At 42.2% G+C, this 222,707-nt stretch overlaps 10 protein-coding genes and 3 long non-coding RNA genes across 18 annotated transcripts in view; 7 read left to right on the top strand and 6 right to left on the bottom strand.

The window, feature by feature from the left end:
• atp6v1h (ATPase H+ transporting V1 subunit H) overlaps positions 1-12,914 on the bottom strand; it is a 44,321-nt gene extending 31,407 nt beyond the window's left edge. For 2 of the 3 annotated variants that reach the window (XM_076984732.1, XM_076984730.1), the window contains exons 1-5: positions 12,841-12,914; positions 12,228-12,356; positions 11,355-11,454; positions 11,077-11,166; positions 2,224-2,337 (exon numbers count right to left, since the gene is read on the bottom strand). In XM_076984732.1, coding sequence (XP_076840847.1) covers positions 2,224-2,337; positions 11,077-11,166; positions 11,355-11,454; positions 12,228-12,331 — 408 coding nt within the window. In that variant the 5' untranslated portion in view covers positions 12,332-12,356; positions 12,841-12,914. The other variant, XM_076984731.1, reaches the window with a different exon arrangement.
• A 4,725-nt stretch (positions 12,915-17,639) lies between these two features.
• On the top strand, positions 17,640-26,157 carry rgs20 (regulator of G protein signaling 20). 2 transcript variants are annotated; one of them, XM_076984860.1, is made up of 5 exons: positions 17,640-18,223; positions 20,747-20,910; positions 21,527-21,616; positions 22,007-22,241; positions 22,391-26,157. In XM_076984860.1, exons 1-5 carry the CDS (start codon positions 18,161-18,163, stop codon positions 22,577-22,579), a joined length of 741 nt encoding a protein of 246 aa, XP_076840975.1. In that variant the 5' UTR covers positions 17,640-18,160; the 3' UTR covers positions 22,580-26,157. The 2 variants fall into 2 exon arrangements, with proteins under 2 accessions (XP_076840975.1, XP_076840976.1); XM_076984861.1 differs by having other exon boundaries at positions 21,539-21,616.
• Positions 26,158-31,042: 4,885 nt separating this feature from the next.
• On the bottom strand, positions 31,043-41,387 carry tcea1 (transcription elongation factor A (SII), 1). Of its 2 annotated transcripts, none has more exons than XM_076984824.1 (10): positions 41,202-41,387; positions 40,125-40,187; positions 39,930-40,035; positions 39,724-39,826; positions 39,413-39,558; positions 38,930-38,986; positions 38,669-38,823; positions 38,398-38,544; positions 38,110-38,181; positions 31,043-31,669 (listed from the first exon to the last, which is right to left on the bottom strand). In XM_076984824.1, the coding sequence occupies exons 1-10, from the start codon at positions 41,274-41,276 to the stop codon at positions 31,661-31,663; spliced, it is 933 nt and encodes a 310-aa protein (XP_076840939.1). In that variant the 5' UTR covers positions 41,277-41,387; the 3' UTR covers positions 31,043-31,660. The 2 variants fall into 2 exon arrangements, with proteins under 2 accessions (XP_076840939.1, XP_076840940.1); XM_076984825.1 differs by lacking the exon at positions 41,202-41,387 and adding an exon at positions 40,407-40,861.
• A 2,402-nt stretch (positions 41,388-43,789) lies between these two features.
• Positions 43,790-50,303, top strand: LOC143485335 (uncharacterized). The gene is given in 4 exon segments (XM_076984725.1): positions 43,790-43,912; positions 44,473-44,551; positions 44,554-44,625; positions 44,982-50,303. Coding segments are annotated over 4 exon segments (5,250 nt in total). The 3' UTR covers positions 49,958-50,303.
• A 1,023-nt stretch (positions 50,304-51,326) lies between these two features.
• On the bottom strand, positions 51,327-66,554 carry LOC143485357 (uncharacterized). Its single transcript, XR_013122849.1, has 3 exons — positions 66,351-66,554; positions 51,773-51,893; positions 51,327-51,668 (listed from the first exon to the last, which is right to left on the bottom strand). It is a non-coding gene; the product is annotated as an uncharacterized LOC143485357 (long non-coding RNA).
• Positions 66,555-67,904: 1,350 nt separating this feature from the next.
• On the top strand, positions 67,905-126,040 carry LOC143485401 (putative G-protein coupled receptor 141). The gene is made up of 2 exons (XM_076984829.1): positions 67,905-68,174; positions 124,989-126,040. Exons 1-2 carry the CDS (start codon positions 68,053-68,055, stop codon positions 125,887-125,889), a joined length of 1,023 nt encoding a protein of 340 aa, XP_076840944.1. The 5' UTR covers positions 67,905-68,052; the 3' UTR covers positions 125,890-126,040.
• Positions 70,968-78,690, bottom strand: LOC143485393 (BEN domain-containing protein 6-like). Its single transcript, XM_076984822.1, has 7 exons — positions 78,474-78,690; positions 77,364-77,506; positions 74,032-74,130; positions 72,934-73,078; positions 72,339-72,490; positions 71,742-71,958; positions 70,968-71,241 (listed from the first exon to the last, which is right to left on the bottom strand). The coding sequence occupies exons 1-7, from the start codon at positions 78,688-78,690 to the stop codon at positions 71,126-71,128; spliced, it is 1,089 nt and encodes a 362-aa protein (XP_076840937.1). The 3' UTR covers positions 70,968-71,125.
• Positions 78,864-83,832, top strand: LOC143485392 (uncharacterized). Of its 2 annotated transcripts, XM_076984819.1 has the most exons (6): positions 78,864-78,997; positions 79,189-79,305; positions 79,659-79,778; positions 80,068-80,178; positions 80,251-80,382; positions 81,342-83,832. In XM_076984819.1, exons 1-6 carry the CDS (start codon positions 78,908-78,910, stop codon positions 83,553-83,555), a joined length of 2,784 nt encoding a protein of 927 aa, XP_076840934.1. In that variant the 5' UTR covers positions 78,864-78,907; the 3' UTR covers positions 83,556-83,832. The 2 variants fall into 2 exon arrangements, with proteins under 2 accessions (XP_076840934.1, XP_076840935.1); XM_076984820.1 differs by lacking the exon at positions 81,342-83,832 and having other exon boundaries at positions 80,251-80,463.
• Positions 114,247-119,516, bottom strand: LOC143485475 (uncharacterized). The gene is made up of 5 exons (XM_076984919.1): positions 119,347-119,516; positions 119,076-119,171; positions 117,735-118,115; positions 117,332-117,614; positions 114,247-114,321 (listed from the first exon to the last, which is right to left on the bottom strand). Exons 1-5 carry the CDS (start codon positions 119,514-119,516, stop codon positions 114,247-114,249), a joined length of 1,005 nt encoding a protein of 334 aa, XP_076841034.1.
• A 10,425-nt stretch (positions 126,041-136,465) lies between the features above and the next one.
• On the bottom strand, positions 136,466-138,013 carry LOC143485419 (uncharacterized). Its single transcript, XM_076984851.1, has one exon. The coding sequence runs from the start codon at positions 137,797-137,799 to the stop codon at positions 136,642-136,644; it is 1,158 nt and encodes a 385-aa protein (XP_076840966.1). The 5' UTR covers positions 137,800-138,013; the 3' UTR covers positions 136,466-136,641.
• Positions 138,014-141,410: 3,397 nt separating this feature from the next.
• LOC143485398 (uncharacterized) lies at positions 141,411-151,831 on the top strand. The gene is made up of 4 exons (XR_013122867.1): positions 141,411-141,501; positions 142,370-142,484; positions 150,049-150,452; positions 150,556-151,831. It is a non-coding gene; the product is annotated as an uncharacterized LOC143485398 (long non-coding RNA).
• Positions 151,832-151,983: 152 nt separating this feature from the next.
• LOC143485397 (uncharacterized) lies at positions 151,984-155,122 on the top strand. Its single transcript, XR_013122866.1, has 5 exons — positions 151,984-153,766; positions 153,861-154,258; positions 154,410-154,713; positions 154,789-154,914; positions 155,024-155,122. It is a non-coding gene; the product is annotated as an uncharacterized LOC143485397 (long non-coding RNA).
• A 22,248-nt stretch (positions 155,123-177,370) lies between these two features.
• Positions 177,371-222,707, top strand: part of ctnnd2b (catenin (cadherin-associated protein), delta 2b) — an 88,202-nt gene continuing 42,865 nt past the window's right edge. Inside the window, exons 1-5 of the mRNA XM_076984726.1 lie at positions 177,371-177,635; positions 193,893-194,026; positions 201,641-201,753; positions 218,091-218,125; positions 218,825-218,941. Of these exons, the coding sequence (XP_076840841.1) occupies positions 193,898-194,026; positions 201,641-201,753; positions 218,091-218,125; positions 218,825-218,941 (394 nt within the window). The 5' untranslated portion in view covers positions 177,371-177,635; positions 193,893-193,897. The remainder of the gene's footprint in view (positions 177,636-193,892; positions 194,027-201,640; positions 201,754-218,090; positions 218,126-218,824; positions 218,942-222,707) is intronic.

Consider the following 222,707-nt stretch of genomic DNA (forward strand, 5'->3'; position numbering starts at 1 on the left):
TGGAAGTTTAATGCCATTTGTTGAAAGTTTAATGCCATTTGTTGAACGTTTAATGCCCCTCACTGGAATCAAAGGTTAGCAGGCAACTGTAGGTGATGTTTGAGCCCTCAGGTCCACCTGCTTCTTACACTGGGACTCATTCTTGGTACTAGTCAGGACCTGACTAGAGACTAAGACTAGTCAGGACCTGACTAGAGAGTAAGACTAGGAATCTGACTGCAAACGTTACTAGACAGTATTGGTATATTATTAATGCATTGTGATTTCTATGAGAACATTTTCTTCTGATGATTGCTGATAAATTCTTTGGATACTGGTTACAGTTTTACTACAGCCCACTTGTAATTGATAAAGACTAAGTACTGGTCTCAAGCAGTTAGCTTTTGAAGTAGCTTCCACAATCACCAATTTCATGGCTCTCGTAATGTCACTAGCATGTGTGACATTTACACAGCAGGGTGAAATGTAGGCTGCATTCATTAAGACCTGAGGTGAGAAAGGCTTAAGGGATTGACACCGTCCCCTCTTGGCACAGACGCACCCTGACACTGCTGCTAATTAAGCCAGGAACAGCACCTCCACTGGTGATGGGGTAAAGCAGGTACCCTTGGGAGTGTAGAAATAAAATAAATATACTAGCTTAGGGTAGGAACTCCCAGCACAGATTCTTTATCTCCCTGCTGAAAATACCCAATTAAACTCATCAGTTAATTACCAGGAGTGTTAGAGCAGGGAATTCTGTGTTGGATTTAACTGTTGGGTTCCCCTGGTTCAGAGAGATGTCTGGTGATTTTTGATGCACTGATGTGTAATTAGTGAACTCTAATCAGAGGCATAATGGCTACGCAGATGCAGCTAGAATTGAAATTGAGTGAACAAAACATTAGAACAAGTATTTGCATTGTTACCAATGCAACTGGAAGAATACCAATTTTTGCAAGGTTTTTGGACCACTAAAATATTTTAAAAATTGCATAATCTAAAGGAAATTACAAATGACATACACAGCCACTTGTTTCTGACCACAAAAGATTTCTCATTCTTTTGATTTAACATTCATCAGATAAACACAAAATAAATTTTAACCAAAATTAAGAACAAGCATCTGATGCCATAACCACACTTAAGTACACTTAACCATACTTAAGCTTAACCACACTTAAGCAAATAATTCCCCTTAAAGTAAATACGTCTCCAAATGAGTCTCCTAGTAGAATGGAATTGAAAGGTTAAAGCAGAATGAATATCCCACTCTCCTACTGTTCTTTTAGCTGGTTCCTTAAAGAAGAAAGGTGTACCCATTTTGAAAGGATGTAATAATACAAAGATCAAAGGAGTGCAAAGATGCTGAGAATTGCAGCAATAACTGTGTATGTCAGATCTCAGTGTAGATTACACCACCATCATTAGAGTTCCCCAAAGGTAAGGATGGGCTGTCACTTCCAAATCTTAAACATTATATTCACACATGACAACAGACCATAACTTAAAATGATGTGAGGAAGATTATTGTATGACATGTAAACTCATTGATAATATCGATAAAATGTTCTTACTCAGCACCTTATTGTTACTGTGAAACACAGAAATGATCAAACTCAATAGCCATTCATAAACTAGATACTTGGTTAGACTAATTAAATGGCACAAGTTAGTAAAGCACTTAAAACTCATAAATGTATTTGCTTATGATGAAAAATTAAAACCAAGCCTAACAGACAATGGGAAAAAACCTGGAGTCACAGTACTATGTACAATTGTCAAGAATGGAAATATGACTTTCTAGGAATTAAGAAAGAATAATGGTCTGGGAGATATTTAGATATTTATTTAGACATTTTCATAACTGACCTACAAGGCAAGCAAAGGTTCAGTGCCAACTGCCAAATGTATTGTGCAAATAATTAAACAATGAACCTCTAGTCTCTCGTCAATTACCCAAGACTTTAAGTTTGAGGTTTAAAGTGTGCCACTAATGAATTTAGACAATGTGGTCATGCAGAGGCATATCTGCTAGATGTATTGAGTTAGAGATTTCAAGCATGCATGTCCTACTGGTTGGCAACTAGGGCTTGGTTTGTACAATCAAATGTACTACTTTTGGTTAAAACTTAATTTCTCATTTAATTTGCCCTAGTAATGATAATTTGATCACCCCTGTTTATGATGACAACTTCACTGGTCTATTCTGACCAACCTATGTTCTGTTTAATAAACACTCACCATGTGAACAGTGAAGAGGTCCTGGCGATTCAGCATAGGAAGGAAATATGACCATGCTGTGTTCTTGGTCTTCTTGGCGTAATCGAAGAAAATGTTGACCCTCTGATGATTCTCCTGTTAAAAATTAATGTGCAGTTTTCTTGAATTCATATGGGAAATGTGTTAGGTCAAAATATTTTCAAGGTTCCATGTAAATGTCATAAGGTCATAACAACCTAATAGCAGCCATAGTGGCCCAGTGTCAATTAAAATGTTAATTTAATTGCATACATGTTAAGATGTTCCTCACTTGTGCAAAGACATTATTGTATAAACTATTAATATATGCTCAGTGTCACCAGTTCCATATAATAACAACCAGAGCTACGGTCTACGTGGGGACTGTAAAGGGTCTAATCTGTACTGCCCGAACCAAAGATCAGACCATTCAGCTATACCTGATGGGTCTTTCAGTGCTTCTAGGAGAGTGATGACTTGGCCACAGATGCTCTTGCCCCGGTCTCTGCCGATCTAATACGTGTCTGCCAACCATGTTTCCTCAGCTCAGACGCCAAGTTGGCATATTTCATCATCATTCTTTCAAAGGCTTCCTCAATTACATCCTCAAATGGAGTCATTAGCACAATAAAGTAAGCTATTTGCTCACCCTCTGAATACAACACCATGACCAACCAGCATAGTTACTGCAATGCACACACATGGATATACATTCTTTGCTTTTTTGTTACTTGTATTGCTGTTCGCTGTTTAACATGTACAGTGTTGGTATTGTGGTGTCTGTTGCTGACCACAGGAGGATGGGCCCCCCTCCAGGGAGCTTTTCCTTGCCACTGTCACTTTTGGCTCACTGGGGGCCTGAACTTGCATGTAAAGTTGTTTTATGCACCTGATTATGTTTCCACATATAAAGTATGTGGGACATTTACAGCATGATAAAATGTGCCTCAAAGCACCAACTCCAGCATAAGGGTTACAGCCCATGTGTCTGTGCACTGACTAATGTTCTGACCACAGGTGGTTGAAAAGATAAATCTGATGCGACCTGGACCCGCTGTCCTTAAGTCAGCCTATCTTTCACTTTTCACCATCTTTAGCCACCATGTCTGTTTTACTTATGCAGCACTTGAATCCTCAATAACCTGCTCTCCCATTTGGTATTTGCTCTACACGCCAGTGCTGTGGAGTTCTGGGAGCTGGACAACCTCTCGTGGGCTTTTACGTCTGGAGCTGCAGCATTTACTGCCTCACCTTTACAACTCAGCTCAGTTATCTTGGGGTTTGCCTGAGCACATTTCAATCCCGATATGCTGTCAGCAGTTCTAGCACTTAATCTGTAACTTAATTTAACCTGTAAGATAAATCTGGAAGTTGTACTTGTGACAGATGTCTCAAATGAAAAGTCCTTGAAAGAAAACCTCAGGTTTCCAAGCCTTATTAACATTCAATATTTTGCATATAAATACATGGTATTGTTCAAACATAATTCAGTTGTGAGATGAAACACACTCTACTTTATGTCATTGTCTGTGCCTAGTCCGTATTTACAATCTGAGTTACTTCACTACAAACCTAACTGAAGACCTCTACATTAAGTAGGAGTGTCAGAGAAGCTGGGATGGTAAATACTGGGCTTTGGTCCAGAAGGAGTTTTAATTCCAGACCATCTGCACACTTTAAAGTCTGAGAGGACAGCATCATTCATCATTCATCATTTACAGTGGGCTGTACATCAAAATGCCATCTGGTGTTTGTCGAAGATGCAACAATTGTAATTAACTTTTGACTAGTTTTTTGGTATAGGAAAAGACAACAGCAGCACAACGCTCAGTTAAGAGCTGCATACAAATTTAGCATAATTTAAAGACTGATGTTATGTTCAGAGACCAATGGAGAGCTCTAAGCTTTAGCTTTTGCTAAATGTATTAAACGAACATTTTCAACTAACTTATAAAGGAATAACTGAATAAACCATTCCGTGATTCATAGGTAGCACAGAGTTTGTGGAAGTGCAGCTTATGTGAAACATCTGATTTGTAGTTTTCAAATGAGCCAGGTTATGCTCCTCAGACAGGGCCCCCCCACATAGAGACAGCCATGTCTGAAATACACTTACTACAGATTCTCTGAAACATCCAGGCCACAAGGTGTCAGTAATTATACTGTTCAATAATGTGAAGAAGAATCACTGGAAAAATTACTTTAAGAGTCAATGCTAAAAATAATATTCCAAGATTCCAATAATTACTTACATAAACACTATATGTATGCTAATGTATGTAGCAAACCAAGAAAGGATACAGTAACAAAGTACTATTTTCTAAACTATTTTCTTATAAATGGTCTTGCATGGGCCATTTAAAATACAACCAAGTCATTTTTGCAAGCAAACCTATGAATAATAAACAAGAAGAAACAATATACTGTACATCATGTCAAATCAAAAGAAAAAGACTAAAACAATCAAAAACTGAAATTAATAAAACTGGGAAATGTTGATAGCCTTTGCATAAGGCTGTACAAACTTTGATCCAAGCAATAGTAACATATAATGATGTTCCATGTGTCTCTAGGAAGTCACACCAAAGATTTGACCCAAAGTTTTGTGGTGTAATCAGATTATAATGGAATTGTTTTCCAGTTGCAACCACTGGCTCTCTGATCAAGGCTGATAAGATGATGAATGTTGCACAATAGAGATATAATGATATACAAACTTCATGGTTCAGTTCACACCACAGTATGGACCCAACAGGTCAGTTCACACCACAGTATGGACCCAACAGGTCAGTTCACACCACAGTATGGACCCAACGGTTCGGTTCACACCACAGTATGGACCCAACGGTTCGGTTCACACCACAGTATGAATCAGTCTACTACATACTACTACAGCCTACTACATACTATGACATACTACTACAGCCTACCACATACTACTACAGCCTACCACGCAGTGTTAATTTTGACAGCAATTTTTGATTTAGTTTTAGTCTTAGTCTTTTGACTAAAATGTCATTTATTTTTAGTCATAATTTAGTCATTGATTTGTTTTTAGTCTTAGTCTAGTTTTAGTCAACTAATATCAAAAGAATTTAGTTTACTAAAATATAAATGGTGTAATAGTCATTATATACACTTGCACAAAATGAAACATTTATTAACCAGTTACAGAATATTATTGTTTGTATGTGCAATATATACAAAAACTAATTTCCAAACAACTTTATTGACCTGAACTTATAGTTATTGAGCATAACAATAACAAAACATTGATGACCAGTAGGTCCGCTCTACCTGAAAACATATGGAGTTTATGAACAATGCATATTACATTCTATCTCAAACTGGGTGCCGTAAAAACATCAATGCCATAGCCCGCAGATGTCGTTTCATTTGTCATATTTTTCCCCGACATCATCGTCCCACATGGTTTACACACCGTCTTCTTTTTCCAAAGGAGAAATGTGTCCATATATCGCCTCTTATCTTTCTCCCTGCTGACATTGTCGAGTTAACTTCGAGTTGAATTTCATGAGTGGCCACAGTTCACAGGCTGGTTTGGTCCTAACGGGTTCTGAGCGATGTGAAGACGCTAGTTCTGATTGGATGGTTACCCGGTTTGTCCCGCCTCTCCATGTACGCTAAAGTAGTTATGGTTGGATCTCTTCTTTAACTTATCCTTACCTTTCACTAAACTAAATCAGGTCTGATTGGATGTCGTCGCTGGCCAATATTTTCATCTAGTTTTTATTCGTTGACGAAAATGTCCATTAATTTCGTCATCGTTTTTGTCCCTTCGTATAGTTTTATTTAGTTATCGTCTCGTTTTCGTCATGAAAAAAAGGTTCGTTGACGAAAACTATGACAAAAAATTATTCGAAATTAACACTGCTACCACGTACTACTACAGCCTACCATATACTACTCAGCCTACTACATACTGCTACAGCCTACCACATACTGCTACAGCCTACCACATACTACTACAGCCTACCACATACTACTACAGCCTACCACATACTACTACAGCCTACCACATACTGCTACACAGGCATGAAAATGGGTCGGGGGTTAAAAAGGTGAGAAGACTATTATCCATAATAGTAAAAAAAGTACAAATACCAAAATTAACCAAAATGAAAGCAATTAAAGCAATACTGAAAAGTGGCCACCCTATATACAACCAGCTTTGTCCACTCACACATCACATGCATCTTGTGCTGTCCATATTTTATTAAGAAGTGAACAATAATAATTGAACCATTGAACATAGAGATACTAAACATAATACATGTCAGACATGACATTCAGACACTGTCAGAGTCAGAGATAAAAAAAACATTTTAACTTGGAGGGGTGCGAGTAAGAAGAGTAGTCCATTGGAACGCAGAGTGCGGATTAGTTTACTTCACTTTAGACCCGTGGGGACGCTAGAGAACGATCCAGGAGGAGCGAGTAACTAGTAGGTACTATTGTGAATGTAGCAAAACGGTGACAGAAGCTACAGCAGCGACTAAAAATAATAGCAACATAATAGCAACAGCTTAGTAGCTTTCACACAGCAAGCCTTTCGTGACACGCTCTTCCCTGTCTTTTCTCATGATAATATCGCGCTAAAAACATTGACCTGTCTTGTCAATGGATGGAGCCAGATTCGTAAATGCGAGAAGCCGTTTTCGCCATTCCAGATGGCTCAGTCAAAACCATTACATCTTAATGAACCAATAAATACATAAGTGGTGAAAATAAGTGTAAAAAATACCAGGGTTCACGTGTTTTTATTTTCTAACATGGGCTAAAGCACAGGGTAGACACAAATGACAAGAGTTTACAACTTTATCTTCAACCTTTTCGGCCCTGGTGCGAATGTTCTCCTCACACGTCCCTGGATTCACCAGTTACAACTACAGACACACTAGAAAAAATCTTGTTTCTTATTTTGTGTCACCGTTAACTACACGGGGGTTGACGCGAACTTAATAGGCCCATCTACCTATTTATCACAAGAGCTTGTGTAGATCTGACAGTTCAGATCTGACAGATCTGACCGCAAAATATGTAAACGATTGAAACCATTAATAACCCAATTAAAACCACTGGGAAATGTACGATCTGGTAAATGTAGTGGTAAATATCCGATCTGGTAAATGTAGTGGTAAATGTACGCTTTGGTAAATGTAGTGGTAAATGTACGATGTGGTAAATGTAGTGGTAAATGTAAGATGTGGTAAATGTAGTGGTAAATGTACGATATGGTAAATGTAGTGGTAAATGTACGATCTGGTAAATGTAGTGGTAAATGTACAATGTGGTAAATGTATGATCTGGTAAATGTAGTGGTAAATGTACGATCTGGTAAATGTAGTGGTAAATGTACGATCTGGTAAATGTAGTGGTAAATGTACGATCTGGTAAATGTAGTGGTAAATGTATGATCTGGTAAATGTAGTGGTAAATGTAGTGGTAAATGTACAATGTGGTAAATGTAGTGGTAATTGTACGATCCGGTAAATGTAGTGGTAAATGTACGATCTGGTAAATGTAGTGGTAAATGTACGATCTGGTAAATGTAGTAAATGTACGATCTGGTAAATGTAGTAAATGTACGATCTGGTAAATGTAGTGGTAAACGTAGGATCTGGTAAATGTAGTGGTAAATGTACGCTCTTCTGCCTTGTCCCGGTGTAGACAGCACGTTCGTATGATTGAACCCAATTTGGCCTCTATGATGGATCTGGGCGGAAATTGCTGGCCACTGTGTCATTGAAATTGCCGATTTCGGAAGTGCTCTGTTTGCTGTTATATAAAATATCTCCCGACCCCCCCCCAAAAAAAAAACTCCTCGGATCTACACGATTCGTGTAGGTCACCCTTTTCAACTTCAAAACGGCGAATTTGACCGAAAGGTGACAGATTTTCATGCCTGGCTACATACTACAGCCTACCACATACTGCTACAGCCTACTACATACTGCTACAGCCTACCACATACTACTACAGCCTACTACATACTACTACAGCCTACCACCAGTGTTGGGAATGTTACTTTAAAACAGTGGTTCCCAAACTTTTTCTGCCGTGCCCCCCTTTAGTAGATGAGAATATTTTTTATGAATATAACATTGAATGTAAAATAAATAATACCAAAGAACCTGAAACTTACAAAAACAATAGGTTCACAACTTTGGTCAAACATGAAAAAAATAAACTGCAAGAAACCTTTGAAATGGTTCAAGAATTCTAAATATCATTTAAAATAAATAAGGAGATGAAATAAGAGAAACAGCAATACCTATGCGGCTAGTTTGCTAGCGTTGACATCACGCAGAGCACAAAGCATGTAACGGCCAGAAATATGTGTACTGTCTCTTTAAGGGAGCGAGTTGAGCGCGCGTATGGAATATTGTTGTTATTTAGCTTTCTGCCGTAGAAAACCACTGCTCTTTATTTTATCTTTATTTTATTTCTGTAAGTAACGCATTCAATGAGCTTTGGACAACTCACCAGTTCATGTATGAACAGTCATACATGGGTGAATTCTTAATTATTTCAATCATAATAATAATGCACTGGTTACTGTGCGTTCACACCGAAAGCGACGAGAGCGACACGGCGACCGGAAGTCATTCATTTTCAATGAGAGTGAGCGACACCCAGCGACGCGAAGTGAGCGATTCGAGCGACGCGAGCTTGAGCTTGAGCTTGGCCCAACTTTATGCAAATGAGCAGTGACGCGCGGCGGCGACTACCAATCAGAAAGTATGTTTGCACCCTCCTCCGAAACCGCACCTCTGACTTTGGTTCCTACTGATTATTTGTTCCGATTGCAAAATGGAGGAGAGATTAATAGTGGCTGTCTCTGGATGTCCTGCACTTTACGATGTTTATTTTTGGAGGGAATACTGTTCATTTGTTAAAAAACATCTGCAATAAATTAGCGTATATCCTATTATTGGTTATGATTTTTTTTATTCCTGTTTGATCTTCGGGTCTGGGGTAAAAAGTAAAAAAAATACATAAACATTTTAGGTTTATATACTATATGTGTTTTATACACACACTATGTTTTATACACGCACTCCTTTATAATCGTGTGTCCTGTAATCAATAAGATTAAAATAAATACTGCGTCCTGCTTTAAAAACGTGATTTGCATATCTGTCACGTGCTGCATGCAGGCATGATGTTGGACACGCCCCCACGCGACGTGATGCTGGCGACTCGGCGACGGAGAGCGATTTTATCGCTTTCGGTGTGAACGCACAGTTAGTGTCCCAGTAGGAGTCCACTGTTGCAGATATAGACACCTCAAAGATGCCCTCTGTTTATTGTCCTGGATTACCTTTCTTGAAGGTAGATTTAGGATGACCCTTTTCACCAGTCTTCCAGCCATCAGTAACTACCAACTACCAGTAACTATTTGCTGATTAATATCGATATAATACTAGTTTTAACATGTTGCTTCTGTACATAGTCAGGAAACAGCTCAAATACATTTTTAATAACACTAAACCCTGAATTGGATCGAATCGGATCGAATCGATTAAATCGGATTAAATCAAAATAAATCGATTCTTAATCTTCAGAATCGGAATCGGATCGATTCTTGGAATTTGAATCGATACCCAGCCCTAATGAACAGTCATCTTCATTCTGTCACGCAACACTGCCATGACACCCAACCCATAAAAATCAAAACATGGCAGACACTAAGGTGGAGAGAGAGAGAGCGCATGCGCGTATATTTTCATATAAATATACTAGAATGCAACAGCTCACCTTTATTATTACTTTATTTATTACTTTATTACTATTGCTTTAAAATGAGCAAATCCACTAACCAAAGTTAGATGATTATTTGGTTAGTTAAAAATTACATTTTACTCTTACTTTAGGGGTGCTTGAGCACCTATAAAAAGGGACTAGATATCCCTGTTCTGAATAACTCACAAATAAAGGTCATTGTGTATTTTTCCAATAATGAAATATGTGTTTTATGTACATGCAGTAAATAAGCCCTGCAAACTTATGTTTCATCTTGTATGCAGAGTTTGTAAGACTTCATACACTCGAGGGCAAAATTCATTAACGTTGAATTTCAGTGTTGGATAAAACTGAATTGATCACAAAATACTTTAAATATTAACTTAGCTACTCAGTTATTTTGTAGGCTACTGGAACTTAGCCATGTAGTGGTAAATGTGTGCTAGGTTATTCTTAGGTGTCTAATAATGCCAAGTAGGTGTTTTGTACTAATATTAAACTTCTATTACAAAATGAAAGATAACTGTCTGTTCTGAAAGACTTCTCAGCATTTCTCCTTCACATTCACTCTGATAAACTTGGATATTTTGGAACTTGAAAAGAAGCGCTAATCCTTGGCGTTGGAAAATAAATAGGCAGAGTATTATACATTTGTGTGACCCTGTTGTATGGTTTGCTTTTGTCGCATACTGGATATTGTCCTGCATACTACTACGAGCACAAGTATGCAGTATGCACTATGTAGTAGTCCATTTCGAACATAGCATAAGATATGCTTAGCTATTTCTAGAACCAGATGTGGTTCATACAAAAGTACCAAGGTACATACTCACTAATTGCTTAAAACTTTTGTTTTTTCTGTTTCTACACTTTAATGGTTTATGATTGTGTTCTCTCTGTTTTTTTGGTCTATTCTACAAAAAAAGATGATCTGATTACAAGTGAATATCACCAGTCAAAACCCCAAGGTTAGTCCAGTTATGTACATTAAAATGGTACATATACAATAAATATATTTATATATAAACTGCTTCAACCCATGAACCTTTCATATTCCAATAATATGTGGTGTGCATGCACGTATTATACCTGTAGAGTATCATCAATCAGGGTTAAGATGTACTGAACCGTTTGTTCCTTTGATATATGGGCCATGAGGTTGAGGAAGGTCTTTGCACACTGTAACAAAACATTCATATCAACTTGGAAAACACAACAATTTATTTCTAAAGCAAAAATTTAGAATCAAAATATAAACAATAGTTAATTATAGTGTGTATCCAGTTAATATACAGAGCATATTGGCATTCATATTAATCAATAAATGTAAATGAATTAAACAAAGCAAAGATACAATCATAACCGACCTGATGTCCTTCTTTTGTTAGAATTGCCTGCTTCTGGTCAGAATTGGCTATCTCAAACTTCTTAATAAACTCACAGTCTTCTCCAGATATCATCTGCCCCCTGAAAGAAATAAGGCAAAGAAATCCCTTAGTTAGTAATTAGTTATTAGAGACACTTGATGGTTACATTACCACATAAATCAGTCAATACATGGAAATGAATATGCAGACAACATTTCTGTAATATGTACAAGCAAAAGATATGTTATCATAGATAATGTGCCTCAAGTGAGTCTTCTGAAATGGCATTCGTTTCATTTAAAACTATGTGCGCCCTAAGTTAGCTACTGAGTTAAATTAGACAGACATTCTAAAATTAAGTCTACATGACGCCTCTGTGAATTTGCTCTGCAGATACATGCTTCGCACAACAAACAAGCAATTAAATCATGAAATGATCTTTGTCAGTGTCTGATGTAAAATTTGGACAAATGGTATGTTCCACAAGTAGGTAATAGTTAATTTCACAATGATTTTAAGTTAGGCTACACTACCGCAAAAGTGTAATAAACAAAGAGACTAGCCTACTTAGAAAAAAACTCCATAATTCTTTATTAAGATGTGTGTGTGTAAAATATTCCAATCTGGCTTAAAAAATAAAACCTACATAGAATGTCACACACACAAGTCACAAGATCTTGACGTAAGAAACTATCTTTGCAGTCTGCATTGTTCCTCTTTTAGTGAAATGCTATAGACGTACAACGAAATGTATTCTTCAGGATTAAGCCTCATTTAAAATTAAGAGATAACCCAAGCATTAGCAATGGAATAATAAAAGAAATCACAGAGCGATGTTATTTCACGTGGAGTGTGTGTTCATACACCACTCACTGGAGGTAGGACTGCCAGTTGACCTTGTTGGCACGGACCTCTGCGGCCTTGGCTGCGATGATATTTGTAGGGACAGCAGCATCAACTGCGCCTCGGATGTCCATTCTGAAATATCTTCTGAGTATTCAACTGGGGAAATGGACATAGAATAAAAACATGAGCAGAGAGAACAGAGACTTCAATAATCCAGCGCTCTTAAACCATAGGTCAGTTAACGACTGTCCTAGATGTAAACAGATGTAAACTAACCACACGTTTAATTAAAACTGCGCATCTTAAGATTGAGTTAGCTTGATGACTTATTAGCTAGATAGCTAGCTATGATACATATACACATATACATACACATATACATACACATATACACATATACATACACATATATAAATATGTCTGGACTACACGCTGTCAACATTCAGTACTAGAGAATAAATATTAGCGTCGCCAGGCTGCTAGCTGGTGTGCTAGCTGCTCCTTCACCTACCTGCTAATATATATATGATGTTATTTATATGACATGATATATATATATATGATATGATATATATATATATATATATATGATATGATACATATATATATGATGCTAATACACTAGCGCTACTTCACCTACCTGCTAATACACAAGAAGTCACGACGGCAACGAGTCACGCGACCGATATCACGTGGTGCTGTCACGTGTAAGAGAGGACAACTTAACCCTTTCTTGGGAAAGCAGGGTCGTTTTACTAGCCTACACAAATGAAAATATATGGAGTATTTACATGCTTTGAGTGACAATGTTATGATCAGTAATATACTGAGACTAGGTAATTATTCAGGATTACCTGTCTTTTAAAATTGTGAGCTGTAAAATTGGGATTTTCTAAAGACCGGTGCACCTGCTGAAGAGAGAATTGTAGGTCAGAAAGACAACCCATTGTATGGTAGAAAGACAACATGCTTGTGTTTATACACATGTAAACCACGTGCAGACACACAAACCCACACCCATGTCCTGTCTTAATCTTCCCATGCACTAAACCACAGTGGGACAGGGCTTAGGGTAACCTAATCCCCCCCCCCCCCCCCCCCCCCCCCCCCCCCCTCCATTATGGACTGACTGTGCTTACATGGTAATGCTGTCTTGCTTTTTTACCTTAACAAGGACAGTATGTGATATGTAGGATGGATAGACTCTGTAGATTAAATTCTCATAGGTTAAAGACTGACATCCAACAACCTGCAGTGATGCTGGAGGAAGACTGCCATATAACAGTATTGTCATAACACTGGAGGTCTGTGGGGTGCCTTACTCACTACACTCTCTTCTTTATGTGTGGGGAACTACAGCCACTGCTCCTGGCCTGTGGCCATTGTGAGGGACACCTACCACCAGCAACTTGTGAAAATGACACTGAGCATGATGGAGAAGAAAGGTCTCTTCAGGCCATATCTCTTCAGGTAAGACTACGCAAACATTTTGGTTACAACAATGTGGCAGAAACTGATTTGATTAACTAGTTTGCCAATATCAGCATTACAAATAACAAAAATAACAACATTTTGATTGATTTGAATACAAGGGTTTTGTTTTCAGTAATGAACCAAAAACTGAGATATGATTTAGCAGTTTTACTAGTGCAATAATACAAATAACAAATATAAAATAACATGGTTTGGTTGAGCTAAGGAAAACTATTAAAGAAAGTGGTAATCCATCATAATATCATTGATGTCTGCTTCACTGTTACACCCATAAAGGACATCCGCTCTCTCTAAATGACTGTCTAGTCCAACCACTTTTAAGGCTTTCTTTCACATTCTAGTATGTAATTAGGCTCTGATGTGTATGTGTGTGTGTGCACATACATATTTGTGTGTATGAGTGTATGCATGCTTTGTGTGTGTGTGTGTGTGTGTGTGTGTGTGTGTGTGTGTGTGTGTGTGTGTGTGTGTGTGTGTGTGTGTGTGTGTGTGTGTGTGTAAATGTACTTTTTTATTACACTGCAATATGGTGGTACTGACTGCTAGTACATTGATTCACTGTCACAGAAGAGGGTGTGGCAGCATCCTGAGCTGTATTCTGTGAATCAGGGTAAAAGGTTGTACAGCTATGATGCACACAGGGACTCTACAGAATGTCACCTTACCAACAACATGACGACTTTTCAAGTGAAACAAACCTCTACTAGGGTGGATCCAAGTATTCTTCATTTGTTATTTATTAGATGTGTAGGTGGCCTTATTTGTTTCTTCCCAATCCCCCTATTTATAGAACCCCCTGCCATCTGAAGACATGATTAAGCCTACTTGACTGGTTGCATAATTAATTGAGTGGAGTGTGTTCAAAGCAGTTTCTGTGTGTTAAAATAGCTCAACACACAAGCAAGCTCATTATACCGAATGTTATGCATTAACATTTGTACTGATACATTTATATTTATATATTATATTTATACTGGGGATTATTATTATTATTCATATTAAGGAACCACATACAAATGATAAGGACCTTACTGAGAAATTTATTTCCCATTACACTGACATTTCTGAAGGTCTAGTGGTAAAACTGGTAGACCTCAGATTCTTCCCATATCATGTTTAGCCTTTACATACATTTCATATAAACCATTGATCATTCATAGTAGCGTACTCATACTGGCATTCAACCTTACTAAAACATCTGTATTGTTATCCTTTTTAGTAGAACAGCTGTGAACACCTTTTTTAGTAAACTCTGGAGCAGGAGACAGTAAACAGTTTATTGGCACCTTTTAATTAGGTTACCTCACTGTGACCACCTGGAGATTTTTATGATATCAGAAGCACACAATAAAGTGTGAATAACTGTTTACTGCCACTCACTTTAGTCTATTTATAACATATTCAGAAGTGAGGCATAAAAAACTTTATTACTAACTTGGTGAGAACAACTGGGTCATAAGGCAGAGCGACATAGAGAGACATGGTCCATTTGCCCTAAGTAAATGCACTACCTGTGTTATTTCAGGACTGTAGCCTCTTCCCAAAGTGTCCTTATAATTAGGAATATATTGAGATATGAGATGATTCTCCCAAGAAAAGCTTTAATTTTGAGGTGTCCAGCCCAGTTGCAGTTGTTTCAGCAGGAAAATCGCAAAAACGTGCTAAGTGATCATGTGCTAAACAATTATCAATCAATCAATCAATCAAAGTTTATTTGTATAGCGCTTTTAACAACTCAAGTTGTCGCAAAGCAGCTTTACAGGGTTTACAAGGTTAACAATACTATGGGTCCAGAACCCTACAGATTTTTTACAGATTACAGATTTTATTTGGGCATTTTTGACTCTGTTCCATTCTGAAACTTTTGAATGTGCCTTTGTTCCCTGCAGTAAGCTTTAGGGTGCAATTATCACAAAAGGTCAAGAAGAACACGTTGTAGCGAAAGCTTATCTTATATTACCTTAAGAGGCCACAGCAAGACAGATCTTCCACCTTAAGAGGCCACAGCAAGACAGATCTTCCACCTTAACAGGTTACAGCAAGACAGATCTTCCACCTTAAGAGGCCACAGCAAGACAGATCTTCCACCTTAAGAGGCCACAGCAAGACAGATCTTCCACCTTAAGAGTGCATGTTTAGAAGGAGACAAAGCAACTGGAAAATATGGTCACTCAAATTCATCAGAAAAGGAGGGCTAAAAATAAAAAAATATATAAATGGAGTTACTTAGATTTAAGCCAAATGAATGAATAATGATTTAAGAGACTAGGCCTGAATGCCCTAGTAGCAGCCAACAAAAAAAGGAAAATATTTGAACGATCTAAATATTGTCCTTTATTTACTTTGCATAAAAGCTTTATAATAAGCAATGTCATAGGCATTTATTTTTACCATGACGGTATATAATAGGTGTGTAAGATGCAATAAAGCATCTATAAGTGAAAGTGGAAGGTTACTGTGATATTTTACCATGACGGTATATAATAGGTGTGTAAGATGCAATAAAGCATCTATAAGTGAAAGTGGAAGGTTACTGTGATATTTTCTGGTGGTACTGCTCTCCATGGTGCTGATTTGTAGAATCCACACATTTCCCTTTGTATCATGGGTAATGACTATTAAAATCTTTTATTAGGACAAAAAAGCAAACATTATATATATATATATATATATATATATATATATATATATATATATATATATATATATATATATATATATATATATATAATTTATAATTTATATCTATATATATAAATATATATAGCCCCACAGTGCCATCTACAGTTACGTATACACACACACACACACACACACACACACACACACACATATATATATATATATATATATATATATATATATATATATATATATATATATATATATATATATATATATATATATATATATTTATATATATATATATATATATATATATATATATATTTATATATATATGTGTGTGTGTGTGGTGTGTGTGTATATATATTTGCATACATTATCATGTTTGCGAGATAGATAGATAGATAGATAGATAGATAGATAGATAGATAGATAGATAGATAGATAGATAGATAGATAGATAGATAGATAGATAGATGTGTAATTTACATTCTACGCTGTATCTCTCAAATATTTTTTCACGTCTTCTTTAATATTGGCTAATCGCGTTATTACGAGAGACGACCAGCAGGTGTCAGTGCTGCACCATGACTGAATACAGCAGAGCTCATTTGCAATCATAACTACAATCACCCTTCTAGACTGTACCACACCTGACTGTAGCATCAAAAGGAATTTCGTATTCTTATTCTTGTAGGTTTTAAATCAACTAATAGAATTGTATGCTTTTATATTATCTTGACAATAACACATAGAAAATACATCTATATCTGTCTCAAAATTCCTGTGGAGATCTTGGAATGGGGATGTTCTGTTAGTTGTAGTCAGGGCCGGAGTGGGACACTTTTTCAGCCCGGGAGTTTCATGTCCAAATCCGGCCCAAAATTATTTTTCCCTCCCAATCGGCCCAAACTAGAGACTGACATGGCCCATCGGGAATCCTCCCGAATCTCCCGATTAGCCACTCCGGCTCTGGTTGTAGTTCGTATAAGTGATTATAGGGAGAACAGGAACACTGTGCGGTTTCAGTATCCTGCACAAACCTTATATTTTAAATTAACATGAATATAACATGAAAATACTGACAACAGATTTTTTAAATAACCGTGATTTGACTTGAATTTTGAGTAATGCGGTTGTCGATGTCTTTTTTCTACGATGACCCTAAAGATGCCTTAAGGGAGAAAATGAAAACAAGAAAATATAGAGTCATCGTCTGTCCAGGGAACCCCCACATCTTTGAGAGTGAGAGAGAGGGGGCGCTAGATGATGCTGCTGTATGTAGGCGAAAGCCTTTACATCTTAATCATAGTGATCCAACATGCAGCCGAAGCTGTGCTCCGAGACAGCTGTATCAACCAGGAAACAGAACACGGAACGTACGAATATAAAATAAGATCTCTACTCCACTTTATAATATATTCTCTGGTCACATGTCAACTTTATCCTTGGTCGAAAATTAAGCTAGTGTCTTGAACTGGTGCTCAAATATATTTGAGTCACTGTTTTAAATGAATGCGCGGTGAAATTAGGCGTCAGTGCATGTCTTCATGATCGGGTGCTCTATGGATCCCATCGGTAATGACTGTATAAACTTACAAAATAAGACGCCCGTTCAGTCTGCTGTGCGTATGGGAACAAAACGAGGTGCCTATCCAGCCCTGCGCAGGAAACAGGCCACTGAGATGCTCAGATGCGTCGTGTTTGGCAGGAACGCTGTGGCCATACATTTAAGTGCATAGTGAATTAGTGAGATCTGAAGGATTTAGGCTTCTACTACCACAACTGGCGAGAGAAACGCATGCGCATTACCAGAAAACAGCCGGTCTTTAAAAATCCTTATGCCAACGGATGTAATCAAGGCAAAGAATTATCTCTTATCTCTGGGCATACATGGTGAAATTGTAAGTATGGGCATCATAATATCGCTTTATATATACGAAATATCAACGTTAAGAGCATTTCTATTTTACTGTAAAAAGGGAATGTCATGTATGAGGGGCTAGGGTTCCTCTCACAGATATATGTGCTTGTCCTGGGCGACACAGCGAGATAGTAGCTGTGCTTCATGGTGGCACCTTCTTATGCTGGGATGTTTCATGCTGTTCTTTCATTTGATGTTTTACTTTCCAGTAGAAGAACTTGCGTTTTTACATATGCTAATGCATATCTCTGTTTAATCATCCGCAAGGGTATGGCTCAGGCGTCTAGCTAATATTAGTAGTTCTATTTTTTCCTGTTTCGCGTCGTTTAAAATAAAGCAAACCACACCAGGCTTTTCCCTCTCAACCAATCACAGCGACCGCATAGGCCAGTTTTAGGAGTATGAAAAGGAAAATCATGTACTGTACTCGTTTAACTGATAATTGATTGTTTTTATGAACGTAAATCATCACTCATTCATTCATCATCACTCATTCATTCCTTATGGACTGAATAACCGTGTTCGCGGATGAAGAGCTCCGACTGCGGTTACGTGCTGCGCCTCTGTCCTCCGCCTCCTCCTCCGCCTCCTCATCCGCCTTTCACCAAATATTCCAACATCTTTGACCAGTAGGCTATAGTTCCTCATGGAACTACCGGCAACTCTTTGGACTTCACACTAACAGATTTCTTACCACTTCATCAGACACTTACTCTTTATTTAAAGCCGATCTTTCATTCAGAAGGCAAATCAAAGTCCCCATGAGATTCATGAGAGGGTCCTGAAGTCAGCGTTGAAATCTGAAGAGAATTTATTAGACAATTTGAAGCATGACACTTGCTGGTTTACTGCCATATATAGTCATGCACTGCAATATTAATGTTTATGTGGATGTTAACTTATTAACAGTATTTATTTATGGTAAAAAAAATGAAAATGGTGCAGGGTTCAATAATGGACAGTAACTCTACAGCAACAGGATGACCCAGCACACTATCACAGATTCAATTTCTTCACATCTCAAGCATCAAAGCAGTGTGGATATATACTGTATGGATAGATACTGTATAGTAGGGGTCAGTTTGTCATTGCTCATTTCCCATGGTCATCTCACCTTCTAAAAGCGACATCACCACATTCAGACATTTGGACATCTTGTAGAAAACAGATACAGCTTAAACCTCACCCACATGCCCATAGTACAGTGTGCTCTACAATGCATTAGGATAACTTGATTTCATGTAATTATAATCCAGTTCCAGCTGAGTTATGTTAGTAGGTTTGTCCTGGGTGCTTTTCTATCTATTTATTGATTTAACCATTTTTTCACCTTCAGGTTTTGGCTTATATTGAGAAGCAGTTGCTACTAGAGACTAGGAGACATGGAGTAGGAAAAGTGAAGAAACGGCTTCCTTAAAAAAACAGATGAGGAGGAACTTGTGGAGGAGTGTGCTGTTAGAACTTGTGGGGGCGTGTGCTGTTAGAACTTGTGGAGGAGTGTGCTGTTAGAACTTGTGGGGGCGTGTGCTGTTAGAACTTGTGGGGGCGTGTGCTGTTAGAACTTGTGGGGGAGTGTGCTGTTAGAACTGTTAGAACTTGTGGGGGCGTGTGCTGTTAGAACTTGTGGGGGCGTGTGCTGTTAGAACTTGTGGGGGAGTGTGCTGTTAGAACTTGTGGGGGCGTGTGCTGTTAGAACTTGTGGGGGCGTGTGCTGTTAGAACTTGTGGGGGCGTGTGCTGTTAGAACTTGTGGGGGCGTGTGCTGTTAGAACTTGTGGGGGCGTGTGCTGTTAGAACTTGTGGGGGCGTGTGCTGTTAGAACTTGTGGGGGAGTGTGCTGTTAGAACTTGTGGAGGAGTGTGCTGTTAGAACTTGTGGGGGCGTGTGCTGTTAGAACAGCTTCATTTATGGTCCAGTTAAAACATGCCCGTGTTCAGAGCTTCACTCTCAATTACCGTCTCGTGGGTTGAAATTAATTTGTGTTGATCCTTTCATTCTCTAGAGACCAGTATGTGAATTAATGAAAGCTCACTGCTTGGCTGTGCCCATCTCTGTACTGGCATAGATATATTTGGTCAAAATGATGGTGTCCTTAGACATGCCCACCCTACCTGCTCTGTCTCCCGTGCCATTGTCATTGTGTAACGGGCGATTGAGTCCGCTTGCTAATCAGATCAGAACACGGCGGCGGTGGGATGTCTGAGTGGGCATGTCTCAGTGGGGTGTCTGAGTGGGCGTGTCTCAGTGGGGTGTCTGGGTGGGCGTGTCTCAGTGGGGTGTCTGGGTGGGCGTGTCTCAGTGGGGTGTTTGGGTGGGTGGGTGGGCGTGTCTCAGTGGGGTGTCTGGGTGGGCGTGTCTGGGTGGGCGTGTCTCAGTGGGGTGTCTGGGTGGGCGTGTCTCAGTGGGGTGTCTGGGTGGGCCATGTCTCAGTGGGGTGTCTGGGTGGGCGTGTCTCAGTGGGGTGTCTGGGTGGGCGTGTCTCAGTGGTGTCTCCTCCTCCTCAGCCCATGGGAACGGAGTGGATGGAGATGCGTAAGAGGCAGATGTCGGGCCAGCAGGAGTCGGTGGCGGGGGGGACGGCGGCATCACAGCCCGGCCAGGCCGGCCAGGCCCAGCGGGCCTCCAACGCCTGCTGCTTCTGCTGGTGCTGTTGCTGCAGCTGCTCATGGTACGAGCCCCATCCCTTCACACCAGCACCCCCGGCCCGCGGGCCGGCCCAGGCTTTAGCCTGACTCACTAGTAAGGTTATGAAGAGGTGAGTTGGGTTTCTTGTTCCTCTGGTGGGGTAGGAAATGCTCAAGCCGTAATCATGCATAACGCTCCTCAAAGCTTGTTTGTGTTACTTTGTGACTGGTAAAATGAATGTAGCACATGCTGTGACAATGTGTTACACTGTGACACATGATCATAGCATGTTACCGTGTCACTGGTAACATGACTGAAGCACACACTCCATGACCAGTGTAATCATCACACACACTGTAACATGTAGTGGGACAAGCAGGTTGACATGGCCAGCCTGTGTCCAGCCTGCTGCGAACACGCCACTCCAAATGTGCAGGTGCTGCTCTGGTGACAGTCTGACATACCTGAACAACAGTGTCTGACAATCACCCAGCAGTGAACTCAGACATGGGCAGAGATATGCCCAACTAGACATGTGAGCAGGTCTGATGATGTTTAACATTAGATGGTCTAATGAAAATTTGGACAGACACTTAAAGGCTTCCTGGTGTTGTGGGGCTGATGCCTGGGGCATCATGATGTGTTTTACTACCCTGCAGTCTCACCGGTAGGAATGAAGACAGCGAGGAGAGGAACCGCAGAACCTTGTGTGAGGTCACAGGCGAGGGGACGACTGACGGCGATGAGAGGTCAGTACTGTCACTCTTCTGTCATAAAGCTGATTAAGGCATCATTACAGTATGACTGATGTAAAATGATTTATTGATGCTTGAATATGTAGGGGTGGGGGTAGCTTATTATATTCAGCATACAGGAGACTTAATGTGTTAATGTATGCAGTAGGTTGGAACTTTAAGCAGTGGTACATATTCCACAAATGCTTACAAACTGGCAAAAAGTACTTTAGTATATTCTGTATGCAACTCATGTACAATTGCAAATATGTGGTGGATGGTGCCCATATCCAAGGAATTCAGTATGTGAAGCCATATATTCATAGAGAGAACAAATCATGTTGTGTCTGCATGTACAACCTATGAGAGCTTTCAGTAAGACCCCCCTCCCTCATATATGGCCAGCCTGAAGCCCACTGCAGAGGACATATGCATGTGGGGACAGTCCTTCGACAAACTGATGCGCTGTCCTGCCGGACGCGGTGCCTTCCGACAATTCTTGCGCACGGAGTTCAGTGAGGAGAACATGCTCTTCTGGCTGGCCTGCGAAGAGTTCCACAAGGAGACCAATAAGGGTGCCATAGAGGAGAAGGCACGGCTCATATATGAGGATTACATCTCCATCCTCTCGCCCAAAGAGGTGCGTGCATGTCCGTGTCCTGTGTCATCTCAGCACAGGCTGTAATCCCAGGCTCTCAGGCTGCCCTCCAGGGTGTGCATCGAATAACCTGGTTCTAAACCTGTTGGTTATACTGGCAGTAATGCTAACTTAGGTTGTGCCTTTTCCAGGTGAGCCTGGACTCGCGTGTTCGAGATGTTATAAACAGGAACATGCTGGAGCCCACATCCCACACGTTTGATGATGCCCAGCTCCAGATATACACATTAATGCAAAGAGACTCGTACCCACGCTTCATGAACTCCCCAGTCTACAAAAACCTACTCAAGAGCATCTCGGAGCAGTCTCCAGAATCGTAGACGTGTGAGATCCTGTTTGAATATCCCCCTCTGCATCTCTCTTCTCGTTGGGTAGAGTATATTGAGAAGGACCTCAGTGTGGTTCTCCCAGAGACTTACTGCATTAGAGATCTGGACCTGAAAAAAGACACTCAGGTCTCCAGGTCACTGGATTTAAAAAAATGTCTCAAATTTCCTGAGGGCTCAACTCTACAACAACTGCTACAGATCAACATAGCAAGGATTATCGGTGTGTTTTGATGTTTTTAAGAAAATCTATTTTATTTGTGTTTTTAATTTTTTCTTTCTTTTCTAATTATTGTTTTTAATTACCTTTTTTGTATTCAGTTTAAAAGATGTAATACCCATTGTGGGCTATTTACAGTATATACAGTAGATATATTTATGAATTTATATTTCTTGAATGATCTTTCTGTCTAATAATGTTTAATGAAAAGGGAATCATGGGTAATAGGGCATGATCAGTTCTGAAACTGCGTATGAGAATCAAAGCTCAAGTCAAGGCTACATCAGCTTTATTCACAGGAACCTGAAGGGTGCTGTAACGTTCCAGCTCTCACTGGCCACTGTAACGTTCCAGCTCACACTGGCCACTGTAACGTTCCAGCTCTCACTGGCCACTGTAACGTTCCAGCTCTCACTGGCCACTGTAACGTTCCAGCTCTCACTGGCCACTGTAACATTCCAGCTCTCACTGGCCACTGTAAATTTCCAGCTCACACTGGCTACTGTAACGTTCCAGCTCTCACTGGCCACTGTAACGTTCCAGCTCTCACTGGCCACTGTAACGTTCCAGCTCTCACTGGCCACTGGCCACGCCAGCTGCTTCCTTCACTACCTGCTCCCTGTCGTAATGACTTGGCATCTCCAACTAGCAAAGACATTCTGCCATTTTTTGTGAGGGTTTTTTCTTTATCAGTGCATAAACACAGAGCGAGGACCTTAAGTATTTCACAACCAAAATGGTAGAATAAAAAACTAAATGTAATTATTTTTTAATGAAATTTCTAGATCTTACATCTTAACCTGCCAAGTCTGGATCAAGAATTAAAGTCTTATTTACTTTACTAGAGCATTTTTACTGCTTTAAACAAGCACATTTATAAGTCTCATGAATATGGCTACATCATGTGCAGCGCAGCCTCTAAATACTAAATTAATGACTGCTTCTGTACTGCAGCATGCGGTGGATTAAGTGGTTAAAGCACAGAATCTCAACTTTACGGTTGTCTATATCATGCAGTGGATTAAGTGGTTAAAGCACAGAATCTCAACTTTACGGTTGTCTATATCATGCAGTGGATTAAGTGGTTAAAGCACAGAATCTCAACTTTACGGTTGTCTATATCATGCAGTGGATTAAGTGGTTAAAGCACAGAATCTCAACTTTACGGTTGTCTATATCATGCAGTGGATTAAGTGGTTAAAGCACAGAATCTCAACTTTACGGTTGTCTATATCGTGCAGTGGATTAAATGGTTAAAGCACAGAATCTCAACTTTACGGTTGTCTATATCATGCAGTGGATTAAGTGGTTAAAGCACAGAATCTCAACTTTACGGTTGTCTATATCAGGTGAGCCATATGGGAATTACAACTGTGTTTATACATGGTGCTGCATTCAGGAGAACTAAATCATTGTACACATTTCCACAATCTTGTACATTTAGCACCTGGCTGTCGAGACTCATAGAGGCATCAGCACATGCTGGACCTGCACAGCTATGGTGGTGTTTCCTGCATGTTTTAGGGGCTCTCTGCTCTGCCCTTTGGTTTTTGTTTCAGCAAGTATACCACATACTTAATAATATTCACATAATATAGTGAATTACAGGTTGATTGATTGACTTGGCTAGTCAAAACATTCTCTTTTTTTGCACTGAAAAACATGTTGTTTTAGAAGTTTATTTTGAGAACTTGATTCAGTCCGGTGTGACACTTTCTGGTAAATTTGAAGGCATGTTGGATCCATGTCGATACCTCTCACAAATACCTCCTGCTGCTACTATTGACATTCACATCAAATCGACCACAAATAGAGATCTGGCCACCATGTACCTGCATTCTGGATACTGTTCTTGGTTTTTTTAAAACAGCTTTTCCTCAGATGTGAAAGTAGATGTTCGTCACCACTGTAGTCTTCCATGGTCTTACATGTTGTAAGTTTTTGCCAGGATCACTAGTGTGTTATTTCTTTTTAACAACGTACCAATCTTTTGATTTTGAAACATGTTTTGACATTGCCTCTGATCTATTTATTCTGATATTACGTGACGGCATAGGTTATTTGTTTGAAATGTATTTATCTTCAAATTGAGAAATAGCAGGAAATGACACACAAAACCCTTTTGTTTGCTCACATACATGAAATAACGATGCCGTCACACACGGACTGCCAAGAGTTACTAATGCTACAAGTATTTATGATGCTTTAAACTGAGAGTAATGTGCTTAAGGACAGGAATTCCTTCATGGTTCACCTGATATAGGGGGCAATACCCTAGGAATTAAATGTCCACTTTGGAATCAATCATTCGATTTCAAATCCAGTGTGCTACAGTAAAGGAACAAATCCACAAATATTGTCACTGAGCAATTACTAATAGTATGAACAATGACAATGAGTCATATGTGAGAATAACAGCTAGCTTTGACCCATGTCCAAATATGTGTACAGTACAATGCTGAAGATCTCTTGTGCATATAGAAGTATTAAAATATTATAAGTAAAATTGTATTGAAAGGAATATAAAATTATACAATCTGTATACTAAAGTATTACTCTACAGTATCAAATATAGTTTAGGTTTAGACTACCTCTTTAACAGCACCCTCATTAGTGATTGAGCGGCACCAAAGTAGCCAAGTCCAATGAACCCGTGCTCTAACTAGCTTACACTGACTGGAGTTGCCAAGTTTTTCTCTTTCTTTAATATCATTTTAGTTCTGCAGATTACTTTGTTGCCTGACTTTCATGTCACTCAAAGACAAGATCCTCATTCGGGGAAGTGCCTTGACATTCAATTTTGAGACATCTTTTATGGCAATAGTTGAATCAAACTCTTGCCACAGAAATAGACTCTGGGCCTTTGATCAATTTATGAAACATTTAGCCCTGAAGTGACTTCTGAAATGAATCCTTGCACTTCATATGTTTTTTTGTTTTGTTGTTGTTTATATCAGTTTCTCCATCATTGAAGTCACAGATGAAGAAATAGGTTTGTGTCTTTCGACAGGGCGATTCATAGGGCTTGTTGATCTGATTTTAGATGAGCATCTGCCAGTATGTATCACATCATGATACTTCTATATGTCTTGGAGTAACTTAATATGTGCAATTTGAGCTGATGGATTTACTATATAGATCAACCTCAAATACAAACAAAGCCAATGGAGTGATACTGCCTATATATTTTTTTTTATCATTATATAAAGTACTCAGAAAGTGTTATTTTCCCATCAGTTTGCGATATACATTTATAAATTAATAATATGTGAATGTTTACAGTAAAGTTTTTTTGTTTTATTTAACTAAGAAAACATACCAATTGGTGGGCATTTGGATTCTTTAAGCTAAAATAAAGCACAATAATTTTACAGCTTTTGGTATTTTGTCATTGAATAAAGATCCAAACACCACATCCACATTGAGCAGGGTCGCTGGAGCAGAGATGTGCGGTAAGCGTGGAGCGTAACGTTGGGATGTCTACTCCTCTGGAGAGGATGCACCTGGGAAGCGTTCAAAGGAACACACGTCACATTGTCCTTACTGATTCACCGCCACTGATGCCAGGCTGAGGCAAAGAGGAAAGACGGCACCCACCACTGGCCATTACCACTGAAACAGTGGTCTCACTCCCCTCGCCCTAAAAATGACTAGAAGACGTGCCAAACTACTGTACACCCAGGACTGTACACACCTCTACACTCATTCATATGCACATATGAATATCAAACACGTTCACTACATGGTTGTTTCGCTGTTTGTTATTCAGATTAGGTGCTAATAGAAGGGGCTTGTTACAACAACAAGGCAATGGAGGGAAATTCAACGAGATCCATTTTCTAACGATAAACGGGAAAGAGATTCATCTGCAGTCAGGACCAGGACACGTACGCTTGTATAGGAGATTCATCTGCAGTCAGGACCAGGACACGTACGCTTGTATAGGAGATTCATCTGCAGTCAGGACCAGGACACGTACGCTTGTATAGGAGATTCATCTGCACTCAGGACCAGGACACGTACGCTTGTATAGGAGATTCATCTGCACTCAGGACCAGGACACGTACGGTTGTATAGGAGATTCATTTGCAGTCAGGACCAGGACACGTACGCTTGTACAGGAGAGATTCATTTGCAGTCAGGACCAGGACACGTACGCTTGTACAGGAGAGATTCATTTGCAGTCAGGACCAGGACACGTACGCTTGTATAGGAGATTCATCTGCAGTCAGGACCAGGACACGTACGCTTGTATAGGAGATTCATCTGCACTCAGGACCAGGACACGTACGCTTGTATAGGAGATTCATCTGCAGTCAGGACCAGGACACGTACGCTTGTATAGGAGATTCATCTGCACTCAGGACCAGGACACGTACGCTTGTATAGGAGATTCATCTGCAGTCAGGACCAGGACACGTACGCTTGTATAGGAGATTCATCTGCACTCAGGACCAGGACACGTACGCTTGTATAGGAGATTCATTTGCAGTCAGGACCAGGACACGTACGTTTGTATAGGAGATTCATCTGCAGTTAGGACCAGGACACGTACGCTTGTATAGGAGATTCATTTGCAGTCAGGACCAGGACACGTACGCTTGTATAGGAGATTCATCTGCACTCAGGACCAGGACACGTACGCTTGTATAGGAGATTCATTTGCAGTCAGGACCAGGACACGTACGTTTGTATAGGAGATTCATCTGCAGTCAGGACCAGGACACGTACGCTTGTATAGGAGATTCATTTGCAGTCAGGACCAGGACACGTACGCTTGTATAGGAGATTCATTTGCAGTCAGGACCAGGACACGTACGCTTGTATAGGAGATTCATTTGCAGTCAGGACCAGGACACGTACGCTTGTATAGGTCTTGGAAAGACAGTATTCTGTCTCTCAAACACCAGAGAAGCATTAAGACCAATTTACCCACGAAGCACCATATGCCGAAATATATAGATGTTTATGTTCAAATTGAACATTACAGTAAAAATAACACCTAGAACACCTGTAACCGAAGCACATGACAAAATGACAAACATTGCCAGAAACATGTAGATCTGAATCAGTTGTTGGAAGTAGTGGGACAACATGTTGCAACTGTCCCCACACTGGCACACGGTTGCCAACTCTCACGCATTGAGCGTGAGACACACGCATTTGACCGTTTTCACACGCTCTCACACCACACTTCCGATATCTCACGCCGAAAGAAAAATATCCAGTTTATTTACCCCAGATCCACATATATGATTCAATACGTTACTAGTTCGCTAGCTCTGGCGCCATCCACCGGCGATATAACACTGAATCTGTGTCCATTTTACGTTCGCAACCCCCCCCGGCTCAACAAAATACACTCGCCACCGGCTCCAGGTTAATATCTCACTCCAAGCGAACGTCAAAAGTTGGCAACCCTGCTGGCAGCCATCTTAAAACTAGCTATAATAGCTTAACGTAAAACGTTACCGGAGGGTTTTTTTTCGCCGGGACCGAAAAAAAAGAAGAAAAACCGGGACAAACCGGGACAGCCCGGGAAAACCGGGACAGGTGGCAACATTACCCAGAAGAGATGTTCAAAAGTTGTGTTCAGAAAGAATGAGGGTCCAACTGAGCATGTGCAGTATGACTGTCAACACTCTAGGTTGTTTCTGATTTGATAAATCTGCAGTGTTTCAACTGTCCCCACTCTCCCCGTACTCATAAATGTTTTATGCCATTTCATTCAACCTCCATATAAGATTATCAGCAATATAACTGAAATGTTCAGAGTAAATGGAACTGGACGCATAAAAACATCATGCCTTCCAAACAATCTAAATTTATATATATATATATATATATATATATATATATATATATATATATATATATATATACATATATGTGTGCAGTGGAACTTGTGAATTATATATATATTTATCAGTAGCGAACCGTGACCAATAAACCTGGGCCCGCTGCCACCCCGAAAAAAAAATTGTTTCCCCTCCTAATTAACTGCAATAAAAAAAAGACGACAGTACAGCTTTAAAAACGCAATAACCAATAATATCTGTACTAGATAACTTCTTAAGCAAAATAAGGTTCCAACAAAATAAGGTTCACAGCTCCTGTGTTCCTCGGGAGCGGAATATGTAAACAACGCACACGAGGGCATCAAAGGACTTAATCGAAACTAGCTAGCGGTGGTACGCTAACGACAGCTAGTGTCACTACAGCGGGCGGAAATTATCATACAGTTAAGCCCGCCCACTAAGAGGGAAGATATGATTGGTCAATTTTACTGTCATTTGAAACTGATATTGCGCTGAATTATAACTGCCAGGCCCTCTGTAAACGAACAGCAGGCATCACAGTCCTGATAGGGGGAGACACAGGCTCACAGGCTTCCACTTAACCCCTCACCTTCCAACACAGATTGAATAGACATGGGTGAATAATTTTTTTGCTTATACTGTAAGTAGATAAAATAAAATTGGATAAAATTATATATATTTATGTTTTAAGAATATTTTAGGCCCTCTGAGAGGGCGTAGAGGGCCCTGACGGTTCCCCACTCATATATATATATATATATACTTGTGAATATATATATTCACAAGTTCCACTGCACATATTGACACAGAACAATCTCAAAGCCTGTTGTTTTGCCCTCCAAAAGACAGATCACAGCTTTAACATGGTACTGGAGCTGGTCCAAGTTTAAAGATATGGGTGTTGCCAAGTGTCTAGATCAGCCAGCAATTATGCTCCTGGAGCTCTTCAAAGGATGCTGATTAGTCCATATGGAAGTGAACAGAGACAAACGCATGCTGTGGTTGCAATGTCAAACAGCACCTGCACCCCGGACTGAAGTGGAAACTTGAGAAGCAAAAGCTTCTACAACAGCCAATCTACACTCCATGACTACAACACCCTGCTCAGCACTGTGTTGGACTAGCTATGGCCATGATGCCAACTGTCACACATCACTGAAGTGAGTCCACAAGGGACCTGCAGACACAGCGTTTAAAATGACCATACTGATGCCAATGCGTTTGTTGTGATGGATGAACATTGCCTTTTAAGGATGATGTCCTCACCTTCAGAGCAAATGTGTTCAAAAGGGATTTAGAACAGGTTTGTGGTAGTGCAGCTATTAAAGTCACTGCACAGACCAGGGGTGGCCAACCTACGGCTCTTTGCCTGGTTTCATGCGGCTCCCCAGCCGGTCCACTCTCACCTGCACTAACAGTGTGTGTCGTGGCCCGGTTACCTCATCAGCTCTGAGGGCAACACACTGCTACATCTTCGTGCTGCGCGGTTTGTTTACAAGCCTAACGAGCCGCTAATACCTTTAAAACGTAGTGGAAAACACGCATTTGACTGTCTTCACAGAGTTACTAATTCGCCAACTACTGGCGATCGATCGATCGCGATATAATACTTATTTTTTGTCCATTACACCCCCCCTCCCCCGTCAACAATTTACATGCCCATGTATGATGTGGCTCTTTGCCGTAACAGTAAAAAATAAGTGGCTCTTGGTCTCTCACGGGTTGGCCACCCCTGCACTAGAACATCCTTCAAAATTCTTGCACTCCAACAGGTAACATTATTTTCTTTAAAAGTTCCCATCACTTTAGGAATGAATGGATAAACATGGATTTTTAAATTTGGCATTGAGGCACTGACCTATAGGCGTTATTGGACTCTGTATGTCAACACAACACCCCATTTATTTCAGTGCATGTTTGTGCTCTACCTGTACATGACCCGAGCCATCCAAAATCTTGGTCCAATAATTGTACATCTTTGAAAAAACTGCTTTCAAAAAGCTATGCACAATTGTACCTTTTGCAAATCACACTCCAAGACCGTTTGTGGTAACCCGTTCACATGCAGTGTGAACAAAAGAGTTGCTGCATGCACCTGACCTGATAGCTGCAGTAGGTCAAATGGGTTGTCCCACTTCTTCTGGAGGAGTTTGTGTTTTCCTAATCACTCAGTGTGTTTTGGGATAAATGCTTAACATCGAAAATGCAGAGTATCCAACTTGGGTCCAGAAGGGCCAAAGCCTGTTTACCACTCTAGCACAACACCTTACAGGCTTGATCAGTTATGTGAAGAGTGAAAATGCTAAACCCCAGTCAGATGTGGAAGTAACAGGAGTGAATTACTTCAATGGCTAGGAAAACACTGTAGTGAGTTATCGCAATTTGTAGAAGCACTGAATAAATTCAACTCACTGTAAATATAAAAAAAAAATGTTTTACTCCTGAAAAGAAAAATAAAAAGAAAAAAGAAAATGAAAAAGCATGTAAACAGTACGAATTTGCCAAACATGAATATACCTGAAAAAAGAAACAGAAAAACACATAAACAGTATAAATTTGCTAATCATGCACATAAATATGAATTAATGTAGAAGAGTCTCATTTCTAGCATGTGTCAACACATCAGACTAAAACAAAACCAATATAAGGTTTTTAATAGACAAATAAAACCTAAAGCGTTTTCCTTTTTGAATTTATTGATTAAAATCACCTAAGTTTAAATAGCTTAACTGTGCTAATTTCCGTTAGGGCAAATAAAAATCTTCCTAAATATGAATGCTGTCAGAAAATGATAAACTACATATAAAAAGTGGTAAAAGAAACAAAGAAACAACGATCAGTCCAAACGCTGAGCACAGCAATATGACGAGTTAAAAATGTAGCACATGAGATGGTGAACTTAAACAGTAAAATAAACTCATTGATGGTGTCTATTGTGGCTGTTGCACATCTGGGCCACAGACAAAAGTTCCTATTGGTTGATGAAACATGGTCCGGGATTTAGCTACCTCTGCACGCTGGCAATACTCTCCATCCTCAGCAGAACTGGAAAGGAAGTAGTGTGCAAAACAGAGATTAAATCAGCATGTTTCAGACTGCTTTGATTTAGGGTCAAGGTGTGATTATACCGATATGTAATGATCCAATACAGATATCTGACATTTGGATACCAATATCAATCCAATATTTTTAAAATTAAACGTAACTATGGAGGTGTGGTTTAGTTGCTTATGTGAAATTGAGATTATTGGAGATTATTTTAGGTGGTGCATTTTATATACTATATTTTTATGGACAACATGCATGGATATGACGGATAAAAATAAGAAGAATTTTAAAAGTCTGATAAACTTACAAAAGCATTTTTCCCTTAGATTGAAATACAGCATTTCTCTTAGGGAGATATTTATTTCCTTGACCATCACCTGCTTGGTTTTCAGCTGTGCTGTATTAAGCACAAGCGCACATGAGCACACATGCGGTTACTCTCCTCAGTACAGCTGCCCCACTCATTTACAATATATACTTTTTATAATTTATTATCGCCCTTGGCTTGCTCACTGGGGGCTAGGACTCGGCACTTGTAAAGCTGCTTTGTGACAACAACTGTTGTAAAAAGCGCTATATAAATAAAATTTGATTGATTGATTGATATTATATATACTGGTGCTTGGAGCTTTGTGATTATTTTCGAAGTGTCTATACTTCTGCATAAATATGACCTAAAACATCATCAGATTATCACACAGATTATCAAGTCCTGAAAGCAGATAAAGAGAACCAAAATTAAGTTTTAGGTTATTTAGGTCACAAATAGGACAAATTTATCAGACTCTGTCATCCATTTCAATATTACATATTTGTGAGTGGCAACAGTACATGAACCTTTGCTTTCAGTATCTGTTGTGACCCACTTCTGCAGCAAGAACTGCAAATAAACGTTCCAGTAATTGTTGATGAGTCCTGCCCATTAGCTTGGAGGAACTTTAGCCCATTCCTCCATACCAAACAGCTTCAATTCAACAAGTTTTGTAGGTTTCCTCCCGTGAACTGCTTGCTTCAGCTCCTTCTACAACATTTATTTTGGACTAAGGTTAGCATTTTGACTTCGCCATTCCAAAAGCTTAACTTTATTCTTCTGTAACCATTCTTTGGTACAACTTGGGCATTTAGTGTCAGTCTTGCTGCATGACCCACGTTCTCTTGAGATTCCGCTTAGCGGGGTGGCGAACGTATCACTCGTGATGGAGTGTTTTTTCAATAGCCCTGAAATAAATGCTACGGTTTTGTTTTGGTCCGTATCCAGTTAATCAGGAATGAGATTGGGTCTGGACAGGACTGCGTTCGGGTCCGGATCTGGACCGCGGTCCGCCAGTTGAGTACCCCTGCTATAGAATCACCTGGTATAATTCAGAATTCATTGTTACACCGATGAGCCATCCTGGCCCAGATGCAGAAAAACAGGCCCAAACCATGATACTACCACCACCATATTTCACAAAAGAGATAAGGTTTTTAAGATGGAATGCACTGTATTCCATCCTCCAAATATAACCCTCATCATTTTAACCAAAAAGATCTATTTCAGTTTGTTCCATCCATAAACATTGTTTCAATTGTCTTCTGGCTTGTCCATTTGATGTTTAGCAAACTGCAGTCAGGCAGCAATGTTCTTCTTGGAGAACAGTAGCTGTCTCCTGCTCTCTTCTTGGAGAACAGTAGCTGTCTCCTGCTCTCTTCTTGGAGAACAGTAGCTGTCTCCTGCTCTCTTCTTGGAGAACAGTAGCTGTCTCCTGCTCTCTTCTTGGAGAACAGTAGCTGTCTCCTGCTCTCTTCTTGGAGAACAGTAGCTGTCTCCTGCTCTCTTCTTGGAGAACAGTAGCTGTCTCCTGCTCTCTTCTTGGAGAGCAGAAGCAACTTTATCATGAACACCATTGCTGTTTAGTGTTCTGATGGTTCACTAATGAACATTACTTTCTAACATTGGCTAAGGTTAAAGACCTATAGTTGCTTTCTTTGTTACCTCACAAACTATTACATGCTTTGCAATTGGTGTGCATACTGTTGGCTAACCATTTCTGGGGAGGGTAATAATAGTCTTGAATTTCCTCCATTTGTACACAGTCTGTCAAACTGTGGATTGGTGGAGTCCAAACTCTTTTCCAGCCTGATGAATATGAATAATTACTGTTCTTGCTAGAGCCCTGGGGTGGGTTTCCCGAAACGTTCGTAACTTATGTCGTTCTTAAGTTAAGAATTTCTGGACCCATTCGTAACTCACTAAGTACTTCTTAACTCGAAGCTCACGTGCAGTTCTACCTTAAAAAAGATAGAGGTGCTAATTTCACTCGTGCTGGTTTTAATCACGCCGTTACAACATTTGCGTTTGTGTACAAATAGCCTAGTAGCCCATTTTCTTTTGAAGTAATTACAATATTTAATTAAATCTCTCCGTTCATCATCGTGCAGTTAATAGCGTTTCAGACTTTCACAATTCATGTATTCTTTGCAAAGAAATGGATACAAGTTGGCCTATTAAGCTTGTATTAACTTAACCAATAAAATTGAATGATTCATCAGGAGCACATATAAGTAACTTGGATTAAGGCTAGCAATTGTGCTTGTGTGATGAACATGGCAGCTCTTCAGAGTATTGGCTTTGAATAGAAGATATAATTTAAGATAATGATAAATGGCAAGAGAGTGACTGATAAGACATGGGCCATATGCAAACATTGTATGAAAATAATGCTGTACACTGCGATTAATACGAGCAGGATACTGAGACATTTATTGTACCACCACAGCTCAGTACTCAAATCAACATCTCTCACTTGAACAGAGGTAGCAGGGACAGAACGGCACGCTTTGGCAAGTTGAGACAGCAAAGGATATCGGGAGCAGTGTGGGGATGCTAATATTCTTAAAAATGAACATGGCAGTGTAGTTGCAGCAAATTCAGTAACATACTTGGTCAGGCTCTGTTTGCACCATTTGTACTCTGTATTGACAGAGAAGAACTTTTTGTTTTGCACATAATACAATGAGTCTCCACTTAACGATGAACCAGAGTTACGACCGACTTTTTATTTTATTTCGCGCGGTGCGTGGAGGAGCAGAGGCAGCACAGTGGAGTGTTGTAGAGTGTTGTGTACCATAAGCTGAGGCAGCGCAGCCCATCTCGGCAACGCGATCGCTCTCTCACGCTGTATGCACGAGAAAATTTTTTTTTCTATACTGTATTTACGATTAAAGCGTATCTAAATCTAGGGTCGCGCTAGACAAAAAAAACGACAAAAACACCTTTACGACAGACTTTTCAGTCTCTAACACAGTCATTAAGCGGGGACTCAACTGTATTGTTTGCGCTTGAAAAAAGGAGAAATATTTAATCTTATTTATTTTATTTTAACTTTTATGAAATTTTATTTTAATTTCAATTTGTAGAGGAAGAAGTTTATTAAAAGTTCATGCTTACATAATGCAGGTTAGGAGTTATAATAAACATTTCAAAATGCATGTGTAAATCAGTTAAATAAAAGTCTGTTGTCCAGTCATATAATTTATATATAATAATTCATGTAATTTTAGTGTTCTTAAAATCTCGTCTCATTCTCGTGAACCCAATATCGTGTCTCGCCTCGTGAGCTGAGTGTCTCGTCACACCCCTAATTATATATAATAGGGGCTGCATGTAGCTGTAAATGTAGCTGCATTTCCTAGGACTAGGGATGCATTACATGAATTACATGCATTTGATGGTGGACATGTCCTAACTGGCAGTGGTCCACTCTGAAGCTATATACTCCTTTATCAAATCCCCTGGTGTCCCTTCAGTAGCTGTGGGGCCCATTATCCCCAGTGCCTTCTCCTCCTCAACAGTGAAGGCACTTGTGGACATTTGACCTCCACCAGTCTTAGCCCTCTCCTTTCTGAGTCCTGCCCCCTTATTTTTGACTTGACTACAGTTTTTTGTTTTGTTTTTTTTTTTCTGAAAGCTATACTTTTGTTTTTGGCTCAGTTCACTCGACAGAAAGTTTCATTTTCTCTGCTTGTTTGCCATGGTTTTAAATAACGTGTGAAAGGTTAATTGTGTGCCCTATTTATAGCCTTGATAAAAGCCTACGATCGGTCAGGTAATAATTTATGTTCTACTAATTTTTTTCTTATACTTGACATTTCAACACTTATTAGCTGTTAGTTTTTATGATTGTCATTTTGCCAATGATACCTTTGCGGCATAATAATGAAAAAATGTATGCAAATCGGTGGTTCGGTTTTCGACTAGCGGAGCTTTTCCAGTGCAGATGCAGAGGCGGAGTCAACTAAGAACTACTTAGAACTTGTTCGTAAATTTGGAGACTACGAAGGCTTTTAGGAAACACTCGTACATTTGGCATTCTTAAAGTTACATCATTCTTAAAGTTGTTTGTAACTTTCTAAGATCGTTCGTTATCTTATCTTTAAATAAAACAGGATGACCACTCATACCTGACCATCACCCAATTCCAGAAAAATAACTATCATTTTAAATTATCTGTTAATCCTATGGGTTCACATAGTTTTGCCAGTCACAAATATAAAATATTGGATAATTTCTCAATAAATGAAAAACTACGTGGTCAACTACATGAAAAACTATGTATGACAGTATTTTGGTATACCACAGTAATTAAATATGATGATATATTACCTACGGTGGCCATTTGCAAATGGCAAATCTGACATTAAAGGTAGGTACAACACACAGGAAGAGCTTGTTGCTGAGCTTTGTGTTAATCAAACTAATTTGTGGCAGGGAGTAAAGCTAAATCATGTTTTGTGGAACTAATTTTAGCCAATTGGCATGGTTTTGTTTTTATGGTGGGAAGTCGTTTGAGCTAGCTAGCATTGGAGGTTAATAAAAGTAATGTTACAAGTAAGTAGACTGTAAACACTAGCTAACCAGACATCTTTTATTAACATTGTCATGCTAATGAAACTTTCAAATGTTAACTTTCCAATGTTAATGAAAGTGAATCGTAAACTCTAGCTAACTAGCTAGCATTTATAATCCATTTTCGCTGCCATTTCCAAGTGGTTTAAACATTGACAGTCTCCTTCTCTCTTCTCTTTTAACACTAGCATGACTAAATTTTTTCAAGGACATTCCCTATTCCACAAATCCATGGCGCCGACGTGTTCATACTTATATAGACTCCAATTCAGATCTTCATCAGTTGCAGCATTTAAATGCTTAAAAAAGTCAGGTTTGTTTGTGCAATGAATGTACATAGAGAGATGAGATTTAATAGGGGCATTAACAGAAATAAATTCAACATATCAGGCTAGGGTAAAGTTTCCAACATACGGACGTACGCGAAATACAACAAAGCAGCTAAAAGTGGAGGGCACACACAAGAAAATACCTGAACAAGCAAAGACGAACTAGAAAGAGATAATTAGACTAATACGAGAAAACCAAACATAAAACAAAACACAGGAACACACATGAAACACAAACCGATAATAACACAGGGAAACAAACCGGACCAGGGACAAGAGACTTGAAATGACTAGCAATGGGGCATTAAGAGCAGGTTATATATACACCGAAAAAGCAGGTAAACAAGACACAGGTGATAAGTAACAACATCACATGCACAACCCCCCCCAAACACTGTATACCACCATATAAGCTCAAGACAATATGATGGTATGAAAAAGTCAAATACCGCACAACCCTAATTACAAGATGGTTATTCTTGCCAAGGAAAAGTAAAAATAATATATATATATATATATATATATAGATGAAGTTAGCTGACGTTTTTCTAAGATTTAAGTTTAAGGCTTGAGTTCTTCTGCTTTTTATGCATTTTAAATATACTAAAGCCTTACACATGAATTTATAGGAGGCTCCTTTTCTTGATTATTCTTTATCTCCGTTGTTGTCTGGTTTCCGCTGCCCCCTACCACTGACCTTTCATTACTTCATGAAAACAATGTAATTTTTAAAAAAGAGTGGATTGGAAAAGTGACTGCTGGTCATATACCCTTGGCAGTGAACTAAATTAAATTGATTTTTTGTTTGTTTTAAATGCTCTCATCTGAAGACATGACAGCACAAGTCATCATGTGTGTAAGTGGATGGATATTTGATTTGAACATAATTGTAATCATTAATGTGAAGAAAGCAATACAATTGAATCCTTCAATTGTGCTCAAACACTTTACATGACCTGCACAAACTATTCTGACTATAAATTACATTTTTGTGGTGTGCTGTTGCAAAGCACTGCTGAGCTATTTCAAGTTGGACTGTGATGGAATCAGATTTGTTTCCCTAAAAAAATTCCAATATCCAAACCACCATTTTAAAATTGATTTCTTTGTTTATTGCCGGTATCGACCTGATTGCAATATGTGGCATTGGATCAGAGCCCATCTCTATTTATATGGTGTGGGAAAGCAGTTAAAACAGGAAACAAAGGAGGGAAACTCACCTTCCACCTATTTCCACATTCATTGCAGAACACAAACGTGGTCATTGGCTCATCAGCACTTCGAGTTTGAACCTGAGGAGAGCCCAACATGTAGAAATCACCTCAAGTCTACCACTGGTTTTAGAAATTATATTAAGAATAGTAATGTCTCAATGACCACCAAATGCAAATGGGTAAGCAAATCAGCCCTGTGCTTGATGTTCCTGGGTGATTTTTGCTTGTAATGTCTGCTGATCTACAATGCAGTTAGGCTGACACTTGAATGTAAACGCAGCCACGTGGACGCACCTGAGTGTAGGTGCACTTCTTCTTTTTGCACTTTCCACAGGTGAACAGGTCAGTCTGTGTGCCTCCAGTCCTGGCCATCTGGTGGTCCCTGATAGCCTCTTTGGTAAGGGTCTTCCGCATCTCCTTCAGCTCGTCGCTGGCCATTTCCTGGCATAATCCACACCTCATCATCACAACTCTCATCTTAGCACAGTGAGACATGTTCCAAAGAAACCAAACAAACCCCATCAACCCAATCATCTTTGTCTGTGAAACAAACAGCTGTAGTCACCTCTGCCGTCATTCTGGCTATGCGGTTTGGGGGCACGTTGCCACAGAGTACATTCCTCCTCAGGTTGGGGTTCTTGGCATCCTTAAGATTTGAGATTCGACTTCGTACACGGTTCTTGTATTTTATGTCGGTGTTTTTGAACTCCAAGAAGATACGTGCAATTTGGTTAAGGAGTTGTTTGAAAAATCACCATAACAACCATGACATACATCTTTTGAGGGAACATTTAGGACCGGCTTATAGTTTTCAAGAAAGGGATATATTCCTCAACCTGTGCCCCGAGTTCATCGCAGTCTGCCCCAATGGCAATGTAGTCATCTAAGAGTAAGAGGATAAAAAAAAAGAAAGTCATAAACAAAAACAACAAATATATTACTATAAAACAACATTACTATATATTTCTTAAATATTTTTTTCCTAAATGTGTCAAGTTGAATTGTGCCATTTTAAATTAGAATCACATTCTAATGCAATTGTGACCATGCATATAGCAAAAAAAAAGTCAATTTTACTGTTTCATATTCTGGAATTGTCAGTTTACAAAACTGCCTTAAATAAGCCCTAGAAGGAAATCCCATTCACTCTAAATGCCTCGTATTAATAAAACATGGGATTAGTATTCATTTTCACCATTTTCCATATTATGAATACTAAAGAACCTTAAAAATTCTCCCCTCAACTTTATTACCACCAAAAAACAGAACGTGTATGTGTATGTATCAATCATGTTGACTGCTGACTTGCCTCCGGTTTGAAGTGCGCTGGACAGCATCTCCCTGCACTTGAGGCGCACCGAGTCTGACGTGCCTGGTGCTCGCGGGAATGTAGAAATCAGTGAGTTGGGGGTGACCTCAGTGGGCTCACTCTTACCACTCGAGTTACTGCTAGAACTGAAGAGATGGCCAAGAGACAGAGAAGGTATAGGGGGAACAGAATCTGAGGAAAGATGCTAAGCAATCATGTTTTGGGGAAACACTGCTCATGGAGTTTTTGTGGGTGAGATTGTAGAACGTAACTGTGTTGCATTGTGAGCCCTGAGGCACAGCAGCAGGTACCTTTCCTCTCTGGGCTCTGGGCTGTCCTGTGATGGTGACCGGACCGGTGTGGTTGTGTCTTTCTTTTTCTCCTCAGATGTTTTGTCTCCTAAAGCAGGCTCATCTAGATGCCAAGTAACATTCATTTACCAATTGTATTTAAATTAAAAAGACCTTTAGATGCAGCCACAAGTAAACCTAAAGTGTTATCCAACCGGTTAACTTACCTAAAAGCTTCTTCCAAGATTTGATAAGAGATTTAGCCAGTGATGTCACCTCCTCATCTGTGCTTTGCTTGCGAATAGCATTTACAGACATCCCAATCCTTGTAGACTGAAAAAGCGAGTAGGGAAAACATCCTTTCTGATGTGTTCAGGTCAAACAGTGGTGAACTAACCTTTCTGTCAATATTGCTAAATTACCTGCAGCAGCTCCAAGGTCATGGGTATATTCTTCAGTTCCTTCAGTAGATCCAGTGCCCCTGACTGTATGAAATATTTTTTTTGAAAACGGTGATTAAATTTACAATTCGGAACACTGCGTGCAATAATCTGAAAATAACTGATCTGGTTATATATGTGGGAGTGGTGATCGCGCTAATTACACATACAGTACACCAAAGCAAACACCTAAAAGGCATTTAGACGTGTACAGCCGAGCCTGCAGATGCCAGAAACTTCTCATCAAACAGAGCTCACACTTACCAAGGAGGGTCTGGTATTCTGGTCTGGAGGGCTCCCACAACAAACCAATCCTTCACCTATTACTGTATTGTTCAAGTTAACTAGGACACCAGGCTAGCTCGCTAGCCAACTAGGGCATAATAGTGCACTTAAGCGCTAGCTACATTAGCCAAGCTAGCGACCCGTGTACAATATAACTGCACCAGCAGGTAGTGTGAGGTGACCAGCAACACCACGCCAGCCGTTAATACACCAGCAGGCTGGGCACTGAAGTTAGATCACGAACCTAACTTACTGAGATAGTTCGCTACGGAGCTCCGCTATGTTTACCTCACCTCACACCACCTTGTGTGAGCCCAGCTGTGCGCTAGCGACACACATTAAACCAGCGGGTCACTTCACCGCTGTATGGGCCACCCAGCGCCACCGCACCGGCGTCCCGTCATGATCCAGAGGGTGCAGCACTCTCCATTACCGCCGCTGTACATTAGCTACTACGTTAGCTACTACGCTAGCTACATTAGCTACTACGCTAGCCACATTAGCTACATTAGCTACTACGCTAGCCACATTAGCTACGCTAGCTACTACATTAGCTACTACGCTAGCCACATTAGCTAAGCTAGCTACATTAGCTACGCTAGCTACATTAGCTACGCTAGCTACATTAGCTACGCTAGCTACATTAGCTACGCTAGCTACATTAGCTACGCTAGCTAGCGTCGACTGTACAAATTCAATCATAACGGCTAAACATGCTAGCTAGCACAGTCCAAGTCAAGTATATGAGAATTCATTCATGACAGAACACCTTACCCCATTTTTCTTCTGCGCCATTTTATCCATCTTTTTTGCAATTCTAATAATATCTTCTTCTTCCTTCTTACCCATTACGATCTTTTATTAATTATTTTATTGTCTAAATAGTAAAATCCGTTGCGTTGAACAACTGAACAACCGGCAGCTCACCAACCAGACCAGTTAGAAAGGCGTGTTTACGTCTGTGAAGGCATGGCTAATCGATTTTAAGAAAAAACTAATTGATCACAGAAATTTCTTGCTAGAAACATTCGTCACAATACAATAATGATACATTTCTTAGTGACAAATACCTAATCAAAATTGTATAATTCACTTCTTAAGAACAAAATTGCACACATACTGTCGTATCGTTTTTTACATAAGTGTAATGCTCCTTAGTTGAGTGCAGAAATATTATCTAAACTATTATTTTTCAAATGTAACTGTATTGAAATACATTTAAATGAAATTTATTTCAGAGTAACTTTAAATACTTTAATTCAAGGCATTAAGTTTAAAAGTGAGACCAATGCCTGGCAAATGACTGTACATGAAATATATCCAGGAGCCACCTAGCGTTCACATTTCACATTTGTTAAAACAAACTTATTTTTATAATCCATCACATGGAATAATAAAAATAAGATTCTAGTCGCATACAGGACTTTCATCAGCACTACAAGCAAAGTGCTTCTGAATTAGTAGGAAGTTGAACCAATTTAAATATGAAAAAGTAGCCATTATTTCTCATAACATTAATTCCATGGCATTCTACAGTTCCAAGACGTAGTACATTATATGAGAAATAGTCCACAGACTATGAATGTATGGGTTTTTGCATGTACAGATGTATTTTCAATTTTTTGATCACTCCTAACATGGGCAGTCATGGCCTAGCGGTTAGGGAACTGGTCTTGTGACCGGAGGGTTGCAGGTTCGATCCCCAGGCCATTACTGAGGTGCCCCTGAGCAAGGCCCTTAACCCTCAATTGCTCACTTGTATAAAAAATGAGATAAAAATGTAAGTCCAAATGCCATAAATGTAATGTAAATATAAACTGTATATAGATATGGCAGAAAACCTTTGAATTAAATGATCAAAAAATGCACAAAACCTGACTGGCAACAGGTGAGCAGCTTCTTAAAAGCATATTTTCACGCCACATGGTGTTCTAATGATTTCCACTTTAATGGAAGCTCTGATCACCACTACACAAAGCTCTCACTTCAGACTTGATCAGGATTGCATCTAACCCCACGATGTAAGCTTGTGCCACTTCCAGTACATGCTGCAGTACACAATACTTTTTGGAAAAGTAATACATATGGGTAAAGAAGACTTCTAAGATTCATTACTCCCAATCACATTCAAACTCCAAGGCAATGATTGTCATGATCCTGGAGCAACTTTAAACACACAATGTGATTATAAAGAGCTCCAGTTTGATCCTTGGTCACGGTGCTACTCCTGCTATGGTCCTGCTCATACCCCTGTAAGGCACATAGTTTTTTATGGTAAGATCTTTCCCTTGTTGCCAGATCCAGAATAAACCCTTGCTTCCTCTCCCCTAATCCCTCTTTAGTGCACAGCTAAAATCTGATTATATCTAAACACCCCATCCATCTGCTTGTTGTCACGTGCACTGGACAACAGATATTGGGTTCTTCATATGGTATGAATAAAGATATGAATTGAAATCCACTGAAATATGAAGCATGTCCAAATGGATGACTGTTCAGCAATAATCAGAGGACAGACTTATGGAATTACATCATCTGGTTTATATTACAAACATCAGAAGACATCATGTTTGCAAAATAAAAATGAATGAATCTTATCTAAGATTTACAGCATGCTACAAAATAACACTGAGACATGGTCAACATGGACGTAATTTTGATTTCAAAAGTGGGGGGGACATGGATTCCTCGCTATTTAAATATTTGGTTTTAACCGTAAAAACTGGGGGGGGGGACCACAACCGGCTTTTGAAAAAGTGGGGGGGACATGTCCCCCCCCCCCAAATTACGTCCGTGATGGTCAACATTCACTACAGGAATCTTCCTTTTGTTATTACTTCAAACATAACATATCCCAGTAATATTACCCTTAAAATGCTGATTAACAGTAAGCAAAGATTATGCAAATCACCTTTGATGCTGACCATCTAAAAATAGCCACATGAGCCTCTGATAAGCTTTAGTCTGGTTGAACTACAGGCTCTCCAACCGCACACCAGAATCCCTTTGCTCAAAATGTGAATAAAGGTAAGATCCATAACTTTCTTCTTTACCTTTTAACCAAACATCCATGACAGTAAAACATAGAAAGCAAATCTCAGTGTAAAGTTTAAGCACGCATTTTAAACATAAGCACGAGTTATTGTTAAACATTTTGTAAAAGTGAATAGCTTCTTTGAAGTGCTAGTGAAAGCTTTTCTTTCATTACTAATGAAAACTAAGTACTGAGTAGTGCTAATGTTTTTCTTCAGCAGTGACAGCAGCATTCTTTTAACTTTTTCAAGGGATAGATTACAGTATAATGTGCTTTCTAGGGGAATATAGAATCTTCTGTTTGGTTCTTACAGCATATCCAGTATACCATGAGCACTTCTCCTCAAAATGATACCCTATTGGCGTGTACACAAGAATCCAAACGTCTTTTGATATTGGATGCCCTTTCTAAAAAAATGCCACTAACTTTCAGCATACGTACCATTGCAACTCCCTGAGACACACAACATGTGCAGGATAGATCACAGCTGATTGTAAAGGAGTAAGTATTGATTTACTATATTCAACAGTGTTTTGCTTTTATAAAAACAAAGTCTTATTAACCTGCACTAATAATTAATTATTCACAAATATTTTATCTTGTGTTTAAGAAAGTAAATTGCAGACACTGCCACATCTGTCACTTCACATGCTAGACATTTAAAAATGCAATAAAAAAAATTATGTTGAGGTTTCAGAGATTGTATTTGAAACATGGCCGCCTCCATGTTGGGGCACATGGTCTCCTCCATGTTGGGGCACATGGTGTAAACTGGTTCATTTGAGGACTGTAAAGCAATTAAATTGTTCATCTCATGTGACAAAATGTAAATAATGAATAGTTACTTTCATATATAATGTTTGCTACTTTTTGGTGGTAAAATTTGACTATTGTTCCTTTAGTGAAGGCATTATAATTACTCTTTCCAGTATTTTGTTTAAAACATACATTGATTCATGTGATTTTTCATTAGAAATTAAATGTTATGATGTTATGACACTAATCTTGTAGGTTGTTGGTCTGCCTGCTTTTATCCTGTGCTCTGGGGTAGTGATCGCAGCTGGTCGTGAACCTTTCAGGCTTGCTAACTACAAACCTCACATCAACCCTCACAGTCAGCCATATGTAAATCTGTGAGGCCAGCAAAAACCCAGTCAATGCCATGTAAGCTTTTTGTTATTCAATCCTACAATTGTGTCTTTGATCTCACGGACGTAATTTTGGGGGAGGACGGGGGGGACATGTCCCCCCCACTTTTTCAAAAGCCGGCTTTGGTCCCCCCCAGTTTTTACGGTTAAAACCAAATATTTAAATAGCGACGAATCTATGTCCCCCCCACTTTTGAAATCAAAATTACGTCCATGTTTGATCTACAATTTCTAAAACTAATTAGTCATGGTGATTATTTTTAATAAGATATTGTGAATGTCTTTATATTAAAATGAATGTGATAAACATTTGTCTGTAACTTCTCCATTTCTTCTTTATTTTGCATGTTTTCCTGAATCTATGATATGAAGTTATGAAGAAATCAGTTGTCAATACAACAAGATCTAGGAATTTCTTTTTGTCATCAGAGAAACACTTTGTAAATGAAATTAATATTTCACTAAATGGTTATCTGTCACAGCACAATGGCCAAAAAGCAGCATCAGCAGAGACAAACACCCAACCATCACAGCTAAAGACAACGGGGACATGTGACAATATGACTGGCAGAAAGGAACGGGATGTCTTCATTATGCCTTCAGAGGATGACATTGAGAAGTCTTTTCATGTGAACCAGGATGGCAGCATGACAGTTGAGATGAAGGTTCATCTCACTGTAAACCCAGAGAAGATCATTCATTGGACCACCACACTGAGTCGGACCTGTGTTAACAGCCAGCAGAGGGCAGTGTGCTCACAACCAGTCTCATGCTACAACTCTCAAGGTAATACTTACAACACATTTAAAATGGCAAAGAAACACAGCAATGAAGGAGATAATATTGATAAATCAATTAATGTTTATGGGGAAGGAGAGGATCTCTGCAAAACTGCTGCCTCAGAAGCCTTGGAAAAACCAAAACCAATTTGCAGGAGACTGCCCACTCCAGGGCCCAGATGTGTCAGAAGGAAAGAGGGTTTAGGGGATGTTCTAAAAAGGGTATCAGAAGGGTATCAGACTGTTATGCACACGAGAAATGCAACTGATAAAAAGTTTGGATGTAGAGTTAAATCAAAAAAACCAAAGCCAGATTTATCAGATTCCGGGCCACACTCTTCAAGGAATGACAGAGATGTCAATCTCATGAGATATCCCACAAGTTCTGAGTATCAGAATGCTTGGAAAAATGAACTCTTGTTAAAGTCTAGCCAAAACAAACATTTTTCATCTTGTACTCACAGTGAAAAGCAAGCTAGTTATGAATCCTTGCACAAGAAACTGGAGGACCCAGAGGCATCTGTTAAAGAAATTTCTGAGGATAGAAGTATTGATATGAAGGTAAAAAAATATATGACACAATCTGCAGAATCCCAGAAAAATACCCCCAAAACATCTGCAATTGACAAAAAGCCAAAGGGTAATGTTTCAAGCTTTGCAACAGAGCTACAGAATAGTAAACCTCCAAAGTCAAAGAGCCGCACAAGTTCAGAAAAAAACAGAGCTGTCTTAGCACAAAGTGAAAAACAGAAGTCTAAAAAGTCAAAGAAAGATAAATGGGTTGGTCATTTACCAAATATCAACTGTGGTGTTCAGAAAGAGAAACATATTAATCTAGATGCAGCCACTCAGCGGTCAGCTAGGAAAGTAAACACATTTGATTGTAACAAACTGAAAGGCTCATCACAAAATAGCATGTGTAGCTTTAAGAAGCAATTATTAAATGTTTTGCAGCCTGCCTACTTATCATCTTTCAAGAAATTGGCAAAGCAAAGGTCTGTTAATAGGAGTGAGGCCAAACCTCCTTCAGAGAGCACAGAGTTGTGCCAAAGCATTTCCATGCCAATGTTGCAGCATTCATCACTCTCCAGTGTCCATCAGTACGTGGAAAACTGGCTTGAAAAACCTCAGCCAGAGTTAGAGATCTACACAGATGAAACAAGACCTCACAACGATGGGGATGAACCTAGAACTGTGATCCACATCGGAAGTAATAAGCAAGAGAGTTGCCAACCCAAGTGTTTAGAGGACTTTGTTCCTGTAAAGCCTGATACAGAGGATAAGACACAGACTGCAAAAGAAAATGTTAGGTCAGCTATAATTCTGATTTTAGAGCAGCTATGTTCATCTGTAGAGTCTATTAAAAGAGCATCTATTCATTCTTGCCTAACATCTTTGGAGCGGGAGATGCAAAGTAATCTTAATGACGTGCCATCTCAGGTAGTCTCTGCTTTTGGTTCTCCGTCTAAAGTCCTTCTCTTCTTCCTGTCAGTGATGGCTCTGAGAGATGTTATCTTCAATGACGGCCCAGTTACTGACTGGGGCAGCTATCCAGAGGCTCTGCAGGTTATGCAGTCCTTAGAAAAAATATCTAAAATAGAGGATAAGACAGAGCTGAATGCCAGCCTGTCAAGTCTTCAAAACTCAATTTCTTCTCAGTTAAAAAAGAGTTGGAAAGATTTCCAAAAGAGAAATGTGACATATCTACCACAGTCACCAAGAAACTCAGAACATGAGTTTAGTCTAGAGGTGGGGTCAGAAGGGGAGGATCAGGACAATGAGGATAATTCTCTTTTAAAAGAGTTAATGCATGAGCTTAATATGTCTGAGGATCTTCACTGTGAGATTTGTTCTCTTGTTGAGAGGGAGATAGCACACTGGCATCATCTAAAATCAAGAAAAGAGCATTCTGAAATAACCAATGAAAATAGTTGTGTGAATGAGGATGGCATAATGACAGATGATTCAAAGAGTTCCGTAGACAAACTGAGAGGCTCTTTAGAGGTGAAGGAAAGCCCAGATGAACTCTCAAAGGCTGGGAGAGCAGTCTCATCAGAAACTGAGGAATTACACACAGTGGAATCATGTCCACCTGACTCACCACTCCTGGAAACATACCTGGTTATAGAAACATCGAATGTACAAACCTCAGAGAATGAGACATATCAAGCAGGTCTAGATAATGGTGTATCAAACATCATGGACAATGTTCAGACAACTGAAAAAAAGTGTAGTGATGAAAACACAAGGCAAACAGATGAGCAGGTACCAGGACATAATCAAACTGAGGAGAATAAAGAAGATCAAGCAGGCTGTATACGCTCAGAATCTCAAAGTGTAGTAGCTCAACTCCAAGCTCACACATCAGAAAGAGAAACAATAAGCGTTTCAGGAAAGGATTATGGAGTGAATGATGAGCAAGAGACTGACACTGAAAGAGACCATGATATTAAAATGAACATTTTGAAAGAATATGTCAAAAATGCAGAAGAGGACAACACCTATCAGGAAGCCAGACAATATACTGAACCACCAGATTCAGTTGGTTCAGAATCACAAGATGTAGAAGCACTTCACTACTCTTCATCACCAGAGGTGAAATGTGATACGTTTAACAATAGTAAAAAATACAAACTAGGTGAAAACCAAGAATCAGAACACTTGAACAATTATATAACCCAAGAAGAAAACTGCAATGAGAAAGTTAATAAGACAGACAGCAAAGAGGAACAGCAAAGCGATACATTTAAGAATGAGGATACTCAATGTCATGACTCAGAGCCAAGCCAAGAGGACTGTGAGTCTGAGTCTCATTACATCTATGACTCAGCGGCTAGATATAAGAACTTTGATCTAGATTCATCTCACCATGCATGTGACCATAACATTTCTATTACGGATGATGAGGATACTACAGGTCACCAGGAAAAGACGTCAGATTGCACCACTGATAGTGCTGTTCCACATATTAATCATAAAGAACAGAATGGTAATGAAAATAAAAACACACTGTCTAAAGCATCAGAATGTGAAGCCCAAGATGCTGAACTACCTTATTCTTCTGTGCTAGATCAAGAAGATATACACTCTGACCAAAATGAGTCAGCATCTTGTAAATGTGGAGATTCAGATGCTGAACATGAATACAAGCACAAGCTCCAGATATTACAGGAGGAAAGTCTCACTGAGAATCAGGCTAGTTCTGCTGGGGAAAAAGTTGAAGAAGATGAAGAACATGTGAAACATCAGAAAATTTCTTTAGATTATGACAAGGATGTAAAGTGTCAGAGTCACTACTCTTACAGATTAGATCTTACTGATGACTCTGGGGGGAAGTGTCTATATAACAGAATACAGAGTCAGGATGTAAAAAAATATCAAGCCCAGACCAAATACGGAATGTCAGCAGGTGATGTGGATCAAGGCTGTAATTGTGTGATCCCCGAGGAGCTGCTAGACTTTGTCAGTTTAGCTCTGTTGTTCTTGGCTCTTACTTTCACATATCACTCAAATGGCCATCTAAGAACACGGCCACATGGGGGTAATCTCAGTGAAATGTCTTCAGGTGTAAGGGATGTAGACCCTCACTATGTTCAGAGATGTCTTCCTAGCCCTAGCACATCTGATCTCTCTGACTACAGGCCTGAGACATCAGACAGTGGTGGAGACCTGTCAGAGGTCTCCTCAGATCTTTTGACTGAGAGTGGAGAAGAGAAATCGGAGAAGCTATGCATTTACCAAGGTAACTTGATGCAAGGTCCTGAGAATTTCAGACATACCAAAACTCAAGATAGTGGTTCTGTTAAACCTCATCCAGTTACTGACATGAAACGTAAAACTAACCCTAGTTTAAAAATCATTAACAACCTTGCATCATTTGATGATTCTGTGACTAATACTACTCTACAGGAGTTGAGGAACTTCATCAGTTCAAGCTCGTTTGATACAGATTATGATCCTGTACGGTACCTTGCATCTCAGGTAGCAGGAAACTCCAGTGAAGGAATCCTGATAGATAAGGGAAGGTGGCTCCTTAAAGAAAATCACCTTATTCGTAAGTCTCCTCCTGATATATTGGGAATGTATGAGGATGCAGACAGCACATCAGCTGGCACAAGTCAAGAGAACCTAAGTGAGGGGGCCTCCTATCTACCCTGTGGCAGTCAGAACCTCCCACTAGATGTTATATCTTCATCAGAGCTTGAGGACATGGCAAAGCCTCCCACACCCAAGTGTTCATACTTCAACATGCCTCACTGCAGCGACTCTGACCCCTTTCTCGTTAACCACAGCCTTTACAGTAGAGGAGCAGGAAGCATTAGGAAAAAGTGGGAACTTAAAGTTTCACCTACGGGTGAGAGCTCACACAATTTGGCTAGGAAAAATGTAAGTCTCCCCTCCTTTGCCTGTGTTGATTTCAAACTGTCTGATGGGAAAGTCCATCCAGAGGGTCATTTATCTGCTGCTGTGGAGAAGTCTCCCAGGTCCCACACATTAATCAACAGAACACCTCAAGAAGACCCAACAGATCTTCATCTCAGATGTGGCCAGCACTGCACAATACTGTAGAGTTTTAAATGGAATATGAGTTAATTGTTCATTAGTTACTCCAGAAACTGCAACATTATATGTATTATGTGTACATGTTGCAATAACCTAAACTGCTTAACCTCTCCCACGTTTGGTTAATGTCCACTACTCCCTTATATGGTTTATCTTATCCCCTCTGATGTCTGTGCCAAAAATGGTCGCTTTGGATTATATACTGAAAAAGGGGAATAATCTGAATATACCAAACTAGACCACATATATTTTATTTGTCTTAGCTGTTAAAATGAAACTAATGTAAGGAACTGAAATCACAGTTCAGTCACATAAAGGGAATTTATTATATTTTATTTCAGTTTAGTCAATATTTCACATAAAACTGGGTGTTTATGCAAGATTATATATACATTTTCACATAACAAAACAATCATCATTGAGTGTTCCACCATGTACATGCAACTACCTTCTAAAATTGTTAAATGTCATGTGACCAGCAGAAGTAATAATCTGTGAAATGTTTTATTAAATTATTTGACTTAATAACATTTTGTTTGTTCTTCTACATATTTTAACATTCATGCAATTTTATAGTTTTATTGTTATTATTATTAATAATTTGTCATTTTATTATGTATTTTTCTTATATGTACTCTGTAAAGCACTTTGAGTTGCATGTATGTATGAAATAATAATATTTATTATTATATGATAAGAAATTTGTGCAATATTCGCAATATCTAAATCACACTGGCTACACAAAGAGCATATATAAAATTCTGTGTCACGGTTTCCTTGGCAACCCCTCTGGTTTTGATTTTGTTTCTTGGTTGTTCTCTTTGTTTACCTTTATTCTGAAAAACCTTTTTGTGTCTGACTTCACGCCCCACCCTTGTTCTCATCATTGCGGTCAGGTCCGTCTCGTTTGGTTCTGTTTCAGTCAGTGTATTTAAGTCCTGTGTTTAGTCTCTTGTTTTGTCGGTTATTTTAAGTACCTCTAGTTTTCATGCTGTTAGTAATCTTGCTTTCATGCTAGTTTTTTTATGTCTCCCCTGTTCTGTGTATAAGCATTCTCATTTACTGTTAGTTGGTATATTTGATTACTGTTTGGTCATTAAATTACTTCAAAGTTTGCACTTGCGTTCCGCCTACTTTACCGGAGTGTTGCATACTACATTTCTTATTATCTACATTTAACCATAAACTACTACAAGAAATATTATTTTTATTGTTCACTAAGAATGATGATTGTAGATGATCCTTATATCACTGAGATGCTGCATCTCCTATTTAGAATCATTATTTCTTACAGTCAAGTAAACAGCAGGTTAATATGACAGGTTAAAAGGTGTGTTTGGGATACTGTAACCCTGTTTAGGTACTTTATACAGTGAATAGAATATAAAATGGTTATTGTAGGTCTGCTACAGTAATTCCCCTTTCCCAAATATCAATCTCAGGAAAACATTATTATTGGACTTCATTATGAGCAATGAAATAATTTAAAAGTAAATCTTTTAAAATCTCAAATAGTTTCTCATACAGACTCGTACAGTATTCCAGAGATGCAGCTGTAATGCTACGTGAGGGACGAGGCAGGACCTGAACCAAGAGCGTTGTCTTTAGTTTCGTTTTATTTAACTGTGATGGATGAAGGAAGTGCAACAAAGGAAGAAACAGTCGCGCCAGTCTCTGGGAAAATGGAGGATTTCATGAAAATGTGCACCAACACAACCTGTGAAGTAATACAAATCAAGGATACAATAACCAGCAGTCAACTGGTACAAAGACAAGACAAATGACCCTCAGTTGTCGGGTTCTCTAATGGGACACACTCACCTGAGGGATGAACACATCACAACAGGAAATGAAAAACTTCCGCTGCTGACGGGATCACCCGGCAGGGGGCCTCTGTGACGTTATTGAGGAACACGCAACATGTAGCAATGTCCCGGAAAAACTAGTCAGACAAACGACCAAAAAATAACATGTGACAAACACAGCTAAGTACACAAACATTAACAAAACATATGTGCAACACATACCACTAACAAGACGAGGAAAGGTATTATGAATAATACACACACACACACACACACACACACACACACACACACACACACACACACACACACACACAAATAAGCAGACATAGACAGGTCTGGGGCAGCCAATGTGACAGTAATAGAAGTGATGTAAATGAATAAAACTAATAGTTGCTTATTAGGCAGTTTGTGACATTGTGTTAGTGTAGGCAGGATGCATGTGCAAGAGCAAACAGGTTTTATTAAGAAAACTAACAAATGTACACAGAGCAAAAAGACATGGAACCAAGATCAAACCAAGCAACACTAAAACCTGGTTTATACTTGACGCGCTGCGAGCGGCGCAAGGGTCCGCGCGGCGAAAATTACGTAATCGCGGTGGCTCCGCCCGTCGTGCACCTCTCAAATTTTGTAACTTCGCGCGCGCGCCGCGCTTCAGCGCGATCGACAAAGTCGTGTTTGCCGGGTTCATACACCTTTACAAGGTGGAATTAAAGCACTTGTACGTCACTTTCAAGGTCCATTTCAATATTTCCCAGCACGATAAACATAATTAAGTTAAATATTTATACATATACTCGAAATGATTCGAAATAATTCGCTTTTTTATCACATTATTTAATGGTTGTTTATTTTCAAAACACCCAATCTTAACGTCTTCACATTCTCTCATTTTTCGTCCTGGAATTACAAGAGGCTCGTATTTGTTAACGTATCGTTTCGGACAACACTGCAAAGCCATATTTACGTTTGATGCCTGATGTGTATACGGTCTCTGGGCAGGTAAAAATGTTCTTTCACCGGTTTTGCAGAGGTTTTTTATTCTCCACTGCCACCTATCGCCACCTATCGTTTTGGAGAACATTGCAGTGACGCTCGCGAAAGTATTGTCGCGTTTCACTTTTCACTGGCACCTTGCGGTCAGCATTAGCCAGTTGCTGTGGAAACAAGCCGGCTCACCGAATCGCTATTTCGGGCTGCTCGTCCGCCGGCAGCGCTACGGTTCTCTCTGGTCGTGCAGCGTAGGTGTGTGTGGGAATAACAGCACGCGACAAGGTAGGCTTCAATTTAACTGCTTTAGTTAACAATGTTGACATTCAACGCTCAAGACTGCCTAGCTCCAGCACCTGAACTACTACTGGGTTCGATGCTAGGGCCGTACGGCGAGTCTCTCTTACAACTAACTACATCTGTTTGAGGATGGGGAATCTATATGAACAAGAGCTGCGCTCTGATTGGCTAGTCTAACATCCTTCTCATTTCACCATTACAGTATAAACGCCTACACCGCTCACGCAGGGTCGCGCGAGGTGGGCGGAGTCGCGCGCTACGGTCGCTCGCGAAAGTATAAACCAGGCTTAACCATGAAAACCAAATAACACTAACAGAAAACACTAATGCAGTGAGCGGGGCAAACCGCTGCACCGGTCCCTAAACTGTTTGCGTGTAGGCATCAGAGTTGCTGTTACTGGTCGTTGCCACATACATGTCTAGAGCTGCTCGCCCCCAGATTCAACGCCTCATGTTCATTAAGGCGCTTCTGGATTGTTCGTGAACTGTTGGAATAAGAATGAACAGGGGCTTCCTTTAGCTGCCGGACCGTGAGTTTGGGGGTATCTGTTCATGAGACATGTCAAGAGCCATGTCTATGGTGGGGTTGGGGTGCAGGGGGATGATGTCCTTCCCACCCTCCCCTCACCCCCATTTTGGCTCCCTTGGTACGATCCACCATGTGCCTGTGGTGTCTGTTGTGCTGTTGTTGTTGTCACTCCCTCCTTGTATCCTGCATCCTGTTTCATCTGTCTCTTATTTTCCCCTCATTAGTATGTATATTAAAACTCGTGTTTTGCTTTCCATTGTCGGTCTTTGAATTGTCATATCTTGTCGTTGTTATCATTGTATTCATCTCCATGTTTGTTCATGTTAATAAATGTTGTGTGCACCACTCTGTCAACATCCCCTGTCCCGTTCACTGTGACAAAGTCCTTCATCAGCTGTGTAAGCAAATACTGTTAACTGAGCTAATATGTATTTACAATACAATAATGTACTTCCACAGTAATTTATATACACATAAGATAAAATGTGTATACTGTTAGGCAGGTGGTGCGCACGCGCACACACTGCTTGATGTTTAGACAAAAGGGACCCAAATGCCAAACCATAAACAAACAGAAAAACAAAGAACTGAAACCTCCGCCAAAAGGAGTGCGGGAAAAGAGAAAAAGAAAAACCCTACAGTTAAATATAATGAAGGGCAAAACACGGTAAACTGAGAAATGATGCGGAGTGGACTCGACGCGAGGTAAGAACAGAATAAAAGGAAAACAAATAAGAATCACAACTGAAAGACGCGGAAATACTTCAACGCGAAAACGAGAAGGAAAGAGAGAGGTAAGTGAAACAAAAAAGTCATCAGGGAAAAAACCCGACTACCCGACCAACAACGGGGATATGCAAAACTCTACCTGAAAGGAAACAAAAAACCGGACAGGAAAAATACAGCGGGAGGAAAACTTGAGATGGGCCAAACGGCGCAGGAGAAAAACTCGAAGAGACAGGTGATAACGAAAAGAAAAAACACTGGAGAACATGAATCGGAGAGTGAAACCCACGATACCGGCTGGCCGCATGAAAGATCAAACAACTCAGCAAAGACGAGTCGCAGTCAGCTTCCTTAAGAAGGCTGAAATCTGGCTGCAGCTCATCTTTGCTGATTGCGAGTTGTGGAATGTGACCCCGCGGGCCAAGAGCGACGGCCCGGTCACGACGGAGGTCCCGGCCGGATCAAGTCAGGGCACAGGACGCGCGAAGCCGGAACCCAGCAGCGTTCCTCCGGCCCTCCCAGTCCACCAGGAACTGCTCCCGACCCCGAACCCTACGCATGTCAAGGAGGTGCCTGACAGTGTAGACCGGACCGCCCCCGATGATGCGCGGAGCCGGGGGCGCCGGAGCCCGAGGCAGAGCGCACAGAACCGGCCACAGCTTGGACACGTGGAAAACAGGATGGACACGAAGGGACGAAGGAAGCTCCAGGTGATAAGCAACGGGGTTGACCCGCCGAACCACCTTGAAGGGCCCCATGTACCGTGGGGCCTGCTTCCGAGTACCCCTGGCAGATCCCTGGCGGACAACCAGACCCACTGGCCAGGGCGGAACGAGGGAGCAGGGAGTCTGTGTTTATCGGCCTGGCGATGTTGGGCGTTGGAAGTGGACAACAGGGCCCGACGGGCGCCCTTCCAGGCCATCCGGCACCGCCTGACAAGGGCCCCAGCCCCAGGAACCGCAACCTCATCCTCCTGGTCGGCAAACATAGGGTGAGGGAACCCGTTGAGACATTTGAACGGGGACATCCCCAGGGACGAGTGCCACAGTGTTGTGGGCGTACTCCGCCCACACAAGGCGGTCTGCCCAGGTCGACGGGTTGGCGGAGGCCAGACAACGTAGGGTCTGCTCCAGGTCCTGGTTGACCCTCTCGGTCTGGCCGTTGGACTGGGGATGAAACCCCGAGGAGAGGCTAGCCTTGGCCCCCAGCAGCCCGAGGAAGGCCGCCCAGAAACGGCTGGTGAATTGGGGCCCTCGGTCGGAGAACACGTCGACCGGGAACCCATGAGCCCTAACAACATGCCCCAAGAACAATAGCGCTGTCTCTTGGGCGGAAGGCAGCTTGGGCAACGCCACAAACTTAGCCGCCTTGGAAAACCGGTCTACCATAATCAGGATGGCCGTGTTGCCTCGTGAGGCCGGTAAACCGGTTATGAAATCCATGGAGACGTGAGACCATGGTCGCGAGGGCACCGGAAGAGGGTGCAAGAGACCTAAGGGTTTGGACCTGGAGGCCTTGCTGCTGGTACATACGGCGCATGCGGCCACGAAGCCCTCAATGTCCTTGCCCATGCTGGGCCACCAGAACCTTCTGCGAATGAGTTCGGCGGTCCGCCGAGACCCAGGATGAGCAGCAAACAACGACACATGACCCCATTGCATGACCCCGTTCCTTTGGCTTGAAGGAACGTACAACCGCCCAGGCGGTCCACCACCGGGGTCAGGCTCAGCCACAAGAGCCCGTTTAACGGCGGCCTCGATGTCTCACTGAATGGGAGCCAAGATCTTAGTGGCTGATAACACCGCACCAGGGGCAGCCGAACCGGCCTGCAGCTCCCACTGGCGGGACAGGGCATCGGGCTTGACGTTCTTAGAACCAGGGCGGTAGGACAGGACGAAATCAAATCTGCTAAAAAACAGGGCCCACCTAGCCTGTCTGGGGTTCAAACGTTTAGCCTGTTGAAGGTAGGCCAGGTTTTTATGGTCCGTTCATACCAGGAACGGATGTTTGGCCCCCTCCAACCAATGCCGCCATTCCTCTAGGGCGGTCTTAACCGCCAGCAACTCCTTGTCCCCAACATCATAGTTGTGCTCGGTGGGTGTCAAACGTTGAGAGTAAAAAGCACAGGGACGGAGTTTAGGAGGCGGCTCTGTCCTCTGGGACAACACCGCCCAGACCCCTTCGTACGAGGCGTCAACCTCCACGGTGAAGGGGAGGTCAGGGTCGGGCGTGGCAAGAACCGGGGCGACCACGAAACGTGCTCTAAGGGCGTCGAAGGCCACCTGGGCCTCAGGGGTCCATGCAAATGGCCCCGGGATTTTTTGGTCAGGGCGGTGAGAGGAGCAGCTACTTTGCTGTAGTCTTTAATGAAACGGCGGTAGAAATTGGCGAACCCCAGAAACCGCTGCACTTGGCGAAGCGATGTGGGTACAGGCCACTGAGCTACGGCCTTAGTTTTAGCGGGGTCCATAGCTAGCCTGTTTTGCGAGATGATAAATTCCAGAAAGGGCACCTCAGAGGCGTGGAAGACCGACTTTTCTAGTTTGACATAGAGGTAGAACCCGACGGACATGCTTGACGTGCTCTTGCTGTGAGCAACTGTATATTAATATGTCGTCAAGGTAGACATACACATATCGGTCCAGAGCTTCTTGCAGAACGTTGTTGATGAGCCTCTGGAAGACAGTGGGGCGTTCATGAGCCCAAACGGCATGACCAGGTACTCGTAGTGACCAGACGGGGTGATGAAAGCCGTCTTCCACTCGTCCCCCTCCCTAACCCGAACCAGGTTGTATGGGTTCCGGAGGTCCAGTTTGGTAAAGACCTTGGCCTGCTGAAGGGACTCGAAGGCAGTGGCCATGAGAGGCAGTGGGTGGCAATCTTTCACAGTGATTTTATTCAGGCCCCTGTAGTCGATACACGGCTTTAACCCCCCGTCCTTCTTGCCCACAAAGAAAAACCCTGCCCCAGCTGGGGACGTGGACGGCCGAATGAGACCGGCCGCCAAGGCTTCCTGGATGTACAGGTCCATGGCTTTACGTTCGGGCCTAGCGAGAGAGAACAGCCTACCCCGGGGAGGACTGGTACCAGGTAGCAGGTCGATGGCTATGTCATAGGACCTGTGAGGTGGAAGGACACTAGCCTGTTTCTTACTGAACACCTGTTTAAGGTCGTGGTAGACAGAGGGAACCCGACTGAGGTTAACGGATTCAGGGGGCCCGTCGGGAAAACCGGCTTTATGAGCGAGGAGACAGGACTGTTTACACATAGAACCCCACTGGCTAACCGTCAGGTTAAGCCAGTCTATTTCGGGGTTGGGACGCTGGAGCCACGGAAGCCCAAGGATAAGCGGAGTTTTGGGGGCACTGATGACATACAGGGTAAGCTGCTCAACGTGTTCTCCTACTGACAGTTTGACAGGAATAGTTTGGTTGGCGACCTCCCCCGAGGATAGCGACCTGCCATCTATGGCAGCAACAGATAGTGGCGTATGAAGAGCGAGCAACGGCACCCCAAGGTTCTTGGCTAACGTGGCGTCAATAAAGTTGCCCGCTGCCCCTGAGTCAACGAAAGCCAGCTGTCGATGCTTGGTGGTGCCCCGCCATGACAAGGTTGTGTGAAGGCTCAGACCAGTGTATTGAGGAGAACCCTGGCTTTTCCCTGTAAGTTAGGACAGGTGGCGATTTTATAACCCGGGCTACCACAGTAAACACACCGGCCCTCTGACAGACGTGTTTGCCTCTCCTGCGGGGTTAACCGGGTCTGCCCTATCTGCATGGGCTGTTCCTTATTGTCCTCCCCGGCTTCACTGCTTGAGACCGGGGAATTAACCCTAGGTGCGTGCGTGGAGCTGTTGCTGTGGGAACGGTGCCGCTGCGTGCGTTCCCGCAACCTGTTCTCCAGCCGAACCACGAGACCAATGCACACGTCAAGGTCGCCGGGGGCTCGCGGACAGCCAACTCATCTTTAAGGTTGTCATTAAGCCCCTCCTGAAAAACTGCCAGCAGGGCTGCGGACTCCCACTGGCTCTCTGCTGCTAATGTTCTGAACTCCAGGGAATACTCAGAGACTGTTCGCTTCCCCTGGTGCAGACGCAACAACCGACTACCCACTACTCCCCACGAGGCAGGATGGTGGAACGCCTGCCGTATGGCCTCGGAAAAGCGGTCGTACGAAGCGCACAGCTCTGGCTGGTTTTCCCAAACTGGGGTTGCCCATGCCAAAGCTTTCCCAGAAAGCAGTGTCACTACATAGGCCACCTTGGCCTTTTCGGTGGGGAACCGTTACGGCTGCTGTTCGAACAGAAGGGAGCACTGAAGCAAAAACCCCCTGCATTCCTCCGGATCCCCTGAGTAATGTCTAGGCGCAGGCAGAGCGGGCTCTGTACGTGACATGACAGTGGGGGGTTTGGGTGCAAGGGGTACGTTAGCGCTGGCAGGCTGTGGTGTGGCTTGAGTAGCAGCCTGCAGCGTTACGGTCAAGTTCTGTAGCTGACCTAAGATCTGCTGCAGCGTCTGCTCGTAACTGCCCAGCAGTTGTCCTTGTTGGGTTACAGCAGTTCTCAGATCAGCTACAGCCTGTGGTAAGGCTGGGTCCATGGTTGGGCTGAGTTGTTCTGTTAGGCAGGTGGTGCGCACGCGCACACACTGCTTGATGTTTAGACAAAAGGGACCCAAATGCCAAACCATAAACAAACAGAAAAACAAAGAACTGAAACCTCCGCCAAAAGGAGTGCGGGAAAAGAGAAAAAGAAAAACCCTACAGTTAAATATAATGAAGGGCAAAACACGGTAAACTGAGAAATGATGAGGAGTGGACGAGGAGCCCAGAAAGACGTGGAAATACTTCGACGCGAAAACGAGAAGGAGAGAGAGAGGTAAGTGAAACAAAAAAATCATCAGGGAAAAAACCCGACTACCTGACCAACAACGGGGATATGCAAAACTCTACCTGAAAGGAAACAAAAAACCGAACAGGAAAAATACAGCGGGAGGAAAACTTGAGATGGGCCAAACGGCGCAGGAGAAAAACTCGAAGAGACAGGTGATAGCGAAGAGAAAAAACACTGGAGAACATGAATCGAAGAGTGAAACCCACGATACCGGCTGGCCGCATGAAAGATCAAACAACTCAGCAAAGACGAGTCGCAGTCGGCTTCCTTAAGAAGGGTGAAATCCGCCTGCGGCTCATCTTTGCTGATTGCGAGTTGTGGAATGTGAACGCCTTCTGGTATTCATGGCATGTGTAGAGGAGGGACCTGCCCTGACGGGAGACCGTGAGCGCCCTCGGGTGGTCATGGGCGGGGCAGCGCTGGGGCCTGCCCTGACATATACCCCTCCGCCGAGACGGTTGTATGTCCCCACGGGCCAACGTAAAGCCTGGCTTATACTTTCCGCGAGGCGAAAATTACATAATCACGGTGGCTCCGCCCATGCGCGAGGTTCTCGCGCGCTGTCGATTCGCGAGGTCGTGCACCTCTCGAATTTTTTTTACTTTGCGCAAGCCGCGCTTCAGTGCAATGAACAAAGTCATGTTTGCAGGGTTCATACACCTTTATAAGGTGGAATTAAAGCACTTGTATGTCACTTTCAAGGTCCATTTCAATATTTCCCAGCACGTTAAATTTAATCAAGTTAAATATTTATACATATACTCGAAATGATTCGAAATAATTTGCTTTTTTATCACATTATATAATGGTTGTTTATTTTCAAAACGCCCAATCTTAACGTCTTCACGTTCTCTCATGTTTCGTCCTGGAATTACAAGAGGCTCGTATTTGTTAACATAATACAAGAGAACTGTTCAGTCAGACAGATATTTGTCGTGAAACGAATAATTACAATTTCAAGCATTTTCATGTACTTTAGTCTAAATTCCAGCACTCTTCAAACCTGAAACACAAAGCAACATTAAAATTGGTCAGGTAAATGTTCCTTCCCCTGTTTTTGAGGGGTGCTTCTTTATACTACCACATATCGTTTCGGAGAACACTGCAAAGAATGCGATGCGGCAAAGGCCTATAAACACTTCTGCCGTTCGCGGAGGTTCGCGCAAGGTGTGTGGAGTCGCACACTACAGTCACTCGCGAAAGTATAAACCTAGCTTAAAGGGAGCGTGGTGAGCACCACAGTACTATATGATGGAAAAGTTCTATGAGGATCGTGTGCTCAGCAGTTCCTAAGTTCCCGAGTAGACGTGAAACAACACCAGAGGTGCTGGTAGTGCAGGAAGAAGCCACAAACCATGTGAAAAATGAGAGCAGAACTATGCAGAGAGAAGTTAGCAACTTGGAGACAACGACCCTCAGTATTGACACCACAGCACGGAAGAGTGGCTTGTGCTTCGGACTTTGGTTTAAATGCATTGTAGATGGGAAATCACTCACTGCCCTGGATGACACTGGCTCATGTTAGCTGCCATATTCCCTTACAATGAGAACGTCACATCTGATAGTTACGGAGCAATGACCAATTCAGTTGATATGAGGGAGAAAGAGGTTCCTGGTATTGGTAGGGGCTCTGATTTCAGTAGCTTCAGTAGCAGATTTCAGGAGCGCCGGCGATGCTGACACCATGGCAATGTGGCCTTCATTTTTCATAGCAGAAACCACCAACTCTGGAACATGAGCTGGGCATGCAGCATCAGATTTGACTGACAGAACTCCAGGGATAGGGTGCACTGTCAGAGTGGAGGCACCATGTTGTTTTGCAGTTGAAGCCGTAAGTGCTGAATCCCTGGGTGTTGTGTGTAGTGCACATGAACTGCACCCACATCCACATTATTGATGGTGAAAGGACAGAGGACAACAGTGGTCAAGAGGTTTTAGCTGACACAGGAGGCAGTACATGACACTGGCAGGTTGAGCTGAAAAGAAGAGTGAACAGCAACTGTGGGAGTTTTTGTGCTGTTACGGCAACATCTTTGTGGCCAGAGAGACTGTACATGGGTTGAATAACCGCAGTACAGCACCAGCAATTAACCAGCAATTGACTCAGTTCTTTCCCCACCTTCCATTGGCTGAGAAAGAGGCTGTGGAACAGAAAGTGAAAGAGGTGGAGTCAGTGGGAGCCAATGAGCTATCAGCTCCTGGGCAGTATGGGTGGTCCTGGCAAAGAAAAAGTATTACAGCTGGCTAGCACTTCTGTGTGGACTATCAGTTGCTCAACACTCTCACAAAGCCTGACTTATATCCATTCCCATGGGTATTTGCAAGTGGCATACTGTCTCCAGATGGCAATTCATACTAGGAAGTGGATTGTGCCAATTGGTGAAGCCCTTGAGGTTTTGTAATGTAACAACCATATGTGAGCACTTCACAATGTACGAGCCAGCTTTGAGCAGTTGTTTCAGGCACTGAAGTCACCAAACCTCCAGCTGCATCTGAAGAAATGTAACTTCCTTCAATGGCATGTGAGTTTCCTAGGTCATGTTGTGAACAGTGCCATAGTGGAAATGGACCCAGATAAGGTGTGGCAGTGTTCTGTGGCACTTCCTGGGCTTGGCTTCATATCCACATTTGCAGGTGTGTCATGGCGAAATATGAAGTTAGAAGTGTATAGACTATCATGGAAAAGCAGCCTTATTGAATATAAGCATGCCCTCCATATGGCAAAGTCCTTATACTTATCGGCCTTAATAGAAAAACATAAAAACAATTCAGGACTCCTTTTTAAAACTGTTTCTAGCCTTACGAGGAGTCATGAACAAAACAATTCTCTTATTCCACTAGAGTGTAGCAGTAACAATTTTATGAAATTCTTTAATGATAAGATTGATAAAATTAGGGAAAACATTAGTAGTGCTATCTCAGAGCCTGTCAACATGCCAATGCACCTTGACAGCTGTCTGGTCAGCTCTGATGCCCTGTTAGAGTCCTTCTCCCCAATTGGTCGTGAGGAGCTTATTTCACTGGTGAAATCTGCTAAACCCTCCACATGCATACTAGATGCTGTACCAACCCATCTACTTAAAGAATTACTGCACAGCAATGTAGAACCGTTGCTTACTATAATAAATTATTCTCTGAGCCTGGGCTACGTTCCCAGTTCATTTAAACTTGCAGTCATCAAGCCGCTAATTAAAAAACCTGGTCTTAACCCCCAAGAACTGTCCAACTATAGGCCAATTTCTAATCTGTCATTCATATCCAAAATTTTAGAGAAAGTAGTTTCTTCACAACTCTCTTCCTTCTTACAGACAGAACATGTCTTATAGTTATTTCAGTCTGGATTTAGAGCTCATCACAGCACTGAAACGGCACTAACTAAAGTACTGAATGATCTCTTAATATCCTCTGATAAAGGACACATTTCGTTTCTCATACTGCTAGACCTCAGTGCTGCTTTTGACACCATTGATCATAATATTCTACTTAATAGACTGGAGACACTCATTGGCATAAGAGGTCAAGCACTCTCCTGGTTCAGGTCCTACCTGACAGATCGTTACCAATTTGTGCTAGTAAATAACGAATGCTCTGAGCATTCTAAAGTAAAGTATGGTGTCCCACAAGGATCTGTACTGGGCCCCATATTATTCTCATTATATATGCTACCACCACTGGGCACTATCATTCGTAGGCATGGTATTAGCTTCCATTGCTACGCAGATGATACTCAGTTGTATATATCTTCTAATCCAGATGATACCACCACAACTCTCAAGATTGAGAACTGCGTCCAGGATATTAAAAACTGGATGGCGTCTAATTTTCTTAAACTAAATTCTGACAAGACTGAGGTACTGATTCTTGGGCCTAAAGCTGTTAGAAGCAATTGGGCTGATATTCCCCTTACCCTAGATGGTTTTTCAGTAACACCAAAATCTACTGCAAAAAGTTTAGGTGTCACTATTGATTCTGATCTTTCATTTGACACACATGTATGCAATGTCACTAAGGCTGCCTTTTTCCATTTACGTAATATTGCCAAGCTGAGACATTTACTTTCATTAGCTGATGCAGAGAAGCTAGTTCATGCTTTTGTCTCGTCGAGATTGGACTACTGTAATAGTCTTCTAATTGGATGCTCTAAACAGTCCATAAAGAAGCTACAACTTGTACAAAATGCCGCAGCTAGAGTCCTAACCAAGGCTAGGAAATTCGATCATATTAGTCCCACTCTCGCCGCACTACACTGGCTGCCGATTAAATATCGCATTGAATTTAAAGTTCTCCTGTTAACCTATAAGGTGTTAAATGGTCTTGCCCCACAATATCTGAGTGAACTCATTGATTACTACAACCCATCTCGCCCTTTGCGCTCCCAAAATGCTGGATTTCTCGTAGTTCCAAAAATTAGTAAAACTACAGCCGGAGGCAGAGCTTTCTCTTTTAAAGCCCCTTAATTATGGAATAGCCTTCCAGCTCCAATCCGATACTCTGACACAGTTCCAATCTTTAAATCTAGACTTAAGACTCACCTGTTTAGTCAAGCCTTCAGCTAAAATTCCCCTTGTAAGGTGTAGGGGCTTGGGGGCCCCCAGACGTTGAGATTTCTGGTGATCTGAGATGTTGATGCTGTCATCCAGCTGTGTCTTGGCATCACTCTATTTGTGACTATGACTTGACTGGAAAGCAATGTCTCAGTGAGCCCTCATGCCTGTGGTCACCTCTGAACCTCTCCCTTTAGTTATGCTGCTATAGATTAGTCTGCCGGAGCCACATGCTGATCACTGGCACGTGAGCTACGTACATTTAAATCAACGGTGGTTTAAATTCATGTCCACTCAGTCTGTATTGTGTCTCTACCCTTGTGTCTCTACCCAAGATGATTGGATACAGGCACCTGCAGGCACCTGGGGGATGGTCTGGCTGCCGGTGGATGTGCTGATACCGGGGTTCACCTGGGGAGTAACACTGCAGTCGGAGCCTACAATACCAGCATCACTGCTCCGACACGGAATGAAAGCCTGGCATTCATCAACAGACATTTACAGTGACAATATCAAAACCCAGAACTTTCAATTCTACCTTTTACCTAGTCTGATTGTGTGAATTATGTGTGACTTGTGTGTTAACGGGCCGCCCAATGGAGGATGGGTTCCCTTTTGTGTCTTGGTTCTCCCGAGGTTTCTTCCTATTCCCCACCATCATAGGGAGTTTTTCCTCGCCACTGTCGCCTTTGGCTTGCTCATTAGGGTTCTGGACCCATAGTATTGTTAACCTTGTAAACCCTGTAAAGCTGCTTTGCGACACCTTGAGTTGTTAAAAGCGCTATACAAATAAACTTTGATTGATTGATTGATGTTCAGGTTTGCTGAAAGAGCAACACTGCTGCACTGACTCATAGTGAAGGAGGCTGAGCAAACATTCAGTCTTCTCTATTGTGGACATAGATGCTGTTGTGTTAGGAAGAAACCAAGAGGACGTTACTGCCCTCTGGAGGTTAGAGAAGGTGAGCAGGAGAATGTTCACTTGTAATGTGCCCGGGCGCGGGAAGTAAAGGCTCGGTGTCAAACTACATGGTGTGTAGTCTGTTTCTGTTCCACTTACCATCGGTCTACATCAGGTGACATAACAGATGCTAGTGACAAGGGCATTGGTCCTAGCCTGTCAATGTTGCAGGCTATTGTTTTGAGAGGTTCACCTACAACAGCCAGAACAAGTCAGAAACTACTGCATACAACTGCAAAGTTGTTGTGTAGTTGTTCACTATAATGACAGGGCTATGTAATTTCCACCCCTTTTTACCACCTATGTGACACCAAAGAATGCATGCATGCTGGACCAAAGGTTCATGTGTGGGAGGAACCAGTGTCTGGGCAGTATCTATAGAAGCTACTAGTGTTGTGCAGTCTAAGAAAAATATGCTGGGTGTGGTGCATAGACCAGTTGCACCCTGAAGATTGTACTATCCAAGCTGTTGCAAAAATGTAATTTTCTATCCATACTGCAGCAATGGTTGCAACGGTCAAGAGGCAATTCCCTGGTTCAGTCTCTCCTGGACTGACTGGGCTATCAACAAGACAACAACCAGGTCGGTCACAGAACCCTCACATCCTAGCAGGCACCTAGCTGTTTTTCCCCCCACAAACATGTGCATGTGTGCAGGCTACCTGACCGGGGAGCAACTGTCTTCCCCTGGATTTACGTCTCTTCCTGGGGCTGACCCTTATTTTGAATATGCAACCCCTGCCACAGGTATAGGAACGTATACAGATGCACACCAGTCCAGACACTGGACATTCTACTCTAGAATAATAATTAATATTTATTTATTATATTATTTAATACCACTCACTAATGAAATAAAAGCCAAAAAATGGAAATCTGAAAAATCTATCACAAGCCTGAAATTTTGACATGACATATAGAAGAGGCTAGAATACAGAGTCAAGACAAACAGTTCCTTGGAAAAACAAAAAAAAAGAAACCAGTTTAGAGAATAGACACCAGTTTATATTGGGAAATATAAACTGAACGGTATGAATACACTGAATAATTCTCCTAGAATTTCTGATGCACTTTGCTTGCACATTTAATGAAGGACCTCTATCTGAAATATCCTGTTTTACTGGAGACCACAATTTTGAATATCTCTTCATCTATTACTACAGTACACTACCTTTACTCACCTGGAAACTTTTGTGATATAAAGATCTTCCTGTATTTTTTTTACCTCTAGATCAAATATGTATTTACATTTCAGGAAACTGTATCAGAGAATGTTTATAAATATTAAAATCTGTTCGGCCTAATATGAGGGGCAAATGAGTGCAAAAAAGAAGGAAGCAATCACGCCAGTCTCAGGGAAAAGGGAGGACTTAATAAAGTGCACCAACGCAAAACCCGTAGCATAAGCCAAATGAAGGATCCAATAACCAGCTGGTAAAATACAAGAAATGTATAGACAGAGAAACGACCCTCAGTTGTCAGGTTTTCTAATTAGACATGCTCACCTGAGAGACGAACACAATGTCACAACAGGACAACATAAAATATTGCAGCTGTTGATGGGGGCAGCCGACAGGTGTCCATAGTGTGACAGACCAAGCTGTCGAAACACACAATGAAGGGGATGGTGTGAACAAGGTAGGTGCACACCTTCTGCAAAACCCACAACAGACGTTGGCTCGACCCCACCGGAGCGGCTGTCTTCCTCCTGGAGTTACGTCTCTTCCTGGGGCTGACCCTTGTCCCCCTCTAGGGACACCTCCCATTACGGGGAGTCTCCATGATGAGTGGACTGCTCCACCCACCCCAGGGGAGACCTCACCCTTTCAAGGTTTATTTAAGTGGGAGCCCCTCTGTAGGGATTTACATTAAACAATAGACAAAAACACTAGGACAAAACACAAACACACAAGAAGAAATAAACAAAAGAGACACAACAGCCCACAGCACATTCATCTGATCAGTCAAGTATCGTCATACAGACACAGTGCTCAGATAAACATACACGAAACACACAACAGATGAGTGGTGGCAATGCACGACGCAGCCTTCTACAGTCATGCCAGGCTCTGCCCCTGCCTGTAAGTTTTGTTTATGTTTTCGGGAGCATGTGCTTGCTATCTGTCAGTTGTACTTATAATTTGTAACTCCTCCTTTCATTATTGGTTTCGTGTGTTTCTTGTTTCAACTTCAGTATATATGCCTGGTGTCTACTGTTGCAAGGTGCTGATTTTTGGTATGTTTGAAGAACAGCTGATTGTTATTTATGTGTGTTCGCTTAAAACAGTGAGTTTGTACGGTTTGGTTATTCTGTGACGGGCGAGGGGGTGAAAAAAAACTGAAGGGGAGGCCAGCAGGGGGCCGTCCTAGTGTAACACCTAGGTTTGTCTTCCTAGTGTAACACCCAGGTTTGTCTTCCTAGTGTAACACCCAGGTTTGTCTTCCTAGTGTAACACCTAGGTTTGTTTTCCTAGTGTAACACCTAGGTTTGTCTTCCTAGTGTAACACCCAGGTTTGTCTTCCTAGTGTAACACCCAGGTTTGTCTTCCTAGTGTAACACCCAGGTTTGTTTTCCTAGTGTAACACCCAGGTTTGTCTTCCTAGTGTAACACCTAGGTTTGTCTTCCTAGTGTAACACCTAGGTTTGTTTTCCTAGTGTAACACCCAGGTTTGTCTTCCTAGTGTAACACCCAGGTTTGTCTTCCTAGTGTAACACCTAGGTTTGTCTTCCTAGTGTAACACCTAGGTTTGTCTTCCTAGTGTAACACCCAGGTTTGTCTTCCTAGTGTAACACCTATGTTTGTCTTCCTAGTGTAACACCTAGGTTTGTCTTCCTAGTGTAACACCCAGGTTTGTCTAGTACAACATACTATGTGCTTCTAAGACCCAGAAAATTATGTTGCATTTTAGTTGCTCCATTCTATTTATAGGAAGCAGTAAAGTACTCTTACAGAAAATTAAGTGCTTGTCTTTGACAAGGAAGCATTTCGCAAGCACTGTGTATAAGGGTTAAAGTTCACAAGAACTGAAATGTCTTGCCTTATATGTTTTTTACTGCGTCATCGATTGCGTACTTAAAACAATTAGGCAACAGAAGCTTTCAAGTGTCTGTCCATATTTATTTAGTCACAGTTTTTGCAGCAGAAACAAAAGAGAGACTGTTTATATATGGGGAGAATAAGGAGGATTTTCACTTACCAAAATAATGCCAGAGACCCAAACAATGCCAGTACTGTTCTTGCTGAGTGCCTTTGTTAATCTGTAATCCACACTGTGGCAGAGAGTCATGGCAATTCTTCCTCAAGCATAATGGAAGACTCACTGAGGCCACAACCACAAAGCTTTACAATGGATGATTCTTACATTCACTACCCAACTTCAGACCTTCTGGATGGATAAAATAGCCTCAATAAACTGGCCTCACAAAATAAAGAACACTCCGTGTTTAAAGAAGAGTGTAAAGCACATGTACTGGTGAGTGTTTTACTTCATTTCAATTAGATTTATTTGAATCCTATTAAAGCACATCAGAAGATGACTATTTAACATAAATAAAGCGCGATTTATTTTAATAGACTAAATGTATATTTTGAAATCTTAAAATAATTAATTTATTTAACTCAAAAAGAGAATGAATATGCATTAGAAGGAGTGAGAAAATAGCAGAACAAACAATCAAAAATGATAAACAAAAAACAACATCACCACTATGTTGTCAAAACTGCGTCATTTGGCATCACAAATATAATCGCGATATGAAAATGTCAAATTCATATGAGGTGTCAGATGGATGCTTATGTGGATATGGAAGATGTGACCAGGTGAATAGATGTCTGTGTTTGTGTTGTATACGTTTAGATATGTGTAAACTGATGTCAGGAATTAAACAGGCCTACCGGTTTCACAGTAAAGGTAACAGTTATTGTTTCAGATTATAGCCATCTCTGAAACCGTGGGGCATCAATTCAAAATTCAATTCAAACACCATAGCCCTCGTGAGTTGATGTCAAATACAAGGTGTTCCTTTGTTACAACCTACCCCACTACTGGGGTAGGTTGTAACAATTAGACAAAACAAGCAACAACAGAGGCCACACCATGCATTATGCTTCAAAAAGAGGTTTTTGTATAATAATAAAATAATAATCCAGAACAAGCGCTCTCTCTCTCTGTGACTGACCATAACTCATATCCACTTTCTGTTTTACTCAGGAGTGTGTGTGTGTGTGTGTGTGTGTGTGTGTGTGTGTGTGTGTGTGTGTGTGTGTGTGTGTGTGTGTGTGTGTGTGTGTGTGTGTGTTACATGGTAGATACTATGTGCCTTCACAACCGACCTGACTGACTTGTCTTTCTTTGTGACCTCATCAGATGCTTTTTAAAAAAACATTTGCAGGCACACAGTCTTCAATGCCTAGGCATTCTGTAAAATTACTAAAATCAAGAAAGTTTTTTTTTGTTGTATGTAAGGTGATAGTTGTAACACTTTTTAACTTTTACTTTCTGAACCTGGATTATACAACTCTGCTTTTTAAAGCTGTGTTATAACCCACCCCACCCCTGTGTCATTATTTAACTAGCTGTATTAGCAAGGTGATTTGAAATTAACAGGGGAAAAGTGCATCACAATTTACCTGAGCAACTACAGTTTTATGTAATAATTCATATGGTTTTATCTGCAGTAATATAAGTACTAAACTAAATATAGTCTTGATTCTGAAATTAAATTTTCTCTATGGAATCTGCATGTGCCTGTTTACAGCCTTGATATTCACAATGTGGGATCGGGGAGGAATTTGAAGGATCATATGGTATGCGTTCGTCTGGTTGTTCACTTTAGTTTTCTTTTATGTAGTTTAGTTATTTATTTGTTTCCCGTGGTGACTTGAATTAGTTAATACTGATATCGCTGTGGTAAGTTACTGGCTGGTTGTGACCCGGGGGTATTCCACAAAGCGGGTTTAACAAACTCTAAACTTAACCCTGAACTCTGAGTTGTCTTACCCAGATCTGACGTACTCAGTTTTCGGTTTGAAAACGGCTGATCGGAGTTAAATGCAAAAATCAGCCGAGCATCGTATTTCACACCACTGTAGCTTGAAGTTATTTAAGCGTAAATGTAATATTGCGGTAGCTGTTACAGAAAAGCAATCAGCATGTCAAATTGCTTGAGTTAATGTGTGAGTGAAAATGATATTTTTGTATTTAGCGATTATATACCCTTACCAAAAAAAAGTATACTTAAAGTTTATTTTTTAAGTAAACTTAAAGTATACTTGGGAAATATACTTATGTAGTAAGTATACTAATATCAATGTACTAATAGTATACTGGTAAGTTTACTAATTCAATACTTCTTGGGACTAAATTGGCCCACTTTTTAGTTTATAAAAGTATACTTTTAAGTATACTTTAAGTGTAAGAATAGTAAACTTTGAGTACACAACTAGTTTACATTTAGGTTTTATTTTGTACTACAACTATACTAAAAGTAAACTTACAGGTATACTGTTAGTTTACTAGTTATATACTTCTAGTCTAGTTTTTAGTTTATGAAAGTACACTGTTAAGTATACTTTAAGTGTAAGAATAGTAAACTTTGAGTACACAACTAGTTTACATTTAGGTTTTATTTTGTACTACAACTATACTAAAAGTAAACTTACAGGTATACTGTTAGTTTACTAGTTATATACTTCTAGTCTAGTTTTTAGTTTATGAAAGTACACTGTTAAGTATACTTTAAGTGTAAGAATAGTAAACTTTGAGTACACAACTAGTTTACATTTAGGTTTTATTTTGTACTACAACTATACTAAAAGTAAACTTACAGGTATACTGTTAGTTTACTAGTTATATACTTCTAGTCTAGTTTTTAGTTTATGAAAGTACACTGTTAAGTATACTTTAAGTGTAAGAATAGTAAACTTTGAGTACACAACTAGTTTACATTTAGGTTTTATTTTGTACTGTTAATATACTAAAAGTAAGCTTATTTGTATACTGCTAGTTTACTAAGAGTATTCTTAAAAGTGTACTTTCATACACTTAAAAGTGGGATATAAGTATATAACTAGTAAACTAACAGTATACAAATAAGCTTACTTTTGAACTTAACATAATAATTATAGTTTACTACTTATATGTTTTAAGTATACAATAATTTCAATTTAGTTTCAATTTTTTACACTTTAAATATACCTTTAACTGTACTTTAAGTAGACTTACCAGTGGATTACATACATAAAAATAAACAAGACATACTCATGATTAAGAACATATTTCTTTATATATCAAAATGTAACAAATAAATATAACAAATAACAATGGATGCCAAATTAAGAACATAATTCAAATTAACACCAGTTTAGGACAAGACAGAAGGAACCACAGAGGCAGAGGAACCACAAATCCAACCAAAAAAATTTTCACATGGTCTTCTTTGCAGTGACTTGACTTGTATAGCTTTCGTTGTTGCATTTTTTTCTTATAATGCGTCTCACATCTTGGACGCTGATGTCAGGAAACTTTGACAGGGCATGGCCTGGGACACACAGAAACAAAACAAAAAAACCTCATTACTTTCTATCACACCATGATCAACATCCAGAGTTAACATAATAAAACAGTCAAAGCAGTATGTCTCTACAATGTGAAATTCAGTTTTATCAGGCAAGTATGAGGACTAATGCAATTGGCAAAATTACTACGTTTACCTACAAATAATTGAAAATGTCCTTTAAAGGTCTTCCTTCACATAAATTAAAGTTCATTTTTAGGTTCTTTTGTTTGCAGCAATGTTTTTTGCCACATTCACAAATATAAACTGATGATCCCAGATTACAGTTACATACAGAGAGATTTAACTCAACATTGAATCATTGTTTGGAACTTTCCATTTTTGTTCCATGTGCGAGGTGACAGTAACTAAATCATGGTCACTTCCAAAATGAAACATTCCAGTCATTTTGTTAAAAACTATACAAACATAATGTGTAGAAATTTATTTTAGAATAAAATGTAATTTTATTTAAATGCAGTTACCTATTATAGCATCAAGTTTTGTGTTATCAAGTTGTGGCTTTGATTCCATGTCCTTGTGTGCCCCTGATTGTCTCCCTGTCAAACTAGAATGAGACAGTGTTTCCCTGCCATAGACAAGCACAGCAAGGTCACCGATGTAGACTGACGGATTCGTAGTACGCAGAGAGTTAAGCTGTCGTCTAGGGACTTTGACATCAGAGCCTGGCAAAAGAAAGACCTGCAGAACAATTGAGTGATCAGTTAGTTTGCAATTGGTCATACATAGTTGTTACACACCAAAGTAATGATAAAATAACAACATATTCTCTGAGAAATCTATGCAGTATGTAAACCCAGCTGCCACTTTATTAGATACACCTCCTTGTATCTCATTGTCCATTTTATCAGCAGTAGTGACCATATAGGAGTACTTTGTAGTTCTCCAATTACAGACTGTAGTTCATCTGTTTCTCTGTATACTGTTAGACCCTTTCACCCCTCATGGTTCTTCAGTGGTCAGGACCCCCACTGCACCACCACAAAGCAATAGGGGGTGCAAAATGCTACTGTGCCATGCAGGGGACAACCTGATGAAGACACTACACTCTGGGTACATACCATATCATCAGACACTGCTTGGGTAGAAACACATCCAGAAACTGCTGAGTTTACAGATGTTGTGGGTGTTGAGCAGATGGATGCAGGAGTTGAGGGTTGAACTGCAAGTTTTTCAGTTATGTCTTTTAAATTTGCAACTACCACAGGAAGCTCTGTTAAGAGAATGAACATATAAATCATTATAAAGGTGAAAGTTCAAGTCTCATGACTGCATGTTGAGGCAATTTCCAAACATCAGGACAGTCACTTTAAAAGAAGAAATAAACATTCAAAAGATAAGGCGAGTGAGAACAGATGGATTTTTTAGATTCTCGTGAAACTTAGGGGGACCTCTATGAACCCTGAAGTTAATGTATTGAAGTTAAGTGTTGATGGACAGAAGGACCAACCGAAACTGCCATTCTTACGCTCTGCCTTCCAGCGAGGCTTATATATTTTTCATGTTTCTGTACTGCAGTTTATGAGTCCACATCGTTTCAGTGTGATCTGGTAAGGGTTGCGACATTCATTTATGTTGATTTATTTTGCTACATTGTGATGTTGCATACAAATGGGGTACTGATTTAATTTAATTATTTCAAATAAAAAATATCACCTCTCAAGGCATCTAGTATCTCTTTAGCGTTGCCTTCTTTCAGCCTCTTGTTCTCCCTTTTAAGCTCCTTTATTTTCTGCTGCGCCTTACTCCAGTTCCTAGGCGTTAAGTCCTCATCTGATGAGTCCTCTTTTTCGGTAGATAACTACACCAAAAGAAAATCATCATCATTTTCATTAGCATATAATTATAAAGTCATTAGGGAGTGTTGTGTTTAGAATGAGCCTTTATATATATATATATATATATAGTGATGGGATGCAATGTTGTATTGTATGCATAAGATCTGTTCTACAGACATTCAGCTCTCTGGCTTTAAATGGGTTCGGAACCAATATTAGGAGCGGCTCATTTTCCAACAGTGTAGCACCACTATGTTTCTACAGTAGCCCAGAACGGACAAACCACACACTGGCTGTAAAGAGTGCCTTTCGTGCTTTTATGTTGAAGTGGAAGCTGGAATTTGTCGCGCTATAGCACCGGCTGGAAGATGTGGCAAATACAGAATCCTTCTCAGAATTTCAGACTGTAGTGCATATTTATAGGTACGAGTTCACATAAAATTGCTGGTGGCATATCTTGATAGCTTAAATCTCCTTATCCCCAAATCTCTGAATTTTCCTCTTCCACCTTAAAGAAGCTTATTAGGAAGCTTATTTTCTTATCAGGAAATTAAAAGAAAGTACCAGCATTAAAAGAATAATTAGGATGTTTGCTGGTGTAAGCCAGTTTATCAGTGAGGTAGCAGTGATTATTAAACTAAGTCTAACCTAAATTAACATTAAAAACACAATTAAATGTGTAAAACACTGAGTTACTACGGTGTACTATGATATGAGCATGCTCAGTAGGATACATTGTTAGAAGACAGGTGATGGAGGTTACAACATAAAAGAAGGATTATACTTTTTATTTAGTACAAGAAAAATCAAGAAAGGGTGAATGCTTGCCACCAAAACAAGCGAAAACATGTAAAAGTGAAATGAAATCAGGACAGGTGATTGGAAAGGGAGGGGTGGGTAAGTGGGGTTTTGCTATGGGTCACACACTGCTCCTTTAAACACATAACTTAAACTCCAAACTGTGTAAATAATTTACCTCTAAATATGCTTGCTTTGCCATCAACTCCTTCTTCAGTTTTTCAATTATTTGATCTGATGCCTCTTTTGAAGTGCTGGGTGCCTTTTTGCTCTTTTGCTGTAAAAAAAAAACATTTAAAGTTTTTCAATAGCATGGGTGTATTATTAGAATCAGCTATACTACAGATAGGTCTGATTTCTACAGTTTACCAAAATAATCAGTTTGCAATCAGGGAACTTTGTCTTTACGTAACTATCTTTAGTCACTTTGGTCTCCCAAAAAATAATATGCAGTGTATGTTCCTATTCACCAGGCTTTCAGACACTCAGCGAAAGACAATCACATACCATTTACCCAAATTGGCCCTGATAGTGAGACAAAGATATTGTTAAATGATCAGTACAGGATTTACAAAAACAATAACATTTTTACTAAACATCAGCTTAGGGAAGTACCTAAGTGAAAATGTTTGGGCAAAACAAAAAATAAAAATAAGGAAACCACCAAGTACTCAAACAGCCATGCCAGCAATGACACTCATCAGTGAAGGTTTAAAAGGTTTTGATGATGCAAAATGTGTCTTTGTCTGAAATTGTGAAATATTTCCATACCACTGACATGATTGCTGGAGTTATGGTATAGGCAGATAATCACTTGATTTCTTTATTGAAAAACAGTCAAATTTTTAAGATGTTTGACAGTGATTACAATTTAATGATGAACAGTTCTGTCCCACTCTTAATGGAAAAAAGTGAAACAATTTGAAGTAATATGAATTAGTGCAAATTTTAAACATTGAGGCAATGTGGACTGCTTTTCTAAGTGGGCTACATTCATGTCTGACAAAAATTCAGGATTTATTTCTTAAAAAACAATTCCATTTTGTGGCGAAGAGATTAAGTGTAGTCACAAAAATGTGTGGAAAGATAATTTGCTTTTCAGTTTTGGTTTTTCACACATAAATAAACAGTATGGATTGTCAGTCATTGATGTCACCCCACCACATCGCTATGGTGCGAACTGCAGACTGAGGGACGGAAGTGATTTTCCACATCTATGGTTCAAAAAAAAAATGTAAAATGTGCTTATTTTTTGTCAATGTGACTTTTCATCACATTGAAAATTGTCCTCCGCATTTAAGCGGCACCAGCGAGAATACAGGAGGGAGGAACTTTCTCTCGTTGCGTTTCAAAAGAGAAAACAGATGTCACTCAGTTTTCAATGGAAACAAATTCCAACGTTCATTTACAGTGATGTCTACCGTTCATGACACAATGTGCACTAATTCACGTTCAAGTTATTAAAAAATGTGTTGCGTTCAGTTCAACATTCACGAAAAAATGAATGATTCAATGAACGCGTTCTTTTGAACTCGTTCACGCACAACACTGTGAATAGTGAATTTACTCGAGTTTCTCTTTTAACAACTTCCGCCCTGTCCTGCCTCTCTTCTTCGCGCAACTCATTTGGGACGTAGATTTGACTTATTACTGCCTCTTTGTTATTACCTTTTGGGAAGAAAAAATATCGAGATATATATCGTATATCGCCATTCAGCTAAAAAATATCGAGATATTATTTTTGCTCCATATCGCCCAGCCTTAATGCCATCTTTTCCCTTATGTCTATCCAACAACATTTAAATCCAGACAGAGGCAGTAAGTGAAGAACACAGTGGAGGAGATGGAGGTGAGGAGTCTGTGCTGCACTAGTTTAGAGGATATCAGGAGAGAAAGATACAATCAGAACATCACAGTAGATGTTAGACGTGATGTTGGTGTGATGAAGAGAGATTTGAACTGAACTGAAAAATGAGCTGCTATTGAGCAGCAGATATAAGGACCTCCAAGAAAACAAACCACAACATACAGAAGTGTTGAGCTACAACTTGTGTGTTGGCGGTTGGTGGACCTCGAATCCGAGGAGCTCCACAACGTCTGTGGTTTGGTTTTCTTTTACTGTCCTGTGGATTAACCAGCAACACAAACTCAACTCCGCCCCTTTCGTCATTAACGTTACGGTTTTAAATCTATCACCAGTGTTCACCCACAGATCAACAGTTCACTGTTCAATACTCACTTTTATCGCATGAGGGTGAAGTCAGCTTTTTATTCCTGTTGTTCCTTTCCACCTTAAATATTGTGGCAGTTAGCCAAAATTTTGGCTTCTGCTGCACTATTTAAGGTGGAACAGGAAAACTGGTGTATGAGCTGCTTCACCCTCGTGTGGTCGGTAGGAGTGAGTATTGTATAGTGAACAGTTGATTTGTGGGTGATGTGACAGGTCACTGTTCATTGTGGTATCTTGGTTAAATTGATTTAAATTTAAATAAATGACCTAAACTCCCCTAAAGGGCAGTCATGGTGTAGTGGTAAGGAACCCTGCTCCCTGGGTTTGTGGGTTTGATTCCCAGCTAGGCCATGACTGAAGTGCCCTTGAGCAAGGCACTTAACCCCTACTGCTCCCTGGGTGCCAGGGCTAAGGCTGCCCACCGCTTTGGGCACGTGTGTACTCACAGCCCCCCTAGTGTTCGTTCACTGGTGTGTATGTGTGTGTTTCACTGCACGGATGGGTTAAATCATGCATCACCAGACAGAAATGGTTTTGACGTTGTGTGCGCAATGCATTGTGGGCAACGTAGTGTCCGCATGAGAATAGTTAACATACTGGCTAGTTAATAACATACTGGCTTCCGCACGACGTTACCCGTGATGAATTGCAGCAGAGCGGGGTAGGCATAGCACATATAAGAACGTATAGTGATTTCTAGCTTGTAGTTGTCATGTCTGGCTCCGCCCCCTTCTAGTCTCATTGTTTTTATGTTTTCCTTGTTCTTGTCACGCCACTCTGTTTCAGCTGTTCCGTGTTAGCTCGTCTTAGTTTTACAAGTGTGTGTGTGTATATTGCCTATGTCCAGACTATACCTTCGGGGATCATTGTCGTTTCTTTATTTCCTAGTTGGATGTGCACGGTATTCACGCCTTATCTGTGATTCGTGGTTTTGATTAGCTTCGTGTTTGTGTATGGTTAAAGTCTCTGTTCCATTTTCAGGTTCGTAGTGTTTTAGGTTTTCAGTTCATGTTCACTACAGTTCATCAGTTCACTACTGATGTAGCTCCTCGTTTAGGAACTAAATCATTCACAGTGTGAGCACTGCTGCTCTCTCCGCTGTTGGCCATGTTTATTTTGCGCGCTGCACGCACAACCTGCGTCCTTGCGTCATAATGTCGCGATATAGCGAAATCCTATCGAATAAAGAAATGTACTGGTATTTTTGTGAACGATATTATATCGCCCACCCCTAGATGGCATTTAATTCTACTGTTCCTTAACTGTATGAATGTAATTACCTGTTTTACTGGTATTTCGTCTGCCTCTTCCACATCCCTCATCCACCTGCTGTTTGGCTTGGTCTTCCTCTTGAGTGACTGGTTCCAGATGTCCACACCCTTTATGAATTCCTCTCTCTTATGGCAAAGGTCACTGTAGTTGTCTGTGTGAAAAAGTTTTGTGTACACTGAGCAAAATAAAATGCCAAATGGGTCATCAAGCTATGTGTGATCTCTGCACTCTCCCTAACATACTCATTGGTGGCAACCTAACACACTACACTTCCCTGCAAACACAGTTATGATGTGACAACATTGTAACAATCTATTGCTTTAGTGCCCACAATGTTGAAATGTCATTTCTCAGAAAGTTGTCACAATGTTGTAACAACGTAGTGGTAATGCTGTCACTACGCTATCATAACCTTATAGAATTCTTCATACGTACCATATCTGCATGGAACTCTAAGTTGCCAGTAAGTAGTCATAATACCATAAGACATTGTGACAACCTTGTTCGGACAATATAAAAAAGCACCACCTTTTGACAATATTGTAGCAACGTTTGTTTCGTGCACTGGTCAATTTTGAGATTTAGGATTATTTTTGCTTCAATAACATGGACTCTTTCAGACTATGTGAAAGAAAACGTTGAAAGCACACATTTAAGTGTTTATTTTACTACACTTTATCTACTTTGTCTTTTCTCATACACTGAGTCAGAAATCTCTACTTCAGTAGCACTTAGAACATAACTTTCCAGTTTTATTCTTATTTTTACTGTGAAGGTTTTTAAAGAGAGCTTTGCTCAGGGTGAAACTCTTAAGCTAGCATACCACACCCAGCACTATGTGACTACACTACATTAGCGACCTCCACATAGAAAACTGGTTAGTAAATATGAATTTGCTGTCCTTACAAATAATAAAACGTCAACTGGCCAAAAGCAACGTACAATGTTGGATATGTAACGTCTGATAATGTTTAACTTTGAGGACGAGCGTTTTTAAAATCTGTTTCTCACTGTTGACCGGAACACCGGAGTTTTCAAACCTTACGGCGCCAAAAGTCTCTGTAAAAGTCTCTGTCGACGTAGCCCAATTCAAATACAGAACTTAGAAAGTTACTTACCACTGAGCATTAACACCTTTGCAGGAAAAAAGGCTGAACCATCTTTCTTTTTTCTGCCTTTGTTCCACTTTACATTTATCCATCCATCTTCATCATCGAGTCTGGGGCACTGTGTGATCATTTCTGAAGATGTACATTGCTGGTCTTCAGTACTCATCCAATCAGTTTTCCCAACTTCCACGGTCTTGTCCTTAAAGTAATATATGGCAAATGCCATTGTGACACAATACTGTTATACTGCGGTCGTCTGTTTTATATTGTTCGTATATGCTAACGGCAGAAGATGCTCAACGGTCTAATCAGCGCGCGAACAGATCAAATGGCCTGCTCTCGCGAGATATGCGTGACTGCGACGAAAAGAATTGCGGGAAGCAGGAGATTCTCCGAACACATATCTCTGCGTGTTCTCTAGCTTCTGTGCAACAAGCGACAAAATGGCGAAACGTTCAGGACCTTACAAACGATACTTGGAGAACGACACAGAAAGAATCCCAAGGCGAACCAAGTTCAGATGGAATGCAAAAGTAAGTAACGTTTATTATAAGACATTAAAATACTACACACATGCCTTTAGACAGACGTAATGAATTAAAATGTGTTATTTATGACATGCATAAGTTTATGATTTAATCAATAATATTAACCTTGGAGAAAGAAATTACTATCTTTTTTCCCCTAACTTTTAAACATTCTATCTTTCCTTGTCTACAAGTAGAACTACAATAAAAATGGTCCAAGAAATACTGGAGGTGACAGTAGTAACACTTCCAACAGTGAAGATGAAAAAATTGGAAATGAGCACTTTGAGAAGAGAGGTATTAACATTCAAGAGGTATTAACACTATTATTCCCTACAGTGTTATTATAATATCGATACTAAGGTGTTCAGTCAGACATACTGTGATAGTTAATTTTGTCCATATTGCCCATGGAGAGCATCTCTTTTTACAGCAGTAATAATGTTATTCATACTGTACTACATGATTTGTTTTCATGACTTCCACTTTATATGTCTTTGAGTTGTCAAATAAACTTTTACCTTACTTCTGTTTGTCCTTCTCATAAACAGTATCTGTCACCCATTAGTGATTAACAAACACGGCCCAGTTCTAGTATCGATTATTTGTGGTACAATAAAGGTCTGGTGTTTTTTTATGTTTACTTTTAATGTTTTTCCCTTGTTAGCCTTTAGACATTGAGTATGACGGAGTAAACCCAGAAGATGATATGAGTACTGTATCCAGCAGTGAAGTGGACAATGAAAACTCCTCCACAACTAGCCTTATGGGTACTGACATTCAAGAGGTACATACACAAGTTTTGTCTACTGGCATTGTTATTTCTTTTCATCCAACTCATTGCTCCAACAACAAATCTTAAAATATGCTGGGCTAACTCCACACAAGATATTACTTGTAGTTAGTGGATTGCTGTGATAGTTGGTGAGAGCATTTATCCCCCTTACAGAAAGATTCCACTTTATTATGGCCAAATGACAAACTCCATTTATGAAGGCAGCAGAGGGCCTTCATAAATTCAATGATATTTTGCCATTAATTCAGTTGTTTATTCTTTTTCCCTTGTTAATCTTTAGAACAACATTGAAGATGACATGAGCAATGCATCCAGCAGTGAAGATGATGATGGTGAAGTGGACAATGAAAACTCCTCCACAAGTAGCCTGTTTGGTGCTGACATTCAAGAGGTACATAAATAATTATACATCACACAGTTTTATACCTTTTAGACATTTATATTGATATTCTTTAACCTGTAGTATGGGGAAGACCTGTCAGATTCTGAAGGAAGCATGCTTCATGCTACCAGGAGTGAAGCTGGAAATGATGGGGACAGTGAAGATTTGATGGAGGACAATATTGGTGGAGGAAGCACCTCAGAATTTTCAGTGGTATGTAGTAAATGGTTGAATGACAAAGTGCTAGTAATTAAGTTTAATAACTCACGTAAAGAAGATCATTTTGTAAAATGAGTGTAATGTAGACAATATAAAATAGCTATGACTGACTGTAGCAGCTGTTTTTTGGAGTTTTTGTCCTGACATGATGCTTTATTTTTAAGTTGTGTGAGGTGGAGTTGAGGCAGGTAGTAGTGCAAGGCATTCTGAATATCAGACTATTTCAAAATAGAGACAAAATAAAACTTGCTTAAGGTGTTACAGAGTCATGAGTTAAATTGTTCCATATCTATACAGCAATGTGGCATCACTCCTGCACTGTGTGGGCTTGTAGATAATTGCTTGTGTAGATCAGAATCGAACAGAATTGAATTTTGGTAGTGTTTTGGGTTTGGTCGCAATTTGAGTCTACATAATTGTGAAATATCAATTAATTGTTTTATCACTGCAGTGTTTCTGTTTATTCACTTTCATTGCACAGTCTCAAAGTAACACTTTTAGCATATGAACATAATGGACAATAAAAGACAGCAATATGGATTATGCCAAAATAGCAGCCTTATGCCACCATTCAGCAGAGGTGATAGCAAAATAATTGTAATTACACAATAAAAAGTAAACGTGACTTATTATTTATATTTGCATGATCCACTTTTCACAAATAAACTACGAAGGATATTTTAGGACTCATAGTATGCCTGAGTAATTATATAAACGAAGACTCTACTAAAGTTGAGCATACAGGTACACATACAGGTCGCTACTCTTTCTATTGGGTTTGTAGCTTTTTATAATATGATGAAATTATCATTAATTTTGTGATAGCCTAAGGTAAGCATTTCTAGAAAATTACATTTGATAAAATAGAAGAAAACATGCTGGACTAATATTCCTGCTTTGTTCTGTAGCTGCTCACATTTTTACATCTTTTGTCTCCCTTTCTTTCTCTTTAGGGCAACGAAGATAGAGCTGATGCTGGTGACAAGCCCTTGTATCCTGGGGCACCTCTTTCTAAAGGAGAAAGTATATTGATGCTGATGTCCTATTTGTTGCGGCATAATTTAACCGGTGAAGCGTTTACTCACTTATTGGAAATGTTTAACATAATGTTTCCAGGTCTTATCCCATCTTCACATTACCTTTTCCACAAAGAATTTGGAAGTTCATCCAATTTTGAAGTTCACTTTTACTGTGAAAGCTGTTCAAAATACCTTGGCATTAGAGCAGAGTGTCCCTTTCAGTGTGACTCTTGCAACACGGTATTTGACGCCAGTGCAAATCTAAAGAATGGCTTCTATTTTCTTGTGTTGCCCCTGTATGCACAAATTCAGCAACTTCTGCAAGAACACATGGTCAGTCTTAATGAAAAAACTAGAACCTCTGGGGTTCTCTCTGACATACAGTCTGGCAAAGAGTATCAAAAGTTACATGACAGTGGAGTTCTTGGAAAAGATGACTTGTCACTAATTTGGAATTTTGATGGCGCACCAGTGTTCAAAAGTTCTAAATGCAGCATTTGGCCTATTCAGTGTCAGGTAATTGAACTGAAACCAGAAGTGAGAAAAAAGCACATTTTGATGTCAGCGTTATGGTTTGGACCAAGTAAACCGTCCATGTTAACATTACTAACACCCTTTGTTAAAGAAGCCTCTTTATTAGAGACTGCAGGTATCGAGTGGCAAGACATACAGGGGAACTCTCATGTTTCTAGAGTGTTTGTGCTGGTTTGTAGCTCTGATTCGATGGCTCGTCCATTGCTTCGTAACACAAAGCAGTTCAATGGTTTTTATGGATGTGATTTTTGTTATCATAAAGGTGGTAAATCCTATCCATATGATCGACCTGAACCCCCGCTTCGAAATGAGAGAGATCATTTTAGTCATGCGATGTCAGCTTCAGATAATGAGCCAGTGTTTGGCGTCAAAGGGCCATCTCCGTTAATGAAGCTTTGCCACTTCCAAATGATAAATGGTTTTATTCCTGAATATCAACACAATGTGTGTCTTGGAGTCACTCGGCAACTGTCCACACTGTGGTTTGATACAGCAAACAGTGAAGCTGCCTGGTACATTGGCAAACAGATCGAAGAGGTTAATTTGCGACTTATAAAAATAAAACCTCCTGTTGAGATAACCAGGACACCAAGGTCAATGAGTGAACGGAAGTTCTGGAAAGCTTCAGAATGGCGAGCATTTCTTCTTTTCTATGCTCTGCCTGTCTTGAAAGGTATACTCCCTGCCAGATTTTGGAATCATTTGTTCCTTTTGGTGTTTGGTATATATACATTGCTTCAGGATAAGATCAAAACTAGAAGCATCTTGATGTCAGAACTGGCTCTTAAAAAATTTGTCATTGAATTTCAAAGATTGTACGGGAAACATCACATGACTTTCAACATACACTTACTCACACATGTTACTCAAAGTGTAAAAAACTGGGGGCCATTATGGGCTACGTCAACATTCGTGTTTGAATCCAATATGGGCACTCTACTTAAGTATTGTCATGGAACACAGTATATCCCTTCACAAATAGCTAGAAAATTTCTGCTGTGGAGAGAATTGCCAGAAAAGACCAAGCATACTATCACAAATGCAAAGGTTCGGTCATTTGTGGAAGAACTTCACTTTAATAAGCGAAAAACTGAAAAATGTGAAATATTAAATGAAAGTGTCAAGGGTTTTGGACATCCCCCATTGCAAGAAAACATCACAGCTTCGTATAGGCTTGCCATCACCAAGTTATGTGGAAATCTAAGTAATTGCTTCTGGTCTTTCAGCCGTTTTTTGGTTGATGGAGTTTTGTATCACAGTCAAAAATATGAGAGGCTAAAGAAAAGGTATAACAGTGTTGTATACTTGAAAGATGGTACATTGTGTTTAATTAATGACTTAGTTGTTTTTAAACAACACTGTGCACATCAAAGCCCTGCAAATTGTGCATGTACCAAACATTGCTGTGTATTAGTTGAGGTACTTGCTACATCTAGCAGGCCATTGTGTAAAGATTCACAAATAAATGTACAGTGTACTTTTACACATGAGGTGAGGAAGACTGGAAATGTCAGTGCTATATGGCCAGACATGATAGCAATGAAATGTGTTGTTGTTGAAACAGTTGACAAATTGTACGTTACACCTTTGCCAAATCGCCATGAACGGGACTAAAAGAGCAGTCATGAGTTTAATCAAAAATTGAGTGTTGTAGCCACTGTATTACTTTAAGATACTTACTGCTGTTTGGCTTAATGTTTTGTGATGAGCTTACAAAAATATGTTTTATATATGTGTGTGCATGTGTATAATGTTATGTATTATAATATGAATCAAGCTTGTTAAAATCCTCTCAAACCTTGGAAAACTACTGTCAATAGAATTAGCCAATTGTTTATCTGTTTCTGTACTGTTTAATAACTCTGTGTACATAAAGATCTGATTCACTTCCGCCCATGTACTATTTACTCTAAGCTATTCCACCCCAAACTACAAGTCAAGTATACTTCTGTATAAGGCAAGAATACTTAATTATACTTTTCTTAAGTATATATTGATCAAAGGTTTAAGTACAAGTAAAGGCCACATATACTTAAACTATTCTGTATACTTGTCAGTATAAGCCAAGTATACTTCACTATACTATTCTAAGACTAACTATGAATGTACTTAGTTTTAGACTTCTGTTTATACTTTTCAGTATAAGCCAAGTATACTTCACTATACTATTCTAAGACTATGAATGTACTTAGTTTTAGACTTCTGTTTATACTTTTCAGTATAAGCCAAGTATACTTCAGTATACTATTCTAAGACTAACTATGAATGTACTTAGTTTTAGACTTCTGTTTATACTTTTCAGGATAAGCCAAGTATACTTCAGTATACTATTCTAAGACTAACTATGAATGTACTTAGTTTTAGACTTCTGTTTATACTTTTCAGTATAAGCCAAGTATACTTCAGTATACTTTTCTTAAGTATCTAAAATATAGTTTATAAAAAGTAAACTTCAAGTATACTTCCTCAGTTTTAGTACAAAATAAGTATACTCATAGTACACTTGAATAAACTTCTTTTTGGTAAGGGTATATAATCATAATAATATATATCTTCACATTTATAATACTGTATTGAGTTTTTAAAATTATTTTTAACTGAACATTTACTAATTCCAGGTCTAATCCGAGTGGTGTGAAACGCATGAAGTATAAGAATATAGTATAAAGTGGTTTACATAACTATCTTATTCTTAATATATAGTCTTAAAATATATTTACAGGAAAAATGAAATAATTGAAACATAGGGGTGTGATGAGATGTAACTCAGCGAGATTTCTCGTCACGTTAAAAATAATGCCGTACACCGCGACTAATACGAGCAGGATACAGAGACATTTACACCACAGCTCAGTACTCAAATCAACGTATCTCACTTGAACAGAGGTAGCAGGGACAGCGAAGGATATCGGGAGCAGTGTGGGGATGTTAATATTCTTAAAAATAAACATGGCAGTGTAGTTGCAGCAAACTCAGGGACATACTTGGTCAGGCTCTGTTTGCACTATTTGCACACAGTGAGTCCCCTCTTAACGACGGGTCTGGTTAACGACGGACCAAAATTACGACCGACTTTTATTTTATTTTGCGGAGGAGCAGTGGCAGCTCAGTGGAGTGTAGTGTACGAGAACATTGTTCGTTTTTTCTATACAGTATTTACGACGGACTTTTCAGTCTCTAACACATTAAGCGGGGACTCACTGTAATATTGTTTGTGCTTGAAAAAAGGAGAAATATTTTTACTTATTTTAACTTTCATGAAATTTTATTTTAATTTCAATTTGTAGAGGAAGAAGTTTATTAAAAGTTCGTGCTTACATCATGCATGTTAAGAGTTTTAATAAAACATTTCAAAATGCATGTGTAACTCCGTTAAATAAAAGTCTGTTGTCCAGTCATATAATTTGTCATTTTAGTTTTCTTAAAATCTCGTTCTCGTGAACCCAATATCGTGTCTCGTCTCGTCTCGTGAGCGGTGTGTATTGTCACACCCCTAATGAAACATAATGATGAATTTGACTAATGTATATTAACAACTTACAGGGTGGATGGAGGGGTGGTGGGTGGTGCATGTAAGGTTCCTCATCTGTGGGTATGTCCGCACTCTTCCTAGATGGTTGCAGTGTTGTGTAATACCACACATGCCATTATTATGTGGCACACCCTCTCAGGGGTTACTGAGCCCCTTCAGGCACTGGAACCTGGCCTCGAGGACTCCTAGGATCATTTAAATTCTTGCCCTGGTTTTGCTGGAGGACGTCGTAGTGTCCTATAATCGCACTAAGGATTGCAATGATTTTATTTTTACACTGCATGTGAACAACACCTAGCAAAGCTACTGCAGGCCTACCCTGTTCAGATTTGTACAGTGTGGAAACATGGACGGATCCTGGCTGTCTGGCTTCAACATTTGTGATATGGCAACCATTTGTTTTTGTTTTTTGCTACCATTAACCTGCTTTCTGGAATACAGCCTTGGGCATAGATTTAGCAGATTACCTACTTGTTTGAAGATGCGTGTTGGTTTGTCATATTAACTGGGGGTTAGTGGGGTGTCGTGGTGGTTGGCCGGGTAGTAAGACATAGATAGGTGTTTGATTTGTCGTGATTATCTTTATTGTGGGTTCTTATTTGTTATTTTTTAAATGATGATGATGATGATGATGATTATGATTATTATTATTATTATTATTATTTAAAAGGTGACCGGCCAATGATCAGCCCCAGTACTTTTGTGCTTTCATTGTGTCCGTCCCAGCCAGTTTTATATATTTTTTATTGGTAATTGGACGTCAGTATACACTACAATACACACTATACAACTTCATACATACTATTCCAACACCTTCATATACACCACAATACCACACACAGCTTAGCACACTAGACTCTACAGGAACAGGACAACAGTCTGTGTGCATGCAATAAATCCCCATAGCACATACAGCATTGATAACACAGACAGTAAGCAGTGAGAGGCGTGATTCATTGATAACACAGACAGTAAGCAGTGAGAGGCGTGATTCATTCAGAGAGGGAGGGGGGGAGCAGAGGCCTGGCACACAGTTTTTGTTTCAAAGTTCGTGGTGGAAGGTGAGAGCCATCTCTCACAGTCTCTGTGTGGGGGTGTGACGACGACCTTCTGGGAGAAATTAGTTTGGGCGCCAATGCAGATAATCATGAATGAAGAATTTAGCAAGGAGCTCATCCTTGAGTGTTTGAGCACACGAACTCCCCTTAAGTCAGCGGTCTCCCAACTGATCCAGCTTCACGTGTAGAGCATTGATTCCATCCATGACCAAATCCAGCTTTTTAACAGTCACAGTCTGAGCTCCAACAGCTCTACCCACCGCGTCAATCAAGTTGGGCTATTTTCACGGGCGTTCGATAAACTGACCCCACTCTTTTAATTTCCCGATACACCAGGGCAACGCCTAATCCAATCAGCAGAAACCCAGTGATCAAAGTTCCAAATAAGAGCACATCCTCAACATCTTCCAGGCAAGACACAAACTACGCCACATGCCCCCTGAGCCAAACACATATCCAGATGAGGACGGTCCATCCAGACATGGGTTCTCCCACACCATGACTGCATGTGGAAAAAATAATGCCAACTGTGTTGAGAGACCACCTGTTTAAATTGATTTTCTTTGCTCAAGTTCGAAGAACAGCGTCAGGAAACTAAGACGAGACAAAGAAGCTAAGCTAGCTGAAACAGAGGGAGTGCAGGAGCAGAGATAAAGTGCGACTGCCTCTCATGAAAGCCAGAAAAGAACATTGTACACACCATCATACACGCATTTGCCATATTTCATGTCATGCACCTGCAAGCACGCACAATCACCATCTCAGTTACTATATTTCCACATGATCTGCTGCCCTCTGGTTTTTATGTGTGTTTGTCAGATGTTTTTATCACATACAGAAATATAATTGCAATCATATTATGAGTAACATAAGCTTTTAAGTCAATATTTGCAGTGTTGACCCTTCTTCTTCAGGACCTCTGCAATTCTCCGTGGCATGCTTTCAATCAACTTCTGGACCAAATCCTGACTGATAGCAGTCCATTCTTGCACAATCAATGCTTGCATTTTGTCAGAATGTGTAGGTTTTTGTTTGTCCATCCGTCTCTTGATGATTGACCACAAGTTCTCAATGGGATTAAGATCTGGGGAGTTTCCAGGCCATGGACCCAAAATCTCCATGTTTTGTTCCCTGAGCCATTTAGTTATCACCTTTGCTTTATGGCAAGGTGCTCCATCATGCTGGAAAAGGCATTGTTGATCACCAAACTGCTCTTGGATGGTTGGGAGAAGTTGCTCTCGGAGGACATTCTAGTACCATTCTTTATTCATGGCTGTGTTTTTAGGCAAGACTGTGAGAGAGCCGATTCTCTTGGCTGAGAAGCAACCCCACACATGAATGGTTTCAGGATGCTTTACAGTTGGCATGAGACAAGACTGGTGGTAGCACTCACCTCATCTTCTCTGAACAAGCTGTTTTCCAGATATCCCAAACAATCGGAAAGGGGATTCATCAGAGAAAATGACTTTACCCCAGTCCTCAGCAGTCCACTCCCTGTACCTTTTGTAAAATATCAGTCTGTCCCTGATGTTTTTTCTGGAGAGAAGTGGCTTCTTTGCTGCCCTCCTTGAGACCAGGCCTTGCTCCAAGAGTCTCCGCCTCACAGTGCGTGCAGATGCACTCACACCTGCCTGCTGCCATTCCTGAGCAAGCTCTGCACTGCTGGTAGCCCGATCCCACAGCTGAAACACTTTTTTGAAAGCTTTTTTGGCAACAATGGAACCTCTCTCCTTGAAGTTCTTGATGATACGATAGATTGTTGACTGAGGTGCAATCTTTCTAGCTGTGATACTCTTCCCTGTTAGGCCATTTTTGTGCAGTGCAATGATGACTGCATGTGTTTTTTAGAGATAACCATGGTTAACAGAAGAGAAACAATGATGCCAAGCACCAGCCTCATTTTAAAGTGTCCAGTGGTGTCATTCTTACTTAATCATGACAGATTGATCTCCAGCCCTGTCCTCATCAACACCCACACCTGTGTTAATGGAACAATCACTGAAATGATGTTAGCTGGTCATTTTAAGGCAGGGCTGCAATGAAGTTGAAATGTGTTTTGGGGGATAAAATTCATTTTCTAGGCGAATATTGACTTTGCAATTAATTGCTGTTAAGCTCTTTATAACATTCTGGAGTATATGCAAATTGCCATTATAAAAACTGAAACAGTAGACTTAAAAATTTATATTTGTATAATTCTCAAAACTTTTGGCCATGACACTACACACCTTCATACACACCATACATACCATACACTACCATGTATACCATACACTACACTTTCATACACACCATACATACCATACACTACACACCTTCATACACACCACATATGTACCATACACTACACACCTTCATACACATTGCATTGCTACACAAGGAAGGGCATAAAAATGCAAACTAATGTGGGCACCAAACACCTAGCTTTGTGTAGCTCTGGTCAGATGAAACAAATATTCAACCCCCAGTTGTAACGCGGTGGGAGTCGGGGTTGGACACATTCGCGATAAAGAGCGAACTGCTACCTGAACGGAGCTAGTCTCCTCTAAGTGAACTGCGCCCACACGGAGAGTGCGCGACTTACGCGGCATACTGAACACACTTCACTGAAACACTAACGAATGAACACAACCGACTACAGTGACTATGAAAGGAAAATACGTTTATGTAAAAAGAATGCTGAAATAATACAAAGCACAGAGAAAACACAGCAGGGACTAAAGTAAATGCGAGATACAAAACCACAAAATAACAATCATTAACACCGAACCACTACGAACTATACACAAGGTAAAACCATCGGGAACTAGAACCAAATACACAGAAGCTAGACTAACAGATACGAACGCTAAGACCAGACTACACTAAGAAAGAACACAGAAAGCACTTTTAGGAATAACTAAAGTCTAAACATATAAAGGACAAGGAGGCAAGAATAACCAAGACCAATGCCGATACTTACAAGGCTTTAAACATAAACTAGAGCTAACAACCAGAGCAACATGAACTAAACCACCAGGTCACAAACACAATAACCCATGATGAGGACACAGAAAACTAGGAACTAAATACCAGACAATAATGAAACAAACAAGAAACAGCTGAGAAGACAAATAAAGGCAGGATTATACAAAGAAGTTGTGGTGGACAGGAGGGGGGTGGAGCCAAGTGTGACATCAGTCAGCTGTTGCTTTTCAACTTTTACTCAAGTCCATACCACCACATTAGCGATGTACATCAAGTCTGCAAAACCAACCTCCTGTGTTTTGGATCCTCTGCCTACATGCCTGGTTAAAGACTGTCTGCCCTCACTCTGTCCTCTCTTCACCAGGACTATTAACACTTCCCTCGCCTCTGGCATTGTTCCCCCCTCACTGAAATTGGCTGCCATCACCCCTATCCTTAAGAAACCTGGTTTGGCTCCCGAGGACCTCCGTAATTATCGTCCCATATCCAACCTCCCTTTTCTCAGTAAGCTGCTTGAGCATGTGGTTGCCACTCAATTAAACGACTATTTATCATCTAATAATCTATTTGAGCAGTTCCATTCTGGTTTCAGGAGTAACCACAGTACTGAAACTGCTTTAGTCCGAGTGATGAACGATCTTCTATTAGCAGCTGATTCTGGACTAGTTAACATCTTGATTCTACTCGACCTCACCGCAGCATTCGACACAGTTTGCCACTCTACATTGTTGAACAGGATGAAACTCTGGACTATCAGATACGGTGCTATCATGGTTTGAGTCGTACCTCTCTGACCGCCAGCAGTTTGTTTCCCTCAGTGGCTTTAGATCCACCTGCTCTGCTGTAACGTCTGGTGTACCTCAAGGCTTGGTCCTTGGCCCACTTCTTTTTATAATCTACCTTCTCCCCCTTGGTAATATCATTCAACAGCACGGCCTCCAGTTCCACTGCTATGCTGACGACACCCAAATGTATGTCTGCTCCAAGCCCTCTGATCTTCAACCTCCTGTATCCTTGCTCAGCTGTCTCCATAATGCTCTGCTGGACTGCCGGCCAGTAAAATCAAGAAGCTCCAGCATGTGCAGAATTCTGCTGCCAGGGTCCTGACACGGTCTAAAGCGTCTGAGCACATCACCCCAAAACTGATATCGCTTCATTGGCTATCCATCCAATACCGCATTCAGTACAAGACATTACTCTTGGTCTTCCGTTCACTACAGAACCTGCCCCCCCTTACCTGTCTTCGCTAGTTTCACGCTACTGTCCTGCACGTTCTCTCTGTTCCGCTGATGATCACCTCTTGGTTGTTCCTCCAGTCCGGCTACAAGGGTTCGGTGAACGAGCCTTCAGCGTTGTTGGCCCAAAGCTTTGGAACTCGCTTCCCATTTCCCTGCGTTCCTGCACATCACTCAAGACTTTCAAATCTGAACTTAAAACACCTGTTTCAGACTGCTTTTAATATCTTTTAATTGTTTTATATTATTTTTTGTGTGTATTGTATGGTATACATGGTAGTGTATGGTACATGTATGGTGTATATAAATGCGTGTAGTGTATGGTATATGTGGTAGTGTATGGTGGGGGGGGTGAGCCTTTTAATGCAAACAAAGTCCCATCTATGATGCATGGGAGAGGGTTTTAACAGTCGATATGGAGTTTTGCTAGAAAATGCACTTCAGACCATGGACTGCATCATGAAGGAAGCAAGACCTTAGAAGGTTAAAGCATGGTCACATCCAACTGGATGGGAGTTCCTAAGCATTCATTAATCAAATTGGTTAAAATATAACAAGGTGAAAGTACTGGACTTGAGTTCTGTGCAATATTTTTGGACTGAACTGAAAATGTCAGACTCATGTTTGAGGAATGGGCAATGTACAAATAACTCCCAAGTTAATCAATTAAGACAGTCATTTAATGCTGTCCCAAATCATGAGAACAAAGACCAGAGAAAAAACATACAAGGTGTAGTTTAATACCAAGTGGAGACACATATAACAGTCCAAAGACTGATATCTGGGAACAGACCAAAAAAAAAAACAGACCAAATTAAAAACCAGGAGAGCTGTACAAATGGGCAGAAGAACAAAAGTTGAAATTCAATAGAAAAAAGGAAGCAGCAATCAGAGATAGCTAAGCAGAATATGATTAGAAAGAAACGCCTACTGAATGGCAAAAATTCTGCAGTCCAGGTGTGGATGGGCGGTGAATATACAGACGTCCTATAAGAGCAGATGTGGGTAATTTGGTACTTTTGCGGTGGTGTTATAAAAGGGTGTAGCACCGTGTTTGAGAATACTGGAGATGATCTGGAATGTTGAATGGATCTGATTAATACTAAGGGCATGTAAACTTTTGTCCTACAAAATACTGATAATACAAGTAAATAAATGGCATTTATTTGACTGTATGAGAACATGGAACAAGGTTTGAATTGTTTAAATGTCTAGCCTAGGCATATGTGCCCAAAGTGTGCCAGGAAGATATCCCCCACACCATTGCACCACCACCACCAGTCTGAACCGTTGATACAAGACAGAATAGATCCATGCTTTCATGTTGTTGAGGCCAAATTCTGACCCTACCATCTGAATGTCACAGCAGAAATCGAGATTCATTAGACCAGGCAACGTTTTTCCAGTCTTCTATTGTCCAATTTTGGTGAGCCTGTGTGAATTGTAGCCTCAGTTTCCTGTTCTTAACTGACAGGAGCGGCACCGGGTATGATGATCTGCTGTTGTAGCCCATCCGCCTCAAAGTATGACATGTTGTGCGTTCAGAGATGCTCTTCTGCATGCCTCTGTTGAGTTACTGTTTCCGTTATATCAGCTTGAACCAGTCTGGCCATTCTCCTCTGACCTCTGGCATCAACAAGGCATTTGCCCCCACAGAACTGCTGCTCACTGGATATTTTCTCTTTTTGGACCATTCTCTGTAAACCCTAGAGATGGTTGTGCATGAAAATCCCAGTAGATCAGCAGTTTCTGAAATACTCAGACCAGCCCGTTTGGCACCAACAACCATTCTATGTTCTAAGTCACTTATCACCTTTCTTTTTCTTTTTCTACATGCCTAAATGCATTGAGATTCTGCCATGTGATTGGCTGATTTGACATTTGAGTTAATGAGCAGTTGGACAGGTGTACCTAATGAAGTGGCCGGGGAGTGTGTATTGTTTTGAAAAGAAATCATACATAACCCACTGACATTAACTATTTATATTTGTCTTAAAGACATTTTTAGCTAATGGTTTAGCTAATTTGCTTCTAAGACTATATAGAACATATTCAGACAGCTTTGACCAAACGTTTGACTGGTAGTGTACATGTCCGTGTATGTCCAGTGATTTAGGTCCATGTCCATCTGCTTGACCCTCCTTCAGTAGCTACAATGTTTCATCACTAATGAGGAATCCCATCAAGATCATTTACACCAGGGGTGCCCACAAGTTTTCAGCTTGCGAGCTACTTATAAGATGACCAAGTCAAAAAGATCTACCTATTTATTATCTAGCGATGTGTGTCGATCATTGACGGCAGATGCAGATCAGTACAGATGGACGAAAGCCTGTCATTCATCCACTACTTTTTAATGTCATGCAATCTACCCACACTTCCTTCGCGATCGACCGGTAGATCGCGATCGACGTAATGGGCACCCCTGATTTACACCATCTTATGACCACATGCATAAGCTTCACAGAACGCACACAGAAAAAGCAATATAAATAGTATTACCAAATTTGAAATATGGTATACTGAAATCTCAAACCTTGATGGTGGTTTCAAAACTATGGTCTTTTATTAAAGAATTTTTAAAGGTCTAATAAACTGTAAGTGTCTTATCTATATTGTGCACCTATTTCAGAACAGCTGCTCCAACTTCTGGGTGATGTGTATCAACCGTTATACCACACATCACGAGGTTGTGCACCTTTCTGTAATTACATTCATATAAACTGAAATGTAATGTAGTTACCCAGAGTGGGATTGTGGTGGTGATGCCAAATGCATTAAGCCTGAGAGTAGATATAAAAACAAACCCATGCGAGCACCCCCAGTGCCGGGCACTATATACCAAGGGTGCTTCTACACTGCTTATTGCACTGAGGCACATACAGAATGAGGGGGGAACAGCCCAAATCCTTCCTTTACCAGTCAGTCATGGATGCAGAATGGTGCATGAGCCTTTTTTAAAAAGGTAGCTTACACCCTGTTCTCTCTTACTCCTTCTGTCTGTTCTCTTACCCTGTTCTCTCTTACTCCTTCTGTCTGTTCTCTTACCCTGTTCTCAGGCCTGATAGTTTTCAGGCGCCACGCCGGAATTCTGGCGTACCAACAAGTCCGCGAGAAAAAAAAATTGAGGGGGGGAAAAATCCGTCAAATCATAATGATAAACCACACGCGCGCGCATGCTATCTGTTTTGAGGCCGAAATATGATCCTTATGATCCTTACGAGGTTCCCAAGTTACGATTTTTCGTGGTTACTACACATCTCCCATTTACTGTATAAAGCCTCGTTTGGACCTAAGTGGTTCTGCGTCGTAAACGGAACTTGGTGTTTGGTGTGCGCGGCGTCAGGATTAGTTAAACGCAGTTATGGATAAAGGTATTGGCCAAAAGCCTAGCTTTAGGATAGGATAACTGCGTATAGTATGTTATTTACGTACAGTATGTACGTATGTTCCGATTTACACCGAAAATCGATTTACGATGGATCAACGTCGTAACCCGGGGACCGCCTGTATTTCAGACATCGGAACAGCTTCAGAGGTAGATACAAGATAAATTCAGTATTTTATCTTTATTCTAATTAAGTTAAATTTTTATCAGAAATATAAGAGTGTTTTTTTTTTGAGCCGGTACAGGTGGTCAGACGATCTGGTTCATCCTGGCCGCCTTACGGCGTAAGGTGTAATACATGAACAAAAGCACAAAATGTAGTGTCCTAATAAACCAACACAAAATATTTATTAAATTTATTAAATTTTATATATATAAACTAACTATAATCATAATACTTGTAATTCTTTTAAACTTTATTTGCATAATTTCTTTGAGTTGTCTGGTATCCTATAATTTACTAACAGTAATGAATTAATCATGCCTGTTTTTAACATATTGTTGTAACGTGGCTCGCGCCACGGAGCGAGGGGACGGACACAAACGCTGAGAAGAGCGAGATTTATTGCAGGACATTCCATATTCATCGTCACTAAAGCAGTCAGGGGTCATAACGGGGGGGCAGTCCGAATAACATAGATACACGGGCATAACGAAAACAAGGCAAACACGAGCAAGGCAGGGAAACACAGAGAACACGAACCACAGGCGAATGGCAATCCAAATTGGAACAAACACCAACTGTAACGTATTGAACAGGCAGAGAGGGATCCAAATGCGGAAGAACACCGCTTTTATTTAAATGAGACGCTGGTACAAACACAGGCAGGTGAATCACGAGTACTAGGATCAGTAACAGCGTTCTCTTGGCGTGGTCAGGACGGTCCAGGGTCATACCGGGGGAGCAGAAGTCAGGAGGTACAGAGGGGTTAGGCAGGAGACAAGGTCGGGGACGTAAGCGAGGGTCAGGACACAGGAGAGCAGACAGGATATAGAAAGGCTTGGTACGCGGCATGAGTCGGCAATACTTCGCAACTGAGATGTGCTGGTGAAGTGCTTAAGTAAGGCTGAAGGGGGTGTGGTAATGAGGGGCAGGTGAGGTTGATTAAGAGATCAGGTGGCATTCCTTACAGTACCCCCCCTCAAAGGAGCGGCACCTGACGCTCTACGACGTGCTGGGGGGCGACCGCGGCGCCGGGGGGCAGGAAAGTTAGGATGTGTAGCATGGAAATCCGCGATCATCGTGGGGCAGAGGACATCCCTCGCTGGAATCCAGGCCCGTTCCTCGGGGCCATATCCCTCCCAATCCACTAAATATTGCAGACCTCCTCGCCGGCGCCGGGACTCCAAAAGCTCCCGGACGATGTACGCTGGACGACCGTCGATTTCCAGAGGGTCCGGAGGTTTATCATACACAGGGGGCACGGTGAATGGGCTGTAGTGAACCGGTTTCAGGAGAGAGACGTGGAAAACAGGGTTAATACGGTAATGTGACGGCAAAAGAAGCTTGTAGGTAACGGCATTAACTCTGCTGAGCACTTTAAATGGACAGATATACCGTGGACTGAGTTTTTTACATCGTTGCTTCAAGTTCAGGTTCTGTGTCGACAGCCAGACTCTCTGTCCCGGGTGGTAAATCAATGCGGGGAGACGACGACGGTTTGCATTGAGCCGGCGCGTGTGTAGGGCACGCCGCAAGTGTACATGCGCTAGCTCCCATGTACGGGCACTGTGTTTAAACCATTCGTCCAGGGCGGGGACATCAGCCGGTGTCTTGTCCCACGGGAAAAACGCAGGTTGGTAACCGTATACACATTGAAAGGGTGTGAGTTTGGTCGCGGTATGTATAATGGAATTCCGGGCGTACTCTGCCCATGGGAGGTATTTATGCCAGTCGTGTTGAGAAACGCAGTACTGTCGGAGAAACCTCCCTAACTCCTGATTGTAACGCTCAACCTCTCTGTTAGACTGGGGGTGGTGGCCTGAAGTCAGACTAACAGTAATGCCAAGGAGTTTGCAGAACTGCTTCCAGACTCGAGACGTAAACTGTGTCCCTCTATCTGAGACGATATCCTCGGGTAAACCATAAATACGGAATACGTAATGGAAGAGGTTAAGAGCTGTATCCATGGCAGTGGGTAATTTGGGGCAAGGAATGAGACGGCACATTTTAGAGAATCGATCTACGATTACCGTAACAACAGTATTACCTCCCGATGTGGGCAAATCTGTCACAAAGTCAACCGCGAGGTGCGTCCATGGCCGGTGAGGAACAGGTAAAGGAAGGAGTTCTCCTGCTGGAAGTGCACGGGGAGTACGGGTCTGAGCACAAACGGAACACGCCAGCACATAATCACGAACGTCATCCTCCCAGGACGGCCACCAGTAACGCTGAGAGATCAGGTGTCGTGTGCGTGTAATACCTGGGTGGCCTGTGCCCGCCGTATCGTGTGCGAGTTGTAGGATGCGTCCCCGAAGGGATACGGGCACGTATTGTTTCCCCTCCGGACATTCCACCGGACTGGGTTCAGTGCGCAAAGCCTCGTCTAATTCCTCTTGTACTGCCCAGCGAATAGCTGCGAGGAAACAGGACTCTGGCAGAATACGTCCAGGTTCATGAGTGGCTTCGTCCTTTTCGTGGATCCGGCATCGGCTTTGATGTTCTTTGACCCGGGTCTGTATGAGACAGTGAAATGAAACCGGGAGAAAAACAGTGCCCACCTTGCTTGTCGCGGGTTTAGACGTCTGGCTGATTTCAGGTATTCAAGGTTCTTGTGATCAGTATAAACAATGAAGGGGTGTTCCGCTCCCTCTAACCAATGACGCCACTGTTCGAGCGCGAGTTTAATCGCCAGGAGTTCCCGGTCTCCCACGTCGTAGTTCATTTCCGCGGGGGTCAGCTTTTTGGAGAACTAGGCGCAGGGGTATAGTTTCGGCGGGCTTCCCTGCCTTTGAGAGAGAACAGCGCCCACTCCGACCTCGGAGGCGTCGACTTCCACGATGAACTGGAGTTGGGGGTCAGGAAGGTGCAGAATGGGGGCTGACGTGAACGCCTTTTTGAGGAGTGAGAACGCCTGTTCCTCTTTAGCAGTCCAGGTGAATTTCCGATTCCTCCCCCCCTTTAAAAGATTCGTGAGAGGGGTAGCCAACTCACCAAATCCTCGGATGAAACGGCGACAGAAGTTAGCGAATCCCAGGAATCGCTGCAGCTCTTTCGTGGAACGAGGGGTCGGCCAGTTTAAGACAGCTTCTACTTTCTGCGCATCCATAGAGATCTGGCCAGGGGACAGCGTACATCCTAGAAACGTCACCGAGGAGCGATGAAATTCACATTTCTCCGCCTTCACGTAAAGATTACGCTCACGAAGGCGTTGCAAGACTGCAGAGACATGTCGGCTATGTTCAGAAGCAGACGGGGAATAAATCAGGATATCGTCTATATAAACGAACACGAAGTCATCGATCAGGTCACGGAAGATGTCGTCCATAAACGCTTGGAACACTGCGGGGCTGTTAGTTAGTCCATACGGCATTACTAAGTACTCGTAGTGCCCTCTGGCGGTAACAAAGGCTGTCTTCCACTCATCGCCCTCTCGAATACGGATCAAGTTGTAAGCGCTGCGTAAGTCCAGCTTGGTGAACATATTCGCTCTTGGGAGGCTGTGATAAAGGGGAGAGGGTAAGCATTTTTCGTCGTTACGGCGTTTAAGGCACGATAGTCAATACAAGGTCGTAATCCCCCATCCTTCTTTTCGATGAAAAAGAAACCAGCAGCAACCGGGGAGGTAGATGGTCGAATAAACCCCTTCTGCAGAGCCTCGGTGATGTAGGACTCCATCGCCTGATAGAGAGATAGAGGGTAAGGTTTCGTCTTACGAGGTAAGGGGGCTCCAGGCAGGAGGTCGATTGCGCAATCACAGGGACAATGAGGAGGCAGACGACAGGCACTGTCCTTGTCGAAGACGTCAGCGAATGCGCGATACTGCTCGGGGATGACGTCAGAGAGAGGAGTGTCGGGGCTTTCCACCGAGGAGGACCTGAGTGGTAGGTGCATGCACTTACTAAGACAATTCTCATTCCAACGTACGAGTTCTCGCTTCTTCCAGGAAATTTCAGGGTCGTGCATTGATAGCCACGGAAACCCGAGTATGACGGGATCTCGGGGCGTGGATATGAGGAAGAACTCTCTCATTTCACTATGGAACAGACCAACCCGCAACTCTACGGGGCAGGTACGTAGCGTAATCACGCCCTCTCCTATAGGCTGTCCATTCAGCGAATTCACTCTCACGGGGGGATCTATAGGTACAGTGGGAAGGTGTAGGTGGTAGGCGAGGTCCTGGTCTATGAAATCGCCTGCTGCACCCGAATCAACTAACGCAGACAGGTTAGTATTTATGCCGCCCCAAGATACTTGTACGGGTAAGCTAACTTGACTATACTTCAGTAACAATCGGCATGTTAGTGGGGACCTGCCCAGCTGCACGAACTCGTCTGACATTCGAAGACTCGGAGCACATACATTGGAAGGTGGTGCACCAGACGTAGCGACAGGAGCGTCAGTCTTACTGGAGTGGTAAGTCAACAACAACTTGTCAACGTTAATCGACGCTTGGATAAACTCTGATAAAGTGAGGGCTTCACTACGACAGGCGAGTTCAACCTGGACGTCGTCTCGCAGACCACGGCGGAAAACCGTTTTCAAGGCAGACTCACTCCAACCGCTTCCTGCAGCTAGCGTACGAAACTCCCGAGCATAATCGGCAGCACTGCGTTGTCCTTGTTTGAGTTCGTAGAGCCGATCTCCCACATCACGTCCGTCCGCGGGATGATCGAAAACAGCCCGGAACACTGCGGTGAACTGACTCTCCGACTGGAGGGCAGGGTCCTGGCTTTCCCACAACGCTGTACCCCAGGCGCCTGCTACTCCCGTGAGGAACGACAGGATAAAGTGGACTCTGTGTAACTCGGCTTGGAACCGGGCTGGATGATACGTGAAGTATATGGAGGAAATTTCGACAGCGATCAGGAGATCCATCGTAGCGTTCCGGTTCTGCTGCAGGAACACTCACGGAGGTGGGAGCAGAGGTCGTGACGAGGCGGACAGCCTCCTGAAGGGCAGCGATGTTAATTCCCTGACTCCGTATGATATCCGTGAGTTGGCGGACCGTTTCAGTGAGAGTCGCGATGGTCGCTTCTGCTGGATCCATTTGATGGCGAAGTATTTCTGTAACGTATTGAACAGGCAGAGAGGGATCCAAATGCGGAAAAACACCGCTTTTATTTAAATGAGACGCTGGTACAAACACAGGCAGGTGAATCACGAGTACTAGGATCAGTAACAGCGTTCTCTTGGCGTGGTCAGGACGGTCCAGGGTCATACCGGGGGAGCAGAAGTCAGGAGGTACAGAGGGGTTAGGCAGGAGACAAGGTCGGGGACGTAAGCGAGGGTCAGGACACAGGAGAGCAGACAGGATATAGAAAGGCTTGGTACGCGGCATGAGTCGGCAATACTTCGCAACTGAGATGTGCTGGTGAAGTGCTTAAGTAAGGCTGAAGGGGGTGTGGTAATGAGGGGCAGGTGAGGTTGATTAAGACAGATCAGGTGGCATTCCTTACACCAACATCCAAACATCCAAAACAACCGACAAGGGACACTCAGGGATATATATACACAGAACACCAAACAAGGATCAGGTGCAAACAATGACGACGGGGCGTGGTAACAACGAGGAATCAGAGACAACGAGCTGGGCGGGATAAACAGGCAGGGAATAACAAAACCATGAGGAACAGAGACGTTGGAGTGACAGCGGGGAGAGGGGGCGTAGCCATACGTGACAATTGTGTCTAATATAAATCTTTAGGTTACAGCATTTTCTCAGAATATTAATAGAAATTAGTTTTTTATTTCACTATAATGATTACCTGACTTATTTATTATTAATTAATTTAAAGATTAATTATTAAATTATTAAATATTGTAAATATGGTACACTAATACTCCACACCACCCCCCCCCACCCCCCCGCTCAGAAAAAGTTCAGGCTCAGGAATTTTTCCCACTATCACCCCTGTGTTCGCTCTTACTCCTTGTACCTAGTCTTTCTCTTTCTCTCTGTTCTTCTCACCGCTGTTCTCTGCTCATTTTATTTTCTCACAATAAAGAAAAAAAGGTTTTTTTTTGTGAAATAATAACTTGCATTCAAAATTGTCATACAAGTACATGTGGAATAATTAGTTGGGAGACATACTACTATACGTTATGTGTACATTATGATTTTGTATTTGCAGCAGTTAAAAATGAGCAAAATGCAAAATGAGCAAGTTGCTGGGTATATTTCAAATTTTCAAGCTTGTTATCATAGCACTGCCACCTGATACTAACCTAACCAGTGCCTTCACTAACTGTGAGCTCATGCCTTTGCTTTAGTGGACTAATACATATATTGGATAATATATAGCTAGTTTTAAAATGTATGTTATCATTACCTTGTCTTCTGAGTTGCTGACCTACTTTTAAATACTAGTGTATATGACTTTCTACTAATAGTTCTGTAGATTGAACAATGAAAGTGAAAGAAGCTGTTTCTGACTGACGCTCTGACTGAAAGAATGAACCACTCAAGCATTTGGAAAGATGCCACATCACCTGGACTTTCTTTGATAGTGTGTCACCATCTAGCTCCATGATCAGTTTCTGGATCACTTCAAAGGTATACCTGAGTTGATGAGGATAATCCAGATTCAGATCATACAGGAGGCCAAACAGTAGTGCAACCGCCAGAGGAACATTGTCTAAATCCTGGATAAGTTTGGTCTTCCAGGAGAATTCCTACATGGTCTGGAGTAGGCTGCACCTCCAATTGTTTCACCGTGAAGATCCCCACTGTAGTTTCCTCAACTAATTCTTCAAAGGCTGTATCACTTACTCCCTGACAAAAAAAAAGATTTAAATAAATCGAAAGCAACCAGACCATATGAGCTAAATGCAAAATTCACTCATTCACATAAACATTAGTAGCTTAAAATGCAATATTTAACTTTTTCAGATTTAGTTGGCATTGAGAAAAATTACTTTATCCAATAATTAGTCAGATTTTATGAAAAGCTAAAAGTATGTAAACTGCTTAAAATTGATCTAGATGATAAATCACAAAAAACTTGTGCCAGCAGAAACTGAATTTGAATTCCTCAGATTAAATCTGCATGTGCATAATTTGAAATTGAATGCATTAGTTTGAAACTGAATTTAACAATTTAATGGACTACTATGAGTTCAATAAAATTCAGATTTTTGTGCCACATCTGGGTTCTTGAGAAAGCCAGAGTTATCAAACACATATTGACAGATTTACGTTTTCACATCAAATAAACTTCCTTTCAGCAATATATGCAGTCTATAGGAAGCAGTAATCAGTGTTGCCAGATATGATGATTATCATATGTATAATAAATAATTAAAAAGGTCATGCAACTATTAGAAATGTTAAAAATTCTAGCAGTTTCAAAATACTCACTACATGCTGTCGTATCAGATGTTCGAAGTCTTCATTGAGGTACACACAAAGGCCCTTCAGAACACTTTCACGCCCATGGTCGACATCTTCCTAGAGGACGTGTGGACAGATTTGAAATTACTACATATCCTAATCAAAAAATTAATGAATTTTTTTTTCATCTTACTTCATCTTACATCTTACTCCTATTAGTCCACCTCTTTCTTACAGAGAGCAATACGTTTGGAAGACAGAATGTCTGCGAGAGGAACCGGGACTGCAGTGGCAGAGTGGTGATTCTCTTGAATTCAGCGTTTATCTGAAAAAATAGACAACAAATATTTTTTGGCTGAACCAACTTCAATTCAGTATATTTTTCATCACCATTTTACAAACATCAAACACATCAAAGAGCGCAGGCCACCGTTCCTGGAAATCTTTTACCATGGGTGTTTCCCGAACTACCTTTAATCTTCTGTATGAGAACGTCTTGTCCATTTTTCGATGCACTGTTTCTTTGCCGTTTCCTCTTTTTTACATCCATTTTAAGTTCCACTCGAAGTGTTTCTAAAGTTTCCTCAGTCTCTCCTGTGGGATAGGGGGGGTTGGCGAGTGTAAGTTGTTGGGGGGGGAGTGACTTTGCAGAGAACAGGAAAAAAAAAGTCTGTCGCCTGTGTGCATGTTTGTGTGCACTCTTGGGTCACTCGTTCTGAATTCCGGTAGATTATATTTGACTCGCGGGCATCAGGAAACCACTACCGAAATGCGGGAGACTCCCGCAGCTTCAGGGAGACTTGGGATGTCTGCAACTATTTCATGTAATGTGGTCATGATTGAAACATGTCCATCTAACAACAAGACTATTTACGAGGATGTTTCATGATTGAATCATGTTAAGGGAAACAGCACAATAAAAACATTATACTTTAACATATAATGTTATATATATTTATTTGTTTTACAAAATGAACAACCCCCATTTTCCCATTTTTTTCAGTGCATGTAAAATTGTAAAGCAGTAAGGCTTTCATATTGATTTTCTTTTTTTTTAGTGCCCCAATACATTTGATCTTATGACGCCTTATTATATGTAACGTTACGGCCCCAGATAGGGGTGTGTTTAAAAAATTGATCTTTCGATTCAAATCGATCTTCATTTGAAACCTGAGATCGATCTTTAGAATTAGCCAATTTTCCCCGCATATGTGAACCGTTTTAACGTCTCGCGTTTTATCTCGCGAGACCATCCTTTTTTCTCGTGCACCGCCACTTGGTAAAAATGCCCAAGAACCTGAAGGCAGATGTATGGTTAAATTTTGGATTCAGAAACCATGATGGTAGGGAAGAGTTGGATAAAAGCACAGCCGTGTGTAAACTGTGCAACATGGAGGTGAAATATTGTGGGAATACCACAAATCTGAAAAATCATTTAACGCGACACCATCCTGATATTTAAAAAACGCAAGAATCCAAACAAACTCCACTAGAGAAGGCATTTGTGATTAAACTATCTACAAGTTCTCCCCGTGCCAAAAAAATAACCGACGTGCTTGAATTCCACCTTTTAAAGGTGTATAACCCCTGCAAACATGACTTTGTTCATTGCGCTGAAGCTCAGCATGCGCGAAGTTACAAAATTCGAGAGGTGCACGAGCGGAGCCACCGCGATTACGTCGTTTTCGGCGTGCGGACCCTCACGCCGGTTGCGACGCGTCAAGTATAAAGCTGTGAAGTTTTCTCAACAGTTGGCAACACTCGTTGGCAACACTCGTCCCTCATTGTATTTCGTGTATATAGGCATGTGTCTTGATGTTGGTCTTTATCAGTTGTTGATTGTCCATGTTTGTTCATGAACCTTTGTTTATATGTTACAATAGTGCTGTGTCTATTGTTCATATTAATAAAAGATGTTTCTGAGAGTACTGCAGTTTCAGCATTCTGCCTTCTCCACAATGTCACAGTCTGGACATAACATTACTCAAACTTGTAACTTGCAACAACTGGACAAAAAATGTGCTGCTTGCGCAACCATTCTGTGGTAGAAAATTGATGGCTATGTACTTGATGGCTTTGCCCAGGAATTGTCTTAGTTTTCCAAGATCCTTCATCTTAAATTTTGTAGTAAACTTTTCCTTTACTTCGCTGAGTTGGTGGTAGTCACTGGCTGTGATTAAAGGTCATCAACCCAAAGAATTATTTAGTATTACCCTCCCATTCTGGCACTCTCTGATATAGACACAATGGTCAACAAGATTCTGCACAAATCCAATTTCATTTAAATGGTCATGCAACACTTTATTCAAATTTCTACCAGTCTGTTTTAGTCCATATAATGATTTATTCAATTTACAAACTAATTCTTCCACTGTATGTGACTTTTACCTCAAAACCCTCTGGTTGCTCCATTTAAACTTCACTGTGTATAGGGGCATGTAGACAAACTGTTAACATCCATCTGATGTTACTCAATATCATATTGTGCTGACATTTGCATCAGTGCACGTATTGATGTGATGTCAGCGGTTGGGGAAAATGTTTCCTTGTAGTCTACACCCATTATTTGACTATAGCTCTGGGCTATGTACCTTGCTTTTGATCTGCCAGCTTCACTTTTAATTGAGGAGACCCCCCACTGCTCATTTACTTTTTGGTAAAGGGGTTAGTGTGTATGTGTTTTCAATGAGAGAATCTTATTCATGGCATCCATCCACAGATGTGCATTTGCTGAATTCACTGCCTCTCTAATTCTGAGGCAAATCACTGACTAACAATAGTCAATGTTTGTTAGTGTTTGATCACTGCTACATCAGACATAGTCGTATAAGATAGTCAGATATAGTCTTATAAGATAGTCAGATATAGTCTTATAAGATATAGTCAGATATAGTCTTATAAGATATAGTCAGATATAGTCTTATAAGATATAGTCAGATATACAGTAGTCTTATAAGATATAGTCAGATATACAGTAGTCTTATAAGATATAGTCAGATATAGTCTTATAAGATATAGTCAGATATAGTCGTATAAGATATAGTCAGATATAGTCGTATAAGATATAGTCAGACATAGTCGTATAAGATATAGTCAGATATAGTCTTATAAGATATAGTCAGATATAAAATAAAGTGTCTTTCACATTTAATTAACAAAAATAATGTGCTTTGGTAAAATAAAATGCTTTTTGTTGTTACCAAAATTCCTGAGCTTCATTTTACAAGCTGTCAGGGCTGGCTCGGATGCTGTTCCCCTAGCCGTGGCTAGGGGCATCAGAGTCAGTCCCAGACTAAACCGGCGTAACCGTACGTTCTCAGCCAGTCTCTGCTTTCTCTGTGATTGCTTCTTGTTTGAAGGTGTCTCGCCACCTCTCTGTTATGCTTTCTCTTTACTTATTCGAGTATCTATCTCCTGCGTCGCTTCCTGACTCATCTCAAGTTTTCCCAATCCTGCATTTCTTCCTATCCATTTTGCCTTTATTTTTGGGAAGGGTTTTATTTTGCTGCAGCGTTTTTTGCCAATTACTTCTTCTGGCGTCCTTGGTTTCGTTTTCGCATTGCATTTATCCGCGCTGTTTTTTAGTTACTGTTGTTGTTTTGTTTCTTTCTCCTGTCTCACTACGGTTAACTGTTATATTTCCCGCATTGTATTTTGCGCGTTGTTTTTTGTTTCTATTTGCTCCAAGCCCTCACGGTTTTGGTTTCTATTCTCTTGCACGTTGAGTCTCCCGTGTTGGTTTGTTTGTTCGTTCTGGGTCGCTGTGCGGGTTTCCCTCTCGCTAATACATGTGACGAGTGTCAAATGTATTGCTCTTCACACGAGTGTGTCCCAGAACCTGCTGCGTATAGTCTCGCATAATTTTGTAATTACGTAACGCGACTTAGAATTGATTTTGGGACATTTAAAATCAATTCTGAATCGTAGTAAATGAGAATCGATTTTTGATATATGAATCGATTTTTTGGCACACCTCTAATATATATATTAGTTATATAGTCTTATAAGTCATATATTATATATATTAGTTATGTAGTCATATAAGTCATATATTATATATATATTAGTTATATAGTCGTATAAGTCATATATTATATATATATTAGTTATATAGTCTTATAAGTCATATATTATCGAACGCCCACGAAAATTGCCCAACTTGATTGATGCAGTGGGTAGAGCTGTTGGAACTGTTGGAACTGTTGAAACACAGACTGTGACTTTTAAAAAGCTGGATTTGATCATGGAGGGAATCAATGCTCTACGCGTGAAGCTGGATCAGTTGGGAGACCGCTGACTTAAGGGGAGTTTGTGTGCTCAAACACTCAAGGACAAGTTCCCTGCTAAATTCTTCATTCATGATTATCTGCATTGGCGCCCAAACAAATTTCTCCCGGAAGGTCGTCGTCTTGGTTACCTGCTCCTACCCCCACACAGAGACTGTCAGAGATGGCTTTCGCCTTCCACCGCGAACTTTGACACAAAGACTGTGTGCCAGGCCTCTGGCTCCCCCTCCCTCTCTGAATGAATCACGCCTCTCACTGCTTACTGTCTGTGTTATCAATGCTGTATGTGCTATTTTTTGCATGCACACAGACTTAGGGCTGGGTATCGTTTGAAAATTTTCAATATCGATACCGATACGACACTTTGAATTCGATACCGATACCAAAATGATACTTTTTTCGATACCTTTTTCTTACTTGTAAAAAAATAATAATAAAATACAACAGCCAACATGAGTGCAGCCTACCATCTTTTTATTTGGATCTTCTTCGAACCAACAATGAGCAACAATGTTCGTGCTGTTTTATTAAGAACAAAAACATCAGCATTACCTAAGCTTAACTATAAAACTTTTTACCTAAGCATATTGCTGGATGCAGTTCTGTTTCTAAGAGTTCTTTTTAAGAAAAATTAGCATGTCAGCCTTCTCTGGTAAAATACATGCTCTCTCCAGACTGATAGTGTCACCTGCTGTGGAAAAAATTCGCTCGGATGGTGTAGAACAGGGGTTCTCAACTGGTCTCAGCCCGGGACCCACATTTTCTCATTGTCATTAAGTCGCGACCCAGTTTTATACAGTACAAATGTTATAACCTCTGGTTATAACAAATTAAAAGGGTAAACAATTGGTGGTTACCATGGCAACACGATGGTTCTCATGCTGGGCTCCAGACAAAAAAAATACTCAAGGAGCCAGTTGGTCCCAAAAGAAAAAATGAGACACCAATAACTTTTTCTAGGCTCCATAATAATATACAAACTAATAAACATTGCAACACTCACATCAGATCAGCTGTTATTTAGGATCTCTGTCGTCCAACATGCCTGATGTCTTTCTCTTCCTTGTAACTGTGTGTAACGTTGCATGCGCAACGGAGCGAGGAGACGGACACAATTGCAGAGATGAGCGAGATTTAATACAGGAAATTCCAAAAGCAGAGTCGTAATACCGGGCGCAGGTCATATCGGGAAGGCAGTCCATACAAGAAATGACAACAGACATACTCGGACAGATAAACCAAACACGACGGGGAAACACGGAACAGGTACTCTAGTAGCGGAAACAATACTCACGAAGAACAGGTATACAAAGCACAAGGCACGAAGTAGACAAAATCACGGATGACACGACTGGGGAATGACGGGACTTTATACATAGAAACTAACTAGGGACAGGTGATGGCAATGACACTGGGGCGTGGTAAACAAGGAAACACGAAGACAAACGAGCAGGGCGGGACAAACAGGCAGGGAACACGGACATGAGGGAACCCAGAGTGACAGCTACGAGAGGGGGCGTTGCCCTACGTGACAGAACCCCCCCTCAAAGCGTGCCACTCCGGGGCACGCAAGGGCAGACAGGACAGGGACAGCGGACACAGGACAGACCGGAGGGACAGGACCAGACAAAATAGGACGGGGGACCTGGGACACGGCAGGGACTGGAGACAGGGAGACAGGCCAAGAGCTGGGCCGGGACACGGCATGACACGGGACACAGGGGGGCAGGACAGGGCCAGGGCGAGGCACAGGAGCAGGACTGGACCGAACAGGACTGGGGACAGACACTGGAGCGGGGCCAGGGGACAGGGCAGAGGTAAACACTGAGGCAAACACGGCTTGGACGATGGTGACGGGGACAGGAACAAGGTGGGTAACAACTTGGGGAACAGACACGGGGACCGGGACAGAGACGACACCACAGGAAACAGACACAGGAACAGGAACATGGACAGACACAACCACGGGGACAGGGACCAAAACAAAACCAGGGACGGGACCAGGGAGCAAGGGGAACACGGGCAACGGAACATAGGAGGTACATGGCGGAGCAGGGGGAACACAAAGTCCATGCCCAACAGGGGGCAGCACAGTCTCTTGGGGCACAGGCGCGGCCGGGCGGCGGGCAGCGGGCACAGGCGCGGCCGGGCGGCGGGCAGCGGGCACAGGCGCGGCCGGGCGGCGGGCAGCGGGCACAGGCGCGGCCGGGCGGCAGGCAGCGGGCACAGGCGGAGCCGGGCGGCGGGCAGCGGGCACAGGCGGAGCCGGGCGGCGGGCACAGGCAGGGTCCGCTGGCGGGCAGCGGGAACAGGCAGGGTCCGCTGGCGGGCAGCGGGAACAGGCAGGGTCCGCTGGCGGGCAGCGGGGACAGGAACCGGCGTGGACGACCCCTCCTGGGTCGCGGGGACAGGAACCGGCGTGGACGACCCCTCCTGGGTCGCGGGGACAGGAACCGGCGTGGACGACCCCTCCTGGGTCGCGGGGACAGGAACCGGCGTGGACGACCCCTCCTGGGTCGCGGGGACAGGAACCGGCGTGGACGACCCCTCCTGGTTCGCAGGGACAGGAACCGGCGTGGACTGCCGACGGGCAGCGGGGACAGGAACAGGCACGAACTGCCTACGGGCTGCGGGGACAGGAACCGGCACGGACTGCCTACGGGCAGCGGGGACAGGAACCTGAGGTGAGGAGATGCACTCGGGGGGCGGAGCCACCAAGCCGACGTCCTCGGGGGGCGTGTACGCCAAGCCGACGTCCTCGGGGGGCGGAGCCACCAAGCCGACGTCCTCGGGGGCGTGTACGCCAAGCCGACGTCCTCGGGGGGCGTGTACGCCAAGCCGACGTCCTCGGGGGGCGTGTACGCCAAGCCGACGTCCTCGGGGGGCGTGTACGCCAAGCCGACGTCCTCGGGGGGCGTGTACGCCAAGCCGACGTCCTCGGGGGGCGGAGCCGCCAAGCCGACGTCCTCGGGGGGCGGAGCCGCCAAGCCGACGTCCTCGGGGGGCGGAGCCGCCAAGCCGACGTCCTCGGGGGGCGGAACCACCATACTGACGTCATCGGGGGGCGTGTCCGCCACGCCGACGTGGCTTGTACTCCCCCCCAAAAAATACATGGGGGTGTCGAGTGGAGTAGCCGGCGGGATCAGCGGTGTTAGGTCCTCCTCCTCAGTGTCCGGGTTGAGCCTGGAAGAACACACAGACACACACGCCCCTCGGTGGCTCTCTCTGCGATGGCTCCGCCTCCTCTGAGGCGTCGGGAGCTCGCAGCAGCCATTGAGAGCCGACCGAGGGGTAAGCCAAAGCTCGTCTGTGCATTCCCTCCGTCTGCCTGCTGCTTGTACCACAGGTTGCTCACCCCTGTGGCGTTCGTCAAGCAGGGCAGACTCACAGCGCTCAAAAGGAGTCTCGCCGCGAAAGCCAGTAGTGAGAGACTGCGCTTTCTTCGGTCTGCGACGAGACTTCCTTGTTCCCACAGCGCCAGGGGTATTCCTGTCTCCGGCTCGTTCGCGCTGTAACACATGAGAGTTAAACTGCACGGAAGCAGCCAACAACTCGTTACAGCGACTAAACTCACCGGAGTCTCGCTCTCTCGCTGTGTCCTGGATAGATCCGTGATTATGTAACGTTGCATGCGCAACGGAGCGAGGAGACGGACACAATTGCAGAGATGAGCGAGATTTAATACAGGAAATTCCAAAAGCAGAGTCGTAATACCGGGCGCAGGTCATATCGGGAAGGCAGTCCATACAAGAAATGACAACAGACATACTCGGACAGATAAACCAAACACGACGGGGAAACACGGAACAGGTACTCTAGTAGCGGAAACAATACTCACGAAGAACAGGTATACAAAGCACAAGGCACGAAGTAGACAAAATCACGGATGACACGACTGGGGAATGACGGGACTTTATACATAGAAACTAACTAGGGACAGGTGATGGCAATGACACTGGGGCGTGGTAAACAAGGAAACACGAAGACAAACGAGCAGGGCGGGACAAACAGGCAGGGAACACGGACATGAGGGAACCCAGAGTGACAGCTACGAGAGGGGGCGTTGCCCTACGTGACACTGTGGTTAAGTTGGCTTCATGTTCTCATTTTAAATGTACTACTATTACCGTCTACAAATGACCTTAACATGGACGAAAGTGGCGGTCGTAAAGGCCCCAGAGCACTGCGCACTCTGTTTTTCTTCAAAGATTTAAAAATTTTTTTAATGATTCTTCATAAGATAAAAACAAGTTGTATAAATATTAAGTGCACATTTTGTCAAATGTTTCAATAGCTTTTAAAATGTCCATCATAAGAGCATAAAACAAGTTATAGTACATTAAGTGCATCCTAATCAACAACCTTGTTTTGTGGAATTATGATGGCCCATTTAAAAGCTATTGAAATATTTGACAAAAACGTACCACCACACATTGGTGCAAGGTATAAATACCCATATTTTAGTTGTAGGTTGTTACTAAAGATGAACTTAATGTAATCCAACTACTTTGGTGGTCTTAGATGGACCGTTTAAAAGTTATTGAAATTATTGCAAAAAACAAAATTATTGCATGTGCCTCTGTCTTTTTTCAAGATAAAAGACGAGTACTTTTTTTAACAAGCTGTCCGCGACCCACCCAGAACGTGTCTGCGACCCACTTTTGGGTCGCGACCCACCAGTTGAGAATCACTGGTGTAGAAGATGCCTGTACACAAATATACTTGCATGCAAGGTCTGACAGAATTGGCAGAAATTCCCTCTTTTCCCACCACCAAGCTACAGGATCACTTGAAGTCAGCAGGGATGGCATGTCTTTGTAATTCTGTATCTCCTTTTTCGCACTTTCTCTGGGGGAGAAGACTGCACTGGTCTGACTTGTGAGGGCACTGTCCTCCTCTGCAAACAGCTCCTGTAAAGCCGAAAGCTTGGGCCTCTTGCAGTCAGGGAACACCTAAAACATTTTTTTAATGTTTTAGCACAAGTCAACTTAACTGTGTTTAATGCCTAAAATATATATATTTTAGGCGTTATGGTAGACTAGGATTAAATACTACATGATTAAGTGATAACTTACATTTGCAGCAGTATTGTCAATGGGATTGTCATCTTCCACTGGATACTAAAAATAAAAATAGGAATGTACAACTCAGTCTGTGGTAAAGATAATGTTAAGACAAAAACTGAAGAGTTATTACTGATAATAACCTGACTGGAGAATCTGCAATCCACTTCCTTTTCAATTCTGGCCCATGCTCTATGGCAGTGGTTCCCAAACTTTTTCTGTCGTGCCCCCCTTTAGTAGATGAGAATAATTTGGTGCCCCCCCATGCGCCCAATAATTTTTGTTGAGCGGGGGGGGGGGGGGGGGGGTGGCGATCGCAAGTTGTTGAGCGGGGGGGGGGGGGGGGGGGTGGGGGGGAGGTATTGCACCCCCCCTGCAATACCTCCGCGCCCCCCACTTTGGGAACCACTGCTCTATGGGGTGCTTTATTCTTAAAGCGAGGATCCATTGCAGTAGCTTCCTCAAGAAACATTCTGATGTTATCACCCTGTGAAAACAGTAAGTCAAAAAACACTTCGATTTACACAGATTACATTTTGTGAGAAAATAAGCGTATCAATTTTACACACCTGATAACGCTGAGAAATGTCATTCCACAATTTTTCATTTAAAGTGGCAGTGAAGACTGTGTCTTCTTCTCCTATTTTACAATGGTTCTCAAGTTTGGCCAAGATTGGAAGGATCTGTCCAGATGTTGGGAGCTTCTCAGATGAAACAGAGAGTGTTGAGGTGTACAATATCTTCATTACTGCAATGAATTCCTCAGCTTTCTTGAAATCCTCGTCTGTAATCCTATCCAATCTGAAATGCACAAGTACTTAAAACTATAGGCTATCTCTTAAAATGAATGAATTCACAGCTTGCTATAAATGTTTTTTGAATCCCATGGAATCTTAGCATAATACAGACTAATTTCATATGTGTACAAGTGTTGTTTAATGTATAACACGTCGAGTTATTACCTGTCCCTTTCCATTGCTTTTCTTAATCTGGGGTCCATTGAGGCAGCCTGTATGGCAGGGTACTGCTCCAAAAATCTCTCTACCATTAGGTAAAGTGAGTTCCATCTCGTCTTTACATCAAGGATGACCCCATGGTCTGGAAGATCTGTACAAAACAACATTTCATTTACTTACGGACTAGCAATGTAGGACAAAACTGTTTGAGAAAATAAACATGTAGTTACTGAGAAGACGCCATTTCTCCTGCAGCACAGGCTTTGCCAAGTTGGTCCTTTTCAGCTATAACACCACAGCCCTGATTTTAGCAGCCCAGCGGGAGAGGCACTGAGGACACCTTCTGAGCCCCCAGGTTAAGACAGTGAGCAAAGCAGGGAATCTTTAGCAAATTCGTCCTCCTCACTGCTACATCCAAATTTGCTGCATTGTCAACAGTTATTGCTACTGTCTTCTCTTTAATGTTGAACTACCAGGCAGGTATTAATGTGTTCGACAGCATATCTCTGGTTGGGGGCTGATACATGGGATTTAATGCTTTTGTCATCTCTCTGAATAAATAGAAACACAGAAAAAAATTAATTTAACCACAAAACACCAACACATTATTGCCACTTGTTATAGGTGTGCCATAGAAGATTAAATCAAACTGTCTATCGTACCTAAACCAGGGAGCTTCACCAATTGAAAAGGGCTGCAATCTTTTAACAATAAAATTGGTTACAGCTCTGTGGCATTCCTCCCTTTTCTCAACGGACATCCTCAGCTTTTCTGCTACAGTGAATGGGGTTGTTCCTCCGTGGGCATTAGCTCGAGTTGAACTGGCCTTAGCACTGTCAAAGCACTCTCCTACAACATGAAATCGACATGCTGCAAGTTACCATGCCAGCTATTTTCTTCCATTTTCTGGAGATCTGGAGAGCCAGACGGTTTTAATGGTATATAACATGTCCACATTGGATAAAATATGTATTTATAAAAACCGCAAATATGAAATGTATGAATCATATTTTTAATAAAACATAAGTTTCGCCGAATATGTTTCTTTTCTGAAAGGAAATACAGCTAAACTGGCTAGATAGCTGGAAAGCAGAGATTCTAAGCTTTCATATGACATATTGGGTGTCTATATTGAGCCTATAATTATTCATAAACACTGGCAAATATTAATCATGACATATTTCTGGCCCACCGGCGGGCCAAGGAATGTTACTTATCCTACATTATGGTAGATAAGTGATACCTAACAATATGGCGACTGAATTTCAGCCGCTAGCTAGCTATCTAATACGTGCTAGCATTGCGCTAACATTAGCATTTGTTAGCAACGCTAACAAACGGCATAATAATGAATGTTTTCATTAGAAAGGAGCACAGTAAACTTTTAACTTACCTGATGATGTTTTATCACTGGAGACAGGGTCTGAGTGTGGTTGTAATGTTTAGCCCAGATTCTCTCGCCTCCGGCGGCGACGTGATGCTGCGGTTCTTCATGCAGTCGAAAATTCTGCAGTTTTCTTGACGAAGATTAATTCCATGTGTAATCAGATGTTTCATCAGATTAGACGTGTTGCCTGTTCTGGAAGCCACTATCTTGAGGCATTTGCTGTACCTGCACTTGCTTTCAGACACTCTTTCAAAGTACAGCCAGACTTTTGACCTCTTCGACATGTTTAGATAATTGTGTGTGCTGTCCACGTTTCTGTATGTCATGGCGCTCTTCGCGGTTTTATGCGAAGTATCGAAAATAGGCACCGATTTTTTTTAGACTTTTCGGTACTCGGTAGTATTGAAACATTTCGGTCGGTGCCATTTCGGTATCGAATTTCGATACCCAGCTCTACACAGACTGTTGTCCTGTTTGTGAGAATAATCGTGGTCATATTTTTTTGTCTCCTCCTAATGTCTATCTCTATGTTTCTCCCTAATCTGTACGGCGACACCCTGAAGTATGGCCACTCTAGGTTCTCTGTGCTTTACACCGGGGTCCTGGGGAGACTGAATTTCCCATTCGTGGGATCAATAAAGGTTTATCTTATCTTATTATATATATATATATATATATATATATATATATATATATATATATATATATATATATATATATATATATATAATTTATATAGTCTTATAAGTACTGGGGTGGCTTCCAATCTCTCTTAGGATCTTTCTCTTGTGTGCCTGTTAATGCTGCTTCAGCTTCAACCGAAATCTCATCATCGGTCTCTGCTGTGCCATTTTAATGCGGTAAATACGGTGCCAATGTCTCATGTTTTATGCCCTTCTCTGGAAAATCTCCTGTCATGAATTCTGACCCATTATCTGATCTAAAACACTTCTCTGTCCCTTATGGTGCTGTCAGCTAAGAACCATTTAGTGGCTTTGACAGCATCACTCTTAGCCTTTAGGAAATAGACAACCACTGAGCTAGAGTAATCATCTGTAAATGCTATTGGATCTATCAGGCCTGCTAGGTCGATGTGTACCAGCTCGAGCACTGTTTTTGCTCGTATGTCAGGGTCTTGCAACGCAATCGTTTGATGCAAAAGAGAAACACACCAGAGTTCAGTCATTTAACCTTGAAACATTTATTAAAGCTTACAAAGATATTTGGAGAGCAGCAAAAGTGCAAAAAATCTGTAGCACGTCAAATGCAGCTCTGACAAAAATTCTCAGACTCTTTTGTCTCTCCGAGAGTACAATCCCTGGCAAAAAGTATGGAATCACCAGTCTGGGATGAGCACTCATTCATACATTTTATTTTGTAGAACAAACTCGGATCAAAAACATGATACAATAATAAGGTCATTCCAAAGTACAACTTGTTGGCTCCAGGGCTGGACTGGGACAAAAAATCGGCCCTGGCATTTTTGGTTTTGACCGGCCCCTCATAATTAGTGGAGCACAACCGACTTGTAATTTATGTGGGGTACGACGTGGAAAAAAAACAATTGGATTCAATCTTAGCATTATTATATCACAATCACTTTTATGATTTTATTGAAATCATCTCTAATATGTATTTTCTGAATTTCTCCGATATAACAGCTTAATTCTAATTCTTCAGGTTAAAGGTGCTCCCTCCTTTAAACAGCTATAACATGTATTTGTATCTGGCTACAAAGCTGCTTTATGAATTCATACACAAACATGTCTGACACAGTTTTAGTCTCATTCAGTGTGGGCATATCTTTTGCTAATATTACTTTTATATTATTTTACACTTACTGTAGTCATGCTTAAATTGCAAAGCTTTCATTTATCATTTATAAGTTTTAAAATCTGTAATTTTACTTGTTTGAGTGCTTTTTAAAACATGTTGAACCACAGCATAGAGACTACAAATTCAAACTACTATGCAGCCTTTCAACACACCTTTAACCTAAATATCTAAAATGCTATGATAGCCTAAAATGGACACATTGAGACTCTTCAATTTCTTCGCGCGCAAGTTCTCTGCATCCCCTTTCTGCCACTTCTGTTGCTCCATGCTGCCTCTCCTTTAACAACACTGAACGTAGCGGGAGTTACAGCGGACCATGCAGAGAAAGGATGGGGCTGCTTTCGTCCTATATCCTGATTGGTTCAGTCCACTGTGTATATTGTGGAAACAAAGTAAATGTTACTTTTATTGATCAAGCACAGGAAAAAAAATATGGAATCACTCAAATTGGAGGTAGAAAATAAGGACACACCCAGTCAATTTCCTTTTCCTAAATGGACACCTGCCTCAGATTAGGTCTGCTCATTAGTCTGCAGTTAAAAACACCTGCAGTCATGACACCTTGGAGGGCTGCTGGATGAAGTGGAGTGGCAAGAACCATGAATCCAACAAGAGAAATGTCTCTTGAAACAAAAGAGAGGATTGTGAAACTTCTTGAAGAAGGTAACTCTTCACGCATGGTTGTTAAAGATGTGGGCTGTTCACAGTCAGCTGTATCCAAGATATGAACCAAATACAAACATCATGGAATGGTTGTTAAAGCCAAGTGTACTGGTAGACCAAGAAAGACCTCCAAGCATCAAGACAAAGAACTTAATGCCATTTGTCTTGAAAACTGAAAAAGTACAACTAAACAAATGAAGCATAAATGGGAGGAAGCTGGAGCCAATGTATGTGACCGAACATCACCTAAAGGAAATGGGATTTCAATACAGGAAAGCTAAAAGAAAACCATCATTGACACCTAAACAGAAAAGAACAAGACTGCAATGGGCTAAGGAGACGCAATCATGGACTGTGGATGACTGGATGAAAGTTATCTTCAGTGATGAGTCAAGAATCTGCATTGGACAAGGTGATGATGCTGGAACTTTTGTTTGGTGCCGTTCCAGTGAGATTTATAAAGAGGACTGCCTGAAGAAAACAAATTTCGACAGTCCTTGATGATATGGGACTGCATGTCAGGAAAAGGCACTGGGGAGATGACTGTGGTTAATTCTTCTATCAATGCACAAGTTTACATTGACATTTCGGACCGTTTTCTCATCCCTTCAATTGAACAGATGTTTGGAGATGAAATAATTTTCCAAGATAACAATGCATCGTGCCATAGGGCAAAAGCAGTGAAGGCATTCCTTGGAGAAAGACACATTCATTCGATGCAAATACCAGAGGGGTATTCCAGGAAGCGGGTTAAGTGACGAAACAGGGTAAGTAAACTCTGAGTTAATGAAAACTCAGAGTTTTCCGTTCCAGAAACTGAGCTTAGAGAGAACCGAAGTCAGTTATGTTACGCCTCTCCCTGATGTTGGGCTCACGTCTAGGCTACAGGGGAAGAACCGCAACTAAGGCTGGATCTAGGTGGTGAGATGGTAGGCAAGACACCGGAGAAAACCTTTTGAAACCTGATTTATTTACAATGCTCAACCACACATCCACCAGACACAACCCACCTCTATGTTCAACATATAAATAAATAAATAAATATATATATATACATACCCAAGCTCTCACTGGTGCCACACAGGTATGAGAACGAAGGAGGTCGCCCAAGAAAAGAAATAAATAAAAAAACAACTAAATCCCTAACTACTCCCACACATACACTACCCTTCAAAAGTTTGGGGTCACCTAGACAATTTTGTGTTTTCCCTGAAATCTCATACTTTTATTTATCAAATGAGTTGCAAAATGAATAGAAATATAGTCCAGACATTGACATGGTAGAAATAATTTTCTACTTTAAACTTTGCTTTCGTCAAAGAATGCTCCTTTAGCAGCAATTACAGCATTGCAGACCTTTGGCATTCTAGCTGTTAATTTGCTGAGGTAATCTGGAGAAATTTCACCCCATGCTCCCACAAGTTTGATTGGGTTAATGGGCACTTTTTTCGTACCATACGGTCAAGCTGCTCCCACAACAGCTCAATGGGGTTGAGATCTGGTGACTGCGCTGGCCACTCCATTACCGATAAAACACCAGCTGCCTGCTTCTTCTCTAAATAGTTTGTGCATAATTTGGAGGTGTGCTTTGGGTCATTGTCCTGTTGCAGGATGAAATTGGCTCCAATCAAGCACTGTCCACAGGGTATGCCATGGTGTTGCAAAATGGAGTGATAGACTTCCTTATTCAAAATCCCTTTTACCTTGTTCAAATCTCTCACTTTACCAGCACCAAAGCAACCCCAGACCATCACATTACCTCCACCATGTTTGACAGATGGTGTCATGCACTCTTCCAGCATCTTTTCAGTTGTTCTGCGTCTCACAAATGTTCGTGATCCAAACACCTCAAACTTTGATTCATCTGTCCATAACACTTTTTTCCAATCTTCCTCTGTCCAATGTCTGTGTTCTTTTGCCCATATTAATCTTTTTCTTTTATTAGCCAGATATGGCTTTTTCTTTGCCACTCTGCCCTGAAGGCCTGCATCCCGGAGTCGCCTCTTCACTGTAGACGTTGACACTGGCGTTTTGCGGGTACTATTTAATGAAGCTGCCAGTTGAGGACCTGTGAGGCGTCGATTTCTCAAACTGGAGACTCTAATGTACTTGTCTTCTTGCTCAGTTGTGCAGCGGGGCCTTCCACTTCTCCTTCTACTCTGGTTAGAACCTGTCTGTGCTCTCCTCTGAAAGGAGTAGTACACACCATTGTAGGAAATCTTCAGTTTCTTGGCAATGTCTCGCATGGAATAGACTTCATTTCTCAGAACAAGAATAGACTGTCGAGTTTCAATTGAAAGTTGTTTTTTTCTGGTTGTTTTTTTGTTTTTTTTGTGAGTTTAATCGAACCAACAATTGCTCCAGATTCTCAACTAGCTCAAAGGAAGGTCAGTTTTATAGCTTCTCTAATCAGCAAAACTGTTTTCAGCTGTGCTAACTTACTTGCACAAGGGTTTTCAAGGGTTTTCTAAATATCCAATAGCCTCCTTACAGAGTTAGCAAACACAATGTACCATTAGAACACTGGAGTAATGGTTGTTGGAAATGGGTCTCCATACATCTATGTAGATATTGCATTAAAAACCAGATGTTTACAGCTAGAACAGTCATTTACCACATTAATAATGTATAGAGTGTATTTTTTATGCATTTAATGTTAGCTAAATTGAAAAAAAAACTGCTTTTCTTTCAAAAATAAGAACATTTCTAAGTGACCCCAAACTTTTGAACGGTAGTGTATATACATACGACTTTCTTACTACTCCTACCGAAATTACAGGGGATGGCGACCTCCGCTTACCTAATGCTTCTATACAGAGGTAGCCTACGTGTTGCACGATGTAAGTGCGCGCAAAATCTTCCCTAAACCTAGCGGCACCGTTCCCCAAACCTAGCAGCACCGCTCTCTCTCGCAAGAGTGGGAAAGGTGTTTTATTTCGCCCGTAACAGTTACTGCCAGCACGTGGAACTGAACGTCAAAACATATGTAGAAGAACTGCAACCACACACAATACACAAACGGGCCAAAACGAACAACACCAAAACACAGAGTCCTGCTCTTCCTCATTTGTGAGGGTTCTCTCTCTTCCGTGAGCAACGCGCAACCCGCATAAATATCCGAAGCTCCACCCCATACTCCCGCAGTGCAACTAAAATATAGAGAAGAAAACAGCTTGGGGAAAACTTGAGAAAGGCCAGTAAGGGCGCAGGAGAGGATACCTCGAAAAACAGTAGAGAGAGGGAGAGAGAGAGAGAGACGACTGCTCAAACCGGGTAACAGGCTGGCTGCAAGAGCGAGAGGCAACAAACAACTCAGCAGTGAGGCACTGCAACCGTGTGTCAGGGCTGGACCCAGGACCGTTCCCCCTATCGCCACAAGAGGGCGCACTCTACCCACGTCTGTCAGGGCTGGGTCCAGAACCGTCCCCCCGGTCGCCACTAGAAGGAGTGCTAGACTGAATGCGCAAACGAGACGCAATCAGCGGTGAGTACCTGCAGCTGTGCCTTCCCCTATTTAACAGGCACAGTTGCAGTGCCTCACTGCTGAGTTGTTCGTTGCCTCTCGCTCGTACTGCCAGCCGGTATACTGCTCTTCTCTAGTGCGTTACTCTCTCGTTTGTTTAGTCTTTCCCCTGTTACTCTTCGAGTCTTTCTCCTGCGCCCTTCCTGGCCTACCTCAAGTTTTCCTTCGCTGTTTCCTTCCTGTACCATTGTTTCATTGTTTTGTTCGTTTGTGCTCCTGTTTTGTGCAGACACGTTGAGTTATTGCCTCCGTGTGTTTTTGGTTCTTTGGTTTCTTTGTTTTGTTCGTTTGTGCTCCTGTTTTGTGCAGACACGTTGAGTTATTGCCTCCGTGTGTTTTTGGTTCTTAGGTTTCCTTGTTTTGTTCGTTTGTGCGCCAGTTTTGTACCGACACGTCGAGCCGTTGCCTCCGTGTGTTTTTTAGTTGGTATTTTCAGAGACTTGTTCTCTGCTTTTGTTTTCTGCGTTTCCCGCTCCTCGCGGAGGCCTCAGTTCACTGTTTGTGTTTGGAGTTTGCTCCTGAGCCCATCAAACAAAAACCCCGTGGGTCCTCTGTCGTCTGAGGACCCCCGTTACACCGTGCCCATTAAATAGGGGAAGGCACAGCTGCAGGTCCTCACCGCTGATTGCGTCTCCCACGAGTATTAGCTCGTGGGTTCCCTCTGGTGGCGACAGGAGGGATGGTCCTGGTCCCAGCCCTGACAAAATTCCACAGCATCGTAGGTTTGTCTTTAATTCACATGGACAATAAAGAAATTAAGCAAAGGAGAAGCAATATATAATGAACTTCATTCCATATACATTTTAAGGATTTCCTAGAGTGATTGGCTGCATTGATGGAACCCACATATGCTACCTATTACAGCACCATTAGAACATGGAGGTGATTACATAAACAGAAAATCCATTCATAGCATTAATGTACAGGTACTAACCTTTATAATCCTTAATGAAGATAAAGATGCTTCCCATCTCATCACAAATGTTGAAGACAGATGGCCAGGATCCGTGCATGAGTCCACACTGTACAACAATATATATAGATAGACAATAGAGACAGAGGGTATCCCTGCCTGCCCTATACCTCATGACTCCATATTCAGATCCTGCACCTGGACCAAAATCCTGCTACAATCAGGACCACAGCAAAACCAGGGAAAGAATTGAAATGACCCTAGGAATCCTTGAGGCCAGGTTCCAGTTCCTGAAGGGGCTCAATGTTACCCCTGAGAGGGCATGCCACATAATAATGGCATGTGTGGTATTACACATTGCAAATATCCAGGAAGAGCGACAGCCTACCATCTCTGACATGCCCACAGATGAGGAACCTTACATGCATGTGGGTGACAACAGAGATGGTGGAGTCGTCAGAGACTCCATCTGCAATCACTACTTTTCACATTAAATCATGCAGCACCACCAACTGGAAATTGGAAAAAAAAATGGTCCACAAGAAGACTCCGACCTGCAAAGCTGATCTGACAACTGCTATCATAGTTGGCACCAAATTGATGAATACTGTTTGTCACTCATCAAGTCCATGCCTCAGAGACTGCAAGCCGTTATAAAAGCCAAATGTGGTTGAACTAAATACTAGTGATGTATTTTGAATGTTCTTTTGTTTGTTTTTCATGATTCCATATTTTTTTCCTCAGAATTGAGTGATTCCAATTTTTTTCCCTGTGCTTGTGTAACCTGCATGGATTTTCATCAGAAAAGATCAAGGCCATTATTAAATAGATGCTGGCCCTTTAAGAGCTTTGCGTCAATTTACTGTATACTCGTGCAGTTTGCGAGTATGGGGATTGCATTACGGTAGACTGGAAAGAACGGCACTGGAGGACAAAGCGCGCCTGTCAGATTACTTTCGGCGCGAAATGAGAAAGATCATCACGGCATTGTTGGTCATATGTGCAACCGTCGTGCTAATTGTGCTCTTTCACCCTCCTGTTAGCCTGCTGTAAAGTTATTGCTGTGACTGTGTTTGGAGTGAGACGTCGGATAAGTGAGGATTGAGCAAAGAGCAGGCTTCAACGCTCCTCAATGTTCTGGACATCCTACAAGTACATACACACACATACATTATTTTATTTTTATTTTTTAATTTTTATTACAAATCTGACAACTCAACATCAACAGAAATGTCGGCATAATTATCCAAGGACACTTGTCATGTACTTTGGACATTCCCATCTGACAGTTGACATGTATTGTTATGTGGTTTTGAACATTGTGCTGTATATTAGTAACTGATGCAATTGCAAGGGTGTTTAGTCATACTGTTTAATTGTTAAAATTGTTGGGTGACTACAACTTGTGAGGTACGCTCCAACCCGATAACAAGGTTATCAGGTACAGGTAGTACATTGCTACCAAACCCAACATTACATTCCTTCACGTAATGATCAACTGAGGTATTTGTCATTATTTTGCTCAATAAAAGTAACATTTAATTTGTTTCCACAGTTTATTTTTTCTTTTAGTGTTTCTGAAAGCCCACAAGTTGCACTTTGGAATGGCCTTATTAGAGGTGTCTTCAACTAAGGTTTTTCATAGTCGAATCTGATTCGTCAGATTTTCCCTTTAGTCGACTAATAGTTGAATCTGGGTTTTTTTTTTATCTAGAGCACCTTAAACGGGATCCCGTTTTCATTCAGGACTTTTTTCCACTTCAAAGTAAAAACCTAAAACACTCAGATAAAAGAATAAACATGGTAGGTTGGCTTTATTCAGCTTTTATTTATGTATTTATTTACTTATTTATTTTTTAATGAAACGTTAGAGAACATTAACAAAAAAGTCACCGTCAGTGCGCATATCGAACTGTCAGACAGGCACTGTGCAAAATGTCAAAAATATTTTAAATAAAATATGCCTGCCTGAAAATATAAAAACAATTTGCCACACAACAGCAAATAAATTATAAGTAAAGGTTAAAGTAATGGGGTTTAAAAAGCAAACAACAACAAAAAATGTTTATAGGCCTACTTGCCGAGATGCACCGCAACGAGACGAAACGACAAACGGCTGAACTGTTTTTTTTTTTTTCCGCCTTATGCGTTTTAAATGGTATGCCATGTTGGTTGTTGTCCTGTGAAAGTAGCCATTATAATCTCGGCAGATGCTGACTATCCTGTAGCGTGTTCAGCTCCTCTCATTTGGATTGTGCAACTGCAGGGTGTGATTTATTAATGTGTAGTAAGGAAGATGCCTATTGTTAATGCGCACACATAATTAAAAAATATTTATTAACAGAAATTAGGATGATTTTATTTGACAAAAGGCTATATATAACGAAAACAAAGACATTTCATGCAACTAATTCTTAGCAGCATCCTTGGGCACCCCCATGCAGTTAGAATACATTCGACTATGACGTTCATATTTGACTAGGGGTATAGTTGACTATAGTCAAATCAGCGACTATTGCAGGTCACCCCTAGACCTTATTATTGCATCATGTTTTTGATCCAAGTTTGTTCTACAGAATAAAATGTATAAATGAGTGCTCATCCCAGACTGGTGATTCCATATTTTTTGCTAGGGGTTTTAGCCCCCACCCTTGTTACTCACACCTGCTACATTATCAAAAAGAGAATGTTAGGCTCTGCGATTACACCAGAGTCACACTACAGGTGTTGGACAATGAAACTGAAACCACAATAATGAAACTTAGACCACAATAATTTATTAGTATGGTGTAGGGCAGGGGTCGGCACCTATGGCTGAGCAGAACGTTGAGGAGCGATTTCGATTGGAGGATCGTGCTGAGATTTTTTTATTATGATTTTTTTTTTTGCTGATGCTGGTCCAGCGTGTCGCGTGCCACTGATTATGCCTCCGCGTGCCAATCGATCGCGATATAATACTTAATTTGTGTCCATTTACACCCCCCCCCCCATTCAACAATTTAAACTCGCTGCTACCCCCCCGCTCAACAATTTAAACTCGCTACTCGGCACACTCATTGACTAGACATGTTAAAGTTGGCACTCCATGTCTCAAAGGTTGCCAACCCCTGGTGTAGGGCCTTCTTTTGTGGCCAATACAGCGTCAATTCGTCTTGGGAATAACATATACAAGTCCTGCACAGTGGTCAGAGGGATTTTAAGCCATTCTTCTTGCGGGATAATGGCCAGGTCACTACGTGATGCTGTGGTTTCCTGACTCGCTCCTCCAAAACTCCCCACAGTGGCTCAATAATATTTAGATCTGTTGACTGTGCAGGCCATGGGAGATGTTCAACTTCACTTTCATGTTCATCAAACCAATCTTTCACCAGTCTTGCTGTGTGTATTGGTGCATTGCCATCCTGATACATGGCAACGCCTTCAGGATACAATGTTTGAACCATTGGATGCACATGGTCCTCCAGAATGGTTCGGTAGTCCTTGGCAGTGACGCGCCCATCTAGCACAAGTATTGGACCAAGGGAATGACATGATATGGCAGCCCAAACAATCACTGATCCACCCCCATGCTTCACTCTGGTCATGTAACAGTCTGGGTGGTACGCTTTGGGGCTTCTCCACACCCTTGTTTGTCCTTGCTCCAACCCTTTCTTGCACTCTCCCATCTACCCCCACAATCTAGTTTTCTGCAGACAATATTACAGTTGACCCTTTTCTTTGTTAATGCATAGTTAGTTACTTTCATTAAATTAAGAATCTTTATGGTCATTATACGTAGTATAGTCAACAATTTTGCTGACAGCTTCCCAAGCAGCATGTAGATTTTTCTTCACCCGCCAGGGGGCAGAGCAGAAAGTGAATCAGGTGGTAGGACAAAGTTGTAAATCAAAGAAGAAAGTGCTCATTTTCTTTTAGCACATACAAGCAGCAGGCACGACAGGGATTTTTTTTCAAACCAACATGTGTTGTGCCAAATTCCAACTCCCCTCGTTTGCACACGCACAAAGACGCTGCAGATGATATTTGAGAGTTACAGTGATTATAACTTAGTTCATTGAGCACACTAATTTTGTCCTTACTAGATATTTAGACATAATACTGCTGTAATACTGTGAAGTCGTGGTCAGAGGTGAACTTCAGTATAGCCAGTGTGTATTTTATTTAAAATAATGAACACCCTTGAGCCAGTGTGGCTTTGGACATAGATAATGCCGTGCCGTTTGCTGTGATGGACAGTTAAAGTCTAGCTCTTATTTATGCATAGAAACATAAATCGACAATATAATCTGTAGCGTCTTTATGCGCAGATAAACGAGGGGAGTCAGAATTCGTCACAACACCGTTGCACATGAAATGCTACAGGCATCGTTTGGAAACTGATCAGTTCAGTTAAATGTATTCAGTTCAGTAGACTTGCGGCTTTAGCCTGGTGCAGCTTATACAACATTGTCCTGTTTTTTTTTTTTTTTTTTTTTTTACTTTGTAGGTGCGGCTTATATTGAGGTGCACTCTATAGTCGAGAAAATATGGTATATTAAATGTTTGTATTTTTGGTTTTCAAATAAGGAAGATCAGTACATTTTCCTAAACGCAATGGATACAGAGATTATATGCACAGATAAGATGCATTCTCTACCATCTTAGTTCTGTTTTACATCTATTCTCTACTAAGACCATATTTTAAGATGATTTACAAGTATATTGCAACTTGTATGTCAATCTAAAAACTTCAAATGCTCTTTTTCAGGAGAGAAGTCAAAATGGGGACTAGCAACAACACGAACCAAACCACAAACCTCACCCTCACGATTAACTACAGGGCCAGCCTACTCTTCCTGTACATACTTGTATTGCTTGGAGGGAGTGTAGGTGCTGGACTCATGAGCAGTGTTTTAAAGTCCAACATGTCAATCACTACTGTGTCCGTGATCAACTTGCTGGTACTCCACGTGATGTTCCTCCTCACCGTACCCTTCCGTGTTTACTACTACTCTAGCAATTCCTGGAACCTGAGCCTCAGCTTCTGCAAGTTTGTCAGTGGTATGATCCATGCACACATGTATCTCAGCTTTATCTTCTACATCATCATCCTAATTGCACGCTACCTGGCCTACTTCCAATGGGCACACCGATGGGAGTTTTCTCGAACTCTACATGCAGTTATAGCCAGCTTGATGGTTTGGGTCATCATTCTAGGCATCGTACTGCCCGCATCGGTGTTGACATATGGATCAGGAATGACGAGTAGTGACAAGTTTTGCTTTGGTTTTGGTGAAGCCCTGACTATTCCTGGAGTGCAGTTACTAAACTACATTATCAGTACTGTGGTCCTGTTAGCCTGTCCTGCTTTAGCATGTTGCCAGCTGTATATCCTGTGGCAGGTGCACCAGAAGCTCGGGCAGGCCTGCTTCTCTCATCAAGAATTCTGGGTTCAGATCAAAAGCATGTTTTTTGTGCTCATCATGTTTCTGTGTTTCATGCCTTACCATGTGTTCAGGATATACTATGTGAGAAATTTCCATGATGAACTTGAAAAAATAAATGAGGTTTTTCTTGCTATCACAGCATTTAGTTGCTTCGACCTGCTCATCTTTGTTGGCAGGGGTGTGTGGCAAACAGTTTATGCAAAATGTACATTTTGCGAATGATTTAAATTGCTTAAACTTGATTGGATTTTACAAATAAATATATACTTTAATTCACATTTTCTATTCAACAATGATATTTATTGTATATTTAATCTGATTAATATATTGGAATTAATATTTAAACATAATAATTATAGGAATGTGAATGTATAGCAATGATCTAATCATAGCTGTTATTCTGTATTATATATTTGATATATATTGTTTTTAATGGACTGCAGCCTAAATTAATATATTTTGTGGTCAAAATCTGGAATAGCTAAAACATGTAATACTGTGCTGTTGTTCCCATGGCTGCCCAGAATTACAATAATGTTGTTAGAGCCCAAAATAGCCATTTCATTGTCATAGCAATAAGTGTGTGCAGTTTATGATGACAACAGATGACTGTTTATCAGAAATTTTGGATACCCAGAAAAAATGAGGTCATAAAATGACTTGCACTCATTCCATTTGTATCTTGTTTATAGATACAAAACACCAGGATGTCTCATTACACTGTACACAGACCCTTTGTCCTTTATCTGCCATTTAACTCACTGACATCTCAGGCGGATGCTTGTATTTCTTTGGGGATGTTTGATACTTCTGTCTTTCATTTCAGCTTCTCATTTATCTTTGTGCACTTTTGTGTCACTACTTCCAGTGGACCAATGCTACCTAGAGCTATCCAGACTAAATTGTTTTAAACTATTTGCACACTGTAAAAATTCTAATATTAAATTAAGTGGAACATCACAAATGTTACAAATAGGTTTAATTTGGTTGATTTAATATTTATGGTAGGGTGCTTGCTATTTATTTTTAATGACTTATTGTTACATCTCCAAGGAAAAATATATTTAATAAAGAGTTCGTTTTAGATGCCCATCATCAGAAGCAGGCACTGAAAGCCTGGTGCCACAAGTAAGCAACATCCCAGAAACATTTCCTCATGTGTACTATTTCCAGATGGTATAGTGGCCACTTTCTGCTGCCACATGTCAAAGATCGACTGCATCCCCTCCTTCATGGATATAGTTCTTACCATAGTTCTTACCATATAGTTCTTATCAATTAAATTACTTTACTTAAATTAAATTACTAAACACACATCCAGGATAACCAAGGTGTGGCTCCGTAAGAAACATATCAAGGTTCTGGAGTGTCCTAGCCAGTCTCCAGACCTAAACACTATAGAAAATCTTTGGAGGGAGCTCAAACTCTGTGTTTCTCAGCAACAAACCAGAAACCTGGCTGATCTGGAGAAGATCTGTGTGGAGTAATGGACCAAAATCCCTGCTGCAGTGAGTGCAAACCTGGTGTAAAAATACAGGAAACATTTGACCTCTGCAATTGCAAACAAAGGCTACTGTACCGAATATTAGTATTGATTTTCACAGGTGTTCCATTACTTATTTGCAGTAACACAAATAAATTATTAAAAATCATACATTGTGATTTTCTGGATTTTTTTTTGATTACGTCTCACACAGTGGACATGCATTTAAGATGAAAATTTCAGACCACTCCATGATTTCTAAGTGGGAGAACGTACAAAATTGCAGGGTGTTCAAATACCTGTTTTCCTCACTGTATTAAGTAATACTCTGAGTTGAGACATTTGCAAGAGTGAAAAAAAGGTTCTGCATTGTAAATTGTTATTGGAACACAACACTGCTGAAGAGAAAATGATTTGGTTTAGAAATGTCTAAATTAAATGTAATGTAATTAAATAAAATCAAGATCAAATAAAGGAATCCTGAACCTTTTAAAAGCAGTAAACTCAAACATGTGAAAATCATTCAAACAGAGTCCCTTGAGAGGTACTTGGAGCCGCCCGGGTGGCCTCTGGTGTTCTACATTGGATTCTATTTACACGCACGGCGGCTTCCTGAAAAGGTTCGGGCCTCTCTCAGGCCACAGGAGCAGCTACTGGCCTCCTCCAGGTCTGAGGAACAGGTGCTGACCCCTCTCGTGTCATAGGAATGGGAGGCGACCCCTTTCAGTGACAGGACTCACCCCTCTCGGTCCATTGGAGTGAGAGTAGGCCCCTCTCGGGCCTCAGTAACAAGAGCTGGTGTAGCTGTCGAGATGGCGTCCAGGGGTGTTACCGTCGTTGAGACGATCTCTGGGGGTGCTGCGGAGACGGCATTCAGTGGCACTGCAGTTGCAGAGCTGGTCTCCACTCCAGGACTCACAACATATTCTATATTAACACTGGGGTGCCTCAGCCTTTGCCAAAAGGCAGTCATCCCTGCCAGGTCCCACAGCATTTCCAAAAGGCAGAGGGTAAGAAGGGTAAGAGCTAGGGCTGGCGCTAGGGGCTGAGGGGGGCATTGCCCCCCAAATTGTGTCTTTGCCCCCCCAAGCACAATGCAAGCAACGGCTTTTTTTTATCTCTGAACCAATCACAACAATGCATTTTGCTTTACAGCGTGAAGATATTTCCTTGCTTATTCCTGATTGGTTCTTTGAGTCATATAAAAGTCGGCAGACCGCCCCAAACGGTTCAGTTCTGTAGTATGTGTTCTGTTAGTGTGAGTGAAAGGCAGGTATACTGGTAACCACTCTTCTGAGTTTAAACTGACTTCCACATGGTAATATTTGCTTAACTGTGGTTTTTCGTTGCTTTAATGTTACTTACCTCTTACATAGGTGTTGCTTAAATTATTTTATTAGCCGTTAGCGGTTAGGCTAACTTGGTTCTCCTAAACCTGCGCGAACGGCGGAAGCGTTTAAATACTTGCCGTGCAGTGTTGTCCGAAACGATATGTAGTAATAAAAAAAACAGGGGAATGAACATTTACCTGACGAATTTTAATGTTGCTTTTTCAGATTTGAAAAGTGCTGGAATTTAGGCTAAAGTACTTGAAAATGTTGAAATTATAACTACTTCGTTTCACAACAAATATCTGTCTGACTGAACAGTTCTCTTGTATTACGTTAACAAATACGAGCCTCTTGTAATTCCAGGACGAAACATGAGAGAACGTGAAGATGTTAACATTGGGCATTTTGAAAGTGTGATTAAAAAAGCGAATTATTTTGAGCATATGTATAAATATTTAACTTAAGTTTAACGTGCTGAGAAATATTGAAATGGACCTTTAAAGTGCCGTACAAGTGCTTGAATTCCACCTTATAAACGTGTATGAACCCTGCAAACATGACTGTTCATTGCGCTGAGGGCGCGCGCGAAGTTACAAAATTCGAGAGGTGCACGACAGCGCGCGAGGCTCTCTTTAACTGACTGTGCTCTTTCCCCCGTGCAAACCGTCGCGGCTCATGGTTTAATCCACATATCAAAGTCAAGGCCCGCGTGCCAGATCCAGCCCGCAAATTGATTATCTATGGTCGCCTGGATGATATTGAATTACTATTAGAACCGGCCCGCAGGCCACAGCCGCCCGCTGGTGTTTTGCACGCATAAACACTACATTCCCCACAATGCAACGGTAGCCTACAAAGTCACTGCAGCGCGACGCATTGCGAGGGTCCGCGCGCTATCGATTCTCGAGGTCGTGCACCTCTTAAATTTTGTAACTTCGCGCGTGCCGCGCCTCAGCGCAATGAACAAAGTCACGTTTGCAGGGTTCATACACCTTTAGAAGGTAGAATTCAAGCACTTGTACGGCACTTTAAAGGTCCATTTCAATATTTCCCAGCACGTTAAACTTAATTAAGTTAAGTATTTATACATATACTCGACATGGTTCGGAATAATTAGCTTTTTATCACATTATTTAATGGTTGTTTTTTTTTTCAAAACGCCCAATCTTAACGTCTTCACGTTCTCTCATGTTTCGTCCTGGAATTACAAGAGGCTCGTATTTGTTAACGTAATACAAGAGAACTGTTCAGTCAGATAGTTATTTGTTGTGAAACAAAGTAGTTAAAATTTCAAGCATTTTCAAGTACTTTAGCCTAAATTCCAGCACTTTTCAAACCTGCAACACAAAGCAACATTAAAATTCGGAGTCGCGCACTGTGGTCACTCGTGAAAGTATAAACCTAAATCAGCAGTCAGAGCAGACATCAACGTTCAGCTATCCCCCTCCTCAAAAATGACTAAACGTAAGGTGGACACTGAGAACGGGTTTCAAGCCAGGTGGAAGGCAGTGTACATGTTCACGGAGGTAAAAGGTAAACCTGTGTGTCTTCTGTGTGTCTTCATGTGATTTTTCTTTGAAGGAAGTTTGCTTTTATCTGTTTGCCTGTTGAAAAATGTTTTCACTTGAAATTACGGACAGATCCATAAGAAAATATTGCTTTATTCATTTAAACATTAAATAATATACACTGTGTTAGGTCTTGGTTCAATAGGCTATGTGCAATCATTTCAATATGTTTTAATAAACATTGAACCAGTCTGGCCCTCGGCTTGTAGCAAATTTGGTTTTTTGGCCTGTTGAAAAATGTTTTCACTTGAAATTACTGACAGATCCATAAGAAAATATTGCTTTATTCATTTAAACATTAAATAATATGCACTGTGTTAGGTCTTGGTTCAATAGGCTATGTGCAATCATTTCAATATGTTTTAATAAACATTGAACCAGTCCGGCCCTCGGCTTGTAGCAAATTTGTTTTTTTGGCCCTCGGTGTATTTGACTTTGACATCCCTGGTTTAAACGATTCCTCGCCATCACAGCCAATATTGTTATACTGTGCATTAATATCGCATTGTACCAGTACGTTTCATAACATCAATAAAAACTTCAATACTTTACCAGATTTTTTACCATTAAAGTGCAGTAGATACAGTTGTGATCAAATTTATTCAAACCCCCAATGCTGCGAAGGGTTTTATGGAATTCAGTGCACATTTGTAATTGTGTTCATAATGAAATCTTACAAGGACTTGTTAAAGAACTAAATGCAACTAAGATAGCATCATTTTTTTTGTCATAAAGTATTAAATGGCCTTTTTGTGATTTCTTCATTGACACAATTATTCAACCCCTTTACGACTACCACTCCTAAGAACAGAGGTTCATTCCAGTGTTTTCCATCAGGTATTGAAAACATCTGTGGATGTCAACGAGCAGCAATCAAGCATGATAAGCACCAATTAGGCAGATTTAAAAGGACTGTGATACTCAGCTCCTTCTAGACATCTACTGGTGTGATTCCAAGCATGGTGAAGGCAAGAGAATGGTCCCAGAAGACAAGAGAAGAGGTTATTGCTCTTCACAAGAATGGCAATGGATATAAAAAGATTGCGAAGTTGTTAAATATTCCAAGAGACACTATCGGAAGTATCATTCGCAAGTTCAAGTTAAAGGGCACAGTGGAAACGTTACCTGGTCGTGGCAGAAAGAAGATCCTGACCGCGACTGCTGTGCGCTACCTGAAGCGTAATGTGGAGAAAAATCCCCGCGTGACTGCTAAGGAACTGAAAAAAGACCTGTCAGATGTGGGCACTGAAGTTTCAGCTCAGACAATAAGGCGCGTACTGCATAACGAAGACCTCCATGCCAGAACGCCCAGACGCACCCCCTTGCTGACTCCAAAGAACAAGAAAAGTCGACTGCAGTATGCCAAAAGTCATGTGGACAAGCCACAAAGGTTTTGGGACAGTGTACTGTGGTCAGATGAAACTAAATTAGAACTGTTTGGGACAATGGACCAGCGCTATGTTTGGAGAAGGAAGAACCAGGCTTATGAACAAAAAAACACCTTGCCTACTGTGAAGCATGGCGGGGGGTCAATTATGCTTTGGGGCTGTTTTGCTTCTAATGGTACAGGAAAGCTTCAACGTGTGCAGGGTACCATGAATTCCCTTCAGTACCAGGAGATCTTGGAGGAAAATGTGATGGAGTCAGTCACAAACCTGCGGCTTGGGAGACATTGGACCTGCCAACAGGACAATGATCCGAAGCACACATCCAAGTCCACTAGAGCATGGTTGAACATGAAAGGCTGGAACATTCTAGAGTGGCCATCGCAATCACCAGACTTAAATCCAATTGAGAACCTCTGGTGGGACCTAAAGAAGGCAGTTGCAGTGCACAAGCCTAAGAATGTGACTGAACTGGAGGCTTTTGCCCATGAAGAATGGGCTAAGATACCCATAGGTCGCTGCAAGACACTTGTGTCAAGCTATGCTTCACGCTTGAAAGCTGTCATAACTGGAAAAGGATGTTGTACTAAGTACTAAAAAATAATGTCACTAGGGGGTTGAATAAAACTGATAATGATGTGAGCACAGTAAAGACATTTGTGGTTATTCCATCATAAATATTATGTTATGTTTGTCTAATTTATAAGTGCCTCTTTGATATAATTGTAAATAAGATGACTGAAATGATCAAAATCAATGTCAAACTGGCCAAAACACTTTATTTCAGTGGGGGTTGAATAAATTTGATCACAACTGTAGATGTGGTGTATTAATGACGAGACGGTTTGCACGCGTTTAACCACGTTTACTGAAAACTTGCATAGCCAAATTACAACATGCCAAAAGGAGGCTCTCGTTCTGGCGCGCATCTGTCTGGGCATGCGCATATCACATAGAACATGCGAAACTACGGAGAGCCCATAAGCTCAATATACCACATCACCTCCCCCTTTACTTTAAAGGTAACTTAGAAAGACTTAGACATCCCAAATCATATTAAATATATCTCCCCCATTACTTTAACAATAAATACATTACTATGCATTAAGATTAGAATTATCAACATTACCCATACTACATAATAAACTCAACCGAATGCTTTAACTGTAACTTAAACTGAACATCAGCATACAGTCTCTTATCACTACACTCAGTCCTGATAACGTTGAGGCACTTGGGCTACGCTGGGAGCGTCTTAGGGTCACTGCAACAGGATCAGGCGGCTCAGCTGGGTCTGGCCGTTCAGGTGCTGGGGATGCTTTGAAACTGCTCTCCATCGGCTCAGTTTCCTCAGCAACCTCCTCAGATTGCAGATCTGGAAGCCCCGCAGAATGGCGAGGTCTCAGCTGGTCTCCGTGGCGCCGGTACTCTTGATCCGTCGCTTCTCCACGGATCTTGTAGGACACAGGCCCTGACTGCTGGGTGATGACCCCTGGGATCCATCTTGGTGTTTCGCCAGCAGTGTTTCGCAGGTAGACTTGCTCGTCAACGTCGAACTGCCTGTCCAACGTTTTTCTGTCATGTCTTTCTTTCTGCAGATACTGCTTCCTCCTCACAGTTTCTTGAATGTTTGGTTTCAGAAAGTCCAGCCTGGTTCTGACATGTCTTTTCAAGAACACATCAGCAGGTGACTCGCCTGTTGTGCTGTTGGGAGTTGTGCGATACCGTAGCAGGAAGTGAGAGACTTTGTCTTCAATGCTCAAATCTTCTCTTGCCAGCTTTTTCATGCCAGCCTTGAACGTTGAGACGTATCTCTCGGCTAGGCCGTTTGTGGCTGGGTGCCTCGGAGCACCGGTTGTGTGGAGGATTCCATTTCTCCTCGCGAACTGTTGGAACTCATCAGACATAAAGGTTGTTGCATTGTCTGTGACAATCTGTTCAGGGACTCCATATGATGCAAACAGTCTCTTTAGTCTGGTGATGGTTGCAGAGGAGGTTATTTGTGTCATTTTGTAAACCTCCAGCCATTTTGAGAATGCGTCAACTACAATCACAGGCATGAAAATCTGTCACCTTTCGGCGAAATTCGCCGTTTTGAAGTTGAAAAGGGTGACCTACGTGAATCGTGTAGATCCGATGAGTTTTTTGTTGGGGGGGGGGGGGGGGGGGGGGTCGGGAGATTATATTTTAATTATCATATTGACTTAATTAGCAAACAGAGCACTTCCGAAATTGGCTATTTCAATGACAGTGGCCAGCAGTTTCCGCCCAGAACCTTCAGAGGCCAAATAGCGTTTCAATCTTACCAACGTTCTTCATTCATGTTATTCATTTACTGCTAAGCGGGACGAGAAGCAGGACCTAGTGCTACACCGCGGACAAGTCAGAAGAGCGTACATTTACCACTACATTTACCAGATCGTACATTTACCACTACATTTACCAGATCGTACATTTACCACTACATTTACCAGATCGTACATTTTTAATTGGGTGGATTTATTTGGGTTATTAATGGTTTCAATCGTTTTCATATTTTGCGGTAAAACAAAGTTACTGCCATTCGCTACAGCGTTGAACACTGTCAGATCTAACCACAAGCTCTTGTGATAATAGGCCCATCTATCTACCTATTTAAGTTTGCGTCAACCCCGTGTAGTTAACAGTGACATAAAATAAGAAACAAGATTTTTTTCTAGTGTGTCTGTAGTTGTAACTGGTGAATCCAGGGACGTGTGAGGATCACATTCGCACCAGGGCTGAAAAGATTGAAGATGAAGTTGTAAACTCTTGTCGTTTGAGTCTACCCTGTGTTTTAGCTCATGTTAGAAAATAAAAACACGTAAACCTGGTATTTTTACAATAATTTTCGCCGCTGATGTATGTATTGGTTCATTAAGACATAATGGTTTTGACTGAGCCATCCGGAATGGCGAAAGCGGCTTCTTGCGTTTACATTGAATCCATTGACATGACAGTCAAAAAAAATTTTTTTTTATGGATTTTACTATATTTTACGGAGCCCGTAAGGTGACATCATGTAAAAAATAAATAAATAACGCGTGGCCACGACTTATTAATGCGTGGGAACGAGATACTAACGTCGCCTTACGAGCTCCGTAATATTTGGCATCACCTGTCGCTGTATCCCCGTACACCAGCAGCCACCCACACCCCCCCCAAGTCGCAGTATACCCATGACGTCACATGTCAACGCCCCGTCGCCGTATCCCCATGACGTCACATGCCCCGCCCCCCCGGTCTACTCACCTTTTTAACCCCTGACCCATTTTCATGCCTGCAATCATGAACATGTGGCCCAAGAATGGCCCTGCAAAGTCAATGTGAAGTCTCTTCCACACATCTCCTGGAAATTCCCAAGGGTGCAGTGGCACGTGGCGCGGCATTCCCTGCTCTAGCTGGCACGTTTCACATCCTTTGCATATTTTCTCAATGTCCATATCAATATGTGGCCACCAGACGTATTGCCGTGCAATTACCTTCATTTTCACAATGCCAGGGTGCCCACTGTGGATTTCTTTAAGCACGGCAGCTCTGAGCTTCGCTGGTGCAATCACTCTCGTGCCCCACAGCACACACCCCTGCTCCACAGTTCATCACGCCTTTTGTGGTACCCTTTCAGTTCCTCAGGTATTTCTTTTGGCCACCCTTCCATGATGAATCTGTGCAGCTTTGAGAGCTCTGTGTCAGTTCTCGTTACCTTGGCAATGTGCTTTGCGGTCAGCGGCACGCCCTCTAAGTGTTCACATATCAGTGCGTCGACATAGGCGGAGATTGTTTCTGTTCCAGCATCTTTGGTCTCTGATAGCGGCACACGAGACAACCCGTCAGCGTTGCCATGTTCCTCTGACTGATGGTAAACAATGTGGTAGTTGTAAGCAGACAATACGATGGCCCATCTCTGAATCCGGGCTGCTGCCATCGTGGGAAGCCCTTTATGTTCTCCGAACAAAGTCAATAGAGGCCTATGGTCTGTGACCAGATTAAACTGACATCCCCAAAGGTACTGGTGAAACTTCTTAACACCATACACAAGGCTTAGGGCCTCTTTCTCAATTTGCGAATACTTCTTCTCTGCTGGAGAGAGAGTACGTGAAGCATAAGCAATTGGATGCTCTTTTCCATCTGATGTTGTGTGCTGGATTACGGCTCCAATGCCATAAGCTGAAGCGTCACATGCAAGGGTCAATGGCAGGCTCTGATCATAGTGCACTAACACTTTGTCACTTGTCAGAAGTTCTTTACATTTGTTGAATGCATCTTGTTCAGCTTTCTTCCATTTCCATGTGACTTGCTCTTTCAGCAAATTATAAAGTGGTGCTAGAACAGTACTTTGCTGTGGCACGAAACGGCCATAGTAGTTAACTAGGCCTAGAAAAGCTCGTAGCTCTTTCACATTTGTAGGTGTGGGTGCGTCATGTATTGCTCTCACCTTGTCTTTGGATGGGTACACCCCCTTTTTGTCCAGGACATGGCCCAGGTACTCGATTTGGGTCTTTCCAAACTCGCACTTTGACTTTTTCACCCGCAGGCCATTCTCTTGTAAGCGTTGCAGGACTCTGCCAAGGTTCTTCAGATGCTCTGCCTCATCTCTTCCCATTATGAGCAGATCATCAAGATAAACAACCACGTTCAGGTTCTTCATCAGACTCTCCATTACTCTCTGAAAGATGCTAACAGCAGAGTTAATGCCAAAGCAAAGACGATTATACACAAACAAGCCCTTATGGGTGTTGATTGTTGTGTATTTTTTTTAATCTTCGTCAAGGAGCACTTGCTGGTAAGCTGAGGCTAGGTCGATTTTAGAAAACAACTTGCCACCACTCAGCGTTGCCAGCACTTCTTCAATGCGTGGCAGTGGGTATATGTCTGTGTTGGTTGCCTGGTTCACCGTTACCTTGTAATCGCTGCACAAGCGAATCTTACCATCTCTCTTGACCACAGGAACGACGGGAGCGGCCCATTCACTGTGCTTCACAGGACTGATGATGTTTTCTTTTCCCAGTCGCTGTATCTTCCACACGTTCCCTCATTGCGAATGGCAAAGGGCGGCTTTTGTGGAATTTGGGCGTGGCATCAGGCTTGACAGAGATTGTTGCTTTAATTCCCTTTAATGTTCCCAAATCCTCTTTGAAAACTTCACTGTATTTTTCTAACACCTCAAGTATTGACTTGGGTGCTGAGGGCTACTTTGCATTTTCACTGATCATTTTAATTGTTTTCCAGTCCAACTTGATGCTTTCAAGCCAGTTCCTACCACAAAGTGCAGGTCCATTGCCTTTCACTACAATTAATGGTAAGTCAACAGTTTGATCTCCATAGGTAACTTTTGCCACGAACTGCCCTCTTACTGGAATTGCCTGGCCAGTGTAGGTCTTCAGTGTGACATTGCTGGCCCCTAATAGCACATCCGCGAATGATTCTCTGTACATTGCCTCTGATATTATGCTGACTGCAGCTCCCGTGTCTATTTCCATTAGAACATTTCTCCGGTTTACAGAAAAGTTCGCTTTGAATACCTGTTTGTCTGTTTCATTTACACAGAACACTTCCTCCTCCTCTTCTGCTATCACATAACTTGCCACTTTTCGCTGAGTCTTATTTAGCCTTCCTTTTTTCTCCCTCGCGGCAGGCTGGCTACCTCTACATGCTTTTTGTATATGACCGAACTTATCACACTTGTGGCATTTGGCAGTTTTAAAATAGCATTCACTTGGGCTATGATTCTTTCCTCTGCATCTATAGCACGCTGCCTGCGCTGATGGAGAAGGCTTTTGTTTTTCCTTTACCTTGTGCACAGAAGAGGCAGACGGTGTCTCGCTTTGTCTTAGCTGCCGCGTGTCTCGGTGGGCTGCTTCCATGTTGAGAGCGATCTCCTGGGCCCTGGCAAACGTTAGCCCATCCGTGGAAAGCAACTTGTGTTGGCACGCTTCATCACGAATTCCACTGACAAACCCGTCTCGCAGAGCCTCGTCCAGCCTATCCCCGAAGTTACATCTTGCAGCTAGCTGTTTCAGATCAGCAGCAAACTGAGCTACCGTTGCGTCGTTCTTCTGCACACGTCGTCGGAATCTGAATCGCTCGGCTACTACCAGTGGTTTCGGTTCATAGTAATTTGACATAATTACCACGATTTCATCAAACGTCTTATCTTTAGGTTTGAGAGGTTGAATTAAATTTCGTAGCAGTCCATATGCAGAAGCACCAACAGAGCTTAGCAGAGTAGCTACCCGTTTTTCATCCTCGACATCGTGTGCTTCGAAAAAAAGTTCCATCCGCTCGACATAAGCCGTCCACTGTTCGTTCTCTGGATTAAACTCGTCCGGCTTGGCGAAGTTAGCCATTTTCACTGCTCACTACAGTCACTTTTTACCTCGTCGCCAATTATGTGGTGTATTAATGACGAGACGGTTTGCACGCGTTTAACCACGTTTACTGAAAACTTGCATAGCCAAATTACAACATGCCAAAAGGAGGCTCTCGTTCTGGCGCGCATCTGTCTGGGCATGCGCATAATCACATAGAACATGCGAAACTACGGAGAGCCCATAAGCTCAATATACCACAATAGATTTCTTATTTTATGTACTTTCATATTTTTTTCTTTTTCAAAATAGAAATGTAATGAATACTCCCTTTTTTAACAGAATTTGTATTCTTTTGTTTTCTTTATATTTTAATTTCCCAATAATATAAATATTCTCACTCATTCCTATTTCCATGTTTGAATATTCTCAGTCTGTGTGTAGGTATTTGTCAGCTTTGACTTAAATTTGTATTAAAGCCTTTCAAGAAATAGAGTTGTTCTATTAGTAATGACAGTTTAATTAAGGAGGAGTATTGAAATGAAATACAATTAGATAATCTTTGTTCTTAATTTACATAATCAACATGTATTTTTTAATCATTGTGTTTTAAGTTTTAAGTTCAAAAATGTGCATTTTTATTTCTTTACCTAATACATCACTTTAAGCCAGTATCAATAGTCATCATTCATGCACAAATCAAGCCTTGAATATATTTCTGGCTTCATAAACATGACTATCAACATGCCCCCTTATTATGTTTTACTGCCCCCCCAAGCAAAGCAGTCCAGAACCGGGGCTGGTAAGAGCCCTTCTTACCTCCAGTGTTATGTAAATGAGGCGTGTCTCAGGTGTGGGTGGTGGCTGCTTCAATACACACCTTTGGGTGCCTGCCACAAGAGACTGCAAGCTCTCTTGCAAGAAGTCACAAAGTCAGAAGAAGTCAGAAGTCACAAACATAATATTTGAATTATAGTGGCATATAAGTGGCATATTGATTATTCAAAATGGCACAGATATTTTTAACCTTATTTTCAGTAGTTTTTGTCTTTTGAAAAACTGCCAATAGGTAAAGATATTTTTACACAAATTTATACAAAAACCCTCAGCTACTTGAAATAGAATAATAATCTTGAGCAATTTTAACTTATCAAGATGGTACTTTTTACAGTGTGTCTCTTCCAAAAACACAACAACAATCTTACCAGAAGAGATTTCAGAGTCACTACTCTATTTTTTGCCCCCCCCCCCCCTCCCCTCATCTTTGGAGGACAACATTATTTTTATGTAAGAATCAAAAGAAAACAATTCTGTAAAATACAGTACAATAGTAATAAAAATAATTGGGGTTAGGTGGGCCATACAGAGAAAAGAGGAGGAGAGAAAAGAGGGTCAGTGTTCAGTGTTCATGGTCAGCCACTGGTCAGTGTTCATCCACACCATCCCCTCAAAAGCCCTCAATGTCTAAAATACATTAAAGAGTACAGGAAGAGGTGCCTTACACAATCACCAACTATAACAGCCTAAAATGTGGTGCCCCACCACCCCCACTGCAGAGAGTAGTTCAGCCTGTTCCCAGTCTCCACCATACAGGACAGGATAGAAATGAGGGGAGAGACAAGTAATTTATTTACCTTATTTTCAGTAGTTTTTAGCACTTTGAGTTGCATGTATGTATGAAAGGTGCTATACAAATAAAGACTATTATTATTATTATTATTATTATTATTATTATTTATTATAAAAAGGGAAGGGCAGGAAAAAAACAGCTCAAATGACCACTGCAATGGTTCACCAACTGCTACTACATTGGACATTTATATTCACCCAAACACACACACATACACCCACACACACATACACCCTTACACACATACACCCACACACCTTCATCCCAACATAAATTTACTCATATATTTACCCACACAATCTCCCCAAGGGGAGGCCAGAGTTTTTTCCTTCTCTATCTGAGTCAGTGAACACATCCAACAGAACAATGAACTGATGGTTCACACCATCACCCCCCCACCCGTCTACCTATAAGTGGCTGCATGTACATAACAAAGGGTGGCCTAATGGAATGCAAATGTCCCCAGAACTGCCCCCTGGTGGAGACCAGGTACAAAAAGTGTGGAATTAAAATGCTGGGACTCCTAGTTAAATGCTGTACTGACATTGTCAACTCCATTAAATTGATCAAGAACGTTAAACACCTACTGAAAGCTTGTAATGCCGCTCATAGATCTGGTGGCGTGCAGTGGTACAACAAACCAAAGGCAAACTTGAAGCAAGGCCTCAATGATTCGAATGTTGGAGTCTCACAGGGTGGCCGCGGGTCCTTAAAAAGTCTTAAATGGTATTAAATTTCGTTTTTGTCAAATAAGGCCTTGAAAAGTCTTATTTTGTCTTAAATTTTCAATCGAAATGTCTTAAATTTGCGGAGCAAAATTTAGGGAGGAATAATTCCGTTCTGTGTTGAACCTCGGGGGCGGAAATTGGTAGCCATGCAGTGCACAACCTTCGCAGTATTCCTCGCAAGTATTTCAGGCTTTACGAGCACCCGTAGTTGTTGGACTGGTGGGATGTGTGTACGTTAACGTCTGTTCGGAGAGATGGGGAAATGCAAATTTAGCCAGAAATGGTTGGAAGACCCGATATATTCTTGGTGGCTCAGAGCTGTCATATACCATCGAGGCTCATCAGCAGCATCCTGCAATATTAACGTTTTGCCCTGCTGCTGGCGTAGCCTGGTTTATACTTTTGCGAGTGACCGTGACCGACTCCGCACACCTCATGCGAACGGCGGAAGCGTTCATACTTGACGCGTCACGTTCTGTGCACTGTTGTCCGTAACGATATATGGTACAATAAAGAAACACCCCTCAAGGGGAATGAACATTTACCTGATGAATTTTAATGTTGCTTTGTGTTTCAAGTTTGAAAAGTGCTGTAATTTAGAGCTAAAGTACTTAAAAATGCTTGAAATTGTAACTACTTGGTTTCACAACAAATATCTGTCTGACTGAACAGTTATCTTGTATTTCGTTAGCCTCTTGTAATTCCAGGACGAAACATGAGAGAACATGAAGGCGTTAAGATTGGGCGTTTTGAAAATAAACAACCATTAAATAATGTGATGAAAAAGTGAATCATTTCGAGTATATGTATAAATATTTAACTTAATTTAGTTTAACGTGCTGGGAAATATAGAAATGGACCTTGAAAGTATGGAGTCAAAAAAGGGTCATAAAGATTTTGCATTTGTGAAACAATAGTCACAAATGTACTGAAACTTGCAACTGCGTTTGAACAACTACATGCATGTAAAATCCATCTCCACAAATGAACTGGGATGTGCTAATGTGGAAAAAATATTTCAAATATATAAAAAAATACATTTTTTTAATTTGTAGAAAAAAAATGCATATGTAAATGCAATGTTGTGAATGTGTGAATCATATGGAATTTGTGAGGTTGTAAATGTGACAGTGAGCGTTTTTCAGTGTGGAGGTAAAAATTCTCGCATTCACCTTCTCTGCTGCAGTTGCGAATTTTGATCCTGTTTTGACGCCTAATTCATGGACCAATAGGAAAGCTTTAGCTGGACCAATCAGATTGCAAGGTTGTTTAACCAATCATAACACTGATTTGGTCACTCAACTTCGGCGCGCTGTTGGAACACGCCTCCCAATCTCTGTCATGGCGCTTCCAGGCACAAGCACGGACACAATGGAGAGTCAGGTAAGGAGCAATGCTAGATCATGTTTCTTTAGTAAAAAGTTCGTTTTAAAGAAGATAACAGGCAGGCTCTGTGCCGTGGTTTTATTTATACTACTGACTGTTGTGCTAGCTTTGGATAACTGTAGCCAATTAATTAACCATCATTAGCTAGCTAGATAAACAGCCTGCAGCAGCAGGGTATTTGAACATAGCAAGAAAGGTGCATCCCGTTTGTTTTGCTCCATAGTTTCCCCCCGTTTTTATATCAATGCAGCACAATTATCTTGTGTAATGGCAGACAGACTGTATCTTTTGATTCCTTTTGGTTCTGCAGCCTAGCTAACTAGCTAGTTAACTAACACAGGCATTTGCTGAGCTTCGGTCAGCTTATGCAGTAGAAAAAAAAACCGTAGGACACTAGTTAGCCAGTATATCAGAACACACAATAATTGTACAGCACCTCTTGCTTTACTAGTAGTTAGCATGATCAACATATCTTTTAATTAACTGACCAGAAAATTCAGAAAATGTATGAAAATACTCATTTACAGGATGATCCCCTGCAATTATTTGAAATGTGCTTTTACTTAAGTGTTGTAATATTGGCATTGCTAGTTAGAATTTAAATCAAGAAAATCAAGCCTTGAAATCAGGCTTCATGTGAGAAATATTTTTGTCTGTATAAGTGACAAATAACAGTACCTTAAATTGTACCTATGGTAACAATATGAAACACTTGACAAATCCTATGATCATAAAATCAAAGTTTTTTATTGAAAGATTAAATCATAGGGTTTGTGTCGAGTGTTTCATATTTATTTATTATTTATATGATGTGAAATCCTCTATTCCCACCCCACTTGAAATATTTGTGCTGTGTCTCTAATAGATTGTACTTGACCAGATATTGTGGCCCCTGGAAAAGACGGATGAGGAAAATGAAGACTACCCAGTTGAAACCAGGTGCTGCATAGCTGGATATCTTCGCGAGTTTATCGCAACAGGTGATAAAACAAAAAAGCCACCAATATATATGTGAAGGAAGTTGTTTAAAAAACTGTTTAAAAAAATATCCGTGCGTAAAATCAATATATGTGCATGATGCAACACTTTTTGGGTCCTTCTAATTAGCTTCATTACTACTTCTTAATAAGATTAGTGCATGTTGCCCTCAAAAATAAACTCAAGAACAACATGTACATGGGAGGTCCCATCTTCTGACATGCAATTGGAGATAGTTCAGGGCAGTCTCCCGAAGACATCTACATGTTTCAAGTCCCTCAGCCTACCAGGCCACTACACTAACTTTAAAGACTTCAGTCGAGATCTAAATTCATGTGTAGCAACCTGTGACACAGGCTTTGGCATGGTTTAAACCGTTTTGAAGATTTTATCTACAGCCTTGTGTTCATTTTGCCAGTTATATGTTTGTTCACAGAGCTAGTTACACATAGGTGAGCAGTGTATTCTCCTGCCCTACAATATTTCGGCTGTTACGTTAATAACATAGCTGTTCAAAGGAACATTGTTTCAGTAAAATAATATTTTTTTGAATAGTTTTATTGAATAAATAGACATTATGCGTTGTTTCAAATGCACATTTTATTTTCTATTCATTTTCTCTTGTTCAAAACAGCTGCTTCAGTTAAAGATCAAAGATCATCCATCAAGTAACGATGGTTAATTAATTGGCTACAGTTATCCAAAGCTAGCACAACAGTCAGTAGTATAAATAAAGCCACGGCACAGAGCCTGGCTGTTATCTTCTTTAAAACAAACGTTTTACTAAAGAAACATGATCTAGCATTGCTCCTTACCTGACTCTCCATTGTGTCTGTGCTTGTGCCTGGAAGCGCCATGACAGAGATTGGGAGGCGTGTTCCAACAGCGCGCCAAAGTTGAGTGACGGCACTAAATCAGTGTTATGATTGGTTAAACAACCTCGCAATCTGATTGGTCCAGCTAAAGCTTTCCTATTGGTCCATGAATTAGGTGTCAAAACAGGGTCAAAATTCACAACTGCAGCAGAGAAGGTGAATGCGAGAATTTTTACCTCCACACTGAAAAACGCTCACTGTCACATTTACAACCTCATAAATTCCATATGATTCACACATTCACAACATTGGATTTACAAATGCATTTTTTTTCTACAAATTAAAAAAAATATATTTTTTAATATATTTGAAATATTTTTTCCACATTAGCACATCCCAGTTCATTTGTGGAGATGGATTTTACGTGCATGTAGTTGTTTAAACGCAGTTGCAAGTTTAAGTACATTGGTGACTATTGTTTCACAAATGCAAAATCTTTATGACCCTTTTTGACTCCATATGAAAGTGCCGTACAAGTGCTTTAATTCCACCTTGTATAGGTGTATGAACACTGCAAACATTACTTGTTTCATTGCGCTGAAGCGCGGCGCGCGCGAAGTTACAAAATTCGGGAGGTGCACGACCTCGCGAAGCCACAGCGTGTGAGCCCCTTGTGCATGGGTGTAGCCACTGCGATTGTGTAATTTTCGCCGCACGGACCCTCGCATTTTAAGTGTTCAAGCAGCTAGATAAATAATTTAAATAATCAGTTGGTTTTTGTGCTTTATTTTAATGTGTATGATCTTCCGAGTTGGTCTTAATTTTATTTGGAAAGGGAATTAAAAAGTCTTAATGTCTTCATTTTCACTTGGTCAAACCTGTAGACACCCTGGTCTCAGGTACAGCCCTTTCATGGTTTTACTCTTACTTAACAAATCGGCATCAGTTTGTAGAGCTCAATAATATTCCATCCAAACGTACAAAAGTTAAATATGGGGTCCCGCAAGGCTCCATTTTAGGACCACTATTATTTACATTATATATGCTACCATTGGGCACAGTTATAAACAAACATGGTGTCAATTGTCACTGCTATGCAGATGACACCCAACTTTACATATCAGCAAAACCTGATGACAAACTCAGTTTAGGAGGCCTGTGTAAGAGATATTAAATGCTGGATGTCTCTAAACTTCCTCCAACTTAATAAGGGCAAAACAGAAGTTCTCCTCCTGGGCCCTAAGGCCTCAAAACAGAAAATTCCAGATATAATGCTTAATCTCGCAGACTACCCCATTACACCTGCCAAAGTAGCCAAAAATCTAGGCGTCATACTTGACTCCGACCTATCATTTGATAAATACATAGATAATACTACTAGGATGTTATACTAGGATAACATTGCCAAGTTAAGAAATGCATTATCACAGGATGATGCAGAAAAATTGGTGCACGACTTTGTTAGCTCTAGCTTAGACTACTGTAACTCACTACTGTCAGTATGTTCAAATAGGAATCTAAATAAACTTAGTTCTAAATAGTTCAAAATGCCGCAGCCAGAATTCTGACCAGAACTAGAAAATTTCAGCATATTAGACCAGTCCTATCAGCCCTGCATTGGCTCCCAGTTATATTCCATATTGATTTTAAAATTCTATTATTAACTTATAAAGCACTGCAGGGGCTTGCTCCTGAATACCTCCAGGAACTTATTTCCTACTATGAACCCCCACGTCCACTAAGATCACAGGGTGCTGGTCTTTTATTAGTTCCACAAATTAATAAGGTAACAGCAGGGGGAAGAGCCTTTTCTTGTAAGGCTCCCCAGCATTGGAACAACCTTCCAAAATGCGTTCGGGACTCTGACACAGTCACAATCTTTAAGTCTAGGTTGAAAACCCACCTATTTGGATTAGCGTTTGATAAATAGTATTCCCCCTTAGATAAAGGGGTTCATAGACGAAGGGTTTTATGGTAGACTGGGGCGCTGGTGCTGTCATCCTGCTCATGGTCACTCAAGTTTGTTGACAGTGCAGTGGATGGATGCCATTGTTTCAGAATCCTCCCAAGTTTATATTACCTTCTGGTTCTGCCTTTTTCTGCCTTGACACCCCTGCCGACGCTGCTTACTAGAGTGTTTTTGCCTTCTTTTTCCATATCAATTTGCTTACATTTGCTATATCTACAAATACTTTGTGGATATATTTTTACCTCCGGCTACAATAATAATCTTTATTTGTATAGCACCTTTCATACATACATGTAACTCAAAGTGCTTTACAGTATAAACAACAACCTCCACAAGCCATCGAAAGACCTTTTTGACTGAAAACATCCTCGATATTTCGACATATTAACAGGGTTGCCAACTTTTGACGTTCGCTTGGAGTGAGATTTTAACCTGGAGCCGGTGGCGAGTGTATTTTGTTGAGGGGGGGGGGTTTGGCGAACGAAAGTTGTTGAGCAGGGGGGGGGGGGGGGGGGTGGCGAACGTAAAATGGACACAGATTCAGTGTTATATCGCCGGTGGATGGCGCCAGAGCTAGCAAACTAGTAACGTATTGAATCATATATGTGGATCTGAGGTAAATAAACTGGATATTTTTTTTCGGCGTGAGATATCGGAAGTGTGGCGTGAGAGCGTGTGAAAACGGTCGAATGCGTGTGTCTCACACTCAATGCGTGAGAGTTGGCAACCCTGTATTAACCGAAGCTAAGTATATATTTCATCATGTCTGAGTCGCTTGTTGCTGGTGTTGAGTGTGGTATGTATAGCTACTCTTCTTCCATCAGTAGTGATAATAATTTTATTTGTGTGTAGATTAATTATTAGTATGACGGAGAAAATTTTAGAGGAGTGCATCCGGGCTTTAGAAAGTCCTAGAGAGTTGATAGCAGCTAGCATAGATAGCTTAGCAGGCCCGGTTTGCACAGCCCTCGCAGCGGGGCGAATGGGTGATGTCTCGGCGGCAAAACCATAGCGCTGAGCACCATTCGTCTCAGGTTCCCGTGTCAAACAGGTTTGCCCCTCTCAATAATACACCGACTGAGCGACCTGTTAAAAGAGCTCTGGTGATAGGAGATTCACAGCTTCGACACATGAATGTAGCAACCAGTTTAGAGACACCAGCGGCCATAGTCGAGTGTATCCTGGAGGCTAGAGCGCCTGACATCAGGGCTAATTTAAAGGTGCTGGCTAAATGTAAATATTCAAGTTGGTACCAATGATGTGGGATTGAGACAGTCTGAGATCACCAAGGATAATGTTTGGATTGACAAACCAGAGCCGAGGCCAGGCAGCAGACACGCAGGCTAAGCCGACTGTCTGCGAGCTGCAAAGAGACGTCACCTAGGTCACACCAGATTGAAACTGTGTCTGTTCCTTGAGTACCAAAAAACAATTCTCGCAAAGTTAGTAGACAAAATTAATCAATGTTAAATTCAACTATGCTCCCTCAGAGAGCGGTTTATATCTGAAACTAGGACTACTAAATATTAGATCCCTGTCATCTAAAGCATTGCATGTTAATGAAATGATTACCGATCATAATCTATGCATGCTTTGCTTGACGGAAACCTGGACCCGACCAGACAACTATATGGCCCTAAATGAAGCTTCTCCCTCTGGCTATAGATATGTCCATAACCCCCGTCCAAATGGTCGAGGAGGTGGGGTCGCCACAATATATGACTCTGATATAGGCATTTCTCAAAAATTTGGCTTCAAGTTTAATTCTTTTGAACATCTCATCCTCACTGTATCAAATGTTTCAAATTTAACAACCAACAAAGCATCGCAGTCGTTTATGTTAATTACTATTTACCGGCTCCCTGGTTCATACTCTGAGTTCTTGCAGTTTTCAGACTTCCTGTCTCATGTAGTGCTATCAGCCGATAAGGTGATTATAGTGGGTGATTTTAATATCCATTTTGAAAATCTGTGTGACTCTTTTAGCATACATTTTCAAGCAATTCTTGATTCAGTGGGTATCACTCAGAGTATGGTGGGTCCTACGCATAACTGTAGTCATACTTTAGACTTGGTCTTGTCATTTGATATTCACATTCCAGTTTAGCAATTCTTTCTCAGAGTGAGGCTGTTTCTGACCACAGCCTCATAACTTACGAGTTGTGTTTAACTGACTGTATTCATCGGCCACCCGCTACCAAATTAAACGAACTATAACACCCAGCACCATAGCCGCGCTCACTGATATTTTACCGGGTCTGTCAAACACTGATCCACCTGTAGCTCCGGAAGGACTAGAGCGTTTCACCGAGCACGTCGAGACTTCCCTTCGTAGAGCTTTAGACAAGGTTTCGCCATTACCATATAAGAGAGCCACTGAGAGAAGAATAGCGCCATGGTACAATGAGCACAGGCGTAGTCTCAAACGAGCCGCGCGGATCCTGGAGTGTAAATGGCGAAATTCGAAGTTGGAAGTGTATAGACTATCAAGGAAAAGCAGCCTTATTGAATATAAGCATGCCCTCCATACGGCAAAGTCCTTATACTTATCTGCCTTAATAGAAAAACATAAAAACAATTCAGGACTCCTTTTTAAAACTGTTTCCAGCCGTACGAGGAGTCACGAACAAATCAATTCTCTAATTCCACTAGAGTGTAGCAGTAACAATTTTATGAAATTCTTTAATGATAAGATTGATAAAATTAGGGAAAAAATTAGGAGTGCTATCTCAGAGCCTGTCAACATGCCAATGCACCTTGACAGCTGTCTGGTCAGCTCTGATGCCCTGTTAGAGTCCTTCTCCCCAATTGGTCGTGAGGAGCTTATTTCACTGGTGAAATCAGCTAAACCCTCCACATGCATACTAGATGCTGTACCAACCCATCTACTTAAAGAATTACTGCATAGCAATTAGGGCTGAACGATTTTGGAAAATAATCTAATTGCAATGTCTTTCACTATGAACTCCGTTACTGCCCGAGTTATTTCAGCGTGCCGCTTCCAATTATATCCATAAGGAGTTACACTTTCAAACGGTTCGGTCAGTGAACCCTGTCTGCTGGACCGCGGTCAAGCTATCCGCGCTTTTGCGATTCATCCGTGCTTTAAATCTTATTGCGCCTATATGCGAGATTTTACGGTATTTCGCTGCTCACCGCATACTAAAGCTGTATAAGCGCAGAGAAACACTTTGGCGTATTTGAAGACGCAGCACTAGTCGTTGGCATTTTAGCCTTACAAATATGAGGCTTTGTGGTGTTTTTTTAATGCTGAAGAAGGTTTGTAGTGTTTCCTCGCGTCATAGCAACAGTAGCAAGGCACGTTTTGCACAGTACCTGACGATGAGCAGCATCTTTTAAAAGCCAAAGTAATTTCACACAACTGATGTGCTGCCCCTCTTTGGTATTAGACTTTCAGTTGTGTCAGCTTCTGTCGAGCCTGAAGCCATTGTGCAACAAGTTAAAGTGCGCTGTGTTAACTTCACTTCTCCACCTCCCTGCCTCCTGCTCGGGTTTGCTCCGTTCGTCCTCGGCTCGGCTCGCTCCCAAGTCACGTGACCAGTTTAAATCGCAGCCTGTGCGATTAGACAATCGCGTTTTTAAAAATCGCGAAATTATCGCAAATGCAATTAATCGTTCAGCCCTAATAGCAATGTAGAACTGTTGCTTACTATAATAAACTATTCTCTGAGCCTGGGCTACGTTCCCAGTTCATTTATACTTGCAGTCATCAAGCCGCTAATTAACACTGGAACTCCTGAGATTTCAAGGTTCTGAGGACATCACCCCTCCTTCTCCTGCCCAATTAGCAGGACCATACATATGTTAATTTCAGAGCAAGACAGGAGCAGAAAGACAGGCAGGAGCTCTGTGGCAGGAGCTCTGTGGTGCACCAGGTCTAGTCTGTGTGCAGTCTGTGTGCACCAGGTCTAGTTTGTAGTCTAAAATAAATAAATAAAGTTTAGCCCTGTTTCGGCGTTATGTGTGAAGCGCTACATATTGACATAAGTATTATTTAGAGCGGTGAACCATTATCATTAGCGTGGTATTGGCGTTATGTATGAAGCAAGCGTCTCAGATTTTCTTGTGCATGCACTTCAATAGCGCCACACATTTACATGGCTGAACCAACCATTATCACGGGTCCATATTGTTCCCGTGAAACACATTATCATTAGCGTGGTATTGGCGTTATGTATGAAGCAAACGTCCCAGATTTTCTTGTGTATGCACTTCAATAGCGCCACACATTTACATGGCTGAACCAACCATTATCACGGGTTCATATTGTTCCCGTGAAACACATTATCATTAGCGTGGTATTGGCGTTATGTATGAAGCAAGCGTCCCAGATTTTCTTGTGTATGCACTTCAATAGCAGCAACAAAGTAATAAAGGTATAGTAAAGTAATATTTATTTGTACATTTACTTATTTTTACTCATACAGCATAGTAACATAATATTTTTTTGCAGTGTTTATGCTTGTGTTTGACTGATATTTCGTTTGTGTAAATAAGATATTTCGTTCATGTAAATAACTTAGCGTCATTTATTTATTTTTACTCATACAGCATAGTAATATAATATTTTTTGCAGTGTTTATGCTTGTGTTTGACTGATATTCACGGATTGCCGTGAACCATTATCACGGGTCCAATCAACTTTTATTGTTCCCGTGTATGCAGGGGATTAGCCCGGTTTCGGTTTCGGCGTTATGTGTGAAGCGCCACCTATTATAATAAAGTATAATTAGTATGCGCTGTTGTGGGTGTGTTCTTCAGAGTCATGATAAAAGCTGAAACCCAAAGGCAGGCGACTTACATTTTCACTACTATCCTGTGTGGAGACGACGCAAAACACCATGGCAAGACAGAGGACGTTCACCGGTCAAGAAGTTGCGGCTTTGCTGACCAACGAGGACTGCTGTGAGTCCGATGCGGGAGAAGGACCCTCCTGTTTTTTGACCAGCGATTCATCCGATGAAGAAAGAAGCAGTACATCGGATGAGGTACAACAGAGCCCTCCAAGGAAGAGACGGACACAGGCTGACACCACACCTGCACCAACCGTACGGGCAAAAGATGGAACTATTTGGGAGAAGGTTGGCATCGCACGCTCTCGTGTCAGCAGCTGTTCGCCTAATTCAACATTTGTTGAGCCGTCCGGGCCTACAGAGCATGCAAAGGTATAGTAACTTCATATTTCTTTCCAGTGTTTCTGCTTGTGTTTGAATGATATTTAGTACGTGTAATTTACCTAGCGTCATTTGTTTACTTTTACTAATACAGCGTAGGATCACAAGCAGACTGCAGAGTTTTCTGTGTTTGCTCGACATGGAGATGCTGCGAATCATCACAGACTGCACTGTCCATGAAGCCCGCAGAACAGACAGCAGCTGGAGTTTGTCGGTCAGCGAGTTTATGGCATTCGTAGCAATCCTATTTCTACGAGCAGTCCTCTGTCCAGTTGGAGCGATGTCGGACTGTTGGTCGGCAATGTTCGCTGTGCCTTCGATCCAGGAGACAATGGCACGGGACCGCTACCTCCAAGCCCAACAAAACAATCAATCAATCAATCAATCAATCAAATTTTATTTATATAGCGCTTTTTACAACAGTTGTTGTCACAAAGCAGCTTTACAAGTGCCGAGTCCTAGCCCCCAGTGAGCAAGCCAAAGGCGACAGTGGCAAGGAAAAACTCCCTAGTTTTTTGCATGAGGAAGAAACCTTGAGAGGAACCAAGACTCAGGGGGGGGAACCCATCCTCCTCTGGCCGACACCGGTCACCATGACAACAACAACAATATAGACAGAATGTAGACAGAATGTAAAAGATGCAATAATGTCCATTTAGACCGAAAAAGATGTAATAATGTCCATCATGGTGTAGGCATCCGGTTAGGCAGGAGGTGGCCGGCCAGGATGGATCGCTTGTCTCTCCTCATCTCATTATTCCTCAAGCAGGCGGGCAGCCATGTGGAGAAATGAAACAGGGAAAATTAGCTCTGTATGAGGACATATACGGGACAGGTAAAATTATAAACATTTCTGGAGTGTGGCAGCAACTCCGGCACTAAGTTAAATTATTACAGCCTAGCTAAAAAAAGGCAGAACCAGAAGGTAACATAGGCTTTGGGGCATTCTGAGACAATGGCATCCGTCCACTGCACTGTCAACAAACTTGAGTGACCACGAGCAGTGACAGGATGACAGCACCAGCACCCCAGTCTACCATAAAACCCTTCGTCTATGAACCCCTGGATCTGTACCTTTATCTAAGGGGGATATTAATTATCAAACGCTAGACTAAATAAGTGGGTTTTCAACCTAGATTTAAAGATTGTGACTGTGTCAGAGTCCCGGACACATTTAGGAAGATTATTCCAAAGCTGGGGGGCCTTATAAGAAAAGGCTCTTCCCCCTGCTGTTACCTTGTTAATTTGTGGAACTAATAACAGACCAGCACCCTGTGATCTTAGTTGACGTGGGGGTTCATAGTAGGAAATAAGTTCCTGGAGGTATTCAGGAGCAAGCCCGTGTAGTGCTTTGTATGCTAATAATAGAATTTTAAAATCAATACGAAATTTAACTGGGAGCCAATGCAGGGCTGATAGGACTGGTCTAATATGCTGAAATTTTCTAGTTCTGGTCAGAACTCTAGCTGCGGCATTTTGAACTACTTGAAGTTTATTTAGATTCTTATTTGAACATCCTGACAGTAGTGAATTGCAGTAGTCTAGTCTAGAGCTAACAAAGGCGTGCACCAATTTTTCTGCATCATCCTGTGATAATGCATTTCTTAATTTGGCAATGTTGCGGAGATGTAGAAAAGCTATCCTAGTAGTATTATCTATATATTTATCAAATGATAGGTCGGAGTCGAGTATGACGCCTAGGTTTTTGGCTACTGTGCCAGGTGTAATGGGACAGTCTGCAAGATTAAGCATTAAATTAGGAATTTTCTGTCTTGCGGCCTTAGGGCCCACAAGGAGAACTTCTGTTTTGTCCTCATTTAATTGTAGGAAGTTTAGAGACATCCAGCATTTAATATCTCTTACACAGGCCTCAATTTTTCCTAAACTGAGTTTGTCATCGGGTTTGGCTGATATGTAAAGTTGAGTGTCATCCGCATAGCAGTGAAAATTGACACCATGTTTGTTTATAACTGTGCCCAATGGTAGCATATATAATGTAAATAATAGTGGTCCTAAGATGGAGCCTTGCGGGACCCCATATTTAACCATTGTACGTTTGGATGAAATATTATTGAGCTCTACAAACTGATAGCGATTTGTTAAGTAAGACTGAAACCATGAAAGGGCTGTGCCTGAGACTCCAACCCAGCGTTCTAACCTTTCTAGCAAGATCCTATGATCAATTGTGTCGAAAGCTGCACTAAGATCAAGAAGCACTAACAGTGATACATAGCCTTGATCTGATGCAAGGAGGAGATCATTTGTTACTTTAACTAATGCTGTTTCAGTACTGTGATGGGGCCTAAAACCAGATTGGAACTTTTCAAATGTGTTATTCCTATACAGATATAGGCATAATTGCTGGGCAACAGCTTTTTCTATGATCTTAGATATAAATGATGTGTTTGAAATGGGTCTATAATTAGACAGCACAGTCGGATCAAGATTTGGTTTCTTGATCAGAGGTTTGATAATTGCTAATTTACATGATTTGGGCATGTGACCTATTGTAATGGATGAGTTAACTATAGTTAGAAGAGGTTCAGTTACAGCTGGTAATACCTCTTTTAATAACTTTGAGGGAACTGAGTCTAATGTGCAGGTAGTACAATTTAAGGAAGAAATTATTTTCTCTAATTCTGATTTTGGGAGTGGATGAAAAGCATCAAGTTTTTCTCCTGGTATGTAATTTAAATCAATATCAACCAAACCAGATGACATACCAGTTGTATTGCTAATAAAGGGTTTTATATTTTGTCTAATATTCTCTATTTTATTATCAAAGAAATCTATAAATACATTACTAGTGAGGTTTACTGGAATCTGAGGTTCTGTGCCTGCTTGATTTTTTGTAAGTTTAGAAATAGTATTAAAAAGAAATCTAGGATTGTTTTTATTTTTCTCTATCAGTGAGGCTAAGTATGCTGAGCGTGCTTTAGTGAGTGCCCGTTTGTAGTCAATAATGCTATCCTTCCAGGCACAGTGGAATACTTCCAATTTAGTAGATCGCCATTTCCGCTCTAATTTACGTGCTATTTGTTTTAAGTTTCTAGTTTGGTCGGTGTACCATGGGGCGAGCTTTTTGGATCTAGCTTTTTTATATTTTAGTGGAGCTACTATATCTAGAGCTGATCTGCAGGTATTCTCTAAGTAGTCGGTTAGACTATCTAACTCTCCTGGATCGGATGGCGAGTGGGCTAAAGCCAAAAACAGTTTGCGTTCTGAGCACTATGCACACGCACGTGGAGATTGCAGACGACCGCAAAAAGAAGCCAAACACTGTGACGGACTACAACCGGACGAAGGTATGCATGTGTTGGCATTGATAAATCAATTTATCATACATGAATGAATTTATTCAAAATATAACATGTACTTCTTTGTATTTGTTCTTTGCAGTGCGCCGTTGACATCATGGACCAGAAGGCGCGTGCATACACAGTGCGCGCAGGAACACGCCGGTGGCCCGTTGCAGTGTTTTATAACATACTTGACCTGGCAGCGATGAACGCGCATGTTTTGTACACGGCATGTACGGGGTCCACAGAGAGTAGGAGAGTTTTTATGTGTACTCTTGCTGAGGAACTCCGTCTTCGTTTCCTACAGGAAAAGGAGTTGAAGAGAACGCCACGTCCTTCGCCTGCTCCTGGAAAGAAGACTACGTGTCAGGTGCAGACAAACTGCAACCGGAACCACAGCATAACCCCGTGCGCTGCATGCGGCAAGTACACCTGTCGCAAGTGTAGGGCAGAGTGTCCCTGGCTGTGTGGCAACTGTGTACCTAAAACTACATGAAGGTACGTCGATAAGTATATTTATATATATATATATATATATATATATAAATATATTATATATATATACAGACAACCAATCACACACACATATATATACACACACACTATTATTTGAACATAACCAAAAATCTCTTCTCTTTCTGTTCCACAGTCGCACATCATGAAACCCGGTGTCACGGTCTGCCCCGCATCTCCTGCCATTTCATGTCTGTTTCCGTGTTAGTCCTCTGTTTATTTCTCGTCGTGGTTGCTGGTTATTTTTCTCATGGTTGCTGGAATTGGATTCCCGTTCTGTTATGACCCATGCCTGTGACATTTTCACAGAATCAATTTATACATGAATGAATTCGTCCTAAATATAACATGTACTTCTGTGCGTGCATACACAGTGCGCGCAGGAACACGCCGGTGGCCCGTTGACCTTGGCAGCGATGAACGATGAACCTGCCGCAAATGTAAGAAAGAGGGTCCCTGGCTGGTACACATGAATAAATTCGTTCAAAATATAACATGTACTTTGTTCTTTGCAGTGCGCCGTTGACAGACATCATGAAGGTGCGTGCATACACAGTGCACGCAGGAACACGCCGGTGGCCCGTTGCATGCAGCGAGTACACCCTGGCTGTGTAGCAACTGTTGGCTACAACTACATGAAGGTACGTTGATAAGTAGGCCTACATACGTAACACCACATATGTTACGTATTTTTGTCTTCTGAAAGATTTTATTCAAAATGTAAGGTGTACCTTGAATTGTTCTCCACAGCATCAACGCGTGTGTTGCATGCGGCAAGTGCATCTGGCGAGTACACCCTCAACTTCAAGACACCCTCAACTTTCTTGACATTCCACTTCAAGAAACCCGGAATAGACATCCATGTTTGATCAAAATAAAGTTGTTTTACAGCACATGAATTTGTTCTTCCTGTCTTTTCCTCTCCTTTTCCAGTCTGCTGTTTAGATCACAACATTTATCAGCCATATATATAATTGCGCCATATAATTTCTTAGCTTTTCAAACGCGAATTCAAACGCGGAAACAGAAAGTGTAACAAATATTATATAGTGTAGTAAATATACAAAGAGCTTCAAACAATATACAAAGAGGTTCAGACAATTTTATTTATTTTTATTGTTTGACGGGACTCATTTGAGAAACTCTCTACGTGCGCTTGAATTGTATCTTTTGAAACACGAGTCTACAAAATTTCCGCTGTTTGTTGTAGGATCGGTAACATATACAGTCTGCTTGTTTGTAACCAAGTTTTTCGTGAAGTATCACGTTTGGTGCCTTGTATGAGCTTGGAGGTGAGCCGCTTGTGCTTTGGCAGGCGTATGAGCTGGGGGTGAGACGCTTCCACCGCATTACCAAGACAATGGGCGTTAATCTCTTCACAGCAGGGGAGTGGGCTACATGGACCTTACTAAGCCTTGCGAAAATTTTCGCGGCCGTCGGGTTCCTAGTGTTAAAAAACCTGGTCTTAACCCCCAGGAACTGTCCAACTATAGGCCAATTTCTAATCTGTCATTCATATCCAAAATTTTAGAGAAAGTAGTTTATTCACAACTCTCTTCTTTCTTAAAGACGGAACATGTCAGAGTTATTTCAGTCTTATTGTCCCTCAGTCACAGAACAGATCCGACATGTCTCCGGTGTGTTAAAACGATTACGGGAGAACAATTTATATGTTAAGGCAGAAAAATGCAAGTTCCACATTCCCACGATTTCCTTCCTGGGCTGCACTTCATCACCGGGCCAGATAGCCATGGATGAAAATAAGGTGGAAGCTGTGACGAACTGGCCAGTACCCCGTTCGACAAAGGAACTACAACGGTTCTTAGCATTCGCAAACTTCTGCCATCGATTCATCAGGGATTTCGGCGTATTGGCAGCCCCATACTGCATCTTCCAGACCATAAACTCCCCTTCATTGTGGATGTCAATGCATCAGAAGTGGCATGGGTGCTGTACTGTCACAGAGACAGGGGAACCCACCAAAGTTGTTTCCCTATGCCTACTTCTCCAGAAAGTTAAAACCAGCTGAGGTCAACTATAACGTGGGAGACAGAGAACTCCTCGCTATGAAACTCACTCTGGAGCAATGGCGTCATTGGTTGGAGGGTTTGGAACAACCTTTCTTAGTATACACTGATCACAAAAACCTTGAATATTTAAAATCCGCCAGACGTCTGAACCCACGTCAAGCCAGGTGAGCCTTATTCTTCTCCCGCTTTCGTTTCTCAGTGTGTTACAGACCCAGTTCCAAGAATACCAAGGCGGATGCTTTATCCTGGATCCACGAGAAGACACCGAGTGACAAAACCCCAGAACACATCTTAAAGGATTCTTGTTTCCTCGCTCTTATCCGATGGGACATTCAGAACGACCTAGATGAAGCACTATGTACCGACTGCCCCGAGGGTAAGCAATACGTCCCTGTATCATTAAGGGGGCGTATCTTCCGGCTCACCCATGACACGGCCAGTACAGGACATGCAGGAATCACCTGAACCAAACATGTAAATTTTCAACCGTACTGGTGGCCATTGTCGGAGGACGACATCCATGACTATGTGCTCACGTGTGTGCTCAATCACGCACTCACATACTCTGCCTACTGGTAAGCTTCTCCCACTGCCTGTTCCCTGTCAACCATGGTCTCATCTCGCAGTTGATTTCATCACAGATCTTCCAGTCTCGGGAGGTAATACCGTTATTCTGGTCATGGTGGATAGTTGTTCTAAAATGTGTTGTTTAATTCCTCACCCCAAGCTGCCCACAGCCATGGAAATGGCATCCGACATATTCCAGTATGTGTTACGGCCTACCTGAAGACATCATATCGGATTGTGGAATTCCGTTCACCTCCTGCGTCTGGACCCAATTCTGCAAGCTACTCGGAGTGACAGCCAGTCTGACTTCTGGATATCACCCTTAGTCAAACGGTAAGGTAGAGCGTTATAATCAGGAATTGGGTAGGTTTCTGGGTAGGTGTCACTGCTTTGGTTCTACAGTTATACAGGATGGTTCTACAGTTATAGTTAAGGTTCTTGTTCCCCGGCCAAGTAGTCCCTTCGGTGCAGATGGTGAGCCTCAGGTACGTCCTCTTGCACATCCTCTTGCGGAAATGGCACATCCAACCCTGGCATCAGAACATCCATCGGCAAGTCAGACCATCTCCCAGGTGCTTGTAGGTGCTTGCATGCATATATATATATATATTAGGGGTGGACATAGATTAATTTTTTTAATCTAGATTAATCTCACTGAAATCTTGAAATTAATCTAGATTAATCTATATTAAAATGGCTCATATGCGTGCTACCCAAGTAATGACTAAAAGTCAGTTTTTGAGATAGGGTTTCTTAATACAGGGGGTGCATTAGACCAGGAGCTCATCTCCTGTTTCCAAAATGCATCAATGACTACTTGAGGAAGCTGTTCTACTTTGATACTTGAAGAAAAAAAAACATACTCAATAAAATGTAGGCTACTCGTGTTCAACGGTTTATTCAGTTAAACATGAATTTGTAAGCCTACATACTGTACATTAAAAGGGGTTGATAACATGTTTATTCAGCTAAACATGATATTTGAAATGTAAGCCAACATTTAGTATATTTAACCTCAAGGACGTAATTTGGGGGGGGGGACGGGGGACACTTTTTCAAAAGCCGGATTTGGTCCTCTGCAGTTTTATTGGTTAAAAAGAAATATTTAAATAGCGACGAATGTAGCGCTAGGACCATGCAGAAAACGACCGCTCCGAGCTCTGCTCCGGTAACACTTTACGTTCCTAAAAATGAATTTTCCATGAAGCAAACCTGGGGACTTTGTGGCTGCATCCATGTAAACACATGTATGATATGTAATTCACAGGTTTGAAAACTCGTTCTCGCCCCTACTGTGCAATTTGGTTAGGAATACAGCCAAGCTAAACTATCAAGTTGAAAGTCATCATAGTTTGCTTACCCATTTTGACCCATTTCCCAACCCAACTTTAAGAATAGATTAACGGCGATAATTTTTATATCGCCCGATAAGAGTATCAAATTAACGAACGCCCGGCCCACCACTAATATCTATCTATCTATATATATATATATATATATATATATATATATATATATATATATATATATATATATATATATATATTCAGAAATCTTTAAGTGAGGGGAAACTGCCGGCTCTTTATAAAGACTGCTCTTTCCAGGTTAGAAGGGCATTGAGTGAAGTAGATAATGTTGTACTGACAACTGACATGTGGACATCAAGAGCCACAGAAGGTTATTTAACAGTCACATCCCACATTATCAATGAGCACTGGCAGATGCAAACATGTACTCAAAACATGTGCTTTCCCTGGACAACACACACCTGACAATATTTGTTCCCAACTGACAAGAAGATTGTGGAAGATTGGGGCATAAAGGACAAGATTGTGGCAGTGGTCACAGATAACGGGGCCAACATAGTTGCTGCTGTGCGCAAGGCAGGTTGGGCACATTACCCATGTTTTGCTCACACCTTAAACTTGGTGGTAAAAGACTCACTCAAAGCTGACCCAGGCTTGGTTGAGATCCAAAAGAAAACAAGTGCAATTGTTTCTTTCTTTCACCACAGCACCACTGCTACATCCAAGCTCAAGGAAATTCAAAAGCAGCAGAAATTCCCTGAGCAAAAACTGCTTCAATCAGTTGAGACCAGATGGAACTCTGTATTTTACATGTGGGAAAGACTGTCAGAGCAAAAGGATGCAGTTACCACGGTCCTCTGTCTGCTTGGCAAAAGCTCTTTGTGCTTGACTCAGGAAGAATGGTCTGAAATTAGTCTCTCCCTGAATGCACTAAGACCATTTGAGAAGGTAACCAGGGAAATATCAACAGAAAAATATGTTTCCATTTCTAAAGTCATACCCCTGGTCTCACTGCTTCAAAGAACCCTATCTGTGTTTGAGCGAGAAGGCAGCAAGCTAGCTGCTGAGCTGTCGGTTCAATGTCACCGTCGTTTCAGGAACATGGAAACATTTTATGGTCTTGCCGTCAGCACTTACTTGGACATCAGGTTCAAAAACATGGGGTTCCATGTGTGGATGCACAGTCTAAAGAGGAATGGACTGATTGATCCACCCCTGCTTGTGGATTACGTACACATACGTGAACTGTCAGCCAATGAGCGCAAGCGAGCAGCCGAGAGGGAGGAAGAAGCGCGAAAAGTTGGTGAAAAAGGAGAGACTTATGATGACGGCGGTTTTCTTTTGTTTCGGAGAGAAATAATAATACACGTTTTCAACGCGATTCGTCCGTTATAGCGGCTTCCGTGTGCCGGAGAGTGTGGTCTACCATTCCTGAAGGAAGAGGAAGATTCGAGACGACTGTCTGAAGAGAGCGGGCCGAGTTGGGACGGATAAGCTGCTAGTGCGTGAGTTAGTTATTATAATTTTGCGGGTTGTGGAACTCGCGCTTTTCTTTGTAGAGCAGTAAATCAGAGTTCAGTTTGCGGGGCACGTATGACCTGGCACTGCCAGTCGGTTTATTTTCCGTTTTGTTACCAAAGTTATAACACGACGCCGCCGTAGTACCCGGGGCTTCTGTTAAACCAGAGGATTGCCGTCCACCTCTGACTTAAACAGCAGCTGAGCAACTGTTTGCGCTAATGCGTTCTGTTTCACCTGCCAATCGAGACTCTCCACTACCATCTCTCTACATTGTGCAACGTAATCGCCGAGGACAACTAATGTTAACATCTCTCCCGTGAGCAATGGCTGTGGACGCCATGCGCTTCTAAATTCGATTCCATCTGCATCAGCTCATCATAAAGCGCTAGCCAACGCGACGGTTGGAACTGTGCATTCGTCTGTTGATTCCTACCCTAAGACTGCATATCGGTACTTACTCTGAATCGTAAATGTTTATTCACTATTTGTGTTCCTAACTTGTGATGGTATAACACTGGTTAACTTAATAATTTTGTTAGATGAACATGAAAATATGTGGGGTTAAGTGAACGTAGGGGCTGGTAAAGATTTGTTCTCGTGTGTTGGGTAATTGAAAGATGTGTATGCAGTTTTAGTTTGTTTTTTTGTTAGTACAGCAACCTCTGGACCGGGTTTATGTGACTTGAATTTGGGAGTTATACTAATTAACCTAATTATCCATCTTATTTTGAATACTTATCTGGGTGTTTACTATACATGATTATTTCCTTTAAATATAAATCTGGGGCATATTAGTAAACTGAATTTTCAGTACGTGCGTTGTCTGATGTATGACTGTTCTCCAGGGTAGGGACAGCTTTTCTCTTAATACTGCTGCGAAGTGGGTAGCATCAAACAATCCTCCTTCAGGTAAACCGTGACGATCAAAAACAAACCCTGAAGCTCAAATTCCTAGCTTGCAGTATAGTTTATGGGTAAAGTTGAGTTGGGCAGTGGGGACAGGACCTGATCCTGTAATTCCCTGCTCACTGGAGGTAACAGTATATAGCTTTCCCTACATCGTGGCTCTTACCATCCACTACATTTGGCGTCACGAACAGGATACAACTCCTACTAGCTCTCATTTACTAACAGAAGCATTAACAGCTGAATTTGTATTAGGGGCCCCTGATCTCGAACAACATAGACATGGAGAACGATATGGAAGAGCTAAGGCGGCAACTGGGAGAACTTGAGGCCAAGTTTGCTGAACAGACGGAACGCATGGTGAACCAGACCGCTCTCCTTGAACAAGCTCGACATGACCAGCGTGAGGCGCTGTCTCTGGCAAAAGTAGTCATTGACCAAAAGGCTCCAGCCACTGTCTACATTCAGAGGGACCGGAAATGCCCTGATTTCAGTGGGGGTGCCAGCCATGGCGAGATGTCCATAGCAGAGTGGACTGCGGCCATGAAGTCCTACTTTCGTGTTTGCAGGGTTTCTATTGAGGACCAGGTTGAATTGCTAAAACAGCACCTAACGGGTGAGGCCAAATTCACGGCTAAGCTATGCCTAGAGGAGGAAGTAAATCAGGGGGAAGCTAAAACCGCTGAAGATGTTTTCCAAGCCCTTGAGAAGGTATATGGCGACAAGACCCCAATTGGGGTGCGACTAAGAGAATTTTATGATCGGAGGCAGACGGCCGGAGAAAGAGTCAGAGCTTATGCATATGACCTTCAAGACAAACTCAACCGACTGAGGGCCAGAGACTCGCAGCGTGTCCAAGACCCTGAAGCCATGTTAAAAGAACAGTTTGTGTTGGGTCTCCGCGATGACGCCCTCAGACGAGAAATAAAACGGCAAGCAAAAAGTGAGCCCAAGCAAAGTTTCAATTCTTTGATGCAAGCCGCGATTGACTGGAGTGAGGAAGAAGAGACCCTCTCGAGTGTCGGGGGTAAAGGTCTGAGCCGGGGGAATGTGCACACGACCCAGGCAGCTGATTCTGCACAGGCACTGTCATTACAGTCTCTACATGACAGCATTCAAAAACTAGCTGCACGGCAGGAGCAACTATTCCAAATCATTCATGAAAAACCTGACTTTCAACCTGGAAGACCTCGGAAAACCCCACTCAGGGATGGGGAAGGAAGGCTAGTGTGCTATGCTTGTGGGGAAGCAGGACATACGGCCAGGGTCTGCCAGCGCAATCAAGGCGGGCGCCACCAAGCCAACTTTATTGCCCCTAATGTCACAGGTGGAGAACCTGTTGACACCACCACCCCAGCGACCATTAGATCAACTTCAGTAGGGTCTGTTGCACCCATGTGCTCAGAGGGGCCAAGGGTGGAAGGATGTGGTGTTTTGGGAAACTGTTTCACAGTAGATGTGGCCATAGATGGGGTGAAGACTCGGTGCTTGCTAGACACTGGCTCAGAAGTGACGACCATGTCTGCAACACACTTCCAAACAGAGTTTGCGGGAAAGGAGCTGTCACCAGCTAACTGGATTAAGCTAACGGCTGCAAATGGGCTGGACATCCCAGTTATAGGCTGTCTCTATGCAGACATTGAATGCATGGGGAAGAAAATTTCGGGGAAATGTGTATTTGTGCTCCGGGATGATTTCACCTCTAGTGATCGACACAGTATTCCTGGCATACTTGGTATGAATGTTCTGGGTGAACTCTGTCACCTGTTTGGTGGCATGGAGGGTGTTCAGATGAAAGAACGACACGGACAGCTCAATACTGGAGCTGGTCTTCGACGCGTTCTAGCTGAAATCATAAAAGAGGAACAGGGTATAGCTGGGAGGATGGGCCGTGTCAAAGTGGCAGGGCGACGCAGTGTTGTCCCCCCTCGCTCAGAAACCGTCATAGAGGGGCGTTGTGCAAACCATAGAGTGGTCCAGGGTACTGTGCTGGTTGAAGCTTGCCCAAATGTGAGCCTCCCCCGGGGGCTTCTTGTAGCGAATGTCGTGACACACCTGGTCAAAGGAAGGGTACCGGTGAGGTTACTTAATACCAGCCAAGAGCCTGTTGTCCTAACCCCAAGATGCAGCGTGGCGAAACTCAGTCGGCCAAAGCGGGTCTTGCCCCAGGAGTTTGTGTCATTTGAGGAGTCAGAGGGTGAACTGCACATCCGAGCTTTGGAAGGAGAGGTCCAAAAAGATTCAGGACCAGACCATGTGGAGTCCCTGGCAGTCCCCGTACAGGCCAACTTGCAGGGGCTCTTGCCCTCTCAAATTCAGCAGCTGAACCAACTCCTGCGGAAACACAGCACTGTGTTCTCGGTCAATGAAAGTGATTTGGGCTACACTTCTACTGTCAAACACTGCATACCCACAGGCAATGCCCACCCTATTAAACAGCGCCATCGAAGGATTCCTCCTCATGTGTTCCAGGAAGTAAAACATCATGTACAGGGCCTCGTAGCACAAGGGGTTTTAAAAGAAAGTTGTAGCCCCTGGGCCTCACCAGCCGTGATTGTGATGAAACGGGACGGGACAGTACGCTTTTGCTGCGACTACAGGAGGTTAAACAGTGTCACTCATCGAGATGCCTATCCCTTACCTAGGGTGGAAGAGTCCCTAGACGCTCTGGGTAAAGCCCGTTTGTTCTCCTCACTCGACCTTACGGCTGGGTACTTCCAAGTGGCGGTTGATGAGGCGGATCAAGAAAAGACCGCCGTCACCACACCCTTTGGTCTTTTTCAATGGACCCGTATGCCGTTTGGGTTATGCAATGCCCCCGCGACCTTTCAACGCCTGATGGAGGCCATACTGGGAGACCTCACCTTTGATGTCCTACTTGTATACCTTGATGACATACTTATTTTTTCAGAAGATTTTGACAGCCATCTGGAGAAACTAGACTTAGTCCTTCAGCGCCTTCATGAACATGGGCTGAAACTAAAGCCACAGAAGTGTTTCCTTTTTAAAGAAGAAGTGAAGTTTCTTGGACACATTGTGTCAGCTGAAGGGGTGCAAGTAGATGGGGATAAGGTAAAAGTCCTAAAGTTATGGCCAACTCCAAGTTCAGTTAGAGAAGTCCGTCAGGTGGTAGGGTTCATGTCCTACTATCGCCGTTTTGTGCCACGATTTGCACAGTTGGCTAAGCCCCTCCACGCATTGATGGGCTCGGTGAAGAAGGGTGGTAAAAGGGCCCAGGACCCACCGTTTAAATAGGATGATGAATGCCAAGAGTCATTTGACAAATTGAGACATTGTCTGATGGAAGCACCCGTACTCGCATATCCAGACTTTGGGCTGCCGTTTACTGTCACTACAGATGGGAGCTCTTTGGGACTGGGGGCGGTTCTGAGCCAAAAGCAAAGTGGCGTGGAAAGGGTTATTGCATTCGCAAGCCGTGGGTTACGGGGCTCAGAGAAGAATGATAAAAATTATAGCGCTTTCAAATTGGAGCTATTGGCCCTGAAATGGGCCATCACAGAAAAGTTTAGAGACCTGCTAAGGTACTCAAAGTTCACAGTTATTACTGACCATAACCCACTGCGATATTTAGACACTGCCAACCTAGGAGCTGTGGAACAAAGGTGGGTGGCGCAGCTGGCAGAATTCCATTTTGAAGTACACTACAAGCCTGGCAGGTTAAATAGGAATGCAGATGTACTATCCCGCCTCCCAGCCCAGCCAGAGCCGGAAGGGGGTGATTTGGGAGGGGACTTCCTTGTGATCGGAGCGGAGGAAGTTCGGGCAAGCCTGTGGCCCACAACTGAACGCCCACCTGTGCAGCATGCAACCCTCCAGACTGTGCAGGTTGCTGCAAGGAGCCAGGTAAACGGACACAGTTTTGAAGAGCTATGTCACTTGCAGTCTCAAGACCCTGACCTTAGTACGGTAATCGAAGGGCTGCGTACTGGTCAAAAGCCCTCCAAAGCACAGATTACAAAGATGAGTGTCCCCCAGCGGAAACTAGTGGGACAGTGGGATCGCCTGGCCCTAAAACGGGGCGTCCTGTTCAGAGGCCTTCAGGACCCAAGGGATGGCGAAGAAATACAACAGCTAGTGGTGCCTGAAGTCCTGCGCCGATGTGTTTACGAGACAGCGCATGATCATGGTGGCCATTTCAGTGATAGAGGCACCATTACCAAGCTCAGGAGAAATTACTACTGGCCCTCGTTGTCCAAAGATGTTCGAGGTTGGGTTCAACAGTGTAAGCGGTGTGCCCTGGCAAGAGATGTCTTCCCGAGGTCGCAGGCCAAAATGACGTGTACCAATGTCACTGCGCCCCTTGAAGTGCTTGCCATGGATTATACCCAGCTAGAGCCATCAGCTGGTGGGTATGAGAACGTGCTCGTGCTGACCGATATGTTTACCAGATTCACCATTACCGTTGCCACAAAAGACCAAACGGCTCGAACTACTGCGTCAGCAATCATCAAGCATTGGTTTGTGTATTATGGCTGTCCGGCTCGATTGCATTCTGACCAAGGGAGAAACTTTGAGGCTAATGTGATAAAAGAGCTTTGTCAAATTTACGGTATTGCTAAGAGTAGAACGACCCCCTATCACCCTGAAGGCAATTCCCAATGTGAGCGTTTCAATCGGACCATGCACGACATGCTAAGGGCTCTTCCTCCAAATAAGAAACGAACCTGGAAGGAACACTTACCTGAATTGACCTTGGCATATAATAGCCACGTACATTGCTCGACGGGGTACTCTCCCTTTTACTTAGTTTTTGGTAGAGACCCCCGACTTCCAAGAGATGTTCTGGCGGGTCGTGACCTGGAATTGAGCGGAGCTGAAGATCTGGATGACTGGGTTTTAGACCATCATCGGAGGCTTCAAACAGCAGCTGACACGGCCAGGATGGCAGCGCAGGCTGCCTCAAGAAAAAGGAAGCGGCGGTATGACAGGTTAGCACGAGGGGCACTCATCAAACCTGGTGACCGCGTCCTCCTGAGAAATCATCGGCCACGAGGGCGGAACAAGATTCAAGACAAATGGGAGTCGGTACCATACCTAGTTGTCACCCAAAATCATGCAGACATGCCCGTGTACACGGTGAAGCCTGAAGTCGGGGGCCCAGTGAAAGTGGTCCACAGAGACCAAATGAAGCTTTGTGTGTTTTGTACCCCAGCTCACAAAAATCCCACTCATAGGCATGCACCAGAGCCCCCAGCTTATGACTCAGAATCTGACTCAGGGGAGGGGGTTTACATTCCGCAGGGTTATGCTCCGCTTCCAAGACCCACTGCTGCTAGGGAGAGCTCAGCTAGTGAATCAGGAGATTCGAGCGGAGAAGAGGTTCCGCAGGAGATACAAGGGGTAGAGAGTGGGGAAGAGGCGTCAGGGGAGAATGGGGTAGCTACAGGAGACATAGAGCAGAGGCCTAGTAGGCCACAAAGGAGTACACGGGGTAGAATGCCCACTAGGTATAAAGACTATGTCACCAAATAAGAATTCTTGTCTATTCGGTTCTGTGTTTATATATCTATGTGTATATATGTTACTGTTGGATTTAGATGTTTTCTCTCATTTAAAAGAGTACTTTCTTTAATCTGATCCATTCTGCTTTGTTAAATGTTTTATTGAGTGTTGGATGCTTCCTACCATCTTAATTCGACACCTGAAAGGCAAAAGTGGAGAGATCTCTGATATGGCAGGTTTTAGGAGAGGGGAATGTGGATGCACAGTCTAAAGAGGAATGGACTGATTGATCCACCCCTGCTTGTGGATTACGTACACATACGTGAACTGTCAGCCAATGAGCGCAAGCGAGCAGCCGAGAGGGAGGAAGAAGCGCGAAAAGTTGGTGAAAAAGGAGAGACTTATGATGACGGCGGTTTTCTTTTGTTTCGGAGAGAAATAATAATACACGTTTTCAACGCGATTCGTCCGTTATAGCGGCTTCCGTGTGCCGGAGAGTGTGGTCTACCATTCCTGAAGGAAGAGGAAGATTCGAGACGACTGTCTGAAGAGAGCGGGCCGAGTTGGGACGGATAAGCTGCTAGTGCGTGAGTTAGTTATTATAATTTTGCGGGTTGTGGAACTCGCGCTTTTCTTTGTAGAGCAGTAAATCAGAGTTCAGTTTGCGGGGCACGTATGACCTGGCACTGCCAGTCGGTTTATTTTCCGTTTTGTTACCAAAGTTATAACACGACGCCGCCGTACCCGGGGCTTCTGTTAAACCAGAGGATTGCCGTCCACCTCTGACTTAAACAGCAGCTGAGCAACTGTTTGCGCTAATGCGTTCTGTTTCACCTGCCAATCGAGACTCTCCACTACCATCTCTCTACATTGTGCAACGTAATCGCCGAGGACAACTAATGTTAACATCTCTCCCGTGAGCAATGGCTGTGGACGCCATGCGCTTCTAAATTCGATTCCGTCTGCATCAGCTCATCATAAAGCGCTAGCCAACGCGACGGTTGGGACTGTGCATTCGTCTGTTGATTCCTACCCTAAGACTGCATATCGGTACTTACTCTGAATCGTAAATGTTTATTCACTATTTGTGTTCCTAACTTGTGATGGTATAACACTGGTTAACTTAATAATTTTGTTAGATGAACATGAAAATATGTGGGGTTAAGTGAACGTAGGGGCTGGTAAAGATTTGTTCTCGTGTGTTGGGTAATTGAAAGATGTGTATGCAGTTTTAGTTTGTTTTTTTGTTAGTACAGCAACCTCTGGACCGGGTTTATGTGACTTGAATTTGGGAGTTATACTAATTAACCTAATTATCCATCTTATTTTGAATACTTATCTGGGTGTTTACTATACATGATTATTTCCTTTAAATATAAATCTGGGGCATATTAGTAAACTGAATTTTCAGTACGTGCGTTGTCTGATGTATGACTGTTCTCCAGGGTAGGGACAGCTTTTCTCTTAATACTGCTGCGAAGTGGGTAGCATCAAACAATCCTCCTTCAGGTAAACCGTGACGATCAAAAACAAACCCTGAAGCTCAAATTCCTAGCTTGCAGTATAGTTTATGGGTAAAGTTGAGTTGGGCAGTGGGGACAGGACCTGATCCTGTAATTCCCTGCTCACTGGAGGTAACAGTATATAGCTTTCCCTACATCGTGGCTCTTACCATCCACTACACATGACTTATCAAATGTTGAGCCTGTAAAGGCTCGTCTAGTCACAGAGATGCAGTCAATGAGTCAGACCTCAGCACCTCCGTCAGCTGCCACCTGCCCTGCCACCAGCTGTTCCACAAGTTCTGCCACAAGTTCTTCCACCAGCTCTGCCCCAGCTCCTGCAACTTCTACATCTGCAGCTAAAGGTGGGATTTGGGCAGAATTTGACTCTTAAGTCCGTTTATCTCAGCACCACTGGAGACCTAGCACTGATGCGGTAATTGAAATGTGCAGATACACAGAAGAAAGGCCTATTACAAGGCACCAGGATCCACTACTTTGGTGAAAAAACAACGCACCAACATTCCCCTGTCTGAGCAAACTTGCAAAGAGACATTTAGGGGTTGTTGCAACCTCAGTGCCAACTGAGAGGCTTTTTTCAAAGGCAGGACAGCTTCTGAGCATCAGGCGATGTGCACTAAAACCCAAAAATGTGAACATGATACTGTTCCTAAATAAAAACCTATAATTCTTTGTTTTCAACAGGGGGCAGGGCCCACAATTTATCTGTGGAAAAATAAATGTATAAATGCCCTTAACATATTCTTTCCTTATATTTACTTTATTTATTTTTATTTAATTTTTTATATTTAAAGCCAGAAGTGCACTCCCGGGAAGACATTCCTTATTCTTTGTATTTTTTCTTGTTTTGTTCAACTTTAGAAAAATAACAAGTTTGAAACTGTTGACAGTATTTGTTGTGGTGTGTTAATTTTGTTGTATTGTGGTTTGTTAGCCCTCTACCTCAGGAGATTGTATTGTGTTGAGTGATATTTGTTTACACAAATTTGATATTTGTATATTTATTTTGTTACTGTTCCATTGTTTATAAACACAAATGTTGTGATAATAAAATATTTTGTTGTCACATACAGTGTTTAGCGAAATTCTATCCTAGGTCTTTTGGATCCTTTGGCTCTATGAAGCTTAAATATTAAAAAGTATCGGTATCGATATCGGCAATACTGGCCCTGTATTTACTTGGAATTGGATCGATACCAAAATTCCCAGTATCGCCCACCTCTAGTATGCAGCGTATGCGACGCATAGGGGCGCTGCACTAGAGGGGGCGCCAAATTGATGCCAGAAAATTATTTGCCGAGTTGGTGGGAGGGTGGGGAGTGGAGTGCGGGGGGCGCTGATAGTATGTTTGCATACACCTCAGAAAGTATGTATTTGCAACCCTGCCTAAATGTCAGCCAAAAAATCTGTTTTGGTAAACTGTGACCAATTAAGAGTCTGTACAGCCCAATATGTGATTGGACAGTGATTATATTTCATTGTGGCTTGATGAATCCAGCACTATTCGTAAATGAAATGCAATGTGTACTTTGTTTAGTCTAATTGCAAAGCTTCTTGTGTTGCTTTTCAATAAAGACGTCAAATGATGTGCGATGTGGAAAAAAAGAAAAAATGTAATTCTAGTTTATTCTGGTTTGCATTCCGCATGTTGCTATTGAAAATTAATTTTAATTAATCTGTGTTTGACAGATGGTTTTCAACTGTCATGATTGCACTTCAATGTGGCATGAATTCCTCTCCATAAGAAGCACATAACTTGTCTTCAGTGCAAAACAAATTGCTCATAGAGGATTTATTTTATGTTTAATTGGTTCAGTTTTATGTTCCATGCATGGTCAAAAATGTCAGCCAAACATTTAGTAATAGTAGTAAACTAAAGAGTTTATAGTAGTAAACTGAAGCTTAATAATTTTTCCTGTAACGCGGGGTGTACACCAGGCACACACCGCATCAGAAAACATAGGGAGAGGCAGACCCAAGTGCCGTCTAAAGCCAACAGAGTCTGGCCGTAAATCTCTCCTCTGAGGCCACCTCCTCTCTGAGACCGATCTCATCCCTGAGACCAGGAAATGACGACTCGCTGTCACGTGATTGCATAAGAAATTAAGCATGGCAGATCGCGAGATCACTCCTCTGCGTTCGCCCCCTACTACAGAAATAGTGTACTATATTGTAAACAGTGGCGGCTGGTGCAAAAAAAATTGAGGGGGGCGCAAAAAAATTAAAAACAAATAAAGCAGTCTTAGTGCTCTTTATTTATTTGAACATGAATTTTGCCCTCCTTTCCTTCTGGCTTGCAAAATTATTACATTTTTGTTAAATTCAGTCATCTATGTAACTAGTCTTTTCTTCATTGACAACATGGCCAATGCATTCAGTCTGTCCTGGGTCATTGAGTTTCTCAGTAAAGTCTTAATCCTTTTTAGTGTTGAGAAGCACCGTTCAGCTTCTGCTGTGGTCATGGCTGTGGTAATCAGGATCTTCAGGAGTGTGACAGTCTCTGAAAAGACTTCTTCTAGATTATTTTCCATAAACAGCTGGAATAGGCCCACAGCACCACAACAAGCATTGAACTCTTCCTTGCTGTAGATGAGACTAAGCTCTGTTTTCAGCTTACCTTGATCAAGTACTGGACAACATTTGGTAGATCCGGGCCAAGCTCCTTTATCCTTTTTTTGTTCAAGTGAACGCTGTGTGAAAGGATTTTTTTGTAAAGCTAAAACGGAATTTTCTCTCATTTTGTAAGATATGCTGCTCCAACCTGTAGCTATTCAACGTGAACCGAGTTAACGAACCGCAGCTGACTGACACTACCAACAAGAGTGGGTGTCCTGCGCCCCATGGAAAATCTGAAACCAACCAATTAAACTGCAGCCTCAGATCACGTGCTTGGCAAAAGTTTACGCATCTACATTCACTTCCATTAGACCGGCGCCCCAACCAGGAACTGTGCACAATGTAATACAATTATGTGTTTACTCTTTTAATAAATTCAAACATGGCTATATTAGACACACAGTGTGACTAAAAAATTTTCTCACTATCACAGTTTATAATGAACTCATTTTAATATCGGAACAATATTAAGGGGGCGGCACCCCGTATTGACCAGCCGCCACTGATTGTAAATATAATGGTAAATTGTAAATATGGTAAATAGTACAATATTTCTGTGATAAGGAGCAATTTTGAATACAGCAATGGGTTATATTATATTTAGTGGCGGGCCGTTAACAACGTTAACTCCGATAACGGCCGACCACTACTTAAATTTAACTCACTTGCAGACCGTTTTTATCTGTATACTATGGAAGCCCATTCCCGCCACCTAAAATAAAAAAAAATCAGCACATATATATTTTTTTCTTATTATTAAGTAAATTGATATCTCATTATTAGATAGTATCTCGAAATAACGACTTAGTATCTCAAAATAATGACTTAGTACCTCGAAATAATGACTTAGTATCTCAAAATAACGACTTAGTATCTCGAAATAATGGCTTAGTATCTCGAAATAATGAGATAGCAATTTACTTAATGAGAAAAATGTGCTGTTTTTTTTATTTTAGGTGGTGGGAATGGGCTTCCATACTATACATATATATATTAAATGTTAAATTTAATTAGTTGTCGGCCGTTATGGACGTTATCGGCCCTAATTATATTATATATATATATATATATATTTTTAGCACATATAGTTGTATGCAAACGTTTGGACACCTCTTGCCAAACGGAGTTTAATTTATTATATATAATATTATGAATAATATTATAATTAATATTTATATATAAATAAATAATTATTTGCAAATGTTTTCATATAACTGTATTATATAACCATGTGTAGGTATAGCGAGTTTAAATCATTCTTGCTTTCACTCATATATATATATTTCATTTAAAAAATAAATAAACAGTAACAAAAAGGAAAAATAATACTACACATTTTAAACTGAACGGAGTAAAAAGATCGTAACCATTTTTGACAGTGGCATTTAAGCACATGGTAAACACGTCCTATGGAGAAAATCACAAATAGATTTTAATTTAAGCAGCAGTGAAAGATCTTTTTCAGACAACTACACTTGCTATATACAGAACTGTCAAATTTGTTTAATGCCTATCTTATGTGTTTGATTAAGTAAATGCAAGAAACCCAAATTTAACTCAGTAATGTATTAAGCAATAAAGACCAGGGAAATAATAAAAGCAAACTTGATTAGTGAATTATTTACAAAAAATATTATTTAGAATCAAAACAAAGATTTCAAAGGCAATAAAACAAATAAAAGCTTACACTGAATTGTTTGTGAAGAACTCAAACTTAATGGATAAAACTATTGTGATATCTGCTTGTTCAAATCAAGCTCATTGAAAATTAAGCAGCTTCATGCTCAAGAGAAAACAGTAAAAGCCAGCGTTCAGAATGAACAATAAAATGCATTAATGTGGCCATGCAGGATGCAAAACTAACTTCAAGACTACCAAGAGTCACAAGAAGCATGCACAGACACAAACACATGAACGCACACGCAGTGTACAAAACAAAAGACAACTTTCAATTATCAATTATTCCTCAGTCCAATTGGCCTGCTGTCAAGTAACCTTTGTTAAAAGTCGAACGCTAGACACTCACTGGAATATAACTACACCCGTTATATTCCAGTGCAATACCGCCCCACGCCAGTAGCTGGCGATCAAGATAAAACAGGACCTCCTCTCTGGGACCTCAATAGATCCCACAGATGAGGTAAGCGCCAGAGGTGAGATTTACGGCCAGACCCTACTCGAATTTTTACCCGCGGAGTGATCCGTCTCCACACGCTTCCTTAAGAAGCCATGGCAACAGGTGAAACGGATCGCTGCTGATTGCTTCGATTTAGACTAGGGCTGTGTTCGAAATAGCCTACTACATACTACTGGCGTACTGATCGAGCACCAAATCAGTATGTCTTATGCAGTATGTGACCAAAATGAAATTTTCCAGTACGCGAAACATACCCGGATGACCTACTACTTCCGCAAAATATTCCAGTACGTGAACAGAGCTATCTTCGTGGTGTACTGCATCCCATCATGCAACGCTACGATCACGTGACCCCGTAGTATGCTTTGCTTTTGTCGCATACTGGAAACTGTACTGCATACTACTACGAGGACCAGTATGCAGTATCCAGTATATACTGAGTCCAGTATGCAGTATCCAGTATGTAGTAGTCTATTTAGAACGGAGCCTAGGACTTACTCGGGTGCCTCTTGTGGAGGTAGAAGGCGTGGCATCCGAGCCAGCCCTGACACTTCCTTGCCAAAGTGCACCCAATAAAAAGAGATTTAAATTATATTACCACTCAGCAGAGGCGGTCTTTGCATAGAGGCGTGGCTAGGCAACTGCCTTGGGCCCCTCCCACTGCAGCCCACTGTAGGGTGTCACGTCTGGCTCCGCCCCCTTTCTTGTCCAGCTGTACTGTGTTAGCTAATCTTGGTTTTCAGTGAGTGTGTGTATATATAAATCCTATGTCTCTACTTACCTTCGGGCATCATTACCGGTACTCTAGCTCCTGGTTATACTTTGTCTTGGTTGGTCTTTGATTACCTTCAAGTTTCTGACAGTTTATGTCTCTCTCCCTTTTCTGATACGTGGTGTTTTGGGTTTTCGGTATGTTTGGTCTCTGTGTTGTGTAACGTGGTTTATGTTAAGGGTTTGGTTGAGTGCGTGTTGCTTGTTCATGTAGTTCTATGACGTGGTTTATGTTAAGGGTTTGGTTGAGTGCGTGTTGCTTGTTCATGTAGTTCGATAACGTGGTTTATGTTACAGGTTTGTCTGGAGTGCGTGTTGCTTGTTCGTGTAGTTCTATGACATGGTTTAAGTTAAAGGTTTGGTTGAGTGCGTGTATCTTGTTCATGTACGGTCCCTTGTGCTTTTAGTACGTTCTCTTAGTTCTGTTTTGTATTTAGATTTCGTGTTCGTGTATGATTGTTTCTTGCGTCACGTGTGCCTGTTCATGTCAATGTATACTACTGTTAGTTGTGCTCTTGTGTTTAGTCCAGTGTAGTGCCTTTGTTGTTTTCACTGTCTTAGAGTTTAAGTGTGTGTACTCTGTTCGTCATGCCTCGTCGTTCGCGTTCTACTTGCGTGTCCTCAGGCAAGGTAGAACGCGTAATAAACTCTATGATTGGACAGTCTGCTTCGCAAATGTGTCTGCCCCTTGATGATACTACAGCCCCACCGTTACAGAATGATGCCCCTAGTAAGGACACAGCGAGCGAGTATCATGAGACTGTACTGCCTGAACCATATGTACAAGATGATTCACGGTCGAATATGTTTCCTGTGGATCTTAAATACAGGCTACAGAACAGCATACCGTTCGAATTGCCATCATCGATTAGTCCCCCCCATGAGTATGATGGGGAGGGACCCCTAGAGGGGTTTATCCTGCAAGGTACTTTGTTTTTTGCCTCTTTACTTTGCCCAGAGCCACCGGAATTCGTTAAAGTTAGGCTTCTGTTACAATGTCTAGAAGGAACAGCGTTACAATGGGCACACATATTAATGACCAAGAGAGCAGAGGAAATGAGAACCTTGGAGGGATTCTTTGGACTGCTCCGAGCTCGGTTTGGTAAACACAACGCTAAGCATTGGAAACACGATTGGTCTGACCCTGAGGAGGTAGCGGCCTTTAGGGCTGGATGGTTCTCCCGCACTCCGTCGGCCGCCCAGCCTGCGCCTCCGTCGGCCGCCCAGCCTGCGCCTCCGTCGGCTGCCCAGCCTGCGCCTCCGTTGGCCACGCCAGAGGTCCACGAGTGTCCTGCGTCCGCGCCAGAGGTCCACGAGTGTCCTGCGTCCGCGTCAGAGGTCCCGGAGTGTCCTGCGTCCACGCCAGAGGTCCCGGAGTGTCCTGCGTCCGCGCCAGAGGTCCCGGAGTGTCCTGCGTCCACGCCAGAGGTCCCGGAGAGGCCTGCCTGCGTGTGTGGGGTCACGGGGGGGTTGGCGGGTGTGCCGCGGGCCCGGGGGGGATCTGCACCTGTTCCGGTGGTTATGTGTCTTGCTCGTTATGTGACCCATCTTGTTCCTGTGCCCATTCATGTTGTGTGTCATATACTCACCTCAGTGTTTTCTGCCTCTCGTGTTGCCAGTCCTGTTCTCCAGTCTGGTTCTAGTCCTGAGTCACACCCTGTTGCGGCCCATGCTTCTTCTTGCCCATCTGTGTTTTCAGTTTCGGTTCCTGGTTCTTCGGCTGCTGTCCTTCCACGTCTGCCATTCGTATCTGGTCCTGCCCCCAAAGCTTCAGTGTCTGTTTTCCCTTGTATGGCTGAACCTGTGTCCTAGTTTATGGTTCCCCTCGATGACTGTCCTTGTTCTGATGCCTGCTTATGCGTTTGTTTTTGTGTTACTTCGTTCCTGTTTTGGTTCTGGTCATTGGTGGGTGGTTTTCTTTTGGGTGGGGTCTTCGATTTCTTGTGGGCGCACCCTGGTGGAGTGCGCCTTTGTGGGGGGGTTCTGTCACGTCTGGCTACGCCCCCTTTCTTGTAACTCGTTGTTATATCACGCCCCCCCCCCCCCCCCGGTCTCTGTGTTGTGTAACGTGGTTTATGTTAAGGGTTTGGTTGAGTGCATGTTGCTTGTTCATGTAGTTCGATAACGTGGTTTATGTTACAGGTTTGTCTAGAGTGCGTGTTGCTTGTTCGTGTAGTTCTATAACGTGGTTTATGTTAAGGGTTTGGTTGAGTGCGTGTTGCTTGTTCATGTAGTTCGATAACGTGGTTTATGTTACAGGTTTGTCTAGAGTGCGTGTTGCTTGTTCGTGTAGTTCTATGACGTGGTCTAAGTTAAAGCTTTGGTTGAGTGCGTGTATCTTGTTCATGTACGATCCCTTGTGCTTTTAGTACGTCCTCTTAGTTCTGTTTTGTATTTAGATTTCGTGTTCGTGTATGATTGTTTCTTGCGTCACGTGTGCCTGTTCATGTCAATGTATACTACTGTTAGTTGTGCTCTTGTGTTTAGTCCAGTCTAGTGCCTTTGTTGTTTTCACTGTCTTAGAGTTTAAGTGTGTGTACTCTGTTCGTCATGCCTCGTCGTTCGCGTTCTACTTGCGTGTCCTCAGGCAAGGTAGAACGCGTAATAAACTCTATGATTGTACAGTCTGCTTCGCAAATGTGTCCGCCCCTTGATGATACTACAGCCCCACCGTTACATAGGGGCCCCCTGACTAACTAACTTATTTCTCGCATATTATTGTTGATGGACCCCCTAGCTAAATTCACCTTGAGCCCCCAAATTGCTAAGTCCGCCACTGCCACTCAGAGTACATCATATTATAATCATATTTATAGTACTATAAAAGTACAAATATGTGGAAAGTGATGTATATAAAATATTTCTGTATATGAAATATAATAATGTCAAAATGCTTTCTGGAGAACCACCTTATATAAACTTATCATAATAATATAATATATCATAATATCATAATTGTACAGACATTTGTCATGAGTATTTTAGTGATTTTGTTGTTTGTTTGTCTAATTTTTTTATAAATATAAACAGTTCGTTTATTGACCAGTTGTTTGAATTCTATGCTTCATATCCTTGTGTGAACTATATTACAGATGCCTAAAAATCTTCTCATGTGACAATAGTAAATCTTAGAGATCCTTTAAATATTTCAGCCCAGACTTATAAGATACAGGATTCATCTACATTTCTCTTGCTCATGGTAATCCTGACACTACACAGTACACTAATTTGTGCACATTGTGCACATTTAGGGCTAGACAAGATACATTTTTACACTACATAGAGCCAAACGACTCATTTGTTGGACAGGCCAATATTTTTAATCTCAGTAGATGACCAGTCCTGGATGTGAGCCATTATTTTATCCTAATTGTTTGGAACAGATAGTTGTTTAATTTTTGTGAGATTTTTTTTGTCTTTATTTCTTTCAGGTCCGCATTCTATTAGATGCTATAACAAGTATGTTTTCCATCTGTACAGTTCTGATCACTTGTGGTTTGTTCTGCTGTGCGGTCCCTGCTCTTACCCTTTATCTCACTAACCCCGTCACCTTTTAGTGAAGTTACAATCACTTTTGGTGGAGATGGGGACCAGAGAGGTGGGGGTTTGGGAGTGGGGGCTAAATCCATGCTTTTCATCGTCTAATCTTCTGCTCAAGGTCACCGGGTGTATGAGTTTATGTGTGCAGTCCACAGAGAGAGAGCACTGATCCACAGTGGACGTGCCCAGCTTGGGCAGAGCAGCATGTCAGCATGTCTCTGACTCCTGATGGCTAGGAACGAGCCTTGCTGGGGATTAAACCTGTTTTCATACAATGCCTGTCTCACATGACATGATCCTGCCATTTTGGACTGGGCTGAATACCTTTAACAAGTTTCCTGGAATCTCAGTTTTGGGGTGAGGTGGGGGGGGGGGGGGGGGGGGGGGACAAAAACTATGAGGCATTAGTGGAGTCAATGAGCATGTGTGATCTTCCATAGACATGCGGTCTTGTATATGAAATCACCTGATTGGTTGTGGATTTTACTTGTGTAAAAAGTGAGTACATGATAGCTACTAGTTATAATCATTGGCTTAGTGTTTCTATCTAAGGTACGAAACCGGGTGAAGGGTGCGGATGAACTTGGAAAAGTAACCAGGAGATGTCGCTGTGGTATCCCCGCCAACACTGCAGTAAGGTGCTGGGAAGAGTGGGATGTAAAGGACGGGAGGAGAGAGAGACGGGAGGAGAGAGAGAGACGGGAGGAGAGAGAGAGACGGGAGGAGAAAGAGACGGGAGGAGAGAGCAGGCGCTGGTGTCACCGTGGCTGCTCTCCGCAGCTTTCCGACATCATTCTTCCCCAGTGGTTGTCCGCGGATGTTTTACTGATGCTTTCTTTACTTCACCTCGCCAACATCTTACCAAAGGTCCTGTTTTCCGCGACAGCCGTAAGGGATGGTGGACATATTTGACTCTGTTTGAATTGTCGGTATTAATCGAAGGGGAAGCGAGAAGAGCGTTGTTCAGCTGGATTATATTCGGTAAGCGCAATGTCATTCCAGCTGACATACTCCCCACCTACGCTGCAATATTAGCAGTCGAAGATATCAGCGACGCGAGCATTATGGTGAACTGGATGCACAAAATAGGATATATGTCTTTCTTTTGAATACATTTTTGTTTCGCCGTAGTGTCTTGATAAATCTTTTTATAAATGCACGAAGCGTTGTCTGTGAACTGAAAATGGAATCCATTAGAGGCTGAGTCTCTATCCAAGGCGGCTTGGGGATCTGAGAAAAAAATAAATTACTTCCCTATTGACCTAAATTTCAATGCTATATTTGTAAGATTACAATAGACGACGGGCTCTACAATTGTCCACTGATCGTAGCGTATTCCGGCATTATAGAGAACGAAAGAAATGAACATTATTGATTTGTATATTCCTTTAGACTACAATGTGCTCACTAAAAGAGGAACAGCTACAGTGCTTATGGAGGTTCATGATGCTTCAAACATCGATTAACCTAATCTAGTACAACGCTCACCATCATGTGCGTTAGCCTATTTTGGCACATTCACAGAGAAAGAAGCACGGAATTAAAACAGTATAGTTTAGTGTTCTGGTTAATGAGGCCATATTTCTAAATGGATTGCTACATACAAGAAGGCCATGAAATCACATTTGTGTGTGTGTGTGTGTGTGTGGCTGTGTGTGTGTATACATATTATGTACATATGTGTGTGTGTGTATATATATATACACACACACGAAAAGTGATGATGATGGGTGAGACTGACACACATACAGCACAACACCAGTCACATCTTTAATAGGTCATAGGTAGGAACATAAGGAAGAGATCCTCAGTCATGAGGGATAAGATGGCTTGCATGAATACTTATGTTGGAATTTGAAGATTATGCTGAGCAACTTGTGTAAGTCGGTATAATGACGTATTTGTACTGGTAATGAGAGCTAACTAAATCATAGCCTTAATGATACCACAGCCACAGTCTGCTCTCCGAGTCAGGGTTCTATGGTGCAGACTATGTGTGCTATAATTATTTCCTTGAGTGAATAAATGTGGTCCGATCTCCTTAAGCATCATAGAAAACTGGAATTGAAGCGCTGATCAATGTCAACAGCTTCCTGTTCCTCTTGCTCTTATTACACTGAAAATAACAGAAGGCTGCAGGTGACTCTACTTGGACAGCAGTCTCCACTAGAGGACAGATACCATGGCTTGATAGGCTAGGCCATCCCTCTGTAGATGGAGGATGATGGGTGCAGGTCTAACCCTCTGTAGATGGAGGATGATGGGTGCAGGTCTAACCCTCTGTAGATGGAGGATGATGGGTGCAGGTCTAACCCTCTGTAGATGGAGGATGATGGGTACAGGTCTAACCCTCTGTAGATGGAGGATGATGGGTGCAGGTCTAACCCTCTGTAGATGGAGGATGATGGGTACAGGTCTAACCCTCTGTAGATGGAGGATGATGGGTACAGGTCTAACCCTCTGTAGATGGAGGATGATGGGTACAGGTCTAACCCTCTGTAGATGGAGGATGATGGGTACAGGTCTAACCCTCTGTAGATGGAGGATGATGGGTGCAGGTCTAACCCTCTGTAGATGGAGGATGATGGGTACAGGTCTAACCCTCTGTAGATGGAGGATGATGGGTACAGGTCTAACCCTCTGTAGATGGAGGATGATGGGTACAGGTCTAACCCTCTGTAGATGGAGGATGATGGGTGCAGGTCTAACCCTCTGTAGATGGAGGATGATGGGTGCAGGTCTAACCCTCTGTAGATGGAGGATGATGGGTGCAGGTCTAACCCTCTGTAGATGGAGGATGATGGGTGCAGGTCTAACCCTCTGTAGATGGAGGATGATGGGTGCAGGTCTAACCCTCTGTAGATGGAGGATGATGGGTGCAGGTCTAACCCTCTGTAGATGGAGGATGATGGGTACAGGTCTAACCCTCTGTAGATGGAGGATGATGGGTGCAGGTCTAACCCTCTGTAGATGGAGGATGATGGGTGCAGGTCTAACCCTCTGTAGATGGAGGATGATGGGTGCAGGTCTAACCCTCTGTAGATGGAGGATGATGGGTACAGGTCTAACCCTCTGTAGATGGAGGATGATGGGTACAGGTCTAACCCTCTGTAGATGGAGGATGATGGGTACAGGTCTAACCCTCTGTAGATGGAGGATGATGGGTGCAGGTCTAACCCTCTGTAGATGGAGGATGATGGGTACAGGTCTAACCCTCTGTAGATGGAGGATGATGGGTACAGGTCTAACCCTCTGTAGATGGAGGATGATGGGTACAGGTCTAACCCTCTGTAGATGGAGGATGATGGGTGCAGGTCTAACCCTCTGTAGATGGAGGATGATGGGTACAGGTCTAACCCTCTGTAGATGGAGGATGATGGGTACAGGTCTAACCCTCTGTAGATGGAGGATGATGGGTACAGGTCTAACCCTCTGTAGATGGAGGATGATGGGTGCAGGTCTAACCCTCTGTAGATGGAGGATGATGGGTGCAGGTCTAACCCTCTGTAGATGGAGGATGATGGGTGCAGGTCTAACCCTCTGTAGATGGAGGATGATGGGTGCAGGTCTAACCCTCTGTAGATGGAGGATGATGGGTACAGGTCTAACCCTCTGTAGATGGAGGATGATGGGTGCAGGTCTAACCCTCTGTAGATGGAGGATGATGGGTGCAGGTCTAACCCTCTGTAGATGGAGGATGATGGGTGCAGGTCTAACCCTCTGTAGATGGAGGATGATGGGTGCAGGTCTAACCCTCTGTAGATGGAGGATGATGGGTGCAGGTCTAACCCTCTGTAGATGGAGGATGATGGGTGCAGGTCTAACCCTCTGTAGATGGAGGATGATGGGTGCAGGTCTAACCCTCTGTAGATGGAGGATGATGGGTGCAGGTCTAACCCTCTGTAGATGGAGGATGATGGGTGCAGGTCTAACCCTCTGTAGATGGAGGATGATGGGTACAGGTCTAACCCTCTGTAGATGGAGGATGATGGGTACAGGTTCAGGTCATGAGTTCCTCAGCCTGGAGGGGGGGACCAATCCAAATGTATCAGAGTGCTGTTATTATCATTAATTATTTAAATGATGCATTTGTACCAAATGGAGTGCATTAGTATTAATAATAATAAATGGAGTGCATTAGTATTGTGAATAGGTATTATTTCACCAGTAAACTGTTCTCCCTGCCATTGACATAGCTAGATACTGTCCTTGGCTACATATTAATGTACAGCTAAATACAGTATGTTATTCATCATGCAATAATGTGGTATTTTTGCACAAACTGGTTTGTAATCTTGAGACTAGACTGATACAAGTTCACAATTGTGTATCTTCATCTTCATTTGTATTACAAAATCATTTGTGGAACATTTGAATTATAAGAGGCATCCATTATTGAAAGAGTCTGTTCTGTTTGTTAGTGCATGTTGTCCCTGTCCTTTCAGTCTCTCATTGGTTAGTTTGAAGTTCAGAGCTGAGGTGATCTTTGATTTCTCCTGAGTTGGAGCAGGAAGAACACCATAGGTTGCAGCAGCTGTGCACCATGGGCCTGGTCTTCATGCTGGACTACAGCCTGGACTTTAGGTTGGACCTAAGGCTGGTGTTTCAGGTAATCTTCTCCATGCCTGTGTATTGCACCAGAAACACATAGTGTTCTCCTCTGAATCCACTGATGCACTTGACAGTCTTGTGTGACTGGTCGTTTAAAAAAGAGGTGGTGGCACAAAAAACATAGATGGAGCAAAGTGTGTACTGTTGATATTGTTGAGAGTATAAGTGACACAGATTTTCCCAATTGGATACACACACACACACACACACACACACACATGAAAAGTGATGATGATGGCTGAGACTGACACACGTTTGCAGCCTAAACGTATGTTTATAGCAAAAGTGGCTGAAGTTGTTCCTGTAAAAATAAAAGTACTGGTAACAGATACTCACACTGGTAACAGATACGTACACTGGTAACAGATACTCACACTGGTAACAGATACGTACATTGGTAACAGATACTTACACTGGTAACAGATACTCACACTGGTAACAGATACTTACACTGGTAACAGATACTCACACTGGTAACAGATACGTACATTGGTAACAGATACTCACACTGGTAACAGATACTCACACTGGTAACAGATACTTACACTGGTAACAGATACTTACATTGGTAACAGACACTTACACTGGTAACAGATACTCACACTGGTAACAGATACTTACACTGGTAACAGATACTTACATTGGTAACAGATACTTACACTGGTAACAGATACTCACACTGGTAACATACTCACACTGGTAACAGATACTTACACTGATAACAGATACTCACACTGGTAACAGATACTTACACTGGTAACAGATACTTACATTGGTAACAGATACTTACACTGGTAACAGATACTTACATTGGTAACAGATACGTACACTGGTAACAGATACTCACACTGGTAACAGATACTTACACTGGTAACAGATACTTACATTGGTAACAGATACTCACACTGGTAACAGATACGTACATTGGTAACAGATACTCACTCCCATTGTTAGTTTGAATAACTAAAGTTAAGTGTAATTTGGCTGAGGTTCAGATGACCAGGCAAGCTGACATAAAAAATAATTTGCAAGTTGAATTCAGCAACTAGTTGTTGGTTGACGGCCTTGAGTCAGGTTTCATTTCCCTTGTCTCTCGCTGGAATCAAGTGCCCAGATTGAGGGTTTGAGTGAGCGCCCATGCCTACGTTTGGTTGATCCATTACACATAGGTCTCCTCGTCCTCTGCAGACAAAGAGACACTTTGCTAGGTGTACACTTTGTCCATGCTCTGGAGAAAGCACAGTGTGAGAGCAGGAGACGTGTTTGTAACTGCCCCGGGTTATAAAGACACAGCGTCAGGAGAGACAGCGTGTGCTCAGTCAGCATTTGCACTTGCGAATGGAACTACTGACACATAAAATGTGAAATATCAGAAACAGAAGGATTCTTGCCATCTATTTATGGGCTTGGCAGACCTGTGATGCCTGTGGTGGTTTGTCACATTTTTCAGTACAATTATGAGGTTGTGTTCTTGTAAAAGTCCAAATGCAAGTACCTATTATTTCATATAGCCAGGATGATAAATATTTCAAATGCTAAAAGAAAGCATGGTTAAGTGATGAGGCTAGATGAAATTGAAATTTACTCATGCCTAGTTGATAGATGAGTTTATCTTGTGTAAGAGAAAGAGAGGATACTTTAGGCATTTTGTGCTAGCACTGAGTAAGATACATTGTCATACAAAGAAACAGGTGTTTCATATTAAGCCAGCATCCATAAATTGATTGATATTGAATCTTAATATTATTATTTATATTAAGATTTTCCTTTAAATTATATATATATATATATATATATATATATATATATATATATATATATATATATATATATATATATATATATATATATATATATATATATCCTGTCAAGATAAAATCAATAGAAGTAAACAAGTGAAGAGTTTTGTCAGCCAACTAAGAGGAAAAGAGAAACCAAGTATTGTGTATAATGATGTAACGTTTTTATGAGCCATGTTCATTGTTAGTCTCTATTAATCCCAATTCCTTGAAAATGGCCTTCTAGACATTTCTGTTGTCTGTAATGATTTATGTAGATCCTGTTCATGGACAAAATCTAACCTTGCTTATTTAACATGCCTACGCACTGATTTTGCATTTATTTACATATGCCTGTGAAGGCAGAGAATCAAAAATGAATTACATGAGCATAATTCCATTCGATAAGTGGTACTCAAGGGTCAGATTGGCAGCCAGTGTTCAGATTGGCAGCCATACTGTCCGGAGAGAGTGTTGATACATACTGTAGATTCAGATGAGCCTTGTTTCATACAGTTTCTGTGTCCCAATGCAGTACCTGTAGACCCTAGCTGCTGTGCTGTTCCATCACCAACAGGGGGCCCTGTTGGCAGAACTCTGCCAGCAGTTACCGTGGAGCCCTCCATGCCAGCTAATTTGTTATCTCCCACAAACACCAAAGAGCTATAAAGATATCAGTCTGAGAGGAGTGGGCTGTCATGGGGCTAGAGCATTCCCTTACTGTCAGGGGGCAGAAGCTCTGAGATGCAATACAGACAACAGGTCGGACAAGCAGGATGTCTGTATATTAACAAATGTTATCAGATTGCCTGTATTTTTCACTGGCTTCACCCACAAGGCTTGGAACCATTTCATGGAAACACAAGGCCTGCCTCCAATGGTGAGCCCTGGGGACCTGGAGCGCCGGATGCTGTGGAGATGCAGTGTTTTCTGGCTGTACCAGGGGCTGGAGTTTCAAGTGCCATGGATAACAGCAGGAAATAGGTCCATTGACCATGTCGGATGTCAAAGAGGGAATGAGGTCACCTGTCCCATTCTGGCTAGGGGCGATGGCCTCACTGAGCCAAACACCCAGCTCCTACATGACACAGCCATTGTCTCAGTTGTTTAGAAGATCACAGACATCAGAATCATGTGGTAGGTTCCACCTTTGGAGTTTGGGTATGAAAGGCTCTGAATTTTCAGCACAGGTATCTAGTGTAAAAAAAAGAGAAAATTCAGGTTCCTGAAGAATGTATTTCTACCAGAGGATCTGACAGAATTTGAGTGTGCAGTCATTTTTGATGGTAGAGCTAAATTATAAATTTAACACCCCACACCTTGACATTTCAGAACAGTGTTACATTACTTGCACATTTACAAGTAATTAAAATTCATAGATTGGAATTCTAAAAAGATGTGGGGAAATGAATTTTTAAGCTGCTGATTACAGGTTACTTGACTTGTGAATCTGTTTTGGGGAAGGAATATAATCCCAGAAGTTTGCTGCACATCATCCTGTTTGCTGGTTGCCATTTTTTCCTTTGAGACTTGAAATCAGTGCAAACTGCTCTGTAGCCAAAGTGAGTGGTTTAACTAAATGTGATTTTTGAATGGGTTCCAGCATTATTCTAAAACCAGCTGCCATAGCTCAGTGGTTTGGCTCTTTAGTTATTTTATTTGTTGTTGTGATAGGATACATAGGCCCTAAACTGTAAACTTATGTGGGGTGTTATTGGCAATAAAGTGAAAAAGAGATGACCACTCGAGGGGGGGGGGGGGGGGGGCATTTGGCTTGGGAGGCACATCTTTGCTTACCATTCACCCGCTGTAGCAATGGTCACTTCTAATCACTCTTATACGCAGGCATGGTGCAGGACTACCACTGTTGTTTTTATTCAATTCTGGGGTCCATATTTAATAGCACATGATCTAACCTGATGGTATAGTGTGTGCTTCACCCAAGCACAGATGCAGTTTACTCTTACAGTGGCACAGTTTATTCTGAAACTCTATTTGAAGGCTTTTAAATCTACATCATGTACTGCACAAGATCATGGTCTTCTAGAGGGGTCAGAATTGCAAGTGTAACATAAAAGTCACAAAAGAGCAGAACTCAGTCTGTGTGCAGCTTGGCCCTCTGCTGTTGATACACTCATCTGAAGAAGATATTAGCTAAATGGCATTGAAGACCTTATTGAACATTTTACGCCTCCTTTGTGCTATATATTTAATTTTGAGTTAATGTCAACTATTTGAGTTAATGTAATGATTTTGAGTCAACTATTCAGTAGACGTGTGGACTCGAGTCACTAAACTGATGACTTGTGACTTGACTCGACAACATCACTGAAGACTTGCGGCTTGAGTTAGACTTTACCTTTACTGACTTGGACTTGGAATCGGACTTGAGCTTTAAGACTTGAAAAGACTTGAAATCCTTATTTTAACATAATAAATAAGTAATATAGAATCACATAACTGGATCATTTTGTATTAAATGGTGCTGTAAAATGTGAACTGCTCAGCTCAGTTTATCTGTAACCTACAGGTGAAGTTCTGCAGCCGATGAGAGGGGGGGGGGGGGCAGCATTGAATTTGTGCGGAGAGGACAAGCAACATGCTCCCAAAAATGATCCTGTTCAATTATAAAGATTATGCTGTTGTAAATAAAATAGGAACTGCGACATGCAAGACATGTGGAGTCAGGATAAGAGATGTAGATGCAACCACTTCAAACTTTGTTAGACATTTGAGGCTGCACAAACAAAAGTAAGTCTCTGCTATGTATATTTCACATAATGCTATTACGGTTAGCTAGCTAGCTGGGATGTGATAACTCAGGGGTCGGAAATAAACTTTTACAGGGGTCCACATGAGCAACTTGACCTGTGTCAGTGGTCCGCACCAATGATAATTCGAAAGCGGGGGGGGGGGGGGTTAGGTGACGACGACAATTGCGACGACATCGCACTCAAGCGAACCGAACCCAACGTTAGTTAGTCTGACTAACTTAATATACTACTAATCAACTGCATCAATTGTGTTAAATGTTGAAATTACATCTGGTGACTTGACTAGGACTTGAAGTTTAAGACTTGGGACTTGACTCGAGACTTGATCGTATTGACTTGGGACTTGACTCGAGACTTGATTGTGAAGACTTGAGACTTACTTGTTACTTGCAACTTAGTGACTTGTTCACATGTCTGCTATTCAGTGACCAAAAAGGTGTAGGCTGAAGCCAAAATGTGACGCTGGGTGCGAGGCGAAAGACGAGACAGGAATCCTTGCGACTGACAAACGTCACGTTTATTTTAAACACACAAGTAGCGCAGACAGTGCATGTACGACACTTACACATATACTTACACTTAACTCACACGTATGACTCAAACAACGACGAGCACAGGACACTGTGCAAACGCACATTAAATAGACAAACCACATAAACCCCAAGTGATGACGAGACGAGCCACAGGTGAGACGGATTAACACAAGACGTAACCGCACCCACAGAGATCCACAGACTCAGACGAGTAGACGCAGCCAACGTAAACACACGCCCAACAGGGAGGGGTTGGGGACCGTAATGTGACAGACGCCCCCACCAAGGGCACTACCCGTCCCGGGGTGGCAACAGGACCGAGTGCCCCGAACCCACGTCGATGGGTGGATCCGAAGCGCCCAGTCCTGCGTCTGGGAGATGACCGCCCTCGGTGGAGAGTCCGCCACAAACAGCCTAGAACACCCTCCCTGGGAAGACAGGGGAAAACACGTTAGACAAACAGAACGGGTCATTCACAAACACACAAACAGGAACATTCACACACAGAGGCACAAAATGGAAAAAAAAGGGGTTAGGCAGACATACGGGAACATTCACGAACACAGGTACAAACAAACATGTAGACAGCACCAGGCTCCGCGCCAGGAGAAGAGCTGCCAGTGGGGAGAACACAGGAGCTGCAGGTGCTGCGGTGGGCTGTCCTCTTCCCACCCTCGCCGCGAACCCTCCACCGGGTGCCGCGTGGCTGGCGGACGCGCTTGGTGCAGTGCGACTGGTCTCTCCAGTAGCCCCCGAGGGGCGCACCGCAGGATGGCTCCGCCCACGCTCTCCCTCTCCTCTCGATGGAGCCCACTGGGGACTCTCCCTCCCTCCGGGTGAATGCCTTCCTGACCTGGCAGTGGGAGCGCTGTTGGCGACCTCCATCTCCTCTTCCTCCTCACTGCCCAGGCTCCAGCTCATAGGCTCGGCCGGACTCTCACCCCAGGAGCAGTCCATAGCACTCCCCTCAGTGAGTTCAGGAGGAGTGCTCACCTCCGGGCTGTTCCTCCCCTTCACGGTCCTCGCGGAATGCTCCAAGGGGGCCGAACTACCCTCCTCCTCAGTATACAGCTCACTCTCCGTGCACTCGGAGACGCCCGAGCACACGGATGGAGGATAGTCTTCTTCGCCCTCACCGTAGTATTTGGTGGAGGCGGAGTATACGGAGGGAGGATAGCCGTCGCCCTCCTCGCCTTCACCGTTGTATTCAGCGGGGGCAGAGCCTATGGAGGGAGGATAGTCGTCTTCCTCTTCCTCTTTGCCCTCCCTGTAATTCACGGTGGGGGCGGAACAGATAGAGGGAGCCGAGTCTTCTTTCGCCTCCTCCTCTTCCGATTCCTCGTCCCCGAACTCGCTCTTCGGAGTCCTGGCGGTAGAGCAGAGCTCAAGGACGCCTAACTTGATCGGTGAGAGGTCTCGGGAAGGAGAGGGGTGTCTCTGTCCGCTAACTCCGCGGAAGAGGCCTCCCGAGCCCGAAGCAGCATGACCCTGCATAACGGGTCCTGCTCCATCAGTTCTGGGTGTACTTTAGGATGGCACATTTTGTTTACTTAGTTGTTCCAAAGGGCTCTTCCCTTAACAAAAATACACTGACCTTTTGTAGTAGTTCTTATTTTAAGTTTTTTGAACATACAATCTGCCCTAAAATTATAATTTCTCTCTGTAACTAAATAATTGCTGAATACAGTATAGTAATACATTATGGGCCTCATACATTATATTTAATTATGTTTTAGGTTAAATGTTAGATTAGATAAATTAAAAAACAGTAGATTTGTTGGTTTATAGTCTTTTTGACTTACAATTTTTGAAGCAAAGTTTTTTTTTCTGTATTGGTTTTATGTTTTCCCACATACTTTCCCGAATCCCCCACACAGTAATTAATGTATGGAAGTTAGAGGGTACAATACAAATTATAAAATGAATTTTTGTTTTAATATTTTTTCATTTTATACATTATGACAGGCAGAAATAAATGTGAAATAAAATGGAAGTGATCACCCCAAGTCTCAGGGAAAAAGGAGGTTTTAATGCATAAAGTGCGCAAACCAAAAACCCGTGACACAATCCAAATGAAGTATACAATGTCCAGCAGTCAACTGGTACAAAGACAAGACATATAGACAAACAAACTACCATCAGGTGGTGAGGATCATAGGCCCCGCCCACCTGAGGGACGAACACAACGCAACAACTGCTGCTGTATACGGGGGGCCGACCTGTAGGGGGCCCGCCGTACCATGACATTATGCAGTCCCACCAGGATTTCGCGGGCCTTTTTTGTGATTGTTGCGGGCTAAAATGTTTGATGTTACGGGTGTTTTTCAAAAAAATTGCGATGGAAGTTGCGGTGTGTTTTTGCTTTTTTGTGAGTACATTGCAATAGGGAGTAAATATTGTATGGTTTCCTCTATTTAATAGTCCATTTTAATTATCTATTTACCTATTTACTCAGGGTTGCCAACTTTTCAAGATCGCTTGGAGTGAGATTTGAACCTGGAGGGGGTGGCGAACGTTAAATGTTGACGGGGGCGGGGTTAGCGAACGTAAGTTGTTACCGGGCGGCCTGTAAAATGGACACAAATTAAGTATTATATCGAGATCGTTCGCCAGTGGTTGGCGCCAGAGCGAACTAGTAACTCATAGATATGGATAAATGGATAAATAAACTTTATCTCTGACTTTAAACTTTATCTCAGTTTAAAGTTTAAACTTATAAACTTTATCTCAGACCCTCGCCACTTGCGTGTGCTGCAGTGACTTCGCGTGCTACCGTTGCATTGTGGGGAATGTAGTGTTTGTGCGTGCAAAACACCATCGGGCGGCTGTGGCCTGCGGGCCGGTTCTAATAGTAATTAAATATCATCCAGGGGGCCATAGATAATCAATTCGCGGGTCGGATCTGGACGCGGGCCTTGACTTTGACATATGTGCTCTATGTGGTATGAAATAGTTTGGGCAGGAATGATCCCTCTCATGATTTTGTATGCCCCGCCCCCTGAAACACAGGTGTTGGGACAGAGAATGCACAACAATCCCTCTCACATTCTTGAAATGATCCCTCGAAGTGCAACAGCTCTGTGGCAGAAATGGACTTTCCGTCTCTTAAAAGACTATGAAAAATCACTTGGAGTGGATGGGCTGGTGATAGAAATGTTAAACTTGTTGGAAATACATGTATTTGTGAAACAATAAAACACTGAAAACAAAACAAAAAAAAAAACAGTTTATCCCCGCTTTCATGTAGTGTACCGGGATACTGCTTTTCCCGATCTTTTTGCCGTTATTTTCGTCGCTCATGCTGCTTTCAGTCTGGTCCTCTTGAACGTATATACGGAAGTAAGGCGGGAGTTTGTCAACGTCACATCAAGACGACATCAGTGATTGGTCAAATTTGCGGGAAAGTTGCGGTGAATGGCTGAAGTTGCAACACCGCCCTGAATTCGCGGGGTTTGCTTGAAGTTGCGTTGAAGTTGCAAATCGCAACATCGCGACTTTCTGGAGGGTCTGATTATGTCAATAACCTTTGCTATTTTAATTTTCAGGTTCTTTCATTTTCATTCTCTTTATATATATTTATATATAATTAATTCATGTTCTACCACTTTGAGGAGCATTTGCTCCAAATAGCTTTTATTTATTTATTTTTATTTTCTATAGGCTACATGCCAGTGGTGTATCAGTCAGACTGGGAAATGCTCTGAATTAAGGGACAATTTTTCTCCAGTTAATGTGGAGTAAAAGTGGATGAGAATAATGGCTGACAAAATGTTTATGCAACCGCAGTGACCATGTGTGATGGTTCCAAGCTCTGCTCTTTTGGACTTCATTATTATCAAGGAAGAAAAAGGATGTCAGTACATTTGAAAACATTTAAATCATCAACAGGTCCCATCTCTCTGTTTTGTCAAGTGTTCACTTGGAGTCTTTGTAACTGTAATAGGCTCCTAGCGAGGGAACTCATCGCCTGTGATGTTGCTGGGTCGCTCGTCCCAGTCAGAGTCTCACTGATGTTTTTTTTCTCTTATCTGACATTCTGCACCCCACATGTCGTCAGAGTCCTGGTGAGACTGCGCGCCAACTGTGGGCGCAATGCGCAGGGTAAGTTGCATAGATGTCGTGTAAAGCCAGCGGAAGATCTGGGCTTCTTGGAGTAAAGCAGTGCTGAGTGTAAGTCAGATTTCAGTGAAGTGGATTCTTGGGTTGTTGAAAGACAAGTCAGACAGTGGCCCACAGAGACTAATTTGTAAAGAAACTAAAAGCATATGGCTAGGGGTCTTAATGGGAGGTAATTGGGATGAAAATGCAAACTAAGGACAGCTTGCCCTTAATGAGATGTTTAACATAAAAACAGTTAAACAGGTTGTTCAGACACTGAACAAAGCTTGAGTTAAAAAGACTATTATTACAGACTATATTTATTAAAAGACTAAATATTGTCAATATCAAAACAATACTGACTTAACATTTAACCACAGCCTGTTTCAGTGTCTAGCCTGACAGCTTCAAAATCAGGTGTTTGTTTATCACAGCAAGGTCCTTTACTGACACCAACTCTTTTCTGGTAATGGGTGTGAGGCAGTAGGCTGTTGTTTTCAGGGGAGTTGGACATGACCCTATTCCATGGGGCTTTGTGGTAGGTCCTGTAGGCAGACTCTTAGAGAGCCTCTGTTTTTACCTGTCTACCTGGGGGAAAATCAATACTGAGAGCTCTAAATACAAAATGCTGATCCAAAATCCCCCTTTACCAATCACGCTTGGTATAAGCTCTGCTCAGCTGTGTCATATCATACAGAGGGTCTACTTATCACCAGGACCATGGCATGCTGGTGGAAGCCAAGATCTTTGGCACTGGGCATCATCAGTCAGTGTCAGTGTGAAAATAAGCAAATATCACCCTATCAAAGCACTATTCAGATGTGCTAGGAAAATAGTAATGAGTTAAAAACTATTTCAAAATATTCCCTTTCCCTTTCACTGAATTTACTGACATTGAAATAGCATTCTCCTTTGAGTCCTTGTGTGCTGCAGTCAAGACAGGGAAGACCCTTCTAATGGCACTCGAATTAGTGTTTGTGTCAGATTACCTCAACCAACATTACACTGGATTCTACTACTCCATGAAGTGGTTACATGAACAACTGAAGCAATAGAGTCCCACTGTCTGAAAACTGTTTACATTGATTGCATCCAAGAACATTTAAATTCTGAACCATATCAATTGCTGGTAGCTTTTGGTTCAACTCAAACACTACGATAAAATAAGCTTAGAGTTCTGTTTGTAAGGTTCATCAGAGGCAGTTTGTTTTCCTTAAGCTTTAATATGGACTGTTTTTCATTGTATTTGCCTTTTCTGTATTCAGTATACCTCAATACATTAAATTTTTTAATGAGTAGGTGATATATTTTAGCTTCAGACTTGTGTGTCCCACTCCTGGAGTGTTGTATTGCTCTCAACACACCTGCCTCTACTCCTCAGTACTTTACCTGTCCCTTCATGAGACTGAGCTGAGAGAAAACAGCACCTTCCTTCAAAAGTGGCCCAGTAATGATTTCAGTATATTTTATTTTAGTCAGCATTTTTTTAACATTCTGTGTCTATTTCTTTGTGGTTGATTCAAGTGCTAGCCCAGAATTTGAGTGACTGACCGGGTCATTATAGGTGCTTCAGCACCTCAGCCTTTTAAGCAGCAGTGCTATAAGACTGTAACCACAAAACCATCCTGAAGACCTGGATCAGTGTTGAAGCTCAGCTTCAGCAAGACATTCTTAGTGCTTCAATGGTGTCTAACTTTCTGTTTGTAATTTGTTCATCAGCTTGGACTGAAAACTTGTGGTTCTCATGGCTGCTGACCTAAAACACCTCATCCCCCCTAAAATGTGCTGCTCGCTCGGTGACCTGCACTTCTGCTGAAAGTGCTTTTGACACACGGCTAACTGTTATATATAGAGTTGCTCATAATTTGAAAGGATGGCACAGAAACAAAGTCTAGACAAGTGAAAGGTACTGCAACGGAAATAAACAGCACGGTTCATTTTAATGATACAGCAGGGGACCTGTTTGCATTTGCTGACAGTGTGAGGAGATCTTTGTGGTTTGGTCTGGAGTGTGCATAAATCGGTTGGGGAGTGTTTACTGCAGCCTCAGCATGGGTGGTTGGTGGTCTATTTATCATGGGGAAGTATGATCTGGATTTCTGCTTGGCCACTACATAACATACTCCACCCTGTGTCATGCAGTAGGTCTTTAACATAGCAAATAACTTTAGGCACTTCACTCCCAAATAAAGTTGAGGCTAAATTTGATTTAATATACGTAAGCCTTTGTGCAATAGTGGGATTGAGAAGTTTTCTTTGTATCTGTCATTATGATGCAGTCATTATGTTTATTTCAAGATCATTGTCCATCAGATGCTGATGCATGACAAAGGTTAAAATGAAAATGTGTGGTGCATCACACGTTTACGTCACACGTTTACGAACAGCTGGTGCGGTTATTAAGCTCCCATGCTTGGCTGATCCAAAGTGGCTGCACTTATAATGTTGGCAAGTCTGACCTAGAAATGTCCGTCTTTCTCTGTCTGCCTTCAGGACACAAGGAGAGGAAGAGCTTCTAGCTGTGTGCCATTTTACTTAATCTTCCTCTATGTATTCTCAATACTACAATGTCAAGGTTTTTACTGTTAGCTATAAAAGAAGGCACGTTAGCAATTATGCGACTGGTGCAGGTGTGTGAAGTTGCTGGCACCAGTTTATAGGTGTACGGTGCCATTTTCTGGGCCCTGCTGTGTAGGACAGATGCGTGCAGTGCAGTTCTCACGCTAGGATAGGGTGGGCGGGAACCGGGCAACAGTGAGAGGCTATGACCATCTTCACAGAGGGAGGGACAGAGATAATGAGAGAAAGGAGAGGAGAGGACAGGGAGAAAGGAGAGGAGAGGACAGGGAGAAAGGCAGAGGGCAGGGATGGAGGAGCAAGGGAGAGATGAATGGAGAGAAACAGAGAGTGCAGATTTGGGAATTCCACACACTACAGCCTGGCTTCATTACCTCAGGTCACTGGATATAAGGTCTTTAGCAAAGCACAGGACTGTATTTGGGAGACACCATCCATGAGAGGGAGAAGACAAAATAAGGACAAACAAGAGAATAGCGAGCAGAAAGAGAAAAAAATTACATATGGTGGGGAAGTAGAGACAGAAATCATTCTGTAAAAAAGCCTGTAGGATCTTCTTCAAATCTGGTTCTTGGGCTGCTGACTTCCTGGGATGCTGATACAATTCATGCTATTTAATCCCAGAAAAGTATTACTTGCAACATGCAATATTAACATCCTATATCTGTTTTTAGTCAAAGTCAAAAATCCCTGACACTAATTCGAATAGTGGGTAGAATAGCAGAAAATGTATAAAACTATGCATAAATCCATGTCATTTCAGTATGCTTCTTACATTGATTGTAGACGTTTGTTGCATTTTTATTTTTGAGTCTCAATTGGTCTAAGTGTATTTTTATAGCCTTGATTTGCTGTGCTTTCTCACAGGGGTAATGCCAGTTCCCCACCAGCTCTCTGACGGTCAGAACTCTAGTATGCTGAGCCCAGTTCTGAATGCCGCTGATGGAGATGGAGCTGCGACGGAGACCACCTCTGCCATCCTGGCCTCCGTCAAGGAGCAGGTGAGTTCAGTTATGGCTTTCCCAATCCACCCCCTGAACGTGTCGTTGTCTGCTGTACTGAACGTGTCGTTGTCTGCTGTACTGAATGTGTCGTTGTCTGCTGTACTGAACGTGTCGTTGTCTGCTGTACTGAATGTGTCGTTGTCTGCTGTACTGAACGTGCATACTGCCCTGCCACAACATTTTGCATCCGTCCTTCTAATTTTCCAGCACTTTCATTATAAATTCTGCACTTTCTCAAAACTACCATTACATGGTATAAACAGTAATTATGCAGACCCCTAACATTCTTCAAATTCAGAAAAATGCAAGCCGTACACAGCTTCATATAAACATTATCTGACGCTATAGATGCAAAAAACACTTAATGGTTTCACTGGTCTCTATGCTGCCCATGATGAGTGTGACCGTGTGGCCTCTGTGTGAAGTAAAACCGCGCGAGGCGGTTCCAAACCGCGTGACACACATGGATTATTTTTGGAAATGGCTGGTGGGGGAAATGTGGTGTATTATATCTGCCTGACGATCCCAGCATCACACTACCACGGAGGACATACTGTTGTGATGTGGGCGGTCTGCAGGTCACCTATATATATATATATACTGTGACGGGCAGGGTGAGCGAAATAAAATGGAAGCAATCACACCAAGTCTCAGGGGAAAAAGGATGGTTTAATAGAAAAGTGTGCAAACCAAAAACCTGTGACATGATCCGAAATAAGGATATAATGACCAGCGGTCAACTGGTACAAAGACAAGACAAGTATAGACAAACAAATGACCCTCAGGTGAAACGGATCACGGGCTCCGCCTCCCTGAGGGACGCACACAACACAACAAAACAACAACAACAACAACCGCTGTGGACGGAGGCGACCGGTAGGGGGCCGCCTCACCGTGACATATACACTCACTCAAATACAGTTTTATATATATATATATATATATATATATATATATATATAAGCCCTCCACATCCTATCTCTGTGTTTAGTTCACTCCCCTGTTTTTAAGCACAGGTCAAGGAAAAAAAGGGTCAGGAATGTACATGGAGAATGATAAAGTAGGGAATGATAAAGTAGGCCAAAACCATAGGCAACGGTGGCCCAGCCTAACAGCCATCCTATCAGAGAATGAGATAAAAATAATAATAACAAAAGAATGTCAGACATATTCTTTGTGTAGATTCTTCATCAGACAATAGGAGAGGAAGACATGATCTCAAAAGGAGCTTAACCCGTCCCACTGGACAGTGAGGAGCACTGGCGTGCTCATGTAGGAGTTCTGTGATGCAGGTGGTGACAGGGCACATCTCACTGGGCTTTTCTCTGGTTTTTCTCTTGTATGTTCCTTATGTATGTTCCTCATGTATGTTCCTTATGTGTGTTCCTCATGTATGTTCCTCATGTATGTTCCTTATGTGTGTTCCTCATGTATGTTCCTCATGTGTGTTCTTTATGTATGTTCCTCATGTATGTTCCTCATGTGTGTTCCTTATGTATGTTCCTTATGTGTGTTCCTCATGTATGTTCCTCATGTGTGTTCCTCATGTATGTTCCTCATGTATGTTCCTTATGTGTGTTCCTCATGTGTGTTCCTCATGTATGTTCCTTATGTGTGTTCCTCATGTATGTTCCTCATGTGTGTTCTTTATGTATGTTCCTCATGTGTGTTCCTTATGTATGTTCCTTATGTGTGTTCCTCATGTATGTTCCTCATGTGTGTTCCTCATGTGTGTTCCTCATGTATGTTCCTCATGTATGTTCCTTATGTGTGTTCCTCATGTATGTTCCTCATGTATGTTCCTCATGTATGTTCCTTATGTGTGTTCCTCATGTATGTTCCTCATGTGTGTTCTTTATGTATGTTCCTCATGTGTGTTCCTCATGTGTGTTCCTTATGTATGTTCCTTATGTGTGTTCCTCATGTATGTTCCTCATGTGTGTTCCTCATGTATGTTCCTCATGTATGTTCCTTATGTGTGTTCCTCATGTATGTTCCTCATGTGTGTTCCTCATGTGTGTTCCTTATGTGTGTTCCTCATGTATGTTCCTTATGTGTGTTCCTTATGTGTGTTCCTTATGTATGTTCCTTATGTGTGTTCCTCATGTATGTTCCTCATGTGTGTTCCTCATGTGTGTTCCTTATGTGTGTTCCTCATGTATGTTCCTTATGTGTGTTCCTTATGTGTGTTCCTTATGTGTGTTCCTCATGTATGTTCCTTATGTGTGTTCCTCATGTGTGTTCCTTATGTGTGTTCCTCATGCGTGTTGCCTTTTTAAAACCAGTGTGTCTTGTCAGTTTAAGTGTGTTCCTTATGCGTGTTCCTCATGCGTGTTCCTTATGTGTGTTCCTCATGTGTGTTCCTCATGTATGTTCCTCATGTATGTTCCTCATGTGTGTTCCTCATGTATGTTCCTCATGTATGTTTCTCATGTGTGTTCCTCATGTATGTTCCTTATGTGTGTTCCTTATGTGTGTTCCTCATGTATGTTCCTTATGTGTGTTCCTTATGTGTGTTCCTCATGTATGTTCCTCATGTATGTTCCTTATGTGTGTTCCTCATGTGTGTTCCTCATGTGTGTTCCTCATGTGTGTTCCTTATGTGTGTTCCTCATGCGTGTTGCCTTTTTAAAACCAGTGTGTCTTGTCAGTTTAAGTGTGTTCCTTATGCGTGTTCCTCATGCGTGTTCCTCATGTGTGTTCCTCATGTGTGTTCGTTATGTATGTTCCTCATGTGTGTTCCTCATGTATGTTCCTTATGTGTGTTCCTCATGTATGTTCCTTATGTGTGTTCCTTATGTGTGTTCCTCATGTATGTTCCTTATGTGTGTTCCTTATGTGTGTTCCTCATGTATGTTCCTTATGTGTGTTCCTTATGTGTGTTCCTCATGTGTGTTCCTCATGTATGTTCCTTATGTGTGTTCCTTATGTGTGTTCCTCATGTATGTTCCTTATGTGTGTTCCTTATGTGTGTTCCTCATGTATGTTCCTTATGTGTGTTCCTTATGTGTGTTCCTCATGTATGTTCCTTATGTGTGTTCCTTATGTGTGTTCCTCATGTGTGTTCCTCATGTATGTTCCTCATGTGTGTTCCTCATGTGTGTTCCTCATGTATGTTCCTCATGTGTGTTCCTCATGTATGTTCCTCATGTGTGTTCCTCATGTATGTTCCTTATGTGTGTTCCTTATGTATGTTCCTTATGTGTGTTCCTCATGTATGTTCCTTATGTCTGTTCCTCATTTATGTTCCTCATGTGTGTTCCTCATGTATGTTCCTTATGTGTGTTCCTTATGTATGTTCCTTATGTGTGTTCCTCATGTATGTTCCTTATGTGTGTTCCTCATGTGTGTTCCTTATGTGTGTTCCTCATGCGTGTTGCCTTTTTAAAACCAGTGTGTCTTGTCAGTTTAAGTGCATTAGGTTGTTCTGTGCTCGCCTAGTGTGTATTTTATCCTCAAATTTCCTGTAGCTGTAATAGTCTCCTACAGTATTCACCTGTCATATTAAAAAATCATATACCTTCCAAGACAACCACTAGAGGGCAATCTTCTATTTTACTGATATTTTTAAGGGTGGCATTATGGAGGTCACCAGACAAAAATCTCTAGTTAACTGAAAAGGTCCATATAATTTAGCACTGAGAATTCTTAATTTATACAATAAACCCAATGACTTCAGCAGGCCTAAACACCTCTCACTTGTGTGCTGCAGGGACAACCATGCAAAATGTTTAAAAATGGTCAAACATCCAGGATCTGTATGTGTGTGCTGTTTTCAAGCCTACTCTTATGATCCTCCCACAATGCCTCAGTCTCCTCTGTGTTCCCTTATGCTAATATAGGTAAAGACCTTCAGCAGGTCCCTTGCCATAGGTTAATATAACCACCCTTAGTAGAACACAAGGAGTCAGCATTCGGAGTCAAATGATTCTATGACATTTCAGCAGCCCTGTCTGCTACACAACAAGCTTGTGACATTACAGAGACCTCAACAGTTCAGCTGTTGACTTGTCAGCCCTTTGGTATGTCTGAGGCACGCTTTTGTCTCTTACAAAGAAGACAATGTCTTTCTTCCAGCTACATTCCAGCTACAAGTGTACAGTAGAAATGTGCAGGACAGAGTGCAGTTTTTGGATAGATTTGTAAAAACATTTTTCATTGTCGTAGTCAGCAATATGGTGGTGTTTTTTCATCTTTGCACTATGTGGGTTTAAATGAAGCTGTAAGCTTTAAGAGCCTGACTAACCCTCAGAGCCCCGTTAGCCCTGTAGGAGGTTACACAGTGTTGAATACCCAAGGCCATTAGCAGCGTTTGTGATGAGAGTGTGAAGATAGAAATCTTTTTAAAGGGACAAAATCACTACCACTAAATACCAGGCATTTTTATTGCATTTTGAATTTCAGACTGTAATTAGTATTCTTTTTCTGAGGAACTTGCAATCAATTCATTGTATTTTTCTGATGTGAATAGTGATTAAAATATTTCTTTGTTTCTTTGTTTAGTCTAGATTTTATTGTTGTTTTTGCTAGAAGAGAAGTTTGAGTAAATTGCTAGTATTTCCTTTAATGACTTTTAATTTTCAAGAAACTTTTAAACCAAGAAGCACCATTACATTCAAATAAGCGTGAAAGTTCACAGGAGGGTTAAATATGTCTTGGTATATTATTATTGTGTTTTTGTTCTATGAAAACCTCATTGCAAAGTTCAGGTGTCTCCATATATTTTAGAGGACTCTTTCTCTTGGGGTACCAAGATAAACAACTTGAAAACTCATTTTTTACAACTAAAGGACGTGTTACAAGATGGAGCCAGTTACACATAGGCAAAATCTCCCACTGAATGTAGTGTGGTCGGTGAGACAGAGCTGCTCTGTAGTTCTTTAGGGTGATGCTGTTTGGCTGATTGGACAGTGTTCAAAACATCTTTGGTGTATTAAACTTCATTAGTCAGTGCATATCCCATAGGCAGTTAGAACACTGAGCCTGGGTCATGTTATGTAATCAGATGATCGTTTGAGTAAAAAGTTAAATGTCAGACAACAGGGTGCAATTAGATATATAGACCAGAAGACCAGAAGTTCCTGAACCTCCACAGACAGATTGGCTATCAGTTCATGAGTATCAATATCAGGGCTCTTCAGCCTTTTAGTTCCTCTGCTAAGGAGGGTTTTTGTTAGTGTAACAGTGTGGTCAAATGGCACATGTTGTGTCTCATTCCTTAATAACACCGGTCCTGCAGTGACATCATTGCAAGCATTTTTCTGTTATCTCCATTCATAGTATAACACACAGACACCCACACTCATGCACATAAAGGAAGCATTTATTCTTACTTAAATATGCATTATGCATTGATCCTCTTAACTTAAACTTACCTATATTTCACAGTCTTCACATACTGTATTTAGTCAGATCTTTGCTCTTGTATGTGCACAAAGGGAGGAGTGGAAGAAAACAGTGGCCATAATTGGCGTAATTGCAGGCTGTGACTGCTCTGTGCCTCTGGGCATGCTGTGAGCGCCTCTGCCTGCGTGGGGCGCTATATTTATCCAGTGATAAGAGGCTGCTCCCTTCACACAAGGCCAGGCCATGGTGGGCCACAGAGGTAGAAAGCTTATTACCCGTGGCAGAGTGCATAGCATTGCTGCAAGAGACCAGCATTGCTCACAGGAATAGAGAGACTTCGTCCCCCTCGCCACTGAACAGCTCTTCATTCTCTCTGCCTCTCCAGAGAGTCTTTCAATGTCTCCCCAACCCCCCTCTCCCCCCAACCACCCCTCCCACCCCCCGACCCACCCACCTCCTTCTCTTCAGCGGGGGGCGCAGATGGCGTCGGAAAGAGGGGCAGAGAAAAGGAAGGGGGCCGGAGAGTGATTGGAGGGAGGAGGGGTTTGGCAGGCAGGCTGGTGGGAGGGACCTTTTGTGATGCAATGTTGCATAAATGCTAAAGGGGTTCTAAATTCTCTGTTGCTATGACGACCTTTGTGCCTGACTGCACTCCATTCTCCGGGGCTGTGAGGCAGCAAGCTTGCAGTTACTCTAATGACTCCGCTCTGTTAAGTGGAGGTGAGCGCAGTGCAGAGAGAGATGTCGGTGTGCCAGACGCTGGGTTGTTCTATGTGCGAGCAGTCTCTGGGGCTCGGTCTATGCGCAGGTAAAACCTCTGCTCATGTTTTCACTTTGCTGGAGCAACAGGTGCACTGTGCTTCTTAGTGGGCTGTGAGGGTGTGTGGTTGAATTGGCCAGCAGAAACCCACTTTTCACTTGCGTAAAATATAAAAGTAGCGTTCTGCTGGTCGATTAAAAGCGCACATATTGGATGATGTGTTTTTATTTGTCTGTTTGGATTTTAGTTTATTTGTATATTATAAAGCTTATTGACTTTTTCATGTCTGAGGTGAGTTTCCCTCCTCTTCTCTCAGTGCTAGCTAATGATAGCCACTCTCAGGAATGGTAAGCAGGCAGGAGTTTTTAAACTAATAATAAGAGTGCTCCAGTACTATCTGTCTAGTCTTAGATACACCAACAACTTCATTCCAGAAACCTGCAGTTTGGAATATTTCTCCTTGTCTTTGTGTCCCTGTCGGTGGGGTAGTTAGCTCCATTCCTGTTCCGCCAGCACACAGTAGTGCACAGAGCCTTCTTCCACAAATTGAATGGGCATTTCTGTAGTCTTCATCTGGGTTCCTGCCCAGAATAGCAGGTGATGTATTCTGGAGCAGTCTGGGGTTTAACTGCTCGGGGGAGAGGCTTTGACCTTGTGGCTAAGTGAACTCATTTCAGCCTTGTCGCAAAGGAAGTGGTAGCTTTGCATTGACTAGTGTAGCTCTTTACCATGGAGCACCTCACTTTCCCTCTCTCTCTCTCTTGCTCTCTCTCTCTCTCTCCCTCTCTTCACCTCTCTCTCTCTCTGTATATGTCTCACTCTCTATGTATGTTTTTTTCTCTCTCCCTCTCTCTGCATGCCTCTCTCTCTCTCTTTCTCTCTCTCTCTCATAGCAGGTTTTCACAGTGATTACTTTAAAGGAGCATACTGGGATTTAAGCCTCTTGTTTAGAATCGACAGGTTTGTCATTAGATGTTAAGTGGTGCATATCTAATTAAGACAGGAGGGAAGGGATGTTTGGTGCTGATACTCTCCTCTTGGTTTTAATGCTACACATCTACTTGTCTGAAAGGGCCATCAGACCATTTAGGCTCCTTCCTTACTTCTTTAGAGAATGAAATGGTTTCATGACAGTAAAACACTACAGACGGTTTACTTTTGCGTCTCCTACTCTTTAAAATGAATATTTTTCGTTTTTGTATGCATTATTTGTTCATATTGAAAACTCATCTAAATTGATAATAACCTCACAAAAAGAAAAACTTCAAAGGCATGTATAGTGTGTCTATGTGTGAGTGTGTTTGTGTTATATGTTGTTACCTGGGAAAAAGCACACAGCAGTTAAGTATGAATACCCAAACATGCCAGCAGTGTAATGCAGTACTTACAAGCACTTTAGGCCCCGTAAAACATCAGCACAGCAAACAAATGTAATGATATGTTTACAAAGTAACAAAGTAATTGACGTGTACACTCTGTGAACATTGTGTGTGTTTCACGTGCAGGAGCTGCAGTTTGAAAGACTGACTAGAGAGCTAGAAGCCGAGCGGCAGATTGTGGCCACCCAGTTGGAGCGATGCAAGCTGGGATCTGAGACCGGCAGTGTGAGCAGCATCAGGTGGGTTGAGTGGCCTCATCCACCTTCTACCATAACCGTTACCCCCAGCCTCTCCCCTCACTGTAACACAGCCCCTTTATCTCCCCTCACTGTAACACACAGCCTCTTTATCTCCCCTCACTGTAACACACAGCCCCTTTATCTCTCCTCACTGTAACACACAGCCCCTTTATCTCCCCTCACTGTAACACAGCCCCTTTATCTCCCCTCAGTGTAACACACAGCCCCGTTTTCTCCCCTCAGTGTAACACACAACCCCTTTATCTCCCCTCAGTGTAACACACAGCCCCTTTATCTCCCTTCACTGTAACACACAGCCCCTTTATCTCCCCTCACTGTAACACAGCCTCTTTATCTCCCCTCACTGTAACACATAGCCCCTTTATCTCCCCTCACTGTAACACAGCCCCTTTATCTCCCCTCACTGTAACACACAGCCCCGTTTTCTCCCCTCAGTGTAACACACAGCCCCTTTATCTCCCCTCACTGTAACACACAGCCCCGTTTTCTCCCCTCACTGTAACACACAGCCCCGTTTTCTCCCCTCACTGTAACACACAGCTCCTTTATCTCCCCTCAGTGTAACACACAGCCCCATTATCTCCCCTCAGTGTAACACACAGCCCCATTATCTCCCCTCACTGTAACACACAGCCCCGTTTTCTCCCCTCACTGTAACACACAGCCCCTTTATCTCCCCTCACTGTAACACACAGCCCCTTTATCTCCCCTCAGTGTAACACACAGCCCCTTTATCTCCCCTCACTGTAACACACAGCCCCTTTATCTCTCCTCACTGTAACACACAGCCCCTTTATCTCCCCTCACTGTAACACAGCCCCTTTATCTCCCCTCAGTGTAACACACAGCCCCGTTTTCTCCCCTCAGTGTAACACACAGCCCCTTTATCTCCCCTCAGTGTAACACACAGCCCCTTTATCTCCCTTCACTGTAACACACAGCCCCTTTATCTCCCCAAAATTCGAAAAAACTGGATGGAAAAGGGTTTTTCGCATAAACGATGACGTATCATGCCTCAAGTCATGTGGTTCTGTACATGATCGCGATGTAAAGATGGCAAATGCATGCAAAAACAGTTCTGGAGAGAGCAAAAATTGAATTTAACTTCTCCATGTATAGAAAAGAAAAAGAAAAAAATGTTTCAAAATCTCAACGTGCAAAAATGCGTAACTGCCAGATGGACGTAAAACCACTATTGTTTTGGCGTCCTCTCACATGATCTAAAGTTTATTCGCATAACTGTAATGAATGGAAGCAAGGCTTAATTCGCATTTTTTTCTGCTGAAACTTGGAAATTGCGCATTATTTTTTCGAAAGGTTTGGATGGAAACCCGGCTTGTAACACACAGCCCCTTTATGTCCCCCTCACTGTAACACACAGCCCCTTTATCTCCCCTCACTGTAACACACAGCCTCTTTATCTCCCCTCTTGTAACACACAGCCCCTTTATTTCCCCTCACTGTAACACACAGCCCCTTTATCTCCCCTCACTGTAACACACAGCCCCTTTATCTCCCCTCACTGTAACACACAGCCCCTTTATCTCCCCTCACTGTAACACACAGCCTCTTTATCTCCCCTCACTGTAACACACAGCCCCTTTATCTCCCCTCACTGTAACACACAGCCCCTTTATCTCCCCTCACTTTAACACACAGCCTCTTTATCTCCCCTCACTGTAACACACAGCCCCATTATCTCCCTCACTGTAACACACAGCCCCTTTATCTCCCCTCACTGTAACACACAGCCCCGTTTTCTCCCCTCACTGTAACACACAGCCCCTTTATCTCCCCTCACTGTAACACACAGCCTCTTTATCTCCCCTCACTGTAACACACAGCCCCTTTATCTCCCCTCACAATAGAGGGTTTTCTATCCACCGAGTTTTTGTGCATTTTGAAAATGCGCATGAAAAAAGCTGGATGGAAAAAGACCAAAATTCGAAAAAAGCCCCAAATATCGCAAAAAGATTTTTACGCTAGGAGGAGGTGGATGCACAACATACACAAATAACCTGCTCAAGGACACAATTAAGCTGCTTAAACCCACATTTTTTTGTAGTTTTACTGTAAAAATCTCATTGGGATACAGTGTAAATACACATTCATGCAGTACTAGTACTTGTAAATGCAGATGCAAAAACAGCGACCTTCCCTGCTGTCTAATTATCTAAGATGTATTGCCTGCAAACTAAACAAGTTGGGCATCCTTCATCTCAGTCTGAGGGATTTGTTTGTTCATTTTCAGATTGTTCCTTGTTAAAAATGTTTCCCCAGCATTCAGAATACTGCATAACTCAGCCTCACTGCTGGTTTTAATAGTGAGAAATATGGAGGCGTCTTTTGCAGGTTCCGCTGACCCTAAGGCAGTGGTGCAGTGGTTTAAAGCCTTCCAAAGCCCCAAGAAATCTTCTTTTCAGAAACTAGAAAGTAAGCTCTTAATGCAAAAACTATTGGTAGGATTGTGCCATGTGCAATTAAAAAGAGTCAGGATACCACAACTTTAGTAAGGCCTGTATTGGAGAATTTGGAACCAATCATTTAAAGCTTATATGTTTTTAATGTGCAGAGTTTTAAGCCCTGGTTTGGTAAGATGGTGTGAGGCTAAAAATTATGGAATCTAATGTTATTATAGATTCTATATACTTCTGATTACCTGACTCTAGTTAAACATTTCTCCAAGTTCCAGTTCCTGTTGTCATTTATAGAAGATCCCTATAAAATAAAAAATGAAATCTGGCCTAGTTCTAAAACAAATAGTCTCCTCAATTCAGTCAGTTGTGAAATCCCTGATGACCTGTGTTAATAAATAAATAACACAGGCACTCACCAGCCTGTGCCAGTAAAAGGTCAGGCTAAACTGTCTTACTGTCTGAGCGCACCAAGTTTGGGCTCGGCCTCTGAATCATCCGGTCACATGACCTTCCACTTGCCAGCAAACATTCTCAGTTGCACCTCCTCCCGTCTCACTAAACTCGAGTGAGCACTTAAGCTGGTAGACCATTTTCCTGCCAGACAAACCCAACAGCCTCCCCTGGGATTGGTCTGCACTGGCCTGGTGCAGCTTGGCAGTTGGGGGACTGAGGTCCTCTATAGGAATGGTGTAAAAGCCAAACTGAGTGACAATCTGGAACGTTTTTGGCTGATGATTGAAATCATTCGCATTTTTCACTAAAGATGGAGCAATTGACACTTGGTCTTGAACCAGCAACCGTCTGATTATTAGTACCTTAACTGTGTTGTTAGTTCCTTATATCGAATGTGGTTATTCGTCTCTTAAATTCCATTCCCATGATACAGCATAAACCATTTTTGGCATTGTCATACTCAGATGGCACATGAAAGTTTTTTAGAGGGTGCATTGTCTCATTGACTATACATTGGACATAGCACATGAAAAGCAAAAAAAGTTAAACAAAACCAATTAAATCAAGAAACCTTGACATTTGAGGAAAGTCAGGCATCACTTCACTAGAGAAAAATGTTCTTCCTCTCTGGTGGAAAAGGTTAGTTCGATCCTTAGAACTTCTAAATGCACCACGAGTGCAAACACTTATATATACACACTCATCAGTCATAACACACTCATCAGACATAACGCACTCATCAGACATAACTCACTCATCAGACATAACACACTCATCAGACATAACACACTCATCAGACATAACACACTCATCAGTCATAACACACTCATCAGTCATAACACACTCATCAGACATAACACACTCATCAGTCATAACACACTCATCAGACATAACACACTCATCAGACATAACACACTCATCAGACATAACACACTCATCAGTCATAACACACTCATCAGACATAACACACTCATCAGTCATAACACACTCATCAGTCATAACACACTCATCAGACATAACACACTCATCAGACATAACACACTCATCAGTCATAACTCACTCATCAGTCATAACTCACTCATCAGACATAACACACTCATCAGTCATAACACACTCATCAGACATAACACACTCATCAGACATAACACACTCATCAGTCATAACGCACTCATCAGACATAACGCACTCATCAGTCATAACACACTCATCAGTCATAACACACTCATCAGACATAACACACTCATCAGTCATAACACACTCATGAGACATAACGCACTCATCAGTCATAACACACTCATCAGTCATAACACACTCATCAGACATAACGCACTCATCAGTCGTAACACACTCATCAGACATAACACACTCATCAGACATAACACACTCATCAGACATAACACACTCATCAGTCATAACGCACTCATCAGACATAACGCACTCATCAGTCATAACACACTCATCAGTCATAACACACTCATCAGACATAACACACTCATCAGTCATAACACACTCATGAGACATAACGCACTCATCAGTCATAACACACTCATCAGTCATAACACACTCATCAGACATAACGCACTCATCAGTCGTAACACACTCATCAGACATAACGCACTCATCAGTCATAACACACTCATCAGTCATAACACACTCATCAGACATAACGCACTCATCAGTCATAACACACTCATCAGTCATAACACACTCATCAGACATAACACACTCATCAGTCATAACGCACTCATCAGTCATAACACACTCATCAGTCATAACGCACTCATCAGACATAACACACTCATCAGTCGTAACACACTCATCAGTCATAACTCACTCATCAGTCATAACACACTCATCAGTCATAACGCACTCATCAGACATAACACACTCATCAGTCATAACTCACTCATCAGACATAACGCACTCATCAGTCATAACACACTCATCAGTCATAACACACTCATCAGTCATAACGCACTCATCAGACATAACGAACTCATCAGACATAACGCACTCATCAGTCATAACTCACTCATCAGTCATAACACACTCATCAGACATAACACACTCATCAGTCATAACGCACTCATCAGTCATAACCAGTGTTGGGAACGTTACTTTAAAAAAGTAATTAGTTATAGTTACTCACTACTTGTTCAAAAAAGTAACTGAGTTAGTAACTGAATTACTCTATAATAAAAGTAACTCGTTACCAGAGAAAGTAACTATTTGCGTTACAGTTAAAAAAAAGTTATATGCCAATGAATAAGGATTTTTTTTGAAAAAGCAGTTTTCACAGTCAGTTGAAATGAGTAGATCAGAAAGGTGTTTAACTTTTGATATTTATTGCACATCCACAGACCAGTGCAGGATAAAATCCTTTAATATCCCAAATCTTTGTAAAAAAATAAAAATAAAAATAGTAAACAGTTACACTATATAAAGTGCATTTACATCTATCAAATAAAATAAAATTCTCTCAATCTGAGACAACTGTTTGTTCACAACAGAAGTAAACTTAACAATACAACCTCTATTCTTAATTAAATAATTCAACTACCCAGTCTGGTAGACATTCAGGAACTTCAAGTATTTTCTTAAATAATGTTTATATCGCCACCTTGAAAATGCTAATTTTTCTTCCTCGCCATTTCTGTCTCTTCTCTGTTTGTGTCGTGTGCTTCGGCGCACGTGTAAAAACACTGGCTCTGATTGGCTACCATAACTCTGCCTTAGTCAATCGCTTATTGACTTGTTAAGTTAAACAGGTGTTACACAGAGAACTGTGACCTATCGAGATCTGTTACTTCTCACTAGTCTGGGCAGCGGTCCGCTCGGATTACTGTTAGTATATCAATATATAGTAACGCACCGCTTTTAATGACCAGTAACGTAAACGGCGTTGTAACGACAGGAAAAGTAATTAATTATATTATCCCGTTATTAACAAAATGACGCCGTTACCTAACGCCGTTATTTTTAACGGCGTTATTCGCAACACTGCTCATCAGTCATAATGCACTCATCAGTCATAACTCACTCATCAGACATAACGCACTCATCAGTCATAACTCACTCATCAGACATAACGCACTCATCAGTCATAACACACTCATCAGTCATAACGCACTCATCAGTCATAACACACTCATCAGTCATAACACACTCATCAGTCATAACGCACTCATCAGACATAACTCACTCATCAGACATAACGCACTCATCAGTCATAACACACTCATCAGTCATAACGCACTCATCAGACATAACTCACTCATCAGACATAACACACTCATCAGTCATAACGCACTCATCAGTCATAACACACTCATCACACATAAATCACTCATCAGACATAACACACTCATCAGTCATAACACACTCATCAGTCATAACACACTCATCAGACATAACACACTCATCAGTCATAACACACTCATCAGACATAACACACTCATCAGACATAACACACTCATCAGACATAACACACTCATCAGTCATAACACACTCATCAGACATAACACACTCATCAGTCATAACACACTCATCAGTCATAACACACTCATCAGACATAACACACTCATCAGACATAACACACTCATCAGTCATAACTCACTCATCAGTCATAACTCACTCATCAGACATAACACACTCATCAGTCATAACACACTCATCAGACATAACACACTCATCAGACATAACACACTCATCAGTCATAACGCACTCATCAGACATAACGCACTCATCAGTCATAACACACTCATCAGTCATAACACACTCATCAGACATAACACACTCATCAGTCATAACACACTCATGAGACATAACGCACTCATCAGTCATAACACACTCATCAGTCATAACACACTCATCAGACATAACGCACTCATCAGTCGTAACACACTCATCAGACATAACACACTCATCAGACATAACACACTCATCAGACATAACACACTCATCAGTCATAACGCACTCATCAGACATAACGCACTCATCAGTCATAACACACTCATCAGTCATAACACACTCATCAGACATAACACACTCATCAGTCATAACACACTCATGAGACATAACGCACTCATCAGTCATAACACACTCATCAGTCATAACACACTCATCAGACATAACGCACTCATCAGTCGTAACACACTCATCAGACATAACGCACTCATCAGTCATAACACACTCATCAGTCATAACACACTCATCAGACATAACGCACTCATCAGTCATAACACACTCATCAGTCATAACACACTCATCAGACATAACACACTCATCAGTCATAACGCACTCATCAGTCATAACACACTCATCAGTCATAACGCACTCATCAGACATAACACACTCATCAGTCGTAACACACTCATCAGTCATAACTCACTCATCAGTCATAACACACTCATCAGTCATAACGCACTCATCAGACATAACACACTCATCAGTCATAACTCACTCATCAGACATAACGCACTCATCAGTCATAACACACTCATCAGTCATAACACACTCATCAGTCATAACGCACTCATCAGACATAACGAACTCATCAGACATAACGCACTCATCAGTCATAACTCACTCATCAGTCATAACACACTCATCAGACATAACACACTCATCAGTCATAACGCACTCATCAGTCATAACCAGTGTTGGGAACGTTACTTTAAAAAAGTAATTAGTTATAGTTACTCACTACTTGTTCAAAAAAGTAACTGAGTTAGTAACTGAATTACTCTATAATAAAAGTAACTCGTTACCAGAGAAAGTAACTATTTGCGTTACAGTTAAAAAAAAGTTATATGCCAATGAATAAGGATTTTTTTTGAAAAAGCAGTTTTCACAGTCAGTTGAAATGAGTAGATCAGAAAGGTGTTTAACTTTTGATATTTATTGCACATCCACAGACCAGTGCAGGATAAAATCCTTTAATATCCCAAATCTTTGTAAAAAAATAAAAATAAAAATAGTAAACAGTTACACTATATAAAGTGCATTTACATCTATCAAATAAAATAAAATTCTCTCAATCTGAGACAACTGTTTGTTCACAACAGAAGTAAACTTAACAATACAACCTCTATTCTTAATTAAATAATTCAACTACCCAGTCTGGTAGACATTCAGGAACTTCAAGTATTTTCTTAAATAATGTTTATATCGCCACCTTGAAAATGCTAATTTTTCTTCCTCGCCATTTCTGTCTCTTCTCTGTTTGTGTCGTGTGCTTCGGCGCACGTGTAAAAACACTGGCTCTGATTGGCTACCATAACTCTGCCTTAGTCAATCGCTTATTGACTTGTTAAGTTAAACAGGTGTTACACAGAGAACTGTGACCTATCGAGATCTGTTACTTCTCACTAGTCTGGGCAGCGGTCCGCTCGGATTACTGTTAGTATATCAATATATAGTAACGCACCGCTTTTAATGACCAGTAACGTAAACGGCGTTGTAACGACAGGAAAAGTAATTAATTATATTATCCCGTTATTAACAAAATGACGCCGTTACCTAACGCCGTTATTTTTAACGGCGTTATTCGCAACACTGCTCATCAGTCATAATGCACTCATCAGTCATAACTCACTCATCAGACATAACGCACTCATCAGTCATAACTCACTCATCAGACATAACGCACTCATCAGTCATAACACACTCATCAGTCATAACGCACTCATCAGTCATAACACACTCATCAGTCATAACACACTCATCAGTCATAACGCACTCATCAGACATAACTCACTCATCAGACATAACGCACTCATCAGTCATAACACACTCATCAGTCATAACGCACTCATCAGACATAACTCACTCATCAGACATAACACACTCATCAGTCATAACGCACTCATCAGTCATAACACACTCATCACACATAAATCACTCATCAGACATAACACACTCATCAGTCATAACACACTCATCAGTCGTAACACACTCATCAGTCATAACACACTCATCAGTCATAACGCACTCATCAGACATAACGCACTCATCAGTCATAACTCACTCATCAGTCATAACTCACTCATCAGACATAACACACTCATCAGTCATAACGCACTCATCAGTCATAACCAGTGTTGGGAACGTTACTTTAAAAAAGTAATTAGTTATAGTTACTCACTACTTGTTCAAAAAAGTAACTGAGTTAGTAACTGAATTACTCTATAATAAAAGTAACTCGTTACCAGAGAAAGTAACTATTTGCGTTACAGTTAAAAAAAAGTTATATGCCAATGAATAAGGATTTTTTTTGAAAAAGCAGTTTTCACAGTCAGTTGAAATGAGTAGATCAGAAAGGTGTTTAACTTTTGATATTTATTGCACATCCACAGACCAGTGCAGGATAAAATCCTTTAATATCCCAAATCTTTGTAAAAAAATAAAAATAAAAATAGTAAACAGTTACACTATATAAAGTGCATTTACATCTATCAAATAAAATAAAATTCTCTCAATCTGAGACAACTGTTTGTTCACAACAGAAGTAAACTTAACAATACAACCTCTATTCTTAATTAAATAATTCAAATACCCAGTCTGGTAGACATTCAGGAACTTCAAGTATTTTCTTAAATAATGTTTATATCGCCACCTTGAAAATGCTAATTTTTCTTCCTCGCCATTTCTGTCTCTTCTCTGTTTGTGTCGTGTGCTTCGGCGCGCGTGTAAAAACACTGGCTCTGATTGGCTACCATAACTCTGCCTTAGTCAATCGCTTATTGACTTGTTAAGTTAAACAGGTGTTACACAGAGAACTGTGACCTATCGAGATCTGTTACTTCTCACTAGTCTGGGCAGCGGTCCGCTCGGATTACTGTTAGTATATCAATATATAGTAACGCACCGCTTTTAATGACCAGTAACGTAAACGGCGTTGTAACGACAGGAAAAGTAATTAATTATATTATCCCGTTATTAACAAAATGACGCCGTTACCTAACGCCGTTATTTTTAACGGCGTTATTCGCAACACTGCTCATCAGTCATAATGCACTCATCAGTCATAACTCACTCATCAGTCATAACACACTCATCAGACATAACTCACTCATCAGTCATAACACACTCATCAGTCATAACGCACTCATCAGTCATAACGCACTCATCAGACATAATGCACTCATCAGACATAACACACTCATCAGTCATAACACACTCATCAGTCATAACTCACTCATCAGTCATAACACACTCATCAGTCATAACTCACTCATCAGTCATAACACACTCATCAGTCATAACGCACTCATCAGTCATAACACACTCATCAGACATAACGCACTCATCAGACATAACACACTCATCAGACATAACACACTCATCAGACATAACTCACTCATCAGTCATAACACACTCATCAGTCATAACGCACTCATCAGTCATAACGCACTCATCAGTCATAACGCACTCATCAGTCATAACGCACTCATCAGACATAACGCACTCATCAGTCATAACGCACTCATCAGTCATAACGCACTCATCAGTCATAACGCACTCATCAGACATAACACACTCATCAGACATAACACACTCATCAGACATAACGCACTCATCAGACATAACGCACTCATCAGACATAACGCACTCATCAGTCATAACACACTCATCAGTCATAACGCACTCATCAGTCATAACGCACTCATCAGTCATAACACACTCATCAGACATAACACACTCATCAGACATAACGCACTCATCAGACATAACGCACTCATCAGACATAACGCACTCATCAGTCATAACGCACTCATCAGTCATAACGCACTCATCAGTCATAACACACTCATCAGTCATAACACACTCATCAGACATAACGCACTCATCAGACATAACACACTCATCAGACATAACGCACTCATCAGTCATAACACACTCATCAGTCATAACTCACTCATCAGTCATAACACACTCATCAGTCATAACGCACTCATCAGTCATAACGCACTGATCAGTCATAACACACTCATCAGACATAACGCACTCATCAGTCATAACACACTCATCAGTCATAACGCACTCATCAGTCATAACGCACTCATCAGTCATAACGCACTCATCAGACATAACACACTCATCAGACATAACACACTCATCAGACATAACGCACTCATCAGACATAACACACTCATCAGACATAACGCACTCATCAGACATAACGCACTCATCATCAGTCATATGTCAAATTACACCACCTAGCTCAATCTCTATGTTCTTCAGTATTCCTGTGATATTGCCCTACCTGAAGTCCTGCACCAGACAAAGGGGCAACTACAGCCTCCTGCTGTTTGTCTGTGGGCGCCGGGGCATCTGTGCTCAAATAGGCCCCTCTGCCACTGATGGATATTGGGTTTATTACGGCTGTCTGCCGCCACGGCTTTGACTCACACTAAGCATCTCCTCATACAGTGAGAGGAAGGCTGGAGCATATTGACTTGGCAGCCAATCTGTTAGGATTAAGAGGAGATGAAGGCTCCAGGCTGAGCAGCTTCGCCTTCAGATTTAAGCTCACTCTGAGTGCGAAACAGCTTCACAGACAGCAGAGTACAGCAGGTTCCTGCTGCCCGAGCCCAGCGTCCTGTTTGGTGGTGTGGCCAGATGAACCTAGGGCGCCTGGGTACAGCAGCTGGGGCACGTTGTGAAGGAAAACCTTACCCATAAATGCAACCTGAAATTGCTATTAAAGAATGAAAGCTAGGGGGGGTCATGTAGAGGATTAAATAAGATCATACCAGCTAAGAAAACATGTCTATGTCCATGAAAGCGATAAATTAATTCAGGCAAAATAGAATTGTGGATAATGTATACCGCTGCAAGGTTTTGTGATCAGAGCCACGTGGTCTAAACCATGATGTGCTCAGCATGTCACCACTGCCATGACTCATCAGTGACCTGGTGGAGTACGCTGGGTGACGTCACCTCGCTAGCAACTTGAGTGTTACACAGTGGGAGTGTGATGAAGCCTTAGGATAATGTATCCAGCACAGCACCCAGCACAACAACCAGCACAGTGTCCAGCACAACAACCAGCACAGTGTCCAGCACAACAACCAGCACAGCGTCCAGCACAACAACCAGCACAGCGTCCAGCACAGTGTCCAGCACAACAACCAGCACAGTGTCCAGCACAACAACCAGCACAGCGTCCAGCACAACAACCAGCACAGCGTCCAGCAGTGTTCAGCACAACAACCAGCACAGCGTCCAGCACAGCGTCCAGCACAGTGTGCAGCACAACAACCAGCACAACAACCAGCACAGTGTCCAGCACAACAACCAGCACAGTGTCCAGCACAGCGTCCAGCACTGCGTCCAGCACAACAACCAGCACAGTGTCCAGCACAACAACCAGCACAGTGTGCAGCACAACAACCAGCACAGTGTCCAGCACAACAACCAGCACAGCGTCCAGCACAACAACCAGCACAGCATCCAGCACAGTGTTCAGCACAGCGTACAGCACAACAACCAGCACAGCGTCCAGCACAACAACCAGCACAGCGTCCAGCACAACAACCAGCACAGTGTGCAGCACAACAACCAGCACAGTGTCCAGCACAACAACCAGCACAGTGTGCAGCACAACAACCAGCACAGTGTCCAGCACAACAACCAGCACAGTGTCCTGCACAACAACCAGCACAGTGTCCAGCACAGTGTCCAGCACAACAACCAGCACAGTGTGCAGCACAGCGGTGGCACCAAACACACCAGCACTCTCTTTGCTGTATCATTTCCACGTCCTGCTGTGTCCCAAGGCCTGAGACGCAAGCAGCTGCTGTCTCAGATCTGACATTCTCTCTCTTCAGTGCTACATCATTTGTGATGTCCACCAGAAGATTCCTAGGAGCAGCAGCAGTCAGTAGGTAGAGAGGTCATCTTCTGTGTGGAGTCCAGGATCAGTCAGTAGGTAGAGAGGTTATCCTCTGTGTGGAGTCCAGGATCAGTCAGTAGGTAGAGAGGTCATCCTCTGTGTGGAGTCCAGGATCAGTCAGTAGGTAGAGAGGTCATCCTCTGTGTGGAGTCCAGGATCAGTCAGTAGGTAGAGAGGTCATCCTCTGTGTGCAGTCCAGGATCAGTCAGTAGGTAGAGAGGTCATCTTCTGTGTGGAGTCCAGGATCAGTCAGTAGGTAGAGAGGTCATCCTCTGTGTGGAGTCCAGGATCAGTCAGTAGGTAGAGAGGTTATCCTCTGTGTGGAGTCCAGGATCAGTCAGTAGGTAGAGAGGTCATACTCTGTGTGCAGTCCAGGATCAGTCAGTAGGTAGAGAGGTCATCTTCTGTGTGGAGTCCAGGATCAGTCAGTAGGTAGAGAGGTCATCTTCTGTGTGGAGTCCAGGATCAGTCAGTAGGTAGAGAGGTCATCCTCTGTGTGGAGTCCAGGATCAGTCAGTAGGTAGAGAGGTCATCCTCTGTGTGGAGTCCAGGATCAGTCAGTAGGTAGAGAGGTCATCTTCTGTGTGGAGTCCAGGATCAGTCAGTAGGTAGAGAGGTCATCCTCTGTGTGGAGTCCAGGATCAGTCAGTAGGTAGAGAGGTCATCCTCTGTGTGGAGTCCAGGATCAGCAAGTGTGTGTGTCCCTGGTGCAGCGTAAGACAGCACACCCGCTTGTTCAGAGGAGCCTGCTGGAGCCAGAGTCCATCATCACACACTCCAGCTATGGGGAAAACATTCTTTTATGTTCTCAGAACCCACAGCAGTAGGACCATGAACACAGCAGACCTCTGCTTTATTTCCATTCAGACTCTCTGTGTGCTCACTGCAACCTGTTCAGACGGAAAGCAAGTCAACTTAAAGTTGCTCCTGCACTGTGTTTGGGTTTGCACAGAGCCGTGGTCCTGAATGAAGGCCCACACCTGTGGTTGGTGCCTTGAGTGAGCAGAGACCTCTGAGCAACTCAAAACCACCGTGCAGAGCAAGTCTCCTGTGACACTGAGCCAACCTCAGTCTCCACTATAGCACAACACACCTTCTGCCTCACTCACCATTATGCATACTCTCCCTCCACCTCTATCGCTCTTTCTCTCCCTCCTTCTCTTCTGTCTTCTACTGCTTTTCTTCTCCTGTCTCCCTGTTTCTCTTCTCAAGTGCAGTACATTTGCTGGAGTGCCAGGCCTATACTGCACCTAGCTTGCTTTATAATTCATTGCCTCTCATTTTCTTCGACCCAACCGAATTCACCATCTCCTCATCGCACACAAGATCCTGCTGTCTCCGATATCTTTGCCTGGGTTATCATGGACCCTGATGCAGACTCAGAATTATTATAGGCTCAAAATGGATCATGTGGAGAGATTTATCTTTCCTGCTGGCATACAGCATTCACATTCAGTTCGCGGGCAGAGTTGGAAGGTCCCGGACGCAGTTCTGGTTCATGGGTAGCCTGGCTTTCTTTAGAATGGGCAGGTGCTTGTGGTCTTTGCCTGTGAAAGGATCCCTTTTTCTGTATGGCGTAAGACACCAGTGCTCGTGTACTGCTCCAATGTGGCCCAGCCAGAGGAGAGAGGACTTTTCTCACAACACACACACCCCACAGGACTCTTGGAGACCATCTTCTCCATGGTCAAGATGTTTGCATGCTCTGCTCACTCGTGCTGTGTGCATCCACCCTGTACATGGAGGCTCCCAGTGCATGGCTGGCTATGTGTCATGTGTCTGCCTCCATCTGTTGGGAGAACCCTCATCAAGACCCCCCAGTAGTTCAGGACATGTATTTCTCTCTCTCTCTCTCTCTCTCTCTCCCTATCCTCCCTTTCACATGCATTATGAGAAGACAAAGGCCACATTCAATACATTGACTTTTTCACTCTTTATTCGCTCACACTATAACACACTTTCTGAGTCTCTCTTACACACACACACACACACACACACACACACACACACACACACACACACACACCGTCTTTAAACCTATATATATATATATGGCTAAAATAAACAAAAACACTTATATACTGATTTGATCATGACTTTAATGAATTTAGATTTGCACTTTTAGTTGACATTGGCTATGATTGGTTATGCATTTAAAATAGAAGACAATTGATTTATATAGAAGACTGCAATAATTGATTTTAATATTATATATATTATGAAGAAAAACTTTTAAAAACATTTGAATTGTAAAAAAAGAGGCAAGCCGTGTCTGTTTATTCCACAACTCATGCGGTGTATTTAACCTATTAGTACTTAAGTTAATGCTTATATTAAATGTGGGAGGGAGGGATTTACTTCAAATTAAAATGTCAACTGAACTGAAACTTGTAATGCTTATTATCTAAATCAAGTGATCCAAGTGTTTTTGTCTGTAGGAAAATAGGGTCCATAGAAAACAGTGATTAACTGTTGACCACGCATTGACCCTCCACACTCTCTCGGCTGTGAGGCCATCTATCAAGGCATTAAACCAAGGTTGATTATCTACAGAGATGAAAGCATGCTCTCGCTAAAAAGACTTCAGCGAGCCTCATATAAACTGGCTTATTCACAACAGCTGTTCCTAATGCTGTGATGTTGTGCTGTACTAAATTATATCAATTGCTCTATGGTCCCTTCATATTTGAGATTTGCATACGCAGTTGTAGAATTTTTTACAATCGTTTATTGGACAGTTTTTTTTAGTATGATATTCCCTCTTTGTTAATGTAGGTCACTTTTGTAATGACTAAGACAAATTTAGCAGCGCCCGGGGCAAAGCAGTGTAAGGCTCTTTCAAACATGGCTGCTCTTTCAGTAAGCCTAGTGCTGCTGAAATTGCCCTGTGGTTCATCGCAGACTCCCTCCAGGGTTTTTGTTCACTGCAGAATTGTAGATAACCAGCCAGAGTTTTGCAGAAAACCCTCGGCGTAGCCATTTTAACCTGAGGGTCTGCCGTGACTCCTCACTCCAGTTGTGGCCAGTCTCACAACTTAAATCTCCACACACACACACACACACACACACACACACACACACAAACACACACACACGCAAAATCAATCTGATGAATTAGTAGCTGCAGCACAGGCGAGGGGAGAGAGAGCAAAGCTTTTAACTTATCAATGGCTGTGAGGCTGAAGGCGATCTTTGTTTACAGTAGGGTAGCCTGTCACAGGCCAGCATTGATCAGTAGTGCAGTCCTCGCCCTGCCTCCGTTCCCTACTGATCTATAATCATCATTACCACTGTTTGGACGCTGTAACATCCTTCATTGATCTGTGAGTGGTTACAGCTCACATGGCAGTATGTACAGAAATAGCAGCGTTTATGAGCCATTCATACAGATGAGGTATGACTAAACCTTTCATGCTTTGTAACACGTGACTGGTTATTGTTGGGAAAGCAAGAAAAGCAGCCATCTGTTTGACCTTGCTAACCATGCAAAATGATTTCGTTTCACAACGTGCCAAATTTAGCCTCTTCTCTTTCTGTTTCTGTTGCAGCTCTGCGGATGAGAAGTTCCGCTGGAACAACCAAGGTACAGTAGACGGGCCTCACTGCCTCATTACTGACAGCTGCTTAAAAGCTGAGCGGCGTGCGAAAATCCCCCCCCCCCCCCCCCCCCCCCCCCATTGACACTGGGCAGGCGTGGCATGCGGCTAACAGTTGGAGGCTCGTGCGGTTGAGGAAGCGAAGGCTGTGGACAGCTGCTTTCCTCCGTCAGGTGTCACCACAAGAGCCCATATTTCCCCACTCATCATGCAGAAGTGTGTGTTAGGAAAGAGAAAATAATAACATTAGTGGAACATGGCTAAAGAATAGATGTGTAAAGGGTATGAATTATTCATGAGAGTGGAAGGGGCACAGCTTATTTCCCATCTTAGCCTCTGATATTGGTTTGGTGGATGGGAAATTTTAATCAGTATGGGGACATGATCTCTGAGAAATATAGAATGGTGTAGAGAATGTGGTTGCTATATAGTTCTACACAGGATTGTGCCTGTTCACACTGTGAGTAACCAGCAGTTACTTCTGTCTCTGTGTTAGTTTGTCAGTACACTGATGGTGTACAGTTGAAAGTTATGTGCCTGTCAGCATGGTAGCAACCATTCAGCAGATACAGTGTCATAGGTCAGCTGTTGTAACATTGCTCTTTGAAAGGCCACCGTTTTGTATTTTTGGCCCACTCTCGTGGATTCTGTCGATGGCCAACGCTGACAGATTTCTCTTTCCGTAGACGGACAGAAGGATATAGAAGAAGAGCTGACCACCGGCCTGGAGCTGGTGGACTCCTGCATCCGATCCCTGCAAGAGTCCGGCATCCTGGATTCCCAGGAATTCACTGCAGGCGAAAGTAAGGAGCGCTCTTCTTCCACGACGCTCGCAGTGCAGCCTGACATGAATGAATGAGTGAGCTCACGTGACTGTCCAGAGAGACATGGCAGTGAGCTCACGTGCCTGTCCAGAGAGACATGGCAGTGAGCTCACGTGACTGTCCAGAGAGACATGGCAGTGAGCTCACGTGACTGTCCAAAGAGACATGGCAGTGAGCTCACGTGCCTGTCCAGAGAGACATGGCAGTGAGCTCACGTGACTGTCCAAAGAGACATGGCAGTGAGCTCACGTGACTGTCCAGAGAGACATGGCAGTGAGCTCACGTGACTGTCCAAAGAGACATGGCAGTGAGCTCATGTGACTGTCCAAAGAGACATGGCAGTGAGCTCATGTGACTGTCCAAAGAGACATTGCAGTGAGCTCACGTGCCTGTCCAAAGAGACATGGTAGTGAGCTCACGTGCCTGTCCAAAGAGACATGGTAGTGAGCTCATGTGTCTGTCCAAAGAGACATGGCAGTGAGCTCACGTGCCTGTCCAGAGAGACATGGCAGTGAGCTCACGTGCCTGTCCAGAGAGACATGGCGGTGAGCTCACGTGACTGTCCAGAGAGACATGGCGGTGAGCTCACATGCCTGTCCAAAGAGACATGGCGGCGAGCTCATGTACCTGTCCAGAGAGACATGGCGGTGAGCTCACGTGACTGTCCAGAGAGACATGGCGGTGAGCTCACGTGCCTGTCCAGAGAGACATGGCAGTGAGCTCACGTGACTGTCCAGAGAGACCATGGCAATGAGCTCACGTGCCTGTCCAGAGAGACCATGGCAATGAGCTCACGTGCCTGTCCAGAGAGACATGGCAGTGAGCTCACGTGACTGTCCAAAGAGACATGGCAGTGAGCTCACGTGCCTGTGCAGTGACATAGTAGTGACCCCATTTGCATGTGCAGAGTGAGCCGGCAGTGAGCTAGCATGTAGTAGAGGAACAGGTACTGGCGTCTGCTGTACTGAACGCAAACACCTGCGAATCGAGACCCTGCTGCATTTATCCAAAGAGTCACGGTCCCCGATTTCCACCGATGGGTAAACATGGGCTGGGAGGACGAGCTGAGCTGGAGTGATGGGAGTTCAAATTGGCTTTGCCAGATGCTGGGACAGATAATGGAGCCTCGCAGGTGTTTTGCTCCTCCTGCTCCCCCGTCCTCCGCACTCACGCCATTCAGGAGACGCCCACCCGCGCGGAGCGTTACCTGTCATGCCACATTATGGTTGTCAATGGCTGGATGTGTGAATTACCCCTCCGTGGGGTTATTGACACTGCTCTCGGTTTGTAGGGGCTTATTTTTTTCATGACTGCTGTTCGGGGAAGAAATGCAAACCAAAATAACCGTCAAATAATGCCCCTCAAAAAGTAATCATGCACACATTCAGTGCACTGAAAAGATCAGGCTGGATCTCATGCGGAATGAAGAAATGTATACAGAGATGCCTGAAACCCTGGGTGCAGCGTGCGCTCCGCCAGGGCTCTTAGCTGGCACCAAGTGCCTTTAAATGTTACATGGCACACTATTTTACAAATTCACTTGGACCATTTGTTTCTGGCTGCTGTGTGGCCTTGGGGGACAGTTATTTAGGCACCTTCATTCTGAATATCATAGCTAAATCATTTAAATATTGTGTATACTGTCAACATTTTCATTGGCACAAAATTATAATTAGCAGTGTATTTGAGAAGCGTACAGTAGAGTTGAAGGTTGCATTTTCTTATGTGTTGACTGATGCTCTATTCTGCCCCACACGCATGTACCTAGCAGTGTGTGTGCATTCCACTGCAGTTGCTCTCTCTTTCTCCATCTCTCTTTCACTCTCCCTCCCTCCCTCCCCTGCCCCTCTCTTTCTTTCTCTGTCTCTCTTGCTCTGCTACCTCTCTCTCTCTCTCTCTTTTCCTCCCTCTCTCTCTCTCTCGACTGCTGAAGCAGAAGACTGATTAAATATTGAAGGGCTCAGATCTGATATGCAGGTCAGAGAGTGTGGAACTCCAAACTGTCGTGGAGTTGAGGAGACGAGGCAGAAACGTGGCGCTCTCACCCAGATGATCATCACTCTCTCAGGCTGTAGATGGACTCCCCAAGCTCGTCACTGAAGAAGCTCCCGCTATGAATTTCATAGTACCCTCAAGTGGTTTTACTAGTAACAAAAGCCACTACAGTTGACCAGATTTTTAATATTACATCCTAATCGACCTAATTGGCTTTTTCTAGAGGTTTGATGGTGTGCCATTTGGTGTTGGTTTATAGGTTATGAGTCTCTGGGGCCTTTTTGAGCTGAACCTGTGTGGACTTCTTTGCGACTTTGTGGGGCCAAATCTTCCATAACCATGTGCTAAACGAGGTGCATCTTTAGCTCCTCCACCATGAGGTTGTAGTGTAGTTGGGGTGTAGTTCTGCAGGGGGGCCGCTGAGGACCAGACACCCCACCCTCAAGCCCCCCCCTCAAGCCCCCCCCCCCCCCCCCCTCAAGCCCCCCCCTCAAGCCCCCACCCTCAACCACCCCCCCCCCCCCCCCCCCCCCCCCCCCTCAAGCCCCCACCCTCAAGCCCCCCACCCTCAAGCCCCCCACCCTCAAGCCCCCCCCCCCCTCAAGCCCCCCCCCCCCCCCCCCCTCAAGCCCCCCACCCTCAAGCCCCCCCCCCCCCCCCCCCCCCCTCAAGCCCCCACCCCTCAAGGCTGCATGAGCTTGGCGGCTCCTCAAGGCCCTAATGAATTATCCACGCCACCCTTCCCCCACCTCCCCTTACAAGGCCCAGAGGCCTGAGAGAGAGAGAAAGAGAGAGAGATGAGAGTGAGAGAGAGAGAGAGAGGAGAGAGAGAGAGAGAGAGAGAGAGAGAGATGAGAGTGAGGGGAGAGATGAGAGTGAGGAGAGAGATGAGAGTGAGGAGAGTGAGGGGAGAGATGAGAGTGAGGAGAGAGATGAGAGTGAGGGGAGAGATGAGAGTGAGGAGAGAGATGAGAGTGAGGGAGAGATGAGAGTGAGGGGAGAGATGAGAGTGAGGAGAGTGAGGAGGAGAGAGGGGAGAGATGAGAGTGAGGAGAGAGAATGAGAGTGAGGAGAGAGATGAGAGTGAGGAGAGAGATGAGAGTGAGGGGGAGAGATGAGAGTGAGGGGAGAGATGAGAGTGAGGAGAGTGAGGAGAGAGAGGGGAGAGATGAGAGTGAGGAGAGAGATGAGAGTGAGGAGAGAGATGAGAGTGAGGGGAGAGATGAGAGTGAGGAGAGAGAAGAGAGTGAGGGGAGAGATGAGAGTGAGGGGAGAGATGAGAGTGAGGAGAGAGATGAGAGTGAGGAGAGAGATGAGAGTGAGGGGAGAGATGAGAGTGAGGAGAGAGATGAGAGTGAGGGGAGAGATGAGAGTGAGGGGAGAGATGAGAGTGAGGGGAGAGATGAGAGTGAGGAGAGAGATGAGAGTGAGGGGAGATGAGAGTAAGGAGAGAGATGAGAGTGAGGAGAGAGATGAGAGTGAGGAGAGAGATGAGAGTGAGGGGAGAGATGAGAGTGAGGAGAGAGATGAGAGTGAGGAGAGAGATGAGAGTGAGGGGAGAGATGAGAGTGAGGGGAGAGATGAGAGTGAGGGGAGAGATGAGAGTGAGGAGAGAGATGAGAGTGAGGAGAGATGAGTGAGGAGAGAGATGAGAGTGAGGGGAGAGATGAGAGTGAGGAGAGAGATGAGAGAGAAGAGAGTGAGGGGAGAGATGAGAGTGAGGGGAGAGATGAGAGAGAAGAGAGTGAGG

This window comes from Brachyhypopomus gauderio, unplaced genomic scaffold (genome assembly GCF_052324685.1).
Source record: "Brachyhypopomus gauderio isolate BG-103 unplaced genomic scaffold, BGAUD_0.2 sc34, whole genome shotgun sequence".
Taxonomy (NCBI): domain Eukaryota; kingdom Metazoa; phylum Chordata; class Actinopteri; order Gymnotiformes; family Hypopomidae; genus Brachyhypopomus; species Brachyhypopomus gauderio.

Bases quoted from the DNA above. Each gene is read 5' to 3' on its own strand.
- rgs20 (XM_076984860.1), top strand. From the start codon at position 18,161: ATGCCAACGGATGTAATCAAGGCAAAGAATTATCTCTTATCTCTGGGC. The intron at 20,911-21,526 runs GTACGAGCCCCA...ACTACCCTGCAG, and splicing joins TGTTGCTGCAGCTGCTCATG to TCTCACCGGTAGGAATGAAG. The intron at 21,617-22,006 runs GTCAGTACTGTC...ATATATGGCCAG, and splicing joins ACGACTGACGGCGATGAGAG to CCTGAAGCCCACTGCAGAGG.
- tcea1 (XM_076984824.1), bottom strand. From the start codon at position 41,276: ATGGGTAAGAAGGAAGAAGAAGATATTATTAGAATTGCAAAAAAGATG. The intron at 39,559-39,723 runs GTACCTGCTGCT...CCATCTCTTCAG, and splicing joins CCAGAGCCCAGAGAGGAAAG to TTCTAGCAGTAACTCGAGTG. The intron at 38,182-38,397 runs GTGCGTCCACGT...GGCTCTCCTCAG, and splicing joins AGAAGTGCACCTACACTCAG to GTTCAAACTCGAAGTGCTGA.
- LOC143485401 (XM_076984829.1), top strand. From the start codon at position 68,053: ATGATTCTTACATTCACTACCCAACTTCAGACCTTCTGGATGGATAAA. The intron at 68,175-124,988 runs GTGAGTGTTTTA...GCTCTTTTTCAG, and splicing joins AGTGTAAAGCACATGTACTG to GAGAGAAGTCAAAATGGGGA.
- LOC143485393 (XM_076984822.1), bottom strand. From the start codon at position 78,690: ATGGCATTTGCCATATATTACTTTAAGGACAAGACCGTGGAAGTTGGG. The intron at 77,507-78,473 runs GTAAGTAACTTT...TTTTTCACACAG, and splicing joins AAAGGTGTTAATGCTCAGTG to ACAACTACAGTGACCTTTGC. The intron at 72,491-72,933 runs GTGATATTTTTT...TTCTCTTAACAG, and splicing joins GATACTAGATGCCTTGAGAG to AGCTTCCTGTGGTAGTTGCA.
- LOC143485392 (XM_076984819.1), top strand. From the start codon at position 78,908: ATGGCGAAACGTTCAGGACCTTACAAACGATACTTGGAGAACGACACA. The intron at 78,998-79,188 runs GTAAGTAACGTT...GTCTACAAGTAG, and splicing joins AGTTCAGATGGAATGCAAAA to AACTACAATAAAAATGGTCC. The intron at 79,306-79,658 runs GTATTAACACTA...TTCCCTTGTTAG, and splicing joins GAGGTATTAACATTCAAGAG to CCTTTAGACATTGAGTATGA.
- LOC143485475 (XM_076984919.1), bottom strand. From the start codon at position 119,516: ATGGTACAGGAAGGAAACAGCGAAGGAAAACTTGAGGTAGGCCAGGAA. The intron at 119,172-119,346 runs GTGAGGCACTGC...TTGTGGCGATAG, and splicing joins AGGCAACGAACAACTCAGCA to GGGGAACGGTCCTGGGTCCA. The intron at 118,116-119,075 runs GTTTGAGCAGTC...AAAAACAACCAG, and splicing joins TGCAGCCAGCCTGTTACCCG to AAAAAAACAACTTTCAATTG.
- LOC143485419 (XM_076984851.1), bottom strand. From the start codon at position 137,799: ATGGCTAACTTCGCCAAGCCGGACGAGTTTAATCCAGAGAACGAACAG.